Source organism: Panicum hallii, chromosome 4 (genome assembly GCF_002211085.1).
Source record: "Panicum hallii strain FIL2 chromosome 4, PHallii_v3.1, whole genome shotgun sequence".
Classification (NCBI taxonomy): domain Eukaryota; kingdom Viridiplantae; phylum Streptophyta; class Magnoliopsida; order Poales; family Poaceae; genus Panicum; species Panicum hallii.
Genome location: NC_038045.1, coordinates 25,869,437 through 26,157,794, shown reverse-complemented (window position 1 = coordinate 26,157,794; position 288,358 = coordinate 25,869,437).

The following is a 288,358-nucleotide window of genomic DNA, read 5'->3' as shown; positions in this document are numbered from 1 at the left end:
TACTTGCCTTCCTCAAAGTTCTCCTGCTGCTGCTCAAATTGCTCTGCAGAAAGGGGCTCCTGGTACTCATCCAAAGGCTCAGCGTCTACTCACGATCGCAACGCCAAAAACATGGTCCAGCACATACACATACACATACATACAAACAAAGACAAAAGATAAGAAACATTACAACATTACATAAAATAGCACACTAAACTATGATAGAACTATTCTACGCGTTACAACGATCGTGTGAGCGCGAGAACCGCCTAAAACGGAGCTAAGACGTGAAATCTATGGCAAAAACAGGGTCCAGGGGCTTTTCTGCAAGAAAACAGAACTTCCAAGGGGGTTCCGGGCAAAAACCAGGGACCTAAACGTAATTAAAGGCTAGACGCAGGGGCTAACATGCAAAACTACTGGGGCTGGACTGTGGGTCCTATTTCTAAAGAACTTGGGCGCCTAAACAATAAAAACAGGGCCTGACTTCAAATATTCTTGAACTACAGGTGGACCGCGTGTTGATTTCTCAAAAGGGCAGGGACTCTTTAGCAATTCTGGCAGGCCGAACCGGTACGGGGGAGTTCCATCCGCTGGATCACAATCTGATGGTCTGGATCAAAGGGGTTGGGGGTAAGGGGTCTGGTGGCGGCGATTGCTCGCCAGAGAGCATCCCCGTGGCGGCGGCTCGCTGGAGATGGCCGATCTCGGCCTTCCGGGCCCCATTTTGGATGGGATCAGGCCCTGGAGGATGCTTGCGACACGCATAATCCATCTGGACAGTTGGCGCAGGTCTGCGGGGTTTGCAACGGCTCGCGCCACGGCATGGGCAGCTCGGGTCAGCAAAGCTCACCGGCGTGCGCGCGTTCCCATGCCTACGGTGGCCTACGATCCATGACGGCTAGCGCTAAAGGTCCGGGGGAAGATGTGGTGCTCACCAAGGTTCGCAACGGATTGGAACGCGGCGGCGTGGTGACCTCGACGGCGGACAGGCGGCAGAGGCGATCGGAGTTCGTGGGAGGAGCGGCTGCCGAGGGTCTCCGGGCTCCTAATCACCGGAGATCAACACGTGGAGTCCTGCGAAGGTGCCAGGGGAATTAGGGAAGTCCAGGGATCACCGGCGACGAAGAATTGCGGGGGCGGAGCGGCTCACCAGCGGCAGCTTCGTTACGAATTCCCGACGATGCAGAAGCGTAGGATCCAATTACTAGGCTCGGGGAACTTCTGGATGGCGAGGGGAAGCGGACACGGGGGTTGTCGTGGCTTGTGGCACGGCGGAGCGACTGCTCAACGGTGAGGCAGAAAGGGCAATGCGGCGGAGCCAAGGGGGTGGCGGCGCTAGGGCTTCGGTGGCGGCTGTAGCGGCGAGGGTAGGAGGCAGAGGGAGTTGGGGATCCTACTTGTAGGGAGGCGGAGCACCCTTGGCGTGCAGGCCCAGCGCGGAAGCCTCACCGGAGATCTCGGGTGCCAGGTGCGCGTCGGGGAAGAAAGGAAGAAGGGAGAGGGAAGGGAGGGCGCTGACGTGTGGGACCGGCCTGGCAGAGGGAGAAAGAGAGAGAGGGTGCTCGGGCTGGGGACAGAGGGAGAGTGGGCCGAGCGTGGCCCACGCGGGGAGAGAAGGGGGAGAGGGGAAATGGGCTGCCAGGGGAGAGGGCCGGCCCAGGAGGGAGGAGGGGAAGGAGAGCAGACCGGGCTGCTGGGTTGGGCTGCCTTCCTTTCTTTCTTCTCCTTTCCTTTTTCTTTCCTACACTCAAACTATTCAAACAATTCCATTTGAATTCAAATAATTTCGAATTCAAATCCTATAAACTCAACATAAGGAAAACAATGCTCCAGCATGAATGCACAAACAAGTTAATCCTATAACAAATTTTATTTTCCTGCATTATAAAATTACTTTAAATGCAAGATAAATTAGAGAAAGCCTTGGAAATTTTATTTGAGCCAAGATAAATTCATTAAAAATTTGGGAAAATTACATTAGGGTGTTACAAACCTACCCCCCTTACAGGAATCTCGTCCTGAGATTCGGATAGGCTAGCTAGTAAAGAGATCGGGATATGTCTTCCGTAGCTCATCTTCTCGCTCCCAAGTAGCCTCATCCTCCGTGTGGTGACTCCACTGAACACGGAACATCTTGATCCTCTTGTTTCTGGTAGCTCTCTCGGATGTCTCCAGAATCTTCACCGGATGCTCGGTGTAAGTCAGATCCTCCTGCACATCTAACCCTTCTATCGGTGCTTGCTCTTCTAGCACCCTCAAGCACTTCTTCAGCTGAGACACGTGGAACACATCGTGCACTCCCGAGAGGCTGGGAGGTAACTCCAAACGATATGCCACCTCACCCTTCCATTCCAGCACCTTGAACGGACCAATGTACCGAGGGGCTAGCTTCCCCCTCACATTAAACCTGCGGATTCCTCTCATCGGCGAGACCTTCAGGTACACGTGATCACCCACTGCAAAGGTCAGATCTCGACGACGAACATCCGCGTAACTCTTCTGACGAGTCTGAGCGACCCTTAGGTTCTCTCGCACCTGCTGCACCAGCTGTTTCGCCTCTTCAACAATATCCAGGCCAAACACCTGCCTCTCGCCAATCTGATCCCAATACAGCAGAGTCCTGCACTTCCGACCATACAGGGCCTCGAAAGGAGATTTCTTCAGACTGGCCTGATAGCTGTTGTTGTATGAAAACTCTGCATACTGCAGACATTTATCCCAGCTGGTACCATACTGAATAGCGCAAGCTTGTCTCTGTGGACCGAGGAGAAAGGGGGCTCAACACTTGGTTGGTTCTCTCTGTCTACCCATCTATCTGAGGATGATAAGCAGTGCTGAAACGTAGCTTCGTATCCAACGAATCATGCAACTGCTCCCAGAACCGTGAAGTGAACTGAGATCCTCGGTCAGATATGATCTTCTTTGGAACACCGTGCAGACAGACAATTCTGGAGATATACAACTCCGCAAGTCTAGCACTAGAGTAAGTAGTGTTCACCGGAATGAAGTGAGCAACCTTCGTCAACCGATCCACTACTACCCATATGGAGTTGTTCCCTTTCTGAGTACGAGGCAATCCAACAATGAAGTCCATAGTGATCTCTTCCCATTTCCACTCTGGAATCTTCAATGGCTGCAATAGACCTGCTGGTCTCTGATGCTCTGCCTTGACACACTGACAAGTGTCACAGATAGCCACGTACTCAGCAACGGAACGCTTCATTCCATACCACCAGAATCGTTCCTTGAGGTCGTAATACATCTTCGTGCTGCCTGGATGGATAGAATATGCTGTATCATGAGCCTCACTCAAGATCAACTTCCTGAGATTCTCTACATCTGGCACACATATCCGACCCTTGTACCAAAAGGTACCCTGATCATCCTCCCTGAAATGAGGAGCCTTGCCAATCTTGAGCAACTCACGAATCTCCTGCAGCTTCTTATCATCCTTCTGATGCTGCCTAATCTCTGCCTCTAGAGTGGGTTCTGCCTCGAATGATGCACGCGAGGTGCGATGCAAGAAACCCAGACTCAACTGCTCAAATTCCTCGCATAACTCCTGAGGCATCTGAAAAGCCACGGCCATGTTAACGTAGCTCTTTCTGCTCAGAGCATCCGCTACCACATTGGCCTTGCCCGGATGATATATCTCCAGGTCATAATCCTTGACCAACTCTAGCCATCTTCTCTACCGCATGTTCAGCTCATTCTGAGTGAAAATATACTTGAGGCTTTTGTGATCAGTGTAAATATCACACCTCTACCCAAACAAGTAGTGCCTCCATATCTTCAGAGCATGCACAACTGCGGCTAACTCCAGATCATGAGTGGGATAATTCAGCTCGTGCCGGAGCAATTGCCGCGAGGCATAAGCGATAACTCTGCCGTCCTGCATCAGGACGCAACCAAGACCATCCCTCGAAGCATCACAATACACTGTGAACCTCTTGCTCTGGTCTGGCAGAGTAAGGACTGGCGCCGTAGTTAACCTCTTCTTCAGCTCCTCGAAGGCCTTCTGATGCTCATCGGTCCAAGAGAAATCCACACCCTTCTCTAGCAAGGAAGTCAAAGGCTTCGCAATCTTGGAGAAATTCTCAATGAATCTCCGATAGTACCATGCTAAGCCCAGAAAAGAGCGGACTTCCTTCACTATCTACGGTACAACCCAGTCAAGCACATCCTTCACCTTTCCGGGGTCCACAGCAATACCTCCCTTGGAGATGACATGACCGAGGAATGGAACCTCGTCAATCCAAAATTCGCACTTGCTGAGCTTGGCATACAGCTTGTGCTCTCTGAGTCTCTGCAACACAAGCCTCAGATGCTTCTCATGCTCTGCTTCTGACTTGGAATATATCAGGATATCATCAATGAATATCACCACAAAGGTGTCCAGATAATCCATGAAAACCTTGTTCATCAGATGCATGAAGAAAGCCGGAGCATTGGTCAAGCCAAAAGACATGACCGTATACTCGTATAGCCCATACTTGCAGGTGAATGCCGTCTTCTGGATATCCTCAGGACGAATCTTCAGCTGGTGATAACCCGAACGCAGATCAATCTTCGAGAATACACAAGCACCCTGAAGCTGATCAAAGAGATCTTCGATACGAGGCAGTGGATGCTTATTCTTGATGGTGACTGCATTCAGATCCCGATAATCGACGCACATTCTCTTCGCGCCATTCTTCTTCTCTACAAGCAATATAGGAAAAGCCCAAGGGGAGAAACTGCGACGGATATAGCCCTTAGCTAGCAACTCGTCGACAGTCTTCTTAACCTCCTCATGCTCAACGGGTGCCATACGATAGGGCCGCTTAGCAATAGGAGCTGTGCCAGGCAAGAGATCAATAGAAAACTCAATGTCGCGATCAGGCGGCATACCTGGCAAATCATCCGGAAAGACATCCGGGAATTCAGACACCACGCGAATACCATCCGTGGGTCTAGCCTCCATCTGACAAAGAATTCCAGAAGGCTCTGAAGCACTGACTGTGACCTCCTGTCCATCCGGTGCTGACAAGTGGACAGTCCTCTGGGCACAATCAATCCGGACACCCCATCTAACAAGGGTCTCCATTCCCAAGATCACGTCGATACCCTTGGTGTCTAGCACCATCAGATTAGCACTGAACTCTACCCCCCTTATGATAACACTAACTCTGGGACAGAAGATATGAGACCTCAACTTCCCTCCCGGTGAAGATACTAACATGCCCCTCTTTAAGGTGCTAGTATGAACGCCATGATGCTCAACAAAAGACCGGGTAATGAAGGAATGCATAGCACCAGTATCAAAAAGCACTGTAGCAGGGTGAGTATTGACCATGAACGTACCAATAACCACGTTGGGAGCTTCGGCCGCTGACTCGGGCGTCACGTGGTTCACCCTGCCCTGGGATGGCGCCTTGGGCTGAGCTGGGCACCCCTGCTGTCCTGACTGCGCCTTCCGGGGATAGACGTTGGCGTAGTGTCCCGGCTCGCCACAGTGGAAGCACACTCGTGGGAGTGCTGGAGCCTGCTGCCCGGCAGAAAGAGCAGGCACTCCCTGCCACTGAGCTGGTGGAGCCGGTGGAGCAGAGCGTGCCGGAGGTGCTGGAAGCCTCTGGCCCTATCCCGCCTGCTGCTGCTGCTGAGGACGAGGCGGGTACTGCTGCTGGCGCTGCTGGATCTGTCTCTGGTGTTGCTGTTGCTGCTGCTGCGGGTACTGGTACCGAGGCCGGGTGTTGCTACCAGTCCCAGCAGGAGCCATCTTCCTCTTCTTGTCCTCAATCTCCCGATGCTTGCGCTCGGTGTTGAGGGTAGCGTCAACCAGCTGGTTGAAGTTGTCGAAGCGGTGGTTCATGAGCGTGTACTCCAGGTGGTCATCGAGTCCCTCCCTGAAGTGCTCCAGCTTATCGCCATCATTGGTGACCTCAGCGGGGGCATAGCGAGCAAGCTGGAGGAAACGATCACGGTACTCGATCACCGTCATAGCTCCCTGAAATGATAATCACCGAAAAAAGAAAATGGAAATTACTTAGCATTTCCAATTTCAAGAGGATAAACAAGGGTGGGCTTGAGCTCAAGAAGAAATTGCGGAAAGATTTTACTCAGATTTACCTGCTTAAGCGCAAGGAACTCCTTGTGCTTCATCTTCATCACTCCAGCAGGGATGTGGTGGTTCCTGAAACGCTCCTGGAACTGGACCCAGGTGAAAGCGTCACGGTCCCGAGCTGGATAGGACTCCCACTAGTCAAGAGCTGAGCCTCGCAGCTGCCCTGCTGCTTATATGACTCGCTCCCTGTCGTCGCACTGAGCGACATCCAACTGACGCTCCACTAAACGAAGCCAGTCGTCAGCCTGGAGTGGATCAGCTGCATGAGAGAACGTCGGCGGGTGTCCTCTTAGAAAATCCGCACGCCTGTCGCGAGGCTGCGGCGGTGGAGGAGGTGGTGTCTGAGCGTGGATCTGCTGCAGAGCCTGAACAGTGTTGTTCAGAGTGGCCATCATCTGCATCTGGAGCCGGAAGAACTACTCCGGAGTCAGAGGTGGAGGCATCGGCAGCGGCTGGTCAGTGCTCTAGTTGTTCTGCCCCTTCTGGCCAGAACCGGTGCCGGTGCTCCTGGTGTTCACCATCTATTTGCAGCAGAACAAAATTTATAAGAGATAGATATTGTACGATTCCGGAAAGAAACTCCGACAGGATAAAGTAGAGAGTAAAGAGTGTACGGTTTTACCCCCACGATCTATCTCCATTTTATTACTTAATTCAAGTTTGCAGTAAAATCGATTTGCATGAATAAGTTTACTTCTTAAACTATGCAATCAACCAAAGAGCCAAATCAAACATGTTGCACAATCACAAACATTCAATATTCACATCTTAGCCAAGTTTATCACACTACTCGACTAACACACTCGTTCTAGCGCACTTTCATCGGGACAGCCTAAACTTATGGGGTTAGACGGTTTCAGGCCAACATCTACAGAAAAGATCAAACTAATTCTCAGAAAGGACAAGAAAGAGCGAGCAGATCAAGGTTTTAAAGACTCAAGGAATAGAGGCAGAAATGATTGTGTGAGTTTTGCGGAAGCAAGGCAGGGAAAAGTAGTCCTAACTTCGACCAGTTCTATCTAGGCTTCGTCCTACAGTCGACACGGCTCTGATACCAATCCTGTCACACCCAATTTATAAAGAACATAAATCGAGCAATCATATATGCGCCAGGATCAAGTCACGCATATATACAATAGAATCATCAAGATATCACAACACGTATCTCGAAACAAAAGCGTACAAATTATAAATGAATATCTTTATTACAACTGAATCAAGAATCAGTTCAAGGAATGCGGAAGCGTAAAATAAATACATGAGAGGTAGGGCACCATAGGGACGTCAACTGGGAGACAACGCCTAGAAATTGTCAAGTCCGCTGATGTAGTCCTCCACGTTGCCTGGTACTGAGCAACAGTCGAAGATACCCCAGAGAGAACAGAGGAGTAGAGAAGGCAAGTGTGAGTACACAACTTGTACTCAACAAGTATAACACGAGTATGAGGCTCTAAGGTTAGCTGACTCAACTGCATTAGCTTTTAATCTTGGCAAATTTTATTAAAGCTAATTACTACAAGTGGATGAATTACCATAACCCCAGTTACATAATAATTAATCAAGGTTAAACATGAGACTGCTGAAAAATCGAGCCAAACCACCAAGGGTAAACCCCACTAATCAGACGGAGGATCTGGGCCGCTCATGACTGTGAGCACAGCTGATATATCAGTTTTACACTCTCGAGAGGTTGCACAACTTTACCCACAAGTCATGAGCTACGCTAGTGGTTCATCACACTTCCTTAGGTGAGATGGCTAGCAAGCACACTACGAGACCGTTACAAAGGATCATGTTAGTAAGGTGTAACCGCTAAGGATTCTGGATCAGCGACGATGGGGCCCACCTCCGGGAGTACAAGACACACAGCACAGACCAAGCCGGAGGAGTAGGGACCATTGAAGCTTACCACCCCTCTTTCCCACGCAGGTAAGTTACTCCCGAACCAAAATGACCTAATTAGTAAGTCAAGACCGTCCCATTCCAGTCTTGTGGTTGCGCGGTTGTCCCAGGTTGTTGCTCTATGAACCGGTCCTTATGGAGAGTGGCCAACCAAGCACTAAGCACCGTGCTGGCCCCCTAAACCATGTTTCTATCAAAAACATATTTTAAGGAGACGTGAGCCGCTCAAGCACATAGCACAGAGGGCCACTCTCAGAATTAAGTTGCATATAACCATTAATCAAATTAAATTAAAAAGGACCAAGGTGTGTGAGAGCGCAGCACCTAGCACAACTAACCAAAATGCAACCCAAGGTGTTTATATAAAGGATAAGGTGGCTAGGAAATCCTTATAGGCATACAGTATTAAAATGCAGTATGAAATTATATTTAAAAGATGATAGGATGTTCATGTTATACTTGCCTTCCTCAAAGTTCTCCTGCTGCTGCTCAAATGGCTCTGTAGAAAGGGGCTCCTGGTACTCGTCCAAAGGCTCAGCGTCTACTCACGATCGCAACGCCAAAAACATGGTCCAGCACATACACATACACATACATACAAACAAAGACAAAAGATAAGAAACATTACAACATTACATAAAACAGCACACTAAACTATGATAGAACTATTCTACACATTACAACGATCGCGTGAGCGCGAGAACCGCCTAAAACGGAGCTAAGACGTGAAATCTATGGCAAAAACAGGGTCCAGGGGCTTTTCTGCGAGAAAACAGAACTTCCAGGGGGGTTCCGGGCAATAACCAGGGACCTAAACATAATTAAAGGCTAGACGCAGGGGCTAACATGCAAAACTACTCGGACTGGACTGCGGGTCCTATTTCTAAAGAACTCGGGGGCCTAAACAATAAAAATAGGGCCTAACTGCAAATATTCTTGAACTACAGGTGGACCGCGGGTTGATTTCTCAAAAGGGCAGGGACTCTTTAGTAATTCTGGCAGGCCGAACCGGTACGGGTGAGTTCCATCCGCTGGATCATGATCTGACGGTCCGGATCAAAGGGGATGGGGGTAAGGGGTCCGGCGGCGGCGATTGCTCGCCGGAGAGCATCCCCGTGGCAGCGGCTCGCCGGAGATGGCCGATCTCGGCCTTCCGGGCCCCATTTTGGACGGGATCAGGCCCTGGAGGATGCTTGCGACATGCGTAATCCATCTGGACAGTTGGCACAGGTCTGCGGGGGTTGCAACGGCTCGCGCCACGGCATGGGCGGCTCGGGTCAGCAAAGCTCGCCGACGTGTGCGTGTTCCCGTGCCTACGGTGGCCTACGATCCACGACGGCTAGCGCTAAAGGTCCGGGGGGAAGATGTGGTGCTCACCAAGGTTCGGAACGGACTGGAACGCGGCAGCGTGGTGACCTCGATGGCGGACAGGCGGCAGAGGCGATCGGAGTTCATGGGAGGAGCGGCTGCCGAGGGTCTCCGGGCTCCTGATCACCGGTACGTGGAGTCCTGCGAAGGTGCCAGGGGAATTAGGGAAGTCCGGGGATCGTCGGCAACGAAGAATTGCGGGGGCGGAGCGGCTCAACGGCAGCAGCTTCGTTACGAATTCCCGACGATGCAGAAGCGTAGGATCCAATTACTAGGCTCGGGGAACTTCTGGATGGCGAGGGGAAGCGGATGCGGGGGTTGTCGTGGCTTGTGGCACGGCGGAGCGGCTGCTCAACGGCGAGGCAGAAAGGGCAACACCGCGGAGCCAAGGGGGTGGCGGCGCTAGGGCTTCGGTGGCGGCTGTAGTGGCGAGGGTAGGAGGCAGAGGGAGTTGGGGATCCTACTTGTAGGGAGGCGGAGCACCCTTGGCGTGCGGGCCCAGCGCGGAAGCCTCACCGGAGATCTCGGGTGGCAGGTGCGCGTCGGGGAAGAAAGGAAGAAGGGAGAGGGAAGGGAGGGCGCTGACGCGTGGGACCGGCCTGGCAGAGGGAGCAAGAGAGAGAGGGCGCTCGGGCTGGGGACAGAGGGAGACTGGGCCGAGCGTGGCCCACGCGGGGAGAGAAGGGGGAGAGGGGAAATGGGCTGCCAGGGGAGAGGGCCGGCCCATGAGGGAGGAGGGGAAGGAGAGTAGACCGGGCTGCTGGGTTGGGCTGCCTTCCTTTCTTTCTTCTCCTTTCCTTTTTCTTTACTACACTCAAACTATTCAAACAATTCCATTTGAATTCAAATAATTTCGAATTCAAATCCTATAAACTCAACATAAGGAAAACAATGCTCCAGCATGAATGCACAAACAAGTTGATCCTATAATAAATTTTATTTTCCTGCGTTATAAAATTACTTTAAATGCAAGATAAATTAAAAATTTGGGAAAATTACATTAGGGTGTTACATCAACTAACTCAAATCAATTTGACTCCAAATGAGATTTGAATTCAAACTTAACTATTCAAACAAACGAAAGAGATGCACCAGCATGAATGCACAACCATGTTGTTCCTAAAATAAATTTTTAATTACTTGTGGTATAAATTAATTTAAAAGCAAGGTAATCTAAGGAAAACCTTAGAAATTTTATTTGAGCCAAAATAAATTCATTAAAATTTAGGAAAATTACATTAGGGTGTTACATGAGTTGATCTAGCAGATCTCCTACAGATTCGGCATCCCTAATAGGATCATCACCGACCTGGGAACATTGTTCATAGGAGGAGAGTTCTGGGATCACTGCTAGGACAACTACATCGACGTCTACTATGCTTTGGTGGCCCACCCTCGGTGCAACGATCATGTCAAACACACCAACGGTATGATCCTCCAGGGGCTCAAGGCGCGAATCTTCGATCCAATCAAGAAGTACAGCCCCAAGTGGCTCCAAGAGCTACCACAAGTTGTCTGGGGCCTACGCACTTAGAAAAACCGAGCCACAGGCTACTCTTCCTTCTTCCTAGTTTACGGTTCTAAGGCAGTCCTTCCGAGCGACATTGCCTTTGGTGCCCTGCACATCAAGAAATACGAAGAGGGTGACGCCAAAATGACTCAGCGCCAAGACATTGACTCGGTCGAAGAACACCGTGTTACCGTGGCTCTACAACATGCCCGGTACGAACAGCAGCTTTGGCGCTACCACAACCAAAACGTACATGGTCGAGTCTTCAACATGGGCAACATGGTCCTGCGCCGCGTTGTTATCGCCATAATTTGGCTGGGCCAGAAGGTGGGCCGCGAGCAAGATGGGCTCAAAGGATAATTGTAATGGGCTTGCGAATCGGCTCCTGCGCGGGCGGTTTAAGGCCAGATTGGCCATGTATCTAGTTAAGTTAGTTTAGATATAGATAGTCAGGATTTGTATCGTAGTCAGTTAGGATTGGTTAGGAGGGGCAAGTCTCCAGACTATTAATATGTACCCTAGACTACAAATGAAACAGCAGCAAAAAAACAAGCATTCACAAACAACTCTTAGCGTATCGCCACCCCTATTTTAGGGTTTCTCTTAGGTAAGTGCTCTACAGCCCCGATCATGCTTCGTGTGATCGGGGCGGCATCGTCCCTACCTGTCTATCTTTTTGTTTCTCATGCTGAATCATTGTTGATGGCGAGTAATACTAGTTATCTTAACGTTTATAGGGGTGCATCGGCTTTCCGTACTGTATTCGTGCATTGTTCATCACCTGTAAACATTTAGCTGTCCTCGTGCCCAATCCTGGGTGTAAGGGCAGCATCTTGCTCTATTTCAATTAGTAGATCCAATCTGTTATGGTTAGTCTTTGTTCATTAAAGATTTGGTTTAAGATCAACATGATTAGGCCCTTCAAACGAGTTAAATCATCCGGCAATACGTTTGATGCTTTATATTAATCTAAAGAGGGATTGTTCCGGGAATCGGCTTCCTGTTGGTTTTTAGGCCTCTGTTTAGGTTGCTATTCTGTTATCTTTCGTATTTGTTAGGCTTAACTATGCGAAGGATGTTCCGGTTATATGGTGAAAGCTTTAACTGTTGTGGATTAGATTAGCTTATTGACTACAGAGCAAGTCTATACTAGTATCAGATATATGCACTTTGTTTAGATATACAGATCGGATCTGATATTGGGAGACAATCGGCTCTTTACAGTCGATATCGGGGATCACCCGATGAGCCGATCACGGCTCACACTAACGTTTAAACGTGTCTATGCATGCAGAAAACTAACTGAAACCACATTTACACCTTCCTGATCAGGTACAAGGTCAGGTGGCACACCTAGCAAACCCAGACGCCAGGTCCTGTGCTAGATCCTGGGCTATTGATCGAGGGACCGGGGCCCAGCAGCAGTCCCAGGAGCCTCCCGGCTCCTCGTGTTGCCTATCGCTGCTCGCTGGTGGGTTTCGACCAGCAACACATTCTGGCACGCCCAGTGGGACCATCTTCATCGACTACATCAACTTCTGCCGTCGAGATGTTGAGGGAGGATCCAATCACGTATGAGGAGCAATCTGCTGAGCACAAGCAGAAGTATGATGAGATCAAGGCTCTTCGAAGCCGATCTCATCGGCTCTTTTAAGAGAACCCGCCATCACGGCGTTAGGTGGAATGGGTTCTCACCTTAAGGCGCTCTTGATGACGTGGACCTATCTACCCGTTCAGAGGATCGTACCAAAGCTCTGCACCAGGAGGTGAACTACATGGTGGCTCATTCACTGCATCGGAATTCTGAGAGCCTGGTGAACGCTCTTGAACATGTCGCGCTGCATGTGGTCCAAGAAATCATGAAGAATCAATATTCTCCGTCGGGACCTGCCCTGGGGAGTCACAAAGGAGAAGTGCCGTTCCAGGCCAAGCCACCACTGCCCTATGCGTTCGCGGCTCCAGAATCACAAGTTTCACCGGCATACGTCGCCTACAAGATGGGAGGTGACCCTGTGGATCATCAATTCTTCAGTGAGCTGCCTAAGGAAATTCCACATGGGTACATGTGTGCATATATACCAGACAGCAACAACCCGGTATATTCGGCGCAGCAGGCGGTTGGAGGATGTCTGGAATAGATGCCGATAAGCAAGCGTGGCTAGCTAAATATGCCACTGGGCCGAGTCATGATAGCACACACTCAGCCCCAGGAGTTCAGACTGTGGATCAGATTAGTACCATCTTGAGGGATCAATTTGGTATTTTATCAAAAAGTCGAGCGATAGGCTATACTAAGCCGTATCCAAGCAAATATGATTTGATCCCTTTGCCACCCAAGTATTGGCTCCCTGAGTTCACCAAGTTTAGTGGGTCGGAAGGGTCCAGCTCTATTGAGCATGTGAGCCGATACTTGGCATAATTGGGGATTATCTCAGTGTCAGATCCTTTGTGAGTAAGGTTCTTCTCACAGTCTCTTACAGGATCAGCTTTTGGATGGTACACTTCATTGGGCCCTAACTCGATCCGCACATGGAAGCAACTGGAGGAGCAGTTCCACATCCAATACCACTCGGAAGCTGCGGAGGCTGGGATTGCTGATCTGGCGCAAATCCGGCAGAAGCGAGGGGAAGCTATGGCAGAGTATATCCAGCGCTTCAGGGAAGTCAAGAATCGATGCTATTCAACCCGAATTTCAGAAAAAGAGGCAGTCGAGCTAGCATCTTTGGGACTAGTGAAGCCGATCAAGGATCTGGTCTCCCAATTGGAGTTCAATTCTTTGGCGCACTTGATGCAGAAATTGACATCATATGAGCAGCACCACCTAGAATTGTACCAGGATAGGTTCAAGCATCACATAACATTGATCGACGCAGACGATGCTGAAGATTCTGGGGATGATCAAGAGGTAGCGGTTGCAGAGTGGACTCGGGGGGCAAATCCCGTGATGATCAAGAGGTAGCAGTTGCAGAGTGGACTCGGGGGGCAAATCCCGTGTCCTGTAAGTGGGTGAAGCAGCAAGGACCTGCAAAGGGTTTTGACTTTGATGTAAGCAAGGTTGAGTAGATATTTGATCTGTTACTAAAGGAAAAGCAGTTGAAGTTACCGGAAGGCTGTAAGTTTCTGACAGCACAAGAGCTACAAGGGAGTTCATATTGCAAATGGCATATTCTTTCACCCACAACACTAGCGACTGCAAAGAACTCCGTCGACGGATCCAATCGGCTATTGAGCAAGGCCGATTGATCTTAGGTTAGTATGCCATGAAGGTTGACACTCAGCCTTTTCCAAGTGTGAACATGGTAAAGAGTTGTGACCGATCTGCTTGACAATAATTGGATTTCGCATTTGGCATCAATATGGCAGGGCCTACGCCACATCGCTATGCAAGGAAGGACAAGACCGATCCCTGCGATCGGCCCCAAAAAGGGGAGAAGGAGTACATCACTGAGGAGCAAGTGAGACACGTCAGAAATCAACGGCCGGCTTCTGCCCATCTCCTCAAGAAATTTGAATATCAGTACCGGCAACGTCTCCAGTATGAATCAGAGGGTGAAGAATATGAGCACCGTACTGGGAAGAGTCTAAAGAAGCGTGAAGATACACGTGACCATTGGCATTGCCCGTTCTTCAAGTTTTGCCAGGACTCCTGTATGAGCTGATTGCCTTCTATCAATGATTGCCCGGGGTGCAGATCTCGAAAGCGTGATGCAGAAGGGATCTTGGTGTTTCGGCACTTGGGACCTGTGCTGCCCCAACATGAGCAAGCCGAGCCACCGCGCAGAAAAGAGGACTTTGAAGACGAAGAGGACAAATATCACCGGCCGCGCTGGTGCCCTAATGGACTTAATCGTTCCCAAAAGCCGAGGCCAAATGTCTCAAGATTCTAAGAAAGGCGTGTCGGTGTTTTACCGCCTGCCCACCGAGGGGTATACCCGAGCTGGTAAGTTTTAGGTAGGGTGACACCGAGATTAGGAACTCAAAGGTGCAAGCAACACAAGATTTAGACAGGTTCGGGCCGCGTTGTGCGTAATACCCTACGTCCTGTATGGTGGTTTGTATTGCCTTGTGTGTTGATGTTGTATTTTGAGGGGGTCCCTGCCCGCCCTTATATATCCAGGTGGATAGGGTTACATGAATCCTAGTCCGATACTAGCCTAGGAACCGTACTCGAGTACAACTCGAGTAGCTTCCTTCTATATCGGCTAGTCCTACTTCGCATGCGAGTAGAGTACAACATAGATAAGGTATAGGACATGTCCTATCCCCTAATCATGTATGAACTACGTTATGTACACAGTCCCGTAGTCCCGGATCTGACAAGCCCCCGAGCTCTTCGTAGCTGAGTACTGCAGGCTCCTTGAGTACTTCCGAAGTAGTCTTTGGCTTCTTCTGAAGCCCCGTCTTGATGTTCTTCTTCGAGTACTTCCTTGGCTGCATCGAGGCTATGAGGTGCTCATGCCCCGAATTGCATCTTTCATATGGTGTGTGATGAAAAATCGTACTCCATATGGAGTAGCCCCCGAGCCTTAGGTTGAATCAAAGAATCAGGCTGAGGGTCACAGAAGTCTTGAATCTTCCTTACTTACTTTTCGAATAAAGTCGAAAAATAAATAGTCAATACCATGTGTCCCGCAGCCCCCGAGTCTTGAATCCAAATCTCTCAGGTTTGGAAATAAGGATCCAATGGTCGTGGCATGCAGTGAAAAAATGTTCCCATGATAAATAATTGGTGTAATGATACAGATGATGGAAGTTAGATTTGGAATTCAAAAAACCCCTATTTTCGGGACAATTAACCTTGAAAAATGGTTAATCGAATAATTTATCTAAAAAATCCACCAAATGACCCCTCGGCTTCCGAATATTCCCTGTGACGACTCTTCAGCTTCAACCGCTGGTTATTTAACCCTGCGGTAATCGGAAGTAAAAACCCATGCTTTCAATCTTCAATCCGTCAAGAGATTTCCAAATGCCCAATCAGATCTGTGCTCCGCCGTCACCCCCTTTGTCAAGCCCCCAGACTAGCGGAATCCCTCCGCCCCTTCTCTGCAGCCCCCGAGCAACTCGTGGCAAACAGATCTAGAAATGGCGCCCAAGAGATCCAACGAGAAGGATGGGAAGGGGAAAGAGTTGCAGCTGCCATCTAGGGAGTGGACTTACAGTAAGTGCTCCAACAACGAACTCATGAATCTTGTTTCCGAGGGTTTGCTTCAGGAGAAAAGTCTTATCAACTGGCACTCCTCTTTTCGCGAACTTCTTCCCATGGAAAATGTGGACGAAATCATCTCAATTTACCATTTTTCTGAATGGGGTTTGGCTCTTCCCTCTTGCTCTTTCTTCCGGGGCCTTCTTTATTTCTACGGGCTTGAGCTCCATCACCTCAACCCAAATTCAATCTGTTATATTGCTATCTTCATCCATTTTTGCGAAGCTTTTCTTGGAATTGAACCCCATTGGGATCTTTTCCGCTATCTCTTTCGGGTAAAGCCACAACCCACCTCCAAAAATCCATCTGTTGTAGGGGCGCTGGCATCCAGCTTAGACAACAAACTGGCGACAGATACCTTTCCTACAAATTCCCCTCCAACATTCCTGGATGGAAGAGCCATTGGTTCTACATCGGAAACCATGTCCCCCAACTTCCTAAAAGATCTGGGAAACCCCCCGTCGTGAGGCCGGAGTGGAACACCAAACTCTCCAGAGGGGATATGGATCAGGTCAACGAGTTGCTAGCCATCATAGCAGCCCATAAAGAAATAGGAGTGACTGGCGCGTCCGTAATGTTTTCCTTCTTCAAACGCCGGATCCAGCCAATCCAACAGCGCCATACGCTAGGCTTCAAGGACATAGGTGCTGAAGACCCATCTCGGATGTGTGCAGAGGAGCTGACTGACGATGCCGCGCTCATCCGAGTCAAGCGAGTGCTGCTGGACGTGAACGTAGTTCCCTACATCTCAGAGTTGTTTTCTACACAAAATCCTCCAAAGTCGGTAAGTGTTCGACTTCTTTGGAATAAGTTCTATTTTTCTGTAGCCGCTGACTAAAAAAATTCCTCTACAGGGACACACAGAGTTGTACCGAAGTTATCCACCACAACCCAACATCACCCGACCGGACCACCTTCTTCTCAGCGCCACAGCTGAAGCGAAAAAAGCTCAAGTATCTGATGCTCTACCCGGCGGAGAGACGACCAAAAGCGGGAGTGTGGCAGAACCAACCTGAATTACACCGTCTCAAATGTGCTGATCCTTTCTTGGAAGGTAGTAAGGACTCAACCGCACTTCAAACGGTGTAACCCCGTGGACTGTTGGGTAAAATCCCGATAAAACCACCTAACTTAGGATCAAACAAGGTACGTCGCACGAAGGCGAGTCCAGAGATACAAACACCAACCATTTTTTACATTACAGGTATAGTATTACATTAGTATTCAAACTTATACAGTAACAGGACCTAGCTAGTATGAATTTATACAAAACTGTTCGGTTAAAGTATCTGCAGTTGAAGAACAAAACGCGGCTCTACCAGATGTCGCGGAATGGATATTGAGCTAAGCCCAAGCTCAACATCACACGGAGGGACCTATGTTGGCCGGGGACGGATCCCACTCCACGGACCAACCATCGGGAAGAGCATAGGGCCATGGCACGGGCAAAGTAGAGTCCTCAGGGGAATTACCTGGAACAATAGTCAAATTGCAAGGCTGAGTATACTAATACTCAGCAAGGCTTACCCGTTTCATGGTGTACTTAGCCATGTAACTAGACTATGAAGGCTTGTAATGGTTCTAGGTTTAATTTCAGCTGAATAGCAACAAAGAGTAGATCCTTAATTGCGACTTTTAGCTTTCAGGTTCTAGTTGATTATCCATTCTAGGTGAGCAACTATAACTATTCAAGCATGTTAGAATCTTTTAAACAAACATCATCTTTGATAACCATAAGGTTGCTCTTGTTACTCTATGTGGCAAAGGGATCAAGTAGTCTCAATCTCCGCGAGAAACGGACGATTCTGAATTGAATTTTACAACCTTGCAAGGGTAAACCTAACTCACACGCTTGGAACATCCAATGATTGTTCCGAAGCAACCGTTTGCCTTTCATTCCGACTCATGGATCAGGGCCACCACAAGCGACTGTAGGACCATACGCACATCCAATGTGCAGGACGTACGTCTGTAGCACGACTACATGACCGTACTCCTGTCCACTGTGTGGAACGTACTCCCGCACGTTGGTGCGTGTGAAAAACCAAATTACGAGTGGTTGGAGGTATGCCCACTCCTCGGGCCGATCGGTTACTAGGCTTACCGCTTACCATATTTCACGGCTTGTGGCTAGTACTTTCAAACGCTTAACCACCGCTACCACACATTGCGACCTTAGCAACTTTTATCAACACAGACAGGGTTTTTACCAAGGTCATGAATCATAATCACAACCCCGTCCGTCATCCTTATAGTGGTTGCAGGAATATAAACATTGCAACTCCTATAAAGCTCGTGAGTGACAGCGAATCACTCGACTTCTACCGGTCCTATTAGCTTAGCAGCTAGTCGGACTCAAGTTCTAGTATTCAATACATAGGTTTCTAGGAACTATAGGGAGAGACGTATCTATGTTATGCCACCGTAACTAATCACGTAAGGCCAAAGATATTTGGCAGTTATTTTGGTTTGTGAGGACGTTAGTGCGTGCATGCATTTTTGAATTGGTTGTAAATTAGAACTTGTGTTTGTGGTTATGGGGATACTTAGAGTATGGTTATCCACAAGTACAGCCTAGAAATGATCACACAGCCATAGGGTTTAGCATCTCGGTATCTTTGTTTCATCTGCCAAATCTATCGTAACTATCTGATCTCCCGTTTTTGCCGTGACCAGAATCCAATATCTTGTTCCATTTACCTTGTGAGTTCTTAGTTGGAGGTCTATCTTGATGTATTCCAGCATTTCCATAAGGCTGATTCGCATCTTTCCACCACCTTTATCAAACTTCAGGAAATTTACATCCTATCTAACATTTGAATCCTTTTGATTCAGATGGTAGATGTTCAGAGGATTTATTGGGATGCTGAGGGATATGCTCACACCGCTTGTCTACATTGGGAAGGGTTTCCGAAAATCTTGTGGGATACACTTCGTATATTTCACTATCGGTACCCACCCCAATATAAGGGTCGTGAGTTTATTGAGGTTGGAGTCCCTCGATGTCGTGCTACTGTTACTGTTCCCCAACATCCTATCCTTGGGTGGCAATCTCTTGAGATAGAGGTTGTCGGATATCGTCTCGTGGACACCTTTGAAACAGCAGCTCTCAAGGCTATACCTTTTGTGAACAGCATCCGGAGGAAGTCGCAGCATATCCCATTGGACTGTTTCCGGTAGTTTTTGCACATGATGCTGAGTGGGTCTATAGAACAAACCATTTTGGACATTTAGTTGGAAGTCTCGCCGGAGAGACCCTCAAAGCAGTGATCAGGTATATGAACGCTCAGTATCGTTTTCAGTCACTTAAGCAACAATGTATGAAGCATATGGTGAATCTGGCCCAGGATTTTCATAGGAGTCTTACTCTAAAAGATGACCAGATTCATTCGCTTGGTCAAGGAATTGCCGGGAGAGATACTACCATAGGACATTTGGAGGTGCAGATCTTGGAGGGTGATGCTCAAATTCTCCAGCGCAACACCGTAATTGACTTTTTGCAGGAACAAGTCCATGACTTGAACCAGGAGTTAGGTGATGCCCTTGGACATATTAAGATGCTCCAAGAGCAGCAAATGCCTCCTCTTGTGCCAAATGAGTTAGAAGAAGAAGAAGAAGATTCAGAAGAATAACCTGAGGAAATTGAAGGTGTATCTGAGATAGATTCGGAACACGGAGATCCAGAACCAAATCCTCAGCTCAATCATTCTTCATCCGGCAGCCATTCTTCATCTGGCAGCCAGTCTTCTTTGGGCAACCTCGACGACTTCTAATTCATCTTTGTCGTCGATATCCTAGATGTGTTTAGTGTACCATGGTGTGACATAGGGAGTGTGTAAGCTAGCTTGACCTAAGGACCACTTGTTGTACTATATGTGGCAAGAGTAGGTATGGTTGCATGGTAATTGGTAGATTACCAAGATGTAATATACAGACCACCAGTTATTATCTATAAACTCAAGTTTCTGTTCAAGTCATCTATCGATCTGTCAGTCTGTTGTGCTATCTTTACATATTCTCTTTGTGCGGTATATTCTAAAAATGGAAGCAAGGATAACTTGACATAATGGACATCTTCCATGTTTTTCAGATGGTTGGCACTACGCGTGGAACTCCTGAAGGTTTCAGGCCAGACCAGGCTAGCGGTTCCCAACAACCGCCACCACCACCCCCAAATCTAGCCGAGGTTATGGCTCGGCAGACTGAGCTTCTCAATCTACTAGTGCAGGCACAACAGAATCAGCACCACCAACAATCACGAGGAGGTCGTGATGACCTCAACCCCCAAGTGGCAAGCTATCAGGATTTCCTTAGTACTCAGCCCCCATTTTTCAGTAAGGCTGAAGAACCTTTGGATGCCGACGCCTGGCTTCATACCATGGAATCGAAGTTCGCCCTTCTCACTATACCATGTGCGGACTCGAGCAAAGCTCACTTCGCCGCCCAGCAACTTCGTGGTGCTGCCCGTATTTGGTGGGATAACTATTGCGCCATGCAGCCTGATGGCCATGTTATCTCCTGGTAGGAATTTCGGAATGCCTTCAGGGCACATCATATTTCTGAAGGACTGATGGAGTGGAAGTTAAATGAATTCTTGGCACTCACCCAAGGCACCCGTACGGTACTGCAATATGCACAGACCTTTAATCATCTGTGCCGGTATGCAGGCTATCATGCTAACAATGATGCCAAGAAACAAGATTGTTTTCGTCGTGGCCTAAGTACCAAGCTCAAGGAATGCCTGAACCTTGTTAAGGCTAATAATTTCAGTGAGTTGGTTAATATGGCCCTAACCCAGGAAGATTGCATCACGGCACATCATGCCGAGAAGAAACAGAAGACCCCTACGGGACCCTCGAGTGTTCAGTCACCGAGGTATCGTGTTGTTCCCAACACACAGATCAGAGCGCCGCAGCGGAATGCCCCACTTGGCAGATTCGTTTTCCGCCCACCCCAACAGCAAGGAGGGTATAGACCTCCAGTGCTTCCGCAACAGCCGCAACGGTTTGGCACAAGGCCAAATGTTCAACAAATTCAGCAGAGAAGCAACACTTATCGTTGTTTCAACTGCGGGAGTGCGGATCACTTCATCAGAGACTGTCCTCGGCCCAAGAAGCCTCTTCAAGGGCAGAATTCTAATCAGAACAATCAGGGCAAGGGAAAGAAGCGAGTAATGCAAGTCCGGCAAGGGCGAGTTAACTTCACCACCCTTGCAGAACTTCCAGAAGGAGCCCCCATAATGACGGGTACATTTTCTATCAACTATAAACCCGTTATTATCTTATTTGATTCCGGTGCAACTCATAGCTTCATTAGTGACAAATGTGTTGCCCGAGTGGGACTTGACTATTATCAAACCAAGGAGTCATACGTAATCTCTACCCCTGGGGGAAAGATTGGTTCCAATCAACTGGTTAGACATGTACCGATACAGTTGGGTAGTAAGGTAGTAAAAACTGATTTGGTTTTGCTCCCTTTAGAAGGTATGGATATCATACTTGGGATGGATTGCATGATAGAACATAAGGTGTTATTAGATGTTTCTTCCCGAGTTATTGAGATTGACTCACCATCTAATGGAGCCACTTCCCTCTATCTACCCCAACAAGAGTATTTCCACTCATGTGTTTATGCAACCACAGACATCAAATTAGAAGACATTCCTATAGTCTGTGAGTATCCCGATGTCTTTCCAGATGATTTGCCTGGAATGCCACCAGATCAGGATATCAAGTTCATTATTGAGCTCCCACCTGGCATAGCTCCTATTTCCAAAAGGCCATATCGAATGCCGCCCAATGAATTAGCCGAGCTAAAAATCCAACTTCAAGATCTTCTGGACAAGGGTTTCATACGCCCAAGTGCTTCACCTTGGGGAAGCCCCGCTCTCTTTGTAAAGAAAAAGGATAATAGCTTAAGGCTATGTGTCGATTATCTTCCACTCAATGTGGTTACTATCAAAAATAAGTACCCTCTTCCCTGCATTGACATCTTATTTGATCAACTAACTGGAGCCAAAATCTTTTCTAAGATTGATCTACGTTCTGGTTATTATCAGATCAAAATCAAGCCTAGTGATGTTCCAAAAACGGCTTTCTCAACCAGATATGGACTTTATGAATATCTGGTTATGTCTTTTGGACTCACTAATGCACCGGAATACTTCATGTATCTTATGAATTCAGTCTTCATGCCGGAGCTTGATAAATTCATCGTGGTTTTCATCGATGATATTCTGATATACTCTAAAACTGAAGATGATTATGCTAATCATATACGTGTCGTTCTTCAACGACTACGTGATCATCGTCTTTATGCCAAATTCTCTAAATGTGAATTCTGGCTTGATAGTGTGAAATTTTTGGGACATACTATTTCCAGTGAAGGCATATCGGTTGATCCCACTAAAGTTCAGGAAGTTATGGATTGGAAGCCTCCAACTTTAGTCCATCAAATCCGTAGCTTTCTTGGATTGGCAGGATATTATCGCCGATTCATTCCAGACTTCTCCAAAATAGCCAAACCCATGACTGAACTACTCAAGAAAGAGATTAAATTCCATTGGGATGATAAGTGTGAAGAAGCATTTCACACACTAAGAAAATTTCTAACTACTGCTCCAGTATTAGCTCAGCCAGATAGTACCAAGCCTTTTGATGTCTATTGCGATGCTTCCAGGACCGGACTTGGTTGTGTGCTTATGCAAAACAACCGGGTTAGTGCTTATGCTTCCAGAGCACTCCGGAATGATGAACAAAATTATCCAACCCATGATCTTGAGTTAGCAGCTGTTATTCACGCTCTCAAGATTTGGAGACATCATCTTATGGGCGCCAAGTGTAACATTTACATTGACCATAAGAGCCTCAAATACATCTTTACTCAAGCTGACCTGTAACACCCTAATGTAATTTTCCCAAATTTTAAGGAATTTATTTTGGCTCAAATAAAATTTTCAAGGTTTTTCTAATTTATCCTGCATTTAAAAGAAATTTATAACACGGGAAAATAAAATTTATTATAAGGTCAACATGTTTGTGCATTCATGCTGGTGCATAAGTTTTAGTTGGTTGAGTGCATACAAGTTGAATTCAAATTCGAACTGAATTCCAATAGATTTGAGTGGAAACAGGAAAGTGAGTCAGTCATTCTCTCTTTTCTCAGTCACTCTCGTAGTCTTTTCTATTCTCAGTCATTCTTTCCTTTCTCAGTAATTCCTTTCTTTTCTCTGTCATTCCTTCCTTTCTCAGTAATTCCTTTTCTATTCTCAGTCATTCCTTCTTTTCTCAGTAATTCCTTTCCTTTCCCAGTCATTCCTTTCCTTTCTCAGTCGTTCCTTGCCTTTCTCAGTCATTCCCTTAGCCTGACCCCACCTGTCGGCCCCTTCCCCCTCTCCTCCTTCTTCTCCGGCGCTCAACTTCCCCCGAGATCTCCGGCGAGCTTCCTTATCCGGGCCCGCACGCCTAGGGCAGCGCCGCCGCCCTACAAAAGGGAACCCCCTGCGCCCTGGTACCCAGAACCCTAACCCCAGCCCTGCAACCCCGGAGACCCCAGCGCCGCCGCCCTTTTTCCTCCGCCGCGCAGACGCCTCGGCCTCACCGTCGACCGGCCATTCTGTTGCACCTCGGACCACCACATCACTCGCAAAAGCTTCCCCTCGCCATCCCGAAGCTCCAAGAGGCCAGCATCGAAGCTCTACGCCTCGGCATCGACCGAATTTTCCGAGGAAACCTTCTCCGGTGAGCTGCTCCGCCGTCGGAATTCCTCGCCGTCGTTGCATCCCGATCCGTTTTGACCCTCTGACCACCTCCACAGGAGTCCCCGGAGCCGATCTACGCCAGCCAAGGACCCCGGCCACCTCGGCATCACCCCTCCCCGCGGAAGCCCGATCCTCTCCGCCGCCGGTCGTCGTCGTCTTTCCCTTTCCACCGCAGCTCCGGCTTCCATCAACCCCTCGATGAGCTTCGCCCCCTCTCCCTGGTCCTTTTGCACCAGATGTCGTAGCCTTTAGCTACCCGTAGCGCCCGGAACGCCGCTCGCTGGCGTTGTCCGCCGTCCCGAGCCGCCTTCGCCGTCGTTCCACCCTAACCGAGCTCGAATCCATCTCCGCAAGTGCCCAGCTAGGTTCCCTGTATCGTGCTGAGTCTCCTGCGCTTGACCTTGTCGTGAATCATCCCCGGGAACGCGAGATAGCGTGTCTCCGGCGACCCCCCCCCTCGCCGCCGGCCATGTTCCGTCTGATCGGACCAGTCCGAACCGCACTGTCCAGATCGGACCAGTCCGAACTCCGCTGATCAAATCAGACCGTCCGAACCGGAGTGCATCTGAACCGTTCGATTTAGATCCAACCACCCAGATTAGAAGCCGCGTACCCCTTCAGCTGTGGCAGTTTTGTTAAAGAACCCCTGAACTTCCTTGGAATCAACCCGCGGTCCACCTTCGTTCAGAAGAAATTCTAGCTAGGTCCTGTTTTTCGCACCGAAGCCCCTGAGCTTTCCAGTTTTTGAACCCGCAGTCCGTGCCGCGTGTTTTCACGTGCTAGCCCCCGAGTCTATGCTTTATTTATGTTTAAGTCCTCGGTTTTTGCGCAGAACCCCTTAGTATTTCCAGTTTTCTTACAAATAGGTCCCTGGACCCTGTTTCGAGCGTAGTTTCCGCGTTTTAACTCCGTTTTAAGCGTTCTTTATATCCACGCGATCGTTGTAACGCGTAGAATAGTTTTAGACTAGTTTTGTGTGCTGTTCCTATGTAGTTTTCTTATATTTTGCTATTGTTTGCATGTGTGTGCATGTGTGGCCCATGTCTTGCTGTTACGATCGTGAATAGACGTCGAGCCACCGGAGCAGTACCAGGAGCAGCCATCTTCCGAGCAGTTCGAGCAGCAGCCGGGAGAGTACGAGGAAGGCAAGTATAACATGAACCTCCTATCACTTTTAAATACAATTTCATACTGCATTTTAATACTGTATGCCTATAAGGACTTCCTAGCCACCTTTATATCCTTTATATATATCCTTTGGGTTGCATTTTGGTTAGTTGTGCTAGGTTGCTGCGCTATAACACACTTGGTCCTTTTTAATTAATTTGTTAATGATCTTATGCAACTTAATTCTGGAGCCGACCCTCTGTGCTGTGTGCTTGAGTGGTTTGTGCGTCCTTAAAAATATATTTTTGTAGAAACATGGTTTAGGGGGCCAGCACGGTGCTTAGTGCTTGGTTGGCCACTCTCCATAAGGACCGGTTCATAGAGCAACAACCTGGGACAACCGCGCAACCACAAGACTGGAATGGGACGGTCTTGACTTACTAATTAGGTCGTGTTGGTTCGGGAGTAACTTACCTGCGTGGGCAAGAGGGGTGGTAAGCTTCAATGGTCCCTGCACCTCCGGCTTGGTCTGTGCTGTGTGTCTTGTACCCCCGGAGGTGGGCCCCATCGTTGCTGATCCAGAATCCTTAGCGGTTACGCCTTACCAACGTGGTCCTTTGTAACGGTCTCGTAGTGTGCTTGCTAGCCATCTCACCTAAGGAAGTGTGATGAATAACTAGCGTAGCTCACGACTTGTGGGTAAAGTTGTGCAACCTCTCGAGAGTGTAAAACTGATATATCAGCTGTGCTCACAGTCATGAGCGGCCCAGATCCTCCGTCTGATTAGTGGGGTTATCAACCTTTGACGAGGGAGATTCCCCGGGTGGTTTTGGTTTGGATGGTTCTTAGTAGTTCTTAATTAATACTGATTAATTTCTTATGCAATTTGGGTTATGGTAACTCATCCACTTGTAGTAATTAGCTTAAATAAAATTTGCCAAGATTAAAAGCTAATGCAGTTGAGTCAGCTAGCCTAGAGCCTCATAGTTTGTGTTATACTTGTTGAGTACGAGTTTGTACTCACACTTGCCTCTCTACTCTTCTGTTCCATTTCGGATATCTTCGACTGCTGCTCAGTGCCCGGCAACGTGGAGGACTACGTCAGCGGCTTCGACGACTTCTAGGCGTTTGTCTCCCAGTCGACGTCCCTGTGGCGCCCAGCTCTTCATGTACTCATATTACGCTTCCGCATTCCTTGAACTAATTCTTGATTCAGTTGTAATAAAGATATTCATTTTATAATTTATACGTTTTATTCGTGGCATGTGTTGTGATATCTTGATAATCTGTTGTATATATGCGTGACTTGATCCTGGCGCATATATGATTGCTCGATTTATGTTCTTATAAATCGGGTGTGACAGATTGGTATCAGAGCCGTGTCGACTGTAGGACAAAGCCTAGATAGAATTGGTCGAGTTTAGGACTCCTTCCTCTTGCCTTGCTTCAGCAAACCTTCGACCATCATTTTTCTGCTTCTATTTCTTGAGTCTTAAGCCCTAAATCTGCTATCTCTCCTGTCTTTTCTGGGAAATAGCTTGAACTTTCCGTAGACGTTGGCCTGAGTCGCCTAATCTTATAGGCTATAAGTTTAGGTGTCACACCCGATTTATAAGAACATAAATCGAGCAATCATATATGCGCCAGGATCAAGTCACGCATATATACAACAGATTATCAAGATATCACAACACATGTCAGGAATAACATTAATATAAATCATAAACGAATCGTAAATGAATTATTTTATTACAACCGAATCAAGAATCGGTTCAAGAGTTGTGGAAGCGTAAAAGAGATACATGAAGAGCTGGGCGCCACAGGGACGTCGACTGGGAGACAAACGCCTAGAAGTCGTCGAAGCCGCTGACGTAGTCCTCCACGTTGCCGGGCACTGAGCAGCAGTCGAAGATATCCAAAATAGAATAGAAGAGTAGAGAGGCAAGTGTGAGTACAAACTCGTACTCAACAAGTATAACACGAGCATGAGGCTCTAAGGTTAGCTGACTTAACTGCATTAGCTTTTAGTCTTGGCATATTTTATTAAAGCTAATTACTACAAGTGGATGAATTACCATAAACCAATTGCATAATAAATTAATCAATATTAATTAAGAACTACTGAGATCCACCCAAACCAACCACCCGGGGAATCGCCCTCGTCAAAGGTTGATAACCCCACTAATCAGACGGAGGATCTGGGCCGCTCATGACTGTGAGCACAGCTGATATATCAGTTTTACACTCTCGAGAGGTTGCACAACTTTACCCACAAGTCGTGAGCTACGCTAGTTGTTCATCACACTTCCTTAGGTGAGATGGCTAGCAAGCACACTACGAGACCGTTACAAAGGATCACGTTGGTAAGGTGTAACCGCTAAGGATTCTGGATCAGCAACGATGGAGCCCACCTCCGGGGGTACAAGACACACAGCACAGACCAAGCCGGAGGAGCAGGGACCATTGAAGCTTACCACCCCTCTTGCCCACGCAGGTAAGTTACTCCCGAACCAACACGACCTAATTAGTAAGTCAAGACCGTCCCATTCCAGTCTTGTGGTTGCGCGGTTGTCCCAGGTTGTCGCTCTATGAACCGGTCCTTATGGAGAGTGGCCAACCAAGCACTAAGCACCGTGCTGGCCCCCTAAACCATGTTTCTAACAAAAACATCTTTTAAGGACGCACAAACCACTCAAGCACACAGCACAGAGGGTCGGCTCCAGAATTAAGTTGCATACGACCATTAATCAAATTAATTAAAAAGGACCAAGATTTGTTATAGCGCAGCAACCTAGCACAACTAACCAAAATGCAACCCAAAGGATATATATAAAGGATATAAAGTGGCTAGGAAATCCTTATAGGCATACAGAATTAAAATGCAGTATGAAATTGTATTTAAAAGTGATAGGAGATTCATGTTATACTTGCCTTCCTCGTACTCTCCCGGCTGCTGCTCGAACTGCTCGGAAGACGGCTGCTCCTGGTACTGCTCCAAAGGCTCCACGTCTACTCACGATCATCAAACATAGCCCACACATACACACATGCATAACAAGAACAAACTATAAGAAAACAGTACACCAATACACAGAACAGCACATGAAACTAGCCTAGAACTAATCTACGCGTTACAACGATCGCGTGGATATAAAGAACACCTAAAACGGAGCTAAAACGCGAAAACTACGCTTAAAACAGGATCCAGGGACCTATTTGTAAGAAAAACAGAGCAACCAGGGGCTTCTGGACAAAAACCGAGGACTTAAACGTAATTAAACCCTAGACGCAAGGGCTAACTCGCTAGAAACCCTAGACTGGACTGCGGGTTCAAAATCCAGAGAAGCCAGGGGCCTAAAAGCATAAAACAGGACCTATCCGTAATTTCTTTTGAACTACACGCGGACCGCGGGTTGATTCCCCAAAAAGGCGAGGGCTCTTTAGCAAAAAGACATGACCGAAGCGGTAAGATCTGTTCTGGGCCCTTAGATCCAGATCGGGCGGCCGAGATTAGACTCTTAAAGCGAAGGGGTACGCGCGACTCTCGACCGTCGGATCCAGATCCGACGCTCCCGACTCTATCCTCCCTCGGATCTAATACTGTGCGCTGGATCGAAGATGGACGGCTCAGATTTAACTGCAGGGCGAACCGGTATCTTCTAATCCGGATCGTTGGATCGCGATCCGGCGGCTCCGATCTACTTCGGCTCGATCTAATCCCGTCCGCTCGCCTCGCATCCTACGGCTCGGGCAGATGGGCGCTCGGGACGGCGGCGCCGGCCACCGGAGCTCGGCTCCCGCGGCGGAGGCTCGCCGGAGCTAGCCAAACTCGGCCCTCAGGGCTCCATTTGGAACGGAATTAGGCCTGGGAGCTAGCGCGCCACATGGTGAACACATCTAGGCGATCAAGAAGGCGGTTTAGGGTTCGGGTTGGGGTTCTCCACGGCGGATGCGGCTCGGGTTTACGGCGGCACGAGGAATGCGTGCTAACAGCGGGGGATAGGGGAAGAAAAGGGGCACAGCTGCTTCCTTACCACTCCGGGGTACTGCAACGGCAGTTGGAGGCCGGTGATCGAGGCGTCGGGGACGAGTCGCGGTAGCGCAGAGGCTCGGGCGGCGGCTCCAATCCGAGGGCGGTGCAGCGGTGCAAGGCCAGGGAGGGGAAAAGGGAGAGGTGGATGCGGCTGAGGAGGAGCGCGAGTGAGCTGCGGCTAAGAAGGGCGGAGCGGTCCTCGGCGTGCGGGTCAACCTAGCAACCGAGCGGCCGCCTTTCACGGGCCGTTGCGGCGTCGTCCAAATCCGTGCGCGGGCGCCCTTCTAGAAGCTCCTAGGCGCGGACGGGATCCAGGTGCGGCTCGGGGGGAGGGCCCAGGAGCGCAGCGGGGCGGGGCCACGGCCAGTGGCCGAGCGGCCGGCCGGCGGGGGAAAAACAGAGGAGAGGGGGGGGAATCGGGCGCTGGGTAGAAGGAGCGTCTGACCGGTGGGGCCGGCCTGGCAGAGAGAGAAGAGGAGGGAAGGGGCGCTCGGGCTGGGAAAAGAAAGAAGATGGGCCGGCTTGGCCCATGCGGGGAAGAGGAAAGGGAGGAGGGGTTGCTGGGCCTCGGTTTGGGAAAGAAAGAGAGGGAGAGAGGGCCCGTGGAAGAAAGAGGAGAGAGGAGGGGAGGAGAGCTGGGCTAGGCTGGCCAGCTGTTGGGTTGGGCTGCCTTCATTCATTCCTTCTCCTTTTCTTCTTTTTGTTTTTCTAACTCACTAATTCAAACAAACTATTTGAATTCAAACTACAATTTGAATTCAAATCCATAAATTCAACACAATTAAAACAATGTTGCGGCATGAATGCACAAACACTTTAACCCTATGATAATTTTTATTTCCTTGTGTTATAAATTGCTTTAAATGCCACAAAATTAAGGAAAAGCTTGGAAAATTTATTTAAGCTCAATTAAATTCCTTAAAATTTGAGAAAATTACATTAGGGTATTACAAACCTACCCCCCTTACAGGAATCTCGTCCCGAGATTCTGATAGGCTAGCTAGCAAAGAGATCGGGATATGTCTTTCTCAACTCATCTTCTCGCTCCCAAGTAGCCTCGTCCTCCGTGTGATGACTCCACTGCACCCGGCACATCTTGATCTTCTTGTTCCGGGTAACTCTCTCAGATGTCTCCAAAACCCTCACCGGATGCTCGATATAGGTCAAATCCTCCTGCACATCCAACCCGTCTATCGGTGCTTGCTCTTCTGGCACTCTCAAGCACTTCTTCAGCTGAGACACGTGAAACACATCGTGCACTCCTGAGAGATTGAGTGGCAACTCCAAACGATATGCCACCTCACCTTTCCGTTCCAACACCTTGAACGGACCAATGTATCGAGGAGCCAGCTTCCCTCGTACATTAAACCTGCGGATTCCTCTCATCGGCGAGACCTTCAGATATACATGATCACCCACTGCAAAGGTCAAATCTCGGCGACGAACATCCGCATAGCTCTTCTGACGAGTCTGAGCGACCCTCAGATTCTCTCGCACCTGCTGTACCAACTGTTCGGCCTCCTCAATAATATCTGGACCAAACACCTGCCTCTCACCAATCTGATCCCAATACAGCGGAGTCCTGCACTTTCGACCATACAGAGCCTCAAACGGGATTTCTTCAGACTGGCCTGATAACTGTTGTTATACGAAAATTCTGCATACGGCAGGCATTTATCCCAGCTGGTACCATACTGAATAGCGCAGGCTCGAAGCATATCCTCCAACACTTGGTTGGTTCTCTCTGTCTGCCCATCTGTCTGAGGATGATAAGCAGTACTGAAGCGCAGCTTCGTATCCAACGAATCATGCAACTGCTCCCAGAACCGTGAAGTGAACTGAGATCCTCGATCAGATATAATCTTCTTAGGAACACCATGCAGACAGACAATTCTGGAGATGTACAACTCTGCGAGTCTAGCACCGGAGTAAGTAGTGTTCACCGGAATAAAATGAGCAACCTTCGTCAACCGGTCCACTACTACCCATATGGAGTTGTACCCTTTCTGAGTACGAGGCAAGCCAACAATGAAGTCCATTGTGATTTCCTCCCATTTCCACTCTGGAATCTTCAACGGCTGCAATAACCCTGCTGGCCTCTGATGCTCTGCCTTGACACGCTGACAAGTGTCACAAATAGCCACGTACTCCGCAACGGAACGCTTCATTCCATACCACCAGAATCGTTCCTTCAGGTCGTAATACATCTTCGTGCTGCCTGGATGGATAGAATATGCTGTATCATGAGCCTCACTCAGAATCAACTTCCTGAGATCTGCTACATCCGGCACACATATACGACCCTTGTACCACAAGGTGCCCTGATCATCCTCTCTGAAATGAGGAGCTTTGCCAATCTTGAGCAACTCACGAATCTCCTGCAGCTTCTGATCTTCCTTCTGATGCTGCCTGATCTCAGCCTCTAGAGTGGGTTCCGCCTCGAACGATGTACCCGAGGTGTGATGCAAGAAACCCAGACTCAACTGCTCAAACTCCTCGCATAACTCCTGAGGCATCTGAAAAGCCACGGCCATGTTAACATAGCTCTTCCTGCTCAGAGCATCTGCTACAACATTGGCCTTGCCCGGATGATAGTGAATCTCCAGGTCATAATCCTTGACCAACTCTAGCCATCTTCTCTGCCGCATATTCAGCTCACTCTGAGTGAAAATATACTTGAGGCTCTTGTGATCGGTGTAAATATCACACCTCTGCCCAAACAAGTAATGCCTCCATATCTTCAGAGCATGCACAACTGCGGCTAACTCCAGATCATGAGTGGGATAATTTAGCTCGTGCCGGCGCAACTGCCGCGAGGCATAAGCTATCACTCTGCCTTCCTGCATCAGGACGCAACCAAGACCATCCCTCGAAGCATCACAATACACTGTGAACCTCTTACTCTGGTCCGGCAGAGTAAGGACTGGCGCCGTAGTCAACCTCTTCTTCAGCTCCTCGAAGGCACTCTGACGCTCATCAGTCCAAAAGAAGTCCACACCCTTCTCTAGCAAGGAAGTCAAAGGCTTCGCAATCTTGGAGAAATTCTCGATGAACCTCCGATAATAACCTGCTAAGCCCAGAAAAGAGCGGACTTCCTTCACCGTCTGCGGCACAACCCAGTCAAGCACATCCTTCACCTTCCCGGGGTCCACAGCAATACCTCCCTTGGAGATAACATGACCGAGGAACGGAACCTCGTCAATCCAGAACTCGCACTTGCTGAGCTTGGCATACAGCTTGTGCTCTCTGAGCCTCTGCAACACAAGTCTCAGATGCTTCTCATGCTCCGCTTTCGACTTGGAATATATCAGGATATCATCAATAAATATCACCACAAAGGTGTCCAGATAATCCATGAAAACCTTGTTCATCAGATGCATGAAGAAAGCCGGAGCATTAGTCAAGCCGAAGGACATGACCGTATACTCGTATAACCCATACTTGCAGGTGAATGCCGTCTTCTGAATATCCTCAGGACGAATCTTCAGCTGATGATAACCCGAACGCAGATCAATCTTCGAGAATACACAAGCACCCTGAAGCTGATCAAAGAGATCCTCAATACGGGGCAATGGATGCTTGTTCTTGATAGTGACTGCATTCAGATCCCGATAATCGACGCACATCCTCTTCGCACCATCCTTCTTCTCTACAAGCAATACAGGAAAAGCCCAAGGAGAGAAACTGCGACGGATATAACCCTTAGCTAGCAACTCATCGACAGTCTTCTTAACCTCCTCATGCTCGACCGGAGCCATACGATAGGGCCTCTTAGCAATAGGAGCTGTGCCAGGCAAGAGATCAATAGAAAACTCAATGTCGCGGTCAGGCGGCATACCTGGCAAATCATCCGGAAAAAACATCCGGGAATTCAGACACCACGCGAATACCATCCGTGGGTCTAGCCTCCATCTGATGAAGAAATCCAGAAGGCTCCGTAGCTCCAACAGTAACCTCCTGACCATCCGGTGCTGACAGAAGAACCGTCCTCTGAGCACAATCTATCCGGACTCCCCACTTAGCAAGAGTCTCCATCCCAAGGATCACATCAATGCCCTTGGAGTCAAGCACCATCAGATTTGCACTGAATTCTACCCCCCTTATAGCCACACTGACTCTGGGACAGAAGACATGAGACCTCAACTGCCCTCCCGGTGAAGATACTAACATGCACCTCTTTAATGTGCTAGTAGGAATACCATGATGCTCAACAAAAGACTGGGTGATGAAAGAATGTGTAGCACCAGTATCAAAAAGCACTGTAGCAGGATGGGCATTAACCATGAACGTACCAATAACCACGTTGGGAGCCTCGGCCGCTGACTCGGCCGTCACGTGGTTCACCCTGCCCTGAGCTGGGGCTTAGGCTGTGCTGCACGCCCCTGCTGTCCTGCCTGCGCCTTCCGAGGGCAGACGTTGGCATAGTGCCCTGGCTCGCCGCAGTGGAAGCACACTCGAGGAAGTGCCGGAGCCTGCTGCCCAGGAGGAGGAGTGGGCGCTCCCTGCCTCTGAGCTGGTGGAGCCGGAGGCGCTGGAAGCCTCTGACCCTGTCCCGCCTGCTGCTGCTGCTGAGGACGAGGCGGAAACTGCTGCCTCTGCTGGTACTGCTGGGGCGGCCTCTGCTGCTGCTGTGGTGGATGCTGATAGCGGGGACGAGTGTTGCTGCCCGAAGAGGATGGAGCCAACTTCCTCTTCTTATCCTCAATCTCCCGGCGCTTGCGCTCGGTGTTGAGGGCAGCATCAACCAGCTGGTTGAAGTTGTCGAAGCGGTGGTTCAGCAGCGCATACTAGATGTGATCATCCAGTCCCTCCTTGAAGTACTCCTGCTTGTCGCTATCACGAGCGACATCGGCAGGGGCGTAGCGGGCAAGCTGAAGGAAGCGGTCACGGTACTCCGTCACCGTCATAGATCCCTGAAATACGAACACAGATAACAAGGATAGAAATCGTTCAATTGGTCAGGTTTTACGAAAGAAATCAAGGATAGATCAAGCTCAAAAGGAATGGTAGGGAATTCCGTTAAATTTTACCTGCTTAAGGGCACGGAACTCCTTCTGCTTCATCTTCATGATGCCCTCAGGAATATGATGGTTCCTGAAACGCTCACGGAACTGGTCCCACGTGAGGGCCTCACGATCCCGAGCTGGGTAGGACTCCCACCAGTCAAGAGCGGAGCCTCGCAGCTGCCCTGCGGCGTACAGAACCCGCTCCCGGTCGTCGCACTGCGCAACAACCAACTGGCGCTCCACCGAACGAAGCCAGTCGTCCGCCTGGAGTGGGTCCGTGGCGTGAGAGAAGGTCGGAGGGTGACCTCTCAGGAAATCCGCACGCCTGTCACGGGGCTGAGGTGGCGGAGGGGGCGGTGGCTGAGCATGGATCTGCTACAGAGCCTGAACGGTGTTGTTCAGGGTAGCCATCATCTGCATCTGGAGCTGGAAGAACTGCTCCGGGGTCAGTGGTGGCGGCATCGGCAGCGGCTGACCGTACTCTGGTTGTTCTGCTCCTGCTGGTCAGAACCGGAACCGGTGCGCCTGGTGTTCACCATCTGATTGCAACAAACGAAATTTATGAGAATAAGATATCGTGCAGCTGCGGAAATGAAACTTCGGGAGGATATGTCAGAAAGAAAGGAATATAGGTTTTACCCCCAACGTTCTAACGCAATTTTATTATTTAGTTCAAGTTGGGTTAGGTCGATTTGCATGAACACTTTTTTAACTACTAGACTATGCAATCAACCAAAAATCCAAATCAAACATTTGCACAATAACAAACATTCAATATTCACAAATTAGTCGAGTTTTCCACACTACTCGACCAACACACTCGTTCTAGCGTATTTTCGTCGGGATGGCCTAAACCTATAAATTACATGATTAGGCAACTCATGCCTACATCTACGGAAAACTCAAGCTACTCCTCAGAAAAGGCAGGGGAGATAGCAAATCTAGGGCTTAAGACTCAAGGAATAGAAGCAGAAACATGATGGTTGAGGATTTGCGGAGGCAAGCAAGAGAAAAGAAATCCTAAACTCGACCAATTCTACCTAGGCTTCGTCCTACAGTCGACACGGCTCTGATACCAATCTGTCACACCCGATTTATAAGAACATAAATCGAGCAATCATATATGCGCCAGGATCAAGTCACGCATATATACAACAGATTATCAAGATATCACAACACATGTCAGGAATAACATTAATATAAATCGTAAACGAATCATAAATGAATTATTTTATTACAACCGAATCAAGAATCGGTTCAAGAGTTGCGGAAGCGTAAAAGAGATACATGAAGAGCTGGGCGCCACAGGGACGTCGACTGGGAGACAAACGCCTAGAAGTCGTCGAAGCCGCTGACGTAGTCCTCCACGTTGCCGGGCACTGAGCAGCAGTCGAAGATATCCAAAATAGAATAGAAGAGTAGAGAGGCAAGTGTGAGTACAAACTCGTACTCAACAAGTATAACACGAGCATGAGGCTCTAAGGTTAGCTGACTTAACTGCATTAGCTTTTAGTCTTGGCATATTTTATTAAAGCTAATTACTACAAGTGGATGAATTACCATAAACCCAATTGCATAATAAATTAATCAATATTAATTAAGAACTACTGAGATCCACCCAAACCAACCACCCGGGGAATCGCCCTCGTCAAAAGTTGATAACCCCACTAATCAGACGGAGGATCTGGGCCGCTCATGACTGTGAGCACAGCTGATATATCAGTTTTACACTCTCGAGAGGTTGCACAACTTTACCCACAAGTCGTGAGCTACGCTAGTTGTTCATCACACTTCCTTAGGTGAGATGGCTAGCAAGCACACTACGAGACCGTTACAAAGGATCACGTTGGTAAGGTGTAACCGCTAAGGATTCTGGATCAGCAACGATGGGGCCCACCTCCGGGGGTACAAGACACACAGCACAGACCAAGCCGGAGGAGCAGGGACCATTGAAGCTTACCACCCCTCTTGCCCACGCAGGTAAGTTACTCCCGAACCAACACGACCTAATTAGTAAGTCAAGACCGTCCCATTCCAGTCTTGTGGTTGCGCGGTTGTCCCAGGTTGTCGCTCTATGAACCGGTCCTTATGGAGAGTGGCCAACCAAGCACTAAGCACCGTGCTGGCCCCCTAAACCATGTTTCTAACAAAAACATCTTTTAAGGACGCACAAACCACTCAAGCACACAGCACAGAGGGTCGGCTCCAGAATTAAGTTGCATACGACCATTAATCAAATTAATTAAAAAGGACCAAGATTTGTTATAGCGCAGCAACCTAGCACAACTAACCAAAATGCAACCCAAAGGATATATATAAAGGATATAAAGTGGCTAGGAAATCCTTATAGGCATACAGAATTAAAATGCAGTATGAAATTGTATTTAAAAGTGATAGGAGATTCATGTTATACTTGCCTTCCTCGTACTCTCCCGGCTGCTGCTCGAACTGCTCGGAAGACGGCTGCTCCTGGTACTGCTCCAAAGGCTCCGCGTCTACTCACGATCATCAAACATAGCCCACACATACACACATGCATAACAAGAACAAACTATAAGAAAACAGTACACCAATACACAGAACAGCACATGAAACTAGCCTAGAACTAATCTACGCATTACAACGATCGCGTGGATATAAAGAACACCTAAAACGGAGCTAAAACGCGAAAACTACGCTTAAAACAGGATCCAGGGACCTATTTGTAAGAAAAACAGAGCAACCAGGGGCTTCTGGACAAAAACCGAGGACTTAAACGTAATTAAACCCTAGACGCAAGGGCTAACTCGCTAGAAACCCTAGACTGGACTGCGGGTTCAAAATCCAGAGAAGCCAGGGCCTAAAAGCATAAAACAGGACCTATCCGTAATTTCTTTTGAACTACACGCGGACCGCGGGTTGATTCCCCAAAAAGGCGAGGGCTCTTTAGCAAAAAGACATGACCGAAGCGGTAAGATCTGTTCTGGGCCCTTAGATCCAGATCGGGCGGCCGAGATTAGACTCTTAAAGCGAAGGGGTACGCGTGACTCTCGACCGTCGGATCCAGATCCGACGCTCCCGACTCTATCCTCCCTCGGATCTAATACTGTGCGCTGGATCGAAGATGGACGGCTCAGATTTAACTGCAGGGCGAACCGGTATCTTCTAATCCGGATCGTTGGATCGCGATCCGGCGGCTCCGATCTACTTCGGCTCGATCTAATCCCGTCCGCTCGCCTCGCATCCTACGGCTCGGGCAGATGGGCGCTCGGGACGGCGGCGCCGGCCACCGGAGCTCGGCTCCCGCGGCGGAGGCTCGCCGGAGCTGGCCAAACTCGGCCCTCAGGGCTCCATTTGGAACGGGATTAGGCCTGGGAGCTAGCGCGCCACATGGTGAACACATCTAGGCGATCAAGAAGGCGGTTTAGGGTTCGGGTTGGGGTTCTCCACGGCGGATGTGGCTCGGGTTTATGGCGGCATGAGGAATGCGTGCTAACAGCGGGGGATAGGGGAAGAAAAGGGGCACAGCTGCTTCCTTACCACTCCGGGGTACTGCAACGGCAGTTGGAGGCCGGTGATCGAGGCGTCGGGGATGAGTCGCGGTAGCGCAGAGGCTCGGGCGGCGGCTCCAATCCGAGGGCGGTGCAGCGGTGCAAGGCCAGGGAGGGGAAAAGGGAGAGGTGGATGCGGCTGAGGAGGAGCGCGAGTGAGCTGCGGCTAAGAAGGGCGGAGCGGTCCTCGGCGTGCGGGTCAACCTAGCAACCGAGCGGCCGCCTTTCACGGGCCGTTGCGGCGTCGTCCAAATCCGTGCGCGGGCGCCCTTCTAGAAGCTCCTAGGCGCGGACGGGATCCAGGTGCGGCTCAGGGGGAGGGCCCAGGAGCGCAGCGGGGCGGGGCCACAGCCAGTGGCCGAGCGGCCGGCCGGCGGGGGAAAAACAGAGGAGAGGGGGGGAATCGGGCGCTGGGTAGAAGGAGCGTCTGACCGGTGGGGCCGGCCTGGTAGAGAGAGAAGAGGAGGGAAGGGGCGCTCGGGCTGGGAAAAGAAAGAAGATGGGCCGGCTTGGCCCATGCGGGGAAGAGGAAAGGGAGGAGGGGTTGCTGGGCCTCGGTTTGGGAAAGAAAGAGAGGGAGAGAGGGCCCGTGGAAGAAAGAGGAGAGAGGAGGGGAGGAGTGCTGGGCTGGGCTGGCCAGCTGTTGGGTTGGGCTGCCTTCATTCATTCCTTCTCCTTTTCTTCTTTTTGTTTTTCTAACTCACTAATTCAAACAAACTATTTGAATTCAAACTACAATTTGAATTCAAATCCATAAATTCAACACAATTAAAACAATGCTGCGGCATGAATGCACAAACACTTTAACCCTATGATAATTTTTATTTCCTTGTGTTATAAATTGCTTTAAATGCCACAAAATTAAGGAAAAGCTTGGAAAATTTATTTAAGCTCAATTAAATTCCTTAAAATTTGAGAAAATTACATTAGGGTGTTACATTAGGTTGTCCCGATGAAAATACGCTAGAACGAGTGTGTTAGTCGAGTAGTGTGGAAAACTCGACTAAGTTGTGCATATTGAATGTTTGTTATTGTGCGAATGTTTGATTTGGATCTTTGGTTGATTGCATAGTTTAGTAGTTGAATTTGTTCATGCAAATCGACCCTAACCCCACTTGAACTAAATAATAAGATTTGATTTAGATCGTTGGGGGTAAAACCTTTATTCCTTTCTCTCTGTTATATCCTATCGAAGTTTCATCTCCTCAGCGGCACCATATCTTATTCTCATAAATTTCGTTTGTTGCAATCAGATGGTGAACACCAGGCGCACCGGTTCCGGTTCTGACCCGCAGGAGCAGAACAACCAGAGTACTGGTCAGCCGTTACCGATGCCGCCACCACTGACCCCGGAGCAGTTCTTCCAGCTCCAGATGCAGATGATGGCGACCCTGAACAACACCGTTCAGGCTCTGCAGCATATCCACGCCCAGCCACCGCCTCCTCCGCCGCCTCAGCCCCGTGATAGGCGTGCGGACTTCCTGAGAGGTCACCCTCCGACCTTCTCTCACGCCACGGACCCACTCCAGGCGGACGACTGGCTTCGTTCGGTGGAGCGCCAGTTGGTTGTGGCTCAGTGCGACGACCGGGAGCGAGTTCTGTACGCAGCAGGGCAGCTGCGAGGTTCCGCTCTTGACTGGTGGGAGTCCTACCCAGCTCGGGATCGTGATGCTCTCACGTGGGACCAGTTCCATGAGCGTTTCAGGAACCATCATATTCCTGAGGGCATTATGAAGATGAAGCAGAAGGAGTTCCGTGCTCTTAAGCAGGGATCGATGACAGTGACGGAGTACCGCGACCAATTCCTTCAGCTTGCCCGCTATGCCCCTGCTGACGTCGCTCGTGATAGCGATAAGCAGGAGTACTTCAAGGAGGGACTGGATGATCACATCCAGTACGCGCTGCTGAACCACCGCTTCGACAACTTCAACCAGCTGGTTGATGCGGCCCTCAACACCGAGCGCAAGCACCGGGAGATTGAGGATAAGAAGTGGAAGATGGCTCCATCCTCTTCGGGCAGCAACACTCGTCCCCGCTATCAGCATCCACCGCCGCAGCAGCAGAGGCCGCCCCAGCAGTACCAGCAGCGGCAGCAGTTTCCGCCTCGTCCTCAGCAGCAGCAGTAGGTGGGATAGGGTCAGAGGCTTCCAGCGCCTCCGGCTCCACCAGCTCAGAAGCAGGGAGCGCCCACTCCTCCTGCCGGGCAGCAGGCCGCTGCATTTCCGCGAGTGTGCTTCCACTACGGCGAGCCGGGGCACTACGCCAACGTCTGCCCTCGAAAGGCGCAGGCAGGACAGCAGGGGCGTGCAGCACCGCCCAAGGCCCCAGCTCAGGGCAGGGTGAACCACGTGACGGCCGAGTTAGCGGCCGAGGCTCCTAACGTGGTTATTGGTACGTTCATGGTTAACACCCACCCTGCTACAGTTCTTTTTGATACTGGTGCTACACATTCTTTCATCACCCAGTCTTTTGTTGAGCATCATGGCATTCCTACTAGCACGTTAAAGAGGTGCATGTTAGTATCTTCACCGGGAGGGCAGTTGAGGTCTCATGTCTTCTGTCCCAGAGTCAGTGTGGTCATAAGGGGGGTAGATTTCAGTGCGAATCTGATGGTGCTAGACACCAAAGGCATTGATGTGATCCTCGGGATGGAGACTCTTGCTAAGTGGGGAGTCCGGATTGATTGTGCTCAGAGGACTGTTCTTCTGTCAGCACCGGATGGTCAGGAGGTCACTGTTGGAGCTACAGAGCCTTCTGGATTTCTTCATCAGATGGAGGCTAGACCCACGGATGGTATTCGCGTGGTGTCTGAATTCCCGGATGTCTTTCCGGATGATTTGCCAGGTATGCCGCCTGATCGCGACATTGAGTTTTCTATTGATCTCTTGCCTGGCACAGCTCCTATTGCTAAGCGGCCCTATCGTATGGCACCTGTCGAGCATGAGGAGGTTAAGAAGACTGTCGACGAGTTGCTAGCTAAGGGTTATATCCATCGCAGTTTCTCTCCTTGGGCTTTTCCTGTATTGCTCGTAGAGAAGAAGGATGGCGCGAAGAGAATGTGCGTCGATTATCGGGATCTGAATGCAGTCACTATCAAGAACAAGCATCCATTGCCTCGTATTGAGGATCTTTTTGACCAGCTCCAGGGTGCTTGTGTATTCTCGAAGATTGATCTGCATTCTGGTTATCATCAGCTGAAGATTCGTCCTGAGGATATTCAGAAGACGGCATTCACTTGCAAGTATGGGCTATACGAGTATACGGTCATGTCTTTTGGCTTGACCAATGCTCCGGCTTTCTTCATGCATCTGATGAATAAGGTTTTCATGGATTATCTGGACACCTTTGTGGTGATATTCATTGACGATATCCTGATATATTCCAAGTCAGAAGCGGAGCATGAGAAGCATCTGAGGCTCGTGTTGCAGAGGCTCAGAGAGCACAAGCTGTATGCCAAGCTCAGCAAGTGCGAGTTCTGGATTGACGAGGTTCCTTTCCTCGGTCATGTCATCTCCAAGGGAGGTATTGCTGTGGACCCCGGAAAGGTGAAGGATGTGCTTGACTGGGTTGTACCGCAGACGGTGAAGGAAGTCCGCTCTTTCCTGGGCTTAGCAGGTTATTATCGGAGGTTCATTGAGAATTTCTCCAAGATTGCGAAGCCTTTGACTTCCTTGCTAGAGAAGGGTGTGGATTTCTCTTGGACTGATGAGCGTCAGAGTGCCTTCGAGGAGCTGAAGAAGAGGTTGACTACGGCGCCAGTCCTTACTCTGCCAGACCAGAGCAAGAGGTTCACAGTGTATTGTGATGCTTCGAGGGATGGTCTTGGTTGCGTTCTGATGCAGGAAGGCAGAGTGATAGCTTATGCCTCGCGGCAGTTGCGCTGAATTATCCCACTCATGATCTGGAGTTAGCCGCAGTTGTGCATGCTCTGAAGATATGGAGGCATTACTTGTTTGGGCAGAGGTGTGATATTTACACCGATCACAAGAGCCTCAAGTATATTTTTACTTAGAGTGAGCTGAATATGCGGCAGAGAAGATGGCTAGAGCTAGTCAAGGATTATGACCAGGAGATTCACTATCATCCGGGCAAGGCTAATGTTGTAGCAGATGCTCTGAGCAGGAAGAGCTATGCTAACATGGCCGTGGCTTTTCAGATGCCTCAGGAGTTATGCGAGGAGTTTGAGCAGTTGAGCCTGGGTTTCTTGCATCACACCTCGGGTACATCATTCGAGGTAGAACATAAACTCGACCAGTTCTATCTAGGCTTCGTCCTACAGTCGACACGGCTCTGATACCAATCTGTCACACCCGATTTATAAGAACATAAATCGAGCAATCATATATGCGCCAGGATCAAGTCACGCATATATACAACAGATCATCAAGATATCACAACACATGTCACGAATAAAAGCGTATAAATTATAAAATGAATATCTTTATTACAACTGAATCAAGAATCACTTCAAGGAATGCGGAAGCGTAAAATGAATACATGAAGAGCTGGGCGCCACAGGGACGTCGACTGGGAGACAAACGCCTAGAAGTCGTCGAAGCCGCTGACGTAGTCCTCCATGTTGCCAGGCACTGAGCAGCAGTCGAAGATATCCGAAATAGAACAGAAGAGTAGAGAGGCAAGTGTGAGTACAAACTCGTACTCAACAAGTATAACACAAACTATGAGGCTCTAGGCTAGCTGACTCAACTGCATTAGCTTTTAATCTTGGCAAATTTTATTAAAGCTAATTACTACAAGTGGATGAGTTACCATAACCCAAATTGCATAAGGAATTAATCAGTATTAATTAAGAACTACTGAGAACCACCCAACCAAAACCACCCGGGGAATCTCCCTCGTCAAAGGTTGATAACCCCACTAATCAAAAGGAGGATCTGGGCCGCTCATGACTGTGAGCACAGCTGATATATCAGTTTTACACTCTCGAGAGGTTGCACAACTTTACCCACAAGTCGTGAGCTACGCTAGTTGTTCATCACACTTCCTTAGGTGAGATGGCTAGCAAGTACACTACGAGACCGTTACAAAGGATCACATTGGTAAGGTGTAACCGCTAAGGATTCTGGATCAGCAACGATGGGGCCCACCTCCGGGGGTACAAGACACACAGCACAGACCAAGCCGGAGGAGCAGGGACCATTGAAGCTTACCACCCCTCTTGCCCACGCAGGTAAGTTACTCCCGAACCAACACGACCTAATTAGTAAGTCAAGACCGTCCCATTCCAGTCTTGTGGTTGCGCGGTTGTCCCAGGTTGTCGCTCTATGAACCGGTCCTTATGGAGAGTGGCCAACCAAGCACTAAGCACCGTGCTGGCCCCCTAAACCATGTTTCTATCAAAACATCTTTTACGGAGACGTGAGCCACTCAAGCACACAGCACCGAGGGTCACTCTCAGGATTAAGTTGCATAAGACCATTAATCAAATTTAATTAAAAAGGACCAAGATTTGTTATAGCGCAGCAACCTAGCACAACTAACCAAAATGCAACCCAAAGGATATATTTAAAGGGTAAATAAGTGGCTAGGAAAGTCCTTATAGGCATACAGTATTAAAATGCAGTATGAAATTGTATTTAAAAGTGATAGGAGGTTCATGTTATACTTGCCTTCCTCGTACTCTCCCGGCTGCTGCTCGAACTGCTCGGAAGATGGCTGCTCCTGTTACTGCTCCGGTGGCTCGACGTCTATTCACGATCGTAACAGCAATACATGGGCCACACATGCACACACATGCAAACAATAGCAAAACATAAGAAACAGTACACCAATACAATAGAACAGTACATAAAACTGGCCTAGAACTATTCTACGCGTTACAACGATCGCGTGGATATAAAGAACACTTAAAACGGAGCTAAAACGCGAAAACTGCGCTTAAAACAAGACCCAGGGGCCTATCTGCAAGAAAAACTGGACTACAGGGGGGTTCTGGACGAAAAACCAGGGACCTAAACGTAATTAAAGGCTAAACGCAGGGGCTAACACGCGAAAATATGGGGCTTGGACTGCAGGTTGATTCCAAGGAAGTTCAGGGGCTCTTTAACAAAACTGCCACAGCTGAAGGGGTACGCGGCTTCTAATCTGTGCGGTTGGATCTAAATCGAACTACCGTTTACGGACGGTCCGATCTGTCCGAGGGGGGTCCGGTCCACTGGATCCTGATCGGAGGGCTGGGATGGAAGAGGTACGCGGGATCTAATCCCGACCGCTGACTTCGGATCGGACGGCTCGGGTTGGGTCGGGGAGCACAGGCAGCGGCAGGAGACGCCAGCGATTAAGCCCGCGGCGGCGCGGCTCGGGAGCTCGCCGGAGACACGCAATCACGCGTTCCCGGGGACATTTCACGATGAGATCAAACCCAAGAGGTAGAGCACAACGCGGGGAACCTAGCTGGGCACTTGAGGAGGTGGATTCGAGCTCGGTTAGGGTGGAACGACGACGAGAGCGGCTCGGCACGACAAACCACGCCGGCGTGCGCGCGGTCTAGGCTCTGCGGCTAGCTAAGGATCACGACTCCTAGTGCAAAAGAACCAGGGCGCGAAGGGGAAGCTCACCGAGGGGTTTCAGATCGACTAGGGGGCGGTGCAGGGGTGCTGGCGACGACGGCGGCGGTGGAGCACGGACGGAGACAGGCGGCGCTCGTGGGGAAGGCGGCTGCGGGCGCTCTCCGAGCGTCGGGTTTCCTCGGTTCGACACGCGAAGGTCCTGCGAAGGTGCCAGAGAGATTAGGGACGCCCGGGGATCGCCGGCGACGGTGGATTGCGGGGGCGGCACAGCTCACCGGCGGCGGTCTCCTCGCGAAATCCCGGTGATGCAGAGGCCCGGGGTGAGATTGCGGGCCTCAGGAAGCTTCTAGATGGTGAGAGTGAGAGGACACGGGGGTTGCAGGGGACCGGGGCGCGGTGGAGTGGCCTGACCACGGCGAGGCCGAGGTGACCGGGCGGAGGAAGAAAGGGGGCGGCGGCGCTGGGGTTAGGGTTCTGGGTACCAGGGCGCAGGGGGTTCCCTTTTGTAGGGCGGCGGCGCTGCCCTGGGCGTGCGGGCCCGGATAAGGAAGCTCGCCGGAGATCTCGGGGGAAGTTGAGCGCCGGGGAAGAAGGAGGAGAGGGGGAAGGGGCCGACAGGTGGGGTCAGGCTGAGGGAATGCCTGAGAAAGGAAAGGAATTACTGAGAAAGGAAGGAATGACAGAGAAAGGAAAGGAATGACTGACCTACTTTTCTGCTTCTTCCCTTTTTTTTATCAACCCAACTCAATTCTATTTGAATTCAACTCAAATTTGAATTCAACTCCTATGCACTCAACCAAATAAAACTTATGCACCAGCATGAATGCACAAACATGTTGAACCTAAAATAAATTTTAATTCTTTATGTTTTTAAAATTACTTTAAATGCAAGGTAAATTAGAGAAAACTCTGGAAAATTTTTTTTGAGCCCAAATAAATTCATTAAAATTTAAGGAAAATACCTTAGGGTGTTACAAACCTACCCCCCTTACAGGAATCTCGTCCCGAGATTCGGATAGGCTAGCTAGCAAAGAGATCGGGATATGTCTTCCTCAGCTCATCTTCTCGCTCCCAAGTAGCCTCATCCTCCGTGTGATGACTCCACTGAACACGGCACATCTTGATCTTCTTGTTTCTGGTAACTCTCTCAGACGTCTCCAGAATTTTCACCGGATGCTCGATATAGGTCAGGTCCTCCTGCACATCCAACCCTTCTATCGGTGCTTGCTCTTCTGGCACTCTCAAGCACTTCTTCAACTGAGACACGTGAAACACATCGTGCACTCCTGAGAGGTTGAGAGGCAACTCCAAACGATATGCCACCTCACCTTTTCGTTCCAGCACCTTGAACGGACCAATGTACCGAGGAGCTAGCTTTCCTCTTACATTAAACCTGCGGATTCCTCTCATTGGCGAGACCTTCAGGTATACATGATCACCCACTGCAAAAGTCAAATCTCGACGACGCACATCCGCATAACTTTTCTGACGAGTCTGAGCGACCCTCAGATTCTCTCGCACCTGCTGTACCAACTGCTCTGCCTCTTCAACAATATCTGGACCAAATACCTGCCTCTCGCCAATCTGATCCCAATACAGCGGGGTCCTGCACTTCCGACCATACAGGGCCTCGAAAGGAGACTTCTTTAGACTGGCCTGATAACTGTTGTTATACGAAAACTCTGCATAAGGCAAGCACTTATCCCAGCTGGTACCATACTGAATAGCACAGGCTCGAAGCATATCCTCCAACACTTGGTTGGTTCTTTTTGTCTGCCCATCTATCTGAGGATGATATGCGGTACTGAAGCGCAGCTTCGTATCCAACGAATCATGCAGCTGCTCCCAGAACCGTGAAGTGAACTGAGATCCTCGATCGGATATAATCCTCTTTGGAACACCATGCAGACAGACAATCCTGGAGATGTACAACTCTGCGAGTCTAGCACCGGAGTAAGTAGTGTTCACCGGAATGAAGTGAGCAACCTTCGTCAACCGGTCCACTACTACCCATATGGAGTTGTACCCTTTCTGAGTACGAGGCAAGCCAACAATGAAGTCCATCGTGATTTCCTCCCATTTCCACTCTGGAATCTTCAACGGCTGCAATAACCCTGCTGGCCTCTGATGCTCGGCCTTGACACGCTGACAAGTGTCACAGATAGCCACGTACTCCGCAACGGAATGCTTCATTCCATACCACCAGAATCGTTCCTTGAGATCATAATACATCTTCGTGCTGCCTGGATGAATGGAATATGCCATATCATGAGCCTCACTCAAGATCAGCTTCCTAAGATCCGCAACATCCGGCACACATATCCGACCCTTGTACCACAAGGTACCCTGATCATCCTCTCTGAAATGAGGAGCTTTACCAATCTTAAGCAATTCATGAATCTCCTGCAGCTTCTGATCTTCCTTCTGATGTTGCCTGATCTCTGCCTCTAGAGTGGGTTCTACCTCGAATGATGTACCCGAGGTGTGATGCAAGAAACCTAGGCTCAACTGCTCAAACTCCTCGCATAACTCCTAAGGCATCTGAAAAGCCACGGCCATGTTAGCATAGCTCTTCCTGCTCAGAGCATCTGCTACAACATTAGCCTTGCCCGGATGATAGTGAATCTCCAGGTCATAATCCTTGACTAGCTCTAGCCATCTTCTCTGCCGCATATTCAGCTCACTCTGAGTAAAAATATACTTGAGGCTCTTGTGATCGGTGTAAATATCACACCTCTGCCCAAACAAGTAATGCCTCCATATCTTCAGAGCATGCACAACTACGGCTAACTCCAGATCATGAGTGGGATAATTTAGCTCGAGCCGGCGCAACTGCCGTGAGGCATAAGCTATCACTCTGCCTTCCTGCATCAGGACGCAACCAAGACCATCCCTCGAAGCATCACAATACACTGTGAACCTCTTGCTCTGGTCTGGCAGAGTAAGGACTGGCGCCGTAGTCAACCTCTTCTTCAGCTCCTCGAAGGCACTCTGACGCTCATCAGTCCAAGAGAAATCCACACCCTTCTCTAGCAAGGAAGTCAAAGGCTTCGCAATCTTGGAGAAATTCTCAATGAACCTCCGATAATAACCTGCTAAGCCCAGGAAAGAGCGGACTTCCTTCACCGTCTGCGGTACAACCCAGTCAAGCACATCCTTCACCTTTCCGGGGTCCACAGCAATACCTCCCTTGGAGATGACATGACCGAGGAAAGGAACCTCGTCAATCCAGAACTCGCACTTGCTGAGCTTGGCATACAGCTTGTGCTCTCTGAGCCTCTGCAACACGAGCCTCAGATGCTTCTCATGCTCCGCTTCTGACTTGGAATATATCAGGATATCATCAATAAATATCACCACGAAGGTGTCCAGATAATCCATGAAAACCTTGTTCATCAGATGCATGAAGAAAGCCGGAGCATTGGTCAAGCCAAAGGACATGACCGTATACTCGTATAGCCCATACTTACAAGTGAATGCCGTCTTCGGAATATCCTCAGAACGAATCCTCAGCTGATGATAACCCGAACGCAGATCAATCTTCGAGAATACACAAGCACCCTGAAGCTGATCAAAAAGATCCTCAATACGGGGCAATGGATGCTTGTTCTTGATAGTGACTGCATTCAGATCCCAATAATCGACGCACATCCTCTTCGCGCCATCCTTCTTCTCTACGAGCAATACAGGAAAAGCCCAAGGAGAGAAACTCCTTCGGATATAGCCCTTGGCTAGCAACTCGTCGACAGTCTTCTTAACCTCCTCATGTTCGACAGGTGCCATACGATAGGGCCGCTTAGCAATAGGAGCTGTGCCAGGCAAGAGATCAATAGAAAACTCAATGTCGCGATCAGGCAGCATACCTGGCAAATCATCCGGAAAGACATCCGGGAATTCAGACACCACGCGAATACCATCCGTGGGCCTAGCCTCCATCTGATGGAGAAATCCAGAAGGCTCTGTGGCACCGATAGTAACCTCCTGACCATCCGGTGCTGACAGAAGAACAGTCCTCTGAGCACAATCTATCCGGACTCCCCACTTAGCAAGAGTCTCCATCCCGAGGATCACATCAATACCCTTGGTGTCTAGCACCATCAGATTCGCACTGAAATCTACCCCTCTTATAGCCACACTGACTCTGGGACAGAAGACATGAGACCTCAACTGCCCTCCCGGTGAAGATACTAACATGCACCTCTTTAATGTGCTAGTAGGAATACCATGATGCTCAACAAAGGATCGGGTAATGAAAGAATGTGTAGCACCAGTATCAAAAAGCACTGTAGCAGGATGGGCATTAACCATGAACGTACCAATCACCACGTTGGGAGCCTCGGCCGCTGACTCAGCCGTCACGTGGTTCACCCTACCCTGAGCTGGGGCCTTGGGCTGAGCTGCACGCCCTTGCTGTCCTGCCTGCGCCTTCCGAGGGCAGACGTTGGCGTAGTGCCCTGGCTCGCCGCAGTGGAAGCACACTCGCGGGAATGCAGCGGCCTGCTGCCCGGCAGGAGGAGTAGGCACTCCCTGCCTCGGAGCTGGTGGAGCCGGAGGCGCTGGAAGCCTCTGACCCTGTCCCGCCTGTTGCTGCTGCTGAGGACGAGGCGGGTACTGCTGCCGCTGCTGGTACTGCTGGGGCGGCCTCTGCTGCTGCTGCTGCTGCGGATGCTGGTAGCGCGGACGAGTGTTGCTGCCTGAAGAGGATGGAGCCATCTTCCTCTTCTTATCCTCAATCTCCCGGCGCTTACGCTCGGTGTTGAGGGCAGCATCAACCAGCTGGTTGAAGTTGTCGAAGCGATGGTTCAGCAGCGCATACTGGATGTGATCATCCAGTCCCTCCTTGAAATACTCCTGCTTATCGCTATCACGAGCGACGTCAGCAGGGGCATAACGGGCAAGTTGAAGAAAACGGTCACGATACTCCGTCACCGTCATCGATCCCTGAAATAACGGACACAGATAACAAGGGCAGAAATCGCTCAATTTGTCGGGTTTACGAAAAGAGATCAAGGGTAGATCGAAGCTCGAAAGAAATCGCAGAGATTTTCATTCAAATTTACCTGCTTAAGGGCACGGAACTCCTTCTGCTTCATCTTCATAATGCCCTCGGGAATGTGATGGTTCCTGAAGCGCTCACGAAACTGGACCCAGGTGAGAGAGTCGCGGTCCTTAGCTGGGTAGGACTCCCACCAGTCAAGAGCGGAGCCTCGCAGCTGCCCTGCTGCGTACAGAACCCGCTCTCGGTCGTCGCATTGCGCAACAACTAACTGGCGCTCCACCGAACGAAGCCAGTCGTCCGCCTGGAGTGGGTCCGTGGCGTGAGAGAAGGTCGGAGGGTGACCTCTCAGGAAATCCGCATGCCTGTCACGAGGCTGAGGCGGCGGAGGAGGCGGTGACTGAGCGTGGATCTGCTGCAGAGCCTGAACAGTGTTGTTCAGGGTCGCCATCATCTGCATCTGGAGTTGGAAGAACTGCTCCGGGGTCAGTGGTGGAGGCATTGGTAACGGCTGACCAGTACCCTGGTTGTTCTGCTCCTGCTGGTCAGAACCTGAACTGGTGCGCCTGGTGTTCACCATCTGATTGCAACAAACAAAATTTCATAAGAAATGATAGGGTATAACTTCGGGAAGGAAAACTCTGACAGGATAAAATAGGGAGAAAGGAATGTACGGTTTTACCCCCACGATCTAACTCAATTTTATTACTCCATTCAAGTTTGCGTTAAGATCGATTTGCATCAAGAGATTTACTTCTAATCTATGCAATCAACCAAAAATCCAAATCAAACATTTGCACAATAACAAACAGTCAATATTCACAACTTAGTCGAGTTTATCACACTACTCGACCAACACACTCGTTCTAGCGCCCTTTATCAGGATAGCCTAAACTTATAGGGTTAAACGAATTCAGGCCAACGTCTACGGAAAACTCAAGCTATTTCTCAGAAAGGACAGGAGAGATAGCAAATCAAGGGCTTAAGACTCAAGGAATAGAAGCAGAAAAATGATGGTTGAAGATTTGCGGAAGCAAGGCAAGCGAAAAGAAGTCCTAAACTCGACCAGTTCTATCTAGGCTTCGTCCTACAGTCGACACGGCTCTGATACCAATCTGTCACACCCGATTTATAAGAACATAAATCGAGCAATCATATATGCGCCAGGATCAAGTCACGCATATATACAACAGATCATCAAGATATCACAACACATGTCACGAATAAAAGCGTATAAATTATAAAATGAATATCTTTATTACAACTGAATCAAGAATCATTTCAAGGAATGCGGAAGCGTAAAATGAATACATGAAGAGCTGGGCGCCACAGGGACGTCGACTGGGAGACAAATGCCTAGAAGTCGTCGAAGCCGCTGACGTAGTCCTCCACGTTGCCAGGCACTGAGCAACAGTCGAAGATATCCGAAATAGAACAGAAGAGTAGAGAGGCAAGTGTGAGTACAAACTCGTACTCAACAAGTATAACACAAACTATGAGGCTCTAGGCTAGCTGACTCAACTGCATTAGCTTTTAATCTTGGAAAATTTTATTAAAGCTAATTACTACAAGTGGATGAGTTACCATAACCCAAATTGCATAAGGAATTAATCAGTATTAATTAAGAACTACTGAGAACCACCCAACCAAAACCACCCGGGGAATCTCCCTCGTCAAAGGTTGATAACCCCACTAATCAAAAGGAGGATCTGGGCCGCTCATGATTGTGAGCACAGCTGATATATCAGTTTTACACTCTCGAGAGGTTGCACAACTTTACCCACAAGTCGTGAGCTACGCTAGTTGTTCATCACACTTCCTTAGGTGAGATGGCTAGCAAGCACACTACGAGACCGTTACAAAGGATCACATTGGTAAGGTGTAACCGCTAAGAATTCTGGATCAGCAACGATGGGGCCCACCTCCGGGGGTACAAGACACACAGCACAGACCAAGCTGGAGGAGCAGGGACCATTGAAGCTTACCACCCCTCTTGCCCACGCAGGTAAGTTACTCCCGAACCAACACGACCTAATTAGTAAGTCAAGACCGTCCCATTCCAGTCTTGTGGTTGCGCGGTTGTCCCAGGTTGTCGCTCTATGAACCGGTCCTTATGGAGAGTGGCCAACCAAGCACTAAGCACCGTGCTGGCCCCCTAAACCATGTTTCTATCAAAACATCTTTTACGGAGACGTGAGCCACTCAAGCACACAGCACCGAGGGTCACTCTCAGGATTAAGTTGCATAAGACCATTAATCAAATTTAATTAAAAAGGACCAAGATTTGTTATAGCGCAGCAACCTAGCACAACTAACCAAAATGCAACCCAAAGGATATATTTAAAGGGTAAATAAGTGGCTAGGAAAGTCCTTATAGGCATACAGTATTAAAATGCAGTATGAAATTGTATTTAAAAGTGATAGGAGGTTCATGTTATACTTGCCTTCCTCATACTCTCCTGGCTGCTGCTCGAACTGCTCGGAAGATGGCTGCTCCTGGTACTGCTCCGGTGGCTCGACGTCTATTCACGATCGTAACAGCAATACATGCGCCACACATGCACACACATGCAAACAATAGCAAAACATAAGAAACAGTACACCAATACAATAGAACAGTACATAAAACTGGCCTATAACTATTCTACGCGTTACAACGATCGCGTGGATATAAAGAACACTTAAAACGGAGCTAAAACGCGAAAACTACGCTTAAAACAAGACCCAGGGGCCTATCTGCAAGAAAAACTGGACTACAGGGGGGTTCTGGACGAAAAACCAGGGACCTAAACATAATTAAAGGCTAAACGCAGGGGCTAACACGCGAAAATACGGGGCTTGGACTGCGGGTTGATTCCAAGGAAGTTCAGGGGCTCTTTAACAAAACTGCCACAGCTGAAGGGGTACGCGGCTTCTAATCTGGGCGGTTGGATCTAAATCGAACGGTTCAGACGCACTCCGGTTCGGACGGTCCGATCTGAACAGCGGAGTTCGGACTGGTCCGATCTGGACAGTGCGGTTCGGACTGGTCCGATCTAACTGCCGTTTACGGACGGTCTGATCTGTCCGAGGGGGGTCCGGTCCACTGGATCCTGATCGGAGGGCTGGGATGGAAGAGGTACGCGGGATCTAATCCCGACCGCTGACTTCGGATCGGACGGCTCGGGTTGGGTCGGGGAGCACAGGCGGCGGCAGGAGACGCCAGCGATTAAGCCCGCGGCGGCGCGGCTCGGGAGCTCGCCGGAGACACGCAATCACGCGTTCCCGGGGACATTTCACGACGAGATCAAACCCAAGAGGTAGAGCACAACGCGGGGAACCTAGCTGGGCACTTGAGGAGGTGGATTCGAGCTCGGTTAGGGTGGAACGACGACGAGAGCGGCTCGGCACGACAAACCACGCCGGCGTGCGCGCGGTCTAGGCTCTGCGGCTAGCTAAGGATCACGACTCCTAGTGCAAAAGAACCAGGGCGCGAAGGGGAAGCTCACCGAGGGGTTTCAGATCGACTAGGGGGGCGGTGCAAGGGTGCTGGCGACGACGGCGACGGTGGAGCACGGACGGAGACAGGCGGCGCTCGTGGGGAAGGCGGCTGCGGGCGCTCTCCGAGCGTCGGGTTTCCTCGGTTCGACACGCGAAGGTCCTGCGAAGGTGCCAGAGAGATTAGGGACGCCTGGGGATCGCCGGCGACGGCGGATTGCGGGGGCGGCACAGCTCACCGGCGGCGGTCTCCTCGCGAAATCCCGGTGATGCAGAGGCCCGGGGTGAGATTGCGGGCCTCAGGAAGCTTCTAGATGGTGAGAGTGAGAGGACACGGGGGTTGCAGGGGACCGGGGCGCGGTGGAGTGGCCTGACCACGGCGAGGCCGAGGTGACCGGGCGGAGGAAGAAAGGGGGCGGCAGCGCTGGGGTTAGGGTTCTGGGTACCAGGGCGCAGGGGGTTCCCTTTTGTAGGGCGGCGGCGCTGCCCTGGGCGTGCGGGCCCGGATAAGGAAGCTCGCCGGAGATCTCGGGGGAAGTTGAGCGCCGGGGAAGAAGGAGGAGAGGGGGAAGGGGCCGACAGGTGGGGTCAGGCTGAGGGAATGCGTGAGAAAGGAAAGGAATTACTGAGAAAGGAAGGAATGACAGAGAAAGGAAAGGAATGACTGACCTACTTTCCTGCTTCTTCCTTTTTCTTTATCAACCCAACTCAACTCTATTTGAATTCAACTCAAATTTGAATTCAACTCCTATGCACTCAACCAAATAAAACTTATGCACCAGCATGAATGCACAAACATGTTGAACCTAAAATAAATTTTAATTCTTTATGTTTTTAAAATTACTTTAAATGCAAGGTAAATTAGAGAAAACTCTGGAAAATTTTATTTGAGCCCAAATAAATTCATTAAAATTTAAGGAAAATACCTTAGGGTGTTACATCAGGCCAGTCTGAAGAAATCTCCTTTCGAGGCCCTGTATGGTCGGAAGTGCAGGACTCCGCTGTATTGGGATGAGATTGGCGAGAGGCAGGTATTTGGCCCGGATATTGTTGAAGAGGCAGAGCAGTTGGTACAGCAGGTGCGAGAGAACTTGAGGGTCGCTCAGACTCGTCAGAAGAGCTACACGGATGTTCGTCGTCGAGATTTGACCTTCATAGTGGGTGATCATGTGTACCTGAAGGTCTCGCCGATGAGAGGAATCCGCAGGTTTAATGTACGAGGGAAGCTAGCTCCTCGATACATTGGTCCGTTCAAGGTGTTGGAACGGAAAGGTGAGGTGGCATATCATTTGGAGTTGCCTCTCAATCTCTCGGGAGTGCACGATGTGTTCCACGTGTCGCAGCTGAAGAGGTGCCTGAGGGTACCAGAAGAGCAAGCACCGATAGAAGGGTTGGATGTGCAGGAGGATCTGACCTACACCGAGCATCCAGTGAAGATTCTGGAGACATCTGAGAGAGTTACCAGAAACAAGAGGATCAAGATGTGCCGTGTTCAGTGGAGTCACCACACGGAGGATGAGGCTACTTGGGAGCGAGAAGACGAGCTGAGGAAGACATATCCCGATCTCTTTGCTAGCTAGCCTATCCGAATCTCGGGACGAGATTCCTGTAAGGGGGGTAGGTTTGTAACACCCTAATGTAATTTTCCCAAATTTTAAGGAATTTATTTTGGCTCAAATAAAATTTTCAAGGTTTTTCTAATTTATCCTGCATTTAAAAGAAATTTATAACACGGGAAAATAAAATTTATTATAAGGTCAACATGTTTGTGCATTCATGCTGGTGCATAAGTTTTAGTTGGTTGAGTGCATACAAGTTGAATTCAAATTCGAACTGAATTCCAATAGATTTGAGTGGAAACAGGAAAGTGAGTCAGTCATTCTCTCTTTTCTCAGTCACTCCCGTAGTCTTTTCTATTCTCAGTCATTCTTTCCTTTCTCAGTAATTCCTTTCTTTTCTCTGTCATTCCTTCCTTTCTCAGTAATTCCTTTTCTATTCTCAGTCATTCTTTCTTTTCTCAGTAATTCCTTTCCTTTCCCAGTCATTCCTTTCCTTTCTCAGTCGTTCCTTGCCTTTCTCAGTCATTCCCTCAGCCTGACCCCACCTGTCGGCCCCTTCCCCCTCTCCTCCTTCTTCTCCGGCGCTCAACTTCCCCCGAGATCTCCGGCGAGCTTCTTTATCCGGGCCCGCACGCCCAGGGCAGCGCCGCCGCCCTACAAAAGGGAACCCCCTGCGCCCTGGTACCCAGAACCCTAACCCCAGCCCTGCAACCCCGGAGACCCCAGCGCCGCCGCCCTTTTTCCTCCGCCGCGCAGACGCCTCGGCCTCACCGTCGACCGGCCATTCTGTTGCACCCCGGACCACCACATCACTCGCAAAAGCTTCCCCTCGCCATCCCGAAGCTCCAAGAGGCCAGCATCGAAGCTCTATGCCTCGGCATCGACCGAATTTTCCGAGGAAACCTTCTCCGGTGAGCTGCTCCGCCGTCGGAATTCCTCGCCGTCGTTGCATCCCGATCCATTTTGACCCTCTGACCACCTCCACAGCAGTCCCCGGAGCCGATCTACGCCAGCCAAGGACCCCGGCCACCTCGGCATCACCCCTCCCCGCGGAAGCCCGATCCTCTCCGCCGCCGGTCGTCGTCGTCTTTCCCTTTCCACCGCAGCTCCGGCTTCCATCAACCCCTCGGTGAGCTTCGCCCCCTCTCCCTGTTCCTTTTGCACCAGATGTCGTAGCCTTTAGCTACCCGTAGCGCCCGGAACGCCGCTCGCTGGCGTTGTCCGCCGTCCCGAGCCGCCTTCGCCGTCGTTCCACCCTAACCGAGCTCGAATCCATCTCCGCAAGTGCCCAGCTAGGTTCCCTGTATCGTGCTGAGTCTCCTGGGCTTGACCTTGTCGTGAATCATCCCCGGGAACGCGAGATAGCGTGTCTCCGGTGACCCCCCCCTCGCCGCCGGCCGTGTTCCGTCTGATCGGACCAGTCCGAACCGCACTGTCCAGATCGGACCAGTCCGAACTCCGCTGATCAAATCGGACCGTCCGAACCGGAGTGCGTCTGAACCGTTCGATTTAGATCCAACCACCCAGATTAGAAGCCGCGTACCCCTTCAGCTGTGGCAGTTTTGTTAAAGAACCCCTGAACTTCCTTGGAATCAACCCGCGGTCCACCTTCGTTCAGAAGAAATTCTAGCTAGGTCCTGTTTTTCGCACCGAAGCCCCTGAGCTTTCCAGTTTTTGAACCCGCACTCCGTGCCATGTGTTTTCACGTGCTAGCCCCCGAGTCTATGCTTTATTTACATTTAAGTCCTCGGTTTTTGCGCAGAACCCCTTAGTATCTCCAGTTTTCTTACAAATAGGTCCCTGGACCCTGTTTCGAGCGTAGTTTCCGCATTTTAACTCCGTTTTAAGCGTTCTTTATATCCACGCGATCGTTGTAACGCGTAGAATAGCTTTAGACTAGTTTTGTGTGCTGTTCCTATGTAATGTTGTACTGTTTTCTTATATTTTGCTATTGTTTGCATGTGTGTGCATGTGTGGCCCATGTCTTGCTGTTACGATCGTGAATAGACGTCGAGCCACCAGAGCAGTACCAGGAGCAGCCTTCTTCCGAGCAGTTCGAGCAGCAGCCGGGAGAGTACGAGGAAGGCAAGTATAACATGAACCTCCTATCACTTTTAAATACAATTTCATACTGCATTTTAATACTGTATGCCTATAAGGACTTCCTAGCCACCTTTATATCCTTTATATATATCCTTTGGGTTGCATTTTGGTTAGTTGTGCTAGGTTGCTGCGCTATAACACACTTGGTTCTTTTTAATTAATTTGTTAATGATCTTATGCAACTTAATTCTGGAGCCGACCCTCTGTGCTGTGTGCTTGAGTGGTTTGTGCGTCCTTAAAAATATATTTTTGTAGAAACATGGTTTAGGGGGCCAGCACGGTGCTTAGTGCTTGGTTGGCCACTCTCCATAAGGACCGGTTCATAGAGCGACAACCTGGGACAACCGCGCAACCACAAGACTGGAATGGGACAGTCTTGACTTACTAATTAGGTCGTGTTGGTTCGGGAGTAACTTACCTGCGTGGGCAAGAGGGGTGGTAAGCTTCAATGGTCCCTGCTCCTCCGGCTTGGTCTGTGCTGTGTGTCTTGTACCCCCGGAGGTGGGCCCCATCGTTGCTGATCCAGAATCCTTAGCGGTTACGCCTTACCAACGTGGTCCTTTGTAACGGTCTCGTAGTGTGCTTGCTAGCCATCTCACCTAAGGAAGTGTGATGAATAACTAGCGTAGCTCACGACTTGTGGGTAAAGTTGTGCAACCTCTCGAGAGTGTAAAACTGATATATCAGCTGTGCTCACAGTCATGAGCGGCCCAGATCCTCCGTCTGATTAGTGGGGTTATCAACCTTTGACGAGGGAGATTCCCCGGGTGGTTTTGGTTTGGATGGTTCTCAGTAGTTCTTAATTAATACTGATTAATTTCTTATGCAATTTGGGTTATGGTAACTCATCCACTTGTAGTAATTAGCTTAAATAAAATTTGCCAAGATTAAAAGCTAATGCAGTTGAGTCAGCTAGCCTAGAGCCTCATAGTTTGTGTTATACTTGTTGAGTACGAGTTTGTACTCACACTTGCCTCTCTACTCTTCTGTTCCATTTCGGATATCTTCGACTGCTGCTCAGTGCCCGGCAACATGGAGGACTACGTCAGCGGCTTCGACGACTTCTAGGCGTTTGTCTCCCAGTCGACGTCCCTGTGGCGCCCAGCTCTTCATGTACTCATATTACGCTTCCGCATTCCTTGAACTGATTCTTGATTCAGTTGTAATAAAGATATTCATTTTATAATTTATACGTTTTATTCGTGGCATGTGTTGTGATATCTTGATAATCTGTTGTATATATGCGTGACTTGATCCTGGCGCATATATGATTGCTCGATTTATGTTCTTATAAATCGGGTATGACATGACCTAAATATGAGGCAAAGGCGTTGGTTAGAATTGATCAAGGACTACGATCTTGAGGTACACTACCATCTCGGCAAGGCCAATATGGTTGCGGACGCACTTAGCCATAAGGCACATTGCCATTGCTTATTAGTAGAAATCTTCCGTGAAACTCTTTGTTATCAGATAAGGAATCTCAATCTAGAGATTATTCCTCAAGGTAGCCTGAATCTCATATCTATTGAATCTACTCTTCAAGATAGAATCATCATATCGCAATTGCATGATAAAGGTATCAAAATTATCAAACAGAAACTATCTCAAGGAGAAGCAAAATATAGGTGTTTCCACACTGATCGTCAAGGAGTTCTATGGTTCAACAATCGTATTGTTGTACTTAAGAATCATTAGCTTCGTAAACAAATCTTTGATGAAGCACATATGTCCAAGTTTTCTATTCATCCTGGTAGTACTAAAATGTACCAAGACCTTAGGCAAAACTTCTGGTGGACTAGGATGAAAAGAGAAATTGCTAAGTATGTATCCGAGTGTGATACATGCTAGAGAGTCAAAACTAGTCGGTTAAAACCCACCGGCGAGTAGTGACAGGCAACACGAGGAGCCGGGAGGCTTCCAGGACTGCTGGTGGGTCCCGGTCCCTCGGTCAACGGCCGAGAAGTCCGGCACACGCCCTGGCTTGGTGAAGTGTTAGGCGTGCCACCTGACCTATACCAGATGAGGAAAGTGTAGAAACCATTCGTCAGCTATTTTCCTGCATACACAGCCATATCAAATATTAGTCCGAGCCGTGATCGGCTCTGACAACGACCCCCAGATCAGCCAAAGAAGCCGACGGAATCATTGTACTAGATCCGACCTTCAGGTACCTTTCAGAATCGGCTAAAAGAAGCCGATTGCCACATTTAATAGATCGGATCTACTAAACATATAAACGCTTTATATGAATCCGATAGGAGGATAAAAGCATGTTCTATAATTGCCAAGCTAATCTAATCTGCGACGGTAAAAGCTTTCACTGTATGACCGGAACATCCTACGTGTGGTTAAGCCTAACGAACATGAAAGATAGCAATACGCTAACCTGAAGAGAGGCCTAAAAACCAACTTAACAAGTCGATTCCCAGAACAATCCCTCGTCAGGTTACCATAAGGCACCAAACATGCAGCCGGAACATTCAACCCGTTTGAAGGGCCTAATCATATGGATGTTAAACCAATCCCTTGTAACACAAAGAACTACCATAAGAGATTAGATCTACTAAGCGATAACAGAACAAGGCGCTGCCCTTGCACCCGAGATCACGTACAAGAGCAGCTAAACGATTACGAACAGCAAACAAAACATGGATTTACTATTCAAAACCAATGCAGCATCATAATCGTTTAAGATAACTAGTGTTACTCGCTATTAAAAACGCTTCAGTACGAGAAACACAATGATAAACAGATAAAAGCAATGCTGCTCCGACCATACAGAATACAATCAAAGCAGCATGACGATTACCTGGAAAAGGCCCTTGGGGAAGGGGTGGCGATGCGCTGAGGGTTTGTTGTGAATGATTGATTGCTTTTATTGAATCTCATGATACATATTTATAGTCCAGAGACTTGATCTTTTCTAACTAACCCTAGCTGATTACAACATAATCTCTAACTTACTATTTTTAAACTATCCTTAGATACACGGCCACCCTAGCCCTTGACACGGTCGCACAGAGGCCGATTTGCAGACCATTATGATGATTTCCTTTAGCCCATGTTGCTCTCGGCCCATCCCTTGGCCTAGTCAAATTGTGGCGATAACACATGCCCCCCAGGTTTTGGCAATGATAATTCCGAAACCATTGCCTCCTCGACTTCTCAGACTTGTGCACGCTCATACCGCTTCCATGCCATTAGATGCGGCCCTTCGACTTCCAAGGCCTGTACGCGCGTGCTGCCTTCCAATACTGTCGGATGCGACCTTTTGACGTCTTCCTCGGGAATCGCAATAACGCCGCTTCACCTTCCATCTCTGCCTTTATAAACTGTTATCGGCGGATTTATTTCTATCCATCTTCTTCCCCCGTGCATTAGTCATATCAGCACACTCTGCATCCCCTAACAATGGCTTCCTTTTCCTCTATTTCCTCCAATTCCCCTTCGTCTTCTTCCATAATCTCCATCACTTCTCCTGACTCCAACACCTCCAGAGAGGCGACGCTGGAGTTCGATCCAATAGCTTCATATGAAGCTCTCGCTCCTCTGCATTGGGACGTAGAGGAGTGGGACTACAGCACTTGGTCAGAGGATGATGAGTCCCTGACTGACGACGAAGACCTCTAAATTCTCCATCATGGGGACCTAGACGAAGACGACGACGAAGATTCCTGGGATGATGATTTCCTCTCTTTCTCAGAAGAAGATGCCAAGGAGACTTCCACCGATGATGACTCAGTAGCAGGAGGGTTCTTGCGTGGCGGATCGTCGACTTCAGAAGACACCGGGGATGCCAGCGACGATACCAGCGATGATGGTGGCGACGGCAACAGCACCAGCGGCAATGATGGCCGCAGCGGCGACGATACCAACGCGTCCCCCTGTACAAACACCGCAAGATCTTAGGGACTTACTGGTGGTAGTTCATAGGGTCTTCCACCGTCGTGCGCATAGCCGGTAGATCGGCTTCCTTTGCCATAATTTCGTGTAAATGAACCCTTCTGTTTCAGCGATCCGGTGTTTAAAAATCCAATCTTCTAAAGTTTGATGGCATCGCATCGGCCTCTTTCCCTGAATTGGCGAATCCAATCTCAAACTTTTTTTTATCCCAAGAACTCGAGTACCCTTCAAATGATCTCATTAATAACAGGAGATAAAAAATCCCAAGAACTCGAATACCCTTCGCATGATCTCGTTAATAACAAGAGTACTCCGCAGTCAACTTCTTTGCTTGTTGTTAAATCTCGATCCCCAATCAGGTCAAAAAATATGAGTACCCAGAAAACCCCACAAAGAAGTCGAACCTATTCTTTTAAGATCAAGAGACACCTGCAACCATCCTCTCTGCTTTTATCAAGACCCAGAATTTGCAAGGCCCGATTATTGCTCCTAAAGTCGATGGTTTAACATCGGCTGTTCAACCTTCAGCTCTGTGCACGGACCAGCGCTGCTTTTTCTTTACAAATATGGCTTGCCTATCTCATTCCACCTTACAGCCTGATGCATTGCACCAGCTTCCAAAGTACCCGATAGATGCTGGCCTGCAGCCTTGTATACCATGAGGTACCCGATCAGACCAACTTGAAATGTCACAAAGTACTCAACTATATCCACTTGTAGCCCAATGTATCACATCAGCTTCCCTCATAAATACCCTGATTGGGTTAATCCACAGCCTGATGCCTTGCATCGGCTTCATTACTCATCTTCCCACATGCTCGGGAAATATTTCTTGAGATGCTGACCGTTGACAGCCACCGGAAATTTAACCCCATCCAATTCCTCAAGCATGTATGCATTTCCTGGCAGAGCTTGATCAACTCTATAAGGCCCGTGCCAATTCGGAGACCATTTACCATATGTTGCGTCCTTAGTCCCTAATGGTAACACCGCTTCGCACACTAAATCCCCAACCTGGAATTCCTTTGGTTTGACCTTCTTATTATACGCGCGGGCTACCTTGGCCTTATTTTCCTTGATCTTTTCCAGTGACCAAAGCCTGAGTTCTGTAATGTCTTCCACATTGTCGCTCATTAGTGCTGCATATTCTTCAGCAGTCAACTCATTCTGAAACTCTATCCGTCTTGAACTGGCCGTAACTTCCCATGGCAATACGGCCTCCTGCCCATATACTAAATGATATGGTGAAGTTCTTGTTGCCCCATGGCATGAAACACGATAAGCCCATAACGCTTCTGATAATACTTCATGCCAACGCCATGGGTATTCATCGATCTTTCTTTTGATCAGCTTGATCAGGCTCTGGTTAGACACTTCGGCGTGTCCGTTTGCTTGAGCGTAGTATGGAGATGACCTGATTAATTTGATTCCCATGTCGGCAGCGAATCTTTTGAATTCATCAGATATAAATACCGACCCTCCATCTGTTGTAATGGTCTGAGGAATCCCAAACCTATGAATGACGTGTTCCTTGATGAAATTGATGACGTCCCTTGACGTTACTTCCTTCATAGGAACAGCCTCTACCCATTTGGTAAAATAATCTGTGATGGCCAAAATAAACTGATGGCCTTTACTTGATGGAGGATTAATCTTACCAATCATGTCCATACCCCAGCCCCTGAACAGCCAAGGTTTGATGATAGGATTCATTGTTGATGCTGGTACTATCTGTATTTTTCAAAATCTCTGGCAGGCCTGGCATCCTTTATAATACTTGAAGCAATCTTCCAGCATATCAGGCCAATAATATCCCGAGCGTCTGATCAACCATTTCATCTTGTGAGCTGATTTATGAGTACCACACGTCCCTTCATGGACTTCATGTAAAAGCCGATTGGACTCGATCGGCCCCAAGCACTTAAGTAGTAGCCCTTCCAGAGTCCTGTAGAACAAGTCGTCCCCTATCAGGACGTGCTTCATGGCTCTGTAACGTATCTTCTTAGGTGCCCCCCGAGCCGGATCCTTCAACTAATTGAAGATATCGGTTCTCCAATCCCCCTGATCCAGCAGGTTTATTGGAAGATCAGCTCCATCCGCCGTGTCCTTGTAACCTGAAGCCATCTGGGTAATATCGTTGGCCTCAGAATTTTGTGCCCTTGGTATCCAGTAGAAATTTATATATCTGAACTGGGCCATTAGCTCCTGGCATTGTTCCACAAGGGAAACAACAACTCGCTCTCGCATCGGTATGTCTCCGTAAGCTGAGAGATAACCAGCTTTGAATCCCCAAAAACTTCTACTGCTTCTGCTCCAGCTTCGAGAAGTAACTCCATACCTTTGTGCACCGCTTCATACTCGGCTAGATTATTGGTACAAGGTGTTGGCAATCTGATTGAAAAGGAATATGTTGCCCCCCGAGGCGAGGCGAGCAAGATACCTATGCCATAACCATCTCCACAGACCGACCCATCAAAAAAAATTGCCCATGCGCGGATGGAAAGCGCCGCTATGTCTGAGCTAGTCCTTTCCGCAATGTGGTCGGCAAGCGCCTGCCCTTTGACTGCTTTCGCAGGCTGGTACCGGATATCAAATTCAGACAGAGCGAACATCCATTTACCTAGTCGGCCTTTCAACACCGGGGCCCACAACATATGCTTGATAACATCTGATTTGTAGATGACAATTATCTCGGCAGAAAGCAGGATGTGGCGGAGCTTCGTACAGGTAAAGAATAGACAAAGACATAGTTTCTCAATTTTAGGGTATCTTGTCTCTGCATCTAGCATCCTCCTGCTGAGATAAAAAACAACTCTCTCTTTGCCATCCTGCACTTGTACGATGACCGAAGCAATGGAAGTATCACCCACTGACAGATAAACATAAAGTGGCTTACCCTGCTGGGGTGGGACTAACACAGGCGGCTTGGATAAATATTCTTTGATTTCTTCGAACGCCCCTTGTTGCTCTGCCCCCTAGCGGAACTCGTCATTGGCTTTAATTTTCACCAACTCCATGAATGGCTCGATTCTTCCTGACAGATTGGAAATGAACCTCCTAACAAAATTTATCTGACCAATGAATTGTTGGAGTTCCTTCTTGGTAGTAGGTGGCACCATTGTTTTTACAGCTTCCTGACTTTTTAGACCGATCTCAATTCCCCGTTCATGAACCAGAAAACCCAAGAACTGACCGGCCGATACACCAAAAGCACACTTCTTAGGATTCATTCTAAGCCCGAACTTCCTAGTTCGTTCCAGAATTCACCGTGGATCTCCTAAATGTCCCTCAGCCGATGCAGATTTCACCACCACGTCATCAATATAAATCTCCACCAGCTTGCCGATCAAATCATGAAACATATAGTTCATGGCTTGTTGATATGTAGCACCAGCATTTTTGAGCCCAAAAGTCATGACCACGTACTCGAATAATCCCACTGCACCTGGTACTCTAAATGCAGTCTTGTGAATATCTTCTGGAGCCATAAAAATCTGGTTATAACCAGCGTTGCCATCCATAAAACTTAACATCTTATGACCAGCAGCTGCATTAATCAATGTTTCCGCAACTGGCATCGGATACTCATCTTTTGGTGTGGCTCTGTTAAGATCTCTGAAGTCTACACAGACTCTCCATCGGCCGTCCTTCTTCTGTACAGGCACAATACTGAAAATCCATTCAGCATACCTGCATGGCCTGATGAAGCCTGCTGTTATCATCTTCTCAACTTCTTTCTTGACTTCTTCTAGGACTTCGGCCTTCATTTGACGTGCTCGTTGCTGGAACGGCCGAAATCCTGGCTTAAGAGGGAGTTGATGTTCAACGATACTTCTATCCAACCTAGGCATCTCTATGTAATCCCAGGCAAAACAATCCGTATATTCTCTCAGTAGTATTATCATCGCTTCTCGCAACTCCGGATTTAACTTCTTGCTGATAAATGTTGGCCGTGGCTTATCCCCAGGACCAATATCGACTTCTTCTAGCTCGTCAGTAGATGTAAACCCATATCCTAGCTTCCCTTCATCCATCAAGTCGATACTGCAAATAAACAAAGAATAGAAACAGAAGGATTTGGCCGATCGCAGGGATCGGCCGACTTGTTCTTTACATTAATATGTATAATCTTACAATCACATGGCCGACTGCTCAAGCAGGCCTCTTTGCGATCATTATAACAATGTAACATGGACGACAAAACAACTCGATTCTATTTTTTAGGGGCCAATCGCAGGGATCGGCCTTTCGAATTACTTTCCAATCTACTCCATAAGGCCAGTGGATAAGACCAGCCTCACCACGTTTTTTGTAGCTTCCACACAGTCGCAGCCCTCCAAGCTAATCCCTAAGATCGGTTCCTGGTCCTCTGCATCCCAGACACTCATGGCAGCATGTGAAACTTCGACAGAGTCATCTGCGTGGACCACTTCTACTTCATCTCCGTCCCATTGAATCTGACACTGGTGCATTTTGGAAGGGATACAGCAATTGGCATGGATCCAATCTCTCCCAAGCAGAATGGTGTATGAGCCCTTGCTGTTGACCACAAAAAATGACGTAGGGACGGTTTTACCTCCTACCGTCAGATCCACGCTGAGTACTCCTTGCGCCTCTGAAGTTTGTCCGTTGAAGTCACTTAGCGTGATATTGGTTTTGATCAAGTCCCCAACAGAATGCCCCAACTTGCGCAGCACTGCATACAGCATTATATTAACCGCTGCTCCTATATCGACTAGCATCCTGCTGACAAGCTGGCCGTTTATATACCCATTGAGATATAACGCCTTTAGATGCCTGTAATTCTTTTCTCGGGGCTTCTCGAAAATAACTTGTCGTGGCCCCAAGTCAAGTTGAGCCACTGGCACCTCCTTAAGTCTTGGTGCATGAAACTCTGCAGGAAGAACGAACACCATGTGTGCATCAGCTGATGTCTTCACATCGGCTTTCGACTTCTTGGGTCGCCATACCTTCTTGGAAGAACTCTCTGCTTTTCGAGGGTTGTGGACCTTTTCTGCCAAATCTGGCCACGCCTTCCTAAACATTTCTAAGTATTGGCCCTCGGCTTCCTCCAGGCTACACAGCCGCTGTACCCTCCACTTTTGGGACCGGTTGAGCCCATCAGGACACAAGCGTGGTCAGTGATACTTGTCCTCCTCACCTTCTGAATTTCCCGCTTTATGTGTCGACTTCTTTTGTTAATGGCAGGGTTGCCCTGGTCCCAAACGCTGAAAAACCGAGGCGCTTCTTGTATCTTGCTTCTGAGAATTGCATTCTGGACAATCCTCAAGGGTAGGTAGTCTTTTCATACCGGAATCCCAGCAATATTTGAAGAACGGGCAATGCCAATGGTCTCGTGTATCCTCTCGCTTCCTGAGGCGTTTCCCAGTGCGTCGCTCGTACTCTTCTTCTTCAGTCTCGCGTTGGAGGCGCTGTTGATACTGATACTGGTATTTTCTCAGAAGATAAGAAGAAACTGACCGTTGATTCCTGACATGCCTGACCTGTTCTTTGGTGATATAGCCTCTTTCTTCTTTTTGGGGCCGATCACGGGAATCGGCCTCTTGCCTCGTATGCTGACGTGATGCATGCCCTGCCATGTTGATACCGAACGTGAAATCCAGCTGGCGACACATTGATTGGTCATACCCTTCCACCATATTTACGTTTGGGAACGGTTGAGTATCGACCTTCATGGCGTACTGTTCCAAAATTAATCGGCCTTGTTCAATGGCCAATTGTATCTGTCGCCGGAGCTCCTTGCAGTCATTGGTACCGTGGGTAAAAGAGTTATGCCACTTGTAGTATGACCTCCCCTGGAGCTCCTGGGCTGTTGGGATCTTGAAACCTTCAGGAAATTTCAACTGCTTTTCCTTCAAGAGTAAGTCGAATATCTGTTCGACTTTACATACATCAAAATGAAAACCTTTCAGAGGGCCTTGTTGTTTTACCTACTTGCAGGGCACAGGCTTTGCCCCCCGTGCCCATTCCACAGCTGCGATCTCTTGGTCATCCTCAGAGTCCTCGGAGTCTTCAGCGTCAACCATTACTACTTGGCGTTTGAACTTGTCTTGGTATAATTCTGGGTGACATTGCTCATATATTGTCATTTTCTACACTAGATGAGCCAAAGAGTTGAACTCCAGCTGGAAAACCAGATCTCTGATCGGTTTTACCAATCCCAAAGTCACTAATTCGACTGCCTCCTTCTCTGAAATCCGAATCGAGTAGCATCGATTCCTGACTTCCCTGAAACGCTGGATGTATTCCGCCACTGTTTCTCCTCGCTTCTGGCAGACCTGTGCAAAATCAGCAATCCCAGCTTCTGCAGCTTCTGAATGATATTGTACATGGAATTGTTCTTCTAGCTGCTTCCAGGTGCGGATAGAATCAGGGCCCAATGACGTGTACCATCCAAAAGCCGGCCTTGTGAGAGACTGCGAGAAGAACCTCACTCGCAATGGATCCGACACCGAAATCATCCCCAACTGCGCTAGATATCGGCTTATGTGTTCTATGGAGCTGGATCCTTTTGCTCCGCTGAATTTGGTGAACTCAGGTAGCCGATACTTTGGCGGCAGAGGAATCAAGTCATAGTCACTCGGATATGGCTTGGTGTAGCCGATCGCTCACCTTCTTGGGAGAATGCCAAATTGATCCCTCAAAATGGTACTAATTTGATCCACTGTATGAACTCCTGGGGCAGAGTGCGTACCATCATGACTCGGCCCTATTGCGTAGGTAGCCAGCCATGCCTGTTTGTCGGCATCAACTGCAGATGTTCCTCCAGTTGCTCTATGCGTGGGTTGCGCCGGGTTACCACCATCTGGTATATACGCGCAAACATATCCATGCGGAACCTCCTTGGGGGGTTCGCTGAAGAACTGGTGATCAGCAGGGTCACCTCCCACCTTGTATATAACATAAGCTGGAGAATTATGTTGCTCTAGGGCTGCGAATGCATACGGCACTGGTGGTCTGGATTGAGAAGGCAACTCCCCTTTATGGCTCCCTAAAGCAGGTCCTATTGGAGAGTACTGGTGTTTCATAATTTCTTGCACCACGCGCACCACGACGTGCTCGAGGGTGTTCACCAAACTCTCAGAATGCCGATGTAATGAGTGAGCCACCATGTAATTGACCTCCTGACGGAGAGCTCGCGTACGTTCTTCCGTAGGGGTAGACAGATCCACTTCGTCGAGTGCCCCTTCAGATGAAAACCCCTTCCACCTGATGCCGTGGTGACGGGTTCTCTCAAATGAGCCGAGGAGATCGGCCTCAAAAGTAGCCTTTATTTCGTCATACCTCTGCTTATGCTCTTCAGACAACTCTTCATAAGTAATCGGGTTCTCGTTCGGCATCTTGACAATGGAAGTCGATGAAGCCAAAGAAGATGACGTAGTCGAAGTAGTCACTGGAGTAGTCGATGTAATCGGTGAAGTCGATGAAGTAGTCGATGTGGTCCCACCAGGCGTGCCAGAATGTGTTGTCGATCAAAACCCACCGGCGAGTAGTGACAGGCAACACGAGGAGCCGGGAGGCTTCCGGGACTGCTGGTGGGTCCCGGTCCCTCGGTCAACGGCCCAGAAGTCCGGCACACGCCCTGGCTTGGTGAAGTGCTAGGCATGCCACCTGACCTATACCGGATCAGGAAAGTGTAGAAACCGTTCGTCAGCTATTTTCCTGCATACACAGCCATATCAAATATTAGTCGGAGCCGTGATCGGCTCTGACAACGACGCCCAGATCAGCCAAAGAAGCCGACGGAATCATTGTACTAGATCGGACCTTCGGGTACCTTTCAGAATCGGCTCAAAGAAGCCGATTGCCACATTTAATAGATTGGATCTACTAAACATATAAATGCTTTATATGAATCCGATAGGAGGATAAAAGCATGTTCTGTAATTGCCAAGCTAATCTAATCTGCGACGGTAAAAGCTTTCACCGTATGACCGGAACGTCCTACGCGTGGTTAAGCCTAACGAACATAAAACATAGCAATACACTAACCCGAAGAGAGGCCTAAAAACCAACTTAACAAGTCGATTCCCGGAACAATCCCTCGTCAGGTTACTATAAGGCACCAAACATGCAGCCGAAACATTCAACCCGTTTGAAAAGCCTAATCATACGGATGTTAAACCAATCCCTTGTAACACAAAGAACTACCATAACAGATTAGATCTACTAAGCGATAACAGAACAAGGCGCTGCCCTTGCACCCGAGATCACGTACAAGAGCAGCTAAACGATTACGAACAGTAAACAAAACATGGATTTACTATTCAAAACCAATGCAGCATCATAATCGTTTAAGATAACTAGTGTTACTCGCCTTCAAAAACGCTTCAGTACGAGAAACACAATGATAAACAGATAAAAGCAACGCTGCTCCGACCATACAGAATACAGTCGGAGCAGCATGATGATTACCTGGAAAAGGCCCTTGGGGAAGGGGTGGCGATGCGCCGAGGGTTTGTTGTGAATGATTGATTGCTTTTGTTGAATCTCATGATACATATTTATAGTCCGGAGACTTGAGCTTTTCTAACTAACCCTAGCTGATTACAACACAATCTCTAACTTACTATTTTTAAACTATCCTTAGATACACGGCCACCCTGGCCCTTGACACGTTCGCACAGAGGCCGATTTGCAGACCATTACGATGATTTCCTTCAGCCCATGTTGCTCTCGGCCCATCCCTTGGCCCAGTCAAATTATGGCAATAACAGGACCAAATCTAGTTACTGAAGCCGAAGATAAGGTCAAGATTATCCAAGCAAACCTTAAGGCAGCCCAGTCTAGACAGAAAAGTTATGCAGACCAAAGGAGAAAACCATTACAATTCCAAGTGGGAGATTATGTCTATCTTCGAGTATCTCCTACTAAGGGTGTTCAACATTTCGGCATAAAATGAAAATTAGCACCTCGATATATCGGACCTTTCAAAATCACTAAAACCTGTGGCCCAGTGGCTTACAAACTTTGTCTTCCTTCTCAGTTGGCCGCCATTCATGATGTCTTTCATATATCTCAACTCAAGAAATGCATCAAAGTGCCTACTGAGATCATTGAACAACAAGCCATCGAAATCAAGCCTGATCTATCTTATGTCGAACAACCCCTTCAAATTCTAGATACCAAGGAAAGAACCACTAGAAGAAGAAAGATTAGGATGTACAAAATCTTGTGGGATCATCATACTTTAGAAGAAGCCACCTGGGAAACTGAAGATTATCTTCGAAAAAACTTCCCCGAATTTCTTAAAGCTCCTTAGGTATCCATCTTCCAAGTTATACTATTCCTGTAATCTCGGGAAGAGATTCTTTTTTTAGGGGGAAGGTTGTGACACCCTAGGTGTCAAAATTGTAACACACTAGGAAAAGAATGTGCAATGTGTATAATGTGTGTAATGGAACTGTGTGAAATTGAATGAATGTGTGAAAATAAGGACCTAAGTGTGATTTTTCAAAAATATAAGTCCTTTTATGCAAAGTGTTTAACTTACAAATGTAACTTCTAGTTTTGACTAGGGGCCAAAGTGTAAAAATGTTAGTCATCATTACATTACCTAAACTTGCAATTCAGTCCAAAAGTATATGGAATTTACCTAACTAAGGACAAAAACTTTGAAAAGTTTGAATTGAGTCTAAAGTTTTGAAATAAAACTCCATCCCTTAAGCTTTTGAAATTGAACCCTAAATAGAAGTTGTAGGGTTTGAAAAGTTCTACAACTTTTATTTTGACCATTTTCTCATTTGAGGTATAAAACAGTGAAAAAACCTGGCTTTACAATGAGGTCCCAAGAGTTTTTGAAATCTCACAACAGTCCCTGGCGCCCCCCCCCCCCATCTTCTTCCTCTGTCCCCCTCCTCTGCTGCACGACAGCGCCGCCGCTGGCTGCTGTTGCCGAGCTGCCCGAGGCCAACTACTCCTCCAGCGCCGCTCCACGCGTCACCCCCGAGCTCGCCGCCACCTTAGCCCCTCTCTGCTGGCTTTCCCTGAAAACTCCACGTCACTCTGCCATCCGCCCGAGCTGCTCCCTCTCTGCCCGCGCCACCCCCCTGCTCTGGTAGCTCCCATGCATCACCTCCAGGCCAGCCGCCGCACTAGCTGCTCCCCTCTGGCCTTCTTCCGCGCGCGCCACGCCGCGCCATCGACCGCTAGCAGCAGCTACCGCTTGCCGTGCCTTTTCTTAGTCCCACAGCATAACTAGGAGCTCCCCTTTGACTACTTATATCTACTCGCACGGCCGTCGTTTGCTTTTCTCGATTTCTTCTCCATCGGACCACCGCCGTGCTCACCTTCTGCCGCCGACCACCACACCGTCATCAGCTCGCTCTGCCCCTTCTCAAGCCACCCCGTCACCTCCTGTAGCTTTGCCGTGATCCCGTGAAGCTCACCAGCCCCTCCATCGCCGCCCTTTAGCACCGACTCTACCTCACCGACGAGCTCTTCCCCTCGCCGTCATCCCGGGTCGCCGTGGGGACCTGCTCTTCCAGCCATCTTAGCTCCCGACAAGTAGCTTGGGAGGACCGCCTTGACCCCTTGAAGCTTTTCCCCTACCTCCGATCCACCGCCGGCGAGCCACCACGCCGGAACACCATCGCCGTGGTTGAGCTCCACCGTAGCCGCTTTGGGTCGCCGCCGTTCCACCCCCTCCGGTCAACCCGAACCATCACATCACCCCTAGCAAGGTTCCCCCTAGTCCCCTGCTCCTTCCTGGCTAGCTTCCCCTCACCGCCAGCAACCCCCAATGATCCAAGGACCCAATTGCTTTGATTCAATTCTTTCTGAGGGCCTGGCTGCAGGATTCCAGTCCCTCCCCTCGATTCAAAATCAATGATCTTTGGAAAATTGTAGAAATTTGTAGGAAATTCAGAAAAATATCAAACTAGTTTTGTTTGAATCCTTGAAGTAAATTCTACAACTTTGGTTATTAGAGTCTGGTTTGAAACCAAATGCTTTTTGAACTATTTTAAAGTTTAACCAAAAGGATATCTTATGTGTAACTTTTGCATGCTAACTATATTACTTGTGATTTTTGGTGTGTAGTCTGTTTAGGGTATAAGTGAGCTTGGGTGCGAAATTCACTTAAAATACTGAACCCTAGATTAAACTAAATTAAACTTATGCAAATCAAGCTTGAAGTGGTTTAAATTTATTCAAGAACATTACTAAGGTTTTCAAGCTTAGATCTTTTTATCATAGGATGTTCTATAATTGAGTAGTTCTTGGTAAATTTTTCAAGAAATTATGGCACTGTTTTGTCTAAAATTTGAATTTAAACTTAAAATTTGAACTTAATTCAAATGCTTTAGTTTCTGTTTTCAGAAAATTATAAAAAAATCATAGTAAGCTTATCTATTGGAGTAAGCTTACCCACAAAAATTCAAGGCCATAGCCTTTGTGGATTTCAAAATAAAAATCAAACTTGTTACCATAAGTTAATTTACAAGAAGTAGAAACCTCAGAATTCAAATCCTTGCTTTGTGATGCTTTGACTATTGAATTATTGGATTGCAACTTTATCATGAAATGAAATGAAAACATATGCGTTTCCGTAACTGTAATATTTGCATATCATATAGACTCGACAACTCTCACTGACGGAGACTACCAACTGATCCCGGAACCAGAAGGGGATAATTCTGAAGACCCCGGGAATATCATCGGAGATATAACTGAAGCCCCGAACCCCGGTTCGGAAAATTTTAGTATTGACATCTCTAACCCCAGCTCCACCAACGAAGGCAAGCCTCGGACATAAACCGCTATTTTTATTACACTGCAATCTATATATTCATGTATATCTACTTGTGCATTTAAGTTAGGAATTGTGTTTGAAACCCTAGTTGCATATTCCTAGAAACCTATGTATTGAATACTAGAACTTGAGTCCGACTAGCTGCTAAGCTAATAGGACCGGTAGAAGTCGAGTGATCCCTGTTACTCGCGAGCTTTATAGGAGTTGCAATGTTTATATTCCTGCAACCACTATAAGGATCACGGACGGGGTTGTGATTATGATTCATGACCTTGGTAAAAACCCCATCTTTGTTGATAAAAGTTGCTAAGGTCACAGTGTGTGGTAGCGGTGGTTAAGCGTTTGAAAGTACTAGCCACTAGCCGCGAAATATGGTAAGCAGTAAGCCTAGTAACCGATCGGCCCGAGGAGTGGGCATACCTCCCACCACTCATAATTTGGTTTTTCGCACGCACCAATGTGAGGGAGTACGTTCTGCATAGCGGACAGGAGTACGGTCCTACAGTCGCTTGTGGTGGCCCTGATCCACGAGTCGGAATGAAAGGCGAATGGTTTCTTCGGAACAATCATTGGATGTTCCAAGCGTGTGAGTTAGGTTTACCCTTGCAAGGTTGTAAAATTCGATTCAGAATCATCCATTTCTCACGGAGATTGAGACTGTTTGTTTAAAAGATTCTAACATGCTTGAATAGTTATAGTTGCTTACCTAGATTGGATAATCAACTAGAACCTGAAAGCTAAAAGTCACAATTAAGGATCTACTCTTTGTTGCTATTCAGCTGAAATTAAACGGGTAAGCCTTGCTGAGTATTAGTATACTCAGCCTTGCAATTTGACTGTTGTTCCAGGTAATTCCCCTAAGGACTCTACTTTGCCCGTGCCATGGCCCTATGCTCTTCCCGATGGTTGGTCCGTGGAGTGGGATCCATCCCCGGCCAACATAGGTCCCTCCGTGTGATGTTGAGCTTAGGCTTAGCTCAATATCCATTCCGCGACATCTGATAGAGTCACGTTTTGTTCTTCCACTGCAGATACTTTAACCGAACAGTTTTGTATAAATTCATACTAGCTAGGTCCTGTTACTGTATAAGTTTGAATACTAATGTAATACTATACCTGTAATGTAAAAAATGGTTGGTGTTTATATCTCTGGACTCGCCTTCGTGTGAGGTACCTTGTTTGATCCTGAGTTAGGTGGTTTTATCGGGACTTTACCCGACATACCACAGGGTTACACCGTTTGAAGTGCGGTTGAGTCCTTACTACCTTCCGAGAAAGGATCAGCGCACTTGAGCCGGTGTAATTTAGGTTGGTTCTGCCACAGGGAGCCCCTGGCGGAAAGGGTAACTGAAAGGAAGGCGAAGAAAAATAACTCCCCCGGATCATCCGTGGTGTTGGTCGAAGCCTTGCCATTGGTCCCTCGGGGTCATCGGGTAGTGCGCAAACGTAAAGCGCACGTAGTCGAACCCCCCAGGTATGACGCGGCTGTTATGTAAAGTTGTCAAATATTGGAGTTGTTGAATGCTTACATTGTCTATTTTGCAGTCCTTTTGCTTCTCCTCCCATCCCCAAGCGCCAAAAGGTGATCGGGCCGAATTCGCTGGGGATGATGTTCCAGCAGGTGGTGCCGCAAAAACTGCTGGGATGGACCCAGCGACTACATCAGCAAGGGTTGTAACCATTGCCGTGGCGGGTACCTCGCCGTCAGCTGGTGTGACCCTGCCACCAGCAACCCGAAGCCAGTGCCGGTGGTGATGAACAAGTTGAGGCCACTAATGCCACTCCTGCGGATGGCACAAGTAAGTGTCTGACCTCCCACGACTAACTGCTTAGACCGTAGACTTCATGTACTGAACGCGTTTCAACTTGCAGGTGCCCCACAACCATCAACTGAAGAAGCTGCGGGTACCTCAAGAAACCCTAAAGATCTGCTGGTGTCCGGGAGTGGATACAAGAACATCATCACCAAAGAACTAGTGGATGATCCTCTCCTGATGGTCGACAACATGCGATACTTCCAGAAGATCTCCAAGGAGATGTACAAATTTACCCTGGTAAGGCATGATTGCTCTTCTGCCATTATGCTTTGCCGAGTTGCTTGTCTTAGTCGTTCCCCTTATGCAGGATGTGGCCAAACTCTCCCAAGAAAAATCCGAGAAGCTGAAAGCAGTCGTGAGTGGCCTCTAGGAACTCCGAGCAAAGGATCAACGTATCTTCAGAGGGAACTCGACAAGCTGAAGCAAGAGCAGACACGAGAAACATGGCTTCTCAAGAACGATCTTCACAATCTTGAGAAGTCCAACTCCGAGCTCCAAGAACAACTCAAAGAGCAGAAAAAAGCGCACCATGGCAAGTCCTTTGCTCGCTCGAGTACTTTCTCTTAGCAGTTTGTCTTGAGTTCTGAAAACTATCTTCACCGCAGAGCTTAGGAAAATCTTAACATATAAAGAAGAGTTGCTTACTGACGTGAAGAATATGCTGTATCACCGTACAGATGACGTCGAGAGGCTGCAGAATGTGATCGCCGATACTGAACAACAGTTCGTCGACTGCCTTCAGCAGATCAAGACGCTGGGCAAAGAAAAGGAGCAGCGCCAGAAGGAGCTGGAGGACCTTAGGGGGGCTGCCCAACATCTTGTTGATATGGTGGATCCACAGGAAGGCGGCGAAGCAGACGGGTGATCCCTGCTGGAGCGACTCATTGGAGCTCCGCAGAAAGTCCTCAGTTTCATCACTAAAGCCCCCACCACATGTGTCAGCCATGCGCTAAGTTTTGTAAAGTCCTTTTGGCCTCAGGCTCAACTAGACGTATTCGCATAGGGTGCGGCTACAGACTGCTCTGAAGAGCAGTTCAGCGAATACCTCCTGGAAGCCCGGCCTGTAGCTAAAAAAATAGTAAAAAGTGTAATACAAGATTGAGATGTTGTAAAAACAAGTACTCTTCTCCTTATAATATATCTGTCATTGACGTCTATACTCATATTTGCCTTGTGACTTCTGGATTGTCATCCATGTTCATAGGCTAAGTAGTAGACACTACCCCGGGTACAACGACCCTGGAAGTAGTCGAAATAGCTCCTCATAGGAACCCGTCCAACAAGTTAGATATAATCCGATCGAGCGGATCTAACCAATTAGGAAAGAACGCGATCATCATCGCGCAACTTGTGACACCCTAGGTGTTAAATAGAGCAAGCCAATAGGAAGAATGTTTGGTTTGGATTAAATTGTGTGAAAATTGAGCAAAGTTATGAAAATAAGGGTATTTGTGTAAATTTATGAAACTACAAGTCCCTTTATGTAAATTAGTTGAAGTATAAAAGTAACATCCAAAATTACCAAGGGTCAAAGTGTAAAAAGGTGTAAGTCATCATGACATGTCATAAATACTTGCAATTAGGTCCAAAGTTATAAGAAATTTACCTTAATAAGGACAAAAACTTATTTAAGTTTGATTTGACTGCAAAATGGTAAAATAAAGCATTGTGCTTTAGGTTTTTGAACTTGAGCCCTAAAGCAAAGTTGTAGGATTTGAAAAGTTCTACCACTTCTATTTTGATCATTTCCTCATTAGAGCTTTGGACCAGTGGGAAAATTCAGTTTACAGTGAAGTCCCTGAGATTTTTTGCAAATTCCAAGGAAGTCCTTCGGACCCCCTTCCCTCTTTTTCCTCCTCTAGCACCTGCCCTGCTCCTCTGCTGCCGGTCGTCAGCGCCGCTCACCGCCACTCCAGTCCCTCCCCGGCGCCACCTCCTGCTCGGGCAAGCCCCACGCGTCGCCCTCCCCTTCCCCGGCCCTGCTTTTCTCCCCCGCTGGCTTTTCCCGCGCGCGCCACGCCAACCCGAGCCCCGCCCGGCCGCCACCTCGTCGCCGCTGTGTCCCGCGCTCGTGCCTGCTCCTCTCCCCTTCCTCTTCTACTCAGTAGCACCAGCAGACGGCACTAAACCCATTCCCTTCCCTTTCTGTTGCCGTGCACACCCGGAGCCCCAAACACCACCGCCGCCACTTTCTTGAACTCCGGCGACCTCCTGTTCGCCGTGGGCAGCCAACCCCAGACCTGCCCGCACCATTACAACCCCCTGGGAAGCTTCCCCTCACCTCACTGATGCTCCCAAGCCACTCCTTGTGGCCGGACTTTGACCGGAACAACCTCGCCGTCGTTCCCCTTCTCGCCAGTAAGCTCCTGTCACCGTCGAACCCATACCTCCACCCCTTCTCCGCCCAATCCGACCACCTCAACAGCTTCCCTTTCTCCTGCTATAGCTATTAGATCGGAGCTTGGCCGCTTTCCTCACCGGGAAGCCCCTCGCCGAAGAGCTCCTCCGTGCCGCCGCCTCGGCCGCCGTGGGAACCCCACCTCCGGCCATCCCCTCTACCTCCCAAGCCTACCCCTGGACGCGCCTTGAGCTCCTGGTGCTCGTGGGCTAGTCCTTCTCCACCCCCCGTCGCTTCCCTCGCCAGAATTTGGCCGGCGATGTTCCTGCCTTCTTCCCCGACGAGACAAGGGCCTATTTGAAAAGATTTCAAAAGTTCTAAGGGTCTCCCTGCAAGATTACAGAACACCCCCCCCCCCGCAATTCAAAAGCTGTGAAATTCAAAAATATGTACAAAATTGTAGAAAATTCAGAAAAATGCCAAACCAATTTTGTTTGAATCCTTAAGTTAAATTCGACTACTTTTATATAGTGAGTTTGAGCTGTATGTTGTATTTTCTGATGTAGATTAAATATTAGGAAATGAGTGTTTTATTTGTATCTCATATTATATGCATGTGTTGTGGCTGAAATTTCGGAACTAAGGTTGTATGTCCCATGTGTAGCTCTGTGTAAAAATTTCGAGTTCTTTACTGCTCAATTACTTAGAAATTCGAGTACCTTTGTTGTATGTTGATAGAAGTTTCATGATTTAATTCTAGATGCATTCCTTCATGTTTAAAGCTGAACATTTTACCTTAGTTTTGCTTCAGCATGCTTAATCCAAGATAAAACTTTGAGAGTCAGAATCCTAGTGTAACTTCAGTAATGAAATTAAGTTTAGATTCAAAGGAAATTCATGAATAATGGCTCTAGTTCATGAAAAATTATGAAAATATTTTGAGGTGTTGTTCTTGAGTAGTGTGTCATGTCCATAAACTTTCAACCCATGATCAGATGTAGAACTAGAATAAATAGAACTCAATATGATAATGCTATATTCCTAATTAATCAAAGTAGATCCATAATTAAATAATAACCTAGGGTTATTAAGGATAATTAGCTAGTCAAATAAATAAAGTTGTTAAAGGTAATTAGTTTAATTGGTTAAGATAACCAAACATTCTACTTCATGCAGTCAGTTTAAATGTTAGGGTAATGTTGTCGGTCAAAACCCACCGGCGAGCAGCGACAGGCAACACGAGGAGCCGGGAGGCTTCCGGGACTGCTGGTGGGTCCCGGTCCCTCGGTCAATGGCCCAGAAGTCCGGCACACGCCCTGGCTTGGTGAAGTGCTAGGTGTGCCACCTAACCTATAGCTGATCAGGAAGGTGTAGAAATCGTTCGTCAGCTATTTTCCTGCATGCACAGCCATATCAAACATTAGTCCGAGCCGTGATCGGCTCTTACAACGCCATCGAGATCAGCTAAAGAAGCCGACGGAGTCATTGTACCAGATCGAACCTTCGGGTACCTTTCAAAATCGGCTACAAGAAGCCGATTGCTACATTTAACAGATCGGATCTACTAACATGTGAACATTTTATACAAATCTGAAGCGTCCCCCCATCAGGGAAGACTTAAAAGTGTTACTTTATCAGTTCCAGGAGGCTGATAACACTTTATTACATCAGATGGTACATCACCGTACAACTCTTCGCGGCAATGGGCAGTGAAGCGCCACTATCGCGAGGATTACAACTAAAACCCACACTACTATACTGGCTACGAAAAGGGGGTCGTCAGAGTCTTGCGCCATGCGGAGTTCCAATGGTGACCTCACCCACAGGCAAGACTGGGTGCAGGACGGAACCCTACTCGACGTCTTCGGGGATGTAATCTGGATCTTCCACTGTAAAAGTAAGAATGGGGTGAGTACGAACGTACTCAGCAAGTCCAATCACACCCGCGGAGGGGTTATAAATGAATTAAATGCACAGGATAATCCAAGGATAAGATTATGGTTCATTTGCGGAAAAACTCGGTTTTATGCAAAAGTTTGTTTAAAACATTTTCAAAACAAGTTTTCAAGTGCCAAGAAGTACGTGCTATTGATCCACACAGGATCCAAGTTTTAAACTGCTACCGGACTCCCCGTCCGCCGTAGCACACGGCACAACTGCCGGGCATTTTCCAATTAACTCACACCAGTCCAACCAATCCCAGAGGGAAACACTAGTTATGTGACCACACCATAACTTGCCCAATACCGTGGGCACGGCTATTCGAATAGATTTTAACTCTGCAGAGGTGTGCAACTTTACCCACAGGTGGGGTACCACAGCACGAACACCTTAGTGCCAGTGCAGATCCCGTCAAAGCCATTACCCACCTTAGCTAGTCCTGACTAGCCACCACGGGATCCATCAAGGGGTCATTCGACCTATCTCCGAGGTTTAACCGGGGCATAAGTCACACAGAGCTTATCCCTTCTCCTTGATCACCCGTTGCTCCCAGCTCTCCTGATGGCTATCAGACCAACTAGTGGGGTTAGGCTAAGCCGTTGCCCATACAACGGTCAAGTGGTTTGCACGACAGGAAGCTAGGTGAGACGACACATCAACTCGGTCCTTAGGGGTGACAAGATGGATATCTCCCTTCCTCGCTCAACCACACAGGTACGAGCACACCAACGGCAATTCACACAGAAATGCCATCCATCCCGTCTGACTCATCTTTCAAAACCACATTTTATCCCTTCCCACACACACACATTTTATTTATTAAATCATGCGGTCAGGGTAGGGCTATCACAAACAAGGGTGGCTATCCTACCATGTTTTTAGCAAGCAAAACCATGCAATTTTATAAAACAGGCCACTGGGTTGTGTTTATAAAAATTAGGACAGAAACATGCATCAAAGGGTGGAGTTGAACTTGCCATCATCAAACCCTTGCGGAAGGTCCTGATCGAAGCACTATCCCTCGGGCTCGGGATCGCAGAACTGGTCCGCGTTCGCCTGGTCACAGTCGGGACCTTCCTCATTCACTCCGTGTCCTAAGGCGCAAACAAACAGACACACAATCAAGCGAAAGAACTAAAAGTTTTCATTGTTGAGCTTAAATCGGAAATAATTTAGTTACGGAGTTAGGGGTAATATTTTTGGGTGGTTTCTTAATGGCATGGCTAGAACTACACTAGAAAGGGCGTGGTAAAGTTTCGGGTCGATCGGAGATCGTTTCGCACATAAAATGACGAGGTAAAGAGGGTTCGGGTGGTTAAACAGGGTTCCAGGGGTTTATTCGTAAGTATCTAGGGGGAGCAAGGGCCTATTTGCAAATTCTAGAAGTACCCAGGGCACGCTAAAGGATGTCGAGTATAATTAGGTTTATGTTATGGAGGGTCTATTTTGAAATAACGGAAAGAACAGGGCCTCTTCTGCAAAAGAGAGTAAGTAGGGGGTTTCCTTTGGGGAAATATAGGGAAAGGGGGGGGGGGCTATGGGCAAAACTGCCCTTCTCCTTCCTCTCCCCCGTGCAGAACAGAGGAGGGGAGGTGGGGCGCCGGCGCCCGGCCGATTCCAGTGGCCCGGGGCACGGCGGCGGTCCGGGGGTGGGGGAAAAGGGAGAGGGGGGCACGGGGATTCCATCCCCGGCCTCACCTTAGGCCGAGGTGGAGCGAGGGAGCGCGCCCACGGGAGCGGAGGCGGCGGCGCAAGGCGGCTCGGTGGGGCGGCGCCGGGCTGGGGGAGGCGAGGCCGTGTGGTGGTGAGTGCGAGTGCCGAGCTCGGAGGCAGGCGAGGGTCCCTTTATAGGCGCCCAAAGGTGGCGGGGTGGTGGTGGCCGGTGAGGGGGGCCGGCGAGCGGCGCGGAGCGCCTTAATGGCTCCTGCGTCGTGGCGCGGCGGTGCGGGCGACGAAGCCGGGGTGAAGCGACGGCTCGGTATGCACGCGAGCACGTGGGGGAACGCTGTGCGGACACAGGGCGACGCGCGAGCGGCGAGGGCGGAGTGCCAGCGGCGGGCGGCGCGGCGCGCCGTGCAGGCTCGGGTGCGCGTGCGCGTGGGCCGGGGCGTGCGCGTGCCAGGGCGCGCGTGCGCGGGGAAGACGGGGAGCAAGGACGCGTGGGCGCGTGCGCGGCGGCTCGGGCGGAGCGCGGCAGCGGCGGGCGGCGCGGCGTCGCGGGGCCGGGCGCGTGCGCGCACGGCGCGGCGCGGCGCGGCACGGGCCAGGGGCGAGGTGCGGGCGACGGGCGGCCCGGCGCGGCGCACGGCCACGCGCTGCGCGTGCTCGTGTGCTCGTGCGTCGCGGCACGGCCGGTGCAGAGCAGGCGCACGGCCGGCCGTCGTTCGGGCACGCGGCAGGGAAAACAGGAAAGAAAGAGAGAAGGGAGGAGGGGAAAAAGAAAGAAGGAAGGAGAAAGGAGAAAAGAGAAAGAGAGAAAAGAAAAGAAATGGGGGATAGAGAAAGGGAAAAGGAGAGAGAGAGCGGGGGGGTGTGTCGACGCCGGTCGAGGCGGCGACCGTGGCCGGTCGGCCACGCGCGCGCGGAATTCGCGCGCTGCATGAGGAGCGCCGGCGCTAATTGCGGCGGGTGATCGCGCGAGGCGGCAGGCCTCCGAGCGGCGCGGGATGGGACGGCGATAAGGTTTAGTGTCGGTCAGAAGGGGTTAGGGCTAGGGTTTCGTCGACGAGTGGTTTTTAAACGAAACACTCTAGCGCGTGTTTTAATTTGGTAAATTTTCAGGGCGTCACAAAATCCAATATGAACGATAAAAGCATGCTCTGTAATTGCCAAGCTAATCCAATCTGAGACGGTAAAAGCTTTCACCGCATAACCGAAACATCCTACGCATGGTTAAGCCTAACGAACATGGAAGATAACAATACGATAACCCAAAGAGAGGCCTAAAATTCAACTAACAAGTCGATTCCCGGAACAATCCCTCATTAGGTTACCATAAGGCACCAAACACGCAGCCGGAACATTTAACCCGTTTGAAGAGCCTAATCATACGGATATTAAACCAATTCCTTGTAACACAAAGAACTACCATAACAGATTTGATCTACTAAGCAATAACAGAGCAAGACGCTGCCCTTGCATCTGAAATCACATACAAGAGCAGCTAAACGATTACTAATAGCAAGCAAAACATAGATTTTCCTTGGTCGGAGGACGATGAGCCCCTGACCGATGATGAGGGCCTTCAGATTTTCCTTCATGGGGACCTGGACGAAGACGACGACGAAGATTCCTGGGATGATGATTTCTTCTCTTTCTCAGAAGAAGATGCCAAGGACACTTCCACCGACGATGACTCAGCAGCAGGAGCGTTCCTGCGAGGTGGATCGCCGACTTCAGAAGATGACGGGAATGCCAGCGACAACACCAGCGATGATGGTGGCAACAGCAACAGCACCGGCGGCGGTGATGGCAGCAACGACGATGACACCAGCGCATCCCCCCCGTACAAGAGCCGCAAGAACTTAGGGACTCACTGGTGGTAGTTCGTAGGGTCTTCCGCCGTTGTGTGCATAGCCGGTAGATCGGCTTCTTTTGTAATAATTTCTTGTAAATGAACCCTTTTGTTCCAGCAAACCAGCATTTAGAAATCTAACCTTCTAATGTCCGATGGCATCGCATCGGCCTCTTTCCTCGAATTGCCCAATCCAGTCTCAAACTTTTCTTTATTCTGGATCAAAAATCCCAAGAACTCGAGTACCCTTCAAATGATCTCGTCAATAACAAGAGTACTCCGCAGTCGACTTCTTTGCTTGTTGTTAAATCTTGATCCCCAATCAGGTCAAAAAAATATGAGTACCCAGGAAACCCCGCAAAGAAGTCGAACCTGTTATTTTTTAAGATCAAGAGAGACCTGCAATCAACCTCTCTGCTTTTATCGAAACCCAGGATTTGCAAGGCCCGATTATTGCTCCTAAAGTCGATGGTTTAACATCGGCTGTTCAACCTTTAGCTCTGTGCATGGACCAGCGCTGCTTTTTCTTTACAGATGTGGCTTGCTCATCTCATTCCACCTTACAGCCTGATGCATTGCACCGGCTTCCAAAGTACCTGATAGATGCTGACCTGCAGCCTAGTATACCACGAGGTACCCGATCAGATCAACTCGATGTACCGCAAAGTACTCGATTATATCTTGCAGCCCAATGTGTCATATCAGCTTTCCTTGCAAACACCCTGATTGTATTGGTCCATAGCCTGATGCCTTACATAGGCTTCATTACTCATCTTCCCACATGCTCGGGAAATATTTCTTGAGATGCTGACCATTGACAGCCACCGGAAATTTAACCCCATCCAATTTTTCGAGCATGTATGCATTCCATGGCAGAGCTTGATCAACTCTATAAGGCCCGTGCCAATTCGGAGACCATTTACCATATGTCGCATCCTTAGTCCCCAATGGTAACACCGCTTCCCACACTAAATCCCCAACTTGGAATTCCTTCGGTTTAACCTTCTTGTTGTACTCGCGGGCTACCTTGGCCTTATTTTCCTTGATCTTTTCCAGCGACCAAAGCCTGAATTCTGTAATGTCTTCCATATTGTCGCTCATTAGTGCTGCATATTCTTCAGCACTCAACTCATTCTGAAATTCTATCCATCTTGAATCGGCCGTAATTTCCCATGGCAATACGGCCTCCTACCCATATACTAAATGATATGGTGAAGTTCTCGTTGCCCCATGGCATGAAACACGATAAGCCCATAACGCTTCTGATAATACTTCGTGCCAACGCCGTGGGTATTCATCAATCTTCCTTTTGATCAGCTTGATCAAACTCTGATTGGACGCTTCGGCTTGTCCGTTTGCTTGAGCATAGTATGGAGATGACCTGATTAATTTAATCCCCATGTCGGCAGCGAACTTTTTGAATTCATCAGATATAAACACCGACCCTCCATCTGTTGTAATGGTCTGAGGAATCCCAAACCAATGAATAACGTGTTCTTTGACGAAATTGACGATATCCCTCGACGTTACTGACTTCATAGGAACAGCCTCTACCCATTTTGTAAAATAATCTGTAATGGCCAAAATAAACTGATGGCCTTTACTCGAAGGAGGATTAATCTTACCGATTATGTCCATGCCCCAGCCCCTGAATGGCCAAGGTTTGATGATAGGGTTCATTGCTGACGCTGATACTATTTGTACCTTTCCAAACCTCTGACAGGCCTGGCATCCATTATAATACTTGAAGCAATCTTCCAGCATATCAGGCCAATAATATCCCGAGCACCTGATCAACCACTTCATCTTGTGGGCTGATTAATGAGTACCACACGTACCCTCATGGACTTCATGTAAAAGCCGATTGGACTCAATCGACCCCAAGCACTTAAGTAGTAGCCCTTCCAGAGTCCTGTAGAACAAGTCGTCCCCTACCAGGACGTACTTCATGGCTTTGTAACGTATCTTCTTAGGTGCCCCCCGAGCCGGATCCTTCAAGTAATTGAAGATATCGGCTCTCCAATCCCCCTGATCCAGCAGGTTTATTAGAAAATCGGCTCCATCCGCCGTGTCCTTGTAACCTAAAGCCATCCGGGCAATATCGTTGGCCTCAGAATTTTGTACCCTTGGGATCCAGTAGAAATTTATATATCTGAACTGAGCCATTAGCTCCTGAAATTGTCTCCACAAGGGAAACAACAACTCGCTCTCACATCGATATGTCTCCGTGAGCTGAGAGATGCCTAGTTTTGAATCCCCAAAAACTTCTACTACTTCTGCTCCAGCTTCGAGAAGTAACTCCATACCTTTGTGCACCGCTTCATACTCGGCTAGATTATTGGTGCAATGTGTTGGCAATCTGATTAAAAAGGAATATGTTGCCCCCCGAGGCGAGACGAGCAAGATACCTATGCCAGAACCATCTCCACAGACCGACCCATCAAAATACATTGCCCATGCGCGGATGGAAAGTGCCGCTATGTATGAGCTGGTCCTTTCCGCAACGAGGTCAGCCAGCGCCTGCCCTTTGACTGCTTTCGTAGGCTGGTACCGGATATCAAATTCTGACAGAGCGAACATCCATTTAGCGAGTTGGCCTTTCAACACCAGGGCTGACAACATATGCTTGATAACATCTGATTTGCAGATGACAATTGTCTCGGCAGAAAGTAGGATGTGGCGGAGCTTCGTACAGGTAAAGAATAGACAAAGGCATAGTTTCTCAATTTCAGGATACCTTATCTCTGCATCTAGCATCCTCCTGCTGAGATAAAAAACAACTCTCTCCTTGCCATCCTGCACTTGTATGATGACCGAAGCAATTGAAGTGTCACCTACTGATAGATAAACATAGAATGGCTTACCCCACTGGGGTGGGACTAACACAGGCGGTTTGGATAAATATTCTATGATATCTTCAAATGCCTGTTGTTGCTCTGCCCCCCAGCGGAACTCATCATTGGCTTTAATTTTTACCAACTCCATGAATGGCTCAATTCTTCCTGACAGATTCGAGATGAATCTCCTAACAAAATTGATCTTGCCAATGAGTTGTTGGAGTTCCTTCTTTGTAGTAGGTGGCACCATTGTTTTAACAGCTTCTTGACTTTTTAGGCTGATCTCAATTCCTCGTTCATGAACCAGAAAACCCAGGAACTGACCGGCCGATACACCAAAAGCACACTTCTTTGGATTCATTCTAAGCCCGAACTTCCTAGTTCGTTCCAAAACTCGTTGTAGATCTCTTAAATGTCCCTCAGCCGATGCAGATTTCACCACCACATCATCAATATAGATCTCCACCAGCTTGCCGATCAAATCATGAAACATATAGTTCATGGCCCGTTGATATGTTGCACCAGCATTTTTGAGCCCAAAAGTCATGACCACGTACTCAAATAATCCCACTGCACCTGGTACTCTGAATGCAGTCTTATGAATATCTTCTAGAGCCATAAAAATCTGGTTATAACCAGCGTTGCCATCCATAAAACTCAACATCTTATGACCAGCAGTCGCATTAATCAACGTTTCCGCAACTGGCATCGAATACTCATCTTTTGGTGTGGCTCTGTTAAGATTTCTGAAGTCTACACAAACTCTCCATCATCCGTCCTTCTTCTGTATAGGCACAATACTGGAAATCCATTCAGCATACCTGCATGGCCTGATGGAGCCTGCTGCTATCATCTTTTCGACTTCTTTCTTGACTTCTTCCAGGACTTCGGCCTTCATTTGCTGTGCTCGTTGCTAGAACGGCCAAAATCCTGGCTTAAGTGGGAGTCGATGCTCAACAGTACTTTTATCCAACCCGGGCATCTCTGTGTAATCCCAGGCAAAACAGTCTGTATATTCTTTTAGCAGTATTATTATCGCCTCTTGTAACTCTGGATTTAACTTTTTGCTGATAAATGTTGGTCGTGGCTTATCCCTAGGACCAATATCGACTTCTTCTAGCTCGTCAGCAAATGTAAACCCGTATCCTAGTTTCCCTTCATCCATCAAGTCGATACAGCAAATAAACAACGAATATGAAGCAGGAGAATTTGGCCGATCGCAGGGATCGGCCGACTTGTTCTCTGCATTAATGTGTGTTACCTTACAATCATATGGCCGGCTGCTCAAGCGGGCCTCTTTGCGATCATTATAATAATGTAACATGGATGAAAAAAACAACTCGATTCTACTTTGTGGGGGCCGATCGCAGGGATCGGCCCTTCCTGTTACTTTCCCATCTACTCCATAAGGCCAGTGGATAAGACCAGCTTCACCCCGTTTTTTGTAGCTTCCACGCGGTCGCAGCCCTCCAAGCTAATCCCTGAGATTGGCTCCTGGTCCTCTGCGTCCCAGACACTCATGGCGGCATGTGAAACTTCAACAGAATCATCCGCGTGGACCACTTCTACTTCATCTCCGTCCCATTGAATCAGACACTGGTGCATTGTAGAAGGGATACAGCAATTGGCATGGATCCAATCTCTCCCAAGCAGAATGGTGTACGAACCCTTGCTGTTGACCACAAAGAACGATGTAGGGACGGTTTTACCTCCTACCGTCAAATCCACGCTGAGAACTCCTTGCGCCTCTGAAGTTTGTCCGTTGAAGTCACTTAGCGTGATGTTGGTTTTGATCAAGTCCCCAACAGAATGTCCCAACTTGCGCAGCACTGAATATGGCACTATGTTAACTGCCGCTCCTGTATCGACTAGCATCTTGCTGACAGGCTGGCCTTTTATGTACCCCTTGAGATATAAAGCCTTCAGATGCCTGTGATTCTTTTCTCGGGGCTTCTCAAATATGACTGGCCATGGCCCCAAATCAAGCTAGGCTACGGACACCTCTCGTGGCCTGGTGCATGAAACTCTGCAGAAAGAACAAATACCATGTGTGCATCAGCCGATATCTTCACATCGGCCTTCGACTTCTTAGGTCGCCATACCTTCTTGGAAGAACTGGCCTCTGCTTCTTGGGTCGCCAAATCCGGCCGCGCCTTCCTTAATGTTTCCAAGTATTGGGCCTCGGCTTCTTCCAGGTTGCACAGCCGCTGTACCCTCCGCTTCTGGGACCGGTTGAGCTCATCAGGACACCAGCGTGGTCGGTGATACTTGTCCTCCTCATCTTCTGAATTTCCCACTGTATGTGTCGAATTGTCTTGTTCATGGCGGGGTTGCCCTGGTCCCAATCGCTAAAATACTGAGGCGCTTCTTGTATCTTGGTTCTGAGAATTGCATTCTGGGCAATCCTTAAGGGTAGGTAGTCTTTTCATACCGGAATCCCAACAGTATTTGAAGAACGGGCAATGCCAATGATCTCGCGTGTCCTCTCGCTTCCTAAGGCATTTCCCAGTGCGTCGCTCATATTCTTCTTCTTCTTCAGTCTCACGTTGGAGACGCTGTTGATACTGATACTGGTATTTTCTCAGAAGATGAGAGGAAACTGGTCGTTGATTCCTGACGTGCCTGACATGTTCCTCGGTAATATAGTCCCTTTCTTCTTTTTGGGGCTGATCGCAAGAATCGGCTTCTTGCCTCCTTGTATGCTGCGTGATATATGTCCTGCCATGTTGATATCGAGCGTGAAATCCAGCTGATGACGTGTTGACCGGTCGTACCCTTCTACCATGTTTACATTCGGGAATGGTTGAGTATCGACCTTCATGGCGTACTGCCCCAAGATTAATCGGCCTTACTCAATGGCCGATTGTATTTGTCGTTGGAGTTCCTTGCAGTCATTGGTACCGTGAGTGAAAGTGTTATGCCACTTGGAGTATGACGTCCCTTGGAGCTCCTGAGCTGTTGGGATCTTGAAACCTTCAGGGAACTTCAGCTGCTTTTCCTTCAAGAGTAAGTCGAATATCTGCTCGACTTTGCTTACATCAAAATCAAAACCTTTCAGAAGGCCCTGTTGTTTCACCCACTTGCAGGGCACAGGCTTTGCCCCCCGTGCCCACTCCACAGCTGCGATCTCCTGGTCATCCCAGAATCTTCGGAATCTTCAGCGTCAACCATTACTACTTGACGTTTGAACTTGTCTTGGTATAATTCTGGGTGGCGTTGTTCGTATACTGTCATTTTCTGTACCAAATGAGCCAAAGAGTTGAACTCCGGCTGGAAAACCAGATCCCTGATCGGCTTTACTAATCCCAAAGTCGCCAATTCAACTGCCTCCTTCTCTATCGAGTAGCATCGATTCTTGACTTTCCTGAAACGCTGGATGTACTCTGCCACTGTTTCTCCTCGCTTCTGGCATACTTGTGCCAAATCAGCAATCCCAGCTTCTGCAACTTCTGAATGATATTGTATATGGAATTGTTCCTCTAGCTGCTTCCAAGTGCGGATAGAATCAGGACCCAATGACGTGTACCATCCAAAAGCCAGCCCTGTGAGAGACTGCGAGAAAAACCTCACCTGCAATGGATCCGACACCGAAATCATCCCCAACTATGCTAGATATCGGCTTACGTGTTTTATGGAGCTGGATCCCTTTGCTCCGCTGAATTTGGTGAACTCAGGTAGCCGGTACTTGGGCGGTAGAGGAATCAGGTCGTAGTTGCTTGGATACGGCTTGGTGTAGCCGATCGCTCGCCTTCTTGGGAGAATGCCAAATTGATCTCTCAAAATGGCACTAATTTGATCCACTGCATGAATTCCTGGGGCCGAGTGCGTACCTTCATGACTCGGCCCTATTGCATAAGTAGCTGGCCATGCCTGTTTGTCGGCATCGACTGCAGATGTTCCTCCAGTTGCTCTCTGCGTGGGCTACGCCGAGTTACCACCATCTGGTATATATGCACAAACATATCCATGCGGTACCTCCTTGGGTGGGTCCCAGTCCCTCAGTCAACGGCCCAGAAGTCCGGCACACGCCCTGGCTTGGTGAAGTGCTAGGCGTGCCACCTGACCTATACCTGATCAGGAAGGTGTAGAAATCGTTCGTCAGCTATTTTTCTGCATGCACAGCCATATCAAACATTAGTCCGAGCCGTGATCGGCTCTTACAAAGCCCCCGAGATCAGCTAAAGAAGCGGATGGAGTCATTGTACCAGATCGGACCTTCGGGTACCTTTCAGAATCGGCTACAAGAAGCCAATTGCTACGTTTAACAGATCGGATCTACTAACATGTGAACATTTTATACAAATCCAATATGAATGATAAAAACATGCTCTGTAATTGCCAAGGTAATCCAATCTGCGATGGTAAAAGCTTTCACCGCATAACCGGAACATCCTACGTATGGTTAAGCCTAACGAACATGGAAGATAACAATATGATAACCCAAAGAGAGGACTAAAACCCAACTAACAAGTCGATTCCCGGAACAATCCCTCGTTAGGTTACCATAAGGCACCAAACACGCAGCCGGAACATTTAAATCGACTTGTTAGTTGAATTTTAGGCCTCTCTTTGGGTTATCGTATTGTTATCTTCCATGTTCGTTAGGCTTAACCATGCGTAGGATGTTTCGGTTATGCGGTGAAAGCTTTTACCGTCTCAGATTGGATTAGCTTGGCAATTACAGAGCATGCTTTTATCGTTCATATTGGATTTTGTGACGCCCTGAAAATTTACCAAATTAAAACACGCGCTAGAGTGTTTCGTTTAAAAACCACTCGTCGACGAAACCCTAGCCCTAACCCCTTCTGACCGACACTAAACCTTATCGCCGTCCCATCCCGCGCCGCTCGGAGGCCTGCCGCCTCACGCGATCACCCGCTGCAATTAGCGCCGGCGCTCCTCATGCAGCGCGCGAATTCCGCGCGCGCGTGGCCGACCGGCCACGGTCGCCGCCTCGACCGGCGTCGACACCCCCCCCCGCTCTCTCTCCTTTTCCCTTTCTCTATCCCCCATTTCTTTTCTTTTCTCTCTTTCTCTTTTCTCCTTTCTCCTTCCTTCTTTCTTTTTCCCCTCCTCCCTTCTCTCTTTCTTTCCTGTTTTCCCTGCCGCGTGCCCGAACGACGGCCGGCCGTGCGCCTGCTCTGCACCGGCCGTGCCGCGACGCACGAGCACACGAGCACGCGCAGCGCGTGGCCGTGCGCCGCGCCGCGCCGCCCGTCGCCCGCACCTCGCCCCTGGCCCGCGCCACGCCGCGCCGCGCCGTGCGCGCACGCGCACGCGCCCGGCCCCGCGACGCCGCGCCGCTCGCCGCTGCCGCGCTCCGCCCGAGCCGCCGCGCACACGCCCACGCGTCCTTGCTCCCCGTCTTCCCCGCGCACGCGCGCCCTGGCACGCGCACGCCCCGGCCCACGCGCACGCGCACCCGAGCCTGCACGGCGCGCCGCGCCGCCCGCCGCTGGCACTCCGCCCTCGCCGCTCGCGCGTCGCCCTGTGTCCGCACAGCGTTCCCCCACGTGCTCGCGTGCGTACCGAGCCGTCGCTTCACCCCGGCTTCGTCGCCCGCACCGCCGCGCCACGACGCAGGAGCCATTAAGGCGCTCCGCGCCGCTCGCCGGCCCCCCTCACCGGCCACCACCACCCCGCCACCTTTGGGCGCCTATAAAGGGACCCTCGCCTGCCTCCGAGCTCGGCACTCGCACTCACCACCACACGGCCTCGCCTCCCCCAGCCCGGCGCCGCCCCACCGAGCCGCCTTGCGCCACCGCCTCCGCTCCCGTGGGCGCGCTCCCTCGCTCCACCTCGGCCTAAGGTGAGGCCGGGGATGGAATCCCCGTGCCCCCCTCTCCCTTTTCCCCCACCCCCGGACCGCCGCCGTGCCCGGGCCACTGGAATCGGCCGGGCGCCGGCGCCCCACCTCCCCTCCTCTGTTCTGCACGGGGGAGAGGAAGGAGAAGGGCAGTTTTGCCCATAGCCCCCCCCTTTCCCTATATTTCCCCAAAGGAAACCCCCTACTTACTCTCTTTTGCAGAAGAGGCCCTGTTCTTTCCGTTATTTCAAAATAGACCCTCCATAACATAAACCTAATTATACTCGACATCCTTTAGCGTGCCCTGGGTACTTCTAGAATTTGCAAATAGGCCCTTGCTCCCCCCAGATACTTACGAATAAACCCCTGGAACCCTGTTTAACCACCCGAACCCTCTTTACCTCGTCATTTTATGTGCGAAACGATCTCCGATCGACCCGAAACTTTACCACGCCCTTTCTAGTGTAGTTCTAGCCATGCCATTAAGAAACCACCCAAAAATATTACCCCTAACTCTGTAACTAAATTATTTCCGATTTAAGCTCAACAATGAAAACTTTTAGTTCTTTCGCTTGATTGTGTGTCTGTTTGTTTGCGCCTTAGGACACGGATATTAAACCAATTCCTTGTAACACAAAGAACTACCATAACAGATTAGATCTACTAAGCAATAACAGAGCAAGGCACTGCCCTTGCATATGAAACCACATACAAGAGCAGGTAAACGATTACTAACAGCAAGCAAAACATAGATTTACTATCGGTGTTCCAAGCGTGTGAGTTAGGTTTACCTTGCAAGGGTTAAAATTCGATTCAGAATCGTCCGTTTCTCGCAGAGATTGAGACTGCTTAATACTTCTGCCACATAGAGTAACAAGAGCAATCTTATGATTAGTAATACTGAGGTATGCTTTAAAAAGGCTCTATCTTGCTTGAGTAGTTATAGGTGCTTACCTAGAATGGTTAAAGGAACTAGAAACTGAAAGCTAAAATATAAAATTAAGGATCTACTCTTTGTTGCTTTTCAGCAAAAGCTAAACCCAGAACCTTTGCAAAGCCTTCATGGTCTAGTTATGGGCTAAGTATACCCTAATTTCGGGTAAGCCTTGCTGAGTATTAGAATACTCAGCCTTGCAAAATGATTTTATTTTAGGTAATGTCCCTGAAGACCCTACCCTTTCCATGCCTTGGCCCTATGCTTTGCCTGATGGTTGGTCCGTGGAGTGGGACACGTCCCCGGTCAACACTGATTATACCGAGTGATGTCATGCCAGGGCTTAGCATGATGACCATACTGGCGATGTGTATAGTTGTCGTATGTTAAATTCCACTGCCATGAACTTGAAACTTTAAAACTGGTTTGTAATAATTTCTTTCAGTTTGGAACTTATGCTACTTTTGGAAACTCTTGTAATATAAATGCCTGTGATATAAAATATGATGGGATTGTATCTCTGGACTCGCCTTCGTGCGAGGTACCTTTCTTGATCCTGCTTTCGGTGGTTTATCGGGATGTTACCCGACAGGCCAAGGGGTTACACCGTTTGAAGTACGATTGGAGCCCTTGAGAGAGAGGACTTGCGTACTTGAGCCGATGTAATTCAGGTTGGTTCTGCCACACCTGGTATCAGAGCTAATAAGTGTACCCTAGGGATATGGTTGACCTTAAAGAAATGTTTTTGGTATAAAGTTTGACCAACAAAGTATTTTACAAAACTACGTTGGTTTCATTAAGGATTGTGCTTAGTACGTAAAGCCCTAAGGTGATATTTAAGGGAATTAGAGGTGGCTATAGTATATATATATATAACTCTAACTACCAGCATTACTTTTCTGTCCAAAACTTAAATTCATGCAAAACCCAACTTTACTTTCTGTAACGACACCTTTGATAGTGAGGTAAGAAGGTAAGGATCCTCAGCTAACTGGGGAGTTAGCCTTCTCGTCGGTGATGCGAACCGAACGCTGTTTCTCAAGCAGTGGCCTACTTGAGATGCTGCCAATGTACCAACTTCGGTTGACTATATTGGAAGTATATGGTTAGTTGCAGGGTATGAACAACAATACCCCCGCATTTTGCGGTATCCCGTGAATACGTTGTTTCGATAACGTATGTTAACGTCGTCTGTATGGCGGTAATTGTATAGATGCTATTCCTATAGTGAACAGTAATGTTTGAGGATGCTTTCATGAGTGCTGGCATGAAAGGTTCATATATATTGTGGTTTTCTGCAGGTATGCTAACCACAGTTAAATAGGTTAAGACGAATAAGGATAATCGACTAGCTATTATAGGGAGAGACGAACATATTGTGCCACCGAAACTAATCACGTAAGTCCAAACATATTTGGCAATTATTTTGAGTTGAGAGGACGCATAGCACGTGCATGCATATTTCTTGATTTGAATGAATGAGTGGCATGGTTTTTTGTTTTAAGGATGTCTAGAGTGTGTTAGTAACCAGTGCAGTTTTGAAATGGTTATACTAATAGCCTTAGGGTTTAATGTTTCGGCCTTTATCGTCTCATTCTCAAGATCTAGCACAATCTTCCGATTTTCAGATTCTGCTGCTATCAGAATAGGTCATCTTGTTTCTTTTACTTTGTGAGTTCTTAGCCGGATAGCTGCATTCCAGTCATTCCATAAGTCTAACTCACATTTTTTTTTGCAGTCTTCTCAAGGTGTATGGTTGAAAACTTGTAATCTCACCATTTGAATCCTTGTTTCAGATGGCAGAGCTTCCAAGGTTCTTTTGGGATTCCGCAGGACATGCTCATACCAATGCTTTGAATTGGGAGGGTTTTCCTCATCTTTTATGGGAGTCCCTCTAGGTGTTTGGCTACACCGAGCCTCCACCTTATGATGGAGTAGAGTATGATGAAGAAGGTGTTCCTCGGTGCAAAGTGAAGATGACTATTCCTTCGTATCCTACTTTATCTCTGTGGCAGCCTATTGAAGTTAATGTGATTGGACATCTCCTCGCCGATACTTTTGAAGCGGCAGCTATGGAAGCCATCCACATCTTCTGCGATCAGCATCCTGAGGAAGTTACAGGACATCCTATCGACTTATTTACTGCAATGGATTCTCGTGACCCAGAATGGACTTTCAGGGTGACATACTGTGACCACTTATTTGGAAGTTTGGCCTGAGAGACTCTACGCACTGCGGTCAGATTCATGAATGCACAGTACCGCTACCAGACACTTCAGCAGCACGGTATATATCGACTGACCAACATAGCCCAAGGGTATCGTAATCAAGTTGGCCAGCAAAATACGCAGATTGAGGAACTCTAAGCCACTGTCACGGCCAAGGAAGAGGTTATTACTCAGCGGGAAGAAACTATTCAGCATCGAGAGGAATAGATTGTTGAGAGTGATGCTCTCATTGTCCAGCGCGACACTGTCATTGACTTCCTCCAGGAACAAGTTCACGAGCTCAACCTTAATCTTGGCCAAGCTATTGACCATATCAACATGCTTCATGAGCAAATAGTGCAGCCCGTTGTTGATGAGTTTGAGAGTGAAGAAGAAGAAGAAGACCCTGAAGAAATCGAAGGAGTCTCCGAGATTGACTCTGAGCATGGAGATCCTGTTCTTAGTCCCCATCATTCCTCCTTCGGTAGTCAGTCATCCGTGGGCAACCTCGATGACTTTTAGTTCGTTTGAGTTGATGACATCCTAGATGTAGATAGTGTGACATAGTGTGACATGGGAGTGAGTAGTTAAATGACCTGCGAGCCACTTGTTGTAATATATATGGCAAACTTATGTACGGTTTGGTTTGGAACAACGTGATGTAAGATGGAATAAGTTTCAGTTGGTAATGTAAATCTGAGTTGCTGTTTGGATTGTTGAGTTAATACTTTGTGACTTGGATTTATTACCTAACACTGTTCAGTATGTGTTATTCTGGTATCATATGATTTCTAAAAATAGAAGCAAGTATTGGTGAATGCTAATGGACAACTTCTATATTTCAGATGGTTGACGCTACGCGTGGAACCCCGGAGGGATTCAGATCAGATAAGGCTAGTGGTTCACAATAACCACCTCCGCCACCGCCAAATCTAGCGGAAGTGATGGCTCGTCAGACCTAACTCCTGGACATGCTAGTGCAGGCCTAGCAACATCAGTTCCGTTCTCCTCAACGTGGACGTGAAGAACATCCATCGGCTGGTTATCAGGATTTCTTTAGTACGCAGCCCCCGCTCTTCCATAAGACTGAAGAACCCCCTGATGCAGATGCATGGCTTCGTACCATCGAGTCTAAGTTTGCATTACTTTCCGCCTCATGCTCCAAAGCGAACAAAACTCTCTTCGCAGCCCAACAGCTCCATGGTACTGCTCGTATTTGGTGGGACAACTACTATGCCATGCAACCGGATGGACATGTTGTCACTTGGGAAGAATTTAAGGCAGCCTTTAGAGTGCACCATATTCCGGAAGGACTCATTGAGCGAAAGCTCAATGAATTTTTGGCACTGACTCAAGGAAACTGCACTGTACTTCAATACGCACAGGCTTTCAATCACCTGTGCCAGTACGCGGGCTATCATGCTGACACGAACGCCAAGAAAAGAGATCGATTCTGTCACGGACTAAACACCAAGCTGAAGGAATGCTTGAATCTGGTCAGGGCTGACAACTTCAACGAATTGGTCAACATGGCCATTACCCAAGAAGATTGTATTTCAGCCCATCGTGCTGAGAAAAGGCAGAAAGTATTGCCTAGACCCTCGAAATTACAACCTTCCAGGTATCGGTTAATTCAGAACCCAGTTTCCCAAGCTCCGCCCAGAAATGTTCCAACAGGAAGATGGGTAGCTAGACCTCCTCAGCAACCCCGATTCAACAGACCACCAGTGCCTCAACCTTTGCAGCAGCAACGACAATTCAGTCCAAGGACAAACCCTCCGTAGGTTAATCAAGGGAATAATGTCAATCGGTGTTTCAATTGTGGTAGTCCAACGCATTTTGTTAAAGACTGCCCACAAGCAAGGAAACCATTCCCTGGACAGGCCTCCAACTCCAACCCCAAGAACAAAGGCAAGAGGCAGGTTATGCAAGTCCGTCAAGGAAGAGTAAATTTCACTACGCTGTCGGAACTTTCGAAAGGTACACCAGTGATGACGGGTACATTTACTCTAACCATCACCCTGCTATTATACTTTTTGATTCTGGTGCAACCCATAGTTTTATCAGTACAAGGTTTGGGACCAAAATAGGTTTGGAATTCTACCCCACTAATGGAACCTATATGATAACAACCCCTGGAGGTAGAATTGCATCAAGTCAAATTTGTAGAGGTGTACCAATCCAGATGGGTAGCGCTTTAATAAGAACAGCCTTAATTTCATTAAACTTAGAAGGAATGGATATTCTCCGAGGTATGGATTGGATGACCAAACATCGGGTATCTTTAGATGTCTTTTCTCGAATAGTTGAGATAAATTCCCCGGAATATGGATATACCATCCTTCATCTTCCACAACAGGAGTATATCAGCTCTTATGTGTATGCTATCGAAGGGATCAAGTTAGAGGATATTCCTATTGTGTGTGAGTACCCAGATGTTTTTTCGGACGAGTTACTCAGGATGCCTCCAGATATAGATGCTGAGTTTGTTATAGAGTTACAACCTGGCACAGCCCCCATTTCTAAGAGACCCTATCGTATGCCACCCAATGAGCTGGCAGAATTGAAACTTCAACTACAGGAACTTCTTGATAAAGGTTATATCCACCCAAGTGCTTCACCTTGGGGATGCCCTGCTTTGTTTGTTAAGAAAAAGGATAACAGTCTTAGACTATGTGTTGACTATCGCTCCCCCAATGCGGTTACTATTAAGAATAAATATCCTCTTCCCCGTATTGATATCCTATTTGATCAGTTAGCCAGAGCCAAAATATTCTCGAAAATTGACCTTCGCTCTAGGTATCATAAAATAAAAATCAGGCCAAGTGATATTCCAAAAACAGCTTTCTCCACCAGATATGGACTCTATGAATATCTGATTATGTCCTTTGGTCTTAGCAATGCACCGGCATATTTCATGTATCTCATGAACTTTGCCTTCATGCCGGAACTCGATAAATTCATCGTGGTTTTTATCGATGATATTTTGATCTATTCCAAAAATCTTGAAGATCATGCTAAACATCTTCATGTTGTTCTTCAACATTTGCGAGATCACCGTCTGTATGCCAAATTCTCTAAATGTGAATTCTGGCTTGATACCGTCAAATTTTTGGGTCATACCATCTCCAAGGACGGTATATCTGTTGATCCGAGTAAAGTTCAGGAAGTGATGGATTGGAAGCCTCCTACTTCAGTCCATTAGATCCGTAGTTTTCTCGGTCTTGCTGGCTACTATCATCATTTCATTCCAGATTTTTCCCGGATAGCCAAACCCATGACAGAACTATTGAAGAAAGGAGTTAAATTCTCTTGGAATGAGAAATGTGAAGAAGCTTTCCACACTTTAAGAGCACATCTTACTACTGCTCCAGTTTTGGCTCAGCCAGATACATCCAGACCTTTTGATGTCTATTGTGATGCATCAGGCATCGGACTTGGTTGTGTACTTATGCAGGATAACTGCATGATTGCCTATGCCTCTAGAGCATTTCGGACACATGAGCAGAATTATCCTACTCGTGATCTTGAGCTTGCCGCCGTTATACATGCACTTAAACTTTGGAGACACCATCTTATGGTACCAAGTGCAATATTTATACGGATCATAAGAGCTTAAAGTACATCTTTACACAAGCAGACTTGAATATGATGCAAAGGTGTTGGTTAGAGCTCATAAAGGATTATGATCTTGAAGTACACTACCATCCAGGCAAAGCCAATGTGGTTGCGGATGCACTTAGCCGCAAGTCACATTGTCATTGTTTATCAGTAGAAATTTTCAACCATACTCTCTGCTGGGAAATGAGAAAGCTTAGTCTGGAGATCATTCCTCAAGGCAGTTTGAATCATATAGCAGTTGAGCCTATACTGCAGGATAGTATCATTATGGCACAACTACATGATAAGGGAGTCAAAATTATCAAGCAACAATTAGCCCAAGGAGAAGAAAAGTATAAATGTTTCCAAGAGGATCCTAAAGGGATTCTACGATTTAAGGGACATATGGTTGTACCCAAAAACCATCAGCTTCGCAAGCAGATAATGGATGAAGCACATTTATCTAAGTTTGCTATGCACCCTGGCAGTACGAAGATGTACCAAGACTTGAAACAGAATTTTTGGTGGACTCGTATGAAAAGAGAAATAGCGAAGTACGTTTCTAAATGTGATATTTGTCAGAGAGTTAAAGCCAGTCACTTAAGGATTTCTGGTACGCTACAGCCTCTACCTATTCCTTCTTGGAAATGGAAGATATCAGCATGGATTTTGTTGTAGGTTTACCCAACACTTCCTAGAGGCATGATTCCATTTGGGTGATTGTGGATAGATTAACCAAGACCGCTCACTTCCTTCCAGTGCATACCACTTACAATATTAAGAAGTATGCTGAAATCTATCCAGATCAGATCGTGCATCTCCAGGGGATAGCTAAAACAATCATCTCTGATCGTGGAGCACAGTTTGCTCGTTTCTGGGAGCAACTTCAACAAACTCTTGGAACCAAGTTAATTCGAAGCTCCGCATATCATCCGCAAATAGATGGGCAAACAGAAAGGATAAACCAAATCCTAGAAGATATGCTTCGAGCCTGTGTGATCCAGTGTGACGCCCTGAAAATTTACTTAATAAAATCATGCGCTTGAGTAATTCGTAAAAACTGTTCGACGTCAAAACCCTAACCCTAACCGGAGTGCTGTTCCGTTCCGCATCGCCGCCCGCGCGCGACCGTCCGCCGTAATTAACGCAGACGCGACTCCCTTCGCGCGAATACCGCGCGCGTGGCCGACCGGCCGCGACCGCTGCCGCAATTAGCGCCGGCGCTCCTTGTGCCGCGCGCGAATCCCCGCGCGCGCGTGGCCGACCGGCCGCGGTCGCCGCCGCGACCGGCGCCGACGCGCCCCTTCTCCCTCTCTCTCCTTTTCCTTCTTCTCCCTCCCATTTCTTCCTTTTCTTTTCTTTTTCCAATCTCTCTCTCTTTCTTTCCTTTCATTTCTTCCCTTTTTCCTTTTCCCCTTTTTCCTCCCTTCCTCCTTTTCCCTCCTCTCTTTCCCTGCCTCTGCTCCCGAGCACCCCACGCTGCGCGCTGCCGTGCCGCGCACGCGCTGGCCCCCGCGTGCCCCGCGTGGCCGCGCGCGAGCTCCTGCCCGGCCGCGCCGTACCCGCACCCCGCCCCCCCCTGGCCGCGCTGTGTCGCGCCACCTGTGCACGCGCGCGCGCGCACGCCGCGTGCGCCTGCCCCCGCGCGTGCCGCACCGCCCGTCGTTTGGCCGCGCCGCACGCTGCTGCCGCACACCGCCGCCGTCCTGCACCACCGCGTCGCGACGGCCGCAAGCGGCCGGAGCGCCATTAATGGCGCCCGCACCGCCCGCCGGCCCTTCCCACCGGCCTCCACCGCCCCTCCACCGCGGCTGCCTATAAGTAGGCCCTCGCCCCGCCCCTTGTTCCCCCACAAACCCCACTGCCACCGCCCGCCGCCTCCCTTGCTCCCAGTGCCGCCGCCGCACGCAGCTCCGCCGCCACCCGCAGCCCGCCGTCGCCCCGCCTCCACGCGCCACCCCGGCCCGAGGTGAGGCCGGGAACGAGTTCCCCGTAATCCCCTCTCTCTTTTCCCCCTCTCACCCGAGCCGCCCCGGGCCCTAGGTGGCCGGATTTGGCCGCCGGCGCCCCCCCCCCACTCTCCTCTGTTTCGTGTGAAGGGAGGAGGAAGAAGGAGGCCCTTTTGCGAAAAACCCCCTGGCCTCCCCTGTTTTTCCCAAAGAAACCCCCCCCCTCACTCTAACACACATATCCACCCCTTTTTACAAAAGGAACCCCGCTCTTTTTAATATTTCAAACCAAGCCCCCCTCACCACGTAAACCTAATTACACTCGACACCCGTTAGTATGCCCTGAATATTTCTAGTATTCGCAAATAAGCCCCTACCCTCCTCAGATAATTGAGAATAGGCCCCTGGACCCCCGCTTAAGCCCTAAAACCCGCTTTAGCGCGTCATTTTATGTGTGAAACGACCTCCGATTGACCCAAAACTTTACCACACCCTTTCTAGTATAGTTTTAGCCCTGCCATTAAGAAACCACCCAAAAATATTACCCCTACCTCCGTAGCTAAATTATTTCCGATTCAAGCTCGACGATAAAAGCTTTTAGTTCTTGCGCTTGATTGTGTGTCTGTTTGTTTGCGTCGTAGGACACGGAGTGAACGAGGAAGGTCCTGACTGTGACCAAGCGAACGAGGACCAGTTCTGCAACCCCGAACCCGAGGGACAGTGCTTCGATCAGGATCTCCCGCAAGGGTTTGACGATGGCAAGTTCAATCCCGCCCTTTGATGCATGTTTCTGTCCTAGTTTTTATAAACACAACCCAGTGGCCTGTTTTATAAAATTGCATGGTTTTGTGTGTTGAAAACATGGTAGGATAGCCACCCTTGCTTGAGACAACCATACTTTGACCACCTGGTTTTATAAAGAAAATGTGTGTGTGTGTGGGAAGGGATAAAATGTGGTTTCGAAAAGTGAGTTAGACGGGATGGATGGCATTTCTGTGTGAATTGCCTTTGGTGTGCTCGTACCTGTGTGGTTGAGCAAGGAAGGGAGATATCCATCTTGTCACCCCTAAGGACCGAGTTGATGTGACATCTCACCTAGCTTCCTGTCGTGCAAACCACTTGACCGTTGTATGGGCAACGGCTTAGCATAAATCCCACTAGTTGGTCTGATAGCCACCAGGAGAGCTGAGAGCAACGGGTGATCAAGGAGAAGGGATAAGCTCTGTGTGACTTATGCCTCGGTTAAACCTCGGAGATAGGTCGGATGACCCCTTGATGGATCCCGTGGTGGCTAGTCAGGTCTAGCTAAGGTGGGTAATGGCTTTGTTGGGATCTGCACCGGCACTAAGATGTTCGTGCTGTGGTACCCCACCTGTGGGTAAAGTTGCACACCTCTGCAGAGTTAAAATCTATTCGAATAGCCGTGCCCACGGTATTGGGCAAGTTACGGTGTGGTCACATAACTAGTGTTTCTCTCCGGGAATGGATGGGCTGGTGTGAGTGGTTTGGAAAGTGTTCGGCAGTTGTGCCGTGAGCTACGGCGGACGGGGAGTCCGGTAACAGTTTAAAACTTGGATCCTGTGTGGATCAACACTGTGTGCTCTTTGATACAAGAAAAACTGTTTGAAAAATGCTTTAAAAACAAACCCCTGCATACAATAGAGTTTTCCGCAAATGAACCGTAACCTTATCCTTGGATTGTCCTATGCATTAATTTCTGTTATACCCCTCCGTGGGTGTGATTGGACTTGTTGAGTACGTCTGTACTCACCCCACTCCTACTTTTACAGTGGAAGACCCAGACTACGCCCCCGAAGACAACGAGTAGGGTTTCGTCCTGCACCCAGTCTTGCCTGTGGTTGAGGCCACCATTGGATTCCGCATGGCGCAAGACTCTGATGATTCTCTTTTCGTAGCTAGTGTAGTAGTGTGGGTTCTGGTTGTAATCCTCGCGATAGTGGCGCTTCACTGCCCATTACCGCGTAGAGTTGTACGGTGATGTACCATCTGATGTAATAAAAGTGTTATCAGCCTCCTGGGACTGATAAATCAGCACTTTTAAGTCTTCCCTGATGGGGGGGACGCTTCAGGTGGTATCAGAGCCGTAGGCTGGCCGTAGGACGTGACCCTAGGAGCGAGACCCCTTTTCAGGCCCTAGGAATTGTCCCGATTTAAAAATTTTCTGCACAAACACTCACCACTGGTTTTTGCCTTGTTCCAGATGGCTGGCAATGGATGGGTTAGCGGAATCTGCCATGCAGAGCCCGGCCTCCCCAAGTTGCTATTGCTCAGCCTGGAACGCGTTGGGATTATGGAACCACCGGAGTATGCCTACCGTGAGTACATCGCAGGAGGCACCCTTCGGTGCGACATAATGGTTTTTGTGGAGAGAAGCACCCGCTACCCTGATGTGGACCCTTGGTTCATCTCCACCACTGGTTTCCGCTTCCCCGACACCTATCGAAAGGCCTCCCGTAAAGCCCTGCGCCGGCTGCGTGTGCTCTTTAGGCACCACCTCCAGCGGACTCCTATGGGATTTTTCCCACCCGCTGAGGGAAGAGGACGCACTTGGATTGCCCGAATGAGAGGACTTGGACGAGAAGAAGAAGACCTAGAAGATACGGTCTCCCACCTATCCATCTACCTTACTGGCTTGGATGCACTCTGCCGCGAACAGTCGGCGCAACTGAAGCAGCTAATCCATGGGATTGAAAAGATAACCCAGGATCTGGAGGAGCAACGAACAAGAGCTGCAAACGCCGAGTATTCCGTAGCCGCCCTCCAAGTCCAGATACAAGAATACGAGAACCGCAACGGAATAGGTGGATGGATAGAGGAAGAAGAAGAAGAACCCATGGAAACCCATTGGGATAAGGGTACTCAGACCGAAAATGAGATGGATCGGTTCCTTCCAATAAAGAAGCGCTCTATCAGGACCGAGGAAGAATCCCCATGATAGGATTAGCACCCCTAGCAAAAACCCTACCCGAATGACCACGTATCCATAAAAACTGTACCACCCTTGTTGTAATAATAAATATCATCTACTCCCGTTGCACCTGTACCAGATTGTTTACCCTGTTTCTGTTTCAGATGGCTGAGGAAGGATGGACCCAGGGCGATTGCCAAGCTGCACCTGGATTCCCCAGCCTCTTAATCAACACCCTGGAGGACCTTGGCGTTACGGAGCGCCCAAGGTACTACAGCCGAGAGTACGAGCACCATGGTACCCTCTGCTGCAGGGTGATCCTGGTCATCGCCAGGAGCAACCGCTACCCCGACATCCAACCCTGGCGAGCGACCGCCACAGGGTTTAGACACCAAGACACCTACCCCTTGGCCATCAGAAAAGCACTCCGTTACTTGTGCCGGATTTTTGAAGAACACCTCGCCCCTACACCAGCAAAGTTCTTTCCACCGGCCATCAGAACCCCAGTCTGGGAAGCACGCATGAGAAACCTGGAACGACGTCGCCACGAAGAAGGTCCCCTGTACCAAATAGCTACTTACCTAGCCGCCTTGGATCAACTTTTTGATGAGCAAGCCAACCTTCTAAGGGAGCAGACCCATCGAGCCGAGCAAGCGGAGCTCGCGGTGAGGATACAGCAGATCCGAGCCGCCCATGCTGAGGCGAGAGCTGCAGCCGCGGTCAGTAGCGAAGCTGTCGCCCAAGAAAGCCTCAGGCAGGCCCGAGACCGGCGTATGCAAGATTGGACCCAAAGTGGGACGCCAGTCCCGGCAATAGGGGAAGACCACGTTTTGCTCGGGACACCCGTCATAGGGTGGGGATCACTCTTTGGGGGCACACGAGCCCCACCCGAGAATCCTGAAAGTTCTGCCGCCGCCGACGAAGGGGATGCTGCAATGCAGCCCCTGACCGATGGGAACCCAAAAGACGGCGAGCAAGAACCCCTCACCCTGTCCGCCCCGGAAGAAGACACACCATGCAAGTAGAGTGACCGACGCCATCCCAGTGATGCCCCTCCCCAGCCTTTCTGTTTACGCCGTAACCTTAAGACAAAACCCTGGCCGAGTAGCACGAGACCTAGTCGTACCCCCAAGCTGTACCCTCCTTGCAGTAATAAAATGGTTTGTGCTTGTTGTTTGTGATGTTGTGTGCTGGTTTGTTGTGTGCTGATTATTTATATGAGTACCGGCAGGAGGTAGATTCTGCCTTATATATATATACGAATTAAACAACTTAAACATCACATAAACGTAACCCCAATCTACCCGATCAACAGGTGACCCCCCGGAATGTCGCGAGGGCCTCCCGTGGCTGGAACCCCGTAGCCGCTAGTGTCGGAGCACATCCCGTTGAACAAGATCTTCCCCAAGGAGAACAAGAAGTAAGCCAGAACCGAGGGGGAAGTCAAGAAGGAGAACAACTACCACCACCCCCACCCCTCGGAGACCTGGCGCAGATCATCCATAACCAGACCCTCATACTGGAGACTCTGGCGAATGCCCTCATTAACCGGCAGCCACGAGGGCAGAATATGAACGACAAGCTGACGGCCTTTCTAAGGACCAAGCCACCTACCTTCGCCGGATCCTGCAACCCGTTGGATGCTGACGACTGGTTGCGAGTAATTCAGAGGAAGCTCGAACCATTCGAATGCCAAGACCGGGATAAAGTCCTTCTGGCAGCCCACCAGCTCACCGGAACGGCATTATCATGGTGCGAAAACTATTGTGCCGCAGCCGAAGATGCCTCTACCATCACCTGGGGAGAATTCGTAAGGGAGTTCCGCCGCTACCACATCCCTTCGGCCACTATGAAGCGCAAGGCGGATGAATTCCGCGCACTACAACAAGGAAGCATGTCGGTGGAAGAATACACCCACCGGTTCATAGAATTGGCCCGGTACGCGCCGGAAGAAGTGAACGACGACGATAAGAAGCAAGACATGTTCAAGAAGGGATTAAGCCCAGAACTCCGGACCTTGCTTACTCCCCAGATCTATCCGGACTTCAACACCCTGATGAACAAGGCTATTCTCACAGAAAGGGCCAAAGCTGAAGAGAGAAAGGACAATAAACGCAAATTCCTGGAAAGTAAGGCCCGCCAACAGGACCGCTTTCAAAAGCTGAGGAACACCAGCTACACTGCACCAAGATCCCAGGCCCCAATGCAGTATAGGACTCAGTCCCAAGTGACAGGAACACGAGCCCCTGAAGCACAGCCTAAGAGTCAGAATACCATGAGGGCCCCGCAGAGCAACACAAGCCTGGCCGCCTCCGACAACAACAATGTCAGGGCTTGTTTCAACTGCCGTGAGACAGGCCACTTCATCGCCAACTGCCCTTACGCCAAGAATAAGCCGGCCACGTCAGCCTTCTCCAACACAGTGAACGGGCCCAGACCAGCCCTGACCGGTGCCAACCGAGTGCCCGTCCGCAACAACGACGGCAGCCAGCAGGTGAAGCAGCAATCATTTGGACGAGCCCGCGTCAACCACATCGACGCTCAGGAGGCTCAAGAAGCTCAGGGCGTAGTGCTCGGTGAGTACTTAGTCAACTCAGCTCTGGCGACAGTATTATTTGATTCTAGAGCATCACACTCGTTTATATCCTCAAGCTATGTGGAGAAACACAAAATACCTACAGTACTACTAAAAACACCCCTATTAACCCGGACGCCTGGAGGCGACATCAATTGTCAATTAGGTTGTCCACGGGTAAGGATCAATTTAAGTGGGGTAGACTTTTTAGCAGATTTGGTAGTACTTAAGCCTGGGGAATAGACGTGATCCTCGGGATGGATTGGTTAAGCCGACACAATGGTCTCATAGGCTGCACAGACAAAGTGGTACACCTAACAAACCCCGAAGGGATACAAGTGACCTGCCATACCCGGGATAGTAAGTTTGACCCAATGATGTTTAGCATGGAAGCCAAGCCCTTAGAAGGAGTCCCGGTAGTAAACGAATACCCAGATGTGTTCCCCGAAGAGCTTCCCGGTATGCCGCCAGATAGGGATATAGAGTTCGTCATAGACCTTATCCCCGGAACATCCCCTATAGCCAAGAGACCCTATAGGATGGCGGCCTCTGAGTTGACAGAGTTAAAGAAGCAACTAGAAGAACTGCAGCGAATCGGCTTCATTAGGCCAAGCTCGTCGCCGTGGGGAGCCCCAGTGCTGTTTGTCAAAAAGAAAGATGGGAGTATGAGGTTGTGCGTGGACTACCGAGCACTGAACGAGGTTACCATTAAGAACAAGTACCCCCTCCCCAGGATTGATGACCTTTTCGATCAGCTAAAAGGGGCCAAGTACTTTTCCAAGATCGATTTAAGGTCAGGATATTTTCAGCTCAAGATTAGGGAAAGTGACATCCCTAAGACAGCTTTCGTCACCCGCTATGGGCAGTTTGAGTTCACCGTAATGTCCTTCGGACTAACCAATGCCCCTGCCTATTTTATGAACCTCATGAACAAGGTATTTATGGACGAGCTAGATAAGTTTGTCGTAGTCTTTATCGACGACATACTTATCTACTCCAAGAGTATGCAGGAACATGAGCAACACTTGCGGGTAGTATTGGAAAAGCTGAGGGCACATAGGTTATATGCCAAGTTCAGCAAGTGTGAATTCTGGCTGGAGAGAGTAGCTTTCCTTGGTCACATCCTGACCATGGAAGGCGTAGCAGTGGACCCAGAGAAGGTCGAAGCAGTCTCCAACTGGCAGCGACCGACTAATGTTAGTGAAATCAGAAGTTTTCTTGGATTAGCTGGGTACTATCGGAGATTTATCGAGGGATTCTCCAAGATAGCCCGACCAATGACGGAACTTCTTAAGAAGGAGAAGAAGTTCGCCTGGACGGAAAATTGTGAAAGAAGTTTTCAAGAACTGAAGCAAAGGTTGACAACCGCCCCAGTACTGACCCTACCGGACATTCATCGGGATTTTGTCATTTACTGTGACGCATCCCGACAGGGATTAGGGTGTGTACTGATGCAAGACGGGAAAGTCGTTGCATACGCTTCCCGCCAACTCAGGACTCATGAGCAGAATTACCCGACCCATGATTTGGAATTGGCAGCCGTAGTGCATGCCCTCAAGATTTGGAGGCATTACTTGATTGGGAATAAGTGTGAGATTTACACTGACCATAAGAGTCTGAAGTATATCTTCACCCAGCCAGATTTGAACTTAAGACAAAGGAGATGGTTAGAGTTAGTCAAGGACTATAACTTGGAAATCCATTATCACCCCGGAAAAGCGAATGTGGTGGCCGATGCCCTAAGCCGGAAGACTTATGGACCCAAGGAGGACAATCTGCGCGAGGAAATGGCACGATTAAATGTGCACATTGTTCCTCGAGGATCCAGCCAAGTGCTAAGCGTCCAATCAACACTAGAGGATAGAATTAGAGAGGCTCAAAGCTCGGATCAGGAGTTAATAAAGATCTGCAAGCAAACTGGAGAAAACAAAGCACCGGGTTTCAGAGTAGACGATAGGGGGACATTATGGTACGAGGATAGGATTTGTGTGCCCCAAAATGGAGACTTCCGGCAGATGATCATGGACGAAGCCCATAACTCGGCCTACTCCATCCACCCAGGATCCACTAAAATGTATATGGACATAAGACAAAAATATTGGTGGAATGGAATGAAAGCGGATAATGCGCGATTTGTGGCACAGTGTGATACTTGCCAAAGGATCAAGGCCGAACATCAAAAGCCGGCAGGATTATTGCAACCCCTACCCATTCCAGTTTGGAAATGGGATGAGATAGGCATGGACTTTGTAGTGGGACTGCCCAGAACACAGAAAGGACACGATTCCATATGGGTAATAGTGGATCGACTCACTAAATCGGCACATTTCATACCCGTACGAACCACTTACGGCGGGGAAAAGTTAGCAAAGCTTTATGTGGAAAATATAGTAAAGTTACATGGAGTGCCTAGCAAAATTGTCTCAGATAGAGGGACTCAATTCACCTCTAGGTTTTGGAAAAGCCTGCATAAAGCCATGGGCACTAAGTTGGATTTCAGCTCCGCATACCACCCACAGACGGATGGTCAGACCGAAAGGGTGAACCAGATCATGGAAGATATGCTAAGAGCATGCGTCCTGACCTATGGAAATGATTGGGAACAGAGCCTACCTTATGCGGAATTTTCGTACAACAATAGTTACCAAGCCAGCTTGGGCATGTCGCTGTTCGAAGCCCTCTATGGAAGAAAGTGCAAAACCCCCTTGATGTGGTCGGAAGTTGGAGAACGTGCACTAGTAGGACCCGCACTTATAAAAGAAGCAGAGGAGAAAGTAGCGGAAATCCGCGAGAAATTGAAAGCAGCACAGTCGCGACAAAAGAGCTACGCGGACAAGAAGAGGCGGGAAATAAGTTTCAACCCAGGCGATTTTGTTTATCTCAAGGTCTCACCCATTCGAGGAACACGAAGGTTTCAAGTACAAGGAAAATTGGCCCCTCGATACATTGGACCGTATCGAGTTCTGAAGAGAGTCGGAGCCGTGGCATACCAACTGGAGTTACCCGAAGAAATGTCGGATATACACCCAGTATTCCATGTTTCGCAATTAAGGAGATGTTTAAGAGTACCCGAGGGAGAATATGTGCCGGTGGAAACCATAGATCTACAGCCAGATCTGCGATATCAGGAAGTACCGGTCAGAATTCTGGACACAGTCACCAGAAGGACAAGAAACTCCGAAGTACGGATATGTAGAGTTCAATGGAGCAGACACGGAGAAGAGGAAGCCACCTGGGAACGCGAAGAGGCTCTAAAGAACGAATTTCCCCATCTGTTTAGGAGCCAGCCGAATCTCGAGGACGAGATTCATTTAAGTGGGGTAGGTTTGTGACGCCCTGAAAATTTACTTAATAAAATCATGCGCTTGAGGAATTCGTAAAAACTGTTCGACGTCAAAACCCTAACCCTAACCGGAGTGCTGTTCCGTTCCGCATCGCCGCCCGCGCGCGACCGTCCGCCGTAATTAACGCAGACGCGACTCCCTTCGCGCGAATACCGCGCGTGTGGCCGACCGGCCGCGACCGCTGCCGCAATTAGCGCCGGCGCACCTTGTGCCGCGCGCGAATCCCCGCGCGCGCGTGGCCGACCGGCCGCGGTCGCCGCCGCGACCGGCGCCGACGCGCCCCTTCTCCCTCTCTCTCCTTTTCCTTCTTCTCCCTCCCATTTCTTCCTTTTCTTTTCTTTTTCCAATCTCTCTCTCTTTCTTTCCTTTCCTTTCTTCCCTTTTTCCTTTTCCCCTTTTTCCTCCCTTCCTCCTTTTCCCTCCTCTCTTTCCCTGCCTCTGCTCCCGAGCACCCCACGCTGCGCGCTGCCGTGCCGCGCACGCGCTCGCCCCCGCGTGCCCCGCGTGGCCGCGCGCGAGCTCCTGCCCGGCCGCGCCGTACCCGCACCCCGCCCCCCCTTGGCCGTGCTGTGTCGCGCCACCTGTGCACGCGCGCGCGCGCACGCCGCGTGCCGCGCCGCTCGCCGTGCCGCACGGCGCCCGCGTGCGCCTGCCCCCGCGCGTGCCGCACCGCCCGTCGTTTGGCCGCGCCGCACGCTGCTGCCGCACACCGCCGCCGTCCTGCACCACCGCGTCGCGACGGCCGCAAGCGGCCGGAGCGCCATTAATGGCGCCCGCACCGCCCGCCGGCCCTTCCCACCGGCCTCCACCGCCCCTCCACCGCGGCTGCCTATAAGTAGGCCCTCGCCCCGCCCCTTGTTCCCCCACAAACCCCACTGCCACCGCCCGCCGCCTCCCTTGCTCCCAGTGCCGCCGCCGCACGCAGCTCCGCCGCCACCCGCAGCCCGCCGTCGCCCCGCCTCCACGCGCCACCCCGGCCCGAGGTGAGGCCGGGAACGAGTTCCCCGTAATCCCCTCTCTCTTTTCCCCCTCTCACCCGAGCCGCCCCGGGCCCTAGGTGGCCGGATTTGGCCGCCGGCGCCCCCCCCCCCACTCTCCTCTGTTTCCTGTGAAGGGAGGAGGAAGAAGGAGGCCCTTTTGCGAAAAACCCCCTGGCCTCCCCTGTTTTTCCCAAAGAAACCCCCCCTCACTCTAACACACATATCCACCCCTTTTTACAAAAGGAACCCCGCTCTTTTTAATATTTCAAACCAAGCCCCCTCACCACATAAACCTAATTACACTCGACACCCGTTAGTATGCCCTGAATATTTCTAGTATTCGCAAATAAGCCCCTACCCTCCTCAGATAATTGAGAATAGGCCCCTGGACCCCCGCTTAAGCCCTAAAACCCACTTTAGCGCGTCATTTTATGTGTGAAACGACCTCCGATTGACCCGAAACTTTACCACGCCCTTTCTAGTATAGTTTTAGCCCTGCCATTAAGAAACCACCCAAAAATATTACCCCTACCTCCGTAGCTAAATTATTTCCGATTCAAGCTCGACGATAAAAGCTTTTAGTTCTTGCGCTTGATTGTGTGTCTGTTTGTTTGCGTCGTAGGACACGGAGTGAACGAGGAAGGTCCTGACTGTGACCAAGCAAACGAGGACCAGTTCTGCAACCCCGAACCCGAGGGACAGTGCTTCGATCAGGATCTCCCGCAAGGGTTTGATGATGGCAAGTTCAATCCCGCCCTTTGATGCATGTTTCTATCCTAGTTTTTATAAACACAACCCAGTGGCCTGTTTTATAAAATTGCATGGTTTTGTGTGTTGAAAACATGGTAGGATAGCCACCCTTGCTTGAGACAACCATACTTTGACCACCTGGTTTTATAAAGAAAATGTGTGTGTGTGTGGGAAGGGATAAAATGTGGTTTTGAAAAGTGAGTTAGACGGGATGGATGGCATTTCTGTGTGAATTGCCTTTGGTGTGCTCGTACCTGTGTGGTTGAGCAAGGAAGGGAGATATCCATCTTGTCACCCCTAAGGACCGAGTTGATGTGACATCTCACCTAGCTTCCTGTCGTGCAAACCACTTGACCGTTGTATGGGCAACGGCTTAGCATAAATCCCACTAGTTGGTCTGATAGCCACCAGGAGAGCTGAGAGCAACGGGTGATCAAGGAGAAGGGATAAGCTCTGTGTGACTTATGCCTCGGTTAAACCTCGGAGATAGGTCGGATGACCCCTTGATGGATCCCGTGGTGGCTAGTCAGGTCTAGCTAAGGTGGGTAATGGCTTTGTTGGGATCTGCACCGGCACTAAGGTGTTCGTGCTGTGGTACCCCACCTGTGGGTAAAGTTGCACACCTCTGCAGAGTTAAAATCTATTCAAATAGCCGTGCCCACGGTATTGGGCAAGTTACGGTGTGGTCACATAACTAGTGTTTCTCTCCGGGAATGGATGGGCTGGTGTGAGTGGTTTGGAAAGTGTTCGGCAGTTGTGCCGTGAGCTACGGCGGACGGGGAGTCCGGTAACAGTTTAAAACTTGGATCCTGTGTGGATCAACACTGTGTGCTCTTTGATACAAGAAAAACTGTTTGAAAAATGCTTTAAAAACAAACCCCTGCATACAATAGAGTTTTCCGCAAATGAACCGTAACCTTATCCTTGGATTGTCCTGTGCATTAATTTCTGTTATACCCCTCCGTGGGTGTGATTGGACTTGCTGAGTACGTCTGTACTCACCCCACTCCTACTTTTACAGTGGAAGACCCAGACTACGCCCCCGAAGACAACGAGTAGGGTTTCGTCCTGCACCCAGTCTTGCCTGTGGTTGAGGCCACCGTTGGATTCCGCATGGCGCAAGACTCTGATGATTCTCTTTTCGTAGCTAGTGTAGTAGTGTGGGTTCTGGTTGTAATCCTCGCGATAGTGGCGCTTCACTGCCCATTACCGCGTAGAGTTGTACGGTGATATACCATCTGATGTAATAAAAGTGTTATCAGCCTCCTGGGACTGATAAATCAGCACTTTTAAGTCTTCCCTGATGGGGGGGACGCTTCATCCAGTATGATAAGCATTGGGACAAATGCTTAGCTCTGGCAGAATTCTCCTATAATAACAGCTATCAGTCAAGTATCAAAATGGCTCCTTTTGAAGCATTATATGGTCGCCAATGCAGAACTCCTTTAAATTGGTCTCCGACTGATGAACGCAAAATCTTTGGGCCTGATCTTGTCACCGAGGTAGAAGAAAAGGTAAAGATTATTCAGAACAATTTAAAAGCAGCTCAATCAAGACAAAAGAGCTACGTAGACAAAAGGAGGAAACCAATACAGTTTGAAGGAGGTGATTTTGTATACCTGTAAGTATCTCCTACTCGAGGTGTTCAACGATTTGGTATTAAAGGCAAACTCTCTCATCGCTATGTTGGTCCTTTTAAAATCCTTGAAATTTGTGGACCCATAGCCTATCGACTTCAACTTCCTCCTCAGCTAGCAGCCATTCATAATGTTTTCCATGTATCTCAACTGAAGAAGTGTATCAGTTTTCCTACCGAAATCATTGATACACAAAGCATCGACATCGAACCTGATCTTTCCTATAAGGAGCATCCAATCAGAATCTCAGATACCAAGAAAAGAAGTACCAGAAGAGCAACAGTTAAGATGTTTAAGATCTAGTGGAATCATCATATAGAAGAAGAAGCTACTTGGGAAACCGAAGACTATCTTCAGTCGAATTTCCCAGACTTTCTCAAGATTTCTTAGGTATCTACCCTCTTATTATATTATTCCTGTAATCTCGGGACGAGATTCCTTTTAGGGGGGAAGGTTGGGACACCTTAGGTGTTAAATAGAGCAAGCCAATAGGAAGAATGTTTGGTGTGGATTAAATTGTGTGAAAATTGAGCAAAGTTATGAAAATAAGGGTATTTGTGTAAATTTATGAAAGTACAAGTCCCTTTATGTAAATTAGTTGAAGTATAAAAGTAACATCCAAAATTACCAAGGGTCAAAATGTAAAAAGGTGTAAGTTACCATGACATGTCATAAATACTTGCAATTAGGTCCAAAGTTATAAGAAATTTACTTTAATAAGGACAAAAACTTATTTAAGTTTGATTTGAGTGCAAAATGGTAAAATAAAGCATTGTGCTTTTGGTTTTTGAACTTGAGCCCTAAAGCAAAGTTGTAGGATTTGAAGAGTTCTACCACTTCTATTTTGACCATTTTCTCATTAGAGCTTTGGATCAGTGGGAAATTTGGTTTACAGTGAAGTCCCTGAGATTTTTTGCAAATTCTAAGGAAGTCCTTCGGACCCCCTTCCCTCTTCTTCCTCCTCTGGCACCTGCCCTGCTCCTCTGCCGCCGGTTGTCAGCACCGCTCACAGCCGCTCCAGCCCCTCCGCGGCGCCACCTCCTGCTCGGGCAAGCCCCACGTGTCGCCCTCCCCTTCCCCGGCCCTGCTTTTCTCCCCCGCTGGCTTTTCCCGCGCGCACCACGCCTACCCGAGCGCCACCCGGCCGCCACCTCGTCGCCGCCGTGTCCCGTGCTCATGCCTGCTCCTCTCCCCTTCCTCTTCTACTCAGTAGCACCAGCAGACGGCACTAAGCCCATTTCCTTTCCTTTCTGTTGCCGTGCGCACCCGGAGCCCCGAACACCACCGCCGCCACTTTCTTCAACTCCGGCGACCTCCTATTTGCCGTGGGCAGCCCACCCCAGACCTCCCCGCACCATTACAACCCCCTGGGAAGCTTCCCCTCACCTCACTGACGCTCCCAAGCCACTCCTCGTGGCCGGACTTCCACCGGAACCACCTCGCCGTCGTTCCCTTCTCGCCGGTAAGCTCCTGTCACCGTTGAACCCATACCTCCGCCCCTTCTCCGCCCAATCCGACCACCTCAACAGCTTCCCTTTCTCCTGCTGTAGCTATTAGATCGGAGCTTGGCCGCCTTCCTTACCGTGAAGCCCCTCGCCGACGAGCTCCTCCCCGCCGCCGCCTCGGCCGACGTGGGAACCCCACCTCCAGCCATCCCCTCTGCCTCCCAAGACTACCCCTGGACACGCGTTGAGCTCCTGGTGCTCGTGGGCTAGTCCTTCTCCACCCCCCGTCGCTTCCCTCGCCCGAATTTGGCCGGCGATGTTTCCTGCCTTCTTCCCCGATGAGCCAAGGGCCTATTTGAAAAGATTTCAAAAGTTCTAAGGGTCTCACTGCAAGATTCCAGAACACCCCCCCCCCCCCGCAATTCAAAAGCTGTGAACTTCAAAAATATGTAGAAAATTGTAGAAAATTCATAAAAATGCCCAACCAATTTTGTTTGAATCCTTAAGTTAAATTCGACTACTTTTATATAGTGAGTTTGAGCTGTATGTGTGTATTTTCTGATGTAGATTAATTATTAGGAAATGAGTGTTTTATTTGTATCTCATGTTATATGCATGTGTTGTGGCTGAATTTTGGAACTTAGGTTTTATGTCCCATGTGTAGCTCTATGTAAAAATTTCGAGTTCTTTACTGCTCAATTACTTAGAAATTCGAGTACCTTTGTTGTATGTTGATAGAAGTTTCATGATTTAATTCTAGATGCATTCCTTCATGTTTAAAGATGAAAATTTTACCTTAGTTTTGCTTCAGCATGCTTAATCCCAGATAAAACTTAGAGAGTCAGAATCCTAGTGTAACTTCAGTAATGAAATTAAGTTTAGATTCAAAGGAAATTCATGAATAATAGCTCTAGTTCATGAAAAATTATGAAAATATTTTGAGGTGTTGTTCTTGAGTAGTGTGTCATGTCCATAAACTTTCAACCCATGATCAGATGTAGAAAAACTAGAATAAATAGAATTTAATATGATAATGCTATATTCCTAATTAATCAAAGTAGATCCATAATTAAATAATAACCTAGGGTTATTAAGGATAATTAGCTAGTCAAATAAATAAATTTGTTAAAGGTAATTAGTTTAATTGGTTAAGATAACCAAACATGCTACTTCATGCAGTCAGTTTAAATGTTTAGGGTAACCAACCATGTTACTTAATGTAACTAGGTAAATTGGTTAATACCCGATAAATGACTGCCCAGTAAAGGGAAATTGTGTTGTTTGCTAGTATGTAATGTTCATTTCGTTGGATTGCAACTTTTTTGTGAAACAGAATAGAAGTCTATGCATTTTCTAAACTGCATCATCTACATCATATGTAGACTCGACGCTTCTCGCCGATGGAGACTATCAGATTCTTCCGGAATCCGAAGTGGAAATCTCTGAAGACCCCGGAAACGTCATCGGACATTTAACTAAAGCCTTGAACCCGCGTTCGGAAGCATTTGTTAACGTCTCTGACCTCGGCCTCGCTAGTGAAGGCAAGCCTCGGACATAAACCCACTACTTACTTACACTGCAATCTACATTTATATATATCCTTGTGCATTAAGTTCTTAGGGAATTGTCTGGAAACCCTAGTTGCATATTCATAGGAACCGATGTACTGAATATTAGAACCTGAGTCCGACTAGTGTTATGCTAATAGGACCGGTAGAGGTCGAGTGATTGCCTATCACTGGCGCGATATAGGAATTGGTTGCTTGCAATTCTGCAATCACTATAAGGATGACGGACGGGGTTATGTGTAATATCTTGGAAAGAAATGATACCCCGTCTGTGTTGATGAATTTGGTTAAGGTGGCAGTGTGTGACAATGGCAGTTAAGCGTTTGAAAGTATTAGCCACATGCCGTGAAACATGGTAAGCGGTAAGCCTAGTAACCAATCGGCCCGGCAAGTGAACTCGTCCCCCACCACACGACTTTTAATTTATGTTTACACGCACCGACGTCTGGGAGTACGTTCTGCAGAGCAGACGGGAATACGGTCATACAGTCACACTGTAGACGTATGTCCTGCACATTGGATGTGCGTATGGTCCTATAGTCGCTTGTGGTGGCATTGTTCCACGACCCGGAATGAAAGGCAAACGGTTGCCTCGGAATGACCTATCGGTGTTCCAAGCGTGTGAGTTAGGTTTACCTTGCAAGGGTTAAAATTCGATTCAGAATCGTCCGTTTCTCGCAGAGATTGAGACTGCTTAATACTTCTACCACATAGAGTAACAAGAGCAATCTTATGATTAGTAATACTGACGTATGCTTTAAAAAGGCTCTACCTTGCTTGAGTAGTTATAGGTGCTTACCTAGAATGGTTAAAGGAACTAGAAACTGAAAGCTAAAATATGAAATTAAGGATCTACTCTTTGTTTCTTTTCAGCAAAAGCTAAACCCAGAACCTTTGCAAAGCCTTCATGGTCTAGTTATGGGCTAAGTATACCCTAATTCCGGGTAAGCCTTGCTGAGTATTAGAATACTCAGCCTTGCAAAATGATTTTATTTCAAGTAATGTCCCTGAAGACCCTACCCTTTCCATGCCTTGGCCCTATGCCTTGGCCCTATGCTTTGCTTGATAGTTGGTCCGTGGAGTGGGACACGTCCTCGGCCAACACTGATCATACCGAGTGATGTCATGCCAGGGCTTAACATGATGACAGTACTGGCGACGTGTATAGTTGTCGTATGTTAAATTCTGCTGCCGTGAACTTGAAACTTTAAAACTAGTTTGTAATAACACTTATGCTACTTTTGGACACTTTTGGACACTCTTGTTTGATCCTGCTTTCGATGGTTTATTGGGACGTTACCCGACAGGCCAAGGGGTTACACCGTTTGAAGTACGATTGGAGCCCTTGAGAGAGAGGACTTGCGTACTTGAGCCGGTGTAATTCAGGTTGGTTCTGCCACACAACTGTCGTGCCTATGGCAAGAAGTCAAAACTACCCTGAGTGCAACGAGTCTAGGCGTAGTCGAAATAGCTCCTCATGTGAGCCCGTCCAACAAGGTAGATATAATCCGATCGAGCGGATCTAACCTGTTAGGAAAAACGTGATCATCATCGCAACGACCGTCATGCTCATGGCAAGAAGTCAAAACTACCCCGAGTGCAGCGACTCTCAGAGTAGTCGATATAGCTCGTCATGTGAGCCCGTCCAACAAGTTAGATAGAACCCCATCGAGCGGATCTAACCTGTTAGGAAAAAACGCGATCATCATCGCAACGACTGTCATGCTCATGGCAAGAAGTTGATTCTTATAAAACATGAACGTGGCTACAGCCTCCGTATTTTAACAGAAAGTTTAAATTCCAGATTCTGTGGCACATAGCCTCCAAATTGAATCGGAAGAAAACCGCCTAGGTGCTCGGAGAACAGCTATCCCTCCACGTCTTCTTATGGGTAAAACTTGCGCAGGTTTTGAACGTTCCAAGAATTTGGGACATCCTGGCCCTCAAGGTATTGTAGTGAATAAGACCCCGGTCTAGTAATCTGCTTGATGATGAACGGTCCTTCCCATCTCGAGTTGAGCTTGTGTAAGCCGGACTCATCTTGGATGCGGCGTAGGACCAAATCGCCTATACTGAACGACCATTCTCTGACGTTGCGATCGTGATATCACTGAATCCCCTGTAGGTATCATGCTGACTGAACAAGAGTGTTGCAGCGAGCCTCTTCAACAGAGTCAAGCTCTAGTTGCCTTGCTTCATCAGCCTCGCCTTCATTGTACATTTCATCCCTTGGGGATTTCCACATGATGTCAGCCGGCAAGATTGCTTCGGAGCCGTAGACAAGAAAGAACATAGTTTGCCTTGTGGCTTTGGACGGCTGAGTCCTGAGCCCCCAGACGACATGTGGCAACTCGTGTATCCACTTTCCTCTTTTCTTGCTATTTTCATCAGAGTCTTTTCTTGAGGCCCTCGATTATCATGTCGTTTAGCCTCTCGACTTGACCTTTGGCCCTTGGGTGTGCAACAGAGACATATTTAACTTCGATGCACACATTTTCGCAGGACTCCTAGAATTTGTTTGCCGTGAAATTTGATCCCAGGTCCGTGATGATGGTGTTCGGGAAGCCGAAGCGATGCAGGATGTCGGAGATGAAATCAACAACTCTGTCTGGTGTGAGCTTGGTTATAGGCTTGTACTCGATCCACTTGGTAAACTTGTCGATTGCTACCAATACGTGGGTGAAACCACCTAGCGCCGTTGTAAATGGCCCAATCATATCAAGGCTCCAAGAAGCAAATGGCCAGGATGGTGGTATGGTGATAAGATTGTGGGCTAGGACATGAGATTGCTTGCCAAAGAATTGACAATTCTGGCATCTCCGCACCAGGTCCTCAGCATTTGACACCGCGGTGGGCCACCAAATACCAGCTCTGTACGCCTTCCCAACTACGGTACTTAAAGCTGCGTGGTTGCCACATACGCCCTCATGTATCTCCTTCAGTATGTCGTAGCCGTCTTCTCCCGTGACGCATTTCATGAGTACACCTGATCGTGCACCACGCCGGTAGAGTTTATTGTCAACCAGGACAAAACCTTTGCTTCTGCGCATGACACGAGCTGCCGCTGCGCTTCTTGCGTCCATCCCTGCTGGTAGTCTTTGGTCCCGGATGAAGTTGATATAAGCTTCTATCCAGTCCTCTCCAAGCATCATAACCTCCCGATCGGGCTGTTGAAGGCCAGATCAGTGGTTATCTGAGGTGAGGACTTGATGGATGGCTGCTTCAGCTCCTGGACGAAGACTCCCGCTGGAACTTGTGCACAGGTGGATCCTAGCTTAGATAGTATGTCTGCACCAACATTGTGTTCCCGTATCACGTGATGAACCTCCAGGCCGGAAAACTTATTTTCTAGCTTGCGCACTTCTTGTAGGTAGGCGTCCATTGTCTCCTTGTTGCAGTCCCACTCTTTGTTGACTTGCTGAATGACCAGAAGTGAATCGCCGTGTACAAGTAGTCGCTTGATGCCTCGTGATATCGCCAAACGTAGCCCGTGAAGCAAGGCTTCATACTCGGCTTCATTATTGGATACCTCCCAAAGGATTTGGAGGACATACTTCAGTTGTTCGCCTCTTGGAGAAATAAATAAGACTCCAGCACCACCGCCATCAATCTTAAGAGACCCATCGAAATAGATGGTCCAGTGCTCTGGCTTGTCAACTAGAGTTGGAATTTGGTTCTCTCTCCACTCGGCCATAAAATCGACTAGAGCTTGATACTTGATTGCAGTGCGTGGCTTGAAGTCAATTGACAAAGCCCCCAGTTCCACTGCCCACTTTGATATACACCCCGTGGCATCCTGATTGTGTAGAATATCCGCCAACGGAAAATCCGTAATCACAGTGATCTTGTACTCGTCGAAGTAATGGCGCAGCTTTTTTGATGTGATCAATATTGCATATAAAAGTTTCTGAACTGCCGAGTATCGTACCTTAGATTCAGAGAGTACCTCGCTGACGAAGTACATGGGCCTCTACAATCCAAACGCATGGCCCTCCTCACTGCGCTCAACTACAATGGCACTGCTGACGACATGAGTTGTCGCCGCAATATAGAGTAGTAGATCTTCTCCCGACAGTGATGCTATAAGGACCGGAGGTGACTGTAGGTGTTGTTTTAGATCTTGCAGGGCCCGCTCGGCCTCCTCCGTCCACTAGAACTTGTCTTGGCATTTCAGGAGTTTGAAGAAGGGTAGTCCTCTCTCCCCGAGTCGGGAGATGAACCTAATCAGGGCTGCCATACATCCTGTTAGCTTCTGCACATCCTTGATTGTGGCCGGAGCCTCCATGTCAGTGATGGCCGTGATCTTCACAGAATTGGCTTCAATTTCCCGATTGCTGATGATGAACCCGAGCAATTTCCCTGATGGTACTCCAAAATCACACTTAGTTGGGTTGAGCTTCCACCGAAACTTGCGTAGGCTGCCAAACGTCTCTTCCAAGTCTGCAATCAGGTCGTCGGCATTCCTGGTCTTGATGACCATATCATCCACGTAGGCCTCAACATTCTGATGCAGCTACTCAGCAAAGAACATCTGAATTGCGCGTTGATAGGTTGCTCCTGCGTTTTTCAAGCCGAAAGATATAGTTTTGTAGGCATATGTCCCGAATGGGGTGATAAACGTGGTTTTTATTTGATCTTCCTCCTTGAGCGTGATCTGGTGGTACCCCGTATAGCAGTCAAGGAAGCAGAGGAGTACACAACCCGCCGTCGAGTCGACAACTTGATCAATGCGCGGTAACCCGAAGTGATCCTTCGGGCAATGCTTGTTGTGATCGGTGTAGTCAATGCACATTCTCCATTCATTGTTCTTTTTCTTTACAAGTATGGGATTAGCTACCCACTCTGGATGGATTACTTCTTTAATGAAGTCAGCCACAAGGAGTTTAGCTATTTCCCGTTTGATTGCCTCACGTTTGTCTTGAGCAAACCTTCGAAGGCGTTGCTTTTTGGGCACAGCCTGTGCGTGTACATTTAGACTATGCTCGATCAGTTTCCTGGGCACCCCTAGCATATCTGGTGGTTTTCATGTGAATATGTCTCGGTTAGCCTGAAGGAAACTGATGAGCGTGAGTTCCTATTTTCCATCTAAGCCTGCACCGATGACAGCAGTCTTAGATAGGTCGCCCTCCTGGAGCTGGATCGTCTTGAGGGCCACGTCGCCGGTCGACTGGATACTCGACTTGCTAGCCTTTCTTGTAGGGATTTCCAGCCTAGCCTGGGAGAGCTATTGCGCAGCCGCGAGTACTTCTCCTGAAGTATCTGGCACACGCGTAGTCGAAGCATAGTGGATGGCCTCCTGGTTGCAATCATATGACTTCTTCAAGTTGCCTTGGAGAGTGAGTACCCCACTTCATCCTGGCAACTTGAGGAGTAAATAAACATAATGCGGCACTGCCATGAATTTGGCCAGTGCCGGTCTGCCCAGTATGGCATGATCAGAAGATTTGAAGTTGGCAACTTCAAATTTGATGAACTCGGTGCAGTAGTTCTCCCTCGTGCCGAAGGTGACTGGAAGAACCATCGTGCCAAGTGGATGCGCTGCATTACCTGGGACAATGCAGTAGAAAGAAGATTTGCTTGGGACGAGCATGTCCGTTAAGTCCAAGCCCATCTTTCTTAAAGTGCTGGCGAAGATGAGGTTGAGACCACTTCCACCGTCAATGAGTACTCTGGTGAGCTTGACTTCTGCCACCACTGGGTCCAAGACCAGGGGGAATTTGCCGGGCTCCGAGAAGCTTGTCCACTGATCATCACGTGAAAACAAGATGGGGACCTCCGACCACTGGAGTGGTCGTGGTACCGCTGGCTCGACGGACATGATTTCTCGGAGGAGCAGTTTATGTTCCCTCCTGGAATTGAACTCTTCATCACCTCCGAAGATGACGTTGATGGTTTTCGATGCATCTTGGAACTTCACATTGTGCGATTTGTCCCCTTGGTCATACTCTTCGAGTTCTTTATCCACTGGCTTGTTCTTCTTGCTGCTACCGGGATTGCTGAATGCCCTCCGAAGCTGGTAGCAATCAATTACCGCATGATTAGCACCTGGATGCCATGGGAATTTCTTCTGCAGGAGCTTTTCAAACTCCTCCTGCGTTGTTGTCTTCCTGCCTCGCGAAGGATGATCCACAGCCGCGACGAGGTCGTCTGGCTTGCGCTTTCGAGATGGACCCGAATAGTCCCGCTAGCTCTTGTCGGTACGATTGTCATTTGTGCGCCTCAGGTTGCTGTCATTGCGCCTCGGGAACCGCTCCCACATCTTTTCCTCCTGCTCGGATCAGTCATGCATCATGTCACAAAGTCCTGCAATAGTTTTTGGTCTGTTCCACCCAAAATCTCTGTAGATGCTTGGGTCGGTGATGCCATTGTAGAAGCAGTCGATAATGTCCTCCTCCGAGATATTCACAATGGTGGCACGCATGTCGAAGAAATGGCGTGTGTAGGACCGGAGGAGCTCGTTGCTTTCCTATTTACATTGAGCAAGGTCATGATGAGTACCTGCATGGGCGATCGCCCCCTGAAAGTTGTCAATGAAGACTTTCTTGAGCCGCTCCTAGGAGTCGATCGAGTTGTTATTGAGGCTCTCCAGCCATGTGAGCGGTGCAGGGTCCAAAGCCATCGGGAAGTAGACGACCTTGGTGATGTTGGAAGCTCCTGCAACATCGTAGCCATTGCTGAGGAGCTTGTTTGCTATCGTATTTCATGATCCCGAATGGCTTGAAGCCCTCAGGGTACTTGTAGCTGCTGAACCGTGCTGTGAATGCAGGAAAGCGATCACTGCAATCGGTACCTTCCGTATCGGCTACTTAGCATTCTTTGCGTCTGGAATCAATTATGGATCGCGCATCGCGTCCTTCATTGATTCTTTGGTACAGATCTTCTGGAGGATTTTGATGATTAGCCTACTGCGGGTTGCCTCCTAGAGGTGGCTGCTGCCTCCCGCCAATGGCCTCACTCCCACAAGCGTTGCCGTTCGACTGTTAGCCTAGCTGCGGCTTTTGCCCACGCGTTCTTCTCTGATGGTGGACGCTGGGTTTTGTTGATCGAGCTGAATCCATACCCTCTGTGCGTAGCGAAGTGCCTGGCGCAGGTTTGGACGGTTACTGCGCTCGAGTATGGCGGTTACCCTGGTGATGTTGGCCGCAGGAGTTCTGAAGCCCCGCTCGCTCACGGCGGCGAATTCAGCGTCTAGCTCACGATGCATAGATCGCATGCACTCCTTCGTTGGACTGTGCAGGCTCTGTTCCTAGCCCTTCGTGCCTCACGCTCAGTGTCATTTTCATCTCCGGCGTTGGCTGTGGCCTCGTCTTTGGATATTATGTCAAGTGCATCGTTGGGTGCGATGCCATCATCCTCGCCCTCCTCTGCCATCAGCACCTGGCGTGAGATGAGCTCATCAGAGCTCGCTTCGACTATCTCAGTTGACTCCTCTGCCACGGTGGCTAATGGCCTTCCCTCCTAAAAAGGCAAGGGCTCAAGGTGTGCCACAAGTCAGTCTTCGTCCTCGAGTAGATCAGAGAGTTTCATGCCCTTCCAATGCATGAAATGGCCCTCTGGAGTGGAGGTGATCATCAGACCGTTGTGACCAGGACAACTCGCAGCCCCCCGACGTGCGGTGGCTTCGGGCTTTCCAATTCGGAGTAAATAGTCCAAGTCTTTTTCCAATGCGGAGAGGGACTTGGAATTATTGGCCTCCTGAGGTTCAGTGGCCGAATTGCATAGACCGAATCGTGATCGGCTATGCAAGTCCTCAGATTGGAATGAGTCCAACCCGAGCAACATTGTTGCAGCGCTGGACGGAGTTGCGTCGAAAACAGACTCCTCCTCGGTCCTCGTAGCAGAGCCATGGATTGACAAGTCGTCGAGATTACCGACGAACTCATCGAGGTCGCTATGAAGACTCGCTGCAAGAGTTTTCGGCTTCATGTCAACGATGAATCGACAAAAATTGCCCGCACCATCTGCGACGCAAACCCACGAGCTGAAAACGAACGTCGTACCCTGAGGGGGCACAACACTGGTGAACTTGAACGATGCCATCAAGTTCGCCGGTGCATCTTCGATGCGCACCCCAACCTGGCACGCTAGCTATCGGTGTTTTACCGCCTGCCCGCCGAGGGGTATACCTGAGGTGGTAAGTTTTAGGTAGGGTGACGCCAAGATCAGGATCTCAAAGGTGCAAGCAACACAAGGTTTAGACAGGTTCGGGCCGCATTGTGCGTAATACCCTACGTCCTGTATGGTGGCTTGTATTGCCTTGGGTGTTGATGTTGTGTTTTGAGGGGGTCCCTGCCCGCCCTTATATATCTGGGTGGACAGGGTTACATGAATCCTAGTCCGATACTAGCCTAGGAACCGTACTCAAGTACAACTCGAGTAGCTTCCTTCTGTATCGGCTAGTCCTAGTTCGCATACGAGTAGAGTACAACATAGATAAGGTATAGGACATGTCCTATCCCCTAATCATGTACGAACTACGTTATGTACACAGTCCCGTAGTCCCGGGTCTGACAAGGCGTACCCGAATCTGGCGGATAAGGTTTATCACACCTAGAAAAGGGAATCACGCCCTCCTAAGAAAGAGTGGCGTCATAAGCCAACAAGAGCCAATGCGAAGACATTGGCTGACGCACATATGGTGTTTGTACTCCCCGCGGAGTTCTATGCCCAAGGCTGTGAAGAGTTACCAGTAGCCCAGCTTGACTTGGGGCTGCTGCCAGTCATATTCGAGAAGCCCCTAGGAAAGAATTATAAGTATTTGAAGGCTCTATACCTCAAGGGTTACGTCAATGGCCAGCCTATCAACAAAATGTTGGTCGACACCGGTGCAACCATCTACATAATGCCATACTAAGTGCTGCGTTGGTTGGAGCGATCTACTGGAGATTTATTCAAGACCAACATCACGTTGAGCGACTTCAATGGCCAAACATCAGAGGCACAAGGTGTCCTTAATGTGGATCTGACCGTGGGAAGCAAGAGTGTCCCCACCTCTTTCTTCGTCATCAACAGCAAGAGTACTTACACCGTCCTACTTGGGAGAGATTGGATTCACACCAACTGCTGCATTCCTTCCATGATGCACCAATGTCTGATTCAATGGGATGGAGATGAAGTAGAGGTGGTTCATGTGGATGACTCGATCAAGATTTCACACGCCGCCATGAGCATTTGGGATGCAGAAGATCAAGAGCTAATTTCAGGAATCAGTTTGGAAGGCTGTGATCGCGTGGAAGCTACAAAAAATAGGGTGATGCTGGTCTTATCCACTGGACTTACAGAGTAGATGAAACATCAAGCGCGAGATATTCTGACACACTTGGCAAGGCCGATCCCTGCAGTCAGCCCCAAAAAATAAAATGTAAACTTTTGATGACAAGTGTATTGCATAATTATGTCAATTACAAGGAGGCCCGCTCTAGCAGCCAGCCATATATCAATTGTATAGTTTCAAGGGTTAATGAAGATTATAAGGCGGCCGATCTTAATGATCGGCCAAAACTCTTTTCATCATGTTCTTTGTCCATTTGCAGCGTTGACTCGACAGATGACGGAAAGCTAGGATACAGGTTTACGTCGGCTGACGAGCTCGAAGAGGTTGATATTGGTCCTGGGGATAAGTCACGACCAACATTCATCAGCAAAAAGTTAAGCCTATGTCTACGAGAGCTGATGATAGCTTTGCTGAAGGCGTACGCAGATTGTTTCGCCTGGGATTACACGGAGATGCCTGGGTTGGACAGGAGCATCGTCGAGCATCAGCTCCCTCTCAAGAAGGGATTTCGGCTATTTTAGCAGCGAGCGCGACAAATGAAGGCTGATGTTCTAGAAGAAGTCAAGAAAGAGGTGGAGAAAATGCTAGAAGCAGGATTCATCAGGCCGTGCAGGTATGCTGAGTGGATTTCAAGTGTGGTAGCTGTGTAAAAGAAAGATGGCCAATGGTGAGTCTGCGTGGACTTCAGAGACCTCAACAGAGCTACACCAAAGGACGAATACCCGATGCCTGTCGTGGAGACATTGATCAACGCGGCTGCTGGTCACAAGATTTTGAGTTTCATGGATAGCAACACCGGCTATAACCAGATTTTCATGGCTCTAGAGGATATACACAAGACCACGTTCAGAGTACCCGAGGCAGTAGGGTTGTTTGAGTATGTGGTCATGACCTTCGGGTTGAAGAATGCCGGCGCCACGTATCAACGTGCCATGAATTACATCTTTCACGATCTGATCGGCAAGTTGGTGGAAATATACATTGATGACATCGTGGTTAAATCTGCATCAGTTGAGGGACATTTAGGAGACGTACGACAAGTTCTAGAACGAACCAGAAGGTTCGGGCTTAAGATGAATCTGAAGAAGTGCGCTTTTAGCATATCGGCCGGTCAGTTCCTAGGTTTCTTGGTTCATGAAAGAGGAATTGAGATCAGCCTAAAGAGTCAAGAAGCTGTAAAAATAATGGTGCCACCTACTACAAAGAAGGAGCTCCAGCAGCTCATTGGCAAGATCAACTTTGTCAGAAGGTTTATTTCCAATCTCTCCGGGTGGATTGAGCCTTTTATGGGGTTGGTGAAGATTAAAGCCAGTGATGCGTATCACTGAGGGGCAGAGCAACAACGGGCATTTGAAGAAATCAAAGAATATTTGTCAAAACCACCTGTGTTAGTTCCACCCCAGCAGGATAAGCCATTCTACAATTTATCAGTAGGCGACACCTCCGTCGCTTCGATGGTGATACAAGTGCATGACGGCAAGTTGTGGGTCGTGTTCTACCTCAGCAGAAGGGTGCTAGATGTGGAGTCTAGGTACCCAGAGATTGAAAAGTTATGCCTTTGTTTGTTCTTTACCTGTACAAAGCTTCATCATATCTTGCTATCTGCCAAAACGATTGTCATATCCTATGTTGAAAGCCGAACTCGGGAAGTGGATGTTTGCACAGTCAAAGTTTGGTATCCGGTACCAACCCACAAGGCAGTCAAAGGGCAAGCGCTGGCAGATCTTATTGCAGAAAGTATCAATACTGACATAGCAACGCTCTCCGTGCACGCATGGGCCATGTACATCGATGGATCGGCTTGTGGGGATGGATGTGGTATAGGTATCCTACTCGTGTCGCCTTGGGGGGCAGCATATTCTTTTTCAATCAGGTTGCCTACCCCTTGCACCAACAATTTAGCAGAATATGAAGCGGTGCGTAAGGGTATGGAATTACATCTTGAGGCCGGAGCGGAAGCAGTAGAAATTTTTGGGGATTCAAAGCTGGTGATTTCTCAGCTCACAGAAGAATACAGGTGCAAGAGCGAGTCGCTTTTCCCATTATGGGAATAATGTCAGGAGCTGATGACCCAATTTAGGTATATAAATTTCTATTGGATACCAAGGATACAAAATTCAGAGGCCAATGATCTTGCACGGATGGCTTCAGGATACAAGGCTGTGGCAGACGGAGCTGATTTTCAAGTACACCTGCTAGAACAAGAAGACTGGAGAGCCGATATCTTTAATTACTTAAAGGATCCGGCTCGGGGGGCACCTAAGAGGATACGTTACAAGGCTATGAAGCACGTCCTGATAGGGGACGACGTGTTCTACAGGACCTTAGAATGATTGTTGCTCAAATGCTTGGGGTCGATTGAAACGAATCAGCTCTTACACGAGGTCCACGAAGGCACTTGTGGGACTCACCAATCGGCTCATATGATGAAGTGGCTGATTAGGCGATCGGGGTATTACTAGCCCACCATGCTTGAAGATTGTTTCAAATATTATAAAGGATGTCAGGCATGTCAGAGGTTTGGGAAGATACAGATGGTACCTGTGACATCCAGGTAATAAGATTCATACAAATTAAACCCTGGATATAATAGACATAGATGTTAAGGGTGTATTTAAAATTTTCATGCATTACAAGTCTTTTTGTGCAGGGTGTGTGCTTTGGGTATGGTCATAAGGTGAAATAAGCTCTTAAGTAAAGACAAGGGCCTATGTGTAAAAATACAGGTTACAGGGTCTTTCGTGCAAAAAGTAAGGGGTAAAAGTAATTTTATGCTTACTTAAGGACCTATTTATAAAAAATTATTTGTCATCATGACATCCTATGAATATTTGCAAATATGTCAAAAATTGGATTAAAACTTAGTTTGGTAAGGACAGGGGTAAATCAATTTTACCTTGATTCAAAATCAATTTGTAAGATGGCAAACTTTGAGTTTTTGAACTTAAGTTCTAAAACAAGTTTGTAGAGCTTGAAAAACTCTACAACTTTCATTTTGGGACTTTTCTCATTTGACCCTTAGATCAATGGGAACTTTTTAGTTTACAAGCAGACCCCTGAGCTTTTCAGATTTTGCAAATCAGTCACTGATCTCTTTTCCCCTTCTTCTTCCTCTGCACCCCCTCTGCTCTTCCCTGCTTCCCCTCTGGCGCCGGCAACAGAGCACCCCCCCTGGTCCTTGCTCTGCCTCGCCGCCGTCCACCTCATGCTGCCCCTCTCCACGCGTCGGTCTACCCTTTGTCCACCGCAGTAGCCCCTGCTCCGGTGTCCTCCTGCGCAAGCGCCACGGTGCCCTCGGGTGCATGCCGGCCGCCATCTCGCCGTCGCAATCCAGAGCCCATCCGAGGTCCTTTCTTTATCCCAGCGTCTCCCTCTCTTCTGTGAGCTAGTGCTGCTACAGACCGAACCACACTCCCTCCTCTTCCTCCGATTAGTTTGCTCTGTGCTCTCCCCACGGCCACCAGAAACCGAGCTCGCCGCCGTGCACCTTTTGCCAAAATTCGTAGTGCTCACTCCATTCTGTTCCAATTCCTTTGGCCAGTTGTTTCTCCACCCCCTTCTCCAGCGTCTCGACCCAACCCAGTTCGGTCTCAACTTTCCTCCGCCAGGTTCGCCTCCGTCCCGAGCCATTGCTCACCGGCGCCGCCCGAATTTGAGCTTGTCGTCGACAGCTTCTCTCGCTTGGCCTCCGACCCGTCCAGGTACATGAATCACTTCCCCATGGTCTGCTGGTGCTCGTGCGCATCTCTTTTGCCCGCGTTCGACGGCCGGTTGCCGGGAACGCCGGAGCTCTATCCCGGCCGCCGCACCCACGAGTTGACGGCCAAATTCCACAGCCACTTCTCCGAGCATGTTCCTTCCCGCACCTTCCATGAGTTCTGTGGACCATGTCTAGCTCGTTCCCCCTCGCCGGGATGCTGGCCGCTGGCGAGAACGCCGACGACCGATCGGCCGGCCGTTGTCATGGCCGGGCAAGGCTCTTTTTGCAAATAGTTCTTTTGTTCCAAGGGTTTCAGTGCAAAAGTACCGAAGTGTCTGTTATTTCATGTGAATAGAGTTTCTATCTTGTGAAATTCATAGAAATTCGTAGAAATTTCCAAAAAATGTCAAATAAAGTTTGTTGGGAACTAGATTTCAAGTCCTACAGTTTTTGTTAATAAAGTTTGCTATGAAACCAAATATTTTTGAATCTAATTTAAATTTGAAACAAGGAAATGTAATATCTTCAATTCCTACATGTTAACTTGTTTGTTTGTAATTTTGATATGTAATTTCTATAAATGATATATGAAGTGATGCAAACTTCCAAATCTAAACTTACATTATAATTTAAATCCTTGCAAATTAATTTAAACTAAAATTAGCTAAACCTACCTTTTCAAACTTAAACTAATTAGATCCTTTAATCATAAATTAGGAAGTGATCTATTTTCTTTAAGTGTTCCAAATTTTATAACCTTCTTTACTTAAAAGTTTAAATTCAAATCTGAATTTAACCCTAATATATGCTTTGATGCTTATCTTGAATTAGTTCAATGATGTGGTTATAAGTTAAGCATCAATTATAAATTTAGGCTAAAATTTTCTTTGTTTTGGCCTTTCTCGAAGTATTAATCTTTTAAAGCATAATCTTTGATGTGACTTAAATAAAAGAGTGCACATTCTTAATGTTATTTGTCTTGCATATCATATAGAACCGTTTACCCTCGCTGATGGTGACTACGAGTTGATCGCGGATCAAGCCGAGGAAATTCCTGGAGATTCCGGAGATGCCGTCAGGAATCTAACTGAAGATCCGAACCAAGGTTCGGAAAACCTCGATCCTTCTGCCCTCAACCCTACTCAATAAGGCAAGCCCCGGACATAAACCCTACTTTATTTACTCGACAATTTATATTATTATATCTATCTATGCATTAAGTTCTTAGGAATTGCTTGAAACCCTAGTTGCATTCTCCTAGGAACCGATGTATTGAATACTAGTATTTGAGTCCGGCTAGTTGCTATGCTAATAGGGCCGGTAGAAGTCGGGTGATTTCCTATCACTCGCGCGACATAGGAGTTGTAATGCTTACATTTCTGTTATCACTATAAGGATGACGGACGGGAATTTTGTGAGGTATCAGGATTAAGGTGATACCCCATCTGTGTTGTTAAAATTACTGATAAGGTCGCAGCGTGTGGTGATCGGGGTTAAGCGTTTGAAAGTACTAACCACATGCCGCGAAATATGGTAAGCGGTAAGCCTAGTAGCCAATCGGCCCGAGTAGTGGACATACCTCCCACCACTTGTCTTGCTTCTTTTGGTTACTTATGTTCGACGTGTAGGCATACGTGTTGCTGGGCAACCAGGAGTACGGGTTTTGTAGTCGCGCTACAGACGTACGTCCTGCACTTTGGAAGTGCGTATGACCTGCAGTCGCTTGTGGTGGCTCTGATCCACGAGTCGGAATGAAAGGCAAACGGTTGCTTCGGAACGACCCTGTGGTGTTCCAAGCGTGTGAGATAGGTTTACCTTGCAAGGTTAAATTCGATTCGAATCGTCCGCCTCTCACGATGATTGAGACTGCTTAATTCCTTTGTCACATTGAGTAATAAGAGCAATCATAGTATGATATTTAAAAGAAATGAATGATCAAAGTTTATACCATGCTTGCTTAGATCTAGGTGCTCACATAGAATGAATACCCAACTAGAATCTTTAAAGCTAAAAGAGAAAGATAAGGACCCACTCTTAGTTGCTTTTCCGCCAAAAAAACTTATCCTTTAACCTGTACCAGATTTCATGAGTCTAGATATATGGCTATGTATACCATCACCGGGTAAGCCTTGCTAGGTATTAGAATACTCAGCCTTGCTTTATAACTTTTGTTCAGGAAATGCTTCTGCTGATCAAGCCCTACCTATACCGTGGCCTTACCCTCTGCCTGATGGTTGGTCCGTGGAGTGGGACCCGTCCCCGGCCAACTTGGACCCCTCCGAGTGATGTCATGCAAGGGCAAACATGACATCTATACTGGCGACGTGTATCATACCGTACTTTAATATCGCTGTTTGTTCTAAGACTTATGTCAGTTTGTAATAATTCCCCGGTTGGGAAGATTATGTTACTTTTAAACACTCATGTATTATAACTGCCTGTGATGTAAAATATGATGGCCTTTGTATCTCTGGACTCGCCTTCGTGCGGGGTACCTTGTTTGATCCTGCTTTCGGTGGTTTATCGGGACGTTACCCGACAGGCCAAGGGGTTATACCGTTTGAAGCATGTCGGAGCCCTCTAGAGTGGACTCGCGTACTTGAGCCGGTATAATTCAGGTTGGTTCTGCCACAGCTGGTATCAGAGCTAACAAGTGTACACTAGAGATGTGAAGTGCCTTAAAAATACTTTCTGTATAAAATTTGATCAACAAAGTATTTTGCAAAAGGTACGTTGGATTCGTTAAGGTTGTGCTTAGTACGTAAAGCCCTAGGGTGATGTCTAAGGGAAAATAGAGGTGGCTGTATTATATATGTATATAATCTAACTACCAGCATTACTTTCAGTCAAAACTTAAATTCATGCACAACCCAACTTTACTTTCTGTAACGACACCTTCGATCGTGAGGTAAGAAGGTAAAGATCCTCAGCCAACTGAGGGAGCTTGGCCTTCCTGTCGGTGATGCGAACCGAACGTTGTTTCTCAAGCAGTGGCCTACTTGAGATGCTGCCAATGTACCAACTTCGGTTGACTACATTGGGAGTATAAGGTTCGGCGTAGGGTATGGCGATCGCTGTTCATACCCCCGCATTTTGCGGTACCCCCCGTGAATACGTTGTTTCGACGACGTATGTTAACGTTGTCTGTATGGTGGTAATTGTACAGATGCTGTTTCTATAGTGAACAGTAATGATTGGGGACGCTTTCATGACATGCTGGCATGAAAGGTTCATTGGATATATATATTGTGGTTTTCTGCAGGTACACTAACCACGAATACGAAACTAGGACGGATAGGGTTTATCGACTAGTTAATAGTGAGAGACGTATATGTTATGCCACCGAAACTAACCACGTAAGTCCGAAAATATTCGGCAGTTGTTTTGGTTTATGAGGACGAGTAGAACGTGCATGCATAATTCATCATTATACAATATGTGTTTTGGTTCTTTTAAGGATGTGTGGTAGAATGTTGATCCTTGGTGTGGTTAGCGGGATTCTTGTGGTAGTGTTAGTTAAGCCTCTTAAGTATCTTTCTGCTTTCCAGCTCTTGCTATATCAAAATCAGTTGTCTCGTCCTATTTACCTTGTAAGTCTTCAGCAGGGTAAATAAATTTTATCATCTGAATTCTTGTTTCAGATGGTTAGAGCCACACGTGGAACCCCGGAAGGTTTCCGGGCAGATCAGGCCAGTGGTTCTCAACAGATGCCTCCGCCACCTCCCAACCTAGCGGAGGTGATGGCACGGCAGACGGAGCTTCTTAATCTGCTGGTGCAAGCACAACAAAACCAGCAGCGTCAACCGTTTCGTGGAGGTCGTGATGACATTCCTCCTCCAGTGGCCAGCTATCAGGATTTCCTTAGCACTCAACCTCCGTTGTTCAGTAAAGCCGAAGAACCTTTGGACGCTGATGCCTGGCTTCATATTATTGAGTCCAAGTTCACTCTCTTAACTGTACCATGTGCGGACTCGAGCAAAGCTTCTTTTGCTGCCCAGCAATTGCGCGGTGCTGCCCGAATTTGGTGGGATAACTTTTACGCCATGCAGCCCGCGGGACATGTCATCTCCTGGGATGAATTTTGGACTGCCTTTAGGGCACATTATATCCTTGAAGGATTATTGGAGCGGAAGTTAAATGAATTTTTGGCACTAACTCAAGGTTCCAATACAGTTTTGCAGTACGCACAGACGTTCAATCATCTGTGCCAATATGCTGGTCATCATGCAGATAATGATGCCAAAAAGCAAGACCGCTTCCGTCGTGGCCTTAATACTAAGCTCAAAGAGCGCTTGAATCTTGTTAGACCTAATACTTTCAGTGAGTTGGTAAATATGGCCTTAACCCAGGAGGATTGTATCATGGCACACCGTGTGGAAAAGAAAAGAAAGACCCCTACGGGATCCTCGAGCGCTCAACCACCAAGATATCGGGTCGTTCCTAATACCCAAACAAGAGCACCACCGAGGAATACCCCGTTTGGTCGACTGGTTTTTAGGCCGCCTCAACAACAAGGAGGCTATAGACCTTCTGCACCTCCACAGCAGCCACAGCAATTTGGCCCAAGGCCAAATGTGCGACAAGCTCCACCGAAAGGCAGTAGCTATCGCTGCTTTAATTGCGGGAGTGCAGATCATTTCATTAGGGATTGTCCACGGCCTAAGAAACCTAGCCAAGGGTAAAGCTCTAACCAAGGTAATCAGAACAAGGGTAAAAGGCCGTTGATGCAAGTTCGGCAAGGGCAAATCAACTTCACCACCCTTGCGGAACTTCCGGACGGAGCCCCTGTTATGTCGGGTACGTTTTATATCCTTCATTAACCAGTTGTTACATTATTTGATTCTGGAGCCACTCATAGTTTTATTAGTAACCACTGTAGTACCCGAATAAAACTGGATCCTTGTCCCACCCAAGGATCATATATGATTTCCACTCCCGGAGGTAAGATTACCTCTAATCAAATGGTTAGAAGTGCGCCAATTCAACTAGGCAGCCAAGTGATTAAAACTGATTTGATCTTGCTAAACCTAGAGGGTATTGACGTTATACTCGGGATGAACTGAATGACTGAACATAGAGTGTTGTTGGATATTTCTTCCCAAGTTATTGAAATCGATTCACCCTATTGTGGAGCCATTACCCTCTATCTGCCCAGGCAGGAATATCTCTATTCTTGCACTTATGCTATCACAGGCCTCAAAGTTAAGGATATTCCGGTAGTCTGTGAATATCCTGATGTCTTTCCCGATGATTTGCCTAGGATGCCACCTGACAGAGATATTGAGTTCATTATTGAACTCCAACCAGGCACTGCTCCTATCTCTAAGAGGCCATATCGTATGCCCCCAAACGAATTGGCCGAGCTTAAAATTCAACTTCAAGATCTTCTTGATAAAGGTTTTATACGCCCAAGTGCGTCACCTTGGGGTTGTCCTGCTCTTTTTGTCAAAAAGAAAGACAATAGCCTAAGGCTATGTGTTGACTATCGTCCACTCAATGCGGTCACCATCAAAAATAAGTACCCACTTCCCCGCATTGATATTTTGTTTGATCAATTAGCTGGAGCTAAGGTCTTCTCAAAAATTGACTTACGCTCTGGCTATCATCAGATCAAAATTAAGCCTTGTGACATTCCGAAAACAGCTTTCTCAACCAGATATGGGCTATATGAATATCTGGTTATGTCTTTTGGGCTTACTAACGCTCCGGCATATTTCATGTATCTTATGAATTCAATCTTCATGCCGGAACTTGATAAATTCGTTGTGGTCTCCAATGACAATATCTTGATCTATTCCAAAAATAATGAAGACCATGCCAATCATCTACATATTGTTCTTCAGCGATTACGGGATCATCGTCTTTATGCTAAATTCTCAAAATGTGAATTTTGGCTAAATAGTGTGAAATTTCTAGGACACACTATCTCTAGCGAAGGTATATCGGTTGATCCAACAAAAGTCCAAGAAGTTATGGATTGGAAACCCCCAACTTCAGTCCATCAAATTCAAAGTTTCCTTGGGTTGGCAGGGTATTATCGCCGATTTATTCCGGATTTCTCTAAGATAGCTAAGCCCATGACTGAGCTTCTTAAGAAAGGAGTTAAATATCAGTGGGATGATAAGTGTGATGAGGCATTCCATACTTTAAGGAAGCTTCTAACAACTGCTCCCGTACTAGCTCAACCGGATAATACCCAACCTTTTGATGTTTATTGTGATGCTTCCGGGACTGGTCTCGGTTGTGTTCTAATGCAAAACAACCGAGTCATTGCTTATGCATCCCGAGCACTTCGGAATCATGAGCAAAACTATCCAACTCATGACCTGGAATTAGCAGCCGTTGTCCATGCTCTTAAGATTTGGAGGCACCATCTCATGGGTGCTAAGTGCAATATTTACACGGATCATAAAAGCCTCAAATATATCTTTACCCAAGCAGATTTGAATATGAGGCAAAGGCGATGGTTAGAATTGATTAAGGACTATGACCTTGAAGTATATTACCATCCCGGTAAAGCTAATGTGGTTGTGGATGCACTTAGCCGCAAAACACATTGCCAATGTGCAACCACAATTGCTATTAGTGACACTCTCTGCAATCAGATGAAGAAACTCAATCTAGAGATCGTTCCTCAAGGCAGCCTAAATCTTTTAGCCTTGGAGAATACCCTTCGGGATAAAATTATCATGTCACAACTACATAATAAGGGTATCAAAATCATCAAATCAGAACTATCCCAAGGAAAAGTTAAATACAAATGTTTTCATATTGACCCTCAGGGAGTCTTATGGTTCAACAAACGCCTTGTTGTACCAAAAGATCATCAGCTTCGCAGGCAAATTCTTGATGAAGCTCATTTGTCCAAATTCTCTATTCATCCCGGTAGCACCAAAATGTATCAAGACTTACGACAACATTTTTGGTGGACTAGAATGAAAAGAGAAATTGCTAAATATGTATCTGAGTGTGATACATGTCAGAGGGTCAAGGCTAGTCACCTTAAAGCCTCTGGTGTACTCCAACCATTACCCATTCCATCATGGAAATGGGAAGACATTAGTATGGATTTTATTGTTGGTCTTCCAAACACATCTCAAAAGCATGACTCCATATGGGTAATTATCGATAGACTCACAAAAGTAGCTCACTTTATTCCCGTGCATACTACGTACTCCGCCAAGAAGTACGCTGAAGTCTATCTTGATCAAATAGTTCGGTTGCATGGTATTCCTAAGACTATCATCTCTGATCGAGGGGCACCATTCGTTGCACGCTTCTGGGAGCAATTACAATCCGCTCTCGGCACCAAACTGATTCGAAGCTCTGCATATCATCCTCAGACGGACGGACAAACTGAACGAATTAATCAAATTCTTGAAGATATGCTCCGAGCTTGTATCATTCACTATGGGACAAGTTGGGACAAATATCTTGCCTTGGGATTCTTAACCATTACAGTCCAGTCTTCAAATGTCACTTTTGAAGCTTTATATGGTCGCAGATGTCGAACCCTTTGAGTTGGTCTGAGACTGGTGAGCGCAAGATTTTTGGACCAGATTTAGTTATGGAAGCCGAGGATAGGGTCAGAATTATTCAAGCCAATCTTAAGACAGCTCAATCTAGACAAAAGAGTTATGCGGATCGAAGAAGGAAACCCTTGCAGTTCCAATTAGGAGATTTTGTATATCTCCGAGTATCTCCCACCAAGGGTGTTCAGCGTTTTGGAATAAAAGGAAAACTAGCACCCCGTTATATCGAACCTTTCAAAATTCTTGAAATTTGTGGCCCAGTGGCTTACAAACTTCTCCTTCCACCTCAAATGGGTGCCATTCACGATATTTTCCATGTCTCTCAGCTTAAAAAGTGTATCAAAGTACCCTCGGAGATCATTGAAATCCCAACCACCGAGACCGAACCCGATCTATCTTATGTTGAACAACCCATCAAAATCTTGGATACCAAAGAAAGAGTCACCAGAAGAAAGACAGTTAAAATGTATAAGATCCTATGGGATCATCACACTGAAGAGGAAGCAACTTGGGAAACGGAATCTTATCTTCAACAGAATTTCCCGACTTTCCTTTCAACTAATTCCCAAATCTGATTGTTCAATCATCTTCCGCTTCCGAATCTCGGGACGAGATTCTTTTTAGGGGGGAAGGCTGTGACATCCAGGTAATAAGATTCATACAAATTAAACCTTGGATATAATAGACATAGATGTTAATGGTGTATTTAAAATTTTCATGCATTACAAGTCTTTTTGTGCAGGGTGTGTGCTTTGGGTATGGTCATAAGGTGAAATAAGCTCTTAAGTAAAGACAAGGGCCTATGTGTAAAAATACAGGTTACAGGGTCTTCGTGCAAAAAGTAAGGGGTAAAAGTAATTTTATGCTTACTTAAGGACCTATTTGTAAAAAATTATTTGTCATCATGACATCCTATGAATATTTGCAAATATGTCAAAAATTGGATTAAAACTTAGTTTGGTAAGGACAGGGGTAAATCAATTTTACCTTGATTCAAAATCAATTTGTAAGATGGCAAACTTTGAGTTTTTGAACTTAAGTTCTAAAACAAGTTTGTAGAGCTTGAAAAACTCTACAACTTTCATTTTGGGACTTTTCTCATTTGACCCTTAGATCAATGGGAACTTTTTAGTTTACAAGCAGACCCCTGAGCTTTTCAGATTTTGCAAATCAGTCCCTGATCTCTTTTCCCCTTCTTCTTCCTCTGCACCCCCTCTGCTCTTCCCTGCTTCCCCTCTGGCGCCGGCGACAGAGCACCCCCCCTGGTCCTTGCTCTGCCTCGCCGCCGTCCACCTCATGCTGCCCCTCTCCACGCGTCGGTCTACCCTTTGTCCACCGCAGTAGCCCCTGCTCCGGTGTCCTCCTGCGCAAGCGCCACGGTGCCCTCGGGTGCATGCCGGCCGCCATCTCGCCGTCGCAATCCAGAGCCCATCCGAGGTCCTTTCTTTCTCCCAGCGTCTCCCTCTCTTCTGTGAGCTAGTGCTGCTACAGACCGAACCACACTCCCTCCTCTTCCTCCGATTAGTTTGCTCTGTGCTCCCCCCAAAGCCACCAGAAACCGAGCTCGCCGCCGTGCACCTTTTGCCAAAATTCGTAGTGCTCACTCCATTCCGTTCCAATTCCTTTGGCCAGTTGTTTCTCCACCCCCTTCTCCAGCGTCTCGACCCAACCCAGTTCGGTCCCCAACTTTCCTCCGCCAGGTTCGCCTCCGTCCCGAGCCATTGCTCACCGGCGCCGCCCGAATTTGAGCTTGTCGTCGACAGCTTCTCTCGCTTGGCCTCCGACCCGTCCAGGTACATGAATCACTTCCCCATGGTCTGCTGGTGCTCGTGTGCATCTCTTTTGCCCGCGTTCGACGGCCGGTTGCCGGGAACGCCCGAGCTCTGTCCCGGCCGCCGCACCCACGAGTCGACGGCCAAATTCCACAGCCACTTCTCCGAGCATGTTCCTTCCCGCGCCTTCCATGAGTTCTGTGGACCATGTCTAGCTCGTTCCCCCTCGCCGGGATGCTGGCCGCCGGCGAGAACGCCGACGACCGATCGGCCGGCCGTTGTCATGGCCGGGCAAGGCTCTTTTTGCAAATAGTTCTTTTGTTCCAAGGGTTTCAGTGCAAAAGTACCGAAGTGTCTGTTATTTCATGTGAATAGAGTTTCTGTCTTGTGAAATTCATAGAAATTCGTAGAAATTTCCAAAAAATGTCAAATAAAGTTTGTTGGGAACTAGATTTCAAGTCCTACAGTTTTTGTTAATAAAGTTTGCTATGAAACCAAATATTTTTGAATCTAATTTAAATTTGAAACAAGGAAATGTAATATCTTCAATTCCTACATGTTAACTTGTTTGTTTGTAATTTTGATATGTAATTTCTATAAATGATATATGAAGTGATGCAAACTTCCAAATCTAAACTTACATTATAATTTAAATCCTTGCAAATTAATTTAAACTAAAATTAGCTAAACCTACCTTTTCAAACTTAAACTAATTAGATCCTTTAATCATAAATTAGGAAGTGATCTATTTTCTTTAAGTGTTCCAAATTTTATAACCTTCTTTACTTAAAAGTTTAAATTCAAATCTGAATTTAACCCTAATATGTGCTTTGATGCTTATCTTGAATTAGTTCAATGATGTGGTTATAAGTTAAGCATCAATTATAAATTTAGGCTAAAATTTTCTTTGTTTTGGCCTTTCTCGAAGTATTAATCTTTTAAAGCATAATCTTTGATGTGACTTAAATAAAAGAGTGCACATTCTTAATGTTATTTGTCTTGCATATCATATAGAACCGTTTACCCTCGCTGACGGTGACTACGAGTTGATCGCGGATCAAGCCGAGGAAATTCCTGGAGATTCCGGAGACGCCGTCAGGAATCTAACTGAAGATCCGAACCAAGGTTCGGAAAACCTCGATCCTTCTGCCCTCAACCCTACTCAAGAAGGCAAGTCCCAGACATAAACCCTACTTTATTTACTCGACAATTTATATTATTATATCTATCTATGCATTAAGTTCTTAGGAATTGCTTGAAACCCTAGTTGCATTCTCCTAGGAACCGATGTATTGAATACTAGTATTTGAGTCCGGCTAGTTGCTATGCTAATAGGGCCGGTAGAAGTCGGGTGATTTCCTGTCACTCGCGCGACATAGGAGTTGTAATGCTTACATTTCTGTTATCACTATAAGGATGACGGACGGGAATTTTGTGAGGTATCAGGATTAAGGTGATACCCCGTCTGTGTTGTTAAAATTACTGATAAGGTCGCAGCGTGTGGTGATCGGGGTTAAGCGTTTGAAAGTACTAACCACATGCCGCGAAATATGGTAAGCGGTAAGCCTAGTAGCCAATCGGCCCGAGTAGTGGACATACCTCCCACCACTTGTCTTGCTTCTTTTGGTTACTTATGTTCGACGTGTAGGCATACGTGTTGCTGGGCAACCAGGAGTACGGGTTTTGTAGTCGCGCTACAGACGTACGTCCTGCACTTTGGAAGTGCGTATGACCTGCAGTCGCTTGTGGTGGCTCTGATCCACGAGTCGGAATGAAAGGCAAACGGTTGCTTCGGAACGACCCTGTGGTGTTCCAAGCGTGTGAGATAGGTTTACCTTGCAAGGTTAAATTCGATTCGAATCGTCCGCCTCTCACGATGATTGAGACTGCTTAATTCCTTTGTCACATTGAGTAATAAGAGCAATCATAGTATGATATTTAAAAGAAATGAATGATCAAAGTTTATACCATGCTTGCTTAGATCTAGGTGCTCACATAGAATGAATACCCAACTAGAATCTTTAAAGCTAAAAGAGAAAGATAAGGACCCACTCTTAGTTGCTTTTCCGCCAAAAAAACTTATCCTTTAACCTGTACCAGATTTCATGAGTCTAGATATATGGCTATGTATACCATCACCGGGTAAGCCTTGCTGGGTATTAGAATACTCAGCCTTGCTTTATAACTTTTGTTCAGGAAATGCTTCTGCTGATCAAGCCCTACCTATACCGTGGCCTTACCCTCTGCCTGATGGTTGGTCCGTGGAGTGGGACCCGTCCCCGGCCAACCTGGACCCCTCCGAGTGATGTCATGCAAGGGCAAACATGACATCTATACTGGCGACGTGTATCATACCGTACTTTAATATCGCTGTTTGTTCTAAGACTTATGTCAGTTTGTAATAATTCCCCGGTTGGGAAGATTATGTTACTTTTAAACACTCATGTATTATAACTGCCTGTGATGTAAAATATGATGGCCTTTGTATCTCTGGACTCGCCTTCGTGCGGGGTACCTTGTTTGATCCTGCTTTCGGTGGTTTATCGGGACGTTACCCGACAGGCCAAGGGGTTATACCGTTTGAAGCACGTTGGAGCCCTCTAGAGTGGACTCGCGTACTTGAGCCGGTATAATTCAGGTTGGTTCTGCCACAGCTGGTATCAGAGCTAACAAGTGTACACTGGAGATGTGAAGTGCCTTAAAAATACTTTCTGTATAAAATTTGATCAACAAAGTATTTTGCAAAAGGTACGTTGGATTCGTTAAGGTTGTGCTTAGTACGTAAAGCCCTAGGGTGATGTCTAAGGGAAAATAGAGGTGGCTGTATTATATATGTATATAATCTAACTACCAGCATTACTTTCAGTCAAAACTTAAATTCATGCACAACCCAACTTTACTTTCTGTAACGACACCTTCGATCGTGAGGTAAGAAGGTAAGGATCCTCAGCCAACTGAGGGAGCTTGGCCTTCCTGTCGGTGATGCGAACCGAACGTTGTTTCTCAAGCAGTGGCCTACTTGAGATGCTGCCAATGTACCAACTTCGGTTGACTACATTGGGAGTATAAGGTTCGGCGTAGGGTATGGCGATCGCTGTTCATACCTCCGTATTTTGCGGTACCCCCCGTGAATACGTTGTTTCGACGACGTATGTTAACGTTGTCTGTATGGCGGTAATTGTACAGATGCTGTTTCTATAGTGAACAGTAATGATTGGGGACGCTTTCATGACATGCGGGCATGAAAGGTTCATTGGATATATATATTGTGGTTTTCTGCAGGTACACTAACCACGAATACGAAACTAGGACGGATAGGGTTTATCGACTAGTTAATAGTGAGAGACGTATATGTTATGCCACCGAAACTAACCACGTAAGTCCGAAAATATTCGGCAGTTGTTTTGGTTTATGAGGACGAGTAGAACGTGCATGCATAATTCATCATTATACAATATGTGTTTTGGTTCTTTTAAGGATGTGTGGTAGAATGTTGATCCTTGGTGTGGTTAGCGGGATTCTTGTGGTAGTGTTAGTTAAGCCTCTTAAGTATCTTTCTGCTTTCCAGCTCTTGCTATATCAAAATCAGTTGTCTCGTCCTATTTACCTTGTAAGTCTTCAGCAGGGTAAATAAATTTTATCATCTGAATTCTTGTTTCAGATGGTTGGAGCCACACGTGGAACCCCGGAAGGTTTCCGGGCAGATCGGGCCAGTGGTTCTCAACAGATGCCTCCGCCACCTCCCAACCTAGCGGAGGTGATGGCACGGCAGACGGAGCTTCTTAATCTGCTGGTGCAAGCACAACAAAACCAGCAGCGTCAACCGTTTCGTGGAGGTCGTGATGACATTCCTCCTCCAGTGGCCAGCTATCAGGATTTCCTTAGCACTCAACCTCCGTTGTTCAGTAAAGCCGAAGAACCTTTGGACGCTGATGCCTGGCTTCATATTATTGAGTCCAAGTTCACTCTCTTAACTGTACCGTGTGCGGACTCGAGCAAAGCTTCTTTTGCTGCCCAGCAATTGCGCGGTGCTGCCCGAATTTGGTGGGATAACTTTTACGCCATGCAGCCCGCGGGACATGTCATCTCCTGGGATGAATTTCGGACTGCCTTTAGGGCACATTATATCCCTGAAGGATTATTGGAGCGGAAGTTAAATGAATTTTTTGCACTAACTCAAGGTTCCAATACAGTTTTGCAGTACGCACAGACGTTCAATCATCTGTGCCAATATGCTGGTCATCATGCAGATAATGATGCCAAAAAGCAAGACCGCTTCCGTCGTGGCCTTAATACTAAGCTCAAAGAGCGCTTGAATCTTGTTAGACCTAATAGTTTCAGTGAGCTGGTAAATATGGCCTTAACCTAGGAGGATTGTATCATGGCACACCGTGTGGAAAAGAAAAGAAAGACCCCTACGGGATCCTCGAGCGCTCAACCACCAAGATATCGGGTCGTTCCTAATACCCAAACAAGAGCACCACCGAGGAATACCCCGTTTGGTCAACTGGTTTTTAGGCCACCTCAACAACAAGGAGGCTATAGACCTTCTGCACCTCCACAGCAGCCACAGCAATTTGGCCCAAGGCCAAATGTGCGACAAGCTCCACCGAAAGGCAGTAGCTATCGCTGCTTTAATTGCGGGAGTGCAGATCATTTCATTAGGGATTGTCCACGGCCTAAGAAACCTAGCCAAGGGCAAAGCTCTAACCAAGGTAATTAGAACAAGGGTAAAAGGCCGTTGATGCAAGTTCGGCAAGGGCAAATCAACTTCACCACCCTTGCGGAACTTCCGGACGGAGCCCCTGTTATGTCGGGTACGTTTTATATCCTTCATCAACCAGTTGTTACATTATTTGATTCTGGAGCCACTCATAGTTTTATTAGTAACCACTGTAGTACCCGAATAAAACTGGATCCTTGTCCCACCCAAGGATCATATATGATTTCCACTCCAGGAGGTAAGATTACCTCTAATCAAATGGTTAGAAGTGCGCCAATTCAACTAGGCAGCCAAGTGATTAAAACTGATTTGATCTTGCTAAACCTAGAGGGTATTGACGTTATACTCGGGACGAACTGGATGACTGAACATAGAGTGTTGTTGGATATTTCTTCCTGAGTTATTGAAATCGATTCACCCTATTGTGGAGCCATTACCCTCTATCTGCCCAGGCAGGAATATCTCTATTCTTGCACTTATGCTATCACAGGCCTCAAAGTTAAGGATATTCCGGTAGTCTGTGAATATCCTGATGTCTTTCCCGATGATTTGCCTAGGATGCCACCTGACAGAGATATTGAGTTCATTATTGAACTCCAACCAGGCACTGCTCCTATCTCTAAGAGGCCATATCGTATGCCCCCAAACGAATTGGTTGAGCTTAAAATTCAACTTCAAGATCTTCTTGATAAAGGTTTTATACGCCCAAGTGCGTCACCTTGGGGTTGTCCTGCTCTTTTTGTCAAAAGAAAGACAATAGCCTAAGGCTATGTGTTGACTATCGTCCACTCAATGCGGTCACCATCAAAATAAGTACCCACTTCCCCGCATTGATATTTTGTTTGATCAATTAGCTGGAGCTAAGGTCTTCTCAAAAATTGACTTACGCTCTGGCTATCATCAGATCAAAATTAAGCCTTGTGACATTCCGAAAACAGCTTTCTCAACCAGATATGGGCTATATGAATATCTGGTTATGTCTTTTGGGCTTACTAACGCTCCGGCATATTTCATGTATCTTATGAATTCAGTCTTCATGCCGGAACTTGATAAATTTGTTGTGGTCTCCATTGACAATATCTTGATCTATTCCAAAAATAATGAAGACCATGCCAATCATCTACATATTGTTCTTCAGCGATTACGGGATCATCGTCTTTATGCTAAATTCTCAAAATGTGAATTTTGGCTAAATAGTGTGAAATTTCTGAACACACTATCTCTAGCGAAGGTATATCGGTTGATCCAACAAAAGTCCAAGAAGTTATGGATTGGAAACCCCCAACTTCGGTCCATCAAATTCGAAGTTTCCTTGGGTTGGCAGGGTATTATCGCCGATTTATTCCGGATTTCTCTAAGATAGCTAAGCCCATGACTGAGCTTCTTAAGAAAGGAGTTAAATATCAGTGGGATGATAAGTGTGATGAGGCATTCCATACTTTAAGGAAGCTTCTAACAACTGCTCCCGTACTAGCTCAACCGGATAATACCCAACCTTTTGATGTTTATTGTGATGCTTCCGGGACTGGTCTCGGTTGTGTTCTAATGCAAAACAACCGAGTCATTGCTTATGCATCCCGAGCACTTCGGAATCATGAGCAAAACTATCCAACTCATGACCTGGAATTAGCAGCCGTTGTCCATGCTCTTAAGATTTGGAGGCACCATCTCATGGGTGCTAAGTGCAATATTTACACGGATCATAAAAGCCTCAAATATATCTTTACCCAAGCAGATTTGAATATGAGGCAAAGGCGATGGTTAGAATTGATTAAGGACTATGACCTTGAAGTATATTACCATCCTGGTAAAGCTAATGTGGTTGCGGATGCACTTAGCCGCAAAACACATTGCCAATGTGCAACCACAATTGCTATTAGTGACACTCTCTGCAATCAGATGAAGAAACTCAATCTAGAGATCGTTCCTCAAGGCAGCCTAAATCTTTTAGCCTTGGAGAATACCCTTCGGGATAAAATTATCATGTCACAACTACATAATAAGGGTATCAAAATCATCAAATCAGAACTATCCCAAGGAAAAGTTAAATACAAATGTTTTCATATTGACCCTCAGGGAGTCTTATGGTTCAACAAACGCCTTGTTGTACCAAAAGATCATCAGCTTCGCAGGTAAATTCTTGATGAAGCTCATTTGTCCAAATTCTCTATTCATCCCGGTAGCACCAAAATGTATCAAGACTTACGACAACATTTTTGGTGGACTAGAATGAAAAGAGAAATTGCTAAATATGTATCTGAGTGTGATACATGTCAGAGGGTCAAGGCTAGTCACCTTAAAGCCTCTGGTGTACTCCAACCATTACCCATTCCATCATGGAAATGGGAAGACATTAGTATGGATTTTATTGTTGGTCTTCCAAACACATCTCAAAAGCATGACTCCATATGGGTAATTATCGATAGACTCACAAAAGTAGCTCACTTTATTCCCGTGCATACTACGTACTCCGCCAAGAAGTACGCTGAAGTCTATCTTGATCAAATAGTTCGGTTGCATGGTATTCCTAAGACTATCATCTCTGATCGAGGGGCACCATTCGTTGCACGCTTCTGGGAGCAATTACAATCCGCTCTCGGCACCAAACTGATTCGAAGCTCTGCATATCATCCTCAGACGGACGGACAAACTGAACGAATTAATCAAATTCTTGAAGATATGCTCCGAGCTTGTATCATTCACTATGGGACAAGTTGGGACAAATATCTTGCCTTGGCTGAATTCTCTTATAACAACAGTTACCAGTCCAGTCTTCAAATGTCACCTTTTGAAGCTTTATATGGTCGCAGATGTCGAACCCCTTTGAGTTGGTCTGAGACTGGTGAGCGCAAGATTTTTGGACCAGATTTAGTTATGGAAGCCGAGGATAGGGTCAGAATTATTCAAGCCAATCTTAAGACAGCTCAATCTAGACAAAAGAGTTATGCGGATCGAAGAAGGAAACCCTTACAGTTCCAATTAGGAGATTTTGTATATCTCCGAGTATCTCCCACCAAGGGTGTTCAGCGTTTTGGAATAAAAGGAAAACTAGCACCCCGTTATATCGAACCTTTCAAAATTCTTGAAATTTGTGGCCCAGTGGCTTACAAACTTCTCCTTCCACCTCAAATGGGTGCCATTCACGATATTTTCCATGTCTCTCAGCTTAAAAAGTGTATCAAAGTACCCTCGGAGATCATTGAAATCCCAACCACCGAGACCGAACCCGATCTATCTTATGTTGAACAACCCATCAAAATCTTGGATACCAAAGAAAGAGTCACCAGAAGAAAGACAGTTAAAATGTATAAGATCCTATGGGATCATCACACTGAAGAGGAAGCAACTTGGGAAACGGAATCTTATCTTCAACAGAATTTCCCGACTTTCCTTTCAACTAATTCCCAAATCTGATTGTTCAATCATCTTCCGCTTCCGAATCTCGGGACGAGATTCTTTTTAGGGGGGAAGGCTGTGACATCCAGGTAATAAGATTCATACAAATTAAACCTTGGATATAATAGACATAGATGTTAATGGTGTATTTAAAATTTTCATGCATTACAAGTCTTTTTGTGCAGGGTGTGTGCTTTGGGTATGGTCATAAGGTGAAATAAGCTCTTAAGTAAAGACAAGGGCCTATGTGTAAAAATACAGGTTACAGGGTCTTTCGTGCAAAAAGTAAGGGGTAAAAGTAATTTTATGCTTACTTAAGGACCTATTTGTAAAAAATTATTTGTCATCATGACATCCTATGAATATTTGCAAATATGTCAAAAATTGGATTAAAACTTAGTTTGGTAAGGACAGGGGTAAATCAATTTTACCTTGATTCAAAATCAATTTGTAAGATGGCAAACTTTGAGTTTTTGAACTTAAGTTCTAAAACAAGTTTGTAGAGCTTGAAAAACTCTACAACTTTCATTTTGGGACTTTTCTCATTTGACCCTTAGATCAATGGGAACTTTTTAGTTTACAAGCAGACCCCTGAGCTTTTCAGATTTTGCAAATCAGTCCCTGATCTCTTTTCCCCTTCTTCTTCCTCTGCACCCCCTCTGCTCTTCCCTGCTTCCCCTCTGGCGCCGGCGACAGAGCACCCCCCCTGGTCCTTGCTCTGCCTCGCCGCCGTCCACCTCATGCTGCCCCTCTCCACGCGTCGGTCTACCCTTTGTCCACCGCAGTAGCCCCTGCTCCGGTGTCCTCCTGCGCAAGCGCCACGGTGCCCTCGGGTGCATGCCGGCCGCCATCTCGCCGTCGCAATCCAGAGCCCATCCGAGGTCCTTTCTTTCTCCCAGCGTCTCCCTCTCTTCTGTGAGCTAGTGCTGCTACAGACCGAACCACACTCCCTCCTCTTCCTCCGATTAGTTTGCTCTGTGCTCCCCCCACGGCCACCAGAAACCGAGCTTGCCGCCGTGCACCTTTTGCCAAAATTCGTAGTGCTCACTCCATTCCGTTCCAATTCCTTTGGCCAGTTGTTTCTCCACCCCCTTCTCCAGCGTCTCGACCCAACCCAGTTCGGTCCCCAACTTTCCTCCGCCAGGTTCGCCTCCGTCCCGAGCCATTGCTCACCGGCGCCGCCCGAATTTGAGCTTGTCGTCGACAGCTTCTCTCGCTTGGCCTCCGACCTGTCCAGGTACATGAATCACTTCCCCATGGTCTGCTGGTGCTCGTGCGCATCTCTTTTGCCCGCGTTCGACGGCCGGTTGCCGGGAACGCCGGAGCTCTGTCCCGGCCGCCGCACCCACGAGTCGACGGCCAAATTCCACAGCCACTTCTCCGAGCATGTTCCTTCCCGCGCCTTCCATGAGTTCTGTGGACCATGTCTAGCTCGTTCCCCCTCGCCGGGATGCTGGCCGCCGGCGAGAACGCCGACGACCGATCGGCCGGCCGTTGTCATGGCCGGGCAAGGCTCTTTTTGCAAATAGTTCTTTTGTTCCAAGGGTTTCAGTGCAAAAGTACCGAAGTGTCTGTTATTTCATGTGAATAGAGTTTCTGTCTTGTGAAATTCATAGAAATTCGTAGAAATTTCCAAAAAATGTCAAATAAAGTTTGTTGGGAACTAGATTTCAAGTCCTACAGTTTTTGTTAATAAAGTTTGCTATGAAACCAAATATTTTTGAATCTAATTTAAATTTGAAATAAGGAAATGTAATATCTTCAATTCCTACATGTTAACTTGTTTGTTTGTAATTTTGATATGTAATTTCTATAAATGATATATGAAGTGATGCAAACTTCCAAATCTAAACTTACATTATAATTTAAATCCTTGCAAATTAATTTAAACTAAAATTAGCTAAACCTACCTTTTCAAACTTAAACTAATTAGATCCTTTAATCATAAATTAGGAAGTGATCTATTTTCTTTAAGTGTTCCAAATTTTATAACCTTCTTTACTTAAAAGTTTAAATTCAAATCTGAATTTAACCCTAATATATGCTTTGATGCTTATCTTGAATTAGTTCAATGATGTGGTTATAAGTTAAGCATCAATTATAAATTTAGGCTAAAATTTTCTTTGTTTTGGCCTTTCTCGAAGTATTAATCTTCTAAAGCATAATCTTTGATGTGACTTAAATAAAAGAGTGCACATTCTTAATGTTATTTGTCTTGCATATCATATAGAACCGTTTACCCTCGCTGACGGTGACTACGAGTTGATCGCGGATCAAGCCGAGGAAATTCCTGGAGATTCCGGAGACGCCGTCAGGAATCTAACTGAAGATCCGAACCAAGGTTCGGAAAACCTCGATCCTTCTGCCCTCAACCCTACTCAAGAAGGCAAGCCCCGGACATAAACCCTACTTTATTTACTCGACAGTTTATATTATTATATCTATCTATGCATTAAGTTCTTAGGAATTGTTTGAAACCCTAGTTGCATTCTCCTAGGAACCGATGTATTGAATACTAGTATTTGAGTCCGGCTAGTTGCTATGCTAATAGGGCCGGTAGAAGTCGGGTGATTTCCTGTCACTCGCGCGACATAGGAGTTGTAATGCTTACATTTCTGTTATCACTATAAGGATGACGGACGGGAATTTTGTGAGGTATCAGGATTAAGGTGATACCCCGTCTGTGTTGTTAAAATTACTGATAAGGTCGCAGCGTGTGGTGATCGGGGTTAAGCGTTTGAAAGTACTAACCACATGCCGCGAAATATGGTAAGCGGTAAGCCTAGTAGCCAATCGGCCCGAGTAGTGGACATACCTCCCACCACTTGTCTTGCTTCTTTTGGTTACTTATGTTCAACGTGTAGGCATACGTGTTGCTGGGCAACCAGGAGTACGGGTTTTGTAGTCGCGCTACAGACGTACGTCCTACACTTTGGAAGTGCGTATGACCTGCAGTCGCTTGTGGTGGCTCTGATCCACGAGTCGGAATGAAAGGCAAACGGTTGCTTCGGAACGACCCTGTGGTGTTCCAAGCGTGTGAGATAGGTTTACCTTGCAAGGTTAAATTCGATTCGAATCGTCCGCCTCTCACGATGATTGAGACTGCTTAATTCCTTTGTCACATTGAGTAATAAGAGCAATCATAGTATGATATTTAAAAGAAATGAATGATCAAAGTTTATACCATGCTTGCTTAGATCTAGGTGCTCACATAGAATGAATACCCAACTAGAATCTTTAAAGCTAAAAGAGAAAGATAAGGACCCACTCTTAGTTGCTTTTCCGCCAAAAAAACTTATCCTTTAACCTGTACCAGATTTCATGAGTCTAGATATATGGCTATGTAGACCATCACCGGGTAAGCCTTGCTGGGTATTAGAATACTCAGCCTTGCTTTATAACTTTTGTTCAGGAAATGCTTCTGCTGATCAAGCCCTACCTATACCGTGGCCTTACCCTCTGCCTGATGGTTGGTCCGTGGAGTGGGACCCGTCCCCGGCCAACCTGGACCCCTCCGAGTGATGTCATGCAAGGGCAAACATGACATCTATACTGGCGACGTGTATCATACCGTACTTTAATATCGCTGTTTGTTCTAAGACTTATGTCAGTTTGTAATAATTCCCCGGTTGGGAAGATTATGTTACTTTTAAACACTCATGTATTATAACTGCCTGTGATGTAAAATATGATGGCCTTTGTATCTCTGGACTCGCCTTCGTGCGGGGTACCTTGTTTGATCCTGCTTTCGGTGGTTTATCGGGACGTTACCCGACAGGCCAAGGGGTTATACCGTTTGAAGCACGTCGGAGCCCTCTAGAGTGGACTCGCGTACTTGAGCCGGTATAATTCAGGTTGGTTCTGCCACAGTACCAGCGTCAGTAATGAACCCTATCGTCAACCCTGGCCATTCAGAGGTTGGTGTATGGACATGATCGGCAAAATTAATCCTCCATCTAGCAAAGGCCACCAGTTCATTTTGGCCATCACCGACTATTTTACCAAGTGGGTGGAGGCTATCCCTGTGAAGTCAGTGGCGTCGAAGGACGTCATAAATTTTGTTAAAGAACATGTCATTCACAGGTTCAGGATTCCTCAGACCATCACAACAGATGGAGGGTCGGTCTTCATATCAGAGGAGTTCAAAAAATTCACTACTGACATGGGCATCAAGCTGATAAGGTCCTCTCCATACTATGCTCAAGCAAAGGGACAAGCTAAGGCATCCAATCAGAGCCTTATCAAGTTGATCTAGAGAAAGCTCGATGACCATCCTAGGCATTGGCATGAAGTCTTATCGGAGGCATTGTGGGCGTACCGTGTTTCATACCACGGAGCAACAAAAACTTCACCTATCACCTAGTGTATGGACAGGAGGCCGTATTACCGTGGGAGATTATGGCCGGCTCGAGACGCTTAGAGTTCCAAAATGACCTAACAGCTGAAGAATATGTGCTCTGATGAACGACAACATTGAGGACCTTACGGAGCTCAGACTTTGGTCACTTAAAAAGATCAAAGAAAATAAGGCCAAGGTAGCCAGCACGTACAACAAGAAAGTCAAGCCAAAAGAATTACAAGTCGAAGATCTGGTTTGGGAAGCGGTGTTACCATTGGGGACTAAGGATGCAGTGTATGGCAAATGGTCCCCAAATTGGCATGGGCCTTATAGAGTTGACCAAGTCCTACCTGGGAATGCATATATGCTTGAGGAGTTAGATGGCGTCAAGTTTCCGGTGGCTATCAATGGTTGACATCTCAAGAAATAATTCCCAATTATGTGGGATGATGGGTGTGGCAGAACCGCTTGAATTATTCTGGCTCAAATGCGCAGATCATTACTATACAGGCGATATGACCTCAGTGCACTTCAAACGGAATAATCCAATGGTCTGTTGGGTAACGTCTAGATGAAACCACCGGATTCCGGATCGTTCAAGCATACCTCGCATGAAGGCGAGTTCAGAGATACAATCACCGTTACATTTTTACAACATAGTCATAGTAGTTATTACAAACCGGTTTCTGGTAGAGTACTGCAAACCTAACTGAAACAAATTTATATAGACATTGTTTGAAAACCTTAAGTCTTAACAAACATTATTTAGAGATGGCAGCGGAAAAGATACAACAACGCGACTACTCGTCGCAAAGAAGGCACCATACTTAGCCCAAAGCATGGCGTCATTCCAAAAGGTCATTGCCGGCCGGGGACGGATCCCATTCCATGGACCAGCCAGGCGATAAAGTGCAGGGCCAAGGAGAACTAGCAACTAAGTCCTTGAATGATATACTTGAAAACCACATTACTAGCAAGGCTGAGTATACTAATACTCAGCAAGGCTTACCCGTCAATTGGGTATACTTAGCCCATAACTTGACCATGGGATGTTGAAAGGCTCTAAGTTTCTTTTGCTAAAAAACAACAAAGAGTATGTCCTTATTTCCATATTTTAGCTTTCAGATTCAAGTTCAATTAGCCATTCTAAGTGAGCATCTATACTAGACAAGCAAGTTAGGTTTTAAATCATACATCAATATTCTTCCACCAATAGTTGCTCTTTTTACTCTTTGTGGCAGAAGTTTCAAGCAGAATCAATCACCACAAGAAACGGACGATTCTTGAATCGAATTTCATAACCTTGCAAGGGATCCTAACTCACATGCTCGAAAACTTTCCTTTCCGGGCAACCATTCCACTCATATTCCGGGTCGCGGATCAGCGCCACCACAAGCAACTGCAGGACCATACACACATCCAATGTGCAAGACGTACGTCTACAGCGCGACTGTATGACCGTACTCCCATCTACTATGCAGAACATACTCCCACTCGTCAGTGCGTGTGTACATAAACCAAAATTCGAGTGGTGGGGGATATGTCGACTTGCCGGGCTTACCGCGTACCATATTTACGGTATATGGCTAGTACTTTCAAACACTTGACCACCACTACCACACACTGCAGCCTCATCAAATTGATCAACACAGACAGGGTACCATTCCATGTCATGGTACTGCACATAACCCCGTCCGTGATCCTTATAGTGATTGCAAAATAGTAAACAATCAACTCCTATATCGCGCGAGTGACAGGAAATCACTCGACTTCTACCGGTCCTATTAGTAAAGCATCTACTTGATAAGGACTCAAAAACATTACATAGGTTCCTAGGTTTCATGCAACTAGGATTTCATAACAACTCCTAGCACTTAATGCACAAGATAGATATATAACAATATAAGTGCATAATTTAAAATACCGCGTACCATATTTACGGTTGCCTTCACTGGTGAGGCTGGGGTCAGTGATGTCAGTATCTTCCGAACCTGGGTTCAGGGCTTCAGAAAGACCCTTGGTGATGTTTACTTGAGCTTCAGAAATACCCTCGTTGAGTTCCGGGAGTAGCTCGTAGGTACCGTCGGCGAGTGTAGTCAAATCTACATGATATGCAATGATTTGAAGCAATGGTAATTATTTTGTTTTCATGATAAAGTTGCAATCCAACAAGCATACATTCAATACATCACTTCAAGACTTAACTAATTTGTACAAACAACAAAAAGATTTGAAACTAAACTTAAGTAGAGTTTCTGGTGTAAAAACTTTGTTCAAAAGGACTATTTGGTGAAGGTTACAGAGCTGATCGGATCTACTTAACAACATGTTTTTCAGATAGTTTATCTAGTTGATTGGGGTGTGCATCAGAAAAGTCCGATCTGTGCATACTGCATCGACTGTGTTCAGCCGATTGATGTGTCCTATATCGGCTGTACCTTAGCCGATACCTGCCTGAGGTGTTAACCTGGGTAACTACTTGTGCACGCATCGGCTCGATTTTTCTTTGGCAAAAGTAGCCGATAGAGGTGTAGCCGATCGACGTGTAGTCGATGAGCGTGTTGCTGATGGGTGTGTAGCTGACGGGCATGTATTTTGCAAACAAGACCCTAGAAAGAAATAGAGACTTGCATTGGGGTCCCTAATCGACTTGAACAGAAGAAGTCGAGCGGCAGCGATTAAAATCCGGCGAGGAGGCGCACTGGCGGTAAGGGAAAGGTGGGGAAAAAGGTTCAGGAGCTCACGGCGGACTTGGGGGTGGTTGGAATCGTAGAAGGGAAGCTCGGAGGTGGCGGTTCGACTAGATATAGGGCCGGCACGGTGAGGTTTCGAGGGTGGCGACGGTGTTCCGGCGACTGGAGTGCAGGAAGGCGAAGGGAAATTGGTCAGGGAGCTTCGGCATGGAGATGTGGTGCTGATGGTGCTCTTGGAGAGGAAGGAGAAGAGGTGGAACTTTGGTTCGACTAGAATTAGAACGGCGGCGGAGAGTGAGCTCACCAGCGTGGCGTTCAGGGCTGCGCGCGCGCGGGAGGAGGAAGAAGAGCGGATCAGGAAGGGGCAATGAGACGCAACGGTGCTGGTGGAGCACGAAATTGGAGAGGAGGAGCGGCGGAGACGGCTGACGGCGGTGGACAGAGGAGCTTCGGCGAAGTAGTTGTGACATCCTAGGTGTTAAATATAGCAAGCAAATAGGAAGAATGTTTTGAATTGTGTAAAATTTGTGTAAAGTAATGAAAATAAGGGTATTTATGTAATTTTACAAAAGTACAAGTCCTTTTATACAAAAAGTTTTGAATTATAAAAGTAACTTTTACTTTTACTAAGGGCTAAAGTGTAAAGTGCTAGTCATCATTACACTGTAGATAAACTTGCAATTAGACCCTAAACTTAGTGCAATTTATTTGGATTAGGACAAAAACTTTATATTTTTTCATTTGGTTCAATATTTCAAAATAAAACTTCACCCTTTAAGTTTGTGAACTTGAACCCTAAAGCAATGTTGTAGGTTTTGAAAAGTTCTACAACTTTACTTTTGACTACTTTTCATTTGAGTTTTTGTTTGGTGGGAAATTTTAGTTTACAGTGAGGTCCCCTCTCTCTCTTCTTCCTCTGGCGCCCCTGCTGGTCCTCTGCTTCCCCTCTGCTCTACCGCTCACCGCCGTTCTAGGCCGTCCCCGGCGCCACCTGCAGCTCCTGGCCGCTCCACGCATCACCCCCCTACCTCTCCCGGCCCTGCTCCCCTCCCTCTGGCCTTCCCCACGCATGACATGCCGCCTGCGGCTTCGCCTGAACGCCACCCACCGCCGCCGTGGCAAATGCCGGTGCCTCCTCCCTCCCCTCACTCCTTCTTAGCTTGCCCGTGAGCTTCTTCAGCTCATGCCCCTTCCATTTCCCTCCCTTTCCCTTGCCGCGCACACCCCGAGCCCCGAACACCACTGCCGCCCCCTTCCTCCACTCCGGTGACCCCCTGTTCGCCGTGGGCCGCCGCCATCAGCACCCCATTGCCCACTACGACCCTTGGAGAGCTTCCCCGTCGCCCCCTCAAGCTCCCCAGCCCATCCCTGCCCCCAGACTTTCACCGGAGTACCCTCGCCGTCGAGCTCCTCTCCGCCGCCGCTTCGGTCCGTCGTGGGAACCCCACCTCCGGTCATCCCTTCCCCTTCCCAAGACCTCCAGAAGGTGCACCTCGAGCTCCTGGTGCTTGCTGGCCGCTCCTTCTCCACCCCCGCCGCCCCACCTCATTGGGATTCGGCCGGTGAACCTCATGCCCCTTCTTCCCCGACGAGCAAGGACCCAATTGCTCTGATTTTAATCTTTCTAGGGTTCTGTCTGCAAATTTCTAGTCCCTCCCCCAAATTCTAATCGGTGAACTTCAAAAATATGTAGAAAATTGTAGAAAATTCAGAAAAATGCCAAACCAGTTTTGTTCGAATCCTTAAGTTAAATTTGACTACTTTTATATAGTGAGTTTGAGCTGTATGTGTGTATTTTCTGATGTATATTAAATATTAGGAAAAGAGTGTTTTAGTTGAATCTCTTGTTCCATATCTGTGCTGTAGTTGAAACTTGAAACTTAGGTTGTGTGTGTTATGTATAACTCTGTGTAAAAGTTTCAAGTCCTTTACTGCTCTTTTGCTTAGACATTTCAGTGCCTTTGTTTTATGTTGAGAAAAACTTTAGGATTTATTTAAGGATGCTTCTGTTAGTGTTTGCATCTGAAATTTATACCCTAGCTTCCTTTTTGCATGTGTAATCCATAGTAAAAGTATTAGGATTAGTACTAGGCTATGAACCAAGTTATGGATTTATGCTTGTTTTCAAAGATAATTCTTTTATACTAGTTCTTGCTTATGAAAAACTATGTAAATATTTTAAGGTGTTGCTATTGAGTAGTGTAACATGTTTACAAAATTTCAGAACAAGTTCTTGTGTTGAACTGCAGTTATAAATAGATCTTAAGCTGTTAGTGCTGTTCTTGTTTATTTTTGTGGCATGATTTCTGTAAGAATAAAATTTTGATACTTTTGCAGTAGCTTAAACCTAGCTTTACCTATAGCTGGTAAAAGTTTCAACCCCAGTTCTATAGTAGTTTGTTCTGTAAAAATGAAACAGGTTCTAGGTGTTAACTGTTTGCAATAATTCTTCTGATTTATGTATTGCATAAAATGTTCTGAAAATTTTAAGGTAATGTTTGTTCTGTCTACCATACTTGTTGTAGCATCAGATCTTGATCTTAAGATTAGATGGGTATATTTTATAAATCATGTTTGTTAGCTTAAAATAAAACCAACCCTAGTTGTTTTATGAAGTTAAACATGTTGTTTAGTGTAGTTAACTAGATTAGTTTACACTCGATAAATGACTGCCCAGTAGAAGAGTGAATGATATGTTTGATGAGTGAAATGTGTTTCCGTTGGATTGCAACTTTATAGTGAAGTAAGAATGAAAGTGTATGCATCTCTAAACTGCATTGTTTACATAATATGTAGACTCGACGCTTCTCGCTGATGGAGATTATCAGATCCTCCCGGAACCCGAAGTGGAAATTTCTGAAGGCCCCGGGAAAGTTGTCGGAGATTTAACTGAAGCCCCGAACCCGAGTTCGGAAGAGTTTATTAACGTCTCTGAACCCAGCCTCACTAGTGAAGGCAAGCTTCGGACATAAACCCACTACATTATAACACTGCAATTCATATATATATATCTACCTATGTCTACTTGTGCATTTAAGTTCATAGGAGTTATAATGAAACCCTAGTTGCATATTGTTAGGTACCTATGTATTGAATATAACCTGAGTCCGACTAGTGCTATGCTAATAGGACCGGTAGAAGTCGAGTGATTTCCTGTCACTCGCGCGATATAGGAATTGGTTGTTTACAATCCTGCAATCACTATAAGTATGACAGACGGGGTTAGCTGCAGTATCATGGAAAGGAATGATACCCCATCTGTGTTGATGAATTTGGTTAAGGTCGCAGTGTGTGGTAGTGGCGGTTAAGCATTTGAAAGTACTAGCCACGTGCCGTGAAATATGGTAAGCGGTAAGCCTAGTAACCAATCGGCCCTAGAAGTGGACTCATCCCCCACCACTCGACTTTTATTTTATGTTTACACGCACCAATGTGTGGGAGTACGTTCTGCAGAGCAGACGGGAATACGATCATCCAGTCACGCTGTAGACGTATGTCCTGCACATTGGATGTGCATATGGTCCTGCAGTTGCTTGTGGTGGCATTGTTCCACAACCCGAAATGAAAGGCAAACGGTTGCTTCGGAACGACCTGTCGGTGTTCCAAGCGTGTGAGTTAGGTTTACCTTGCAAGGGTTGAAATTCGATTTAGAATCGTCCGTTTCTCGTGGAGATTGAGACTGCTTAATACTTCTGCCACAGAGAGTAATAAGAGCAATCTTATGATGAGTAATACTGAGGTATGCTTTAAAAGGCTCTACCTTGCTTCAGTAGTTACAGGTGCTTACCTAGAATGGTTAAAGAAACTAGAACCTGAAAGCTAAAATATGAAATTATGGACCTACTCTTTATTGCTTTTCAGCTGAGACAAAATCTAAAACCCCATTATGCCTTTATGGTCTAGTTATGGGCTAAGTATACCCTAACCCCGGGTAAGCCTTGCTGAGTATTAAGTATGTTCAGTCTTGCTAGATTTTGTTTCAGGTATGCCCCTCGAGACTCCAGATGCTAATCCTTCTTGGCCCTGTTCTGTACCACCTGGCTGGCCCGTGGAATGGGATCCGTCCCCGGCCGGCAATGAGCCTTCGGAATGACGCCATACATTGGGCTGAGTGTGGTGCCTGTCGTCGTGGCGTGTAGTCGCGTTATGTCTTCTTCCGCTGCTGTCTTTAAGCACTAATCATGGAAAACTGAAAGTTTTTCAACAATGTTTGTATAAATTTGCTTTAGCTAGATATGACTACAACTTATGTGTAATAATGTTTAATTAACCTGTGATGTAAAAATGTGATGGTAATTGTATCTTTGAACTCGCCTTCGTGCGGGGTACGCTTGTTTCAATCCGGAGTTAGGTGGTTTTATCGGGACTTTACCTGACAGACCAAGGGGTTACACCATTTGAAGTGCGGTTGAGTCTTTGCTGCCTTCTGAGAAAGGACCAACGCACTTGAGCTGGTGTAATTCAGGTTGGTTCTGCCACAGCCGAGCGGAGAAGAGAACAGGAATGCCGGTGCGCGCGAGGGGATAGAAGAAGGGAGAAGTTCACTAGGCGCGTTCCCAAGCTAAAAAGAGGCATGCGGGCAGGCGGCAAACAGCTGCTGGCGGTCGACGGCGCGCGTGGCAGCTCAGGCGGGCAGCGGCGCGACGCGTCTGCGCGAGGAGGAGCCAGCGGGGTCGGTTAAGCGGCGGGCGGGCGGGCGAGCTGGGGGCCAGGTGGCGCAGGAAGAGCAGCGAAGGGGCAGCTAGCAGCCGGGGAAAATGCCGGCGATGGACGGTGGGTGTCGCTGCAGAGAAACAGAGAGGGGGAAGCAGGAGGAAGAAGATGAGGACCTGTTCGTAAATGTTATAAAAGTTGAATGAGTTCACTGTAAAGTAAAATTTCCTTCTAAACTATAGCTCTAATGAACATACGCCCAAAATCAAAAGTGTAGAGCTTAAAAAGATCTACCACTTTGCTTTAGGGTCCAACTTCAAAAGAGTTAGGGTTTTGAAACTATTTTTAAAAGCCAAAAACTCATTCAATTTTGAACAAATCCAAAATAAATTTTACCCCTTTCAATGAAGCCTTGGAGTATTTACACTTCTTACAGTGGTTAAAGAGTGAAAACTCACGTTTGCAAATCAACCCTTCATGCATTTTTGAAATTACCTCCCATTTATACACAATTTACAAAAAGAACCCTAATTTTTCCCAATATTACAAAAATACCCTTTAACATGTATTTAAATTTTTAAAAGCATTCATCAAAACAAACACAAACTTCACACTAACAAGCACAACTTCATACTAGAAATTAGCATGCCTAGCTCCTAAGTACGTGAAATGTCACAACCTCCCTCCCTAAAAAGAATCTCATCCCGAGATTCTGGATCAGAATGGAATTGGAATTTTAGATACTTGGTTTGGCTCTAAGGGAGTCTGGAAAGTTGTGCTGAAGATATGACTCAGTTTCCCAAGGCCTTCTTCAATGTTATGGTTCCATTGAATCTTAAACATCCTGACTGTTTCTCTTCTTGTGCTTCTCTCTTTGGTATCCAGTATTCTGATCGGATGTTCGGTATAAGATAGGTCTAGTTCGATTTTGATGGTTTGGAAATTGATGATCTCGGTAGGGATTTTGATGCATTTCTTAATATGAGATACATGGAAGATATTATGAATGGCTGCTAGCTGAGGAGAAAGTTGAAGACGATAAGCTACGGGTCCACAAGTTTCAAGAATTTCAAAAGGTCCAACGTATCGAGGAGCGAGTTTTCCTTTCATACCAAACCGTTGAACACCTCGGGTAGGAGATACCCTTAGGTATACAAAGTCACCAACTTTAAATTGCAATGATTTCCTTCGTTTGTCCGCGTAGCTCTTTTATCAAGATTGGGCTATCTTTAGATTACTTTGAATAATCTTTACTTTTTCTTCTACTTCAGTGACAAGATCGGGTCCAAAGATTTTACGTTCGCCGATTTGAGACCAACTCAGAGGAGTTTGGCATCAGCGATCGTATAATGCTTCAAAAGGAGCTATTTTGAGACTCGACTGATAACTGTTATTGTAGGAGAATTCTGCCAAGGCTAAGAATTTGTCCCAATTTTTTTCATATTGGATTACACAGGCTCTAAGCATATCCTCTAGGATTTAATTTATCCTTTCCGTTTGTCCATCTATTTGCGAATGATACGCGGAGCTTCGAATTAATTTGGTTCCAAGAGAGTGTTGGAGTCGCTCCCAGAAATGAGCAATGAACTGTACTCCATCAGAGATGATTGTCTTAGGTATTCCATGGAGATGAATGATTTGGTCTAGATACATCTCGGCATATTTATTAACATTGTAAGTAGTATGCACGGGAAGGAAATGGGCGGTTTTGGTTAATCGATCAACGATTACCCAAATAGAATCATGCCTTTGGGAAGTGTTGGGTAATCTAACGATGAAATCCATACTGATATCTTCCTACTTCCAAGAAGGAATGGGTAAAAGTTGAAGAATACCAGCAATCTTTAAGTGACTGGCTTTAACTCTTTGGCGAATATCACACTTAGAGATGTATCTTGCAATTTCTCTTTTCATGCGAGTCCACCAAAAGTTCTATCTCAGGTCTTGGTATATTTTGGTACTGCCAGGGTGCATAGAGAACTTGGATAGATGTGCCTCGTCCAAAATCTGTTTACGAAGCTGATGGTCCTTGGGTACAACAATACATCCCTTGAACCATAGAATTCCTTTATGATTTACATGAAAACACTTATACTTTTCTTCTCCCTGAGCTAGCTGTTACTTGATGATTTTGACTCCTTCATCAAGTAGTTGTGCCATAATGATACTATCTTGAAGTGTGGGTTCAACTGCTATATGATTCAAACTACCTTGAGGAATAATCTCAAGATTGAGCTTTCTCATTTCCCAGCAGAGAGTTTCACTGATGGCTTCTATTGATAAGCAATGGCAATGCGCTTTGTGGCTGAGTGCATCTGCAACCACATTGGCTTTGCCTGGATGATAGTGCACTTCCAGATCATAATCTTTTATAAGCTCTAGCCAACGTCTTTGAATCATATTTAGATCTGCTTGTGTAAAAATGTACTTGAGACTCCTATGGTCAGTGTAAATGTTACACTTAGTACCCATAAGATAATGTCTCGAGATCATGGGTAGGATAGTTCTGTTCATGAGTCCTAAGTACTCGTGAGGCATAAGCAATTACTTGGTTGTTTTGTATGAGTACACAACCAAGTCCGATGCCCGATGCATCGCAATAGATATCAAAATGTTTGGAATTATCTGGCTGAGCCAAAACTGGAGCAGTAGTGAGGTGTGCTCTTAGAGTGTGGAATGCCTCTTCACATTTCTCATTCTAGGAGAATTTAACTCCTTTCTTCAGCAATTCTGTCATTGGCTTGGCTATTTTAGAGAAGTCTGGGATGAAACGACGATAATAGCCAGCAAGACCAAGAAAACTATGGATCTAATGGACTGAAGTTGGGGGCTTCCAATCCATCACTTCCTGGACTTTACTTGGATCAACAGATATGCCATCACTGGAGATGGTGTGACCTAAAAATTTAACTGTATCTAGCCAAAATTCATATTTGGAGAATTTGGCATACAAGTGGTGTTCTCGCAATCTCTAAAGAATAATATGAAGATGTCTAGCATGATCTTCTAGATTTTTAGAATAGATCAGAATATCATCGATGAAATATGCTGGGGCGTTGGTAAGACCAAAAGACATAACCAGATATTCATAAAGTCCATATCTGGTGGAGAATGCTGTCTTTGGGATGTCGCTGGGCTTAATCTTTATCTGGTGATATCCAGAGCGAAGGTCAATTTTGGAGAATACCTTGGCTCCAGCTAATTGATCGAACAAGATGTCAATACGGGGAAGAGGATATTTATTTTTTATAGTTACTGCATTGAGGGGGCGATAGTCCACACATAATCTGAGGCTATGGTCCTTTTTCTTTACAAACAAGGTTGGACATCCCCATGGTGAAATACTTGGATGAATAAAACCTTTATCAAGAAGGTCCTGAAGTTGAACTTTTAATTCTGCCAGCTCATTGGGTGGCATACGATAGGGTCTTTTAGAGATGGGGGTTGCACTGGGTTGTAACTCTATAATAAACTCAATATCCCTATCAGGAGGCATCCCAGACAAATCATCCGGAAAAATATCTAGGTACTCACATACGATAGGGATGTCCTCAAGCTTGATCCCTTCTATGGTATAAATGCAAGAATCGATATATTCCCGCTGTGGAAGATATAGAATAGTAGCCTTGTAATCAGGTGAGTCTATCTCAACCGCTCAGGAAGAGATATCTAATGATACTTGGTGCCTAGTCATCCAATCCATACCTAGTAGGATATCCATTCCTTCTAGGTTTAGCAAAATTAAATCTGTCTTTATTAGGTTCCTACCCATTTGAATTGGCACATATCTACAGATTTGATTTGATGCAATTTTACCGCCAGGAGTCACGATCATATATGTTCCCTTAGTATGATAGAAATCCAAGCCTACTTTTGTTCCAAACGTTGGACTGATAAAGCTATGGGTTGCACTGGAATCAAAAAGTATAATTGCAGATTGATGGTGTATAGTGAAAGTACCCGTCATTATTGGTGCACCCTCAGGAAGTTCGGAGAGAGTTGTGAAATTCACCCTCCCTTGGCGGACTTGTATAGTTTGCTTCTTGTCTCTGCCCTTGCTGCTCGAGTTGGAAGTCTGCCCTTGGAATGATTTCCTAGGTTGAGGGCAATTTTTGATAAAATGCGATGAACTGCCGCAATTGAAATAACGATTGTTGTTGTTTCCCTGGTTGAACTGCGAAAAGTTCGGCCTTAATCCAAGCTATTGCTGCTGATGTTGAGGCTGAGGCACTGGTGGCCTGTTGAATCTAAACTGCTAAGGGGGTCTTGCTACCTATCTGCCTGACTGATTGTTCCGGGGTGGGGCTCGTGGAGATGTGTTCTCGACTAACCGATACCTCGGGGTTTGAGCACTCGAGGGTCCAGTGGGTATCTTCTGCTTCTTCTCAGCCCGATGGGCTGAAATACAATCTTCCTGAGTAACTGCCATGTTGACTAGCTGATTGAAGGTGTGTGTCTTCACAAGATTCAATCGTTCTTTGAGCTTGGTGTTCAGGCCATGATGGAAATGATCTCGCTTCTTGGCATCGGTGTTTGCATGATAACCCGCATACTGACACAAGTGATTGAAGGCCTGTGCGTACTGCATTACAGTGTGGGTTCCCTGGGTAAGAGCTAAAAATTCATTGAGCTTCCGCTCAACGAGCCCTTCAGGAATATGATGCGCCCTAAAGGCGGTCCGAAACTCTTCCCATGTGACTACATGTCCGTCTAGCTGCATGGCATAATAATGATCCCACCAAATGCGAGCAATGCCACGAAGCTGCTGTGCTGCAAAGAGTGCCTTATTTGCTTCGGAGCATGGTGCGGATAGTAGTGCGAACTTGGACTCAATAGTGCGGAGCCACGCATCCGCATTAAGAGGCTCTTCGATCTTATGAAAAAATGGGGGCTGTGTGCTAAAGAAATCTTGGTAACTAGCAGAGGGATGGTCATCACAACCTCGTTGCTGATGACAGAACTGGTTTTGCTATGCCTGCACTAGTTGATCAAGAGTTCAGTCTGTTGTGCCATTACTTCTGCTAGATTTGGTGGTGGTGGTGGTGGTGGTTGTTGGTAACCGCTAGCCTGGTCTGTCCTGAAACCTTCAGGGGTTCCACGCGTAGCCCCAACCATCTGAACAATGGAAGATGTTTATTAGAAATCACCAATACTTGCTTCCATTTTCAGGAATATACCGCACAAAAATAAAATATATGGAAATAGTGCAACAGATAGATAGCTCAATAGATAACCGGATAGGAAACTTGGGTTATAGATCATAAACTGGTGGTCATTACTATGTTACATCTCGGTAGTCTACTAACTACAAATCAAGCCATGCCTACACATGCCACATATCATACAACAAGTGGCCCTTAGGTAAAACTAGACTGCTCTCTCCCTATGTCACACTATACTACACTAAGTACATCTAGAAGGTTGATGATTTGGAAAAGACTAGAAATCATCGAGGTTGCCCACAGACGACTGGCTGCCAGAAGAAGAACGATTGGGCTGTGGATTAGGTTCGGGATCTCCATGCTCGGAATCAAGATCAGAAACTCCTTCAATCTCTTCCGGTTCTTCTTCTTCATCTTCACTTTCAGACTCTTCAGGTGTGACAGGAGGTACTGGCTGCTCATGAAGCATATCGATATGGGCGATGGTGTCGTCAAGCTCAAGAGTAAGGTCATGGACTTGCTCTTGGAGAAACTCGATGGCAGTGTTGCGCTGAATGATTAATGTATCACTCTCAATGATCTGATCCTCTCGGTGAGTGATGGTTTCATCCCGCTATGCGATAACCTCATCTTTAGCAGTGATTGTGGCTTGGAGCTCTTCAATCTGAGTAATCTACCGGTTAATGTTTCTGTGATAACCTTGGGCTATACTAGTCATTTGGCTCATACTGTGGTGCTGAAGTATCTGATGACGATATTGTGCATTCATAAACCTGACTGTAGCACGTAGTGTCTCTTCTGTCAAATCTCCCAATAAGTGTCCAAAATGTGATACTCGAAAAGTCCACTCCGGGTCACGAGAATCTGCTGCAGGGAACAAACCAATAGGATACCTGGCAACTTCATCTGGATGCTGGTCACAGAAAATGTTGATGGCTTCAAGAGCTGCGGCTTCAAAAGTGTCTGCTAGACGGTGACCAACCACAACAATCTCGATGGGCTGCCACAGGGATCGCGATGGATGCTGGGGAATAGTTATCTTCACTCTGCACTGAGGAACACCATCTTCACTATACTCCACTCCATCATATTGCGGTGCCTCAATGTAGCTAAACAACTGAAGTGACTCCCACAAGAGATATGGAAAACCCTCTCAATGCAAGGTATTGGTGTGAGCATGTCCCTCGTGGTCCCAAAAGATCTTCAGAAAATCTGCCATCTGAAGCAAAGATTCAAATGGTAAGGTTGCAAGTTTTCAACAAAAATGCTTTGAGAAAACTATGGGAAAAATGTGAGTCAGACTCATGGAATAGCTGGAATGCAACTACCCTGCTGAGAACTCACAAGGTAAATGGAACGAGACAACCGATTCTGGTAATAGCAAAGGCTAGAAATCAGATAGATGATACAGATCTTGAGGATGAAACAAAAGATGCCGAGATACTAAACCCTAAGGCTATCTGTATGACCATTTCAAGACTGCACATATGATAAGCAACACTCTAGATAGCCTTAAAACAACAAGCCATTAATTCATTCACTTTGTTTAATCATGAAGTATGCATGCACGTACTACTCGTCCTCTCAACCAAAAACAATTGCCAAATATTTTTTTTTGGACTTTCGTGGTTAGTTTCGGTAGCATAGTATATATACGTCTCTCCCTATAATAGCTAGTCGAGAGATTCTATTCGTTCAGAGCCTATTGAGTTGGGGTTAGCGTACCTGCAGAAAAATCACATATATCATGAACCTTTCATGCCAGCACGTCATGAAAACGTTCCCAAATATTACTGTTCACATATAGAAACAGCATCCGTACAATTCCCGCCGTACAGACGATGTTAACATACGTTACTTTCGCAATGTATTCATGGGATACCATATAAAATGGGGGCATGAACAGCGATCACCATACCCTGTGTCTAACCATATACTCCCAATATAATCAATTTATTGTTAGTATATTGGTAGCATCTCAAGTAAGCCACTGCTTGAGAATCAGCATTCGGTTCGCATCACCGACGCGAAGGCCAAGCTCTCTTAGTTGGCTGAGGATCCTTACCCTCTTACCTCATCGTCGAATGTGTCATTACAGAATATAAAGTTGATTGTGCTCGAAAGTAAGTTTTTATAGAAATGTAGTGCTGGAAGTTAGAGTAGTACTATAAGCGTACTATATATATATATTAGTAGCTACCTAATAAATCCCATATAAACCGCTAGGGCTTTACGTACTAAGCACAATCCTTAACGAAACCAACGCAATATATTTTTTTTACAAAATACTTTGTTGGTCCAGTTTTATTCTAAAAATATTTTTAAGGTCAATCATATCTCCGGTGGACACTTGTTAGCTCTGATACCAGCCTGTAGCAGAACCGCTTGAATTATTCCAGCTCAAGTGCGTAGATCATTGCTATACAGGCGATATGACCCCAACGCACTTCAAACGGAATAACCCAATGGTCTGTCGGGTAACACCCCAATGAAACCATCGGATTCCGCATCGTTCAAGCGTACCTCGCACGAAGGCGAGTCCAGAGATACAATCACCATTACATTTTTACAACATAGTCATAGTAATTATTACAAACCAGTTTCTGGTAGAGTACTGCAAACCTAACTGAAATAAATTTATAGAGACATTGTTTGAAAACCACGTCTTAATGAACATTATTCAGAGATGGCAGCGGAAAAGATACAACAATGCGACTACTCGTCGCAAAGAAGGCACCATACTTAGCCCAAAGCATGGCGCCATTCCGAAGGGTCATTGCCAGCTGGGGACGGATCCCATTCCACAGACCAGCCAGGCGGTAAAGTGCAGGGCCAAGGAGAACTAGCAACTGAGTCCTCGAATGATATACCTGAAAACCATATTACTAGCAAGGCTGAGTATACTAATACTCAGCAAGGCTTACTCGTCAATTGGGTATACTTAGCCCATAACTAGACCATGAGATGTTGAAAGGCTCTAGGTTTCTTTTGCTGAAAAACAACAAAGAGTATGTCCTTATTTCCATATTTTAGCTTTCAGATTCTAGTTCAATTAGCCATTCTAAGCGAGCATCTATACTAGATAAGCAAGTTAGGTTTTAAATCATACATCAATATTCTTCCACCAACTGTTGCTCTTGTTACTCTATGTGGCAGAAGTGTCAAGCAGCCTCAATCACCGTGAGAAACGGACGATTCCTAACTCACATGGTCGTGGATCAGCGCCACCACAAGCGACTGCAGAACCATACGCACATCCAATATGCAGGACATACGTCTATAGCGCGACTGTATGACTGTACTCCCGTCTGCTATGCAGAACGTACTCCCACACGTCGGTGCGTGTGTACATAAACCAAAATTCGAGTGGTGGGGGATTTGTCCACTTGCCGGGCCAATCAGGTACTAGGCTTACCGTGTACCATATTTACGGTATGTGGCTAGTACTTTCAAACACTTGACCACCACTACCACACACTGCGGCCTTATCAAATTGATCAACATAGAGGGGGTACCATTCCAAGTCATGGTACTGCACATAACCCCATCCGTGATCCTTATAGTGATTGCAAAATAGTAAACAATCAACTCCTATATCACGCGAGTGATAGGAAATCACTCGACTTTTGCTGGTCCTATTAGCAAAGCATCTACTCGATAAGGACTTAGAAACATTATATAAGTTCCTAGGTTTCATGCAACTAGGGTTTCATAACAACTCCTAGCACTTAATGCACAAGATAGATATATAACAATATAAGTGCATAATTTAAAATACTGGGTAATGCACCGGGCTTGCCTTCACTAGGGAACCTGGGGTCAGTGATGTTAGTATCTTCTGTACCTGGGTTCGAGGCTTCAGAAAGACCCTTGGTGACGTTTACTTGAGCTTCAGAAATACCCTCGTCGGGTTCCGGGATTAGCTCATAGGTACCATCGGCGAGTGTAGTCAAATCTATATGATATGCAATGATTTGAAGCAAATGGTAATTATTTTGTTTTCACGATAAAGTTGCAATCCAACAAGAATACATTCAATACATCACTTCAAGACTTAACTAATTTGTACAAACAACAAAAAGATTTGAAACTAAACTTAAGTAGAGTTTCTTGTGTAAAAACTTTGTTCAAAAGGACTATTTGGTGAAGGTTACAGAGCTGATCGGATCTACTTAACAACATGTTTTTCAGACAGTTTATCTAGCTGATTGGGGTGTGCATCGGAAAAGTCCGATCTGTGCATACTGCATCGACTGTGTTTAGCCGATTGATGTGTCCTATATCGGCTGTGCCTTAGCCGATACCTGCCTGAGGTGTTAACCTGGGTAACTACTTGTGCATGCATCGGCTCGATTTTTCTTTGGCAAAAGTAGCCGATAGAGGTGTAGCCGATCCACGTATAGTCGATGAGCGTGTGGCCGATGGGTGTGTAGCTGATGGGCGTGTGTTTTGCAAACAAGACCCTAGAAAGAAACAGAGACTTCCATTGGGGTCCCTAATCAACTTGAACAGAAGAAGTGGCGGTGCGGCGAGGTTCCGAGGGTGGCGACGGTGTTCCGGCAATTGGAGTGTAGGAAGGCCAAGGGAAATTGGTCAGGGAGCTTCGGCGTGGAGATGTGGTGCTGATGGTGCTCTTGGCGAGGAAGGAGAAGAGGTGGAACTTCAGTTCGACTAGAATTAGAACGGCGGCGGAGAGTGAGATCGCTAGCGTGGTGTTCTGGACTGCGCGTGCGCGGGAGGAGGAAGAAGAGCGGATCAGGAAGGGGCAATGAGACGTGGCGGTGCTGGTGGAGCACGAAATTGGAGAGAAGGAGCGGCGGAGACGACTGACGGCGGTGTACAGAGGAGCTCCGGCAAAGTAGTCGAGCGGAGAAGAGAATAGGAATGCAGGTGCGTGCGAGGGGATAGAAGAAGGGAGAAATTCACTGGGCGCATTTCCAAGCTAAAAGGAGGCGTGCGGGCGGTCGGCAAGCAGCTGCCGGTGGTCGACGGCGCGCGTGGCGGCTCAGGCGGGCAGCGGCGCGAGGAGGAGCCAGTGGGGTCCGTTAAGCTGCGGGCGGGCAAGCTGGGGGCCAGGTGGGGCAGGAAGAGCGGCGAAGGGGCAGCTGGCAGCCAGGAAAACGCCGGCGATGGGCGGTGGGCGGCGCTGCAGAGAAACAGAGATGGGGAAGCAGGAGGAAGAAGATGAGGACCTGAAAAGTAAAATTTTTCTTCTAAACTATAGATCTAATGAACATACGCCCAAAATCAAAAGTGCAGAGCTTAAAAAGATCTACCACTTTGTTTTAGGGTCCAACTTCAAAAGGGTTAGGGTCTTGAAATTATTTTTAAAAGCCAACAAATCATTCAATTTGAAATGAATCCAAAATAAATTTTACCCCTTTCAATGAAGTCTTGGAGTATTTACACTTGTTACAGTGGTTAAAGAGTGAAAACTCACGTTTGCAAATCAACCCTTCATACATTTTTGAAATTACCTCCCATTTATACACAATTTACAAAAAGAACCCTAATTTTTCCCAATATTACAAAAATACCCTTTAACATGTATTTAAGTTTTTAAAGGCATTCATCAAAACAGACACAAACTTCACACTAACAAGCACAACTTCATACTAGAAATTAGCGTGCCTAGCTCCTACGTACCTGAAATGTCACAATGGGCAATAAAGCCGATGCTACGCATCACGCTGTGAGCCGATACGTTCAGTTGGCCCGTACAAGCGAAAGCCGACGCTACACATCAGGCTGTGAGCTGATACGTTCAGTTGGCCCGAATAAGTGAAAGCCGATGTTACCCATCAGGCTGCACACAAGAAAAGGGGCTGATAAATTTAGTCGGCCCTTAAAAAAAATCTTTTTGCCTGCTATGTTTGTGGAGGTCTCGGGTCTACTTATTTGCTTTCGAAGCCGTGATGCATCGAGAGATCTAGGCATTTAGGAAGCAATTCCTTTAGTCCAAGTCTGCTGCATAGTACACACCACACTGAGTTGGTCAAATACCCGATGTATAACCATTGACTTTAGAATTGTAATTGGTATACATGCAAGTTCTGGGCGACAACGGGGTACATCAGACGAATACAAAGTGTTCTACTAAAGGAATTCATCTATGGCCGCGATAGCTTCAAGACAGTTGCTGTGACACCCTAGGTGTCAAAATTGTAACACACTAGGAAAGAATGTGCAATGTATGTATTGAATTGAGTGAAATTGAATGAATGTGTGAAAATAAGGACTTATATGTAATTTTTCAAAAATGTGAGTCCTTTTATGCAAAATATTTGAATTACAAAGGTAACTTTTAAATTCTACTAGGGGTTAAAGTGTAAGAATAATAGTCATCATTGCAGTACATAAAATTTGCAATTAAGTCAAAAAATACATGAAATTTACCCTAATAAGGACAAAAACTTTTTAAAGTTTGAATTAAGTCCAAGGTTTTAAAATAAAACTCTATCCTTTGAGTTTTTGAATTTGAAACCTAAATAGAAGTTGTAGGGTTTGAAAAGTTCTACAATTTTTATTTTGACCATTTTCTCATTTGAGCTTTAGAATAGTGGGAAATTTTGTATTACAGTGAGGTACTTGGACTTTTTGAAGTTCACAACTCAGCCCCTGGCGCCCCCTCCCCTTCTTCTTCCTCTGCTTCCCCTACGCCGCGCAGCAGCGCCGCCGCAGGCCGCCGCGCCGCGCCGCCCGAGGCTACCTCCTGCTCCAGCGCCGCTCCACGCATCGCCCCCGAGCTCGCCCCCTGCCTTAGCCCCTCTCTACTGGCCCTCCCCGCACGCGCCACGCCGTCCTGCCTCTGCCCGAGCTCTGCCCGGCCGCCATGGCGCGCCGCCGGTCGACAGCAGCTGCTCCGACTTGCCGTGCCTCTTCTTAGTCCCACAGCATGACCAGGAGCTCTCTTCGACTACTTATATCCGCTCGCACGGCAGCAATTCGCTTTCTCGACTTCTTCTCCACCAGACCACCGCCGCACTCGCCGTCTGCCGTCGACCACCGTGCCGTCGTCAGCTCGGTCCGCCCCTTCTCAAGCCACACCATCACCTCCGGTAGCTTTGCCGTGATCCCGTGAAGCTCACCAGCCCCTCCATCACCGCACTTGAGCACTGCATCCACCTCGCCGACGAGCTCCTCCCCTCGCCGTCGTTCTGGATCACCGTGGGAACCCACCCTTCCGGCCGTCCTAGCTCTCGCCAAGGTGATCAATAGAACTGCCTTGATCCCCTGGGGCTATTCCCCCACCTCCGATCCACCACCGGTGAGCCCCCACGCTAGAACACCGCCGCCGCCTCGGGTCGCCGTCATTCCACCCCCTCCGGTCAACCCCGACCTGCACATCACCCCTAGCAAGGTTCCCCCTAGTTCCCTGGTCCTTCCTGGCCGGTTCCCCCCCGCCGCCGGCGACCACCGTCGCCAGAATTTGACCGGCAAGTCTCGGCTCTCTTCCCCGACGAGTCAGGGACTTGATTGCAATGATTTAAATCTTTCTGAGGGTTTGGCTGCAAGATTTCAGTCCCTCCTTTCCAATTTAAAATAGTGATTTTTAGAAATTTGTAAGAATTTGTAGGAAATTCAAAAAAATGTCAAACCAGTTTTATCTGAATCCTTGAAGAAAACTCTACAACTTTTGTGGAGTAACCTTGAGCTGAATAAGTGGATATTTTGAATTAGAATAAATACTAGGAAATGGGTGTGCTAATAAGATCTCTTGATCCATAGCTGTGCTGGTGCTGAAATTTGAAACATAGGACATTTGTCTCATGTATAGCTTTATGTAAAATTTGTAGACTCAGAACTATTTCCTAGCTATGGTGTTCAAGTATCTTTGTTTTAAATTGATGAAAGCTTTAGAATTTATTCAAGGGTGAATCTATTAGTGTTTGTAGCTGAAAATTTTACCATAACCTTCTTTCAGCATGTGTAAACCATGATAAAAATTTTGAACATCAGTAACATAGAGTAACTTAAGTTATGAATTTAGGCTTAGACTCAAAGATAATTCATGAATAATAGTTCTGGTTTATGAAAATTTATGAAATTAAATTAGGGAGTTACTTTTGAGTAGTGTGATATGTTCACAAAATTTCAGTACAAGATCTAGTGTAGAACTTCTGATATACATAGATCTTAATATCACAATACTGATTTTGTTTATTTTATAGCATAATGGCTATAAGGATAAAAATCTTGATAAAATCACAGTAGCTTAGATACAGATCAATCTTTATCCAGTAAAATTTTTATCCTTAGGTTTGTAGTAGATCCAACTAGAAAAATAATTCATGGTCCAAATATTGTTTGATTAAAATAATAACCACAACTCTTATTGAATGAGTAATTAGTTAATTAAACCAACTAATAAGGTTTAAGGGAATTGATTAGATAAATTAGGAACTTTTCCAATGCTACTTACTGTAATTAGTTTAGTTGCTTAGAGTAACTCAACTTGTCGCTTGATGCAATTAGGTAATTATGTTTATACTCGATAAATGATTGCCCAGTATAAGAATAGCTGATATATCTACTAAATAGAATGTTTGTTTATTAGATTGCAACTTTATCATGAAGTAAAGTTTTTAAATCAACAACCATTGTTTCAAATCACTGCATATCATGTAGATTCGACTACACAAGCCGACGGAACCTACGAGTTGATTCCGGAACCCAAGCAGGGCATTTCGGAAGACCAAGTGAACGTCGCCGAGGAATTAACTCAAGCCCCGAACCAAAGTTCAGAAGTTATTGACATCCCTAACCCCAACCCCACCCAAGAAGGCAAGCCCCGGACATAAACCGCTATTTTTACTACACTGCAATTTATATATTCATGTATATCTACTTGTGCATTTAGGTTTCCAGGAATTGCCTTGAAACCTTAGTTGCATATTGCTAGGAACCTATGTATTAAACACTAGAACCTGAGTCCGACTAGCTGCTAAGCTACTAGGACCGGTAGAAGTCGAATGATTTCCTGTCACTCGCGAGCTCATAGGAGTTGCAATGTTTACATTCTTGCAACCACTATAAGGTTGACGGACGGGGTTGTGATTATGATTCATGACCTTGGCAAAACCCCGTCTGTATTGATGAAAATTTGATAAGGTCGCAGTGTGTGGTAGCGGTGGTTAAGCGTTTGAAAGTACTAGCCACATGCTGCGAAATATGGTAAGCGGTAAGCCTAGTAAACAATTAGCCCGAGGAATGGACATACCCCCCACCACTCGTAATTTGGTTTTTCGCAAACGCACCAACGTGCGGGAGTATGTTTCGCATAGCGGATAGGAGTAAGCTCATGTAGTCATGCTACAGACGTACGTCCTGCACATTGGATGTGCGTATGGTCCTACAGTCGCTTGTGGTGGCACTGATCCACGAGTCGGAATGAAAGGAAAACGGTTGCTTCGGAACGATCATTGGACGTTCCAAGCATGTGAGTTAGGTTTACCCTTGCAAGGTTTTGAAATTCGATTCAGAATTGTCCGTTTCTCGTGGAGATTGAGACTGCTTGATCCCTTTGCCACATAGAGTAATAAGGGCAACCTGATGATGATCAAAGCTGATGTTTACTTAAAAAGTTCTACCATGTTTGAGTAGCTATAGTTGCTTACTTAGAATGGATAATCAATTAGAACCTGAAAGCTAAAAGTTGAAATTAAGGACCTACTGTTTGTTGCTTTTCAGCTGAAATTATACCCAGAACCATTACAAGCCTTCATAGTGTAGCTATATGGCTAAGTATACCACGAAACAGCTAAGCCTTGCTGAGTATTAGAATACTCAGCCTTGCGATGTGACTTTTGTTCCAGGTAATCCCCCTGAGGACTCTGCTCTACCTGTACCCTGGCCCTATGCTCTTCCCGATGGTTGGACCATGGAGTGGGATCCGTCCCCGGCCAACACAGGTCCCTCTGAGTGATGTTGGGCTTGGGCTTAGCTCAATGTCCGTTCCGCGATGTTTGGTAGTGTCGCATTTTATTTTCCACTGTAAATGCTTTAACTTTGAACAGTGTTGTATAAATTTGTATTAGTTAGGTTTTACTACCATATATGTTTAAATACTAATGTAATATTGTGCCTGTGATGTAAAATTTTCGGCGCTTGTATCTCTGGACTCGCCTTCGTGCGAGGTACCTTATTTTGATCCTGAGTTAGGTGGTTTTATCAAGACTTTACCCGACAAACCACGGGGTTATACCGTTTGAAGTGTAATTGAGTCCTTACGGCCTTCCGAGAAAGGATCAGCGCACTTGAGCCGGTGTAATTCAGGTTGGTTCTGCCACAGCTGGTATCAAAGCTAACAAGTGTACACCGGAGATATGAATTGCCTTAAAAATGCTTTTAGTATAAATTTGACCAACAACGTATTTTGCAAAACAACGTTGGTTTCGTTAAGGATTGTGCTTAGTACATAAAGCCCTAGGGTGATGTTTACTAAGGGAAGTAAAGGTGGCTATAGTATATAAACTCTGACTTCCAACATTACCTTTCTGTTAAAACTTAAATTCATGCATAACCAAACCTTACATTCTGTAATGACGACTTCGATTATGAGGTAAGAAGGTAAAGATCCTCAGCTAACTGGGGAGTTAGCCTTCCCGTCGATGATGCGAACCGAGCGCTATTTCTCAAGCAGTGGCCTACTTGAGATGCTGCCAATATATCAACTTCGGTTGGTGATATTGGGAGTATATGGTTAGGCGCAGGGTATGTCAATTGCTGTTCATACCCCCGCATTTTGCGGTATCCTCGTGAATACGTTATTTCAATAACGTATGTTAATGTCGTCTGTACGGCGGTAATTGTACAGATACTGTTTCTATAGTGAACAGTAATATTTGGGGAAGCTTTCATGACATGCTGGCATGAAATTTTCATGATATACAATTGTGGTTTTCTGCAGGTACGCTAACCATGATTCGATAGGTTCTGAACAGTTAGGATTTGTCGACTAGATATTATAGGGAGAGACGTATCTATGTTATGCCACCGTAACTAATCACGTAAGGCCAAAGATATTTGGCAGATATTTTGGTTTGCGAGGACGTTAGTGCGTGCATGCATCTTTGAATTGATTATAAATTAGAACTTGTGCTTATGTTGTTATGGGGATACCTAGAGTATGGTTATCCACAAGTGCAGCCTAGAAATGGTCACACAAACAGCCATAGGGTTTGGTATCTCGATATCTTTGTTTCATCCGCCAAATCTATCGTAACTATCTAATCTCCAGTCCTTGCTATGACCAGATTCAAATATCGTGTTCCATTTACCTTGTGAGTTCTTAGTTGGATGTATATCTGGATGCATTCCAACATTTCCTGAGTTTAATTCACATTTTTTTCCGCAGCCTTCTTAAAACACTAAGGAATTTATATCCAATCTCACATTTGAATCCTTTTGATTCAGATGGCAGATGTTCAGAGGATCTATTGGGATGCTGAGGGATATGCTCACACCGCTTGTCTATATTAGGAAGGGTTTTCGAGAATCTTATGGGATACACTTCGTATATTTCACTACCGGTACCCACCCCAGTATAAGGGTCGTGAGTTTATTGAGGTTAGAGTCCCTCGATGCCATGCTACTATCACTGTTTCCCAACATCGTATCCTTGAGTGGCAATCTATTGAGATAGAGGTTGTCGGATATCGTCTTGTGGATGCTTTTGAAGCAGCAGCCCTCAAGGCTATTACCACCTTTTGTGAACAGCATCCGGAGAAAGTCGCAGCATATTCCATTGGACTATTTCCGGTAGTTTTTGCACATGATGCTGAGTGGATCTACAGAACAAACCATTTTGGACATTTAGTTGGAAATCTCGCTGAAGAGACCCTTAGGACAGTGATCAGGTATATGAACGCTCAGTATCGCTTCCAGTCACTTAAGCAAAAGTGTATGGACGATATGGTGAATCTGGCCCAGGATTTTTATAGGGATCTTACCCTGAAAGATGACCAGATTCATTCGCTTGGTCAAGGAATTGCCGGGAGAGATACTACCATTGGACATTTGGAGGTGCAGATCTTGGAGGGTGATGCTCAAATTCTCCAGCACAACACCGTAATTGACTTTTTATAGGAACAAGTCCATGACTTGAACCAAGAATTAGGTGATGCCCTTGGACATATTGAGATGCTCCAAGAACAGCAAATGCCTCCTCTTGTGCCAAATGAGCTAGAAGAAGAAGAGGAAGATTCAGAAGAAGAACCTGAGGAAATTGAAGGCGTGTCTGAGATAGATTCAGAACAGGGAGATCCAGAACCTAATCCTCAGCCTAATCATTCTTCTTCCAGCAGCCATTCTTCATCTGGCAGCCAGTCTTCTGTGGGCAACCTCGACGACTTTTAATTCATCCTTGTTGTCGATATCCTAGATGTGTTTAGTGTAGTATGGTGTGACATAGGGAGTGTGTGATTTAGTTTGACGTAAGGGCCACTTGTTGTATATGTGGCAGGAGTAGGTATGGTTGAATGGTAATTGGTAGATTACCAGAATGTAATATACAGACCACCAGTTCTGATCTATAACTTGAGTTTCTGTTCATTTATGTATCGAGCTGTCAATCTGTTGTACTATCTTTATCTGTTCCTTTTGTGTGCGGTATATTCTGAAAATGGGAGTAAGGATAATCTGTTGTAATGGACACCTTCCATGTTTTTTAGATGGTTGGCGCTACGCGTGGAACTCCTGAAGGGTTCAGGCCAGACTGGGCTAGCGGTCCCCAACAACCGCTACCACCACCCCCAAATCTAGTAGAGGTTATGGCTCGGCAGACTGTGCTTCTCAATCTGCTAGTGCAGGCACAACAGAACCAACATCGCCAACAACCCCGAGGACGTCGTGATGACCTCAACCCCCAAGTGGCGAGCTATCAGGATTTCCTCAGTACTCAGCCCCCATTTTTCAGTAAAGCTGAAGAACCTCTTGATGCCGACGCCTGGCTTCATACTATTGAATCGAAGTTCGCCCTTCTTACTACACCATGTGCGGACTCGAGTAAAGCTCACTTTTGCAACATTCAGGTAATTAGAAACATAGGCACTAGGTTTTAGTGTGAAATATGTATGCTTGCTATGGTATATGTGAGTAGTACAAAAGACTAGGGGTATAATTGTAATTTCTGTAAAATACAGGTCCTTGAGTGTTAATTGGGTGAAATGGAAGATAGCATTAAAACCTAGGATAAATATAATACTAGGTGTCAAATTTATATTACCATAGGAAAGAAAGTGTAAAAGATAGGTTAAATCCTAAGGAAAATAAGCCTTTAAGTAAAAACAGGGACCTAAGTGTGATTAAAACAAAAATCATAGGGCCTTTTATGTAAAATAGTTGAAGTGTAAAAGTAAATTTCATGTTTACTTAAGGGTAACATGTCAGAATACAAGTCATCATGACATCTCATGAAAACTTGTGAACATATCCAAAATTTCATCAAATCCACTTGGGTAAGGACAAAAGAATTCAAATTCTACCTTTACTCAAAAATTTAATATGTAAAGCTGTAAACTTTGACCTTTTGAACTTGAACCTTAAAGAAATATTGTAGAGTTTGAAAAACTCTACAACTTTCATTTCGGGCATTTCCTCATTAGATCTTTACATCAGTGGGAAAATTTAGTTTACCAAGAAGTCCCTGAAATTTCTGAGATTTCCAAATAGGCCCCCCGGACCCCCTCCCTCTCTTCTTCTTCCTCGCGCACGTGTTCCCCTGCTCTGTTCTCCTGCCGCCAGGCAGAGCTTCGCTCCTGGCCGCTGCTCTGCCGCCGCCGCTGCCCCACCTCCTGCTTCTCCTCCTTCCACGCGTCGTCCTCCTCCTGCCCCGGCCCTGTTCCCCTTCCCTGCTGCCCTCTCGTGCGCGCGCCACGCATTCCCGAGCCGTCCGCCAGTCGCCACGCCCTCGCCGCCATTGACAGCTACTGCTTGCACCGTAGCATTGCTTCCGGCCTTAAGACGCGCTCCACGACCACTCTGTGACCTTGTTTACTCGTTGCCGCCCTTCATTTTCCCTAGCATTTCCTTTCCCGAGCTCAACTTCCTTGTCGGACCTCCGCCGCCCCTACTGCCCACCGTCGCCAGCCGCCCTTGCCCCCTCTGAACCCCAATCCAGAGCTGCTAGAGCACTACCGTGACCTACTGGTGCTCTCTAGCCCGATCAATTTCACCCTCTCACACCCAGGCTTCATCTTCCACAGCTCTGGCTACCTCGAGTTCCGCTGCCGCCTTCGGTTCACCGTGGGCAGCCCACTCTGAGCCCTTCCACACCACGACAACACCTCAGGTAGACTCCTCCCGATCCCATGAAGCTGTATGACCTCCCAATTGAATCCCTAGTGCACCACACCGGCTTCTCGACGGTCGCCGTCGATCTCCACCTGCCGCCGCCCCTGCCCGCCGTGGAGCACCTGCTCCCGATCCTTCTCGACCCCAATTGAACTCACCACTAGCTTCGCCACATTGCCCTGAAGCTTCTCGACTACTTCCCCACCACCCTCCATCGCCCCAGCCCATGGAACACCGACCGCCATCGCCGCCGGTAGGAACCCGACGTCCACCCCACCGTCGAACACCACCCTCCGCTCTGTCTCCGGGCAAATTAGGCACGGGGAAAGAATCCCCACACTCCTATGATGCTCATGCGCGCCCTAGTGATCCATGTTCACCGACCCCTCGCCGGGATCACAAGCACCCTAACATGGCCGCCGCAATCCCTCGCCGCTGGCCATGCTCCGTTGCTTGTCTTGGTGCACATCACGCACCCGTGAACTCAGTAGGGCATGTAGGTCACGCAGGACCAGATCATCCCCGGCCAAACACTCGCCGCGGGCGAGAACATGCCGGTCAAACAACGCGGCCACCGTCTTGACCCGGCAAGGACCTCATGTTAGGAGAATTGAAAGTCCAGGGGGTTATCTGCAAGGCTTAAGACTCATGTGAATAGTGCCTTAGGGACCCCGTGATGTTAATTGTGTTGTCCACTTTGAAATTCTATATCAAAACAAGGAAAAATCACAAAAATGCAAACTAAAATTTGTTAGAATCCTCATTTTAAGATCTACAACTTTCCTTATAGGTTGACTTTGAGTTTCCGAGTAGTTTGTGCTCTAAATTAAATACAAAGTTTAAATAGTTGTAGGCTAAGAAAATGCATAATAAATGGCAGAAAAATGATAAAAATGTGAAACCAATTGCATTAATCTTGTTTTGATATATATTATTTAAGAAAAATAATTAACCTACTGTTTGTATAATATTTTCTTAATATGTGGGTTTAATTATGAATAATGCATAGTTAACCTTGTATATTTAATATCTGTGGATTTAAATGCTCAAAAATCATGAAAATATTTTAAGGTACTGTTCTTAAATAGTGTAACCTGTCATTAAATTCTCACCCTAAGATTGGGTGTAAAACACCAAGAAAAATAAAACATACAATGATAATGTATTGCTCTTTTCTAAATAAAATAAGTCCATAATTAAATAGTGACCCCGGGTTAATATAAGTAATTAGCAAGCAAATAGATAAAGTTATTAATAATTATTTTAAATATTTGAAACCAACTCAACTTGTTACCTCATGCCATTAGTTAAATATTTAGGGTAATCAACCCTGTTACTTAATGTAACTATATAAAATAGTTAATACCCGATAAATGACTGCCCAGTAGAGAAATAAATAGTAAGTGTACAAAGTAAAATACATTTTCGTTGGATTGCAACTTTATCATGAAATAAAATAAAAGAATATGCATTCCTTAACTTATGACTTTGCATATCATGTAGACTCGACTACTCTCGCCGACGGTGACTACGAAGTGATCCCGGAACAAGGAGTGGAATCGGCTGAAGACCCCGGGAACACCGTCGAAGATCTAACTGAAGCTCCGAACCAAAGTTCAGAAAACTTTGACACTACTGCCCCCAACCCCACGCAAGAAGGCAAGCCCCGGACATAACCCCTATTTTATCTACACTGCAACTTTTATTATTTATACTTATCTATGCATTACGTTCATAGGAATTGTATGAGAAACCCTAGTTACATTTTCCTAGGAACCAATGTATTGAATACTAGTACTTGAGTTCGAATAGCTGCTCTACTAATAGGACCGGTAAAAGTCGGTTGATTTCCTGTCACTCGGACGATATAGGAGTTGTAATGTTTACATTCCTGTAATCACTATAAGGATGACAGACGGAAATTATGTAAGGTATCATGGTTGGGATGATACCCCGTCTGTGTTGATGAATGTGATAAGGTCGCAGTGTGTGGTAGCGGTGGTTAAGCGTTTGAAAGTACTAGCCACATGCCGCGAAATATGGTAAGCGGTAAGCCTAGTAACCAATTGGCCCGAGGAGTGGACATACATCCCACAACTCGTATTTGGTTTTTCCGGTTACTTGCTTTGACGTGTGGGAATACGTGTTGCAGGGCAACCAGGAGTACGGCCATGTAGTCGCTCTACAGGCGTACGTCCTGCACATTGGATGTGCGTATGGTCCTGCAGTCGCTTGTGGTGGCTCTGATCCACGAGTCGGAATGAAAGGCAAACGGTTGCTTCGGAACAATCGTTGGATGTTCCAAGCATGTGAGTTAGGTTGACCCTTGCAAGGCTGAAATTTGATTCAGAAATCGTCCGTTTCTCACGGAGATTGAGACTGCTTGATCCCTTTACCACATAGAGTAACAAGAGCAACTTTGGGATTATCAAAGATGATGTTTGGCAAAAGATTCTACCATGCTTGAATAAGCTATAGGTGCTTATCTAGAATGAAAGCTAAAAGTTGACATTAAGGACATACTCTTTGTTGCTTTTCAGCTGAAAACTTTACCCAAAACCCGAAAAGCCATCATAAGTCTAGTTATATGGCTAAGTATACCATGAACTGGTAAGCCTTGCTGAGTATTAGAATACTCAGTCTTGCCTTGTGACTTTTACATTCCGGATGACCCTGCTCTGCCTATGCCATGGCCTTACCCGCTACCCGATGGTTGGTCCGTGGAGTGGGACCCGTCCCCGGCCAACACAGATCCCTGCGAATGATATCATGCCAGGTCTAGCATGATATCTGAACTGGCGACGTGTACAATGCCCGTGCTTTAAACTCCGCTGCAAGACTTGAAACTTTAAGTGGTTTTGTAATAATTTCCATCAGTTGGTAACTGATGTTACTTTTAAAAATACTCATGTATTGTATCTACCTGTGATGTAAAAATGTGATGGCGTTTGTATCTCTGGACCCGCCTTCGTGCGAGGTACCTTGTTTGATCCTGCATTCGGTGGTTTATTGGGACGTTACCCGACAGGCCAAGGGATTATACCGTTCGAAGCACGTTGGAGCCCTCAAGAGTGGACTCGCGTACTTGAGCCGGTGTAATTCAGGTTAGTTCTGCCACAGCTGGTATCAAAGCTAACAAGTGTACACTGGAGATATGAAATGCCTTGAAAGTACTTTTGGTATAAAATTTGACCAACAGAGTATTTTGCAAAACTACGTTGGGTTCGTTAAGGATTGTGCTTAGTACGTAAAGCCCTAGGGTGATGTTATTAAGGGAATTAGAGGTGGCTATAGTATATATATAACTCTAACTCCCAGCATTACTTTCTGTCAAAACTTAAATTCATGCACAACCCAACTTTACATTCTGTAACGACGTCTTCGATAATGAGGTAAGAAGGTAAGGATCCTCAGCTAACTGGGGAGTTAGCCTTCCCGTCGGTGATACGAACCGAACGCTGTTTCTCAAGCAGTGGCCTACTTGAGATGCTGCCAATATATCAACTTCGGTTAATTATATTGGGAGTATATGGTTCGACGCAGGGTATGGCGATCGCTGTTCATACCCCCGCATTTTGCGGTACCCCATGAATACGTTGTTTCGATAACATATGTTAACGTTGTCTGTACGGCGGTAATTGTACAGATGCTATTTCTATAGTGAACAGTAATGATTGGGAACGCTTTCATGACATGCTGGCATGAAAGGTTCATTGGATATATATTGTGGTTTTCTGCAGGTACACTAACCATGATTACGAAATTAGGATGGATAGGACTTATCGACTAGTTATTAGTGAGAGCCTGTATGTATTATGCCACTAAAACTAACCACGTAAGTCCGGAGATATTCGGCAATTGTTTTGGTTGAGAGGTCGAATAGCACGTGCATGCATAATACATTAACCAACAAAATAAATTTTTAAAATCTGTTGTTCTTTTAAGGATAGGTAACATGTTGGTTATTTCTAGTTTGGGTTCAATAGAAATCTTTAGTTGAGTATCTTAAGTATCCATCTGATTTCCAGCCTTTGCTGTTATCAGAATCGATTGCCTTGTCCTATTTATCTTGTGAGTTTTTAGCAAGGTAAATATATCTTACCATTTGCATTCTTGTCGCAGATGGCCGCTCCTTTGAATGTCTATTAGGATCATGAAGGGCACCTTCACACTAATGCCTTGCATTGGGAAGGTTTTCCTCATCTTCTGTGGGAATCCTTAAGTCTGTTCCATTACACCGAGCCTCCTCAATATGATGGAGTGGAGTATCGAGAAGAAGGCGTACCTCGATGCCGGGTTAGGATGATGATTCCTCAACATCCTTTCCGCTCCCAGTGGCAGCCTATAGAAGTTGATGTGGTGGGGTATGATCTTGTTGATACCATCGAGACTACTGCTCTGGAGGCTATCAATATCTTCTGCATCCAGCATCCAATGGAGGTTGCTGCGTATCCTATTGGTCTGTCCCCTGCTATAGACTCCGGTGATCCGGAATGGAACTTCCGGATAGACCATCTTGGTCACTTGTTGGGAGATTTGGCTGAAGAAACGGTCCGTAATATCACCAGGTTCATGAATGTCCAGCACCATTATCAGCTTTTGCTGCTTCGTGGCATGGGTCAGTTGACTAATGTGGCTCTAAGTCACTATCGGAATGCTGACCGTCAAGTCACTCAGATAGTGGAACTTCAAGCCTTGGTGACTCAGAAGGATGAGATCATCACAGCACGGGATGAGACCATCCTTCATCGAGAAGATCAGATCAACGAGAGTGATGCTATCATCACTCACCGTAATACAATCATTGAGTTCCTTCAGGAACAAATCCATGATCTGATCCTTGAGGCCGATGATGCCCAGGCTCACATTGAAGAACTGCAGCAAGCACCGGTACCTCCCGTTGCACCCCCAGTACCTAGAGATAGAGAAGAAGATCCGAAAGAAATTGAGGGAGTCTCAGCCCTCGACTCCGAGCATGGAGATCCGGAGCGCAATCCTCAGCCAGATTATTCTTCATCTGGCAGTCAGTCTTCTGTAGGCAATTTCAACGATTTCTAACAGTCAAATCATCGACTCTCTAGATGTAACTCGTGTAAAGTGTAATAACTTAGGTAGTAAGTAACTTGCTTAGACCTTGTGCCATTTGATGTAATATAGATGGCCTATGTATGGATCCTTAGGATGGGTAATATTAAGGACAACCAGAATCCGTGATGTAATATAAGTCTTGTGTTTTATCATCTTGTCCGATATCTTTATCTTCTGAAATGAGATGATTGAATGGAGTATATGCATGGTTTATCTGAGTGGTGTACCTTCTGAACTTGGGAGTAAGGCTATGTGGTTAATAATGGATATCTCCTTTGTTTCAGATGGTTGGAGCCACGCGCGGAACCCCGGAAGGCTTCCGGGCAGATCAGGCCAGCGGTTCTCAACAACCGCCACCGCCACCTCCAAATCTAGCCGAGGTGATGGCTTGGCAGACCAAACTTCTCAATCTGCTGGTACAAGCACAGCAGAACCAACAGCGCCAGCAATCGCGAGGAGGTCATGATGAACCTCAGGTGGCAACTTACCAGGATTTCTTCAGTACTCAACCCCCGCTGTTCAGCAAAGTGGAGGAGCCTCTCGACGCTGATGCTTGGCTTCGCACCATTGAATCCAAGTTCGCTCTTCTTACGATTACATGTGCGGACTCTAGCAAGGCTCACTTCGCTGCCCAACAACTACGCGGAGCTGTTCGTATTTGGTGGGATAACTACTGTGCCATGCAAGCTGATGGCCACGTTATCTCCTGGGAAGAATTCCGAAATACTTTTAGAGCACACCTGAAGGACTAATGGAGCGGAAATTGAATGAGTTCTTGGCACTTACCCAAGGCACCCGCACCGTACTACAATATGCACAGGCTTTTAATCACCTGTGTCAGTACGCGGGCTATCACACAGATAGTGACACCAAGAAGCAGGACTGCTTCCATCGGGGCTTGAGTACTAAGCTCAAAGAACGTCTGAACCTTATAAAGGCAAATACCTTCAGCGAGGCTGTTAACATGGCCCTGACTCAGGAGGATTGCATTATGGCACACCGTGCCGAAAAGAAGCGCAGGATTTCCACTGGACCCGCGGGCGTTCAACCCTCGTGGTATTGATTTGTTCAGAATACACCGCCTAGAGCGCCACAGTGGAATGCTCCGTTTGGCAGACTGGTTTTCAGGCTGCCCCAACAACAAGGAGGGTATAGACCTCCTGTACCTCCGCAACAACCACAACAACTTGGCCCACGGCCAAATATTCAACAAGTCCAACAGAGAAGTAGCAATTATCGTTGTTTCAATTGCGGAATTGCGTATCATTTCATCAGAGATTGTCCGCGACCCAAGAAACCTAATCAAGGGCAGAGTTCCAGTCAGGGTAATCAGAACAAGGGCAAGAGGCCAGTGATACAAGTCCGGCAAGGGTGAGTTAACTTCACTACCCTTGCAGAACTTCCGGAGGGAGCTCCTGTCATGTCGGGTACATTCTCTATTCACCATAAACCAGTTGTTACATTATTTGATTCAGGAGCAACTCATAGTTTCATTAGTAATAGCTGTGGTACTCGAATAGGACTTGATCTTTGTCCTACCCAGGGGTCATATATGATTTCTACCCCCGGAGGAAAGATCACTTCCAACCAAATGGTTAGAAGTGTGCCAATTCAGTTAGGTAGCAAAGAAATCAAAACTGATTTGGTGTTGCTAAATTTAGAGGGTATTGATGTTATACTTGGGATAAATTGGATGACAGAACATAAGGTATTGCTAGATATCTCTTCCCTAGTTATCGAGATTGATTCACCATATCATGGGGCCACTACCCTCTATCTGCCTCAGCAAGAGTATCTGCACTCTTGCACTTATGCCATCACAGACATCAAAGTAAAAGATATTCCTGTAGTCTATGAGTATTTCGATGTCTTTCCTGATGACTTGCCTCGAATACCACCAGATAGAGACATCGAGTTCATCATTGAACTTCAACCTGGCACCGCTCCTATTTCAAAAAGGCCATATCGCATGCCTCCAAATGAATTGGCTGAACTGAAAATCCAACTCCAAGATCTTCTTGACAAGGGTTTTATACGCCCAAGTGCTTCACCTTGGGGTTGTCCGGCTCTCTTTGTAAAGAAGAAGGACAATAGCTTAAGGTTATGTGTCGATTATCGCACACTCAATGCGGTCACTATAAAAAATAAGTACCCTCTTCCCCGCATTGACATCTTGTTCGATCAACTAGCTAGAGCTAAGGTCTTTTCTAAGATTGACTTACGCTCTGGTTATCACCAGATTAAGATCAAGCCCTGCGACATTCCAAAAATGGCTTTCTCGACCAGATATGGATTATATGAATATCTAGTTATGTCATTTGGGCTTACTAACGCACCGGCATATTTCATGTATCTCATGAATTCAGTCTTTATGCGGAACTCGACAAATTCATCGTGGTCTTCATCGATGATATTTTGATATATTCCAAAACTAAAGAAGACCATGCTAATCATATACGTGTCGTTCTTCAACGACTACGTGATCATCACCTTTATGCCAAATTCTCGAAATGTGAATTCTGGCTGGATAGTGTGAAATTTTTAGGACATACTATCTCTAGTGAAGGCATATAGGTTGATCCAACCAAAGTCCAGGAGGTTATGGATTGGAAACCTCCAACTTCGGTCCATCAAATCCGAAGTTTCCTTGGATTGGTAGGGTACTATCGCCGATTCATTCCAGACTTCTCTAAAATAGCTAAACCCATGACTGAGCTACTTAAGAAAGAAGCTAAATTCCGATGGGATGATAAGTGTGATGAGGCGTTCCACACCTTGAGAAAACTTCTAAGAACCGCTCCAGTACTAGCTCAGCCAGATAACACCCAGCCTTTTGATGTCTACTGTGATGCCTCTGGAACTGGCCTTGGTTGTGTTCTTATGCAAAACAATCAGGTCATTGCTTATGCATCCCGAGCACTTCGAAATCACGAGCAAAATTATCCAACTCATGATCTTGAATTGGCAGCTGTTATTCATGCTCTCAAGATCTGGAGACATCATCTTATGGGCGCCAAGTGTAATATTTACACTGACCATAAGAGCCTCAAATATATCTTCACCCAAGCTTACCTGAATATGAGGCAAAGGCGTTGGTTAGAACTGATCAAAGACTATGACCTTGAGGTACACTACCATCCTGGCAAAGCCAATGTGGTTGCGGATGCACTTAGCCGCAAGGCACATTGTCATTGCTTATCCATAGCAACTTTCAGTGACACTCTCTGCAATCAGATGAGAAAACTCAATCTAGAGATTATCCCTCAAGGTAGTTTAAATCTATTATCTATCGAGTCTACTCTTCAAGATAGAATCATCATGTCACAATTACATGATGAAGGTATCAAAATTATCAAATCAAGACTATCTCAGGGAGAATCCAAAATATAAGTGTTTCCACACAGATCATCAAGGAGTTCTATGGTTCAACAATCGTATTGTTGTACCTAAAGATCACCAACCTCGTAAACAAATCCTTGATGAAGCCCATCTATCCAAATTCTCTATTCATCCTAGTAGTACTAAAATGTATCAAGATCTTCGACAGAATTTTTGGTGGACCAGAATGAAAAGAGAAATTGCTAAATATGTATCCGAGTGTGATACGTGCCAGAGAGTCAAAGCCAGCCATCTAAAAGCATCTGGTACACTTCAACCATTACCCATTCCGTCATGGAAGTGGGAAGACATTAGTATGGATTTTATTGTCGGTCTTCCTAACACGTCCCAAAAACATGACTCGATATGGGTAATTATTGATAGACTTACTAAAATGGCTTATTTTCTTCCTGTGCATACCACTTACTCTGCTAAGAAGTATGCCGAAGTCTATCTTGATCAAATTGTTCGGTTGCATGATGTCCCTAAGACCATCATTTCCGATCGAGGGGCCCAATTCATTGCACGCTTCTGGGAACAATTGCAATCTGCTCTTGGAACCAAACTAATTCAAAGCTCTACATATCATCCTCAGACTGATGGACAGACTGAGCGAATCAACCAAATACTTGAAGACATGCTCCGAGCTTGTATTATTCACTATGGTACAAGCTGGGACCAATGTCTTGCCTTGGCTGAATTCTCTTACAATGACAGCTACCAATCTAGTCTTCAGATGGCTCCATTTGAGGCGTTATACGGTCAAAGATGTCGAACTCCTTTGAGTTGGTCTGAGATCGGTGAACGCAAAATCTTTGGACCAGATCTAATTATTGAAGCCGAAGATAAGGTTAAGATTATTCAAGCCAATCTTAAAACAGCTCAGTCCAGACAGAAAAGCTATGCAGATAATAGAAGGAAGCCTCTACAGTTCCAAGTAGGGGATTTTGTCTACCTCTGAGTATTTCCTACCAAGAGTGTTCAGCACTTCGGCATAAAAGGGAAATTAGCACCCCGATATGTCGGACCCTTTGAGATCCTTAAAGTCTGTGGCCCAGTAGCTTACAAAATTTGCCTTCCATCTCACTTGGCTGCCGTACACGATGTTTTCCATATCTCTCAGCTTAAGAAGTGTATCAAAGTACCCACGGAAATCGTTGAAACCTGTGCCATTGAGATCGAACCTGATCTATCTTACACCGAACAACCTATCAAAATCTTGCATACCAAGGAGAGAGTCACCAGGGGGAAAAAGATCAAAATGTATAAGATCATCACACCGAAGAAGAAGCAACTTGGGAAACAGAATCCTATCTTCAACGAAATTTCCCAAACTTACTTCAAGCTAATTCTCAAGTCTAATCCTCCAACTCCATTCTACATCGAAATCTCAGGACGAGATTCTTTTTAGGGGGGAAGGCTGTAACATTCAGGTAATTAGAAACATAGGCACTAGGTTTTAGTGTTAAATATGTATGCTTGCTATGGTATATGTGAGTAGTACAAAAGACTAGGGGTATAATTGTAATTTCTATAAAATATAGGTCCTTGAGTGTTAATTGGATGAAATGGAAGATAGCATTAAAACCTAGGATAAATATAATACTAGGTGTCAAATTTATATTACCATAGGAAAGAAAGTGTAAAAGATAGGTTAAATCCTAAGGAAAATAAGCCTTTAAGTAAAAACAGGGACCTAAGTGTGATTAAAACAAAAATCATAGGGTCTTTTATGTAAAATAGTTGAAGTGTAAAAGTAACTTTCATGTTTACTTAAGGGCTAACATGTAAGAATACAAGTCATCATGACATCTCATGAAAACTTGTGAACATATCCAAAATTTCATCAAATCCACTTGGGTAAGGACAAAAGAATTCAAATTCTACCTTTACTCAAAAATTTAATATGTAAAGCTGTAAACTTTGACTTTTTGAACTTGAACCTTAAAGCAATATTGTAAAGTTTGAAAAACTTTTCAAACTCTACAACTTTCATTTTGGGCATTTCCTCATTAGATCTTTACATCAGTGGGAAATTTTAGTTTACCGAGAAGTCCCTGAAATTTCTGAGATTTCCAAATAGGCCCCCCGGACCCCCTCCCTCTCTTCTTCTTCCTCGCGCACGTGTTCCCATGCTCTGTTCTCCTGCCGCCGGGCAGAGCTTCGCCCCTGGCCGCCGCTCTGCCGCCGCCGCTGCCCCACCTCCTGCTTCTCCTCCTTCCACGCGTCGTCCTCCTCCTGCCCCAGCCCTGTTCCCCTTTCCTGCTGCCCTCTCGCGTGCGCGCGACGCATTCCCGAGCCGTCCGCCGGCCGCCACGCCCTCGCCACCATTGACAGCTCCTACTTGCACCATAGCATCGCTTCTGGCCTTAAGATGCACTCCACGACCACTCTGTGACCTTGTTTACTCGTTGCCGCACTTCATTTTCCCCAGCATTTCCTTTCCCGAGCTCAACTTCCTCGCTGGACCTCCGCCGCCCCTACTGTCCACAGTCGCCAGCCGACTCGCTCCCTCTGAACCCCAATCCAGAGCTGTTAGAGCACCACCGTGACCCACTAGTGCTCTCCAGCCCGATCAATTTCACCCTCTCGCACCCAGGCTTCGTCTTCCACAGCTCCGGCTACCTCGAGTTCCGCCGCCGCCTTCGGTTCACCGTGGGCAGCACACTCCGAGCCCTTCCGCACCACGACAACACCTCAGGTAGACTCCTCCTGATCCCATGAAGCTGTACGACCTCCCAATTGAATCCCTAGTGCACCACACCGGCTTCTTGACGGTCGCCGTCGATCTCCACCTACCGCCGCCCCTGCCCGTCGTGGAGCACCTGCTCCCGATCCTTCCCGACCCCAATTGAACTCACCACTAGCTTCGCCACATTGCCCTGAAGCTTCTCGACTACTTCCCCACCACCCTCCATCGCCCCAACCCATGGAACACCGACCGCCATCGCTGCCGGTAGGAACCTGACGTCCACCACACCGTCGAACACCACCCTCCGCTCTGTCTCCGGCCAAATTAGGCACGGGGAAAGAGTCCCCACACTCATGTGATGCTCATGCGCGCCCTAGTGATCCGTGTTCGCCGACCCCTCGCCGGGACCGCGAGCACCCCGACATGGCCGCCGCAATCCCTCGCCGCCGGCCATGCTCCGTTGCTTGTCTTGGTGCACATCACCCACCCGTGAACTCAGTAGGGCATGTAGGTCACGTAGGACCAGATCATCCCCGGCCAAACCCTCGCTGCCGGCGAGAACATGCCGGTCAAACTCCCCGGGCACCGTCTTGACCCGGCAAGGACCTCGTGTTAGGAGAATTGAAAGTCCAGGGGGTTATCTGCAAGGCTTAAGACTCATGTGACCCCCCTGATGTTAATTGTGTTGTCCACTTTGAAATTCTATATCAAATCAAGGAAAAATCACAAAAATGCAAACTAAAATTTGTTAGAATCCTCATTTTACGATCTACAACTTTCCTTATAGGTTGACTTTCAGTTTCCGAGTGGTTTGTGCTCTAAATTAAAAATAAAATTTTAAATGGTTGTAGACTAAGAAAATGCATAATAAATGGCAGAAAAATGATAAAAATGTGAAACCAATTGAATTAATCTTGATTTGTTATATATTACTTAAGAAAAATAATTAACCTACTGTTTGTATAATATTTTCTTAATATGTGGGTTTAATTATGAATAATGCATAGTTAACCTTGTATATTTAATATATGTGGATTTAAATGCTCAAAAATCATGAAAATATTTTAAGGTACTGTTCTTAAATAGTGTAACCTGTCACTAAATTCTCACCCTAAGATTGGGTGTAAAACACCAAGAAAAATAAAACATGCAATGATAATGTATTGCTCTTTTCTAAATAAAATAAGTCCATAATTAAATAGTGACCCAGGGTTAATATAAGTAATTAGCAAGCAAATAGATAAAGTTATTAATAATTAGTTTAAATATTTGAAACCAACTCAACCTGTTACCTCATGCCATTAGTTAAATATTTAGGGTAATCAACCCTGTTACTTAATGTAACTAGGTAAAATAGTTAATACCCGATAAATGACTGCCCAGTAGAGAAATAAATAGTAAGTGTATAAAGTAAAATACATTTTCGTTGGATTGCAATTTTATCACGAAATAAAATAAAAGAATATGCATTCCTTAACTTATGACTTTGCATATCATGTAGACTCGACTACTCTCACCGACGCTGACTGCGAAGTGATCCCGGAACAAGGAGTGGAATCAGCTGAAGACCCCGGGAACGCCGTCGAAGATCTAACTGAAGCTCCGAACCAAAGTTCGGAAAACTTTGACACTACTGCCACCAACCCCATGCAAGAAGGCAAGCCCCGAACATAACCCCTATTTTATCTACACTGCAACTTTTATTATTTATACTTATCTATGCATTACGTTCATAGGAATTGTATGAGAAACCCTAGTTACATTTTCCTAGGAACCAATGTATTGAATACTAGTACTTGAGTTCAAATAGCCGCTCTGCTAATAAGTCCGGTAAAAGTTGGGTGATTTCCTGTCACTCGCGCGATATAGGAGTTGTAATGTTTACGTTCCTGTAATCACTATAAGGATGACGGACGGAAATTATGTAAGGTATCATGGTTGAGATGATACCCCGTCTGTGTTGATGAATTTGATAAGGTTGCAGTATGTGGTAGCGGTGGTTAAGCATTTGAAAGTACTAGCCACATACCGCGAAATATGGTAAGCGGTAAGCCTAGTAACCAATCGGCCCGAGGAGTGGACATACCTCCCACCACTCGTATTTTGGTTTTTCCTGTTACTCGATTCGACGTGTGGGAATAAGTATTTTCGGGCAACCAGGAGTACGGTCGTGTAGTCGCTCTACACGCGTACGTCCTACACATTGAATATGCGTATGGTCCCGTAGTCGCTTGTGGTGGCTCTGATCCACGAGTCGGAATGAAAGGCAAACGGTTGCTTCGGAACAATCGTTGGATGTTCCAAGCATGTGAGTTAGGTTTACCCTTGCAAGGCTGAAATTCGATTTAGAAATCGTCCGTTTCTTGCGGAGATTGAGACTGCTTGATCCCTTTACCACATAGAGTAACAAGAGCAACTTTGGGATTATCAAAGATGATGTTTGGCAAAAGATTCTACCATGCTTGAATAAGCTATAGGTGCTTATCTAGAATGAATAATCACATAGAACTTGAAAGCTAAAAGTTGACATTAAGGACCTACTCTTTGTTACTTTTTAGCTGAAAACTTTACCCAAAACCCGAAAAGCCATCATAAGTCTAGTTATATGGCTAAGTATACCATGAACGGGTAAGCCTTGCTGAGTATTAGAATACTCAGTCTTGCCTTGTGACTTTTACATTCAGGTAATCCCCTGGACGACCCTGCTCTGCCTATGCCATGGCCTTACCCGCTGCCCAATGGTTGGTCCGTGGAGTGGGACCCATCCCCAGCCAACACAGATCCCTGCGAATGATATCATGCCAGGGCTAGCATGATATTTGAACTGGCAATGTGTACAGTGCCCGTGCTTTAAACTCTGCTGCAAGACTTGAAACTTTAAGTGGTTTTGTAATAATTTCCATCAGTTGGTAACTGATGTTACTTTTAAAAATACTCATGTATTGTATCTGCCTGTGATGTAAAAATGTGATGGTGTTTGTATCTCTGGACTCGCCTTCGTGCGAGGTACCTTGTTTGATCCTGCATTTGGTGGTTTATCGGGACGTTACCCGACAGGCCAAGGGATTATACCGTTTGAAGCACGTTGGAGCCCTCAGGAGTGGACTCGCGTATTTGAGCCGGTGTAATTCAGGTTGGTTCTACCACAACTTTGCCGCCCAGCCACTTCGTGCTGCTGCCCGCATTTGGTGGGATAACCATTGTGCCATGCAACCCGATGGCCATGTTATCTCCTGGGAGGAATTTCGGACTGCCTTCAGGGCACACCATATTCCTGAAGGGCTAATGGAGCGGAAATTGAATGAATTCCTAGCACTCACCCAAGGCACCCGTACGGTACTGCAGTATGCACAGACTTTTAATCATCTGTGCCAATATGCAGGCTATCATGCTGACAGTGATGCCAAGAAACAGGACCGTTTCCATCATGGCCTCAGTACCAAGCTCAAGGAATGCCTAAACCTTGTTAAGGCTGATACTTTCAGTGAGCTGGTTAATATGGCCCTAACCCAGCAGGATTGTATCATGGCACATCATGCCGAGAAGAAACGGAAGACCCCCACAGGACCCTCAAGTGCTCAGTCACCGAGGTATCATGTTGTTCCCAATGCCCAGTGCAGAGCATCGCAGCGGAATGCTCCACCTGGCAGATTGGTTTTCCACCCGCCTCAATAGCAAGGAGGGTATAGATCTCCTGTGCCTCCGCAACAGTTTGGCCTCAGGCGAAACAATCAACAATTTCAGCAGAAAAGTAGCACTTACCACTGTTTTAATTGCGGGAGTGAGGATCACTTTATCAAGGATTGTCCTCGGCCCAGGAAGCCTCTTCAAGGGCAGGGTTCTAATCAGAACAACCAAGGCAAGGGCAAGAAGCAAGTAATGCAAGTCCGGCAAGGGCGAGTCAACTTCACCACCCTTGCAGAACTTCCAGAAGGAGCCCCCATAATGACGGGTACATTTTCTATCGACTATAAACCCGTTATTATCCTATTTGATTCCTGTGCAACTCATAACTTTATTAGTGACAAGTGTGTTGCCCGAGTAGGACTTGATTCTTGTCAAGCTAAGGGGTCATACATGATCTCAACCCCTGGGGGAAAGATTGATTCCAATCAACTGATTCGATATGTGCCAATACAGTTGGGTAGTAAGGTAATAAAAACTGATTTGGTTCTACTCCCTTTAGAGGGTATGGATATCATACTTGGGATGGATTGGATGAAAAAACATAAGGTGTTGTTAGATATCTCTTCCCGAGTTATTGAGATTGACTCACCATATGAAGGAGCCACTATCCTCTATCTACCCCAACCAGAGTACTTCTACTCTTGTGTTTATGCAACCACAGATATCAAATTAGAAAACATTCCTATAGTCTGTGAGTATCCCGATGTCTTTCCAGACGATTTGCCTGGAATGCCACCAGATCGAGACATCAAGTTCATTATTGAGCTCCAACCTGGCACAGCTCCTATTTCCAAGGGGCCATATCGAATGCCACCTAATGAATTGGCTGAGCTAAAAATCCAATTTCAAGATCTTCTTGATAAGGGTTTTATACGTCCAAGTGCTTCACCTTGGGGATGCCCCGCTGTCTTTGTAAAGAAGAAGGACAATAGTTTAAGGCTATGTCAATTATCGTCCACTCAATGCGGTCACTATGAAAAATAAGTACCCTCTTCCCTGCATTGATATCTTGTTTGATCAACTAGCTGGAGCCAAAGTCTTCTCTAAGATTGGTCTACGCTCTGGTTACCATCAAATCAAACTCAAGCCAAGTGATATTCCAAAAATGGCTTTCTCGACCAGATATGGACTTTATGAATATCTGGTTATGTCTTTTGGACTTACTAATGCACCGGCATACTTCATGTATCTTATGAATTCAGTCTTTATGCTGGAGCTTGATAAATTCATCGTAGTTTTCATCAATGATATTCTGATATACTCTAAGACTGAAGAAGGCCATGTGGATCATTTACGTGTCGTTCTTCAACGACTACATGATCACCGCCTTTACGCTAAATTCTCTAAATGTGAGTTCTGGCTAGATAGTGTGAAATTTCTGGGGCATACTATCTCCAGTGAAGGCATATCGGTTGATCCAACTAAAGTTCAGGAAGTTATGGATTGGAAGCCTCCAACTTCAGTTCATCAAATCCGTAGTTTCCTTGGATTAGCAGGATATTATCGTCGATTTATTCCAGACTTCTCCAAAATAGCCAAGCCAATGACTGAGCTACTCAAAAAGGAGGTTAAATTCCATTGGAATGATAAGTACAAAAAAGCATTTCATACACTGAGAAAACTTTTAACCACTGCTCCAGTATTAGCTTAGCCAGATAGTACCAAACCTTTTGATGTCTATTGCGATGCTTCCGGAACCGGACTTGGTTGTGTGCTTATGCAAAACAACCGGGTCATTGCTTATGCTTCCAAAGCACTCCGGAATCATGAACAAAATTTTCCAACCCATGATCTTGAGTTAGCAGCTGTTATTCACGCTCTCAAGATTTGGCGACATCATCTTATGGGCGCCAAGTGTAACATTTACACTGACCATAAGAGCCTCAAATGTATCTTTACTCAAGCTGACCTAAATATGAGGCAAAGGCGTTGGTTAGAACTGATCAAGGACTACGATCTTGAAGTACACTACCATCCCGACAAGGCTAATGTGGTTGCGGATGCACTAAGCCGCAAGGCACATTGTCATTGCTTATCTATAGAAATTTTCAGTAAAACTCTCTGCTATCAAATGAGAAAACTCAATCTGGAGATTATTCCTCAAGGTAGTCTAAATCTTATATCAATTGATCCTATCCTTCAAGATAGAATCATCATGTCACAATTGCATGATGAAGGTATCAAAATTATCAAACACAAATTATCTCAGGGAGAAGCAAAGTATAAGTGTTTCCACATGGATCATCAAGGAATTCTATGGTTCAACAATCGTATTGTTGTACCTAAGAATCATTAGCTTCGTAAACAAATCCTTGATGAAGCACATCTGTCCAAATTTTCTATTCCCCCCGGTAGTACTAAAATGTACCAAGACCTTAAACAAAACTTTTGGTGGACCAGGATCAAAAGGGAAATTGCTAAATACGTATTTGAATGTGATACCTGTCAGAGAGTTAAAGCTAGTCATCTAAAGGTATCAGGTACACTCCAACCATTGCCTATACCATCGTGGAAGTGGGAAGACATCAGTATGGATTTCATCGTTGGTCTTCCCAACACATCTCAGAAACATGATTCCATCTAGGTAATCATTGATAGACTCACCAAAGTAGCACACTTTCTTCCCGTGCATACAACTTATACTGCTAAGAAGTATGCCGAAATCTATCTGGAACAGATTATTTGACTGCATGGTGTCCCTAAGACAATCATTTCTAATCGAGGGGCACAATTCATTGCACGCTTCTGGAAGCAATTGCAGTCTTCTCTCGGAACCAAGCTAATTCAAAGCTCTGCTTATCATCCGCAAACTGATGGACAGACTGAGCGAGTTAATCAGATCCTTGAAGATATGCTCCGAGCTTGTATCATTCACTATGGCATGAACTGGGACAAATGTCTAGCCTTGGCCGAATTTTCTTATAACAACAGTTATCAGTGCAGTCTTCAAATGGCTCCATTTGAGGCATTATACGGTCGAAGATGTCGAACTCCTTTGAGTTGGTCTGAGACCGGTGAACGCCAAATCTTCGGACCAGACTTAGTAATCGAAGCTGAAGATAAGGTAAAGCTTGTCCAAGTCAATCTTAAGGCCGCCCAGTCTGGACAGAAAAGTTATGCAGACCAGAGGAGAAAACCATTTGTGGCAGAACCAACCTGAATTACACCGGCTCAAGTACGCAAGTCCTCTTTCAAGGGCTCCAACGTACCTCAAACAGTGTAATCCCTTGGCCTGTCGGGTAACGTCCCGATGAACCACCAAATGAAGGATCAAACAAGGTACCTCACATGAAGGTGAGTCCAGAGGTGCAATCACCGTCATATTTTACATCATAGGCATTTATATTACATGAGTTGTCAAAAGTAATATCAGTTTCAAACTGATAGGAGTTATTACAAACCGGTGCAAGTTTTCAAGTTTACGGCAGCGGAATTTAAACCACAACCACTGTACACGTCATCAGTACGGATATCATGCTAAGCCCTGGCATGATATCACTCGGTAGGATCAGTGTTGGCCGGGGACGGGTCCCACTCCACGGACCAACCTTCGGTCAGAGTGTAAGGCCATGGCACAGGCAGAGTAGAGTCTTCAGGGGGAACACCTAAATAAAATTCACAATGCAAGACTGAGTATTCTAATACTCAGCAAGGCTTACCCGTTTCATGGTATACTTAGCCATGTAACTAGACTTATGAAGGCTTTAATGGTTATGGGTAAAGTTTTCACCTGAAAAGCACCAAAGAGTAGATCCTTAATTTCAAATTTTAGCTTTCAAGTTCTATGTGATTAATCATTCTAGATAAGCACCTATAAATATTCCAGCATGGTAGAATCTTTAGCCAAACATCATCTTTGATAACCATAAAGTTGCTCTTATCACTCTATGTGGCAAAGGGATCAAGCAGTCTTAATTTCCGCGAGAAACGGATGATTCCTGAATTGAATTTCAGCCTTGCAAGGCTAAACCTAACTCACACGCTTGGAACATCCAACGATTGTTACGAAGCAACCGTTTGCGTTTCATTCCGACTCGTGGATCAGAGCCACCACAAGCGACTGCAGGACCATACGCACATCCAATGTGTAGGACGTACGCCTGTAGAGCGACTACACGGCCGTACTCCTGGTTGCCCTGCAACACGTATTCCCACACGTCAAAGCGAGTAACTGGAAAAACCAAATACGAGTGGTGGGAGGTATGTCCACTCCTCGGGCCAATTGGTTACTAGGCTTACCGCTTACCATATTTCGCGGCATGTGGCTAGTACTTTCAAACGCTTAACCACCGCTACCACACACTGCGACCTTAACCAAATTCACCAACACAGACGGGGTATCATCTCAATCTTGATACATCACATAAATCCCGTCCGTCATCCTTATAGTGATTACAGGAATGTAAACATTGCAACTCCTATATCGCGCGAGTGACAGGAAATCACCCGACTTCTACCGGTCCTATTAGCATAGCGGCTATTCGAACTCAAGTTCTAATATTCAATATGTTGGTTCCTAGGAAAATGCAACTAGGGTTTCTCATACAATTCCTAAGAACTTAATGCATAGATAGCTATAAATAAATATATATTACAGTGTAAATAAAGTAGGGTTATGTCCAGGGCTTGCATTCTTGAGTGGGGTTGGGGGCAGGAGTGTCAAAGTTTTCCGAACTTCGGTTCGGAGCTTCAGTTAGATTTCCGACGTCGTTCCCGGGGTCTTCAAAAATTTCCACTCCTGATTCCGGGATCAGCTCGTAGTCTCCGTCGGCGAGAGTCGTTGAGTCTATACGATATGCAAAGATGTAATTTAAGGGATGGATGTACTTTTATTTTATTTCATGATAAAGTTGCAATCTAATGAAAATATAACTCACTCATCAAACATTTCATTTTCCCTTTTACTGGGCAGTCATTTATCGGGTATAAATTAACCTAGTTAGCTTCAGTAGACAACATGATCTGTTGTTACAAAATAAACTATCATAGTTCTGGGGTTGAAATTATAGATTAAACTATGTTTAAGCTATTGTAGATGCATCAAGATTTTATTTCTACAAAAATTGAACCACAAGGATAATTAATATTAGTACTAACCTATTAGGTATTATTTATAACTGTACACATATGCAAGGTTTTGTTCTAGATTTTTGTGTACAGGTTATACTATTCAAATTCAATATCTCAAAATATTTTCATAATTTTTAAATGTCTAAAGCTGTAGTTATTAAATATCCAGTATCAAATAAACATTATTCATGATTAAACTCATACATTGTAAAAATACTATACAAATAGTAGGTTAATTATTTTTCCTGAATACTACATGCCAAAGCAAAACTAACTCAATTGGTTTCACATTTTTACCATTTTTATACTATTTACTATGCATTTTGTTAGTCTTCAACTACTTAAAATTAACATTTAAATTAGAGTAGAAATTATTTAGAAATTGAAAGTCAACCTATAAGGAAAGTTGTATATCTTAAAATGAGGAATCCAACAAATTTTAGTTTGCATTTTTATGATTTTTCCTTGAATTGCTATGGAATTTCAAAGTCTGCAGCAAAAATAACTCACGGGGTCCTCATAGCACTATTCCTATGAGTCTTGGCATTACAGACAGCCCCCTGGGCTTTTGATTCTTCTAGCCCGAGGTCCCTGGCCGTGGTCAGAGGGGGGGCACGGGGGTTGACCGGCCAAATCCGGCGACGGTGATCGCCGGCGGCGAGAGTGGAGGGGCGGGGAAGCATCACGGGGTCTTTGCCCATCTGTGACTGCTCGGGATCGGGTGGGGGCAGCCCGTAGCGGAGGCGCGATAGACACAGGCGGCTGGCGGCGGAGGTGAACGGCGGAGGCGGCACTCTGGTGGCTGTGGGCGGCGAGGAAGTGGTCGAGAAGCTTCAAGGTGGTGTGGGGAAGCTTGAGGTAGAGTCTATTGGGGTCGAGGAGGGTCAGAGGAACGAGTTCGATGAGGACAGAGGCTCACTGGCGAAGGGATAACAGCGGCGAGGTCGTTCCGGTGGCTGGAATGCCGGAGAGCGGTGATGGAACTGCTGAGAAGCTTCTTCTGGACAATGTGGTGCTGCTGGTACCCCTAGTGGGGGCTGAGGGGCTCTGTGGCGGTGCGTCGACGGTGAGGCCGAGCGGCGGCGGAACTGAAGCTCGCCGGCGCTGCGGGGGATGGTGCTATGATGCAGGAAAATGAAATTGGATGGGCTGAGGAGCACCAGTGGGTCACGGCGATGCTCTGGTAGCACTGGATCGGGACTCGGAGGTGGTGTGGGCGGCTGTCGACGGTGGCCAGGAGTGGCGGCGGGAGTCCGTTGAGAGGCTGAGCTCGGGAGAGGAAAATGCTGTGGAAAAGAAGTGCCTGAATGAGTAAACAAGACCATGGAGCAGCCGTCGGGCGTGTTTTATGGCCAGGAGCGGTGCTGTGTGTGCAAGCAGGAGCTGGCAACGGCGACGAGATGCGTGCCGGCCGGCCGTGAGCTCGGGCGGTCGTGGCGCGCACGGAGGAGGGCAGCAGGGGAGGGAATCATGGCTGGGGTAGGGAAAGGGCGACGCGTGGAGGCCGTCCAAGCAGGAGGTGGAGCGGCGGGGGCAGCACAGCGACGGCGGCGAGGTGCTCTGCACCGGCGGCAGAGGAAGCAGGGGGGCAGAGGGGTGCCAGAGGAAGAAGAAGGAAGGAGGGGGGTTCGAGGGACTTATGTGCAAAATCAAAAGAGTCTAGGGACCTCTCGGTAAAGTAAAATTTCCTACTAATCTAAAAGTCTAATGAGGAAATGCCCAAAATAGAAGTTGGAGAGTTTTTCAAACCCTACAACATTGCTTTAGGGTTCAAGTTCAAAAACCCAAAATATACAGCTTTACATTTTAATTTTTGAACAAAAGTAGAATTTGAATAGATTTTGTCCTTACTGAGGTAGATTTCATGTAATTTTGGACACATTTGCAAGTTTTCTTGCAACGTCATGATGACTTGTATTCTTACATTTTGGTCCTAAGTAAACTTTGAGAGTTACTTTTATACTTCAATACTTTGCATAAAAGGACCCATATTTTTGCATTAATCACATCTAGGTCCTTATTTTCACATAAAGACCCGGTTTTTCCTAGAGTTTAACATATCTATTGCACTTTCTTTCCCATGGTGATATAAATTTGACACCTAGTGTCACATTTTTCCTAGGTTTTGATGCTACCTCCCTTTCTTACCCAATTAGCACTAAAGGGCCCACATTTTTTCAAAATTACATAAATACCCTTTTTTTCCTTTGCACTTCAATTTGAACACACATAAACAAGATCAAACGTGCACACTTAACACTAAGATCTAGTGTTTAAAATTCTAAATACCTGAATGTCATAGCCTTCCTGTAACATTCAAGTATTTAGAATCTCAAACACTAGATCCTAATGTTAAGTGTGCATGTGTGATCTTGCTTATGTGTGTTTTAATTGAGGTGCAAAGGGAAAATGGTATTTGTGTAATTTTGACAAATGTGAACTCTTTAGTGTTACTTGAGTAAGAATGGGAAGTAGTATCAGAATCTAGGGAAAATGTGACACTAGGTGTCATTTTATTATCATCATAGGAAAGAAATTGCATTAGATATGTTAAATACTAGGAAATGTGGGCCTTTATGTGAAAACAGGGATCTAGATGTGATTAATACAAAAGCATGGGTCCTTGTATGCAAAATATTGAAGTATAAAAGTAATTCTTAAAGTTTACTTAGGACCAAAATGTAAGAATACAAGTCATCATGACATTGTGTGAAAACTTGCAAATGTGTCCAAAATTTCAGGAAATCTACTTCAGTAAGGACAAAAGTAATTCAAATACAACCTTTGTTTAAAATTTAACATGTAAAGCTATAAGCTTTGGGTTTTTGAACTTGAAATGTTGTAGGGTTTGAAAAATGCTACAACTTTTATTTTGGGCTTTACCTAGAGGTGCCAAGCATCTTTTAGTTTTGCACAAAGGTCCTTCGGACCCCTCCGTCCTTTCTTCTTCCTCTAGCCCCCCTCTGCGCCCCTGCTGCTCTCTGCCGCCGGTGCAGAGCCCCTCGCCGTCAACGCTGTGCCGGCCGTCGCCGCTCCACCTTCTGCTGCCGCCTCCCCCACGTGTCGCCTGAACATCGCCCGCCGCACCAGCTCTCCCCTGCTGCCCTCCTCCGCGCGCGCCACGACCTCCTGAGCCACCGCCGGCCGCCACATCGTCGCCGCCGTGGACAGCTCAGTGCAGAACCCTAGGGCCTTAACTCCCGCGCACATTAGCACTACAAGAACCCCGACAAACCATTCCTCTTGCGCTTTTACCATTTCCCCAATGCCAGACCCGAGCTCCACTGCCGCCCCCCTGCTTTCACTCCGGCGACTCCTGCTCGTCGTGGGCAGCCACGGTCGACCGCCCATTGCTCCCACCGACCCCCTCACTAGCTTCTCCAACCTCTGTGATATATAGGTTTTGTGATATATAGGTTTAAACTTGCATAAAGCTTATTTGATCTTGAATAATTAATATATGCAATTTTAGATATTTAAAAATCATGAAAACATTTTGAAATATTGGACTAAATATTGGACTTGAGTGATGTAACCTATATACAAAAAGCTAGGATAAAGTCTTGCATGTGTATATAGATCTAAATAATATCTAATAAGTTAGCTTTATTGTTAATTATCCTTGTAGCACAATTCCTATAGAAATAAAATCTTGATAAATCGACAATAACTTGGATCTAACTTAATATATAATAGATAAAAATTTCAACCCAATGCTATAGTAGTTTACTTGGACATATTGCCTAATGAAGCTAACTAAGTTAATGTACACCCGATAAATGACTGCCCAGTAAAAAAAAGAAAATGATATGTGTGATGAGTAAATTATTTTTCCATTGGATTTCAAATTTATCGTGAAATAAATTGAAAATACATGCAATCATTAACCTACATCTTTGCATATCATATAGACTTGATGACTCTCGCCGACGGAGACTACGAACTGGTCCCGGATCAAGAAGTGGAAATTTCTAAAGAGCCCGGGAACACCGTCGGAAATCTAACTGAAGCTCCGAACCAAAGTTCGGAAAACTTTGACACTCCTGCCCCCAACCCCACTCAAAAAGGCAAGCCCTGGACATAACCCCTACTTTATTTACACTGCAATCTATATTTATTGATAACTATCTATGCATTAAGTTCTTAGGAATGGTATGAGAAACCCTAGTCGCATTTTTCTAGGAACCAATGTATAGGAATAGCCACTATGCTCATAGGACCGGTAGAAGTCGGGTGATTTCCTGTCACTCGCGCGATATAGGAGTTGCAATGTTTGCATTCCTGTAATCACTATAAGGATGACGGACGGGATTTATGTGAAGTATCTGGTTGAGGTGATACCCCATCTGTGTTGATGAATTTGATAAGGTCGCAGTGTGTGGTAGCGGTGGTTAAGCGTTTGAAAGTACTAGCCACATGCCATGAAATATGGTAAGCGGTAAGCCTAGTAACTAATCGGCCCGAGGAGTGCACATACCTCCCACCACTCGTATTTGGTTTTTCCTGTTACTCGCTTCGACGTGTAGAAATACGTGTTGCAGGGCAACCAGGAGTATGGCCGTGTAGTCGCTCTACAGGCGTACGTCCTGCACATTGGATGTGCGTATGGTCCTGCAGTCGCTTGTGGTGGCTCTGATCCACGATTCGGAATGAAAGGCAAACGGTTGCTTCGGAACAATCGTTGGATGTTCCAAGCGTGTGAGTTAGGTTTAGCCTTGCAAGGCTGAAATTCGATTCAGGAATCGTCCGTTTCTCGCGGAGATTGAGACTGCTTGATCCCTTTGCCACATAGAGTAACAAGAGCAACTTTGTAATTATCGAAGATGATGTTTGGCTAAAGATTCTAGCATGCTTGAATAGTCATAGGTTCTTATCTAGAATGATTAACCACGTAGAACTTGAAAGTTAAAATTTGAAATTAAGGATTTACTCTTTGTTGCTTTTCAGCTGAAAATTTTACCCGCAACCATTAAAACCTTCATAAGTCTAGTTACATGGCTAAGTATACCATGAATGGGTAAGCCTTGCTGAGTATTAGAATACTCAGTCTTGCCTTGTGACTTTTTGTTCAGGTAATCCCCCTGACAACTCTGCTCTACCTGTGCCGTGGCCTTACCCTCTGCCCGATGGTTGGTCCGTGGAGTGGGACCCGTCCCCGGCCAACACAGATCCTCCCGATTGATATCATGCGCAACGTGTACAGTGCCCGTGTTTTAAACTCCGCTGCCATGACTTGAAACTTAAAACTGTTTTGTAATAATGTTAATTAGTTGGGAACTAATGTTACTTTTAAACACCCATGTAATATACCTGCCTGTGATGCAAAATGTGATGGCAATTGTATCTCTGGTCTCGCCTTCGTGCAAGGTACCTTGTTGATCCTTCATTCGGTGGTTTATCGGGATGTTACCCGACAGGCCAAGGGATTATACCATTTGAAGTACGAGGAAGCCCTCAAGAGTGGACTTATGTACTTGAGCCGGTGTAATTCAGGTTGGTTTTGCCACAGCTAGTATCAGAGCTAACAAGTGTACACTGGAGATATGAAATGCCTCGAAAATACTTTTAGTATAAACTTTGACCAACAGAGTATTTTGCAAAACTATGTTGGGTTCGTTAAGGATTGTGCGTAGTACGTAAAGCCCTATGGTGACATTTAAGGGAATTAAAGGTGGCTATAGTATATATATAACTCTAACTCCCAGCATTACTTTTCTATCAAAACTTAAATTTATGCACAACCCAACCTTACATTCTGTAACGACACCTTCGATGATGAGGTAAGAAGGTAAGGATCCTCAGCTAACTGGGGAGTTAGCCTTCTCGTCGGTGATGCGAACCGAATGCTGTTTCTCAAGCAGTGGCTTACTTGAGATACTACCAATATATCAGCTTAGGTTGGTTATATTGGGAGTATATGGTTTGGCGCAGGGTATGGCGATCGCTGTTCATACCCCCGCATTTTACGGTACCCCCGTGAATACGTTGTTCCCATAACGTATGTTAACGTTGTCTGTACGGCGGTAATAGTACAGATGCTGTTTCTATAGTGAATAGTAATGATTGGGGACGCTTTCATGATATGCTGGCATGAAAGGTTCACTGGATATATATTGTGGTTTTCTGCAGGTATACTAACCACAATTACGAAATTAGGATGGATAGGACTTATCGACTAGTTATTAGTGAGAGACGTATGTATTATGCCACTGAAACTAATTACGTAAGTCCGGAGATATTCGGCAATTGTTTTAGTTGGGAGGTCGAATAGTACGTGCATGCATAATTCATTAATAAATAAATTAAGTGCTTAAATCTGTTGTTCCTCTAAGGTGGGTAAAATGTTATTCATCTTTCATAGGGTGTCATTAGAATCTTTTAGTCGAGTATTTCTAATCTGATTTCTAGCTTTGCTGTTACCAAGATCAATCATCTCATTCCATTTACCTTGTGAGTTCTCAGCAGGGTAAGTGAATCTCATCATCTGAATTCTTGTATCAGATGGCTGCTCCTTCGAACGTCTCTTGGGATCATGCAGGGCATGTTCATACTAATGCCTTGCATTGGGAAGGTTTTCCTCATCTTTTTTGGGAATCATTAAGTTTGTTCCATTACACCGAGCCTCCCCAATATGATGGAGTAGAGTATCGAGAAGAAGGAGTCCCTCGATGCCGAGTCAAGATGACAATCCCTCAACATCCTTTCCACTCCCAGTGGTACCCCATAGAAGTTGATGTGGTGGGGGTATCATCTTGTTGATACCATCAAGACTGCTGCTCTAGAGGCTATCCATATCTTCTGCAACCAGCATCCAATGGAGGTTGCCAGGTATCCCATTGGTCTGTTCCCTGCTATAGACTCCAGTGATCCGGAATGGAACTTTCGGATAGACCATATTGGTCACTTGTTGGGAGATCTGGCCGAAGAAACGATCTGTAGTATCACCAGGTTCATGAATGTTCAACACCATTATCAGATTTTGCTGCTTCGTAGCATGGGTCAGTTGACTGGTGTGGCTCAAGGCCACTATCGAAATGCTGGCCGTCAAGTCACTCAGATAGTGGAACTCCAAGCCTTGGTTACTCAGAAGGATGAAATCATCGCAGCACGAGATGAGACCATCCTTCATCGAGAAGATCAGATCATTGAGAGTGATGCTATCATCACTCAGCGTAATATAATCATTGAGTTCCTCCAGGAACAAATCCACGATCTAATCCTTGAGGCTGATGATGCCCAGGCTCACATTGAAGAACTGCAGGAGCAACCGGTACCTCCCGTTGCACCCGTAGTACCTGAAGGTGGAGAAGAAGATCCGGAAGAAATTGAGGGAGTCTCGGATCTCGATTCCGAGCATGGAGACCCAGAGCCCAATCCTCAGCCAGATTACTCTTTTTCTGGCAGTTAGTCTTCTGTAGGCAATCTCGATGATTTCTAGTTTGTCAAATCATCGACTCTCTAGATGTAACCCGTGTAAAGTGTAGTGACTTAGGTAGTAAGTGGCTTACCTAGACCTTGTGCCATTTGTTGTAATATAGATGGCCTATGTATGGATCCTTCGGATGTGCGATGTTAAGGACAACCAGAATCTATGCTATAATATAAGTCTTGTGTTTTATCATCTTGCTCAATATCTTTATTTCTGAAATGAGTTGATTGAATGGAATGTGTCAACTACATATCTGAGTGGTATATCTTCTGAAATTGGGAGTAAGGCTATGTAGTTAATAATGGATATCTCCTTGGTTTCAGATGGTTGGAGCGACACGCGGAACCCCGGAAGGCTTCTGGGCAGATCAGGCCAGCGGTTCGCAACAACCGCCACCGCCACCTCCAAATCTAGCCGAGGTTATGGCTCGGCAAACCAAACTTCTCAATCTACTGATTCAGGCACAGCAGAACCAACAGCGCCAGCAATCACGAGGAGGTCGTGATGAACCTCAGGTGGCCAACTACCAAGATTTCTTCAATACCCAGCTCCCGCTATTCAGCAAAGTGGAGGAGCCCCTTGATGCTGATGCTTGGCTTCGTACCATTGAATCCAAGTTTGCTCTTCTTACGATTCCATGTGCGGACTCTAGCAAGGCTCACTTCGCTGCCCAACAACTACGCGGAGCTGCCCGTATCTGGTGGGATAACTATTGTGCCATGCAAGCTGATGGCCATGTTATCTCCTGGGAAGAATTTTGGAATGCTTTGAGAGCACATCATATACCCGAAGGACTGATGGAGTGGAAACTGAATGAGTTCTTGGCACTTACCCAAGGCACCCACACCGTACTACAATATGCACAGGCTTTTAATCACCTGTGTCAGTATGCGGGCTATCACGCAGATAGTGATACCAAGAAGCAGGACCGTTTCCGTTGGGGCTTGAGCACTAAGCTCAAAGAGCGTTTGAATCTTGTAAAGGCAAATACCTTCAGCGAGCGGTTAACATGGCCCTGAACCAGGAGGATTGCATCATGGCACACCGTGCCGAAAAGAAGTGAAGAATTTTCACTGGACCCGCGGGTGTTCAACCCTCGCGGTATCGATTCATTCAGAATGCACCGCCTAGAGCGCCACAGCGGAATGCTCCATTTGGCAGACTGGTTTTCAGGCTGCCTCAACAACAAGAAGGGTATAGACTTCCCGTACCTCCGCAACAACCACAACAATCTGGCCCACGGCCAAATGTTCAACAAGTCCAATAGAGAAGCAGTACTTATCGCTGTTTTAATTGCGGGAGTGCGGATCACTACATCAGAGATTGTCCGCGGCCCAAGAAACCTAATCAAGGGCAGAGTTCCAATCAGAGTAACCAGAACAAGGGCAAGAGGCCAATGATGCAAGTCCGGCAAGGGCGAGTTAACTTCACCACCCATGCAGAACTTCTGGATGGAGCTCCCGTCATGTCGGGTACATTCTCTATTCACCACAAACCAGTTGTTATATTATTTGATTCAGGAGCAACTCATAGTTTTATTAGTAACAACTGTGGTACCCGAATAGGACTTAATCTTTGTCCTACCCAGGGGTCATATATGATTTCTACCCCCGGAGGAAAGATCACTTCCAACCAAATGGTTAGAAGTATGCCAATTCAGTTAGGTAGCAAAGTAATCAAAACTGATTTGATTTTGCCGAACTTATATGGTATTGATGTTATACTTGGGACAAATTGGATGACTGAACATAGAGTACTGCTAGACATCTCTTTGGGCTTACTAACGCACCGGTATATTTCATGTATCTCATGAATTCAGTCTTTATGCCGGAACTCGACAAATTCGTCGTGGTTTTCATCGACGATATTTTGATATATTCCAAGACTAGGGAAGACCATGCTAATCATATACGTGTCGTTCTTCAACGACTACATGATCATCTCCTTTACGCTAAATTCTCAAAATGTGAATTCTGGCTGGATAGTGTGAAATTTTTGGGAAATACTATCTCCAGTGAAGGCATATCCGTTGATCCAACCAAAGTTCAGGAGGTTATGGATTGGGAACCTCCAACTTCAGTTCATCAAATCCGAAGTTTTCTTGGGTTGGCAGGATATTACCACCGATTCATTCCAGACTTCCCCAAAATAGCCAAACCTATGACTGAGTTACTTAAGAAAGAGGTCAAATTCTATTGGGATGATAAGTGTGAAGAGGCGTTTCACACCTTGAGAAAACTTCAAACAACTGCTCCTGTGCTAGCTTAGCCAGATAGTACCCAGCCCTTCAATGTCTATTGCGATGCTTCTGGAACTGGCTTTAGTTGTGTTCTTATGCAAAACAACCGGGTCATTGCTTATGCATCCCGAGCACTCCAAAATCACGAGCAAAACTACCCAACCCATGATCTTGAATTGGCAGCAGTTATTCATGCTCTTAAGATCTGGAGACATCATCTTATGGGTGCCAAGTGTAACATTTACACTGACCATAAGAGCCTCAAATATATCTTTACTCAAGCTAACCTGAATATGAGGCAAAGACGTTGGTTAGAACTGATCAAAGACTATGATCTTGAGGTACACTACCATCCTGGCAAGGCCAATGTGGTTGCGGATGCACTTAGCCGCAAAGCACATTGTCATTGCTTATCCATAGATACCTTCAATGATACTCTCTGCAATCAGATGAAAAAACTCAATCTAGAGATTATCCCTCAAGGTAGTCTAAATCTATTGTCTATCGAATCAACTCTTCAAGATAGAATCATCATGTCACAATTACATGATGAAGGTATCAAAATTATCAAGTTAAAACTATCTCAGGGAGAAGCCAAATATAAGTGTTTTCACACCGATCATCAAGGAGTTCTATGGTTCAACAATCGTATTGTTGTACCTAAGGATCATCAACTTCGTAAACAAATCCTTGATGAAGCACATCTATCTAAATTCTCTATTCATCCTGGTAGTACCAAAATGTATCAACACCCTTCGATAAAATTTTTGGTGGACTAGGATATAAAGAGAAATTGCTAAATATGTATCCGAGTGTGATACATGCCAGAGAGTCAAAGCTAGTCATCTAAAAGCATCTGGTACACTCCAACCACTACCCATCCCATCATGGAAATGGGAAGATATTAGTATGGATTTTATAGTAGGTCTTCCCAACACATCTCAAAAACATGATTCCATATGGGTGATCATTGATAGACTTACTAAAACTGCTCATTTTCTTCCCGTGAATACCACTTATTCTGCTAAGAAGTATGCCGAAGTCTATCTTAATCAAATTGTTCGATTGCATGGTGTCCCTAAAACCATCATTTCTGATCGAGGGGCCCAATTCATTGCATGCTTCTGGGAACAACTACAGTATGCTCTTGGAACAAAACTCATTCGAAGTTCTGCATATCATCCCCAGACTGATGGACAGACTGAGCGAGTCAACCAAATTCTTGAAGACATGCTCCGAGCTTGTATTATTCACTATGGTGTAAGCTGGGACAAGTGTCTTGCCTTGGCCGAGTTCTCTTACAACAATAGCTATCAATCTAGTCTTCAAATGGCTCCCTTTGAAGCGTTATACGGTCGAAGATGTCGAACTCCTTTGAGTTGGTCTGAAACCGGCGAACGCAAAATCTTTGGACCAGATCTAGTTGTCGAAGCCGAAGATAAGGTCAAGGTTATTCAAGCCAATCTTAAAGCAGCCCAATCCAGATAGAAAAGCTACGCAGATCAAAGGAGAAAACCTCTGCAATTCCAAGTAGGGGATTCTGTTTATCTCCGCGTATCTCCTACCAATGGTATTCAGCGTTTCGGCATAAAAGGAAAATTAGCACCCCGATATGTCGGACCATTTGAAATCCTTGAAGTCTGCGGCCCATTAGCTTACAGGATCTGTCTTCCATCTCAATTGGCTGCCATTCACGATGTCTTCCATATCTCTCAACTCAAAAAAAGTATCAAAGTACCTACGGAGATTGTTGAAGCACCCGCCATTGAGATTGAACCTGATCTATCTTACACCGAACAACCTATCCAAATCTTGGATACCAAGGAAAGAGTCACCAGAAGAAAGAAAATTAAGATATATAAAATCTCATGGGATCATCACACCGAAGAAGAAGCAACTTGGGAAACAGAATCCTATCTTCAACGAAATTTCCCAAACTTCCTTCAAGCCAATTCCCAAATCTAATCGTCCGATTCTATTCTGCTTCAGAATCTCGGGATAAGATTCTTTTTAGGGGGGAAGGCTGTAACATTCAGGTATTTAGAATCTCAAACACTAGATCCTAATGTTAAGTGTGCATGTGTGATCTTGCTTATGTGTGTTTTAATTGAGGTGCAAAGGGAAAAGGGTATTTGTGTAATTTTGACAAATGTAAACTCTTTAGTGTTACTTGAGTAAGAATGGGAAGTAGTATCAAAATCTAGGGAAAATGTGACACTAGGTGTCATTTTATTATCATCATAGGAAAGAAATTGCATTAGATATGTTAAATACTAGGAAATGTGGTCCTTTATGTGAAAACAGGGACCTAGATGTGATTAATACAAAAGCATGGGTCCTTGTATGCAAAATATTGAAGTATAAAAGTAATTATTAAAGTTTACTTAGGACCAAAATGTAAGAATACAAATCATCATGACATTGCGTGAAAACTTGCAAATGTGTCCAAAATTTCAGGAAATCTACTTGGGTAAGAACAAAAGTAATTCAAATACAACCTTTGTTTAAAATTTAACATGTAAAGCTATAAGCTTTGGGTTTTTGAACTTTAACCCTAAAACAATGTTGTAGGGTTTGAAAAATGCTACAACTTTTATTTTTGGCATTTCCTCATTAGACTTTTAGATTAGTGGGAAATTTTACTTTACCGAGAGGTCCCTAGAATCTTTTAGTTTTGCACATAGGTCCTTCGCACCCCTCCCTCCTTTCTTCTTCCTCTGGCCCCCTCTGCGCCCCTGCTGCTCTCTGCCGCTGGTGCAGAGCCCCTCGCCGTCACCACTGTGCAGGCCACCACCGCTCCACCTCCTGCTACCACCTCCCCTACGTGTCGCCGGACCATCGCCCGCCGCACCAGCTCTCCCCTGCTGCCCTCCTCCGCGCGCGCCACGACTTCCCAAGCCACCACCGGCCGCCACATCGTCGCCACCGTGGACAGCTCAGTGCAGAACCCCACAGCCTTAACTCCTATGCGCATTAGCACTACAAGCACCCCGGCAAACCATTCCTCTTGCGCTTTTACTGTTTCCCCAACGCCAAACCCGAGCTCCACTGCCGCCCCCCTGCTTTCACTCGGGCGACTCCTGCTCATCGTGGGCAGCCACGGTCGACCGCCCATTGCTCCCACCGACCCCCTCACTAGCTTCTCCAACCTCTACTCGAGCTCCCCAGCCCCCAGTAGCTCTCCAATTTCGGCCGGAGCACCGTCGCCGACGCCCGCCGTCCGCCGCCATCTCCTGCTCGCCGTTGGCAGCCCACTCCAAGCCCTTCCACACCACGACAACCCCTCAGCTAGACTCCTCTCGACCCTGTGAAGCTCTACGACCCCTCCATTGGTTCCCTAGTGCACCGCATCGACTTCCCGACGCTCACCAGCGTTTACCTCCGCCGCCATCATCACTGTCCCCGCCGGTCGCCCCTAATCCGAAGCTTATGTTCCCAATTGCCCACACCAGTACCTTCCCCACTACTCACTGGAATTCATGCGTAGATCCTTCACCGACACCGGCCGCCGGAGCATCGCCGTCATCGTTGACCCCTCCGCCGCCGCTTTGGGCTCCCGTCGAGATTCCCCATCCCGGCCACCTCTACCCTCGACACGTGGTTCAATCAGACCACCATGAGCCCCTAAAGCTTTCCCTCCCCTCGGACCTCGCCGCCGGTGGCCCTCCCCGCCGGAACACGGCCATCTAATCTTTGTTCGCCTTCCTCCTCCGGCCAAGGGCCTCAGGATTGAAAGAATCAAAAGCCCAGGGGGCTATCTGCAAAGCGTGTGACTCATATGAATAGTGCAATAGGGACCCCCCTGTGTTAATTCTGCTGCAGATTTTGAAATTCCATAGCAATTCAAGGAAAAATCATAAAAATGCAAACTAAAATTTGTTGGATTCCTAATTCTAAGCTCTACAACTGTCCTTATAGGTTGACTTTCAATTTCTGAGTGGTTTGTGCTCTAATTTAAATGCTAAGTTCAAGTAGTTGTAGGCTAAGAAAATGCATAATAAATAGGAGAAAAATGGTAAAAATATGAAACCAATTGTATTAGTTTTGCTTTGACATGTAGTACGTAGGAAAAATAATTAACCTGCTGTTTATATAATACTTTTGTGATATATAGGTTTAAACTTGCATAAAGCTTATTTGATCTTGAATAATTAATATATGCAATTTTAGATATTTAAAAATCATGAAAACATTTTGAAATATTGGACTTGAGTGATGTAACCTATATACAAAAAGCTAGGATAAAGTCTTGCATGTGTATATAGATCTAAATAATATCTAATAAGTTAGCTTTATTGTTAATTATCCTTGTAGCACAATTCCTATAGAAATAAAATCTTGATAAATCGACAATAACTTGGATCTAACTTAATATATACTTGATAAAAATTTCAACCCAATGCTATAGTAGTTTATTTGGACATATTGCCTAATGAAGCTAACTAAGTTAATGTACACCCGATAAATGACTGCCCAGTAAAAAAAAGAAAATGATATGTGTGATGAGTAAATTATTTTTCCATTGGATTTCAAATTTATCATGAAATAAAATGAAAATACATGCAATCATTAACCTATATCTTTGCATATCATATAGACTCGATGACTCTCACCGACAGAGACTACGAACTGGTCCCGGATCAAGAAGTGGAAATTTTTGAAGACCCCGGGAACACCGTCGGAAATCTAACTGAAGCTCCGAACCAAAATTCGGAAAACTTTGACACTCCTGCCCCCAACCCCACTCAAAAAGGCAAGCGCTGGACATAACCCCTACATTATTTACACTGCAATCTATATTTATTGATAACTATCTATGCATTAAGTTCTTAGGAATTGTATGAGAAACCCTAGTCGCATTTTTCTAGGAACCAATGTATTGAATATTAGAACTTAAGTTCGAATAGCCGCTATGCTCATAGGACCGGTAGAAGTCGGGTGATTTCCTGTCACTCGCGCGATATAGGAGTTGCAATGTTTACATTCCTGTAATCACTATAAGGATGACGGATGGGATTTATGTGAAGTATCTGGTTGAGGTGATACCCCGTCTGTGTTGATGAATTTGATAAGGTCGCAGTGTGTGGTAACGGTGGTTAAGCGTTTGAAAGTACTAGCCACATGCCGTGAAATATGGTAAGCGGTAAGCCTAGTAACCAATCAGCCCGAGGAGTGGACATACCTCCCACCACTCGTATTTGGTTTTTCCTGTTACTCGATTCGACGTGTAGGAATACGTGTTGCAGGGCAACCAGGAGTACGGCCGTGTAGTCGCTCTACAGGCGTACGTCCTACACATTGGATGTGCGCATGGTCCTGCAGTCGCTTGTGGTGGCTCTGATCCACGAGTCGGAATGAAAGGAAAATGGTTGCTTCGGAATAATCATTGGATGTTCCAAGAGTGTGAGTTAGGTTTACCCTTGCAAGGCTGAAATTCGATTCAGGAATCGTCTGTTTCTCATGGAGATTGAGACTGCTTGATCCCTTTGCTACATAATGTAACAAGAGCAACTTTGTAATTATCAAAGATGATGTTTGGCTAAAGATTCTTCCATGCTTGAATAGTCATAGGTGCTTATCTAGAATGATTAACCATGTAGAACTTGAAAGCTAAAATTTGAAATTAAGGATTTACTCTTTGTTGCTTTTCAACTGAAAATTTTACCCCCAACCATTAAAGCCTTCATAAGTCTAGTTACTTGGCTAAGTATACCATGAGTGGGTAAGCCTTGCTGAGTATTAGAATACTCAGTCTTGCCTTGTGACTTTTTGTTCAGGTAATCCCCCTGACGACTCTGCTCTGCCTATGCCGTAGCCTTACCCTCTGCCCGATGGTTGGTCCGTGGAGTGGGACCCATCCCCGGCCAACACAGATCCTCCCGAGTGATATCAAGCCAGGGCTAGCATGATATCCGTACCGGCAATGTGTACAGTGCCCGTGTTTTCAACTCCGCTGCCTTGACTTGAAACTTAAAACTGTTTTGTAATAATTTTCATCAGTTGGGAACTGATGTTACTTTTAAACACCCATGTAATATACCTGCCTGTGATGTAAAATATGATGGCAATTGTATCTCTGGACTCGCCTTCACGCGAGGTATCTTGTTGATCCTGCATTCGGTAGTTTATCGGGATGTTACCCGACAGGCCAAGGGATTATACCGTTTAAAGTACGATGGAGCCCTCAAGAGTGGACTCGCGTACTTGAGCCAGTGTAATTTAGGTTGGTTCTGCCATACTTCCCTCTAAAAAGAATCTCATCCCGAGATTCTAAAGCAGAATGGAATCGAATGACTAGATTTGGGAGTTGGTTGGAAGGAAGGTTGGGAAATTTCGTTGAAGATAGGATTCCATTTCCCAAGTTGCTTCTTCTTCGGTGTGATGATCCCATAAGATTTTATACATCTTAATTTTCTTTCTCCTGGTGACTCTCTGCTTGGTATCCAGGATTTGGATAGGTTGTTCCGTATAAGATAGATCAGGTTCAACCTCAATGGCTTGTGCTTCGATGATCTCAGTAGGTACTTTAATACATTTCTTGAGTTGAGAAACATGGAAGATATCATGAATAGCAGCCAATTGAGATGGAAGACGAATTCTGTAAGCCACTGGGCCACAGACTTCAAGGATTTCAAATGGTCCGACATATCGGGGGAGCTAACTTCCCTTTTATGCCGAAACGTTGAACACCTTTGGTAGGAGATACTCAGAGATAGACAAAATCCCCTACTTGGAATTGCAGAGGTTTTCTCCTTTGATCTGCATAACTTTTCTGTCTAGATTGGGCTGCTTTAAGATTGGCTTGAATAATCTTGACCTTGTCTTCAGCTTCGACAACTAGGTCTGGTCCAAAGATTTTACGTTCGCCGATCTCAGACCAGCTCAAAGGAGTTCGACATCTTCGACCGTATAACGCTTCAAAGGGAGCCATTTGAAGACTAGATTGATAGCTATTGTTATAAGAAAACTCGGCCAAGGCAAGACACTTGTGCTAGCTTGCACCATAGTGAATAATACAAGCTCGTAGCATGTCTTCAAGAATTTGGTTGACTCGCTCAGTCTGTCCATCAGTCTTAGGATGATATGCAGAGCTTCGAATTAGTTTGGTTCCAAGAGCATATTGCAATTGTTCCCAGAAGCGTGCAACGAATTGGGCTCCTCGATTAGAAATAATGGTCTTAGGGACACCATGTAATCGAATAATTTGATCAAGATATACTTCGGCATACTTCTTGGCAGAATAAGTGGTATGTACCAGAAGAAAGTAAGCGGTTTTGGTAAGTCTATCAATGATCACCCATATGGAGTCATGTTTTTGGGATGTGTTGGGAAGACCCACTATAAAATCCATACTAATGTCTTCCCACTTCCACGATGGGATGGGTAGTGGTTGAAGTGTACCAGATGCTCTTAGATGATTGGCTTTGACTTTCTGGCATGTATCGCACTCGGATACATATTTAGCAATTTCTCTTTTCATCCGGGTCCACCAAAAATTTCATCGAAGATCTTGGTACATTTTAGTACTACCAGGATGAATAGAAAACTTGGATAGATGTGCTTCATCAAGGATTTGTTTACGAAGTTGATGATCTTTAAGCAAAACAATACGGTTGTTGAACCATAGAACTCCTTGATGATCGGTGTGAAAATACTTATATTTTGCTTCTCCCTGAGATAGTTTTAACTTGATAATTTTGATACCTTCATCATGTAGTTGCAACATGATGATTCTATCTTGAAGAGTAGACTTGATAGATAATAGATTCAGACTACCTTGAGGAATCATCTCTAGATTGAGTTTTCTCATCTGATTGCAGAGAGTGTCATTGAAAGTTTCTATGGTAAGCAATGACAATGTGCCTTGCGGCTAAGTGCATCCACAACCACATTGGCCTTGCTAGGATGGTAGTGTACCTCAAGATCATAGTCTTTGATCAGTTCTAACCAACGCCTTTGCCTCATATTAAGATCAGCTTGAGTAAAGATATATTTGAGGCTCTTACGGTCAGTGTAAATGTTACACTTAGCGCCCATAAGATGATGCCTCCAGATCTTGAGAGCATGAATAACTGCTGCCAATTCAAGATCATGGGTTGGGTAGTTTTTCTCATGATTTCGGAGTGCTCGAGATGCATAAGCAATGACCTGGTTGTTTTGCATAAGAACACAACCAAGTCCAGTTCCAGAAGCATCACGGTAGACATCAAAAGGCTGGGTATTATCTGGCTGAGCTAGCACTGGAGCAGTGGTTAGAAGTTTTCTCAAGGTGTGGAACGCTTCTTCACACTTATCATCCCAACGGAACTTAATCTCTTTCTTAAGTAGTTCAGTCATGGGTTTAGCTATTTTGGAGAAGTCAGGAATGAATCGGCGATAGTATCCCGCCAATCTAAGGAAACTTCGGATTTGATGGACTGAAGTTGGAGGCTTCCAATCCATAACCTCCTGGACTTTTGTTGGATCAACCGATATGCCTTCACTGGAGATAGTATGTCCCAAAAATTTCACACTCTCCAGCCAGAATTCACATTTCGAGAATTTTGCATAAATGCGATGATCACTTAGTCGTTGAAGAACGACACGTATATGATTAGCATGATCTTCTTTAGTCTTGGAATATATCAGAATATAGTCAATGAAAACCACGACGAATTTGTCAAGTTCTGGCATAAAGACTGAATTCATCAGATACATGAAATATGCCGGTGCATTTGTGAGTCCAAAAGACATAACCAGATATTCATATAATCCATATCTGGTCGAGAAAGTTATTTTTGGAATATCGCTAGGTTTAATTTTGATCTGATGGTAACCAGAGCGTAGGTCAATCTTAGAAAAGACCTTAGCTCCAGCGAGTTGATCGAACAAGATGTCAATGCGGGGAAGAGGGTACTTATTTTTGATAGTGACCGCATTGAGTGGACGATAATCGACACATAGCCTGAGGCTATTGTCCTTCTTCTTTACGAAGAGAGCAGGACAGCCCCATGGTGAAGCACTTGGGCGTATAAAACCTTTGTCAAGAAGATCCTGGAGTTGGATTTTTAGCTCGGCTAACTCATTTGGAGGCATACGATATGGCCGTTTTGAAATAGGAGCGGTGCCTGGTTGAAGTTTAATAATGAATTCGATGTCTCTGTCTAGTGGCATTCCAGGAAAGTTGTCTGGAAAGACATCGGGATACTCACAGACTACAGGAATATCTTTTACTTTAATGTCTGTGATAGCATAGGCACAAGAGTGAAGATGCTTTTGCTGAGGTAGATAGAGGGTAGTGGCTCCTTGATGTGGTGAATTAATCTCAATAACTCGGAAAGAGATGTCTAGCAGTACTCTATGTTCAGTCATCCAATTTGTCCCAAGTATAACATCAATACCTTCTAAGTTTAGCAAAACCAAATCAGTTTTGATTACATTGCTACCTAACTGAATTGGCACACTTCTAACCATTTGGTTGGAAGTAATCTTTCCTCTGAGGGTACAAATCATATATGACCCCTGGGTAGGACAAAGATCAAGTCCTATTCGGGTACCACAGTTGTTACTAATGAAACTATGAGTTGCTCCTGAATCAAAAATGTAACAACTGGTTTGTGGTGAATAGAGAATGTACCCGACATGACGGGAGCTCCATCTGGAAGTTCTGCAAGGGTGGTGAAGTTAACTCGCCCTTGCCGGACTTGCATCATCGGCCTCTTGCCCTTGTTCTGGTTATTCTGATTGGAACTCTGCCCTTGATTAGGTTTCTTGGGCTGCGAACAATCTCTGATGAAGTGATCCGCACTCCCGCAATTGAAACAGCGATAAGTGCTGCTTCTCTGTTGGACTTGTTGAACATTTGGCCATGGGCCAGATTGTTGGGGCTGTTGCGGAGGTACGGGAGGTCTATACCCTCCTTGCTGTTGAGGCGGCCTGAAAACCAGTCTGCCAAACAGAGCATTCCGCTATGGTGCTCTAGGCGATGCATTCTGAACAAATCGATACCGCGAGGGTTGAACGCCCGCGGGTCCAGTGGAAATACTTCGCTTCTTTTCGGCACGGTGTGCCGTGATGCAATCCTCCTGGGTCAGGGCCATGTTAACCAGCTCGCTGAAGGTATTTGCCTTTACAAGGTTCAGACGTTCTTTGAGCTTAGTGCTCAAGCCCCGACGAAAACGATCTTGCTTCTTGGTGGCACTATCTGCGTGATAGCCCGCGTACTGACACACGTGATTAAAAGCCTGTGCATATTGTAGTACGGTGCGGATGCCTTGGGTGAGTGCCAAGAACTCATTCAGTTTCCGCTCCATCAGTCCTTCGGGTATATGATGTGCTCTGAAAGCATTCTGAAATTCTTCCCAGGAGATAACATGGCCATCAGCTTGCATGGCACAATAGTTATCCCACCAGATACGGGCAGCTCCATGTAGTTGTTGGGCAGCGAAGTGAGCTTTATTAGAATCCGCACATGGAATCGTAAGAAGAGCAAACTTGGATTCAATGGTGCGAAGCCAAGCATCGGCATCAAGGGGCTCCTCAACTTTGCTGAATAGTGGGGGCTGGGTACTGAAGAAATCTTGGTAGTTGGCCGCCTGAGGATCGTCATGACCTCCTCGTGATTGCTGGCGTTGTTGGTTCTGCTGTGCCTATACTAGCATATTAAAAAGTTCGGTTTGCCGAGCCATAACTTTAGCTAGATTTGGAAGTGGCGGTGGCGGTTGTTGGGATCCGCTGGCCTGATCTGCCCGGAAACCTTCCGGGGTTCCGCTCATGGCTCCAACCATCTGAAACAAAGGTGATATCCATTATTAACCACATAGCCTTACTCCCAATTTCAGAAGATATACGACTACTAAGATATGTAATTCACATACTCCATTCAACCAACTCATTTCAGATGCAAAGATATTGATCAAGATGATAAACACAGGATTTAGATTACATCGCAGATATTGGTCGTCCTTAACATCATACATTAGAAGGGTCCATACACAGGCCATCTATATTACAACAAATGGCACAAGGTCTAAGTAATCTAATTACTACCTAAGTCACTACACTTTACACTGGTTACATCTAAAGAGTCGACGATTTAAACAAACTAAAAATCGTCGAGATTGTCTACAGAAGACTAGCTGCTGGAGGAGGAATGATCTGGCTGAGGATTGGGTTCTGGATCTCCATGCTCAGAGTCTAGATCGGAGACTCCCTCAATTTCCTTCGGGTCTTCTTATCCACCTTCAGGGGCTACAGGTACAGCAGGAGGTATTAGCTGCTCCTGGAGTTCGTCAATGTGAGCGTGGACATCATCGACCTCAAGGATAAGGTCATGAATTTGCTCCTGGAGGAACTCAATGATTGTGTTGCGCTGAGTGATTATTGCATCACTTTCGTTGATCTGATCCTCCCGGTGAATAATAGCCTCCTCTCTTGCTATGATAATCTCCTCCTTCTCAGTAACCGGGGCTTGAAGCTCCACTATCTGGGTGACTTGATGGTCAGCATTTTGATAGTGACCTTGAGCCACACCAGTTAACTGACCCATGCTACGATGCAGCAAAATCTGGTAATGGTGCTGAACATTCATAAACCTGGTGATACTACGGATTGTTTCTTCGGCCAAATCTCCCAACAAGTGACCATAATGGGCTATCCGAAAGTTCCATTCCGGATCATTGGAGTCTATAGGAGGGAACAGACCAATGGGATACCCGGCAACCTCCATAGGATGCTGGTTGCAGAAGAGATGAATGGCCTCCAGAGCTGCAGCCTCGATACTGTCAACTAGACGGTAGCCCACCACATCAACCTCGATGGTCTGCCACTAGGAATGGAAAGGATGTTGAGGAATCATCATCCTAACTCGGTGTAACACCCTAATGTAATTTTCCCTAATTTTAATGAATTTATTTTGGCTCAAATGAAATTTCCAGGGTTTTATTTAATTTTGTGGCATTTAAAGTAATTTTATAACACAAGAAAATAAAATTTTAATATAAGATCAACTTGTTTGTGCATTCATGCTGGTGCATGGTTTTATTTGTCTGAGTGCTAGGAGTTTGAGTTCAAATTTCATTTGAATTCAAATAGTTTGAGTTGAGTTTGAAAAGGAATAAGAAATGGAAAAGAGAAGGAAGAGGAAAGCAACCAAATCCAGAAAAACCCAACCCGGCTCTCCTCTTCTTTTTCGGGCCCAGCCCGCCTCCTCCACTTTCCCTCACGCTCTGGCCCAAACCTCGCTCTGGCCTAGCCCAGCGCCAGCCTAGCCCAACTCCTCCGATCCTCCTCTTTTCCTCCGAGACCCAGCAGGCCAACGGCGGCCCAGTTTCTCCGATCTCGTGTGGAACGCTCTCCTCCTCTCTCTCTCTCTCCCGCTAACAACTCGGACTCACCTGTCGGCGCCCCTCTTCTTCTTTTCCTTTCTTCTTCCCCGCGCAACGCCCGCCCGAGCTTGCTGCCGTGATTCTCGCCTCGCCCGCGTGGAATTCCGCTCGCCCGGATCCCCTCTCCCTCCTTTAAACCACCGGCGGTTTTCCCCTACCCTACTTCCAGAACCCCAGCCGCCACCGCAAACCCTAGCCTTTCTCACCGCTCCGCCGGCGCCGCACCATGGTTAAGCCCCGCGCCGCTGTGGGCTCACCTCTCCGCTGCACCGCAGCCTTCCCTGAGCCACGATGCAGCTTCGCCACGTGCCCAGGAACCTTTCTGAAGCTCCAATTCCAACCCCATCCCCTGCAACGACCCGTTCGCATGCGCAGTATCGGTTCCCGCCGCCGGACGTCACCGTCAACACCTCTGTACGTCACCCTGACCGATCCAGACCCTCGATGAGCAATACCCGACGCCCCTCTTCCTTTTGCGCATGCTGTAGTGTCGCGTAGACCACTCTAGTGGCCGGAACACCACCCCGGCGCTCCGTCGCCGCCGCTCGCTGTGGCGAGACCCAACCCGGCCCCAATCCGCCGCACTGACGGCCCAGACGGGTTCGCAGTCATTCACTCTCTCTCCCCGGCACAGTCCCGACCACCCAGAACCCCCGAAGGACCGAGTCCGGTCGACTCCGATGAGTTTCCGGCGAAGCCCCGCCACGAAAACACCTCGCCGGCGACCCATCCAGTAGGCCCGAGCCGGCGTCGCGCGAGGGCCGTCCGATCGGTGTTGAACGCGTGAGATTAGATCGGCTTACCGGTTCGGCCTGCCAGAATTGCTAAAGAACCCCTGCGCTTTTCAAGAATCAAACCACAGTCCTATGCCATTCAAAAGTACTTACGTTTTAGTCCTATTTCTTCTGTTCAGCCCCCTGTAGTTTTTCAAAATTGAACCCGCAGTCCATGCCATGAGTTTTAGCAAGTTAGACCCCAGATCTACCCTTATTTATGTTTAGGTCCCTGGTTCTTTGTCCAGAACCTCCTGGAAGTTCTGTTTTCTCGCAGAAAAGCCCCTGGACCTTGTTTTAACCCTAGATTTCGCGTCTTAGCTCCGTTTTAGTTGATTCTTATGCCCACGCGACTGTTGTAACGTGTAGAATAGCTCTAGACTAGTTTTGTGTGCTATTTTCTTGTATTGGTGTACTATTTCTTATAGTTTGCTATTGTTTGCATGTGTGTGCATGTGTGGACCATGTATTGCTATTATAATCGTGAGTAGACGTCGAGCCACCGGAGCAGTACCAGGAGCCGTCATCTTCTGAGCAGTTTGAGCGGCAGCAGGAGAATTTCGAGGAAGGCAAGTATAACATGAACATCCTATCACTTTTAAATACAATTTCATACTGCATTTTAATTCTGTATGCCTATAAGGATTTCCTAGCCATTTTTATCCTTATATATATCTTTGGGTTGCATTGTGGTTAGTTTTGCTAGGTGCTGCGCTCTCACCTATGTTGGTCCTTTTTAATTAAATTTGATTAATGGTTATATGCAACTTAACTCTGAGAGTGGCCCTCTATGCTGTGTGCTTGAGCAGCTCACGTCTCCTTAAAATATGTTTTGTTAGAAACATGGTTTATGGGGCCAGCACAGTGCTTAGTGCTTGGTTGGCCACTCTCCATAAGGACCGGTTCATAGAGCGACAACCTGGGACAGCCACGCAACCACAAGACTGGAATTGGACGGTCTTGACTTACTAATTAGGTCATTTTGGTTCGGGAGTAACTTACCTGCATGGGTAAGAGGGGTGGTAAGCTTCAATGGTCCCTGCTCCTCCGGCTTGGTCTGTGCTCTGTGCTTGTACCCCCGTGAGGTGGGCCCCATCGTAGCTGATCCAGAAATCTTAGCGGTTACACCTTACCAATGTGATCCTTTGTAACGGTCTCGTAGTGTGCTTGCTAGCCATCTCACCTAAGGCAGTGCGTTGAACAACTAGCGTAGCTCACGACTTGTGGGTAAAGTTGTGCAACCTCTCGAGAGTGTAAAACTGATATATCAGCTGTGCTCACAGTCATGAGCGGCTCAGATCCTCCGTCTGATTAGTGGGGTTTGTACCTTGGTGGTTTGGCTTGGTTTTCAGTAGTCTCATATTTAATCTTGATTAATCATTATGTAACTTGAGTTATGGTAATTCATCCACTTGTAGTAATTAGCTTTAATAAAATTTGCCAAGATTAAAAGCTAATGCAGTTGAGTCAGCTAACCCTAGAGCCTCATAATTCGTGTTATACTTGTTGAGTACAAGTTGTGTACTCACACTTGCCTTCTCTATTCTTCTGTTCTCTCGGGGATATCTTCGACTGCTGCTCAGTACCAGGCGACGTGGAGGACTACATCAGCGGACTCGACGATTTCTAGGCGTTGTCTCCCAGTTGACGTCCCTGTGGCGCCCTACCTTTCATGTATTTATTTTACACTTCTGCGTTCCTTGAACTAATTCTTGATTCAGTTGTAATAAAGATATTCATTTATAATTTATACGCTTTGTTTCGAGATACGTGTTGTGATATCTTGATGATTCTGTTGTATATATGCGTGACTTGATCCTGGCGCATATATGATTGCTTGATTTATGTTCTTTATAAATCGGGTGTGATAGGATTCGTACCAGAGCCGTGTCGACTGTAGGACGAAGCCTAGATAGGAATGGTTGAGCTTACGGATTTCATTTCGCTGCCTTGCTTCCACAAAACCCAAACATTCGTTCCTGCTTCTATTCCTTGAGCTCTAAATCTCGAGTCTGCTAACCCTCTCTGCATTTTCCAAGAATTAGTCTGATAATTTTAGTAGACGTGGCCTACAATTTTCTGACTGTCCTCATAAGTCTAGGATGCCTTTGCGAAAAGAAAAAAAATAAAATACGCTAGAGCGCCTGTTTGTTTTAGTCGAGTGGAGTGATAAACTCGGCTAACGTTTGAATATTGAATGTTTGTGATTGTGCAAAATGTTTGATTTGGATCTTTGGTTGATTGCATAGTTTAGAAGTTGAACTTGTTCGTGCAAAATGACTTTAATACAAACCTGAACTAAGTAGTCAAAATTGAGTAGATCGTGGGGGTTAAAACCGTACATTCTTTACTCCCTATTCTATCCTGTCAGAGTTCCTTTCTAGAATCATACAATATCTATCTCTTATAAATTTCATTCTACTGCAAACAGATGGTGAACACCAGGAGCACCAGCACCGGTTCTGGCCAGCCGGGGCAGAACAACTAGAGTACCGGCCAGCAGACGCCGTTGCCGATGCCTCCACCTCTGACTCCGGAGCAGTTCTTCCAGCTCCAGATGCAGATAATGGCCACTCTGAACAACACTGTTTAGGCTCTGCAGCAGATCCACGCTCAGCCACCACCTCCTCCACCGCCGCAGCCTCGCGACAGGCGTGCGGATTTTCTGAGAGGACACCTGCCGACGTTCTCTCATGCAGCTGATCTACTCCAGGCTGACGACTGGCTTCGTTCAGTGGAGCGTCAGTTGGATGTCGCTCAGTGCGACGACAGGGAGCGAGTCATATTCGCGGCAGGGCAGCTGCGAGGCTCGGCTCTTGACTGGTGGGAGTCCTATCCAGCTCGGGACCGTGACGCTTTCACTTGGGTCCAGTTCCGGGAGCGTTTCAGGAACCACCACATCCCTGCTGGAGTGATGAAGATGAAGCACAAGGAGTTCCTTGCGCTTAAGCAGGTACATTAGAGTAAAATCTTTCTGCAATTCCTATTTGAGCTCAAGCCCACACTTGTTTATCTTTGTGGAATTGGAAATGCTGAGTAATTTTCATTCTCCTTTTTCCGGTGGTTATTATTTCAGGGAGCTATGACGGTGACCGAGTACCGTGATCGATTCCTCCAGCTCGCTCGCTATGCCCCTGCTGAGGTCGCCTATGATGGCGATAAGCTGGAGCGCTTCAGGGAGGGACTCGATGACCACCTGGAGTACGCGCTTATGAACCACCGCTTCGACAACTTCAACCAGCTGGTTGATGCTGCCCTCAACACCGAGCGCAAGCGCCGGGAGATTGAAGACAAGAAGAGGAAGATGGCTCCTGCTGCGTCTGGTAGCAACACCCGGCCTCAGTACCAGTATCAGCAGCAGCAGAGGCAGATCCAGCAGTACCAGCAGTGACAGCAGCAGTACCCGCCTCGTCCTCAGCAGCAGCAGCAGGCGGGACAGGGCCAGAGGCTTCCAGCGCCTCCGGCACGCTCTGCTCCACCAGTTCCACCAGCTCCGCGGCAGGGAGTGCCTACCCCTCCTGCCGGGCAGCAGGCTCCAGCACCCCCCCGGGTGTGCTTTCACTGCGGCGAGGCGGGACACTACGCCAACGTCTATCCCCGGAAGGCGCAGTCTGGACAGCAGGGGCGCCCAGCTCAGCCCAAGGCGCCATCCCAGGGCAGGGTGAACCACGTGACGGCCGAGTCAGCGGCCGGGGCTCCCAACGTGGTTATTGGTACGTTCATGGTCAATACTCACCCTGCTACAGTGCTTTTCGATACTGGGGCTACGCATTCCTTCATTACTCGGTCTTTCGTTGAGCATCATGGCATTTATTCTAGTACAGTAAAGAGGGGCATGTTAGTATCTTCACCAGGAGGGCAGTTGAGGTCTCATATCTTCTGTCCCAGAGTCAGTGTTGTCATAAGGGGGGTAGAGTTCAGTGCTAATCTGATGGTGCTAGACACCAAGGGTATCAATGTGATCTTGGGAATGGAGACCCTTGTTAGATGGGGTATCAGGATTGACAGTGCTCAGAGGACTGTCCACTTGTCAGCGCCGGATGGACAGGAGGTCACCGTCAGTGCTTCGGAGCCTTCGGGGATTCTTTGTCAAATGGAGGCTAGACCCACGGATGGTATTCGCGTGGTGTTCGAATTCCCGGATGTCTTTTCGGATGATTTGCCAGGTATGCCGCCTGATCGTGACATTGAGTTTTCTATTGATCTCTTGCCTGGCACAGCTCCTATTGCTAAGCGGCCCTATCGTATGGCACCCATTGAGCATGAGGAAGTTAAGAAGACCATCAACGAGTTGCTAGCCAAGGGCTATATCCATCGCAGCTTCTCTCCTTGGGCTTTTCCTGTCTTGCTCGTAGAGAAGAAGGATGGCGCGAAGAGAATGTGCGTCGATTATCGGGATCTGAATGCAGTCACCATCAAGAACAAGCATCCATTGCCTCGTATCGAGGATCTCTTTGATCAGCTTCAGGGTGCTTGTGTATTCTCGAAGATTGATCTGCGTTCAGGTTATCACCAGCTGAGGATTTATCCTGAGGATATCTAGAAGACGGCATTCACCTGCAAGTATGGGCTATACGAGTATACGGTCATGTCCTTTGGCTTGACCAATGCTCCGGCTTTCTTCATGCATCTGATGAACAAGGTTTTCATGGATTATCTGGACACCTTTGTGGTGATATTCATTGATGATATCCTGGTATATTCCTAGTCAGAGGCAGAGCATGAGAAACATCTGAGGCTTGTGTTGCAGAGGCTCAGAGAGCACAAGCTGTATGCCAAGCTCAGCAAGTGCGAATTGTGGATTGACGAGGTTCCATTCCTCGGTCATGTCATCTCCAAGGAAGGTATTGCTGTGGACCCCGGAAAGGTGAAGGATGTGCTTGACTGGGTTGTACCGCAGACGGTGAAGGAAGTCTGCTCTTTTCTGGGCTTAGCAGGATATTATCGGAGGTTCATTGAGAATTTCTCCAAGATTGCGAAGCCTTTGACTTCCTTGCTAGAGAAGGGTGTGGACTTCTCGTGGACTGATGAGTGTCAGAAGGCCTTCGAGGAGCTGAAGAAGAGGTTGCCTACGGCACCAGTCCTTACTCTGCCAGACCAGAGCAAGAGGTTCACGGTATATTGTGATGCTTCGAGAGAAGGTCTTGGTTGCGTCCTGATGCAGGAAGGCAGAGTGATAGCTTATGCTTCACAGCAGTTACGCCGGCACGAGCTGAATTATCCCACTCATGATCTGGAGTTAGCCGCAGTGGTGCATGCTCTGAAGATATGGAGGCATTACTTGTTTGGGCAAAGGTGTGACATTTACACCGATCACAAGAGCCTCAAGTACATTTTCACTCAGAATGAGCTGAACATGCGGCAGAGAAGATGGCTAGAGTTGTTCAAGGATTATGACCTGGAGATTCACTATCATCCGGGCAAGGCCAATGTTGTAGCAGATGCTCTGAGCAGGAAGAGCTATGTTAACATGGCCGTGGCGTTTCAGATGCCTCAAGAGTTATGCAAGGAGTTTGAGCAGCTGAGTCTGGGTTTCTTGCATCCCACCTCGAGTGCATCATTCGAGGCAGAACCCACTCTAGAGGCAGAGATCAGGCAGCATCAGAAAGATGATAAGAAACTGCAGGAGATCCGTGAACTGCTCAAGGTTGGCAAGGCACCTCATTTCAGAGAAGATGATCAGGGTACCTTGTGGTACAAGGGTCGAATATGTGTGCCAGATGTAGTGGATCTCAGGAAGCTGATCTTGAGCGAGGCTCATGATATGGCGTATTCCATTCATCCAGGCAGCACGAAGATGTATTACGACCTGAAGGAACGATTCTGGTGGTATGGGATGAAGCGTTCAGTTGCGGAGTACGTGGCTATCTGTGACACTTGTCAGCGTGTCAAGGCAGAGCATCTGAGGCCAGCGGGGTTATTGCAGCCGTTGAAGATTCCGGAGTGGAAATGGGAGGAGATCACCATGGACTTCATTGTTGGCTTGCCTCGTACTCAGAAAGGGTACAACTCCATATGGGTAGTAGTGGACCGGTTGACGAAGGTTGCCCATTTCATTCCGGTGAACACTACCTACTCCGGTGCTAGGCTTGTAGAGTTGTACATTTCCAGGATTGTCTGTCTGCATGGAGTTCTGAAGAAGATTATATCTGACCGAGGATCTCAGTTCACTTCACAGTTCTGGGAGCGGTTGCATGATTCATTGGATACGAAGCTGCGCTTCAGTACCACTTATCATCCTCAGACAGATGGGCAGACAGAGAGAACCAACCAAGTGTTGGAGGATATGCTTCGAGCCTGCGCTATTCAGTATGGTACCAGCTGGGATAAATGCCTGCCGTATGCAGAGTTTTCATACAACAACAGCTATCAGGCCAGTCTGAAGAAATCTTCTTTCGAGGCTCTGTATGGTCGGAAGTGCAGGACTCCGCTGTATTGGGATCAGATTGGTGAGAGGCAGGTGTTTGGTCCGGATATCGTTGAAGAGGCAGAACAGCTGGTACAGCAGGTGCGAGAGAACCTGAGGGTCGCACAGACTCGTCAGAAGAGCTATGCGGATGTTCGTCGTCGAGATCTAACCTTTGCAGTGGGTGATCATATGTACCTGAAGGTCTCGCCGATGAGAGGAATCCGCAGGTTTAATGTGAGAGGGAAGCTAGCCCCTCGATACATTGGTCCGTTCAAAGTGCTAGAACGGAAGGGTGAGGTGGCATATCGTTTGGAGTTACCTTCCAACCTCTCGGGAGTGCACGATGTGTTTCATGTGTCTCAGCTGAAGAAGTGTTTGAGGGTGCCAGAAGAGCAAGCACCGATAGAAGTGTTAGATGTGCAGGAAGACCTGACCTATATTGAGCATCCGGTGAAGATTCTGGAGACATCAGAGAGGGTTACACGGAACAAGCGCATCAAGATGTGTAGAGTTCAGTGGAGTCACCACACGGAGGACGAGGCTACTTGGGAACGAGAAGATGAGCTGAGGAAGACATACCCCGATCTCTTTGCTAGCTAGCCTATCAGAATCTCGGGACAAGATTCCTGTAAGGGGGTAGGTTTGTAACACCCTAATATAATTTTCCCTAATTTTAATGAATTTATTTTGGCTCAAATGAAATTTCCAGGGTTTTCTTTAATTTTGTGGCATTTAAAGTAATTTTATAACACAAGAAAATAAAAATTTAATATAAGATCAACTTGTTTGTGCATTCATGCTGGTGCATGGTTTTATTTGTCTGAGTGCTAGGAGTTTGAGTTCAAATTTCATTTGAATTCAAATAGTTTGAGTTGAGTTTGAAAAGGAATAAGAAATGGAAAAGAGAAGGAAGAGGAAAGCAACCAAATCCAGAAAAACCCAACCCGGCTCTCCTCTTCTTTTCTGGGCCCAGCCCGCCTCCTCCACTTTCCCTCCCGCTCTGACCCAAACCTCGCTCTTGCCCAGCCCAGCGACAGCCTAGCCCAACTCCTCCGATCCTCCTCTTTTCCTCCGAGACCCAGCAGGCCAACGGTGGCCCGGTTTCTCCGATCTTGTGTGGAACGCTCTCCTCCTCTCTCTCTCTCCCGCTGACAACTCGGACTCACCTGTCGGCACCCCTCTTCTTCTTTTCCTTTCTTCTTCCCCGCGCAACGCCCGCCCGAGCTTGCTGTCGTGATTCTCGCCTCGCCTGCATGGAATTCCGCTCGCCTGGATCCCCTCTCCCTCCTTTAAACCACCGGCGGTTTTCCCCTACCCTACTTCCAGAACCCCAGCCGCCACCGCAAACCCTAGCCTTTCTCACCGCTCCACCGGCGCCGTGCCGCGGTTAAGCCCCGCGCCGCTGTGGGCTCGCCTCTCCGCCGCACCGCAGCCTTCCCCGAGCCACGACGCAGCTTCGCCACGTGCCCAGGAACCTTTCTGAAGCTCCAATTCCAACCCCATCCCTTGCAACGACCCGTTCGCGTGCGCAGTATCGGTTCCCGCCGACGGACGTCACCGTCGACACCTCTGCACGTCACCCCGACCGATCCAGACCCTCGGTGAGCAATACCTGACGCCCCTCTTCCTTTTGCGCATGCTGTAGTGTCGCGTAGACCACTCTAGTGGCCGGAACACCACCCCGGCGCTCCGTTGCCGCCGCTCGCTGTGGCGAGACCAACCCAGCCCCAATCCGCCGCACTGACGGCCCAGACAGGTTCGCCGTCGTTCACTCTCTCTCCCCAGCACAGTCCCGACCACCCAAAACCCCCGGAGGACCGAGTCCGGTCGACTCCGACGAGTTTCCGGCGAAGCCCCGCCACGAAAACACCTCGCCGGCGACCCATCCGGTAGGCCCGAGCCGGCGTCGCGCGAGGGCCGTCTGATCGGTGTTGAACGCGTGAGATTAGATCGGCTTACCGGTTCGGCCTGCCAGAATTGCTAAAGAACCCCTGCGCTTTTCAAGAATCAACCCACAGTCCTATGCCATTCAAAAGTATTTACATTTTAGTCCTGTTTCTTCTGTTCAGCCCCCTGTAGTTTTTCAAAATTGAACCCGCCGTCCATGCCGTGAGTTTTAGCAAGTTAGACCCTAGATCTACCCTTATTTATGTTTAGGTCCCTGGTTCTTTGTCCAGAACCCCCTGGAAGTTCTGTTTTCTCGCAGAAAAGCCCCTGGACCTTGTTTTAACCCTAGATTTTGCGTCTTAGCTCCGTTTTAGTTGATTCTTGCGCCCACGCGACCGTTGTAACGCGTAGAATAGCTCTAGTCTAGTTTTGTGTGTTGTTTTCTTGTATTGGCGTATTGTTTCTTATAGTTTGCTATTGTTTGCATGTGTGTGCATGTGTGGACCATGTATTGCTGTTATAATCGTGAGTAGACGTCGAGCCACCGGAGTAGTACCAGGAGCCGTCATCTTCTGAGCAGTTTGAGCAGCAGCAGGAGAATTTCAAGGAAGGCAAGTATAACATGAACATCCTATCACTTTCAAATACAATTTCATACTGCATTTTAATTTTGTATGCCTATAAGGATTTTCTAGCCATTTTTATCCTTATATATATCCTTGGGTTGCATTGTGGTTAGTTTTGCTAGGTGCTGCGCTCTCACCTATGTTGGTCCTTTTTAATTAAATTTGATTAATGGTTATATTCAACTTAACTCTGAGAGTGGCCCTCTGTGCTGTGTGCTTGAGCGGCTCACGTCTCCTTAAAATATGTTTTGTTAGAAACATGGTTTAGGGGGCCAGCACGGTGCTTAGTGCTTGGTTGGCTACTCTCCATAAGGACCGGTTCATAGAGCGACAACCTGGGACAACCGCGCAACCTTAAGACTGGAATGGGACGGTCTTGACTTACTAATTAGGTCATTTTGGTTCGGGAGTAACTTACCTGCGTGGGCAAGAGGGGTGGTAGGTGCTGTGTGCTTGTACCCCCGTGAGGTGGGCCCCATCGTAGCTGATCCAGAAACCTTAGCGGTTACACCTTACCAATGTGATCCTTTGTAACGGTCTCGTAGTGTGCATGCTAGCCATCTCACCTAAGGCTGTGCGATGAACAACTAGCGTAGCTCACGACTTGTGGGTAAAGTTGTGCAACCTCTCGAGAGTGTAAAACTGATATATCAGCTGTGCTCACAGTTATGAGCGGCCCAGATCCTCTGTCTGATTAGTGGGGTTTGTACCCTGGTGGTTTGGCTTGGTTTTCAGTAGTCTCATGTTTAATCTTGATTAATCATTATGTAACTTGAGTTATGGTAATTCATCCACTTGTAGTAATTAGCTTTAATAAAATTTGCCAAGATTAAAAGCTAATGCAGTTGAGTCAGCTAACCCTAGAGCCTCATAATTCGTATTATACTTGTTGAGTACAAGTTGTGTACTCACACTTGCCTTCTCTATTCTTCTGTTCTCTCGGGGATATCTTCGACTGCTGCTCAGTACCAGGCGACGTGGAGGACTACATCAGCGGACTCGACGATTTCTAGGCGTTGTCTCCCAGTTGACGTCCCTGTGGCGCCCTACCTTTCATGTATTTATTTTACGCTTCCACATTCCTTGAACTGATTCTTGATTCAGTTGTAATAAAGATATTCATTTATAATTTATATGCTTTGTTTGGAGATACGTGTTGTGATATCTTGATGATTCAGTTGTATATATGTGTGACTTGATCCTAGCGCATATATGATTGCTCGATTTATGTTCTTTATAAATCGGGTGTGACACTCGGCATCGAGGAACACCTTCTTCTCGATACTCCACCCCGTCGTATTGGGGAGGCTCAGTGTAGATGAACAAACTTAATGATTCCCATAGAAGATGGGGAAAACCCTCCCAGTGCAAAGCATTAGTATGAAGATGCCCTGCATCATCCCAAGAGACGTTCGAAGGAGCGGCCATCTGCAACAAGAATGCAAATGGTGAGATATATTTACCTTGCTAAGAACTCACAAGGTAAATGGAATGAGACAATCAATTCTGATAACAGCAAAGGCTGGAAATCAGATGGATGCTTAAGGTACTCAACTAAAACTATCACAAGAATCCTATCGACCCATAGTAGAGATAAACAACACTCTATTCACTTTTAAAAAGTACAACATACACAATGCATTTACTGTGTATTATGTATGCACGTACTATTCGACCTCACAATCAAAACAATTGCCGAATATCTTCAGTCTTACGTGGTTAGTTCCGGTGGCATAATACATTATGTCACTCACTAATATCTAATCGATAAGTCCTATCCGCCTTAACCGCTTAATCATAATTAGTGTGCCTGCAGAAAACCACAATATATATTCAACAAACCTTTCATGCCAGCATGTCATGAAAGCGTTCCCAATCATTACCGTTCATTATAGGAACAGCATCTGTACCATTACCGCCATACCCTGCGCCGAACCATATACTCCCAATATAACCAACCTAAGTTGATATATTGGCAGCATCTCAAGTAGGCCACTGCTTGAGAAACAGCGTTCGGTTCGCATCAACGATGGGAAGGCTAACTCCCCAGTTAGCTAAGGATCCTTACCTTCTTACCTCAACGTCGAAGGTGTCGTTACAAATGTAAAGTTGGATTGTGCATAAATTTAAATTTTTACAGAAAGTAATGCTGGGAGTTAGAGTTATATATATACTATGGCCACCTCTAATTCCCTTAATAACATCACCCTAGGGCTTTACGTACTAAGCATAATCCTTAACGAAACCAACATAGTTTTACCAAATACTTTTGCTGGTCAAATTTTATACTAAAAACATTTCTAAGTTGACTCATATCTCCGGGGTACACTTGTTAGCTCTGATACTAGCTGTGGCAGAACCAACCTGAATTACACCGGCTCAAGTACGCAAGTCCTCTTTCAAGGGCTCCAACGTACTTCAAACAGTGTAATCCCTTGGCCTGTCGGGTAACGTCCCGATGAACCACCAAATGCAGGAACAAACAAGGTACCTCGCACGAAGGTGAGTCCAGAGATGCAATCACCGTCATATTTTACATCACAGGCGTTTATATTACATGAGTTGTCAAAAGTAATATCAGTTTCAAACTGATAGGAGTTATTACAAACCGGTGCAAGTTTTCAAGTTTACGGCAGCGGAATTTAAACTACAACCACTATACACGTCGCCAGTACGGATATCATGCTAAGCCCTGGCATGATATCACTCGGTAGGATCAGTGTTGGCCGGGGACGGGTCCCACTCCACGGACCAACCTTCGGTCAGAGTGTAAGGCCATGGCACAGGCAGAGTAGAGTCTTGAGGGGGATCACCTGAATAAAATTCACAATGCAAGGCTGAGTATTCTAATACTCAGCAAGGCTTACCCGTTTCATGGTATACTTAGCCATGTAACTAGACTTATGAAGGCTTTAATGGTTATGGGTAAAGTTTTCACCTGAAAAGCAACAAAGAGTAGATCCTCAATTTCAAATTTTAGCTTTCAAGTTCTATGTGATTAATCATTCTAGATAAGCACCTATAAATATTCCAGCATGGTAGAATCTTTAGCCAAACATCATCTTTGATAACCATAAAGTTGCTGAATCGAATTTCAGCCTTGCAAGGGTAAACCTAACTCACACGCTTGGAACATCCAAAGATTGTTCCGAAGCAACCGTTTGCCTTTCATTCCGACTCGTGGATCAGAGCCACCACAAGCGACTGCAGGACCATACGCACATCCAATGTGCAGGACGTACGCCTATAGAGCGACTACACGGCTGTACTCCTGGTTGCCCTGCAACACGTATTCCCACACGTCAAAGCAAGTAACCAGAAAAACCAAAGACGAGTGGTGGGATGTATGTCCACTCCTCGGGCCGATTGGTTACTAGGCTTACCGCTTACCATATTTCACGGCATGTGGCTAGTACTTTCAAACTCTTAACCACCGCTACCACACGCTTAACCTATTAGGCATTATTTATAACTGTACACATATGCAAGGTTTTGTTCTAGATTTCTGTGTACAGGTTATACTATTCAAATTCAACATCTCAAAATATTTTCATAATTTTTAAATGTCTAAAGCTATAGTTATTAAATATCCAGGATCAAATAAACATTATTCATGATTAAACTCATACATTGTAAAAATACTATACAAATAGTAGGTTAATTATTTTTCCTGAATACTACATGCCAAATCAAAACTAACTCAATTGGTTTCACATTTTTACCATTTTTCTACTATTTACTATTCATTTTCTTAGTCTACAACTACTTAAACTTAACATTTAAATTAGAGTAGAAATTGAAAGTCAACCTATAAGGAAAGTTGTAGATCTTAAAAATGAGGAATCCAACAAATTTTAGTTTGCATTTTTATGATTTTTCCTTGAATTGCTATGGAATTTCAAAGTCTGCAGCAAAATTAACTCACGGGGGGTCCTTATACCACTATTCCTATGAGTCTTGGCTTTACAGACAGCCCCCTAGGCTTTTGATTCTTCCAGCCCGAGGTCCTTGGCCGTGGTCAGTGGGGGGGGGCACGGGGGTTGACCTGCCAAATCCGGCGACGGCGATCGCCGGCGGCGAGAGTGGAGGGGGGGGGGGAAGCATCACGGGGTGTTTGTGCATCTGTGACTGCTCGGGATCGGGTGGGGGCAGCTTGTAGCGGCGGCGCGACAGACACAGGCGGCCGGCGGCGGAGGTGAATGGCGGAGGCGGCGCTCTAGTGGCTGTGGGCTGCGAGGAAGTGGTCGAGAAGCTTTAAGACGGTGTGGGAAAGCTCGAGGTAGAGTCTATTGGGGTCGAGGAGGGTCGGAGGAACGAGTTCGACGAGGACAGAGGCTCACCGGCGAAGGGATAACAACGGCGAGGTCATTCCGGTGGCTGGGATGCGGGAGGGCGGTGAAGGAACTGCTGAGAAGCTTCTGCTGGATGATGTGGTGCTGCTGGTACCCCTGGTGGGGGCTGAGGGGCTCTGTGGCGGTGCGTCGACGGTGAGGCCGAGCGGCGGCGGAACTGAAGCTCGCCGGCGCTGTGGGGGATGGTGCTACGATGCGGGAAAACGAAATTGGATGGGCTGAGGAGCACCAGTGGGTCACGGCGGTGCTCTAGTAGCACAGGATCGGGACTCAGAGGCGGTGTGGGTAGCTGTCGACAGTGGCCAGGAGTGGCGGCGGGAGTCCGGTGAGAGGCTGAGCTCGGGAGAGGAAAATGCCGTGGAAAAGAAGTGCGTGAATGAGTAAATAAGACCACGGAGCAGCCGTCGGGCGTGTTTTATGGCCAGGAGCGTGCTGTGTGTGCAAGCAGGAGCTGGCAATGGCGACGAGATGTGTGGCGGCCGGCCGTGAGCTCAGGCGGTCGTGGCGCGCGCGGAGGAGGGTAGCAAGGGATGGAAACCTGGCTAGGGTAGGGAAAGGGCGACGCGTGGAGGCCGTCCAAGTAGGAGGTGGAGCGGCGGGGGCAGCACAGCGATGGCGGCGAGGTGCTCTGCACCGGTGGCAAAGGAAGCAGGGGGGGCAGAGGGGTGCCAGAGGAAGAAGAAGGAGGGAGGGGGGGTCCGAGGGACTTATGTGCAAAATCAAAAGAGTCTAGGGACCTCTTGGTAAAGTAAAATTTCTTGCTAATCTAAAACTCTAATGAGGAAATGCCCAAAATAGAAGTTGGAGAGTTTTTCAAACCCTACAACATTGCTTTAGGGTTCAAGTTCAAAAACCCAAAATATACAGCTTTACATTTTAATTTTTTAACAAAAGTAGAATTTGAATAGATTTTGTCCTTACTGAGGTAGATTTCATGTAATTTTGGACACATTTGCAAGTTTTCATGCAACGTCATGATTTCATGTATACTTCAATACTTTGCATAAAAGGACCCATATGTTTGCATTAATCACATCTAGGTCCTTATTTTCACATAAAGACCCAGTTTTTCCTAGAGTTTAACATATCTATTGCACTTTATTTCCTATGGTGATATAAATTTGACACCTAGTGTCACATTTTTCCTAGGTTTTGATGCTACCTCCCATTCTTACCCAATTAGCACTAAAGGGCCCACATTTTTTCAAAATTACATAAATACCCTTTTTTCCTTTGCACTTCAATTTGAACACACATAAACAAGATCAAACATGCACACTTAACACTAAGATCTAGTGTTTAAAATTCTAAATACCTGAATGTCAGACCATTACAATTCCAAATAGGAAATTATGTCTATGTTCGAGTATCTACTACTAAGGGTGTTCAGCGTTTCGGCATAAAAGGAAAATTAGCACCTCGATATATCGGGCCTTTTGAGATTACCGAAGCCTGTGGCCCAGTGGCTTACAGAATCTATCTTCCTTCTCAGTTGGCTGCCATTCATGATGTCTTTCACATATCCCAACTGAAGAAATGCATCAAAGTGCCTACGGAGATCATTGAACAACAAGCCATCAAAATCGAGCCTGATCTATCTTATGTTGAACAACCCATTCAAATTCTTGATACCAAGGAGAGAGTCACTAGAAGAAAAAAGATTAAGATGTATAAGATCTGTGGGACCACCATACTATAGAAGAAGCCACTTGGGAAACTGAAGATTATCTTCGGAAAAACTTCCCCGATTTTCTTAAAACTCCTTAAGGTATCCATCTTCCAAGTTGTATCATTCCTGTAATCTAGGACGAGATTCCTTTTAGGGGGGAAGGTTGTGACACCCTAGGTGTCAAAATTGTAACACACTAGGAAAGAATGTGTAGTGTATGTATTGAATTGAGTGAAATTGAATGAATGTGTGACAATTAGGACTTTTATGCAAAATATTTGAATTACAAAGGTAACTTTTAAATTCTACTAGGGGTTAAAGTGTAAGAATAATAGTCATCATTGCACTACATAAAATTTGCAATTAAGTCCAAAAATACATGAAATTTACCCTAATAAGGACAAAAACTTTATAAAGTTTGAATTAAGTCCAAGGTTTTAAAATAAAACTCTATCCTTTGCGTTTTTGAATTTGAAACCTAAATAGAAGTTGTAGGGTTTGAAAAGTTCTACAACTTTTATTTTGACCATTTTCTCATTTGAGCTTAAGAATAGTGCAAAATTTTGTATTATAGTGAGGTCCCTAGAGTTTTTGAAGTTCACAACTCAGCCCCTGGCGCCCCCTCCCCTTCTTCTTCCTCTGCTTCCCCTCTGCCGCGCAGCAGAGCCGCCGCAGGCCGCCGTGCTGCGCCGCCCGAGGCTACCTCCTGCTCCAGCGCCGCTCCACACGTCGCCCCCGAGCTCGCCCACTGCCTTAGCCCCTCTATGTTGGCCCTCCCCGCGCAAGCCATGCTGCCCTGCCTCTGCCCGAGCTCTGCCCGGCCGCCACGGCGCGCCGCCGATCGACAGCAGCTGCTCCGACTTGCCATGCCTCTTCTTAGTCCCACAACATGACCAGGAGCTCTCTTCGACTACTTATATCCGCTCGCACGGCCGCAATTCGCTTTCTCGACTTCTTCTCCACCGGACCACCGCCGCACTCGCCATCTGCCGTCAACCACCGTGCCGTCGTCAGCTTGCTCCGCCCCTTCTCAAGCCACACCGTCATCTCCGGTAGCTTTGCCGTGATCCCATGAAGCTCACCAGCCCCTCCATCGCCACCCTTGAGCACTGCATCCACCTCGCCGACGAGCTCCTCCCCTCGCCGTCGTTCTGGGTCACCGTGGGAACCCACCCTTCCGGCCGTCCTAGCTCTCACCAAGGTGATCAATAGAACCGCCTTGATCCCCTGGGGCTATTCCCCCACCTCCGATCCACCGCCGGTGAGCCCCCACGCCAGAACACCGCCGCCACCTCGGGTCGCCATCGTTCCACCCCCTCCGGTCAACCCCGACCTGCACATCACCCCCAGCAAGGTTCCCCCTAGTTCCCTGGTCCTTGCTGGCCGGTTCCCCCTTGCCGCCGGCGACCACCTTCGCCGGAATTTGACCGGCAAGTCTCGGCTCTCTTCCCCGACGAGTCAGGGACTTGATTGCAATGATTTAAATCTTTCTGAGGGTCTGGCTGCAAGATTTCAGTCCCTCCTTTCCAATTTAAAATTGTGATCTTTAGAAATTTGTAAGAATTCATAGGAAATTCAGAAAAATGTCAAACCAGTTTTGTCTAAATCCTTGAAGAAAACTCTACAACTTTTGTGGAATAATCTTGAGCTGAATAAGTGGATATTTTGAATTAGAATAAATACTAGGAAATGGGTGTGCTAATAAGATCTCTTGATCCATAGCTGTGCTGGTGCTGAAATTTGAAACATAGGACATTTGTCTCATGTATAGCTTTATATAAAATTTGTAGACTCAGAACTATTTCCTAGCTATGGTGTTCAAGTATCTTTGTTTTAAATTGATGAAAGCTTTAGAATTTATTCAAGGGTGAATCTATTAGTGTTTGTAGCTGAAAATTTTACCCTAACCTTCTTTCAGCATGTGTAAACCATGATAAAAATTTTGAACATCAGTAACATAGAGTAACTTAAGTTATGAATTTAGGCTTATATTGAAAGATAATTCATGAATAATAGTTCTGGTTTATGAAAATTTATGAAATTAAATTAGGAAGTTAATTTTGAGTAGTGTGATATGTTCACAAAATTTCAGTACAAGATCTAGTGTAGAACTTTTGATATACATAGATCTTAATATCACAGTACTAATTTTGTTTATTTTATAGCATAATGGCTATAAGGATAAAAATCTTGTTAAAATCACAGTAGCTTAGATTCAGATCAATCTTTCCAGTAAAATTTTTATCCTTAGGTTTGCAGTAGATCCAACTAGAAAAATAATTCATGATCCAAATATTGTTTGATTAAAATAATAACCCCAACTCTTATTGAATGAGTAATTAGTTAATTAAACCAAGTAATAAGGTTTAAGGGAATTGATTAGATAAATTAGGAACTTTTCCAATGCTACTTACTGTAATTAGTTTAGTTGCTTAGAGTAACTCAACTTGTCGCTTAATGCAATTAGGTAATTATGTTTATACTCGATAAATGATTGCCCAGTACAAGAATATGTGACACTCAGGTAAAAAGCATGGTCACACCCTAGAGTTTTAGTGTGTTGTTATGTACAAAATGTGGCAAAAGTGTGCTCAAAATTTTTATGCTAAGGAAAAATGGTTGTTTATGTAAATATATTTTAATAATAGGTCCTTTTGTGCTAAATGGGTGAATATGGAGGGTAGAATTCAAATGTACGAGGGTTATTTTGCAAAAGTCCAAAACTTGTGTTTAAATCGCAAAAGTAGGTGAAACTACCCTTTGGGTATATGTGTAGTGTAGTTTTATCTATAGGATTTACATAAAGTTTGAAAATTTTACTAAGTTTTATATTAATTTCAAAACTATTGCTCTTCTACAGATGAGCCCTAAAGCAAAGTTGTAGATCTTGAAAAACCCTGCATTTTTGCTTTTGGGTCCATCTCCATTTGGGCACTTGTTGGAAAGTTACCTTTATATTACAGTAAGGTCCCTGTACTTTCTGCAGTTACAACCGGGTCCTCTGTCTTCCTCCTCGAGTCCCCGAGCTCCTCTGTCCCTCTGCCACGCGCGCGTGACTCCTGCCGCCGGCCGCCCCTGAGCACCGGCAACTCTGCGCCATCCTGATCTCACTCCACGCGTCGCCCTATCCCTCCTCCCACCGCCCACGTTGCCCTCGCTGGCCGTCCCTCGCTCTTCCACGTCGGGCAGACGATCCCGAGCGGCTGCCACGCCATCCCGATAGGCATGCTGGCGCCACCCGTTGTCTGCAACCGATTCCGTGACCATTTCTCTTCTCCCTCTCCTCTGTGAAGCGATGTGCTACTATAGAACCGACCCAAAGCCACTTTCCCTCGCCTATTCTTCCCTTCTCCCTCCTTGCGCCACCGAAGTCCGCCACACTTTCCTTGCCGGAATTCACCGTGACCCTTTTACCCCGACCAAATCCCCTCGGCCTACTGCTTCCTCACCTCCTTCACTACCTCCCCAACCTGATCCGGTCCAACCCCCGGCCCTCCTTCGCCGGAATCGCCTCCACCCCGAACCGCCTCTCGTCGGAGCCGCCCGAAGGTCACCTCACCGTCGACAGCATCCCTTCGCCACCTTCTCGGCCAATCTAAGTATGGAAATCGCATCCCCATCGCCTCCTGATACTCTTGCGCGCGTTAGATCATCACGTTCGCCGGTCTTTCGCTGGGAACGGCGACGTGCCGCCACGGCCGCCGCCCCTCCTCGCCGCCGGCAGGGCTCCACCCCGGCCCGTCGAGCCCCACCTCTTCCAACCGTCTCCCCACACCCTATTGGTCGTGCCAGGCCGGTCTTTCCGCGCCGGCGACCTCGCCGCCGGTGGAACATGCCGAAGCCGACGGCCGGTCGTCGTCGAGGCTTGGCAGGGGTCTTTTTGTGAGGGTTTTTAGTGTTCCAAGGACCCGGGCGCAAAAAGACCGAGAACCCCCCCCCCTCTCTAAAAGTTCTGTTATTTCATGTGAACCATGTTGCTGCCTTGTAAAATTCATAGAAAACTACAGAAAAATCCAAAAATTGCCAAAATAATTTTGTTGGAAACTAGATTTCAATCCCTACAACTTTTATTAATGAAGTTTAGTTTGAAACCAAATATTTTGGAGTCTATTTTAAACTTAAGGTTAAAAGGTATATTGTGTATAACTTCTACATATTAGCTTTATTTCTTATAATTTTTGGTATGTAACTTCTATAGGCTATGTGTAAGCCTGTGTGAAAGTTTCAAACTTACTACTATTTTGTAGTATAAATTATTTTGAATAGGGCAATTCAAATTTGAAATGTTTTGAAGTTAACTAAACATGTTCTTTAGACTTAAGTGGTTAGATCTTTTTGTCATGATTTAATGTGTTGATAATTAGTCTATAGCTAAATTTTCAAGACTTTATAATTATATTTACCTCAGTTTTGAATTTAAACTTGAAATTTGAATTCAAATTCAAATTTTCTAGTTCCTGTTTTCCATAAGTTCAATACTATAATCATGACTTAAATGTGAGTGATAATTCAAAACTAAGCCCCCTTGTTTCATGAGTTCATGTGTGTTAATTATTGGATTGCAACTTTATCATAAAATAAAGTCTTTAACTCCAGCACCATCTCAATTCAAATATTGCATATCATGTAGAGTCAACGACACTCGACGACGGAGACTACGAGTTGGTCTTAGAACAAGGCCAAGGGTTTTCTGAAGACCCGACAAACGTCGCCGAGGATCTAACTGAAGCCTCGAACCAAAGTTCAGAAGCTTTTGACACTCCTGCCCCCAACCTCACTCAAGAAGGCAAGCCCCGGACATAACCCTACTTTATCTACACTACAACTTATAATATTTATATCTATTTATGCATTACATCTAGGAATTGAAATGACACCTTAGTTGCATATGCCCTAAGAACCCAATGTATTGAACCTGAGTCCTTATCGCATAGACGCTCAGCTTAATAGGACCGGTAGAAGTCGAGTGATTTCTGCTGACTCGCGCGATATAGGAATTGCGTGTTTATTATTCTGCAATCACTATAAGGATCATGGACGGGGTCATGTGCAGTAACATGACTTGGAAGTTTACCCCGTCTATGTTGGTAAAATTGGTTAAGGTCGCAGTGTGTGGTAGTGGTGGATAAGCGTTTGAAAGTACTAGCCACATGCCGCGAAATATGGTAAAGCCGTAAGCCTAGTAACCAATCGGCCCGGCAAGTGGACATACCTCCCACCACATGTATTTGGTTCTTCTGGTTACTTGATTCAACATGTGGGAATACGTGTTGCAGGGCAACCAGGAGTATGGTCATGTAGTCGCGCTACAGACATACGTCCTGCACATATAGGTTGTGCGTATGGTCCTGCAGTCGCTTGTGGTGGCCCTGTTCCACGACCCGGAATGAGAGGCAAACGGTTGCTTCGGAATAATCGTTGGATATTCCAAGCGTGTGAGTTAGGTTTACCCTTGCAAGGTTGAATTCAATTTAGAATCGTCCACTTCTCACGAAGATTGAGACTGCTTATTCCTTCTGCCACATAGAGTAAGAAGTGTAACTAATGATGGAACAATCTTAATGGATGACAATCTCTACCTTGCTTGCTTAGTGTAGGTGCTAATCTAGAGTGGATAATCAACTAGAATATGAAAGTTAAAATTTGAAAATTAGATCATACTCTTTGTTGCTTTTAGTAGAAAATAAACCTAGAACCATTACAATGCTTTCATGAGTCTCGTTACGGGCTAAAGTATACCCAAAACCGAGTAAGCCTTGCTGAGTATTAGAATGCTCAGCCTTGCTAGTATCTGTTTCAGGTACGACCTTTGAGAGTCCCACGGACAACCCTGCATGGCCAACGTCTGTTCCTTTTGGCTGGTCCGTGGAGTGGGATCTATCCCCGGCTGGCAGTGACCCTCCTGAGTGACACCAGGCCTTGGGCTGAGCATGGTGTACACTTTCGTGATGTGTGTAGTCACGTGTTCTTTTCCTTCCGCCGTGAGCTTGGACAAGCTGTTCGGCTTGTCAGTTTAAACACAGTTTGTATAAGTTTTACTTAAGTTTGAACCTATTTTTTAATATTGTTTTACTATCTGTAAATTAAAAGTTGATGAGCTGTTTTGTGATTGTAAACTCAACTTCGTGTGAGGTAAACCTACCTCGATCCTTTTGAACCGTGGTATTATCGGGCGGAGACCCGACATACCCACGGGTTGTTCCGTTTGAAGTGCATTGAGTCGTTATCGGCTGCGTGGCAATGGCTAGCGCACTTGAACCGGAATAATTCAGGCGGTTCTGCCACAGCTAGTATTAGAGCTGTAGGTTTACTTTGACAATTGCTATGGCTCTTAAAAAGTGTTTTTAGGATAAAAGTGGCCAACAAATGAGTTTACAAAGTGCGTTGGATCCGTTAAGGCTGTGTGTAACACCCTAATGTAATTTTCCCAAATTTTAATGAATTTATTTTGGCTCAAATAAAATTTCCATGGCTTTCTCTAATTTATCTTTCATTTAAAGTAATTTTGTAACACAGGAAAATAAAATTTATTAATTAGGGACAACATGTTTGTGCATTCATGCTGGTGCATTTCTTTGGTTTGTTTAAGTAGTTGGGTTTGAATTCAAACCTCTTTTAAATTCAAATTGATTTGGAATAGTTTGTAGAAGAAAAGAAAGAAAAAGGGAAAGGAAAAGAGAGCAGCAGCCCAGCCCAGCAGCCCAAACTCTCCCTCCCTCTCCCTTGGGCCCATCTCCTTTTCCCGCAGGCCACTTCTCCCCCTTCCCCTTGGGCCCCCTTCCCCTCCTCTTTTCTTTCCGCATGGGCCACGCCCGGCCCACTTCCTTCCTCAACCCAGTCACCCCGCGTGTACCCCCCTCTCTCTATCGCTGCCACCTCGGGCCCGCCTGTCGGCGCCTTTCTCCCACCCGAGCACCAGCTCCTTCCCTCTCTTTTCTTTTCCCCTCCCCTGTTCCTTTCCCCGCCGGCCGGCCGCCCGTCGCTGGCCGTGGCCCCACCCCGCCGCGCCTCTAGGCCCCCTTCCCCGTGCCACACGTCGGTCCCATCCCCCGCCTGGACCCTTCTAGAAGCACGCCCGCGCTCGGATGGGGGCGAGCCGCAACCACCGGCGGGATGCGCGGCATCCGTTGCCGAGCGACCCGCAAGCCCGCCCGCCCCCCTTTCTTAGCCGCAGTCGTCCCTCACACCTCCCTCCCTAATCCGCCTCCACACCCCTGGCCTTCCCCGAGCCGTGCGCCGCTGTGCCGCCGCCCGACCCGAGGTGATGCCGCCGCCGACCGAGCCTTGCGCCGCCGCAATTCCAGTCCGGCACCGCCAATCCTCGGCCGCTAGTCGTCGTCGCAGCTTCCAGGGGTGGTAAGGAACGCGCCGTACCCCTGCCCCCTTCCTCTCTCCCTCTGCGCGAGCGTGTCCCCCTTGCCGCCGTGACCCAGTGCTGCCTCCGCCATGGGGAGCACCAACCCGAGCCCTATTTAGCCTTCTTGAGCGCCTAAATGAGTTCACCGTGTCGTGCTCTACCTCCAGGTCTTGATCTCGTCCCAGATGGAGCCCGGACGGCCAAGTTTGCCCAACTCCGGCGAGGCGCCGCCACGGGAGAGACCTCCGGCGAGTCATCACCGCCGGCCAGACCGCCTACCCCAGAGTCCCTGCCCTTTTGAGAAATCAACCCGCGGTCCACGTGTAGTTCAAGAATATTTGCAGTTAGGTCCTGTTTTATTTGTTTAGACCCCTAAGCTCCTAGGAAATTGAACCCGCCGTCCATGCCCTGAGTTTTTGCGGGTTAGACCCCAGATCTAGCCTTTAATTGCGTTTAGGCCCTTAGTTTGTGCGCAGAACCCCCTGGTTTTCCTATTTTTCTTACAGAAAAGCCCCTGGACCTTGTTTTAACCCTAGATTTCGCGTCTTAGCTCCATTTTAGGCGGTTTTCTCGCTCACGCGATCATTGTGATGCGTAGGATAGTTCTATCATAGTTTTGTGTGCTGTTTTTATGTAATGTTGTACTGTTTCTTATCTTTTGTCTTTGTTTGTATGTATGTGTATGTATTGGACCATGTTTTGGCGTTGCGATCGTGAGTAGACGCTGAGCCTTTGGACGAGTACCAGAAGCCCCTTTCTGCAGAGCCGTTTGAGCAGCAGCAGGAGAACTTCAAGGAAGGCAAGTATAACATGAATATCCTATCACTTTTAAATACAGTTTCATACTGCATTTTAATTCTGTATGCCTATAAGGACTTCCTAGCCACCTTATCCTTTATATATATATATATATATATATATATATATATATATATACCTTGGGTTGCATTTTGGTTAGTTGTGCTAGGTGCTGCGCTTTCACACACCTCGGTCCTTTTTAATTAATTTGATTAATGGTTATATGCAACTTAATTCTGAGAGTGGCCCTCTGTGCTGTGTGCTTGAGCGGCTCACGTCTCCTTAAAAATATGTTATTGTTAGAAACATGGTTTAGGGGGCCAGCACGGTGCTTAGTGCTTGGTTGGCCACTCTCCATAAGGACTGGTTCATAGAGCGACAACCTGGGACAACCGCGCAACCGCAAGACTGGAATGGGACGGTCTTGACTTACTAATTAGGTCACTTTGGTTCGGGAGTAACTTAGCTGCGGGGCAAGAGGGATGGTAAGCTTCAATGGTCCCTGCTCCTCCGGCTTGGTCTGTGCTGTGTGCTTGTACCCCCGTGAGGTGGGCCCTATCGTCGCAGATCCAGAATTCTTAGCGGTTACACCTTACTAACGTGATCCTTTGTAACGGTCTCGTAGTGTGCTTGCTAGCCATCTCACCTAAGGAAGTGTGATGAACAACTAGCATAGCTCACGACTTGTGGGTAAAGTTGTGCAACCTCTCGAGAGTGTAAAACTGATATATCAGCTGTGCTCACAGTCATGAGCGGCCCAGATCCTCCGTCTGATTAGTGGGTTGTACCTTTGGTGGTTTGGCTTGATTTTCAGTAATTTTATGCTTAATCTTGATTAATTATTATGTAACTTGGGTTATGGTAATTCATCCACTTATAGTAAATAGCTTTAATAAAATTTGCCAAGATTAAAAGCTGATGCAGTTGAGTCAGCTAACCTTAGAGCCTCATAATTCGTGTTATACTTGTTGAGTACAAGCTGTGTACTCACGCTTGCCTTCTCTATTCTTCTATTCTCTCAGGGATATCTTCGACTGCTGCTCAGTACCAGGCGACGTGGAGAACTACATCAGCGGACTCGACGATTTCTAGGCGTTATCTCCCAGCCGACGTCCCTGTGGCGCCCTGCTCTTCATGTATTTATTTTACGCTTCCGCATTCCTTGAACTGATTCTTGATTCAGTTGTAATAAAGATATTCATTTATAATTTATACGCTTTTATTTCGAGATACGTGTTGTGATATCTTGATGATTCTGTTGTATATATGCGTGACGTGATCCTGGCGCATATATGATTGCTCGATTTATGTTCTAATAAATCGGGTGTGACAGAATTGGTATCAGAGCCGTGTCGACTGTAGGACGAAGCCTAGATAGAAATGGTCAAGTTTACGGATTTCCTTTCGCTTGCCTTGCTTCCGCAAAACTCAAACATTCGTTTCTGCTTCTATTCCTTGAGCTCTAAACCTCGATTTTGCTAACCCTCTCTGCATTTTCCGAGGATTAGTCTGATAATTTCAGTAGACGTGGCCTGCAATTTTCTGACTGTCCTCATAAGTCTAGGATGCCTTTGCAAAAATACGCTAGAGCGCCTGTTTGTTTTAGTCAAGTGGAGTGATAAACTTGGCTAACGTTTGAATATTGAATGGTTGTGATTGTGCAAAATGTTTGATTCGGATTTTTGGTTAATTGCATAGTTTAGAAGTTAAACTTGTTCATGCAAAACGACTTTAATGCAAACCGGAATTAAATAATCAAAATTCTAGTTAGAACGTTGGGAGTAAAACCGTACATCCTTCCTCCCTATTTTATCTTGTCAGAGTTTTCTTCTCGGAAGTTGTACAATATCTATCTCTTATAAATTTCGCTCTGCTGCAAACAGATGGTGAACACCAGGAGCACCGGCACCAGTTCTGGCCAGCAGGGGCAGAACAACCAGAGTACTGACCAGCCGCTGCCGATGCCTCCACCTCTGACTCCGGAGCAGTTCTTCCAACTCCAGATGTAGATGATGGCTACTCTGAACAACACTGTTCAGATGCTGCAGCAGATCCACGCTCAGCCGCCACCTCCTCCACCGCAGCAGCCCTGCGACAGGCACGCGGACTTTTTGAGGGGTCACCCGCCGACGTTCTCCCATGCGGCTGATCCACTCTAGGCTGATGACTGGCTTCGTTCGGTGGAGCACCAGTTGGATGTCGCTCAGTGCGACGACAGGGAGCGAGTCCTGTACGCAGCAGGGCAGCTGCGAGGCTCAGCTCTCGATTGGTGGGAGTCCTACCTAGCTTGGGACCGTGACGCCCTCACTTGGGTCCAGTTCCGGGAGCATTTCAGGCACCACCACATCCCTGCTGGAGTAATGAAGATGAAGCACAAGGAGTTCCTTGCGCTCAAACGGGGAGCTATGACGGTGACTGAGTACCATGATCGTTTCCTCCAGCTCGCTCGCTATGCCCCCGCTGAGGTCGCCAATGATGGCGATAAGCAGGAGCGCTTCAGGGAGGGACTGGATGACCACCTGGAGTACGCGCTCATGAACCACCGCTTCGACAACTTCAACCAGCTGGTTGATGCTGCCCTCAACACCGAGCGCAAGCGCCGGGAGATTGAAGACAAGAAGAGGAAGATGGCTCCTGCTGCGTCTGGTAGCAACACCCGGCCTCGGTACCAGTATCAGCAGCAGCAGCACCAGAGGCAGATCCAGCAGTACCAGCCGCGACAGCAGCAGTACCCGCCTCGTCCTCAGCAGCAGCAGCAGGCGGGACAGGGCCAGAGGCTTTCAGCGCCTCCGGCACCCTCTGCTCCACCGGCTCCACCAGCTCCGCGGCAGGGAGTGCCTACTCCTCCTGCCGGGCAGCAGGCTCCAGCACTCCCATGGGTGTGCTTTCACTGTGGCGAGCCGGGACACTACGCCAACGTCTATCCTCGGAAGGCGCAGTCGGGACAGCAGGGACGCCTAGCTCAGCCCAAGGCGCCATCCCAGGGCAGGGTGAACCACGTGACGGCTGAATCAGTGGCCGAGGCTCCCAACGTGGTTATTGGTACGTTCATGGTCAACACTCACCCTGCTGCAGTGCTTTTTGATACTCGTGCTACGCATTCCTTTATTACTCGGTCTTTTGTTGAGCATCATGGCATCCATACTAGCACATTAAAGAGGGGCATGTTAGTATCTTCACCGGGAGGGCAGTTGAGGTCTCATATCTTCTGTCCCAGAGTTAGTGTTGTCATAAGAGGGGTAGAGTTCAGTGCTAATCTCATGGTGCTAGACACCAAGGGTATCGATGTGATCTTGGGAATGGAGACCCTTGTTAGATGGGGTGTCAGGATTGATTGTGCTCAGAGGACTGTCCACTTGTCGGCACCAGATGGACAGGAAGTCACAGTCAGTGCTTCGGAGCCTTCTGGAATTCTTTGTCAGATGGAGGCTAGACCCACAGATGGTATTCGCGTGGTGTCTGAATTCCCGGATGTCTTTCCGGATGATTTGCCAGGTATGCCGCCTGATCGCGACATTGAGTTTTCTATTGATCTCTTGCCTGGCACAGCTCTGATTGCTAAGCGGCCCTATCGTATGGCAACTGTTGAGCATGAGGAAGTTAAGAAGACTGTCGACGAGTTGCTAGCCAAGGGTTATATCCGTCGCAGTTTCTCTCCTTGGGCTTTTCCTGTATTGCTTGTAGAGAAGAAGGATGGCGCGAAGAGAATGTGTGTCGATTATCGGGATCGGAATGCATTCATCATCAAGAACAAGCACCCATTGCCTCGCATTAAGGATCTCTTCGATCAGCTTCAGGGTGCTTGTGTATTCTCGAAGATTGATCTGCGTTCGGGTTATCACCAGCTGAAGATTGGTCCTGAGGATATCCCGAAGACGGCATTCACCTGCAAGTATGGGCTATACGAGTATATGGTTATGTCTTTCGGCTTGACCAATGCTCCGGCTTTCTTCATGCATCTGATGAACAAGGTTTTCATGGATTATCTGGACACCTTTGTGGTGATATTCATTGATGATATCCTGATATATTCCAAGTCAGAAGTAGAGCATGAGAAGCATCTGAGGCTTGTGTTGCAGAGGCTCAGAGAGCACAAGCTGTATGCCAAGCTCAGCAAGTGCAAATTCTGGATTGACGAGGTTCCATTCCTCGGCCATGTGATCTCCAAGGGAGGTATTGCTGTGGACCCCGGAAAGGTGAAGGATGTGCTTGACTAGGTGGTACCACAGACAGTGAAGGCAGTCTGCTCTTTTCTAGGCTTAGTAGGATATTATCGGAGGTTCATTGAGAATTTCTCCAATATTGCGAAGCCTTTGACTTCTTTGCTGGAGAAGGGTGTGGATTTCTCTTGGACTGATGAGCGCCAGAAGGCCTTCGAGGAGTTGAAGAAGAGGTTGACTACGGCGCCAGTCCTTACTCTGCCAGACCAAAGCAAGAGGTTCACAGTGTATTGTGATGCTTCGAGGGATGGTCTTGGTTGTGTCCTGATGCAGGAAGGCAGAGTTATCGCTTATGCCTCGCGGCAGTTGCGCCGGCACGAGCTGAATTATCCCACTCATGATCTGGAGTTAGCCACAGTTGTGCATGATCTGAAGATATGGAGGCATTACTTGTTTGGGCAGAGGTGTGATATTTACACTGATCACAAGAGCCTCAAGTATATTTTCACTCAGAATGAGCTGAACATGCGGCAGAGAAGATGGCTAGAGTTGGTCAAGGATTATGACCTGGAGACTCACTATCATCCGGGTAAGGCCAATGTTGTAGCAGATGCTCTGAGCAGGAAGAGCTATGTTAACATGGCCGTGGCTTTTCAGATGCCTTAGGAGTTATGCGAGGAATTTGAGCAGTTAAGTCTGGGTTTCTTGCTTCACACCTTGAGTGCATCATTCGAGGTAGAACCCACTCTAGAGGCAGAGATCAGGCAGCATCAGAAAGAAGATAAGAAGCTGCAGGAGATCCGTGAACTGCTCAAGATTGGCAAGGCACCACATTTTAGAGAGGATGATCAGGGTACCTTGCGGTACAAGGGTCGGATATGCGTGCCAGATGTAGGAGATCTTAGGAAGCTGATCTTGAGTGAGGCTCATGATACGGCATATTCCATTCATCCGGGCAGCACGAAGATGTATTATGATCTCAAGGAATGATTCTGATGGTATGGAATGAAGCGTTCCGTTGCGGACTACGTGGCTATCTGTGACACTTGTCAGCGTGTCAAGGCAGAGCATCAGAGACCAGCAGGTCTATTGCAGCTATTGAAGATTCCAGAGTGGAAATGGGAGGAGATCACCATGGATTTCATTGTGGGATTGCCTCGTACTCAGAAAGGGTACAACTCCATATGGGTATTAGTGGATCGGTTGACGAAGGTTGCCCACTTCATTTCAGTGAACACTACTTACTCCGGCGCTAGACTCGCAGAGTTGTACATCTCCAGGATTGTTTGTCTGTATGGAGTTCCGAAGAAGATCATATCTGACCGAGGATCTCAGTTCACTTCATGGTTTTGGGAGCAGTTGCATGATTCGTTGGATACGAAGCTGCGTTTCAGCACTGCTTACCATCCTCAGACAGATGGGCAGACAGAGAGAACCAACCAAGTATTGGAGGATATGCTTCGAGCCTACGCTATTCAGTATGGTACCAGCTGGGATAAATGCCTGCCGTATGCAGAGTTTTCATACAACAACAGCTATCAGGCCAGTTTGAAGAAGTCTCCCTTTGAGGCCTTGTACGGTCGGAAGTGCAGGACTCCGCTGTATTGGGATCAGATTGGCGAGAGGTAGGTGTTTGGTCTGGATATTGTTGAGGAGGCAGAACAGCTGGTACAGCAGGTGCGAGAGAACCTGAGGGTCGCCCAGACTCGTCAGAAGAGTTACGCGGATGTTCATCGTCGGGATCTGACCTTTGTAGTGGGTGGTCATGTGTACCTGAAGGTCTCGCCGATGAGAGGAATCCGCAGGTTTAATGTGAGAGGGAAGCTAGCCCTCGATATATTGGTCCGTTCAAGGTGCTGGAATGGAAGGGTGAGGTGGCATATCGTCTGGAGTTACCTCCCAACCTCTCGGAAGTGCATGATGTGTTTCATGTGTCTCAGCTGAAGAAGTGCTTGAGGGTGCCAGAAGAGCAAGCACCGATAGAAGGGTTAGATGTGCAGGAGGATCTGACCTACACCGAGCATCCGGCAAAGATTCTGGAGACATCCGAGAGGGTTACCAGAAACAAGAAGATCAAGATGTGCCGTGTTCAGTGGAGTCATCACACAGAGGATGAGGCGACTTGGGAGCGAGTAGATGAGCTGAGGAAGACGTATCCCGATCTCTTTGCTAGCTAGCCTATCAGAATCTTGGGACGAGATTCCTGTAAGGGGGTAGGTTTGTAACACCCTAATGTAATTTTCCCAAATTTTAATGAATTTATTTTGGCTCAAATAAAATTTCCATGGCTTTCTCTAATTTATCTTGCATTTAAAGTAATTTTATAACACAGGAAAATAAAATTTATTAATTAGGGACAACATGTTTGTGCATTCATGCTGGTGCATTTCTTTGGTTTGTTTAAGTAGTTGGGTTTGAATTCAAACCTCTTTTGAATTCAAATTGATTTGGAATAGTTTGTAGAAGAAAAGAAAGAAAAAGGGAAAGGAAAAGAGAGTAGCAGCCCAGCCCAGCAGCCCAAACTCTCCCTCCCTCTCCCTTGGGCCCATCTCCTTTTCCCGCAGGCCACTTCTCCCCCTTCCCCTCGGGCCCCCTTCCCCTCCTCTTTTCTTTCCGCATGGGCCACGCCCGGTCCACTTCCTTCCTCAGCCCGATCACCCCGCGTGTACCCCCCTCTCTCTCTCGCTGCCACCTCGGGCCCGCCTGTCGGCGCCTTTCTCCCACCCGAGCGCTAGCTCCTTCCCTCTATTTTCTTTTCCCCTCCCCTGTTCCTTTCCCCGCCGGCTGACCGCCCATCGCTGGCCGTGGCCCCGCCCCGCCGCGCCTCTGGGCCCCCTTTCCCGAGCCGCACATCGGTCCCATCCCCCGCCTGGACCCTTCTAGAAGCACGCCCGCGCTCGGATGGGGGCGAGCCGCAACCACCGGCGGGATGCGCGGCATCCGTTGCCGGGCGACCCGCACGCCGAGGCCGCCCCGCCCCCCTTTCTTAGCCGCAGCCGTCCCTCACACCTCCCTCCCTAATCCGCCTCCACACCCCCGGCCTTCCCCGAGCCGTGCGCCGCTGTGCCGCCGCCCGACCCGAGGTGACGCCGCCACCGACCGAGCCCTGCGCCGCCGCAATTCCACTCCAGCACCGCCAATCCTCGGCCGCTAGTCGTCGTCGCAGCTTCCAGGGGTGGTAAGGAACGCGCCGTACCCCTGCCCCCTTCCTATCTCCCTCTGCGCGAGCGCGTCCCCCTTGCCGCCGTGACCCAGTGCCGCCTCCGCCGTGGGGAGCACCAACCCGAGCCGTATTTAGCCTTCTTGAGCGCCTAAATGAGTTCACCGCATCGTGCTCTACCTCCAGGGCTTGATCTCGTCCCAGATGGAGCCCGGACGGCCAAGTTTGCCCAACTCCGGCGAGGCGCCGCCATGGGAGAGACCTCCGGCAAGTCATCGCCGCCGGCCAGACCGCCTACCCCATCCCCTTTGATCAGAGCCACCCGATCAAGATCCAGCGGCCCTAATTAGAGCATACCGCTTCAGCCTGATCTTCTTGCTAAAGAGTCCTTGCCCTTTTGAGAAATCAACCCGCGGTCCACCTGTAGTTCAAGAATATTTGCAGTTAGGTCCTGTTTTATTTGTTTAGACCCCTGAGCTCCTAGGAAATTGAACCCGCCATCCATGCCCTGAGTTTTTGCAGGTTAGACCCCAGATCTAGCCTTTAATTGCGTTTAGGCCCTTAGTTTGTGCGCAGAACCCCCTAGTTTTCCTATTTTTCTTACAGAAAAGCCCCTGGACCTTGTTTTAACCCTAAATTTCGCGTCTTAGCTCCGTTTTAGGCGGTTTTCGCGCTCACGCGATCGTTGTGATGCGTAGGATAGTTCTATCATAGTTTTGTGTGCTGTTTTTATGTAATGTTGTACTGTTTCTTATCTTTTGTCTTTGTTTGTATGTATGTGTATGTATTGGACCATGTTTTGGCGTTGCGATCGTGAGTAGATGCTGAGCCTTTGGACGAGTACCAGGAGCCCCTTTCTGCAGAGCAGTTTGAGCAGCAGCAGGAGAACTTCGAGGAAGGCAAGTATAACATGAATATCCTATCACTTTTAAATACAGTTTCATACTGCATTTTAATTCTATATGCCTATAAGGACTTCCTAGCCATCTTATCCTTTTTATATATATACCTTGGGTTGCATTTTGGTTAGTTGTGCTAGGTGCTGCGCTTTCACACACCTCGGTCCTTTTTAATTAATTTGATTAATGGTTATATGCAACTTAATTCTGAGCGTGGCCCTCTGTGCTGTGTGCTTGAGCGGCTCACGTCTCCTTAAAAATATGTTTTTGTTAGAAACATGGTTTAGGGGGCCAGCACGGTGCTTAGTGCTTGGTTGGCCACTCTCCATAAGGACTGGTTCATAGAGCGACAACTTGGGACAACCGCGCAACCACAAGACTGGAATGGGACGGTCTTGACTTACTAATTAGGTCACTTTGGTTCTGGAGTAACTTAGCTGCGGGGCAAGAGGGGTGGTAAGCTTCAATGGTCCCTGCTCCTCCGGGCTTGGTCTGTGCTGTGTGCTTGTACCCCCGTGAGGTGGGCCCCATCGTCGCGGATCCAGAATCCTTAGCGGTTACACCTTACTAACGTGATCCTTTGTAACGGTCTCGTAGTGTGCTTGCTAGCCATCTCACCTAAGGAAGTGTGATGAACAACTAGCGTAGCTCACGACTTGTGGGTAAAGTTGTGCAACCTCTTGAGAGTGTAAAACTGATATATCAGCTGTGCTCATAGTCATGAGCGGCCCAGATCCTCCGTCTGATTAGTGGGTTGTACCTTTGGTGGTTTGGCTTGATTTTCAGTAGTTTTATGCTTAATCTTGATTAATTATTATGTAACTTGGGTTATGGTAATTCATCCACTTATAGTAAATAGTTTTAATAAAATTTTCCAAGATTAAAAGCTGATGCAGTTGAGTCAGCTAACCTTAGAGCCTCATAGTTCGTATTATACTTGTTGAGTACAAGCTGTGTACTCACGCTTGCCTTCTCTATTCTTCTATTCTCTCGGGGATATCTTCCACTGCTGCTCAGTACCAGGCGACGTGGAGGACTACATCAGCGGACTCGACGATTTCTAGGTGTTGTCTCCCAGCCGACATCCCTGTGGCGCCCTGCTCTTCATGTATTTATTTTACGCTTCTGCATTCCTTGAACTGATTCTTGATTCAATTGTAATAAAGATATTTATTTATAATTTATACGCTTTTATTTCAAGATATGTGTTGTGATATCTTGATGATTCTGTTGTATATATGCGTGACCTGATCCTGGCGCATATATGATTGCTCGATTTATGTTCTTATAAATCGGGTGTGACACTGTGCCTAGACTGTAAAGCCCTAGGGACTTATATGGGAAATATCAGGTGGCTATCAGTATCCATATATGTATAGATAGTTCTAATTTGCAGCACTACTTTCAGTTAGAACTTAAGTTTATGTACAACTCAACCTTACTTTTTGTAACGACAACTTCGATCGTGAGGTAAGAAGGTAAGGATCCTCAGCCAACTGAGGGAGCTTGGCCTTCCTGTCGGTGATGCGAACCGAACGCTGAATCTCAAGCAGTGGCCTACTTGAGATGCTGCCAATATATCAACTTAGGTTGAATATATTGGGAGTAGATGGTTCGGCGCAGGGTATGGCGATCGCTGTTCATACCCCCGCATTTTGCGGTACCCCCGTGAATACGTTGTTTCGATAACGTATGTTAACATTGTCTGTACAGCGGTAATTGTGCAGATGCTATTTCTATAGCAAACAATACTGTTTGGGGACGCTTTCATGTCGTGCTGCCATGAAAGGTTCATGATATATATGATATATATATATATATATATATCATGAACCTTTCATGGCAGCACGACATGAAAGCGTCCCTATATATATGTGTGCTCTTCTGCAGGTACACTAACCACGATTAAGAGGTTAGGATGAGTAGGATTTATCGACTAGTTATTAGTGAGAGACGTATGAGTATGCCACCGAAATTAACCGCGTAAGTTCCGAACATATTCGGCAGTTGTTTTTGGTTGTGAGGACGAGTAGTACGTGCACGCATAATCCGTTGTCAAACAAAAGAATACAATGTATGTTTAATACTGTTAAGGATGAATGGTATGTTGTTTGGCTCTGCAATGGGTTGATAGTGTTCTCATGGTAGTTTTAAGTTGGGTATCTTAAAGTATTTTAAACATCCATCTGATTTCCAGTCTTTGCTATTATCAGAATTGATTATCTTATTCTATTATATTGCGATTTCTCAGCAAGGTAAAAAGTCTCACCATTTGCATTCTTGTTGCAGATGGCAACCCCTTCTAACGTCTTTTGGGATTCGGCAGGGCATCTCCATACAAATGCCCTGCATTGGGAGGGCTTTCCTCGTTTACTTTGGGAATCTTTAAGGTCATTCTACTATACAGAGCCTCCACAATATGATGCAGTAGAGTATCAGGAAGAAGGCATTTATCAAGCTCGAGTCAGAATGACTATTCCTCAACACTCTCTTCGTTCCCAATGGCAACCTATTGAAATTGAAGTGATGGGCTATCGAATAGTTGACACCATTGAAGGAGCAGCACTGGAAGCTATTTATGTTTTCTGTAATTAGCATCCCAGGGAAGTTGCAGGATAGCCCATTGGTTTATTTGCTACAACAGATCCTAATGAGCCAGAATGGAATCTTAGGGTAGTCCCTAAGAGTCATAGACTGGAAGGTCCACCGGAAGAAGCACTTCGAGGTATGATGCGGTTTATGAATGTGCAGTATCATTATCAATTGCTACTGTGTCGTGAGATGGGCCAATTGGTCAATGCTGCGCGAAGTCTCTATAGGGAAGCTGATAGACATATCACCCAAGTTGATCAACTTCGTGCTTTGGTGATTGAGAAAGATGGAATCATTGCTACCCAAAATGAGACTATTCATCATCGAGAAGATCAAATAAATGAGAGTGATGCGACAATCACCCAACGCAACACGATCATTGAATTTCTTCAAGAGCAGATTCATGATCTCATTCTCAAAGTTGATGATGCCAATGCACACCTGATTGAGCTGAAAAAAAAGCCTGTACCTCCTGCAGTACCGACACCTGAAGAAGAAGAAGATCCCGAAGAAATTGAGGGAGTCTCCGAGATTGATTCTGAGCACGGAGATCCTGTCATCAGTCCCCATCATTCCTCTTCGGGTAGTCAGTCATCAGTGGGTAACTTTGATGACTTTTAGTTGTGGTTGAATGGGTGATGGTATAGTGGTAACTAGTGTAGAGAAATGTAACATAGGCGGTGTGTAATCTATCTAGATGTAGAGCCACTTGTTGTATATGTGGCATGTGCACTTAGGCAAAGGTTTGTGGTGGTTTAAGTGCATTGATGTAAGATGTAAGGATCACCAGTGTTTATATAGCAATTTAAATCTTGTGTTTTATTACCTTGCTCAATATCCTTGCATCTGTTCTGAGTGGATTGAATGGAGCATATGAATTACTTTTCCATTTGGAAATCGTATATCATCTGAAATTGGAGTAAGAATATGGTTGATAATGGATATCTCCTTTATTTCAGATGGTTGGAGCTACTCGCGGAAACCCGGAAGGATTCCAGGCAGATCTGGCCAGTGGTTCCCAGCAGCCGCCTCCGCCACCTCCAAATCTGGCTGAGGTTATAGCCCGACAAACAGAACTTCTCAAATCTGTTAGTACAAGCACAACAAAATCAACAACGGCAACAATCACGACGGGGTCGTGATGATCCTCACCCCCAGATGGCAAACTATCAGGATTTTCTCAGTACCCAGCCTCCGATGTTCCACAAGGCAGATGAGCCTCTCGATGCTGATGCTTGGCTCCACTGTCTGCCCTGTGTTCAGATGAGAACAAAGCGCTGTTTGCCGCTCAACAACTCCGCGGTACTGCCCGCATCTGGTGGGATCATTATTATCCCATGCAGCCTGCCGGTCATGTTATCACTTGGGATGAGTTTCGGACTGCTTTCTGAGCGCATCACATTCCGGAGGGACTCATTGAGCGAAAGCTCAATTAATTTCTAAATCTGACCCAAGGGACCCGCACTGTCATGCAGTACGCCCAAGTTTTCAATCACTTGTGCCAATATGCAGGATCTCATGCGGACACTGATGCCCGCAAACGTGACCGCTTTCGTCGAGGCCTGAGTACCAAACTCAAAGAACGACTGAGTTTGGTGAAGGCTGAAAATTTCAATGAACTGGTCAACATGGCCATTATTCAAGAAGACTATATTTTAGCCCACTGAGCAGAAAAGAAAAGGAAGACACCTACAGGTCCTTCAGTTCCACAACAGCCAAGGTATCGGTTGATCCAGACCGCTGCTACCCGTGCACCACCGCAAAGTAATCCGCCTGGCAGATGGGTAGCTAGACTGTCGGTGTTTAACCACCGAGGGATATACCCAAGGTGGTAAGTTTTGGGTGAGGGAACGCCGAGATCAGGAACTCGAAGGTGCAAAGAACACAAGACTTTAGACAGGTTCGGGCCGCACGGAGCGTAACACCCTATGTCCTGTATGGTGGTTTGTATTCTCTTTGATGTAGATTGACCTAATGATCTCCTTTTTTGAGGGGGGTCCCTGACCTCCCTTATATATTCAAGGGGTCAGAGTTACAAAGATGCTAACCAACCCCCTCCGAGGGATCACACCAGAACTGGTCTCGAATAGATCCTCTCCGTGTTGGTTAGCTCTATCTCCTATTTAAACGGGATAAAAAAGAGATAAACAAAATGAATAAGAGATAAAATGGGCTTAATCTCTTAAACTCCGTAACATGCCCAGCCCGGTGGCCCCGGGTCTGACAAGCCCCCGAGCTCTTCGTAGCTGAGTACTGCAGGCTTATCGAGTACTTTTCGAAGCAGTCTTCGACTTCCTCTGATGATTCGTCTTGAAGCCCTTCTTCGAGTACTCCTTTGGCTGCATCGAAGCTATGAGGTGCTCATGCCCCGAATTTCATTCCTGCTATGGTGTGCGATTGCAAAATCGCACTCCATATGGAGTAGCCCCCGAGCCTTAGGTTGAATCGGAGAATTAGGCTGAGGGTCCCTTCAATCTGTAACCCTCCTTATCCTTCAAAGAAATTTGAAAAATAAGTAGTCGATGCCACGTACCCCGCAGCCCCCGAGCCTTGAATCCAAATCCCACAAAATTGGAGATAAGGGTCCAAAAATCGTGGCATACGGGCTGAACATTGATACGTTAAGGGGTGACCAAAGTGATGGTACAAATGATGTAATTGGACCAAAGATTCGAAAAACCCCTTTTTTCGGGCTAATTAGCCCTGAAAAAATGATTAATTGAATATTTAATCCAATCAGACCACCAAACGACCCCTCACCTTCGGAATATTCCACAAAACGACTCTTGAACTTCAGAACAGTAACTTTTCCCCATCCCGCTGGTTACATAACCCCGCGGCAGTAGGAGGGAAAATTGCACTTTCAGTCCGCATTCCGCCAAAAACCCCAATCCGAGCCAAACGCCGCCGCCTTACCCCAAGAAAGACTCCCACTCCGACCTCCCCGCCCCTCTCCCCGCAGCCCCCGAGCATCTCGTGGCCGCCGCATCGGAGATGACGTCCAAGAAGTCAGAGATCGAGGGAATGAAGAAGGATGCGGAACCAACAACCGCGGAGTGGACACACAGTAAGTGCTCCCTCAACAATCTGAAAAAACTTGTTTCCGAGGGGTTGCTACAAGAGAAAAATCTCGTCAACTGGCGCCCCTCTTTCCGTGAACCTTTCCCCATGGAGAATGTCGACGAAATCATCACATTCTACCATTTTGCCGAACGGGGATTGGCCCTCCCCACTTGTTCTTTCTTCCGCGGCCTTCTTTACTACTACGGGCTTGAGCTCCATCACCTCAACCCGAATTCCATCTGCCACATCTCCATTTTCATCCACTTTTGCGAAGCATTTCTCGGAATTGAACCTCACTGGGATCTATTCCACTTCCTCTTCCGCGTGAAACCCCAGCCAACCACGAAAAAACTCGCTGTAGTGGGGGGCGCCGGCATCCAACTGCGACAGCAGGCCGGCGAAAAATACCTTTCATATAAATTCCCCTCCAACCTTCCTGGGTGGAAAAACCTCTGGTTTTACATCGAGAACCATGCCCCCCCTGCCGACGAAGTCGAGCAATCCGCCAGTGGTGAGGGGGGAATGGAACCTCGAACCCTCCGGCATGGAAATGATACAAGTCAAGGAGCTGCTGGAGGCCATCGAGGCACTGAAGAAGGAGGGGGTGACCGGCGCCTCCGTCATGTTCTCATTTTACAAGCGCCGCGTCCAACCCATCCAACAGAGATGTTGCCTGGGCTTCGAGTACACCGGCCCCGCTGACCCTTCTCGCATGTGCACAGAGGAGGTGCCAGATGAAGTCGCGCTCCAGCAGGTTCAGCGGGTGCTGCTGGACGTGAACACCGTGCCGTACGTGCCCACATTGTACTCCGCGCAACATCCGCCCCCACCGGTAAGTATTCGACTTCTTTTGCCGAAGAGATCGGCTACTACACCGATACTGAACTGAAGGACTTTCTGCAGGGACACTCGGAGCTATACTGCAGCTACCCGCCGCAGCCGGACCTCCCCCGAGCATATCACCTCCTTCCTTCTGCAGCCACGGCGGCCAAGAAGGCTCGCCTTGCTGCGACCCAAAGCCGCAACAAGTCCGCCGAATGCGTGGACTTGCCGGCGAGGGAAGAAGCCGAGGGGCGTCTGCGCCCAGCTGCCGCCATTGCCACCAAGGCTGCTCACCTTGCTGCGGTTCAAGGCAGCAGTGAGTCCACCAAATGCGCGGGCTCACAGGCGAGTGAAGGAACCGGAGGGGAGCCGCGCGGGGACAACTCCTCCGACCGGAGCATGGAGTTGGCCGGCGCTCTGCCACCGGTGCCGAAGGGCCAGCGCCAGGTGCGCAAACGCTAGGCACAAGAAGTCGAGTCCTCTAGGTACGGAATTGCTGTTTTGGCCAGTTCCAAGGTTTCCATGATGCTGAGTACTGACAGCGTCCCTTTGCAGTCTCCCCGCTCCGCCGCCCGGGACTGAACCCGAAAGGGTGGAGGCAGGCCCCTCTGCCGCCGCGACGGTGACAATCGCCGTGGCGGGGAACCCTCCATCGGCCGACCAGACTCCGCCATCCGCAACGAGCGTCCCCCGACGGGCCTGGCGGGTGAAGAAGGCTGCCAAGAAGAAGTCGACGCTGTGAGTTTCCTTTCAATCGCTAGAAGATCCTGCTCGTGCCCACTCGGATAACAATGTTGTCGATCTCACCAGGGCTGCGAGCGCCGTCAAACTCCAGATTGAACCAGGCACGGCTGCGGCGCCTGCCTCGGCTGCTGCAGCCCCCGAGCCCCCGGCGCCTGAGGGGCTAGTACCCGCGGAGGTGGCCCCTGAAGCGGTTGCGGCGCTCCCTGACTTGCCGCCTCCCGAGCCCCGACTAGAGGAAACCGGACCCAGTGGCGGGGAACAAGTCGAGGCCCCTGACGCCACCCGTACTGATGGCACAGGTATGCAATTACCCGCCCGCGTCTGGCTGCCGGGGTCTGGGCATAATGTGTTTACCATTTCGTATGCCTGCAGGTGTCCAGCCGCCGCCGCCAGGGGATGCCGCCGGGCCCTCCAGGAGTCCCCGTGAGGTGTTGAGGGCCGGGTCCGGGCACCAGAACGTCATCACCACCGACCTGGTGGATGACCTTCTGCTGTCGGTGGAGAACCTGAAGACCTTCAAGAGTACCTTCAAGGAGCTGTACGACTTCTCCATGGTAAGACTCGGGTGATGGTCCCGATGTGCGCCTTGGTGAGTTGTTTACGACTCACTCTCCTCCTTTTGTGCAGCATGTAATCACCAAATCCCAGAAGAAGTCGGAGAAACTCCGCGCGGTCGTGAGCGACGCGCGGGAGTTAGCTGCTCTGGACAAGCGCGTCTCCGAGGAGATTATCAAGAATTGCTATCTGTAGCGGGAGCTTGATATGCTGAAGTAGGAAAGGACTCGAGAGGCCTGGCTGCTCAAGAATGACATGAAAAACATGGAGAAGGCCAACTCCGAGCTCCAACAACAGCTCAAGGAGCTACAAGCAGAACACCAGGAGCAGCTCAAGGCGGAGAAAAAGGCGCACCAAGGTAGGCCCTCGCTCCCCTCGAGTACTTTCCCTCAGTAGCTCCCCATTAAATGCTGAAGTACCCTTATCACAGAGCTTAGGAAAATAACGAAACACAAAGAGGAGTTGCTTACTGACGTGAAGAATATGCTGTATCGACGTACAGATGAAGTCGAGAGGCTGCAGAAGGTGATCGGCGACACTGAACGCCTGTTCGTCGATTGCCTTCAGCAGGTCAAAACTCTAGGCGAGAAGGACGAGCAGCAGCGCAGGGAGCTGGAGGAGCTTCGGGGGGCCACCCAGGAGCTGGTGGACATGGTGGATCCGCCAGAGGAAGGCGATGCAAGCCCGTGGCCCCTTCTGGAGCGTCTCCGCGAAGCCCCGAAGAAGGTGCTCAAGTTCCTATCCAAGGCTCCGGTCGCGTGCGTGAGCAATGTGCTCGCATACGTCAAGTCCTTCGTGCCGACCGCGCAGCTGAGCATCTTCGCGCAAGGGATGGCGGCGGACTGCCCAGACGAGCGGTTCGAAGAGTACCTGCAGGAGGCCCAGCCTGTAGCAGAACAGATTGTACACAATGTACTGCAGGATTAGGGTGTATGAGACACTTTAATCATGCTTTTATGTAAATGCTTCCCGTGACATCTCTACTTGTTTGCATGTCTTAGCTGAATTGGGATCCGGGATTATGAGACCCAAGTAGTAGACGCGTCCCTGGGTGCAACGACCCGAAGGGCAGCTAGACTTCGTCTAACAGAGTAGCCACAAATCGATCGAGCGGGTCTAGACTTGTTAGGGAAGAACGCGAGCATCGCCGTGGGGTTGCCGTGCGTAGGGCGAAAAGGGGACTACCCCGAGTTCGAGGCCTCGGAGTGTAGTCGAGAAGTGCTCCTTCTGTGAGCGTGCTCCGCAGGCTGGGTAGGACCCGGACAGACGGATCAAGCGTGCGAGGAGCAGGTGCGGGCAGCGCCGCGGGTTTGCCGGTCTTTTTGGCAAAAACAAGACTATTCTGAGTGCAGCCACTCAGAATGTAGTCGATGCAGCTCTGTATGCGAGCCGTTCCAACGTACTAGGTGTAGGCCAGTCGAACGGATCGACTGCGTTGGAAGACGTGCGACTGCTGTCGCGTGCGACCATCGAAGGTCGCGGCGGAATTCGATATGCCGGGGAGTTAGCCGGAGCCGAGGGCTCCCCAGAAAAGGAAGTCGGAAGGAGATGACCGTGGCCGTGGCCCCCGCGTCATGCGCGACAAGAAGTCGATTTGTGTGTGTACATGTTTGCTCGTGGCACCTGCCATCGTGGAAGTAGGAAAGCATGTACAACCCGAGTTATGTGGCCCACGGCCTCCAACTTAGATCGGGGAAAAATCTCCTGAGCCCCCGGGGAATTGGCGATCACCGGGCCTTGACTTAAGGGTAGAACTTGCGCAGGTTCTGAAAGTTCCAGGAGTTCGGGACCTCGCCACCCTCGAGAATTTGTAGTCGATAAGACCCTGGCCTTGTGACCTGCTTGACGACGAACGGGCCTTCCCACCTTGAATTGAGCTTATGTAGGCCGGACTCGTCCTGAATGCGACGCAAGACCAAATCGCCGACGCTGAATGACCGCTCCCTGACATTGCGATCATGGTATCGTCGGATCCCCTGCAGGTACCGGGCTAACTGAACAAGGGCGGTACAGCGAGCTTCTTCCACGGAGTCGAGCTCTAACTGCTGCGCCTCGTCCGCCTCGCCTTCATTGTACATTTCAACCCTTGGGGACTTCCACATGATATCGGCTGGTAGGATAGCTTCGGATCCATACACGAGGAAGAAAGGTGTTTGTCCTGTGGCTTTGGACGGCTGAGTCCGGAGCCCCCAGACTACATGTGGTAACTCATGCACCCATTTTCCTCCCTTCTTGCTATTCTCATCATAGAGTCTCTTCTTGAGGCCGTCGATGATCAAGCCGTTCGCCCGTTCGACTTGTCCGTTAGCTCTAGGGTGTGCAACCGAGAAATATTTGACTTCGATGCAAGCATTCTCGCAGAACTCCCAGAACTGGTTCGCCGTGAAGTTTGATCCCAAGTCCGTGATAATGGAGTTGGGGAAGCCGAAACGATGCAGAATATCTGAGATGAAGTCGACGACCCGATCTGGTGTGAGCTTGGTTATCGGCTTGTACTCGATCCACTTGGTAAACTTGTCGATAGCCACCAGAACATGGGTGAAACCGCCTGGTGCTGTCGTGAAGGGCCCGATCATGTCAAGACTTCAACAGGCGAAAGGCCAGGACGGCGGTATGGTGATGAGGCTGTAAGCTGGAACGTGCGTCTGTTTGCCGAAGAATTGACAGTTTTGGCACCTGCGCATGAGATCCTCCGCGTCGGTCACCGCGGTGGGCCACCAGAAGCCGGCTCGGTAGGCTTTCCCCACCAGCGTTCTTGAAGCCGCATGGTTACCGTAGACACCGTCGTGGATCTCCCGCAGTATGGCGTAACCATCTTCCTTGGTGACGCACTTCATGAGAACCCCTGACCGGGCGCCTCGACGATAGAGCTTGCCGTTGACCAGGACGAAACCCTTGCTTCTTCGCAAGATGCGAGCTGCGTCAGCACTCCTGGCGTCGACTCCCGCTGGCAACCGTTGATCTCGTATGAAGTCGATAAAAGCCCCTCGCCAGTCTTCCTCCAGCACCATAACCTCTCGATCGGGTTGTTGGGGACCCGCGTCGATGGCTACTTGCGGAGAGAACTTGATCGATGGCTGGTTGAGCTCCTGGATGAAGACTCCTGGCGGGACCTGGGCGCGCGTGAACCCCAGTTTAGACAGGGTGTCCACGCCGACATTGTGCTCCCGCAGTACATGATGAACCTCCAGGCCGGAGAACTTGCTTTCTAACTTGCACACTTCCTGCACATAAGCGTCCATTGTTTCCTTGTTGCAATCCCATTCCTTGTTGACCTCATGGGGAAATAAGCAGAACCCCAGCGTCGCCGCCGTCGAGCTTGAGGGACCCGTCGAAATACATGGTCCAATGCTCTGGCTTGTCCACTAGAGTTGGGACCTGATTCTCCCTCCATTCGGCCATGAAGTCGACTAGAGCCTGTGATTTGATTGCAGTGCGTGGCTTGAAGTCTATTGACAAAGCCCCCAGTTCCACTGCCCACATGGATATGCGCCCCGCGGCATCTTGATTATGCAGAATATCCGCCAGCGGGAAGTCCGTGATCACAGTGATCTTGTACTCGTCGAAGTAATGGCGCAGCTTTCTGGATGTGATCAAGATAGCATACAAAAGCTTTTGAACAGCGGGATACCGTACCTTGGATTCGGAGAGGACCTCGCTGACGAAGTAGACAGGCCTCTGCACTCCAAACGCATGGCCTTCTTCGCCTCGCTCGACCACAATAGCACTGCTGACGACATGAGTTGTTGCCGCAATGTAAAGTAGTAGATCCTCCCCTGGCAACGGTGCTATGAGGATTGGAGGTGACTGCAGATGATGTTTCAGATCTTGCAGAGCCCGCTCAGCCTCCTCCGTCCATTGAAACTTATCCTGTCGTTTCAGGAGCTTGAAGAAGGGTAGTCCTCTCTCCCCGAGCCGGGAGATGAACCTGTTCAGGGCCGCCATACAACCTGTTAACTTTTGCACATCCTTGACTGTGGCCGGAGCCTCCATATCAGTGATGGCCGTGATCTTCACAGGGTTGGCTTCAATGCCCCGGTTGCTGATGATGAACCCGAGCAATTTCCCGGAAGGTACGCCGAAGACGCATTTGGTGGGATTGAGTTTCCACCGGAATCTGCGCAAACTGCTGAATGTTTCCTCCAAATCCGCGATCAAGTTATCAGACTCTCTGGTCTTGATGACCACATCATCCACATAGGCCTCGACATTCCGATGCAGCTGATCGGCGAAACACATCTGGATCGCCCGCTGATATGTCGCACCTGCATTCTTCAACCCGAAGGACATTGTTTTGTAGGCGTAGGTCCTGTACGGGGTGATGAACGCGGTCTTGATTTGGTCCTCCTCCTTGAGCGCAATCTGATGATACCCTGAGTAACAATCAAGAAAACAAAGAATGACACATCCAGCCGTCGAATCGACTACTTGGTCAATGCGCGGCAGCCCAAAATGATCTTTTGGGCAATGCTTGTTGAGATCGGTGTAGTCGACACACATTCTCCATTCATTGTTCTTTTTCTTGACAAGGACGGGATTCGCTACCCACTCTGGATGGATTACTTCTTTAATGAATCCAGCCGCGAGAAGTTTAGCGATCTCCCGTTTAATGGCCTCACGCTTGTCGTGGGCAAACCTCCGGAGGCGTTGCTTCTTAGGCGTGGCCTTCGGGTGTACATTTAAAGCATGCTCGATCAACTCCCTGGGCACCCCTGGCATATCCGCTGGTTTCCATGCGAATACGTCTCGGTTAGCCCGAAGAAAGCTGACGAGCGCGAGTTCCTATTTATCACCCAAGCCCGCGCCGATGATGGCGGTCTTGGATGAATCTCCCTCCTGGAGCTGGATCGTCTTGAGGGCCACATCATCAGTCGACTGGATGCTCGACTTGTTGGCCTTCTTGGAAGGGATCTCTAGCCCGGTCTGGGAGAGCTGCTGTGCGGCCGCGAGTACTTCTCCTGAAGCATCTGGCACGCGAGTAGTCGAAGCATACTGGATCGCCTCCTGATTGCAGTCATACGACTTCTTCAAATCGCCACGGAGGGTGAGCACTCCACCGAGTCCTGGCATCTTAAGAAGCAGATATACATAATGCGGCACTGCCATGAACTTGGCAAGCACCGGACGACCCAGTATTGCATGGTAAGAAGAATCAAAAGTAGCCACTTCGAACTTGATGAATTCAGTACGATAATTCTCCCGCGTGCCGAAGGTGACTGGGAGGACCACCTGTGGCAGAACCGCTCGAATTATTCCGGCTCAAGTGCGCTATTGATCGCCGTACAACCGCAATCAGACCAACGCACTTCAAACGGAACAATCCTTTGGTCTGTCGGGTCTCCGCCCGATACAACCACGGTTCAGCAGGATCAAAGCAGGTTTACCTCGCACGAAGGCGAGTTCACATCCCGGAATAGCTCATCAACTTTTAATTTACAACCATACATACATTATTACAAACCGAGTTCAAAGATAAATAAATTTACACAAACCATGTTCAAACTGACAAGCATAACAGCTTGTCTAAACTCACAGCGGAAGAAAAAGTTTTACGCGACTACACACGTCGCGAAGGCGAACACCAAGCTTAGCCCAGGGCCTGGTGTCACTCCGGAGGGTCAGTGCCGGCCGGGGACGGGTCCCACTCCACGGACCAGCCAAAAGGAACGGACGTTGGCCACACAAGGTTGTCCGTGGGATTATCGTAGGTCGTACCTGAAAACAGATATTGGCAAGGCTGAGTATTCTAATACTCAGCAAGGCTTACCCGGGGCTGGGTATACTTTAGCCCATAACTAGACTCATGAAGGCATTGTAAAGGCTCTGGGTTTATTTTTAGCTGAAAAGTAACAAAGAGTATGAACTATTTTCAAGTTTTAGCTTTCATTTTCTAGTTGAGTATTTATTCTAGATTAGCACCTACACTAAGCAAGCAAGGTAGTGATTATCATCCATCAAGATTATCCATCATTAGTTCCACTTTTTACTCAATGTGGTAAAAGGGATAAGCAATCTCAATCTTCGTGAGAGGCGGACGATTCGAGTCGAATTTTAACCTTGCAAGGTAAACCTAACTCACACGCTTGGAATACCAACAGGGCGTTCCGAAGCAACCGTTTACCTTTCTTTCCGACTCGTGGACAGGCCACCACAAGCGACTTGCAGGACCGTACGCACACCCAATGTGTACAGGACATACGTCTGTAGCGCGACTACAAAACCCGTATTCCTGTCTGCCTTGCAGAACGTACTCCCACAGGTCGGTGCGTGTGAACATAACATAAAGATCGAGTGGTGGGAGGTATGTCCACTTACCGGGCCGATTGGTTACTAGGCTTACCGCTTTACCATATTTCGCGGCATGTGGCTAGTACTGTTCAAACGCTTAGCCACCACTACCACACATATCGACCTTAAAGCATTTATTAACACAGACAGGGTAAACTTCCAGGCCATGATACAGCACATGACCCTGTCCGTCATCCTTATAGTGGTTGCAGGAATGTAAACATGCAACTCCTATATCGCGCGAGTGACAGGAAATCACTCGACTTCTACCGGTCCTATTAGCGGAGCATCTATCCGATAAGGACTCGGGAGCATTACATTGGGTTCCTAGAATTCATGCATCTAGGGTTTCACTTCAACTCCTAGACTTAATGCAAGATATAATATAAATAAGCATAGATTGCAGTGTAAATAAAGTAATGGGATATGTCCGGGGCTTGCCTTCTAGAGTAGGGTTGAGGGCAGGAGTGTCAGAGATTTCCGAACTCGGGTTCGGAGCTTCAGTTAGTCCCTCGACGACTTGCGTTGGATCTTCTGGAAAGCCTTGGTCTTGTCCTAAGACCAGTTCGTAGTCCCCGTCGTCGAGTGTCGTTGATTCTATATGAGATGCAATAAATTAACTAAGGTGAAATTTAAATTTAAAATTTCACATTTCAAATATTATAACTCATCCAATTAACACGCAAACATGCATAAAATATAGAGGTTTTAGATTTAAAACACTATTTATAAAGATATGGTAGGGTTTATTGCAATAAGAACTAAAATATTTAAATCAAATTTGAAATGAACTAAAATTTGGATTCAAACTTTTAAATAAAAGATTATAGAGATTTGATTATATATTAAACATTATAAAATATTACATTAGTAAATGATAAAAGATTCCAATTAGAGAAGGCTATACATTAGGTTTATTTCAAATTTGAAAGTTTCAAAATAAAAGAGGTTAAGTTTAAATTAAAGTTAAGTTTGTAACTTTGCACAAAGTTATCTAGAGCTCATGGAATATTTATGTCAAACTTCATAAGTAATCAAGCATTGAAAATCCAAGTTATGCATAAGTTATTCCCTAATCTTAAGTTTAAAATAAAGATAAAAGTACATTGTTTCACACTAAACTTTATTAACCAAAGTTATAGAATTTGAAATCTAGTTTCTAACAAAACTAGTTTTGCCATTTTAGGATTTTTCTGTGAATTACTACGAATTTTACAAGGCAGAAAATGCTTTCACATGAAATAACAAGTATCCTTTACAAACTAGTCCCTGCATTTGACAACTAACCCCCTGGAAAGAAAACATTCCAAGCAATTGGGTCCAGACCATGGCCGGCGGTGGGGAAGGTACGGGTCCGGCCAAATTCGGCCGTAGGGGTCGCCGGCGGTGAGGGGAAAAGGGAGGGGCAGCACGAGGGGGTCTTGGGCTACCTGTGGGTAGTCTCGGGAAGGCTCGGGGTGGCCGGAGTCGAGCTGCCCACGGAGGGCCGGACCGGCGGCCGGAGGCGCACGGCGGCGGGGTGGTTCCGGCGTGCGGGGAAAGGAACGGCCGGGCTGGAGAGCTGCAGTGGGGCACGGGAAAGCTAGTGGCGCTACTGATTTGGAAAGGGGGAGAGCGGAGGGGAAGGTTCCACGATGGCCCGAGGTCCCGGCGGCGGCAATGGAGGAGGCGGCGGTTTCTGTGCGCGCGCGAAGAGACCTGGGGCATCCTTTTATAGGCAAATGGAGTGACGGCAAGCCGCTGGTGTCATAGAGCAGGAGATAGGGGAAGATAAGGCTTGCCCACGGGGGTTTTGCGGCGGCGGCAGTGACTCCGGCGTGCAGCTCTGCACAGGTGCCGTGGCGCGCGGCTGGGCGCCAACAGGGGAGGGGTGGAGCGGTGGACGAGCAGAGGGACGACGCGTGGATGGGGGAGAGCAGGGGGATGGACGACGGCGTCCAAGGGTGAGGTACTGCGCCGGCGGCAGGAGCACCAGTCGTGCAGCGGCGCAGAACAGAGGAGCAGGGCGTAGGGAGGAAGAAGGGGGGGGGGTGAACTGAACCAGGGACTGATCTGTGAATTCAGAGAAAGGCAAGGACCTTACTGTAAAGGGCTTATAACTTTTAAACCAGTGCTCAAATGAAGATGGTCCAAAAAGCAAAAGTGCATGGTTTTTCAAACTCTACAACTTCTCTTTAAGGTTCATCTGCATTTGAGCAATAGTTTTGGAGATAATATAGACTTAGTAATAATTTCATATTTTATGTAAATCCATAAGTAAAGTTACTTTTACACATATACCCTATGGTAATTTCATATATATTTTTGCAATATAACCACAGATATCACTTTTGCAAACTAACCCTTATGCCTTTTAAACTCTTACCCCATCTCCATCCATTTTGCATAAAAGGACCTTTAGTTAATATTAATTACATAAACATCCCTTCTTCCATAGCATTGCATACATAAAATACACATTTACCATACTTAAAACATATAAGCATACCAAAACTCTAATGTGTGACCAAGCTAATTACCTGAGTGTCACACCACCGTACCAAGCGGGTGCGCTGCATTACCTGGGACGATGCCGTAGAAGGGAGACTTGCTGGGAACCAGCATCTCCTTGAAGTTCAGGCCCATCTTCTTCAAAGTATTGACGAAGATGAGATTGAGCCCACTCCCGCCATCGATGAGGACCTTGGTAAGCTTGACCTCTGCCACCACCGGGTCCAAGACCAAGGGGAACTTACCCGGCTCGAAAAAGCTCGTCCACTGGTCATCACGAGAGAACGAGATGGGGACCTCCGACCAACGGAGTGGTCGTGGTACCGCCGGCTCGATGGACAAAATCTCTCGGAGGAGCAGCTTCTGATCCCGCCTGGAACAGAAATCCTCGTCTCCCCCGAAGATGACGTTGACCACTTTGGACGCATCCTGAAATTTCGGGTTGCGCCCGTGATCCTCCTGATCATCGTCTTCGGGCTCCTTGTCGGCAGGCTTCTTATTCTTCTTGCCACCACCAGAGTTGCTGAACGTCCTCCGAAGGTGGTAGCAGTCAATGGCAGCGTGGTTGGCGCCCGGGTGCCACGGGCATTTCTTCTGCAGGAGCTTCTCGAACTCCTCCTGAGTTGTCGACTTCTTGCCCCGTGAAGGACGATCGATAGCCGCGATGACATCACCTGGCTTTCGTTTCCGGGGTGGCCCAGAATAGTCCCGCTGGCCTTTGTCGCTGCGGTTGTCGTTTGGGCGCCGCAGATTGCTATCATGGCGCCGCGGGAACCGCTCCCGCATCTTCTCCTCCTGCTCGGACCAATCGTGCATCATATCACGAAGGCCCGCAACAGTTTTCGGCCTGTTCCGCCCGAAATCTCTGTATATGCTCAGGTCGGTGATGCCGTTGTAGAAGCAGTTGATGATGTCCTCCTCCGAGATGTTCGCGATGGTGGCGCGGATGTCGAAGAAGCGACGCGTGTAGGACTATAGAAGCTCGTTACGTTCTTGCTTGCACTGGGCAAGATCGTGTCGAGTACCTGCACGGGTAATCGCTCCCTGGAAATTGTCGATGAAGACCTTCTTAAGTCGTTCCCAGGAGTCGATGGAGTTACTGCCGAGGCTCTCCAGCCAAGTGAGCGGCGCAGGGTCCAAAGCCATCGGGAAGTAGACGACTTTGGTGATATTTGAGCCCCCCGCGACATCAATGGCCGTGGAGTAGCAACGGAGCCACTGGTGGGGAGCCTGCTTGCCGTCGTACTTGGTGATGCCGATCGGCTTGAAGCCCTCCGGGTACTTGTAGCTGCTAAAACGAGCAGAGAAAGCAGGAAATCGATCGCTACAATCAGTACCTTCAGCTTCGACTTCTTCGCGAGTCTTGCGCCTGGAGGAGATCACGGTGCGTGCGTCGCGACCATCATTGATGTGCTGGCGTAGGTCCTTCGGAGGAGGTCTCGGCTAGCCTGTCGCGGACGACCCCCCTGCGGTGGCTGTTGCCTCCCGCCAGTGGCCTGGCTCGCGCGTGCGTTGTCGTTGCTGATCTGATGTTGAGGACGACCACCAGTCGTTCGACTGCGGGCCTGGCTCCGGCTCTCGCCCACGCGCTCTTCCCGGATGACGGACACCGGATTATGCTGATCCAACTGGATCCAAGCCCTCTGCGCATAGAGGAGTGCTTGACGTACCTCCGGGTCGTGGCTGCGCTCGAGGATGGCCGTGACCCTGGCAATGTTGGCCACCGGAGTCTTGAAGCCCCGCTCGCTTACGGCAGCAAACTCGGGGTCAAGCTCGCGTTGCATAGATCGCCTACGCTCGTTAGCTCTCCTCCGCCGGATTGTTCGGGCCCTGTTCCTGGCCCTCCGCGCCTCACGATCGGCGTCATTCTCATTACCGGCATTGGCTGTGATCTCATCATCGGAGATCACGTCAAAGTTATCGATGGGGAGATCCCCACCGTCCTCGCCTTCTTCGGCCATCAGCACCTGGCGGGAGGAAAGTTCATGAGAACTTTCGTAGACTAGCTCCGTCGACTCCTTCGCCGCGGTGGCCAATGGCCTACCTTCCTAGAAAGGCAATGGCTCGAGGTGAGCCACGAGCCGGCTCTCTGCCTCGAGTAGATTGGAGAACTTCATGCCCTATGCACGATGTGCCCCTTTGGCGAGGAGGCGATCACCAAATTACCGGGGCCAGAACAACCCGAAGCCTCCCGACACACGGTGGCTTCAGGGTTTCCGTCCCGGAGCAGCAGGTCCAGATCCTTCTCTAACATGAAGAGGGATCCAGGCGCGTTAGCCTCCTGAAGATCAGTGGCCGATTCGCACAAGCCGGGTTGAGTCCGACCATGTGAATCCCTAGATTGGAACAAGTCCAAACCAGGAGAAGTTGTCGTGACACCAGAAGAAGTCGAGCTTGGAACAGATTCCATCTCGACCTGTGCCGCGGAAGCGTGGAGCGACGAGTTATCGAGCTCGTCGACAAGCTTGTCGAGGCCGCTGCGAAGATCCGCAGCGACGGTTTTTGGCGTCATGTCGACGAGGAATCGTCGAAAGTTGCCCGCACCATCTGCGATGCAAACCCACGAGCCAAAAACAAGCGTCGTACCCTGAGAGGGAACTGACCTGATGAATTTAAAAGATGCCATCGAGCTCGCCGGTGGATCTTCAACGCGCTTCCCCTACCTGGCGCGCCAGCTGTCGGTGTTTAACCGGCTGCCCACCGAGGGATATACCCAAGGTGGTAAGTTTTGGGTGAGGGAACGCCGAGATCAGGAACTCGAAGGTGCAAAGAACAAAAGACTTTAGACAGGTTCGGGCCGCACGGAGCGTAACACCCTACGTCCTGTATGGTGGTTTGTATTCTCTTTGATGTAGATTGACCTAATGATCTCCTTTTTTGAGGGGGGTCCCTGACCTCCCTTATATATCCGAGGGGTCAGAGTTACAAAGATGCTAACCAACCCCCTCCGAGGGATCACACCAGAACTAGTCTCGAATAGATCCTCTCCGTGTTGGTTAGCTCTATCTCATATTTAAACGGGATAAACAAGAGATAAACAAAATGAATAAGAGATAAGACGGGCTTAATCTCTTAAACTCCGTAACATGCCCAGCCCGGTGGCCCCGGGTCTGACACAGACCACCTCAACAAGCACGATTCAACCGACCACCAACACCTCAACCTCAGCAACAACAACAACAGGGTCCGCGGCCGAGCTTTCCGCCAGCCAACCAAGGAAACAACAACTATCATTATTTCAACTGCGGAAGCCCATTCCACTTCATTAAAGATTGCCCTCAACCTAGGAAATCTTTCCAAGGGCAGACATCCAATCTAAACAACAAGGGTAAGGGCAAGAAGCAAGTGGTCCAAGTCCGCCAGGGAAGGGTGAACCTCACCACTCTTTCCGAACTTCCCGTGGGTGCGCCTATAATGACGGGTACTTTTTCTATCAACCATCAACCCGTACTTGTTCTTTTTGACTCTGGTGCCACCCATAGTTTTATCAGTATGGATTGTGGAACTAAAGTGGGATTGGATATTTCTTCTATAAATGAAGCTTATAGGATTATAACTCCTGGCGGTAAGATTTTATCCAATCAAATTTGTAGAAAGGTACCAATCCAGCTGGGTAGTCATCTGAACAAAACAGATCTATTAGTATTAGACCTGAACGGAATGGATGTTCTATTAGGTATGAATTGGATGATCCAAAATCAAGTGTCCTTGGATATCTCATCCCGAACCGTGGACATAAATTTCCCCGAATTTGAGCCTACCATTCTTTATCTTCCACCACGGGAATGTGTCAATTCTTGTACCTATGCAGCTACAGGGATCAAATTAAAAGATATCCCTGTTGTTTGTGAATATCTAGATGTCTTTCCGAACGATTTGCCTGGAATACCTCCAGACCAAGATGTCGAATTTATCATAGAACTTCAGCCCGGTACAGCTCCTATTTCAAAGAGACCCTATCGTATGCCTCCTAATGAGCTTGCTGAGTTGAAAATCCAACTCCAAGACCTCCTTGACAAGGGTTTTATTCGTCCGAGTGCATCACCATGGGGTTGTCCAGCCTTATTTGTAAAAAAGAAAGACAACAGCTTAAGGCTATGTGTTGACTATCGTCCCCTTAATGCGGTAACTATCAAAAATAAATATCCCCTACCCCGCATTGATATTCTTTTTGATCAGCTAGCCAGAGCTAAGGTATTCTCTAAAATTGACCTTCGTTCCAGCTACCATCAAATTAAGATCCGGTCAAGTGACATCCCAAAAACTGCCTTCTCTACTCGATATGGTCTATATGAATATTTGGTCATGTCGTTTGGTCTTACCAATGCTCCAGCATATTTCATGTACCTCATGAATCCTGTCTTCACGCAAGAACTCGACAAATTTGTTGTGGTCTTCATTGATGACATCCTGATTTATTCCAAAACTCCAGAAGATCATGTCAAACATCTTTATGTCATCCTTCAGCGATTAAGAAGTGGAATCTCTGTTGACCCCAGCAAAGTACAAGAAGTGATGGATTGGAGACCCCCAACCTCAATCCATCAGATCCGTAGTTTTCTTGGCTTAGCGGGCTATTATCGTCGCTTCATTCCGGATTTTTCCAGAATAGCCAAACCTATGACCGAACTACTGAAGAAAGGTGTTAAATTCTCTTGGGATAAAAAATGCGAAGATGCATTCCATACTCTTAGAAACCATCTTACAACTGCTCCAGTCTTAGCTCAACCAGATGTATCAAAGCCATTTGATATCTATTGTGATGCTTCCGGAACTAGACTTGGTTGTGTACTTATGCAAGACAACCGAGTAATTGCTTATGCATCACGAGCACTTAGGGTACATGAATAGAACTACCCCACACATGATCTTGAGCTCGCAGCTGTTATTCATGCCCTAAAGATCTGGAGACATCATTTGATGGGTACAAAGTGCCATATATACACTGACCACAAAAGCCTCAAATATATCTTTACACAAGCAGATTTGAATATGAGGCAAAGACGCTGGCTAGAACTTATCAAAGATTATGATATAGAGGTACATTATCATCCAGGCAAGGCCAATGTCGTTGCAGATGCACTCAGTTGCAAAACACATTGCTCTTGCTTGTCTGTAGAAGCTTTTAATGAGACTCTCTGTTGGGAAATGAGAAAGCTCAATCTAGAAATCATTCCCCAAGGTGACTTGAACCATCTCTCAGTTGAAGCCACCCTTAGGGATAATATTGTTCTAGCTCAACAGTGCAATAAAGGAGTCAAAATTATTAGGCAGAAGCTAACACAAGGAGAAGGAAAATATAAATGCTTCTGAGTAGATCCAAAAGGGGTTTTATGGTTCAACGAGCGTATTGTTGTACCTAAGGACCATAAGCTCCGTAAACAGATATTGGACGAAGCTCACCTATCCAAATTCTCTATGCACCCTAGCAGTACAAAAATGTACCAGGATCTGAAACAAAACTTTGGTGGACTTGTATGAGGTGAGAAATTGCCAAATATGTCTCAGAATGTGATATCTGCCAAAGAGTCAAAGCCAGTCATCTGAAAACTGCTGGTATTCTTCAGCCCCTACCTATCCCCTCTTGGAAGTGGGAAGACATTAGTATGGACTTTATTGTTGGTTTGCCCAATACTTCGCTAAGACATGACTCCATTTGGGTAATCGTTGATCGATTAACCAAGACTGCGCATTTCCTTCCCATGCATACTACGTATAATACCAAAAAGTATGCCGAGATCTATATGGATCAAATTGTTCGTCTGCATGGAGTACCTAAGACGATCATTTCTGATCGTGGAGCACAGTTTATTGCTCGGTTCTGGGAGCAACTTCAACATGCTCTTGGAACTAAATTTATTCGAAGCTCCACATATCATCCTCAAACAGATGGACAGACCGAAAGAGTAAATCAGGTTTTGGAAGATATGCTTAGAGCCTGCGTCCTTCAATATGACAAGAACTAGGATAAATGTATGTCATTAGCAGAGTTCTCATACAACAACAGCTATCAAAGCAGTCTCAAGATGGCTCCATTAGAAGCATTGTACGGTCGCCGCTGCAGAACTCCTTTGAGTTGGTCACAAACCAGCGAGCGTAAAATTTTTGAACCACACCTTGTCACTAAGGCAGAAGAAAAAGTGAAGATAATACAGATGAATTTGAAGGCAGCCCAACCTAGACAGAAAAGCTATGCTGATATACGAAGAAGACTCTTACAGCTTCAGGTCAGAGACTTCATATATCTTTGAGTATCTCCTACCCGAGGTGTTCAAAGGTTCGGCGTAAAAGGAAAACTTGCTCCTCGATACATCGGACCCTTTGAAATCCTTGAAATTTGTGGACCCGTAGCTTACCGTCTTCAACTTCCTTCTCCATTAGTGGCCATCCATAACATCTTCCACGTATCTCAACTTTGGAAGTGTGTCAAGGTTCCTAATGAAATCATCGATCCTCAGACTATCGAAATCGAAGCCGATCTAACCTATACAGAACATCCACTTAGAGTGCTAGACACCAAAGAGAGAAGCACTAGAAGAGAAACTATTAGGATGTTCAAGATTCAGTGGAACCATCATACGGAAAGAAGAAGCAACATGGAAAACTGAATCATATCTTCAACAAAACTTTCTAGACTTCCTTCAAGCCAACTTCCGAACTTGATCATCCAATTTCTTCTATTCCGAAATCTCGGGATGAGATTCTTTTTAGGGGGGAGGCTGTGACACTCAGATAAATAGCATGGTCACAGCCTAGGGTTTTAGTGTGTTGTTATGTACAAAATGTGGCAAAAGTGTGCTCAAAATTTTTATGCTAAGGAAAAATGGTTGTTTATGTAAATATATTTTAACAAAATGTGGCAAAAATATGCTAAATGGGTGAATATGGAGGGTAGAATTCAAATGTACGAGGGTTATTTTGCAAAAGTCCAAAACTTGTGTTTAAATCGCAAAAGTAGGTGAAACTACCCTTTGGGTATATGTGTAGTGTAGTTTTATCTATAGGATTTACATAAAGTTTGAAAATTTTACTAAGTTTTATATTAATTTCAAAACTATTGCTCTTCTGCAGATGAACCCTAAAGCAAAGTTGTAGATCTTGAAAAACCCTGCATTTTTGCTTTTGGGTCCATCTCCATTTGGGCACTGGTTGGAAAGTTACCTTTATATTACAGTAAGGTCCCTGTACTTTCTGCAGTTACAACCGGGTCCTTCGTCTTCCTCCTTGAGTCCCCGAGCTCCTCTGTCCCTCTGTCGCGCGCGCGTGACTCCTGCCGCCAGCCGCCCCCGAGCACCGGCAACTCTTCGCCATCCTGATCTCACTCCACGCGTCGCCCTATCCCTCCTCCCACCGCCCGCGTTGCCCTCGCTGGCCGTCCCTCGCTCTTCCACATCGGGCAGACGATCTCGAGCGGCTGCCACGCCATCCCGACGGGCATGCCGGCGCCGCCCGCTGTCTGCAACCAATTCCGTGACCATTTCTCTTCTCCCTCTCCTCTGTGAAGTGATGTGCTGCTATAGAACTGACCCAAAGCCACTTTCCCTCGCCTATTCTTCCCATCTCCCTCCTTGTGCCACCGAAGTCCGCCGCACTTTCCTTGCCGGAATTCGCCGTGCCCTTTCACCCCGACCAAATCCCCTCGGCCTACTGCTTCCTCACCTCCTTCACTACCTCCCCGACCTGATCCGGTCCAACCCCCAGCCCTCCTTCGCCGGAATCGCCTCCACCCCGAACCGCCTCTCGCCGGAGCCGCCCGAAGGTCACCTCATCGTCGATAGCATCCCTCCGCCACCTTCTCGGCCAATCTAAGTATGGAAATCGCATCCCCATCGCCTCCTAATACTCTTGCGCGTGTTAGATCATCACATTCGCCGATCTTTCGCTGGGAACGGCGACGTGCCGCCACGACCGCCGCCCCTTCTCGCCACCGGCAGGGCTCCACCCCGGCCCGTCGAGCCCCACCTCTTCCAACCGTCTCCCCACACACTACTGGTCGTGCCAGGCCGGTCTTTCCCTGCCGGCGACCTCGCCGCCGGTGGGAACATGCCGGAGCCTACGGCCGGTCATCGTCGGGGCCTGGCAGGGGTCTTTTTGTGAGGGTTTTTAGTGTTCCAAGGACCCGGGCGCAAAAAGACCGAGAACCCACCCCCTCTAAAAGTTCTGTTATTTCATGTGAACCATGTTGCTGCTTGTAAAATTCGTAGAAAACTACAGAAAAATCCAAAAATTGCCAAACTAATTTTGTTGGAAATAGATTTCAAACCCTAAAACTTTTATTAATGAAGTTTAGTTTGAAACCAAATATTTTGGAGTCTATTTTAAACTTAAGGTTAAAAGGTATATTGTGTATAACTTCTACATATTAGCTTTATTTCTTATAATTTTTGGTATGTAACTTCTATAGTCTATGTGTAAGCCTGTGTGAAAGTTTCAAACTTACTACTATTTTGTAGTTTAAATTATTTTGAATAGGGCAATTCAAATTTGAAATGTTTTGAAGTTAACTAAACATGTTCTTTAGACTTAAGTGGTTAGATCTTTTTGTCATGATTTAATGTGTTGATAATTAGTCTATAGCTAAATTTTCAAGACTTTATAATTATATTTACCTCAGTTTTGAATTTAAACTTGAAATTTGAATTCAAATTCAAATGTTCTAGTTCCTGTTTTCCATAAGTTCAATACTATAATCATGACTTAAATGTGAGTGATAATTCAAAACTAAGCCCCCTTGTTTCATGAGTTCATGTGTGTTAATTATTGGATTGCAACTTTATCATAAAATAAAGTCTTTAACTCCAGCACCATCTCAATTCAATCATTGCATATCATGTAGAGTCAACGACCCTCGACGACAGAGACTATGAGTTGGTCTTAGAACAAGGCCAAGGGTTTTCTGAAGACCCGACAAACGTCGCCGAGGATCTAACTGAAGCCCCGAACCAAAGTTCGAAAGTTTTTTACACTCCTACTCCCAACCCCACTCAAGAAGGCAAGCCCCGGACATAACCCTACTTTATCTACACTACAACTTATAATATTTATATCTATTTATGCATTACGTCTAGGAATTGAAATGACACCTTAGTTGCATATGCCCTAGGAACCCAATGTATTGAACCCGAGTCCTTATCGCATAGACGCTCTGCTTAATAGGACCGGTAGAAGTCGAGTGATTTCCGGTCACTCGCGCGATATAGAAATTGCGTGTTTATTATTCTGCAATCACTATAAGGATCATGGACGGGATCATGTGCAGTAACATGACCTGGAAGTTTACCCCGTCTGTGTTGGTAAAATTGGTTAAGGTCGCAGTGTGTGGTAGTGGTGGCTAAGCATTTGAAAGTACTAGCCACATGCCGCGAAATATGGTAAAGCGGTAAGCCTAGTAACCAATCGGCCCGGCAAGTGGACATACCTCCCACCACATGTATTTGGTTCTTCTGGTTACTTGATTCGACACGTGGGAATACGTGTTGCAGGGCAACTAGGAGTATGGTCATGTAGTCGCGCTACAGACATACGTCCTGCACATATAGGGTGTGCGTATGGTCCTGCAGTCGCTTGTGGTGGCCCTGTTCCACGACCTGGAATGAGAGGCAAACTGTTGCTTTAGAATTATCGTTGGATATTCCAAGCGTGTGAGTTAGGTTTACCCTTGCAAGGTTGAATTCGATTCAGAATCGTCCGCTTCTCACGAAGATTGAGATTGCTTATTCCTTCTGCCACATAGAGTAAGAAGTGTAACTAATGATGGAACAATCTTAATGGATGACAATCTCTACCTCGCTTGCTTAGTGTAGGTGCTAATCTAGAGTGGATAATCAACTAGAATATGAAAGTTAAAATTTGAAAATTAGATCATACTCTTTGTTGCTTTTAGCAGAAAATAAACCCAGAACCATTACAATGCTTTCATGAGTCTAGTTACAAGCTAAAGTATACCCAAAACCGGGTAAGCCTTACTGAGTATTAGAATGCTCAGCCTTGCTAGTATCTGTTTCAAGTACGACCTTTGAGAGTCCCACGGACAACCCTGCATGGGCAACGTCTGTTCCTTTTGGCTGGTCCGTGGAGTGATCCGTCCCCGGCTGGCAGTGACCCTCCTGAGTGACACCAGGCCTTGGGCTAAGCATGGTGTACACTTTCGTGACGTGTGTAGTCGCGTGTTCTTTTCCTTCTGCCGTGAGCTTGGACAAGCTGTTCGGCTTGTCAGTTTAAACACAGTTTGTGTAACACCCTAAGGTAGAATTTCGAGATTTATAATGAATTTAATTGGGCTCCAGTAATTTTCTAAGGATTTATTTTGCCTAGCTTGCATTTATTTATAATTTAATTCACAAAGGATTAAAATTTATTTTGGCTCAACATGTTTGTGCATTCATGCTGGTGCATAAGTTTTATTTGTTTGAGTGCATAGGAGTTGAATTCAAAATTTAGTTGAATTCCAATAGATTTGAGTTGCTTTGAAAAGAAAGGGAAGGAAACAGGAAAGTAGGTCAGTCATTCCTTCTATTCTCAGTCATTCCTTCTATTCTCAGTCATTCCTTCTATTCTCTGTCATTCCTTCTATTCTCAGTCATTCCCCAGCTTGACCCCACCTGTCGGTGACCATCTCCTTCCTTTCCTTCTTCTTCTCCATGCCGGTTCTCTCTGTTCCGCCTCCGCCGTCCCGGCTGCTCCCTCGCTGCCCGTGGCCCCGCTCCGCCCCCAGTGCGTACGCTCATGGCCCACTAACCACCCTCGCCGGTGCCCTCACCTTCTAGAAGCCAAGCCCCCAAAGCTCGGGATTTCGCAAATCAGTTGCGTGATCCGCTTTCAGCGCAGAGTCCATGGCACGCACGCCTAGGGCATCCCCGCTGCCTCTTAATCACTAGGCCGCCTCTCCTGTGACTTCCTGAAACCGCGATCGCAACCCTAGCCACACCCAGCTCGCTCTCACCGTCGAATTTTGCCACGACCGCCATTGCCGGTGAGCTCGGTCTCTACCAAAATTGATTGCCGCCGGTGGTCCCCGGACCTCCCTAACCCCCGTAGGATCTTCGCAGGATCTCCACGAGTCGATCCACGGTGACCAGAAGCACGGAGGCCCCTGCATCATCTTCCTCCGCGAGCGCCGCCCGTCCCCGCGGCTCGGCCCTCGCCGCCGACCACCCGACGCTGTTTCTCCGGCCAGTTCGAGCCCTCGGTGAGCATCAGCATGTTCCCCTCTCCCTCTTACGCTAGCTATCATGGACCGTAGGCCGTACCCGAAGTCGGAACGCCGTTGCCGGCGTGCGCAGCCGTGCAGACCCGCCGTCCCCGCGAGCCCAACTAGATCGGACCAGTCCGATCCAGATCGGACCGTCCGGACCCCCGACGTGCAGATCGGACTGTCCGAACTAGATCGGGTCCGAACCGTTTGATCCAGATCCGATGGCCCAGATTAGAAGATACCACTTCAGCTGTGGCCGTTTTGTTAAAGAGCCCCTGAGCTTCCTTGGAATCAACCCTGGAGCCCCTGAGCTTTCCAGAAATAGGGTCCGCCATCCCTGGAGCGCAGTTCTACACGTTAGACCCTGTGTTTATAGTTTAATTACGTCTAGGTCTCTAGTTTTTGCCCAGAAACACCCTGGAAGTTCTGTTTTCTTGCAGAAAAGCCCCTGGACCTTGTTTTAGCGATAGATTTCGCGTCTTAGCTCTGTTTTAGGTGGTTTTTGCGCTCACGCGATCGTTGTAGCGCGTAGAACAGTTCTATCATAGTTTTATGTGCTGTTTTCATGTAATGTTGTACTGTTTCTTATCTTTTGTCCTTGTTTGCATGTATGTGTATGTGCTGGACCATGTTTTGGCGTTGCGATCGTGAGTAGACGCTGAGCCTTTGGACGAGTACCAAGAGCCCCTTTCTGCAGAGCAGTTTGAGCAGCAGTAGGAGAACTTTGAGGAAGGCAAGTATAACATGAATATCCTATCACTTTTAAATACAATTTCATATTGCATTTTAATTCTGTATGCCTATAAGGATTTCCTAGCCACCTTTATCCCTGTATATATATCCTTGGGTTGCATTGTGGCTAGTTTTTCTAGGTGCTGCACTCTCACCTATGTTGGTCCTTTTTAATTAAATTTGATTAATGGATCTATGCAATTTGATCCTGAGAGTGGCCCTCTGTGCTGTGTGCTTGAGCGGCTCACGTCTCCTTAAAAGATGTTTTTGTTAGAAACTTGGTTTAGGGGGCCAGCACGGTGCTTAGTGCTTGGTTGGCCACCCTCCATAAGGACCGGTTCATAGAGCGACAACTTGGGACAACCGCGCAACCACAAGACTGGAATGGGACGGTCTTGACTTACTAATTAGGTCATTTTGGTTCAGGAGTAACTTACCTGTGTGGGCAAGAGGGGTGGTAGGCTTCAATGGTCCCTGCTCCTCCGGCTTGGTCTGTGCTGTGTGCTTGTACCCCCGGAGGTGGGCCCCATCGTAGCTGATCCAGAAACCTTAGCGGTTATACCTTACCAACGTGATCCTTTGTAACGGTCTCGTAGTGTGCTTGCTAGCCATCTCACCTAAGGAAGTGAGACGAACAACTAGCATAGCTCACGACTTGTGGGTAAAGTTGTGCAACCTCTCGAGAGTGTAAAACTGATATATCAGCTGTGCTCACAGTCATGAGCGGCCCAGATCCTCCGTCTGATTAGTGGGAATCTATCTTGGGTGGTTTGGTTTGGTTCTCAGTAGATTTATGGTTAATCTTGATTAATTATTATGTAACTTGGGTCATGGTAATTCATCCACTTGTAGTAATTTGCTTTAATAAAATTTGCTAAGATTAAAAGCTAATGCAGTTGAGTCAGCTAACCGTAGAGCCTCATAACTCGTGTTATACTTGTTGAGTATGAGTTTGTACTCACACTTGCCTCTCTACTCTTCTGTTCTCTCTGGGACATCTTCGACTGCTGCTCAGTACCCGGCGACGTGGAGAACTACATCAGCGGCTTCGACGATTTCTAGGCGTTGTCTCCCAGTCGATGTCCCTGTGGCGCCCAGCTCTACGTGTATCTCTTTTCCGCTTCCGCACTCCTTGAACTGATTCTTGATTCAGTTGTAATAAAGACATTCATTTGTAATTTATACGCTTTTATTTTGAGATACGTGTTCTGATATCTTGATGATTCTGTTGTATATATGCATGACTTGATCCTGACGCATATATGATTGCTCGATTTATGTTCTTATAAACGGGTGTGACAGTTTGTATAAGTTTTACTTAAGTTGAACCTATTTTGTAATATTGTTTGACTATCTGTAAATTAAAAGTTGATGAGCTGTTCTGTGATTGTAAACTCGCCTTCGTGCAAGGTAAACCTGCCTCGATCCTGTTGAACCGTGGTTGTATCGGGCGGAGACCCGACAGACCCACGGGTTGTTCCGTTTGAAGTGCGTTGAGTCGTTATCAGCTGCGTGGCAATGGCTAGCGCACTTGAACCGGAATAATTTAGGCAGTTCTGCCACAGAATAGCTGACATATCTGCTAAATAGAATGTTCGTTTATTAGATTGCAACTTTATCATGAAGTAAAGTTCTTAAATCAATGACCATTGCTTCAAATCACTGCATATCATGTAGATTCGACTACACCCGCCGATGGAACCTACGAGTTGATTCCAGAACCTGAGCAGGGCATTTCGGAAGACCAAGTGAACGTCGCCGAGGAATTAACTGAAGCCCCGAACCAAAGTTCGGAAGTTATTGACATCCCTGACCCCAACCCCACCCAAGAAGGCAAGCCCCGGACATAAACCGCTATTTTTACTACACTGCAATTTATATATTCATGTATATCTACTTGTGCATTTAGGTTTCCAGGAATTGCATTGAAACCTTAGTTGCATATTCCTAGGAACCTATGTATTGAACACTAGAACCTGAGTCTGACTAGCTGCTAAGCTAATAGGACCGGTAGAAGTCGAGTGATTTCCTATCACTCGCGAGCTCATAGGAGTTGCAATGTTTACATTCTTGCAACCACTATAAGGATGACAGACGGGGTTGTGATTATGATTCATGACCTTGGCAAAACCCCGTCTGTATTGATGAAAATTTGATAAGGTCGCAGTGTGTGGTAGCGGTGGTTAAGCGTTTGAAAGTACTAGCCACATACCACGAAATATGGTAAGAGGTAAGCCTAGTAACCAATCGGCCCGAGGAATGGACATACCCCCCACCACTCGTAATTTGGTTTTTTGCACACGCACCGATGTGCGGGAGTACGTTCCACATAGTAGATAGGAGTACGCTCATGTAGTCACGCTACAGACGTACGTGTCAGACCCGAGGCTACGGGACTGTGTACATAGTGTAGTTTAAGAGATTAAGTCCGTCTTATCTCTTATTTATCCGTTTAAATAGGAGATAGAGCTAACCGGTACAAAGGGAATCTACTCGAGATATGTTCTGGTAGGATTCCTCAGCTGGTGTTGGTTAGTATCTTTGTAACCCTGGCCTCTCGGATATATAAGGGAGGTCAGGGACCCCTCTCAAAACACGATCTCTAGGTCATTCTACACCAAAGGAAATACAAACCACCATACAGGACGTAGGGTGTTACGCATCTTGTGGCCCGAACCTGTCTAAGCTTTGTGCTCCTTGTACCTACAAGTTCCTGATCTCGGCGTCTCCTCACCCAAAACTTACCACCTTGGGTATATCCCTCGGTGGGCAGCCGGTTAAACACCGACAGCTGGCGCGCCAGGTAGGGGAGTGCGTCGAAGATCCACCGGCGAGCTCGATGGCATCTTTCAAATTCATCAGGTCAGATCCCTCCCAGGGTACGACATTTGTTTTTGGCTCGTGGGTCTGCATCGCAGATGGTGTGGGCAACTTTCGGCGATTCCTCGTCGACATGAAGCCAAAGACCTGTAACACCCTAAATTTTGCAAAGTACAAAAATCAAATAAAGTGATAGCTTAAAGGAGTCATAGGTTGCTGATGCCTTGAGTCGTAAGAGTTATGTGAATGCGGTCATGGTTAGTCAGATGCCTCAGGAATTGGGCAAAGAGTTTGAACGTCTCAATCTGGGGTTCATCGCTCATACGGAAGGAATCACTATAGAAGTGGAGCCAACCCTCAAGCAAGATATATGAAAGGGTCAGCTTGAGGACTCTAAGATACAGGAGATAAAGGGAATGATAGAAGCAGGCAAGGCACCAGATTTTACCGAAGATGAACATGGGACAGTATGGTTCAGAAAGAGGATATGTGTGCCAGATATGGACCACCTCCGAGAGAAAATTTTGCAGGAAGCTCATGACTCGGCTTATTCTATACATCCTGGCAGTACTAAGATGTATCAGGATTTGAAGGAGAGGTATTGGTGGTATGGCATGAAACGTGACGTTGCAGCTCATGTGGCATTGTGCGATGTGTGTCAGAGAGTTAAGGCAGAACATCAAAGACCAGCCGGATTGTTACAGCCCTTGAAGGTGCCGGAGTGGAAATGGGAAGAAATCGGTATGGATTTCATTGTGGGGTTGCCACGTACACGAGATGGTTACGATTCTATATGGGTTATAGTGGACCGACTGACCAAGGTGGCTCACTTTATACCGGTGAAGACTACATATACAGGTGCACGATTGGCAGAGTTGTACATCTCGCGAATTGTGTGCTTGCACGGGGTACCTAAGAAAATAGTATCAGACAGAGGTGCTCAGTTCACATCTCGATTCTGGCAAAAGTTGCATGAGTCAATGGATACGAAGTTGAACTTCAGCTCCGCTTATCATTCGCAGGCTGATGGGCAGACCGAAAGGACAAATCAGGTGTTAAGGATATGCTCAGAGCTTGTGCATTGAAACATGGAGGCAGTTGGGATAAGAGTTTGCCGTTCGCAGAGTTCTCCTATAACAACAGTTATTAGGCCAGTCTTAAGATGGCATCATTCGAGGCACTGTATGGCAGTAAGTGCAGGACTCCACTGTATTGGAGTGAGACAGGTGAAAGTCAGTTGTTCGGGCCTGAGATCATTAAAGAAGCTGAAAGGCAGGTACAGGTAGTTCATGAGAACTTGAAGGTGGCTCAGTCGAGGCAGAAAAGCTATGCAGATACTCGACGACGAGAGTTGACCTTTGAGGAGGCTGACTACATATATCTGAAGGTGTCACCTATCAGAGGTTTGCGCAGATTCAAGGTCAAAGGGAAATTGTCGCCTCGTTACATTGGTCCGTTCAAGATTCTAGAACGGAAAGGCGAGGTGGCCTACCAACTAGAGTTACCCGCACGGTTGTCAGACGTACACAATGTATTTCATATCTCTCAGTTGAAAAAATGCTTGAGGGTACCCGAGGAGCAGTTACCACTGGAGGAACTGGATGTGCAGGAAGACTTGACTTATGAGGAGCACCCGATTAAAATACTGGACACAGCAGAGAGAATTACCCGGAGTAAGAGAATTCGGATGTGCAGGGTTCAATGGAGTCACCATTCAGAGGATGAGGCTACCTGGGAACGAGAGGATGAGTTACAGGCAGATTTTCCCCAGCTCTTTGCTAGCCCGGCCGAATCTCGAGGACGAGATTCCTTTTAAGGGGGGGGGGTAGGTTTGTAACACCCTAAATTTTGCAAAGTACAAAAATCAAATAAAGTGATAGCTTAAAGGAGTCATAGGTTTATGATAAATAATTTTCTTCTTAAGTATAAAAATGAATATAGGAAAGTTAAATGTTTGTGCATCTTATGCTCTTGCATTGATATTTTGGTTGTCTCCCTTTTGAATTCAAATTTCAGTTTAAATTCAAAGGCCTTTTGATTTGTTTGTCTCCTTTTTCCCTCTCCCTCTCTTCTCCTTTGGGCCCAGCCCAGCTGGCCACCCCCTCCTCTCTGTTCTCTCCCCTGCAGCCCGCCCGTGGTCTCCCTTTTCTCTCTCCTTTCTCTTTCCCGTCCCAGCCCAGGTCGTCCGCGCGTCTCTTTCTTCTTTCTCTCACCGCGCGCGGCCCCTCTTTCCTCCTTTTCTTTTCCCCGCGCACGCAGCCCACGGGTCCCTCCCCCGGCCCATCAGCGCACCGCTCCTCCGCCCCCTCTCTCTGGCGCTTTCTCTCTCTGGCTCGTGGACCCCGCCGGTCGGATCCTCCTTCCCCGTGCCGACCGGGACTCTGCTTCGAGTCCGACTCGCCCGCCCCGCGAGATCGCCACCTTCGCCTCAGGCCCGCACGCCCAGGCACCCTCAGCCACCCCTACTTAAGCCGCCGCACCTCCTGCGCCTCTCTTCCCCCAAGCCGCAGCCGCTCGCGCCCCTTACCCTAGCAGCCGCGCCCGCCACCGCCGCCTTTGCCGCTCGCGCTTCGGGCCGCCGCCGCACCGCCGTCCTGCTGCCGCCCGCCGTCGATCGACCGCCCCCGGAGCACCACGAGGTGGTGAGGATGCTCGGCCGCCCGTCTTCTCCCTCTCCCCCGCTCCTCCCGTGGACGTCCAGCGCACACCGTAGCTCGCCGCCGCCTCTCTGTGACAGTTCATGTATGTGTAACCTAGGTACATAATTTTTTAGTGTGAAATATGTGCTTGTTTGTGTTGTGTGAAGCTTTTGAAAATTTAATGTGCAAGTAAAAAGGGTATTTTTGTAATTATAGAAAAACCTAGGGTTGTTTTTGTAAATGTATTTGAATAGGAGCTAAATTCAAATAAGTGAAGGGTAGTTTTGCAAACATGTTTTTCTTGTTTTATCCCTTGTAAAAAAAATATATATTATCCAAAGGTTCCATTTGAAATGTGTGTGTTGAAGTGTGTAAAAATTTTGGGTAAAATGGTAAAAGTAAGGGTGTTTATGTAATTTTATAAAAGTACAAGTCCTTTTATGCAAGTTTCTGATTTATAAAAGTAACTTGTGAAATTACTCAGGACTAAAGTGTAAAAGTGCAAGTCATCATGACATGCAATAATGTTTGCATTTAGGTCCTGAATTTTATAAAGTTTCATTCTTTAGGACAAAAGCAATTCAAATCCTACTTTTGTTCAAAGATTCGCGTGTAAAAATATAAGTTTTGAGTTTTTGAGCTTGGGCCCTAAAGCAATGTTGTAGAGTTTGAAAAACTCTCCAACTTTTGTTTTGGGCATTTCTTCATTTGGGTTTTAAATCAATGGAAAATTTTGTTTTACAAATAGGTCCCTGGGAGAACTCCACTTCCCTTTCTCCTCTGTTTCTTTTCTCCCAGCTGCCTCTATCCTGTTCTCTTCCACCGGCGGCAGCCCCATCTTCTTTTCCTCTCTCTCCCTTTCTCCTTCTTCACGCGGCACAACCAGGCGGCTCCTGGCGCGAGCGGCGCGAGCTGCAGCAGGCCCAGGAGTGCGGGCGCTCGGGGCTGGGTGGGCCCAAGGCGAGGCGCGCAGCTGCGGCTCAGGGCAGGCGGCAGCGCTGGCGGGGCAGCGCCCAGGCGGCGGGCCCTGGCGAGCGCGCGCGGAGGCTGGCGGGCGCTCGGGGCCGGGCGGTGCGGGCCGGCGCGGCGGCTTGCGGCAGGCTGGCGCGGAGCGCGCGGCTGGCGGGGCGGTGCGCGGGCAGCTGTGGTAGGCGGACGGCGCTGGGGCGCAGGAGGAGTGGGCGCGCGTGCGGCTGGTGGCGGCGTGGTGGCTCGGGCGCGGAAGCAGGCGGCGGCGTGGGAGCGGCCCGAGCGAGCGCGCGTGAGCCGATTGGGCGCCGAGCGGGCGGCGCAGATGCGGGGCTGGCAAGTGCAGGGCACGCAGCTCCTGGTGTGTGCAGGCGCTGGAGCGGCGAGTGCTTGGGCGGCGCAGGCCAGCAAGCGACAGTACAACCGCGCACAAGGAGGAAGTGGAAAAAGGTGCTGCGGTGATGGTTTCAGCTCGGGAACGGCTCAAACAGATCCTTGGGTGCCCAAAGAAGCGGGTGGTGCTAGGAATTGGACGAAGGTGCCTCACTGGCTTTGAATTGCTCCAGTGAACTGAGGCTCGGCCATGAGAGGGGAAAACAACGAGAGGTCGCTAGTGAGAGCCCTTGCCGGAAGCTCCTTCTGCGGTGGATGGGGGACGATACCTAGTCGGTGGCGGAGCAGCAGCTGTGGCACACGCGCGACACGAGCCAATGACGCACGCGGCACGGGCATGCACGGATGGAGCTGAGACGCGACAAGGCCAGGGCGAGCACAAATCCAGCAGATGAGGAGGAAGAGGAGTAGCAGGGAGCGGATGTGCGTGCGGCAGAAGCACACGTAAGGGAGCAGAGGAGCAGCAGAGATGGGTTCCACAGCAGCTTGTCTGCAAACAGCATGGCATCCAGGGCTTCCTTCCAGGGTTCGACCACGTCGAGTGCTCAGCGTGGGGCAACTGAGGCCACGAATAGTGATGCGGCTACGGTTATGGCGCGGCAAGTCGGAAGGAGAAGTGGTGAAGCAAAGGCGACGGTTATAGCGCGGCGAGCTCGGGAGGAACAGCTGCGTAGCGGCAAAGCGGTCAGGGCAGGAGTAACGCGGCACGGGTTCGACGCACAGCGCAAGACCGGCGGTGGTGGTAAGTCAACCCTGATGGCATCACAGCAGATGGAGAGGGCGGCGGAGTTACAGAACCCGGAGGTCCGGGCAGAATTGAACCGGCGCGTTCGCGAGTGCGAGAGGAAGTGTTTTGCCAATGGCCGGCTCGGCTCGATTCCGCAGGCAAGTGCGTGTGCAAGACAACAGGTCACGCGCGAGCAGGTTGAAGGCCAGTGGTGTGAGAGCAGAGCAGAAGCGGCATACCAGGGATGCGATCAGGCACGGCGATCCTACAGAAGGCTACGCGGGTGTGCCGACCGTGTTTCTATAGCACACGCGCGTGAGCAGTGGAGGTTTAGCTGTGAGCAGGAAACCCTGAGGTTCGCGGAGAAGTCGGTATAGCGAACCCATTCGGCTCCATCGCCTTACTCCATGATCCACGACATTACAACAGTTCTTACCCTCGTGGATCACTCAACCGCCATCACCACGAGTCACCACGGAGACTACTCTTTCGGTCCTCTTCCACCCACGGCAACCCTGCCCGGCAAACTTCTTCATCACCCACGGAATCTCGTCACCGTCGAGCACTTCTCATCATCCATCCTGTTTACCACGGGAATTCACTTTCCGCTCATTCTCCTTCACAACCAAGGCTACCCCAAGGTTTGCCCTAATTCTTTGAATCTTCTTAATGCCGATGATTCCTTTGCCGGGATATCGTCATTAACTTCCTATTATCTGTTTTCCCGGACCAGAAACTTGATTGCTATGTTTTAAAAGTTCTAGGGTGTTCTCTGTAACTTTTTCTATGAACTTCCTGTATTTCAAATCAGTGAACTTCTACATTTCATAGATTTTCATAGGAAGTTCATAAAAATGTAAAATCAGTTTTGTTTGAAACCCTAAGTCAAAACTTACAAGTTTATGTTGTGATCTTGAATTGAAAATCTTGATGTGTGGTCTAGGTCAAGTGTTAGGGAAGGAATGTTTTATTGTGCTTTATATTTTATGCTCGTGTTGTAACTGAAAAGTAAGTCATAGAATATATGTCTTAAATAGAGAGGTGTGATATCTAGTTAATCCTATCACCCTGGTGCTCATATCCTTGCCGTCAAGATGTTATCCTTGTCTTGATTGCCGTTTCTGTAAAATTCTCTTCGTATAAAGATCTTTGTTAATTCATGTGCATCTGTTGCTTAGCTTATACCTCTTTGCAGCTGCATTTCAACATCAGCTTTTGGTTCAGCCACTAAGCATCTGTTTCCTTAAGTCTATGATGTTCCTGTGTAACAGCTGTCAGTCGATACTTCTACCATCGGCTGATTAGCTGATATAATTGTTACCTTTCTAGTATCGGCTACTGCCGATACAGTTCTTTTGTTCTATCCTACATCGACTACACATAAGTCGATATATCGGAGATGCACACACGATCTTAGAGTTCTTCCTATCAACCGACCCAAGCCGATTTTAGTTGCTCTCCATATCAGTTATGGCCGATCAATCCTTAGTTTTCTCATCCTTATCCACATACTTCTATCAGTCGATTTATCGACTGAGAGATCGGCTATATATCTATCGGTCGCATATCCTCAACCACACTTCAATCGGCTGTACGTCACCCAATAGTTGTGCTGACGTAATCGAGCCGATACAACCACACCTAGTTACCTAGAATAACACTTAAACACATCTCAGTTAAGACAACTGCTTTAGAAATCATCTTTGTGCCAAAATAATCGATGCTTTCATCGATCATCTTGGAACCTGATGCACCCTTCCATCGGCTAAACCCTCGTGTTTCCAATCAGCTCTGTTATAATCTTCAACAAGTAGCTGATCCTAATTAGATGTCCTCTTAAAGCTTTATCTAAGTTTAGTTTTAGATCTTTTTGATTGTTATGTGAATAGCCTGTTAAATGAATGTTGAAATGCAACCTTGTTGTGAAGTAAAGTAGTTTTGTGTGCACATTTAAATGTAATGTTGCATTACATGTAGATACGATTACTTCGGCAACGGTACCTACGAGATCTCCCCGGAGTCTACGGAGGATGTTCCTGAAGACCAAATAAACGTCACCAAAGGATTATCTGAAGCCCCGAACCAAAGTTCGGAAGATATTGACTTTACTGACTTCAGACCCACCAGTAAAGGCAAGCCCCGGTGCATATCCTAGTATTTCAATCTATTACAATTCCATTATTATATTATATATCTTGCATTACATCTAGGAGTTGAAATGAAACCCTAGTTGCATAAGATCATAGGAATCCAATGTATTGTACCTGAGTCCTTATCACTTAGATGCTCTGCTAAATAGGGCCGGTAAAAGTCGGGTGATTTCCTGTCACTCGCGCGATATAGGTGTTGCTTGTTTACAATTCTGCAACCACTATAAGAATGACGGACAGGGTCATGTGCTGTGTCATGACCTGGAAGTTTACCCTGTCTGTTTTGATAAAAGTTTTAAGGTCGAAATGTGTGGTAGTGGTGGCTAAGCGTTTGAAAGTACTAGCCACATACGCGAAATATGGTAAGCGGTAAGCCTAGTACCCGAATGGCCCGGCAAGTGGACGCGTCTCCACCACTCAACTTTTATTTTATGTTTACACGCACCAACGTGTGGGAGTACGTTCTGCATGGCAGACAGGAATACGGGTTTTGTAGTCGCGCTACAGACGTATGTCCTGCACGAGTGATGTGCGTACGGTCCTGCAGTCGCTTGTGGTGGCCCCGATCCATAACCCGGAATA